Raw genomic sequence first — 236,245 nt, 5'->3', positions numbered from 1 at the left:
CAGCCAAGATGCAGCAGACCGTGACGGAGAGACCCGCACCACGCAGACAGCAGCAGGCACCAGAGGGGAGAATTCGGCCAAGGAGGGCAAAACACACACGGCCACCGAGCCGCTTACACACGGGCCCATTTTGGTAGGGGGTCAAGTCCAATTAGGTACTTTATTACTCATTTAGGACTTGTCTGGCTTTCAGGGCTGGAAGAATGGCGGTGTGCGCACGTGAATCCGTGCCTCCAGCGGGGACGAAGGGCGATTTGCATTTGAAGCGAGTCACCGAGCCCATTCCCAGGCGGTTTTCTTGATGCATGGCTTAGCAGGAGGGGGTGGTTTCGTTTTATTTACCCCGGGACTTGGCACAAGCCGACGGCTCTGCATTCACCAGCGCCTCCGAGGACATCATCCCTGGCTGCCTCCTCTCCTTTTCAGAGACCACATAGAAAGACTGCAGGGAATGAAGAACCGTGCACCTCCAGAGCCAGGTCCTCATCTCTAAAACTGATGAGCTGGGTTGTCCCGTCGTTCAGGGTAGAAGCGATGATGTAGTCCTCATTAATCGTTTTTAGGAGAACACCGTCAGAAGTAAACACGCTGTTTATACAGGAACTTGTTCATTATCCGAGTGAAATGTTCTCGTACAGAAGCCAGAACTTCTCAGGCTCTTGTGTTGCTGGAAGAGGAAGATTGTGTGACATGTCACTGCAGGATCAGTTTTTCCCCTTGGTTGGCAAAACATCATCAGCTTTGACCCTGCTCTTTTCACTTTAGCTAAGGGCCCATTGCCCGAAACACAGAGCCCCAGTTTCTCAACTTCCACGTGGTCACCCCTTGCATGATTAAGGCAAAAATGGTGTGGCACAAACGCAAAAAATAAGAATTTCTTCAAGTTATTTGGCAAAATACCGCTTCAACCAAGTAACAACCCCAGTAGGACTTCTACTCTTATCTCTTCACCTACTTAGGACTCATCTCTTCACCTACTAGGTGATAAATGCTTCAACAAACTTAAGAAGTGCCTGCACCACAGAGCTCCTAATCCAGGAACAGGTGTAAAATCCTCTTCATGTTAGCCAGTTTTGAAAGCTGGAAGAGATATCGGGAATATCCTCGTGCTACAGCTTACAATTTTAAATGCAATTTACTTGATAGGTGGCCACCACTATAATCTTGTTCTGTTGGTTTAGCCCCCATGCAGTACAAGATGTCCTACATAAAGACATTTTAGCAATGCCCTCAGTACTGTAAAGTTTTTGTGGGTAGAAGAGGATCACCTCTTGGTGGAAGGTGTCCTTGCCCGTGGCAGGGGGGTTGTGGATGTAGAACTAGATGATCTTTAAGGCCTCTTCCAACCCAAATTGTTCTGTAGTTCTATGCAGTAATTTGCTTGCCTAGACTTCTGCTCACAGAAGGTGAAAATATGGTGAAAAATACGGTGAAAATATGACAAGAAAGCTTACCGAGAATTTGTGAGGGCAGGAATCGTCACAAAAGCAGTTTTAGACCTATAGGGTCTCATCCTGGTCACCAGTGTATCTTGCTGAAAGGCTTCTACAAAATTCCCTATCTGTACAAAAATAAAATTGAAACCCAACAGCAGCAGTAGAGGAACTAACTACTAATGTAGTTTCAGAGATCTGAGAAAGACACCTGAAAAATCTGAGACAAAAAGCAAGAAAACCAACTGAAGAGAAGCTGCGCCTAGCAGAAACAGACAGAGCTCCTTCAGCGTTTGGTTCATTTTCCAAATAATACTGTTTGTGACAACCACACTGTGCTAAAACAGGCTAAGAATCAGCCAAAATTGAGGGAAAGAGTTAAATTGAACCTCAGTTGAGGCCTCAGTAATGATATGACAGAGCAAGGCTTGGGGAAATTGAGGTAGAATACATGAGACAAAGTCAAAGACTGTAAAAATCAGGGTTGAATCATGCTAAAAAAGTAACAAAGAAAGGCTAGAATGGATATAATCATCCAAAAACTAAGCACAGTAGGAAGCAAGCATGTGGTAGACGACAGGCTGGTTTGAGTCTGGGTTCAGAAATGCCACCAGCCCCAGCCAGCTGAGGCCCGTTATGAAACGGGACAATTCCAAGCAGTCCCAAAGAGACACGTCCCAGAGGTTACCAGAAATGCGAGGTTGATCGAGGACAAGGGGAGAAGCTGGATGGGGACGACGTGCATGAAAAACCTCAACAATAACAGGGAATGCAGCGAGGGAGTGAGTCAAAGGGCTTCAAAATATCAAAACACGGCATCATCAGGTTCCTAAATATAGTTGAGTCGTCTTGGATGTGAACTTGCACATGATGGAAAGGAGTCAAGAACAGGCAAAGAGCTGAGGTCAGTCGACAGGATGCGACACTCAATCCGTGGAGATATGAAACAGTTGTTTCAGGTGACATATGACAGAAATAATAGATGCTGGGGGAGAATCAAGTGATTCATCGGATGCCCAGACACAAAGACAAGTGAATTCTGACATCAAAGTCAGCCACAAAGAAAGCTTAGACACCAAATTAAGGCCCTAGATCTTGACGGGAATACCAAAATGCCAAGGGGTGCATAAGAACTGGCTTGCACGGATCAAAACCAGAGGTGCCTTTCCTTAGCAATCTGAGGGAAAAATTGGAAATCTGGCTGCTGAACATCTGTTCCAACGTGCAGGACTCAGGCAGCTGAAAATCCAGCCCTGGCCTCTTCGGGGCTGCTGCTGTGTCACAGGAGGAAGGGTTTTTCCTCCCCCACGTGCAAATAACGTAGGCAGAAACCTGATCCACCAGTCCCTGAGCCTAGCCAGCAGCAGGCTGATGCACAGAGACCACTCTCCTGAGCTTAAAATAAGTAAATAAAAGCTCTGCCTGTAGCCTCTCTACCTGAAGCATTTGTTTAGAAAATTATCAGTTACACGTGTTTAGGGAAGTCTGCTCGTTTAATATCCATCTGTTCCTTCTGGTGCAGAAACACGGATTTCCCACACCTCACTGCATCTCTCAGGTCAGCATTACACTTGTCAGGACAGTATTTTAGGAGCCCTAATCCTGCAGTAGCTCAAAGCCTGGCCAGATCGGGACCTTTTCCTGATGGTGGAACACCCAGTTCTGCACCTGGTACATCCTGAAAGGAGCTGCTTAGGTTTCTCCAACAGCCCAAACGCAGTTTGGAGCTTTTTCCTAAATCTGGCCCTCACTGTACAGCCTGACCTTTTGAAAAATCTCCCCTGAATGCTCAGAAACTCGCCCTGGAGCGACTGCATCATAAGGTTTGGACCAGCATCTGAGAGCCCGAATGCTTTAAATGTCACGAACCTGCAAAACTGGGCAGGAGAACTGCTCCCTCCCAGTATTACTGGTATTCTCTGATTTTGCTTGGAAAGGCCTAATGCTGCAAAACACAGTCTCAGTAGACTTTCAGGGGCTTAGTAAACACTAGTTTGGATATTCATATCCCCATCTCTTAGTCTAAGTATGTATTATGCAGTGTGTGCAATGCTGTTTCACTCCCAGGTCATTTTAAGGGCTCGCTGTGCTTAACCGGGCTCTGCTCAAGTCCAGCAGCACCACCCCAAAAGATCTGTTATCCAGAATCCGTGTTCAGGACTCAGGTTACACCAGGCTCCGGGGATTTAGTGGTTGGAGCTGGCCTTTTCATCCGGCCACTTCTGTAGTTTGAGCACCTGCGATCTGGGTCTTGGGAAAGTCCCGGAGAAAAATGGAATAGGGGCTGGAGAGATAAGGGGAAACAATCAGGATATTAAACATCAGAAAAGCACGAGAGAAAAAGGAGGGGGAGGAAGCGAGACAAATCATAACGATTGCATGACAGGAAGGGGAAAAACAACATGGATTGATTAAAAAACATTTTGGATGCAGCTGCTAAGGGGAATTCAGCAGTTGGCAAACGTGGGTTGCTCCCTGTTGCTCTGCCTAGAGGTGCATCTTCACTTTTTTGGCACTCCCCATCTGTCGTCTTCTTGTGTTCAAGTCATTTAGGATAAGACTTTTTGTTGTATGGCAGACTCGTCCAGCAAGACTCTGAGCATCGTGTCTTCCCCAGGTGCTAACGAAGACCACCCTACCCCAAGGAAGTGAGTTTTGACAACCTAGAAACATCGGCAAGAGATTCCTTCTCTCCTGCCAAAAATGTCATTTGACCCTTGTTTAAAGCACACACATGAAATGCATAAACAGGAACACCACGTTCTGCTTATGGGAAACCCACAGAAACTTGCTGCATCAAGAACAACCACCGCCAATTCTTCTCTCCATCAGGTGCTCCTCCTCCCAGATGCCTCTACCTGGTGGGCATTCATCAGCTTCTCCTCGTGTTTCTGGGACTGCTCCAGGTAATTTTGAGCCAAGTTAACCAGGCGGCTCTGCTTTACCCTGCTTGGCTGCCTTTGCTTTTGTGGAGTGCTTTAGGGATTGCATAAATGACCAGACAGACATAAATTCCCCGTGAATATATAATTGTGAAGGAGCATCTGTGTTTATGTCATGACAAACCTTCCCTGCTAGGATCTTATTTATCTGGCCACGGAGCTTGTGTATATATTTTTCTCCTTCTCCTTCAACTCTCAACGGAGAATCCCCGTCAGAACCTCTGAATGTTCTTGGAAAGTTTAAAATTAGATCAGATCTCCTTGGGTGGCTCTTACTTCTACAGTGGATCAAATCCAAACATGAGGCCGAACTGCAAACAGTTGGGAGGCTGCTCTGGAAGGCTCCATCGAGTCAGCCTTGTACCGGGGCCAAGGCCTTGCTCCTGCCCAGACTGTAACTCCCAGAAATGTGTTAAGACCGGGATCAAAGAAGAACAGAAATGGAGAATCACTGCTGGACTGCTAATCCTCCTCATCCCCAACACATCGTTCCGATTTCAGGCCAACAAGCAGAGCACAAGAGCTGCGTGATGGATGGGTTTGCCCACGCACTGTACACAGGCCTTTCCCTAAGTTTAATCAGGCTGTTTTAGTCACCTCTGGATACACACGGTTTGTGTCAAATCTGGATCTCCGTATCATTCAGTCCTTCAAAGGGAAAGGTTACACCTTCCCACCTGTTTGCACAGCATCGAGGGCAATAAATCTGGTTCTGACAGGGCCTCCAGACAAACAACACCAAGAAGAAGTACTCGGTGTCAAAGTACAGCAGCTTTCTTGTTCGATACCAGATGAAAATTGGGCTGGCATCTGCTCAGAGGAAGATGTTCAGCAGGACCTCGGCTTTCCCCGGCCTCAGTGAGTCAAAACCTTTACCTGCTCGCTTCCCAAAATGGCTCTGGAAAATACTTCACATTCCCTTTTTTCGTACCACATAGCTTCGCTGCCAAATTGCACACACCTATGTTTGGCACGACTCCCTGACCTCATTATGCTCCATCTCTGAGTCAGAGTAGGTTGCCCATGCATCTTTTGAATTAACGACACCAAAATCCTTTCACTGGGTGAAAGGATTCGGTGAGGAAGGGCTCCAAGTCCCTCTCTCAGATCCGAACGCCATTTCCCTCCACTCACACCATCGGGTTATGCTCTGGTCATGATTGTTAAGGTTTTTCCCCCCCCACAGCAAAGAGAGCCAGAGGCTTTGTTTATGTATTTAATAATTTGTTTGGGTTTGTCGCAAAGAGAAGAACTCAAACTTCAGAAAAAGCATCACAGCGAATTGCGAGACTTGTGAAAGAAACCCGTGACCTGGCAACGCTACAGTCACACGCTGGAATTTGGGGATTTAAGAAATCAGGGCTTCAGAAAATGCACGTACTAAGAAACTCTGGGCTGGAGAGCCAGCTTCAAACCCAACCTGAAGCCAACCAGTCTTAATCCTACCATCTTTGGCTTTCGCCTTCACCCCATAAAAATCCAGAGGAATTGAAAGCAATCGCTTCGCACTGGATCACTGCAACCAAGACCTTTAGGGCCAACCTATTCCTTGCACTTAACTGGTACACAGGCTTACTTAAATTGAAGAAAAAATTATATATATAAAGTGTTGAGATTAACTGAACCATACTCCTTGCAATATCATTAGATATCTTCTTGAAATATCACTTTTTGTTCCACAAAGTTTAGGGATACGTGGAGCATCCAGAGCCATAAAGGGCTTCAGTGCGTGACATTAGCAATTCTGGAAGACCAAACTTCCAGATTATTCAAGTTAGCTGAAGAAAAAAATTCAGGTTAGCCCCTCTTCCTTTACCATTTTCGACTTTTTCTTTGGTGCTGGGTGCAACATTACAGAAAACAGCAGAGTTACTTTTTCTTGAAGTGTTTTAGACAACCTATTTTTAGTTGTGCTTGGTAAAATAAAAATAAAAATGAAAAAATTCCATGGAGAAATAGAGATTTAAGAAAAGCCTTTTTGAAACAAACTGAAGCAACCAAAGAACAACAACATAAACCAACAAGCCACCACAGTTTCTATTTCCCACTGGTTTAGCCATTACTGTGAGCTCAGACTTCTCCCGGAGCAGGAAATAAACTTGGAGAGCTTTGCAATTTCTCATCACTTCTCTTTTCCAGAGTGCCACGTTCAGCGCTTAGAAACATCCTTCAGGTGTTCCCCTTCCTCCACTTCCTTAAAATTTCTAATCAAGTCTTTAATAGCTTTAATGTGCTGCATGAGGTGTGCTGCAGAGCAATGCACAGTCCTGGTACTCTACATGCTCTGCACAGCTATTTAGTAATCTTGCCCCTTTTCTTATATAAAAGTAATTATTTCTTATTAGGTATTTATCTCTGAGGAAAGAAATGACAGAACTCAAGGCATAAATAGCCCAAAATCTTGCCTGTGCCTTGCTTACCCCAAGCAAGGTGAGTCAACAATCCATAAATACACCTTTGAGCAGCTTCTTGTCCGTACTTGCGACTTCAGTTCCCGTTAAGCTTCACACAAATTGAAGCCTAACACTTTGTGGCTTCTGCCAAACCTCACTGCTGATATTATAAATGACTGCGGACCTTCTGAGGCTGGCCACGCAGCACCTGCTTGGGCTGGGTTTGAGTTTTCCCCCCATCACAATTCCTACGGTCTTACCTACAACCTCAAAGCCTCAGCTTTCTGTGTCTGCTGGATGTCTTGGGATGTCAGAAAGGTCTGTGCTTGCTCGAGACTCTCACTTCCATTTGGACATGCAAAATGAAGATGGAAAAACTTGGCTTGGAAAAGTGTGCATCTGATGTAGACACAGATTTTAGAGGAACGTTGGGCAATGTCTGGCTGCACATAAGCCTATGGGAAATTAAGAATCTGCAATAAAAGAAAAAAAGGTGCTGTAACTACTTCCAGGAATCAAAGATTATATATAAATTAGTATCCATACATAAATAACAGGTGTATTTTCCAAAAATACAGGTGCAACTGCATGCTTTTGTGCCTTATCAAAGAGATTATGGCAGATAGGACTTCGGTGCCCAGTCTGCCTCTTTCACATCCACTCTCCCAAACCAAGTTTGGAAGGCAATGAATTAAAACAGCAAGCAGAAAATTCAAAAATAAACATCAGGGAGGTCCTTTTGCATCCAGTGCTTAATGAAACTGGAAAAAAAAGAACAGCAACAGGGACGTAATGGTGTAGGTGTTGATGTGAACAGGGTGTAGGTGGGGTTAGACACTTCTAAACCAGAATCCAACCAAGCTGCAGATACACAACAGCACAGTGTATTCATTGGAAATGGGAGGGAGACAGAAATACCAGCTGCTTGCTGCACGTGCCGAGGGCCGGCCACCTCCCCGCTGTCAGCAGCTGCTGTGGTTGGAAATCCCACGTAAAAGTGCCAGGGCAGAGACTTGGAAAAGCCTTTTCAGGGCAAACGCTCTCCCTGATGCGGGCTGGGAACACCAATGCAAAGCAGGGAAATAGAAACAATAAGATATGTTAATTAACACTCCCGCTTACTGGAGAGCAGAGCTGGGCCCCAAGGGGCAGGCGACTTCGCAGCAAGCTTTCTCTCCGCAGCGCTGCTCCCTTCAGCTCCTAAAACCAGCAGTAGAAGCCACTTTTGTTACAATTACCTGAATATTCAAGGCGTAATTTAACCCAGCCTGAGAGCTGCTCCCATATCCACCACCCCTCCGAGAAGCCCGGTGCCTCCCGGCGCGAGCCTGTAGCCGCTGTCTCCCGGCAGGTTGTTTTGTCTAGTCCCGAACGCTTTGATTTGGGGAAAATGAAAACATCCCCGGCTGTTCGGAGTGACTCGTACTGGGATTTCATGCACAAGGACGATTCTGCAGCACTCCTCCAAGTGACAACTGGGAGGACAATCAGTTTAACTGCAAGCAAGGCCTCCTTTCCCTCAGAATTTGGAAAGCCTGCTTTTTTTTTTTTTAATTACTGTTTCAGTGCCAAGCGCAGCATCACTGCGAGCTGAGAGGATTAGCATTTACAGCCTGGAAGGGATTTTCACGGAGTAAATATTTTTAAGAGGAGGGAAAGAGCCTTTGTGGGAAAGTAAACTCCCCGAGCTTCAAGAACTGGAGGAAGGACAAAGAAGGGGACTTGGAGCTCTGCAAGATAACTGCGTCCCCCTCCCTATTCCCAAAAGGGGAACTTTTTGAGCTTGTACCTACTGGAGAGATGATGGAGCACGTGTGGGCACTGCATCTAGGACTCCCTGCCCTTCCTACCTAGGCACTGCAAAGCAAGAACCATAGAAGTTGCACCTACACCCTTAAACAAAAGAGCCAGAGAACAAGTTCAAGCACTGAACCAGCTATAATCCATGCTAATAAATTGCTCACATTTCCTAGAAAGCTTTTTTTCCATGCACAACATGGATAGGACTGAGCCCAGCTGGGCTACCAGCACCCAAAGCTGTCCTCCAGCAGACCTCACACCGCAGATGCCTGCTCCCCCTCAGGGTAATACTGAAAAAATTCCCAAATTCCCTGCTAAGCTGCTGCTGAACACGCAGGCTCCCCAGTCCTCATTCCTCCCAGCTCCTAAAAATAAGGGAACACCCTAGCAAGCCTCTGTGCACAGCTCCCTCCATTACACAGCGAGCTGTTACTTCTTTGCATCCTCATTTCATCATGAGAGAGATATTGAAGCAACATCTCTTAGAGCACAGAACTGTCTTTGGAAAGAATTAATTTGTGCCCTGTTGCTTGAGTCATGCAAGTCCAGGCTGAATAAAACAAGAATCGTAGCTGGATGTAGAGGTTTGCTTAAAATTTGCTCGTTTGGATACGTTCAACCTCTGAAATCTGCGTTTGAAAACCTACTGCTGCATCCGTGCAAGAACAGCAGATGTTGGTAGTCATTCTTGGGTTGTTGCACACAGTGGAACTGACATCAGCTTTGAGAAACAGCTCAGCTTTTTAGGAAGTACCTCTGGGAGAGAGAGAGAGAGAAAAGTCTCAGCAGCTGAAAGGAGAGAGAATTCCCCGCTTCCCTTTGCTTGGGGTCTCCAGCGTGAGGGATTTGTCCACATGCCCAGTTTCCATCACCTCTCTGGATCTTTCAGAGAGCGATTACAAAACACGAGAGGGTGACTTTGTGAAACTGCAGCACTTGCCGGGAATACCTCACTTCGCAAAGCACGTTCAAATCGATTTCTGCAAGAGTTTGCTCCGCTTGCAGCTAATTAAACCCGTTTGGATGGGCTGGTGTGAGACACAGGAGATGAAGGACGTGTTGCTGCTCCCGCGTGACATCAGGAAGTTCACGCCACGATCCCACACAACGCTGGGAGGGGTGTGCTTGGCTCCCGGTGCATTCACACAGCTTGCTGCGAGGGATGCTGCAGTGGCCGATCCTCTGCAAAAATAAGTAAAGTAACAAGGGCTAAATGGAAAAAAAATCAAGCATTTTGTCATTTAAGATCCTTTTTTCTTGACGCTGCCGAGAATGCTCCTCTCATGCTGCTGGAAATTATCTTTATTCTGAGCAGACTTAATTTTTCTTCCCTCCTTTTCATAAAAAAAAGGATCAGGGAGAGAAAGATGGCAAGAGAGGGCAAGCAAAACACCTCCTGTTTTTTGGGGGGAACCACGATCCTATTTGACCATATCAGGACAACCTCAGGAAAAGCACATACCAGGTTGGGAATGTTTTGCAGGTGGAGTCATAATCGACCGAAACCCAAAAAAGGCTCGCTTGGCATCCTGTTTTCAGAAGCAGGGCCAAGATTCCTGCTTTGACTTGATCCGGAGCAAGCCAGCTGCCAAGGCAGGTTGTTCTGTTATCAACCAACAGCAGCTCTGTGACACGATCTCTTCTTCATTACCGTGGGTTAGGTTGGACGCACCGTCATTTGGAACAATAACTAAGCCCTGAACAAACCCTTCCCCCCAAAATATCCTCTTCTGTATTTGTGAGAGTGGTATTTGCTGTCGGAGAGCCCACCCTGAAATCTGCTTTAATAAAATTAGTGCTTATTACATGTGGAGTCAGCTTTTAACGTCACATAAGCCAAGCTTGAAAGCAAATCGTGGGCTCCCCATGAAATCCCCTTGAGCCGCGTGCTACAAGGCAGCTATTTCCAGATGACACAAAGCACCTGTCGAATGGGGGGCTTGGGGCAACAAAATCTCATATTCCGGGCAAGAAAATCCCATATTCAAGCCAAAACAGCAGGAGGAACTTCTGCTCTGCTGAATTGAATTCCTCGGTTGGCCACGTAGGCTAGATTACACCTTAATGTCATGCTTTGAGAAAAAATTCATCATTAAAGCATCCGGGTGAATTCCTGATCATCACCAAGTCGGGGTGAGGCATCCCCTGCTCCAGGCACACATCCAGCACACCCACCTTTCTCTGTGGGTAAAGAGGGTGAGAGGGCAGCTGGCACAGCAGTTACGAGCATAATTATGAGCCCTGGAAGAGAGAGGAGAGTCTAAAGGTTGGCCGTGCCTCTAAGCAAGTCTCAAGGTACCTGCTTGCAGAGGAGACCTTTGGGCAAACCTCAGTGAGGTCCAAGATGCTCCTTGAGTCTCTTGCATTGACGTGTAAAACATCCCAGGAATTACTTTAGAGGAAAGAGGACCTCGGCGCTGCTCTGGATGAACTGCCTGAAGATATTTAGGGACCTGTTACGTCCACAGTTACACAATTGGATTTAATACTTTATCCAGATTCAGTTCCTAGCTGTGACTGACCACAGAAAAATCACAAGAGTCATATTTGCAGGTTAAAATTAAGCCAAGTTCTCCCCTTCCTGCCTTCCCAGCATGACGTAGCCTGTTACTCATGGACTCAATCACTCCTAACCTACACATCTGACCCCATCCATCATCTGCAGGATCATCCAGAAAGCATCCCGAGCCCACAACACCCCACTCCGAGCAGCCAAATGCCTCCAGCCAGGGGTTTGAGCAGCACAGAGAGCATCCAGCACGTCACAAGGGCCTCACACTGCACTGCCAGCACCTGGGGATGTCTCTTAAGGGACAGAGAACATGAAAAAGCAGACAGAAATAGGACTCAGAACAGAAAATAGGCTTGAAATTCTGTTGCCAAAGCACAGATTAAAGCATCCATAGGCTGAGGCACTGTGATCCAGCTGAAGCACCTGCCTCTGGGCCAGGCTCTTGTGAAGGACAGAATTTAGGAAACAAATCCAAGTGTCCTTGACCGTCTGGATTTTGTTTCTGTGCTGTTGCAGACACAGTGCCAAGATTCAGAGCTGTACAGACTGAACTGAGAAGGGGCTCACTATTCCCAAGCGTTCAAAGAAAATGAGTCAGGCCCTCTAAAACATCACAGAAATCAGAAGACAGAAACAGTTCCCTTGTGACGTCCGAATGCCTGGGGCACGTTTGTTTTGTTCTCCACGGAATTTCCCCGCTGTGGTGAGGAGCAGTTGTCATTTCAAACAAAACCCTGGAATTGTGACATTACCAAAATCCAGCCCGTGGGACCCCAAGAAAGAAACCCCTGGGAGGTCGTGGAAGCGATCACACCACCGGACGGGGTGACTCTGCTGCCACAGGGGTCCGAGCCTCTCAGCAGGACGAGGGATGACACAGCAGGATGGAGACACCACCGTGGTCCACCACAAAAGAGCAAAAATAAATATTTCGCAGGTCACCGAGTCACAGTCACCTCACTTAAGCTTCGGCCGCTAGATGTTTGACACACAAGCGTCAGCGAGAGGTTTCTTGCAGTCAGAGGAGATAACGGGCACTTTAGAAGATGACTTCACTTGTGTTTATCGTTTTTCTTAGGAAGGGATGAACATGCCCGGAGAATCCCTCCTGGCTGCAGAGGGAAAAAAAATACATTAGAGTTCACATTTTTCATACCCTCACTTTATTCCCCACTCAGTGTCAGCAGAGGCCCTGAAAAGGTTAAGTTCTTCCAAGCATTGTCAGCTTTGATTTTTGTTTTAAATGAAACAAGGACATGAAGGCGTGGTTCCTCCTGCATTTCCAGCAGGAAATATCTGCAGCCCCACAGCTCTGACTTGTGATCTCTACCAGCTTTAATCCCAGTATCAGCTGTTGTCCCATAATCTGCCTATTGCAACTCGGATCTAAGAGAAACCAAAATAATACAAAATGCAGAAGGAAAGCTGGTGGGCAGAGCTGGCCAGAAATGTTCTCCCTGCCACCCTTGAAGTTTTGTAGGTTTTTGTTTAAAGCCACTTTGTAGGGAGAGAGAAAATCTTAAAGGACCCTGGGAGTCCGAGTTTTTAGGTCTACAGTTTGTTGTTCTTCTGTTTCCCCGAATTTGTCTTTCTGTGAAAGAAAACCACATTTTCTCCTTCCTACCTCTCAGGTGTTCCTGTTGTCATTTACTGGCAGTGACAAACGGTGAACTTCTGAGAAAAACAGAAAAACGAAGTTTCTTCTAGGGATGTGCAGCCACTCGGCCTGTGCACAGGAGGAAAGTGTCACCGGCTCAGTATTAAGCATCTCATTCAGGTGGACATCTAAATCCAGCTAATCCATCCAACACAGAAAAGAGGGAAGCAGAAGCAGAGAAATCACTCCTGGAGGAGTTTGCTGCTTTTAGGGCCGGACAGTCCAACTTTCCCATCCAGCCCCAAATTCTTTTCATGGTGGTGCGGCAGCTCAAGCGGATGAAGCTTTCAAGAACATCTATTTCTGGTAAAAATATTTGATATAAACATTGGTGAGCCGTTTTGAAGGAAGAGGGGGCGGTGTTTACTGTTGCTGAGCAGTAAGATAGATAAATAAAAGCATTTTCAAGCATTTTCAGCTGAGAACTGCTATAGGAAAAGCACCGCTCTTTCACAAGGCCTTTGTAGGCCAAGCATCAGCCCCCTCTCACCTGGTGCTGCCTGCACACTCTTGCTTCACAGGGAAGCATTTGTTAGGAGATTTTAAGACCCCTGATAATTAATTCTGTCTTTTTTTGAAGTGTTTCTGCGAATACTGGCCCTTCACCTGCTCCCGTGCCACCTTCCTCTCACCCACGGCCTGGGGAGAGCTCGTGCTCAAAGCAAACAACCTGACAAAGTAGGTAGGCCATCCAGCTCTGGTTTTGGAGAAACATGTGGTGTACAATCAGCCTCAGGCTTGCTCAGGAAATTGCCTTGCATCTAGAGAAAGAAGAAGAAAAAAAAAAAAAAAAAACAAACCACAAACTCACCACCACGAATCAACCACCCGCGGAACATAAACCAGGGCACCAGGCGTGAGGCAGCTCTATCAGCACTCACCGCAGCGAGTGCTTCCTGAAAAACTTTAAACGTTTAAACAGCGCGAGGGCTTTCGTCTTTTCATAGAAGAAATCCCAGGCTATAAATTAGCCAGCTCTCTGGGAAACATGACAGAAATCCGCTCACCCGTACCGACCTCCGGGGTTCAGCCCATAAAAACGAGAAGCTTTCCTCGTTAATGAGAGGAACTAAAAAGCCGAGGGTCTCTCGGATGTTTTTAGGGAACAAGGTCACCTTGCGGCCCACCGTGATGTCACCGCAATAAGAGAAGGTGTTTTGGGAAGAGCTGGACAGATGACAGAGCTGGGAGTGAACAGACGACCAAAGCATGCCCATCCCTCCTGGCCTCTAGATGTTATAGGGACACATCCCAGCAGCAGCCCAAAAATCCTATTGTTAAGGCTCCTTTAGCTACCCATATCCTCAGCCCTGCAGCAGCAGAGGCTCTTTTCCAAAGGGAACAGCACCTCTGCTTTTATTTTTTTTCCCTTTCTCCCCTCATTTCCCCATTTCATGTAAAGCCTGGAGGCAGATAACTGCTTGTAAGCCAACCCATAGCCAAGAAGGCAGCACAAAATTACCCTCAATTCCTGCAGAATTGGTGCAGGTGGCCATTAAGAGCAAATCCCTTTCCCTCGTGCACTTGGGCTGGCAAATAACCTTTAATTCTAGGAAATTTCAGCGAGGAGAAACCCAGACATCCCTCCCATTTTCCATGGTTGTACCAACAGGGAGTGTAACTTGGTGCTGGGGGGGGAAAGACAGATGGATTTCTCCCTACAGTCACCTCTAGAAACAGTTTACGTAGTTTAAAAAGCAGGTAGATGAGCAACTTGGATCATTTCTGTGATTAAGTTATATCTTCCAGTGGGAAAGTCTATTTTTTCCCACAGTTCTGGGGAAAGCACCATCATCCTGTAGGACTCTCCAGCACGCATCAGCTCCTTAATAGTTGTTTTATCTGAAGAACTTTTTGGCTTCCTGTTTTGTCTACTCTGGTACTTGGCGTTTTCTTTATGCAACATTATAAATCAGCGACAGTCTCCAGCTATGAGACGTGGGCTATCAACGATGAAAGACTTGACTTTGTGACAAGATGAGGCTAAGATCTATTTTCTTTACCTGCTCCTTTGCAACGCAACGCTGATACTTCTCAAAATAGGATGCAAACCCCTTCCACAAAGCTCATGTGTGCCCTCAGTACCTACACAGGAGCTCCAAGCCCCACGTTAGATGCAGCAAGAGGGCCCAGAGGCTTGACTCTGCCCCTAAAAAACATCCTTGCCAAACAATAGAAAAGCCAGATAATGAAAACAGGAAACCACAAGTGGTTTCACCCATGCGAAGTTAAGCTGTTAAAAATAAGTCGTACCATGATATGTTTTCTGAGATGGGCTCTCCTGGCACCCTCTGGTTCCAGCTGCGTTGTCTGCCACCATGCCTTGGGATAACCTGTGCTTTCCAGAGCATCACCATCAGCTCCCAGTTAGTTTTGCTGATACTGAAGAAATCTTCTTGTTGTGATGTTGCTGACAACCCCAGCTTGCAGCCAAACCTCCCTCCAATCAATCTGGCTAATCAACAGGAGAGGAGGAACTTCAAGGACCTCCATCCCAAGGAATTTGGACAATCACCCCAGGCCTGGGAGCTCTGAAGACTCCCTGGAGCCCCCATCCACGAGCAAAGAGATCACCAGGCTCTGGGTGATCTGCAGAGCCCAAAAGCTGCCACAGAAACAGTGACAAACAGGATCACCTACCAGGGAGAGTAGGGGTGGCCCCTTGGGTAAAGAAAAGCCTTAATTCTGCTGCATTTTAGAAGAAGGAAACCAAAGGAATTCACCATCATCTGAAACTAGAAGGAGGAAATGAGAGGTGAAGGTAAGAGGGAGAAAAGCACTTTGGGACCTCCAGGAAACACAAGGACTTTGGGTTTGCATCTCATCAGGTAAATTAAAAATCTAAGCAGCCACTGTGCTTAAACTGTTATATAAGTATTGTGCGTTGAAATGGGACCCTCAAGTTCTGCTTCAGGTCTCAAACACCTTTGTGAAGAGGACACTGATGGGAAACGTTGTTCCACCTTGCTCTAGCTGCCTCCATAGGAAGCATCTCATCTACAACCAGGAGAAGGAGGAGAGCATTTCCAGAGGGGTTGTCCCAACATAAAAATCACTATGCAAGAAAATACCTAGGCAAATGAGTTCAAGAAGAGGTTCGTTCCTGCATTAAAAAAATAATAAAATAAAAAAATAGAGAAAAAAAGGAATAGGTTGATTACTTCCTTAAGAATCATAGAATAGCCTGAGTTGGAAGGGACCCATAAGGATCATCAAGTCAACTCCTTAAGCTCTCTATCTAGCAACTATGACTAACTTGTACCAAATACTTTCCTTCTTCAGCAGGAAAGTGAGATGGTGAGACACCGCTCACCTACACAATAAAGAAGAGATCAAAGACTGCTATACTGCAAATAGAATTTGTATCTAATAACACAATGCTGCAAAACAGGAAAAACATGCAAAGGATTTCACGCAAGGGTGTGCCTTAACTCCCCAAATGCTCAGAGATGGATGGTTTGTACGCAGATCGCTGCACGCCGAGAGATTTGGTAACGTGCAGTGCTCCTGGGACCCTGAACGAGGAAATGAGCTCATGTTTTATCTTCAAAAAGCCCCAGCTCTTCAGTTCTGTAAAACTTCTGGAATCTGTTGTCTTCATTCCTATCCCAGCGCAAAGATAAATCTGGTTTTGTAAATATATTTCAATAAAAAAAAATAAAAATCAAATTATTATTCCACTAACATTGCAGTTAAAATGAACAATAGCTTGAGGCTCACACGTACATATTTTCATGAATTGACTTGAAAAATCAAAGCTTATTCTAAATACATTTACACCGACAGTAAGAATCACTTTAAATGATAAAGGGAAAATTTGAGAAGTGAACCATAGGTTTGAAGATTAGAAGTATTCACATTAGAGTAATAAAAAAATCGCTTCCCCCAACATTTGTTTAGAATTAATAATTTAAGTATTCCTTCCTTATTTCCATCCAAGGAAATCAAATGTTCTCTGGGAACAACGTATAGATGCATAAAGCAAAGCAAACGAAGAAAAAAGACACTGTTAGAATAGGCAAACAAGCATTAAGAAAATAAATAAGGGAATAATTCACAGTAACTTGTTTCCTAAATGCTGTTCTTCCAAATTCCATCACCGCTCCAACAGTTTCATTGAACACCTTTAGACAGAAAACATGTCTCGAGCCAGTTTAGTAACTGCACAGAGTAATATCCCCAAAAAAGGGAAGTCCCTTTGCTCATTTATGGGTACAACATTCTTCAATCAGTCTCTAAAAAGGGAGGGAAAAAAAATCATCAATGCCTCTATATTCCTCTTTTTATGGAAGAAACAGCAAAATCTCCCCAAGAGCCAAATGAGCAGACACCCAGACAGCTTCTTCTCCTCTCTACATCTCCAACACCTACCTTCTTATTTTTTTTCCTCTAAAATTAGATATTTCATCTGGAAGTAAAGGCAAAAGACCACCTTCTAAGCCATTGTGTGTCTTGAAGACCCTGCTTCTCCATCACCCAGCCTCCTGCTGCTCCCCTACTACTCTAACCCCATTGTCCAACCCATTGCAATGTTAAGGGGGCTACAACCTCATTCATTAACCTCCCAGCTGATGAATTAATTAGCATCAGGTGTGATTGCACTCTCTGTTAGCACTAAGAGCACTTGTCCTTGTGGCCAGGGCTGCCATCCATGCAGGAACCAGTGTGAAATTGTTGAACTTGGGTGGTGGTTTTCCTACGGGGTTATCTTTACTTCCCATTTTCCACCTCGATACCTGAGCTGAAACGACAGCCGAACACATTGCACTGAGCTTGGTGAGCCCAGTGGCGCTCCTGCATCCAGAGGTGTGTGATGAGGTGCACTTGTCATGTCACATCTCCAGTGTTTTTTATTATTTTTATTATTTTTCAGAGTTTTTTGATTGCTTTTGGATTTCTGAAACAAAGCAGCATTTGAGAAACTCTTCTCATTTGGAGGAGTTTAGTAATTAATCGCAGATCTGCTCAGAAACAACCTACCAGCACTCCCCCTTGCAGGTGAGCTGCATCTTTTGGTGCTAATTCCGAAGATGGCCTCAGAGACAAAGGAAACCTGCAGACAAACTACACTAGGGAGTGGAGAGCTGCTTTACGCTGAGATAAGACACTGGATGTGGGAAGCAGCGGTGATTTATGGGCTGCTGAGGATGTCCTGGTTCGTATTAGTTACGAGAGTTTCAGCAGTTGGTGATGGAGCAATTAATTGTCTGTGTGTTTCCTCCTCTGGCCAAGTTCTCGCAGGTACCCACGGCAGCTGCGTCGTTGCATGAATTGGGTGATGAGGAAAGGGAGCTTCTAGATGAAAGTGAAAGCTCTGACTCACCCCTTAGGGTTAATTGATAACTGAGGTAATCCACCTGGAGCCAACTGTTAGCTGGCTTCCTGGCATTATTAAGCAATTTTCACTAATAAAAAAAAAAAAAAATAATAGAGTGATATGGCCACTGAAAAATTGAAAATGGGGTAGGATGGAGTCCATCCATCTGGCCAAAGACACAACAAGACCTAAAGTCACCTTCAGCTCCATCTGTACGACGTTTCGTGATGACAGCAGTCAGTGAAAGGGTTTCCTCGTGTCCTACAATGTTTTCCACGATGTAGCGTGGTGTGATGCTGGCTGCTTTCGCAACAGAAAGTCTAAAGGGGGTTTTGATCTCCAACCTGCCTTTGAAGACCCATTTTGGGTCTTTTTTGAAGACCCATCCTGGCAGTTCAGAACATTTCCTAATATCGAAGCATGCAAATCAGTCCACCCTTACCGTGGTTTTAACTATAAAGACAACACAAAGAGCACGGGAATTAGGTTAAGTTACACTGCAAACAATAAACTTAAGCACAGCGTTGAAACATATTCAGTAGAGGTAGGATATGAATGATTTTCCTGGCACGTGTAAAATACCAACTTCCCAAAAGGACATGGGATGAGAGTGACATCAGTGTTTCCAGTTTGGGAAATGTAGTTCTGCCACAGTTGCATTTATTTTTTCCATCCTACATCTCTCATCCCGTCTAATTCTCCTATCGGCAAGGTGAAGATGACACAGATGGCAATACGTACGTGCTGACCTCACTTTGAATTCATTCAAATATGACTGGTTTCCGTTTGGGAGAAGCACAGATGTTTGATCTCTTCCCTTGCACGGATTGGCCAGGAAGATGATAAAGCAGGAAAACACTAAATTTTACAAGGATGTTACATTTTTGCAAGGGCAGAGCATCACTCACGCTAGACAGCAAGGAACTAAAACCACCTTTGTCTCAGACTTCAAATGAAAACCTGAAGTTGAGTCAACGGCAATCCCGTGGAAACAAAATGCACCTCTCATCCCCGATCCTTTAGGTTTAGAGAGATAAATCGTTCACCCAGCACAGGACTGGGAGGGGTGAGCCAACACACAGCTCCGAATCCGACAGCAGACTTCCTCTGTTCTTATTTATTAACGTCAGGTGAATCTGTTGGGATGAGCATGGCTTTTTCCGAGGTACCTTTCATATTTTCCCTGCGCTGGAAGGAGCCCAGCACCACGCAGCGCGTACCAGCTCTTGCCCTAGGATATTTCTATTCCTAGGATATTTCGCCGTGCTGCAGAGAAACGTACTCAGGCTTCATCCTCCACTTCAAGCACGTGCAGGATCGCGCTACAAAGCATGTGGTGAACTCCTTGCCCAGGCTGTATTTCCCCGCGGGACGGCTCAGGTTCATCTCTTCTCTCTCCTACTGACAAGAACGGAGGTGAGACGTCGTGGCTGCAATATCACGCACATTTGGGGCACATTAGCTGGGGTCCCCCGAGATGCACGGGGCAATTTGAGGTCAGTTTTCCCTCTCCTGTCTGCACAAATCCAGGTTAATCCTTGGGTGGATTACGCTCCGTAACTGTAAGGACCCAATTTCAAGCCACGATGACAAGAGGTGTGTCCACACCACGCAACTCTCCTCTCCGAGACTGAAAGTTTGCAATTAAATGAGGAAATAAACCAGCACAATGCGTGTTTTGAAGCTCCTTTTGAGGGTCACCATGTCCCAGCGCTGCCTGTGACACAAAGCCCTGCCTGCCCTCCAACCCGCAAAGATTTATGAGCCCTTCCTTCCATCTCACAAGCCTCAATTTCACCCCGTAACCTCTCCCGAACCCGCAGTGAGTCAGCACAGCTTGTCTGCGGAGCCAAGATCGATGCACGGCTCTGGAGCAGATAAAGCCTCTCCCCGGGTCAGCCAGGAGGCGTTTTGGCCATATTATTGCTGTCCCTTCTCCCATCCCATGCCCCCGGAGATGCTCCGGCTGACGTTGCCTCGCTCACCCTCCCAAGACGAGCCAAGGTCACGGCACAAATCTGCTCAGAACCAAGTTATCTTCCGGCGTCTATACACAAATCTTGTCCCACAAGTGTTTTTGGGGCCGCCGGAGAAGTTTTCTTCCAACTGGGATGAAAACACGAGCGCTGTCAATTGGCACGGACGAGCGAGAACGGTGGCTGGCAAAACTATTTTCCCTGGGGTCTTGGCCAAACCCTTCCCACGTGGTCACGTCCCGACTCCCCAAAGTCTCCCAGAAAAGATAAATAAAAATAAAAACCTACATTTGATGCCGTATTGTGCTTTTTTTTTTTTAGGGTATGGGTCAAGAGTGAGAGCGAGCCCTCCCCTGCGCCGATACAGCCGCGGCCCTTGATCTGGGAAGTCAAACCGACCGTCCTAAACCACTTTCTTTCTCAAAAGTTGCTCTGCAAATGCATCAGGGGCCTCGTCTTGAAGCAGCACTGCCTGCAAAAACGGCACGGCATGAGATGCGGCTTCTTTTATCCCCAGCAGAGGAGGGCTGGGGGCTGACGCCTGAAAGGAGGCTTTTCTTTGGCGACGCCAACAGCGTCCTCAGTAGATTTCTCCCCCCCCCACCTCCCCCTCCCGCCCTAACCCACTTTCACAAAGGCAAAAAAAAAAAAAACAACACACAAAACCAACCATAAATGGCTCCTGTAGTGTCTGCAATGTAAAGAATTAGCTGAATGGGAAGAAATGAAGCATGGTCTTTATGTCCCGGTTCCAGTCAGCGCAAACATCGCCGCTAATCCCTGTCGTTGGAGGGGACTGGGGAAGAGGCACGGATAGATCCCACTGGGAGCATTTTGTCCGCCTCAATCTGCACTCCAGATCACTTCTTTTTTTTGTGTGCGTAATAAGATTGAGTTGTATCAAGAGGCCTGTGTAAAACGTAAAGCCGGGGGAGGGTGGAGAGGATATCGCGCGCGGTTTCTGCCGCCGAGCGTAGCACCTACAAGTCTTCATGTGCGGGGAGGTCTGAGCAACCCATTCATTTCGCGGGAGAAAAAGCAAGCTATTCATTCCCTGCAAATCCCCTTTTGCCATGGCAACCCCCCCCCCCTCCTCCCTTGCCACCCCCTCGCGCACACCAGTTGCTCGCAGGGGCTGCTTGAAACGAGACAACAAAAAAAAAAAACCAACAAACCTTCGCCCGGCCCGCGCTGACGGGTCCTGCTTTGCGTTTTTCTGGACTCCAGCCCCTGCTCCAGAGCGGGACCAACCCAGTAACAGGGGAAGGAAGGGCCAAAAGTGATGCTGTCACCTTGCCTCGTCCCCTTTTACCCCCGGTGGCATCACAGCCGTGTCCCCAAATGGGACCAGCCAGGAGATGGCGCGTCCTGTCCCCCCGGTGAGGGTGGTCGTGCCATGGGGACAACACGGGGCGTTTTTATTTCTATTCTTTGTCCCAAGGAGAGGGTTTTGGGGTGCCAAAGCCCCTATAGCCAAGCAGGATCAGCCCCGTTTGCTGCTGGGCCTTCCACAGGAGCACACCAACAGCCTCATCCCAAGAGTTTCTGGGGGCCAGCCCAGCTCCCACCGGTCTGGGGACCTCCAGCCATCCTCGGAGACACATCCCACATCCCATTCTGCAAGCAGAAATCCCAGTTTGTGTTGTTTGTGGAGCTTTTAGAGGCTTACCAACGCTGTGCTCAGGCTGCAGGGGAAGCCACAAAGTTTACGGGGGCCTTCCTGGCATGACAGCTTCAACTCAAGGTCTTCCTTCTACCTCTCTGCCTCTCCTCTTTCCTCGTATCCCACCTCTTCGGAGCCATTAGACCTGCAGGAAGGGCTGGGATAAAGGAACAAGATCCCACGTGGCCAAGGATTTTGGGGACTCATGCATTTTGATCTTGCTTAAACCACATCTTGAGTTACAACTTCAAGCAGAGCAACTCAAGACAGAGATAAATGACCTGCCGCTGTCTCACTGGAGGGGAAACTCTTCCCAGAAGGTGTGATCCCTCTTGTTACCCGAACAGAGACCGATGGTCTGCTACAGGAGGCTCATTTAGCAAGAAACGAAGCAGGGAAATGCCAATCAAAAGCCAGTGCCACGACGACAAGACCTCAGCGCGTGTCTTCACTTTTGCAGCATCACCACATCCAGCACCTCTGCTTCCCACGGCTGAAAAAACCGCCTCGTTTCTTGGTTAACCTGAAATAACATGTGAGAACGAATAAGGGATTCGTGGCAGAAACGCAATTTGATTAAAAAGGAGAATTAAGAACTGGTTTTGATTAAGGATTAATGACTCGTTTTATTTTTATAAATGCAGAGAGAACGCAAAACGCCGGGAAATAAAAGTAAGTCTTTGCACAAGGCATTTTTAGGCGAAATCCCAGCAATACCACGGATTTTATCCTGCACTTCATTATTGACTGAGGTAAACGAAACCCTGCCGGTGACCCAGACTTTTCCCCGCTACGTCCTGGGCATAAAACCTTTCCTCTCCCCAGGCAAACACGGCTGGCCAGTCGGTCACACCACAGCCTGTTAATGTGGGGATATTTTAAACACCCTCCAGAACCTCTGGCAAATGGCTCCGCGTGGGTTTCTCAAAGTACACAAACCAATTTCCTGATTTTTAGTGGCTCTCCTCCCTCAAGAGTCTCTCGTCTCCGCAGGACACCTCGGCCTTCCCAGAAGATCCAGCCCATCCCGGGGTCTGTCCCAGCTGCAGCCGAAATAAAAAAAAAAGGAATTTGAGAGTCTTCAGAAAACAAATTGTCTGCTCCTAAAAATGCCACCCAATTCAGCTGAGTGGCACTTTTGCAGGACCCTGCTCCTCTGCATTCCCAGTAACGAGCTTTGGAGATGCTTGGATGTCTAGAAGTTAGTCGAGATGAAACCCACCGACAAGCCTCTCCCGAAATCAATCCTTTGGTGACAGGCTTTGGCTCCCACGACGCACAACAATCGCGGGGCTGGGGTGAGAAAAAGGGAAGGAAAAGCAATCCAAAGGCCCTCTCCGCTCTCCAGTTTGCACTCAGAAGGCTCTGACGTGAGTAAAGGCAGATGAAAAAGTGAGCGGCTGGAGGAATGACAGCTCCCAGCTGTCTGGCCTGCCTCTTCCCCACCAACAGCGTCCCCGTGTACACGGCACAGACAGCCTGGCTCAGGCAGCAGCTGTTCAACCCCTGGAAATTTCACAGAGATTTGGGGGTTTCTTTCATATGGGATGAGGAAGCTGCAGCTGTTGAGCAGCTGCTCCGTGGGAGCTTAACCACCCGTGCGGCAGAGCTGGGGACGTTGGCACAAGTACCTGGGAGCAGGAGCAGCCAGGACACCCTCTTTTAACCTGCCTGCATCTGAAGCTTGGTCCTCTGTCCACCTCCGAGCTTCATTTTAGCTCAGGAACGTGCTTCGTGGAGCTTGGAAGTCCCCTGCTTTGGCTCCCAGATGAAACCCAAAGGGAGGGCGCGTTGCAGAAGCGCTCCGATGCCTTCACAGATCTGTTCCACCTCACCCTGGGAGTCCCCAGAGCACTCAAGGATGGGATATTTGGATATCTCCAAACACTTCTCACCTAACCAATCCTTAAAACCTTGAACACTGATGGCCATTTGGTGTTTGTTAGGCTCCTCAGGGCTGAAACGAAGCCCTGGCTTCATCACAGGGGCATTCAGGGAAGACCCACCAGTGCAGAAGCTTGGACCACGTCTCTGAGGGGTGCACGACCAGGCTGCAGGGGATTATTGCTTGGACATTCAGGCTTGATATCCACTGAAATTCTCCTTTTCTGGAGAGATTCAGCTGCTGACAACAAGCACAAGCCACGGGCAGCTGTGTTACCGTTCAACGTTACCTTCAACGGTGTTACCAACAGCGTAGGGCTGCACGGGAGCTTCCAGGACCCCATTTGCTCCTTTAAACCTCATTAAAAGCAAATTGGCTTTAGTACCTGGACCAAGGCTGCCTTCTGACTTCAAAAGCTGTGCTGAAACAAAAGCTTGTATTGTTAACACAAAGGGCCACAGCCCGTGCCCAAACAAACAGACTCGCATGGCCCTCAACAAAAGCAGAATTGTTGCCGGTGCTGCAGTGTTTGTTGGGACTTGCAGCTCCCAAAGTCCCCGTGTTGCTGTTCCTACCAGCTGGCCTGCTCCTGCCCACCGGGGCTTGATGCTTCCTACCCGCTCTCTGTGCCTTCCTCCAACGCAAGAAGATGCTCGGGTGAGGCTGTCCGAGGGTCCAATGATACTGTCAACACACAAAGTATGACCATTGATTTATAATGTTGGCTTCTTGATCAAAAGCTGTCAATTTGCCACCGTTTCCAGTGGAAAAAGCTTTGGCATAATCATAATGTTCTCTTAATTTTACTGCAGCCCCTATGTCCGCTCCAGACAGGCAAAGAAAAGCCAGCAGAACATCGGCAAAATGTTCTTCCTGAGAAGAACAAATCAAATAATGTCTGTGCCTCACCCTTCTTACAGACAGCTCCAGTTCGGCTCATCCAGTGATCCCATAAGCCGCAGGAAAGACCTCGTCATCCCACCGGTCTCGAAGAGGAACTGTGGAAAAGCTGGAGACAAAATCAGATTGCTCATCGCTTCCACATGGCTTCTGCTGGATCAGGTGTTGCGTAGAAAACTGCATCTATTTATCTCACTGGTATTTATTAAAGAAATACTGATGACAAATGCTCCTGATCAGTTCCGGGGGTATAATTAGGCTCCCTGATAAGGCAGACAAATTTGTGTGGAAAAAAAAAAAAAAAAAAAGCCCTGCAGAATATTATTCTACATCCACTCTGTTGTGGAGCATGTTTTTGCCACAGACACTCCCGCTGCAAATCCTTTCCTACCTTCGTTGCCTGGAGTTAATTAACAGCGAAGCTCGGGCTGCGCGTTTTGAGCAGTCACATACCCAACAATGGCTTCATTGAGGATGGAGATTAAAAATAAATACAACACTTGCTCCGGTGTAAGTCGTTAGCAGCCTCCGCCAAAAGATATAACACTGTCAACACCAAACTCCCGAGGGCAGAAAATATTCTGCTGGCAGCACAGCCCCGGAGAGAGCACCCGAGGGGCTGCAGGAGCCTCACACACACGTTTCGGGGTGATGGAGCAGAAAAGTGTTGGAAGAGAAGCAGTGGCAGCGCTGTTGCCTGGACTATTTTAATTTGGGAGCAGGGAGGACCTCAGGTCTACCCAGCCTTGAATTTCCCAGGGCTTTTGTATGTGTTGCAGCAGGAGTTTGGTTATTCTCGCCCTCTGACACGCTCTCAAAACCAACCAGGCTGATGAACTCCAGCGTTTCCAGAGGCTGGCACGTTCTCCATCTCCCCACCTCCAAAAAAAAAAGGACAAAAACCCAAACAGCACGACCAAAACCTCCTCACCTTCCTCTACGCAAATCCCCCAGGTGCTACGATGTGAGGGAATGGACCTGGAGGCACCAGGGTGGGCGAAAAGGGCAAAGGTTTCCAACCCCAGAGCATTTCCTTCGTGCAGCATCGCCTCTCCTCTCCTTTTAAAGAAGAGCTTTCACGCCTGTGGAATCTGAAGAATTTCGCAATCAGCTCCCATAATTTTTGTGAGGCGAGACGTATCGCGGTGCTAATTGCCCTCTTTGATCAGCGATCCCGCACGGGAGAAGAGTCATGGGAGATGATCGATCTGCATTTTTGGATGTCTTCGGCTCCAGACAGTGCCTATCTCAATGGCAAATTACACAAAAAATAGCCAAATAGAACAGATTATGAACAATGTGGGGAAATAAAGAGGAACTGGGTAACTTTTCCTTGGTTGGAGAGGCCTTTGGCAGAGTGAACCAGGTTTCAGAGGGGAGCACCACTTGGTAAGAAGGACTCGCTGAGGCACGGCCTCTTCTTTTTCAGAGAAAGAGAAACCTCAAAGAATCCCATCGAGCTCTTCCTGCTGCGCTAGCCAGCCCTGATCCTACTCGGGGGACAGCTTTGTCCCTCTCCAGTTGTGTCGGGTTATTTGTCATCGCGGCAGAGGGGAGTTCTCAGAAATCACCCGGTCCTTTAATCCCCTGCAGCGTCTCTCCGAATTTATTCCTCCTCTTCCTGAGAGCTGGGCAAGTGTGAGAACAGCCTGTGGGCCGGGCATGCCAATGAAGCCCTCGGGGGAACAGAAAAGCCTCGGAGTAAAGCACTTAGCCCACAATATCCGTAGAAAGGCACTTAGCTGGAAGTCCGCAGGGCTCGGGTCGGTCAGAAGGGAGTCTCCGTGCCAAGGATGCCCACGGGGTTTGGTTTGTAGGGGATGCAGCGCCTCGGGGCAGCAGGTCCCAGCACAAATCCATCTCTCCATAAGGACAACGCGTTCTGAAAAAAAAGAAAAGAAAAAGAAAAGCGGCTGTTTACGAAATCAAATCCATTCTGGTGAGAGGCTCGGCTCCCAGCTTTGAGAAAACCGCGCGGCTGCGTCTCTGCAGCATCACTGCCACGATGTCCGTGTCGGAGCAGGATGCTGGAGGGCCTTAGCTCAGCAGTAAATCCCTTCAGAAATTCAGGATGTGATTCCCTGTATGTACAACACGACGTTTTCTACCCTGGTATTGACAAACTGAGCAAAGGGAAGGGCAACGACACCTTAATTTAGAGTTTTTTTTTCCTCCGTTCTTAGAGCTGAGCAACGTAAAGCTCGTTTCCTTAGCAGCCTGTGTTGTAGGGTTTCCCTTCCGCCCTACAGCTCCGGGTAGACACCTTGCCATAACTTTTATGCTTATGAAATTGTTCCAACAACCTCTGCAGCTCGGCTCTCCCTCGAACAAAGCGTTCTCTGTGGGGCTCTGAATAGAAAACATCAGCCCATGGTGATAGGGCTCCATTTAGCGCCCAGCCCTAGGCATGGGATAAAAGTGCTTTTCAACGTGTACTGGGGAAAGAAGAAAAAAAAAATGGCTTTTAACGCTCACACAGCACTCCTTTTAAAATGCTAACGCCACTTAAAGCCATTGATAAGAAGAAGTTGGGCTAATCTTAGCGAGAGGTTCCCATGACCTTTGAGCGCGCGCAACGCTGCAACTCTTCGTAAAATTATCTTTGCAGGGAAAACGATGTAAAATTTACCAAAAGGCCTCGGAGCAGACAAACGACTGCTTGTTAGGGACCCAAAGCATAAGAGGAGATGTTGGTAGGAACCTGGTGCTGAGGCTAGCACAAGCCGGAGTGATTAATAACGAAGGGTGAAAGAAAAGCAAGTCACAGGCATCAGCAGGGATTTCAGGCACCTGGGGAACTCCCTGCCCTGTGATATCTTCTGCAAGTGAAGCAGCAGGGGTAGAGACGGTGATTCTCTTCACTTTCTTAGCAAGAACAACAAAAAAGAACTCATATAAAGGTTTTAAACCTCTTTTTTTAGGAAGCAAACCTGTGAAAGTTTGCAAGAATCAGTGGGTTAGATGCTGTGAAGTGAATCCTTAAGCAAACTCACGTAAACCAGCAGCAGCATGGTCTGAAGGAAGGCTGAATCAGAGCAGAGAAAGACAAAGGGAGATTTCTCCTTCCCTCTGTCTCTGTGTACAGTAAACTGTGCTTGCCAAGAAGCTGCTCGGCACCCCTGCCAAACAAAGCTTTGCGCCTGCATGTCACAGCCGGCCAGGCAGACTGAAATCCCCAGGAACTACGACAGCTGGATTCAAAGAGGGATCCTGGCCGAGCAAACGGCTCCGAACGGTGCCGGATGGTAAGAGAAAAACTTGGAGGGCCCGGGAGATCATCCTGAGGTGGAAAACGAAATCGAAACAGGTCTCGTGGCGCCGGAAGAGGCACGCTTTTGAAATGTGTCGTCTCGTGCCACTCTTTTTGGGGAGTAACGCTGGAAAAGCTGGAAAAGTCATCGGTTTTCTGGTGCACAGCTTCAGAGCCAGACCTTTTCCGCGCATAAACGATAGGAGAAGCCCTTCAGCCTTTTTATAGCATGGAAAAAAAAATAAAAATAAATAACTCAGACTCCCAAGGCCGCACCTTTGGCTGCCATCGCAGGATGGTGCTCGGCCACGTGCTCGGAGCAGCCTGGCTCTGCTGTTTGCCCCTGGCCATCGCTCCACATGGGCCAGCGCGTGTCCTGATGTGATCTCTCTCCAGTTTTCCCTGTTAAAAACAAGAAAAAAAACAGAACAGATTCGTTACAGGGTGGTTTTAGCACAGAGGTTGCCCCCAGCACAAGTACGGGGTTAGCACTGGTACCCTTTGGAAGCCCCTCCAGAAGCCTAACTTCCTTAGGATACATTTAAACATTTCTTAAACTAAAACTTATTTCCTCTTAAGCTAATCTGTGTGCAAACACATGCAAAAAAAAAAACTAGATTCCTTCATTTTCCTCAAGCCTTGGAGATGACAGCAGTCATTTTCTACAGGCTGTCTTTTTAAGCTTTGTGTTTTTTTTTTTAATGTGGCCATTATGAGACAGAACCTGCAGTTTTGACTCAAGTAAAGCTCTTTTTCTGCCGTCAGTGAGCAGTTTTTTCCCAGTAAAAGCCATCATTATTTTTTTACTAGTAGCAGCTGTCGTCCTGGACTCAGCTCGGCGGCAGCACCCGCTTTCCTCATCACATGTGCCCGGTACAAGCTTCGCGTTTGGCAACCAGGCAGAGCACAGACCTTTGGGTTTCTTCTTTGAACCAGGTGCAGCTTGAGGCATCCCCGGCCCTCAGGGATGAGCAGGGCACGAGTCTGGCCCCCTGCTTTTGGTAATACCTCGGTGATTTTTGGCATCACAGCATCGCCGCGCTCATTGATGGAGAGGAAGAGCAGACCCCAAACCCTGGCCTGGGTGCCTTGAGCACTAGAACATCAATCCTCCTGTGCCCCCACCCTTGTCAGTGGGATTTGGGTTCCTAAATACCTTGGAAACTCAGAAAAAAAAAGTGATTTTGTGCTGCCCTTCAGCGTGCGGAGGGGATTTGCAACGCCAGACACTTCAGCTTCCTACAATCAGCCTCAAGGCTTCTTTGTCTCCCACGACTTATTCGTAATTACTCAAGCTGCTAATTTTACTCTCATGGAAATGGTGCTGGGATGCAAAGCTATGCAGATAGGGGATAATGGATGGCAGGAGGAAAGAATGAAGCTTGCCGGGCGCAAGAATGGTGCTGGGTGCTGAGCAGCTTCCAGCAACCAGCAAAGCTTTGGGGAAGTCCCGAGAAATTCAGGTGGAAGGGTGAAACTTTCCTTATCAGCTGGAAAAAAAATCCCTCCTGGTGCCACGGGGCTCCCCACTTGAGCACCACAAGTGGCCCTGGTAGCACCGGGGGTTGAAGTTCAGCCACCCCAAAGGCAGAGCCCTCGGAAATCCTGACCCAGCCACCTCCAAAGGTCTTTCTGCCTTCATTTCCTCCGCAGGCAAACTCCAAACGCCGCCTCTAAGCTCGTATTTTTGTCACCACCTCTCCACCTGGCAGCTGAGTGGCCACGTCCAGGGACTCCACGGAGCTGAGCACTCAACCACCGGGTTCCCTCTTGATTTTGGGTGCACATCAACGCGAGCAGATGCACGCAGTAATTATCAGGAGGTTCTCTCAGACATTTCTATGTCAGTGCCTGTATTTACCCACATAACCAGCACTTGGTTTCCATCTGAATCCTCATTAATAAAAGGAGTTTACACTCAGGGTGCATCCATCAGCTCCCTGGCTGGCCACACCGTATATTTTGCATGCCATAAGGATGTCAGGAGAGGACAAGACCGGATTTCCACAGAAAGCTGATGCTGTCGCTTGCCTCGCATAACGTGAAGAAGTGCTGAAAAGCAAAACGCAGCCTTTAAAAAAAAAAGAAACAACTATCAGAAGTTCAACGAATTCAGGAAGTTAATAGACTTCAGCACTAATTTGCCCGACAGTAAACCTTCACTTACGAACCACAGATGTGGGCTGAGGTTTTCACGTGGCTCTTAATCTTTAATGTTATGCGTCTGAACCCTACGGCCAGCATTTTCAATCTTTATTATTTCCTGGGCCTCTGACTTTTTTTCCACGCAGGGTTTGCCCACGTGTGCAGGAACGTTGGTGGCTCGTTGGCTTTCCCTGGCAAGGCACCCGTGGACTTCTGCAGCCCCAAAGACCCATGACCGGGTTTTGCTCTGGATTTCTTCTTACAGAAGAGAGAAAAACACAAAGATTTGGGATCTGTCTTAGTTAATGGATACGAGAGAAGAAGATGTTGACCTCTAAGAGTTCAAGAGAGAAATTCCAGCTGCTTCTATCCAGAAGAAAGAGCAGCCAAGTGCCAGCCAATGTGCTGAGCCAGCTAAGGACGATCTCTGTAATTACAGATAATCTTAAGAAGGCATTTTCTGGTTTTATCTTCCTTTATCTTTGTTCCTTTGCTCCAAATCTATGTTTTCAGTACTCTTTCATCTTCCCGTCTCGTCTAGCGGGACGGCTGGGGGAGCACGAGCCGAGACACAACAAGGTGTTCTCCTCCCCGGCTGTGGAGACCCTTCAGACAGGGATATAGGGACACGGCGACCCAGCTCTGGCACCCCAAAGTGCTGCTCCAGCGGGCAGAGAGGTTTTCTTTGGGTCAGACAGGGCTTGGTCACGAGCTGGCAATGGTCCTACGCAGGAGAAGCGTCTCCTTTGAGCAAAATCTTAAGAAAAGTCTGATCTACAGAGCACAGATGGATGAGAGAAGGTAGATGGGGGTGTGCATGAAGCCACAGTCTCTAAAAAATGTGCAGTGACCACCTGAAATATCAACTCACCCACACCTTGCTGTTCTCCTTGGCCTCGGTACCTCACTGAAACTCTTGGGGCAAGGGATATCCGAAGTCAAATAACAGCCTGTGTGGCGTGACACCAGCTGGTGCTGTTCAGAACATTCAGAACCGTTTTGATGCTAATTTGGTTTCGGTTTTCCCACCACCTTGTCTCAGTTTTAGCCATCTCTCTCTCTCTATTTTGCCATATAAGCTCTTTCAGCTCTGCCAAGCCACAACGGGCAACTTTCCGTATGAGTTCCTCATTTATCATACGGTCAGAAAAAGTCACATTTTGAGTCTTCAGACACAATTTTGTGAGTCAGCATGCTCTCAGGCAGGAGCTCGGCGTGTCTATCCGATCACAATTTTCACCAGCCCCTACAACACGTTGGGTTGCAGCTACACGAACTGGTGCCTCGTAAGAGAACAGAATAATTTCTTGAGTCTCCACCAGGTAAATAGTGTAAATAGTGGTTTTAACATGTCCTATGTATTTTGGAAGCAGAATTATAGCCAAGTAATAAACCGAGGCACTTCCAAAGCCAGTCAAATGTACTGAAAACCAAAACACTTCCATACCTGCTCGACCAAGAAGGCACAAAATTACTAACTGCTCTGCCTGGGGCTGCGGTTTTCCCCTCCTGGGAGGACATTAGCACAGGCTCACAGTTCCACATGGAAACCACATGCACTTGTTACGGTTGTACGCACTGAAAATCATCAGCACCGCGTTAGCCTTTCACAAAGCTGGAAACGCGCCCGGAGCAACTCCACGATCCTTCAGCAGGCATCAGAGAGACGAAAAAAACTTCTCTGTCTCCATCGTACGTCTTCTTCGTATCTGTTAAACTAAAAGCAAAGCCAGGTGGTGGAATTCTGCTTACCTGAGCCTTGCACATCTGGAGCAAACTTACCTTTTTTGAGTAAAAGCTTAATACCTGAGCTTCCGTGATCAAGCCACAGCGATTTTAACCAGTTTTCTGCGCTGGGAAGAAAAGGGAAGTGATTAATTTCTGGTTAATTTGGTAAGAGAATAAATTATTTTAATCAGTGCTAAGGGTGACAGTGAATTCCAACGCTCCTACAGGAGAGAGGTGAGGAGGGACAGCTTCAGGTGACACCTTCACTTCTGGAAACGTCCACGTCCAAGCGAATGGTTGACATCCACGCCTAAGCCATGGCTGGAAAATTGGCACCACCGAGTACCGAGCTCGAGAGGCCAAGGGAGAGCCTCTCCTACAGCTGTATTTGGGGCCGCTGATATAAAACACAGTTGCATAAGTTGCGACAGCTGCCAGAGAAACAACATCAGGCTGATAGCAAGTGTCATGAGGAAGCAGAGACCTCGTGGCACATCCAAACCCTGCGGCTTCCTAGCCTGGCTAACCTCGTGTCCAAATCCACACAGCATTTCTGAGCACAAAAGCTCTCGCTGTCCAGTTTTAATATCTGGCCTTGCTCCCTTTTGGACCCTGTCCTAGTCTGGAAACCCTCCTGGTCCCTGGTGTAGTCTGTGTCCATAACCTAACCTCACAAGAAACCCTGAGCACTTGAAGCAAGCTGAACAAATATTTGAACGAGGCAGCAACGGGGTGTCTGCAGAGCTGCCTTCTGACCTGCTTGTGCTTTCCCAGCTCTCCAGGCATCTTGTTTTGAAGAGGCTTCTGCTTCCAGAGCCCTGAAGGGTTTCTGAAAAATCCCCCTTAGGACTGAAGCCTCAGAAGCCCCTGAACTCTTGTGCAATGGGCTACTGACCGAGTTCAGGACCTCGAGGCACCGCTGCAACAGATTATTTTCTTTCCGACTGCCTTTCTCCTTCCATCGTATTTTTGCCTAGAAAAAAAAAAATACAGAAAATCACAGAAAAACAGAAGGAACTACCAGGAAACAAATTTTGCATTTTCTCTCTCGGACTCTTCAGTTCAAAGGCTGCTTTCCTAGGAAATAATTGCCCAGCCCCCAAAAAAACAGCATCGACAGCGCTTCTTTTTCTAGGGAATTGTTTTCACCTCAGTGCTGATGCCTACAAAAATGAGAAGCTAACAGCACCGAGGAACGGTTCTGTCTCTATAAAGCCTTAAAAAAAAAAAAAAAAAGATTTTGAATATTTTACCAGGGTTTTCTTTGAGCAGCAGCAGCTGATGGCAGCGAACGAAATTCCCCAGCTAACGTTTCAAGGAAACGAGAAGTGCCTCAGCCCGTGATGAAAACGTCTTCTGTCAGTGCCGAGCGAGCGTGCAGATATCCGCTGAGTTCACTCTGCAGAAATCCCCCTCTAAAGTGGCCCGAAGCTTTCTCAGAAGACGGATCCCTGAGAATTTCTCTGAAGCGAGACATCTCTTGGTGCCAGAAGTGTAAATTTGATGAAAAAAAAATAAAAATAGAGTTTTCCAGTATTTAGAGAAAGTTTTCTCAGTGAGGTTTTCTTTTAAACCTCCCTTTCCCAGCCTCTCTGAAGGGATCCCACAGATCCGTCCCAGCAGGATGGGACGCTCAAAGGGCCAGTCCGTTCCCCCAGCACTCACCTTACACCAAAAAAATGTGTGAAATAATTTGTGAAAACTCGAAATTTGGATGAATTTCGGCCAGAAGGAATTATTTGTCTACAAACTGTAGGATGAGCCTTCCGTCAGCGACCTTACAGGTATTTTCTAGTCTATCTCCTTTTCATACAGAAGCCCGAAAAGCCCAGCCTATATGGCTGAGACCAGCTGCACTTCGCTCCTTCACGAGAAGCTGAAGGGATGAGAACAGCCTCACCAACACACAGATTTCATGGGAAATGACTTATTTCACGGGAAATGACTTAATTCGGTGCTGGTAAAGCTCTGGGTAACACTCAGCCTGGCACAGCAGCAGCAGCAAGCAGGTGGATGGGGTCCTTCAGGTCCTGAGGAACAGCAAGATTTTTTTTTCCTCTCCTCAAGCCTCATTCCCCAAATACCGGCGAGTGATTTGCTTGCAGAAATATTCAGCTCCGTCCGGGACTGCCCTTCCTGAAGCCGGTGCAGGACTATTTACCTGGGCAGAGCTGAGAAATCCCTTTTTGTGCTCTTTTGGGGGAGGAGGCAAGCTGAAAGCTGTTTTGACTCTTTGCAGAGCCATGTAGGGGGCCACCAGCCACCCACCTGCCCCGTAACATCTTTTTCCTAGGGCTTTCCTCACCTCCGGTTCTGGGACAAATCCCGCACAGCAGGAGGGACAAGGAGAGCAATGGGAAACAAACACCTCCCAGGTCTGGCAGCCCCGCAGCTGATAATGAGAAACACTTTCTCTAACAGAAGGCTTTCAGAGACAGAAACATTAAAAAAAATATATATTAAACATCGTGACAAACGGTGCCAACACAAGGATTGTGGAAATTTGATTTTGTTTCAGTGAGTCGATCCCTCCGGGGAGGGCAGGGGCGTGCTTCCAAGGCAGAGAGCAAACATTTTTGCCAGGAGGGATGCACAGAGGTGGGTGATGCTCCAGGGAAGCCCAGGCTAAGCTGTCAGGGGCTATTCACAGCCCGCAGAGCATTCCCAGCCTTGGATTTCACCCAGGAAAGCAGCGCCTCGTGTCTCCAGCACGGTTAAGTAATTTTTTTCCTTCTTATTTCCTCCCCCACACCACGCACCGGCAGCCCCTGCCCCGTCTCCCGTTTGCACAGGAGCTGAAGCCAGCAGAGAAGCGAAGGCGCTGTATTAATCACCTTCTTTTATGTGGGTTTTGAATGAGCTCCCCGACCGCAAAAACTTGAAACTCGACTGAATGTGACTCACTCCCAGAGCCGGCGTTCATTGGCCCGCAAACTCTCCTGATTTCGCCCCGTCCGAGTCCCGTTCCTATTGGAAGAGAGGCCCTGAGGTGTTACCTCTGCTGTAAGCAAATGTCACTGACTCGCAGTAACCCCGGAGGCCGGTATCACCCCATCACCCCATCAGCTCCTAGCCTGCCCTCCAAATCCCTCATTCATCCCCCAGCAGCCCCACGGCAAGCACGGAGAAGAGCCGGCGAAGCTCTTGCAGAAATTCCCCCCCCCCGGGTACGGACACGCTTCCTCCTTTTCTGGGGCCGGCGTATTTCTCAGAGAGAGGCTATCTACAAATCAGGGAAAAAATAAAATAAAAATCCTCCTCAAACCTATTAAATGTCCAGATTTGCCATGGTCCGCTCACAAAAAAATAAAAATAAGAAGAGGATTTTTGATGAAAAGCCTCAATCTGTTTCGAATTAGCATCAGAGCCCGCTCCGGAGCTGTTCTCTGACCTGGAGATAAAGGCAGCCCAGATAGAGATGGATGGATTTGAGAAACATTTCTAGAGTCAAACACGGGCTTGGGAAGCGATTCATAAAAGGAAAGCCGATCCATATGGACGCTGTACAGCTCAGCACTGGCGATTTAAGGCAAGCCATAGGTCGTAAAATGTGAAAATATATTGAAATGCTGTGATGTGCACAGATTGCTTAGGCTGCTGCTCTTCTGCCTCTCCCAGAGCTACGGCTAGACAGAGGAGCCCAGGTCAGGCCAATGTCATTCTGCACCTGCAAGCCACGGAGCGGATCAGAGGCTCATGAAAGGGACAAAGCTGTGATCTGTGTGCTGTAGTTGTACATCACATCCCTCTCAAACCCAGCAAAGCAGAAAGGAGAGGCTTCCCAGTTGCAAGGAACCCCAAAACGTCCGATTTCACAGCTCAGTTTCTGAAAAGAAAACTTTTGGTAAAAGTTTGACCTTTTACTTAAGCTTCAGATGGCAATAGATGAGATGAACACGCTGTCCCAGGGCCTGCATGTACCTTGTTAATTCAGTTGTTAAAAAAACAAGTGAAGTCTGAAGCTTACGTTTTAGGGAAGGAAAGCACCGTGTCTTTGCAGCAATTCAAGTTAAATAGTAACTAGCCTGAAAGCTTCCTCCATTCCTTTGGGACCTTTCTCCAGCCACTGCAGCATTCACGGTCTGTGCAAGGTTCCGGGGTGAGGCTGCACGAAAGGAGGATATTTTTGCCTTTTCTGAAAGTAAATTAAACAATTTTGTTAACAAATTAAAGAATTTTGTTAAAGCCTGACGGTCTAAATTACAGCAGATGACATTAGGTAATGCTTCTTTCTGGGGAGACAACTTTTCTCTCCCCCTCTCCCCACTTTATTCCAGACACACTCTGAAACACAACTAAAATCCTAAAACTTTTAACTTTTGACATGCTTCTCGAAAGCCTTCAGGATCCTGGTGTATCATCCTGATTACTCAAGTTAATACATTTTTTCCCAGGCATCTCAACTGAGTCGATTTCCTCCCTCCTCTGCAACCAGAAGGAAGATGGTACCAGGGGTCAAAGAGGAGCAGAAAGTCCCAAGGATGGGCGGATGGAGAAGAAAAGGATGTCTCCACTCTAGCTATCCACTTTGAGTAGGATGGGACATTCACAATACATGACAGACTTGATATCACATGGGAAAGGTCACTCACGTCCCTGGTTTTCCCATTCTGCATTTGCACAACGTGGTTGGCTTCCGAGCGAGCTGTGACCATGTCACTTCTTGCAAACTGCAGTCCTATACTGACATCTTTTGCAAACACCCACTTCATTCCACAAATGTCATTAAAAAAAAAAAATTAAACTAACTGAGAGTAATTTAATTGAGAGGTCAGTGGGGTGGCAGAGCACGCACATGGCTATTTTTCCAACTACTCACACGCTGGAGAAAATCCTTGTTTACCCCATATCAGCAAGCCTCATCCATTAAAAAAGACCAAAAATAACCAGACGAAAATAGAAACAGACTCATTTGCTCATCACGACGTTAGGGTCAGTCCCTATCCTCTTGAGCTCTTTGTCATCAACCTTGCAGAAGCCAAACGTGTCTGCAAGATGTGATTGCAGTCATCTGCGTGTGATTAGCAGTTGGGCAATGCCGGGAGCCATCACGATACCTCATCCAGCACGTGTTTGAGAGCCTTGAACGCTGGTCAGTGTTCCCCAGTTGCCATCAGCCCATGGCGAGGAGATGCAGCAAGGCACCTCCTGAACCTCGAAGCCTAACCACCTCCTTAGGAGCTAATACAAAAAAAAAAAACAAAACCGAAACAAACCTTTTTTATCTTAAATGTAAGTACCTTATCACTGATTACCAGCGCTATCTTCTCGGGCCATTCCCTGGCTTTGATTTGCTGTAATTCACCTGCGAGATAAGTCGGTCAGGGAGCTGAATCAGCTAAAAGGTATCATACACCCATGTGCTTTTGAGAAAAAACGAAACGCAGGTGTCTCAACCAAGGTCAGGCTTTCCAGCATGCACAGATACCATAAGGTTATCGGGCTCCTGAAGGCAGTGTGCATTGCAGGCTTTCCTAGAAGCCTTCTCCTTGAATTTGGTTGCCGGGCCATGGCTATTTCTGGCTGTTCAATAGGAGACAGATAGAAGCAGGAAAGCGCAGTCTGGATTTCATCCTGACCAAGCACGCCGCGTTACCACAAGCTTTGCCTGCTCGGTTCACTTCAGAGAGGCTGCGAGGGAGCGATGTGCTTCAACACAGGCAGTGGTTTTTTCATAAAAAGCAAGTATTTCAAGGAAACCTTCCAAGGCAGCGAGCTGGACATGCCAAAACATGAGGCGTGCTGGACACCGCTCCCCGTTGCGGCCTGCCAGCTCGCTCCTTCTCCAGCCAGCTGTTTTACGAGATGACAAGTTTTTCCAGGCACCAGGCTCGAATTTAGGAGCAGTGGTCAAGCAGGCAGCGAGACACACAGCTGGTTTCATTGTCAGGACAGCAGCAGACACACATCTTCCTGCCCACAGAGGCTCGGGACCCACGCTGTCTGGGCCTCAGGTCTCCCCATTGACTCAGACCAATCGGCCTCGTTCCTAGAAAAAATAAAAATACTAATAATAATGAACTTTGATGGGATTCAGAAAGGAAGAGCCCACCCCAGAGCTTGAGAACTGTAAATAAAGGTACAAGAGGGAAGAAATCCTGCTGATCTAGGTGCATTTTTTCTACCAGCCCACCACCGCACAGCAGCTCTGAGGGAACTCCCCTCCGCCTCAGGATGGACCCTTTCATCCCTCCCACCACGTCCACCACCCCAAATATTGACTTGTTCCTCAGGTGTGGCTGACTCCTGGCCTCTCTGGAGAGCCACCACGTGCTCCAAGAGCCGTTGGTGACCGTTGCTTTCCAGTCATTACGCTGGCAATAAAATCGGAGAAAGCCCATAAAAGCTGAGGGGAAAAAAAATCCACCGCGAGTGCTGGCTCAGCCCAGGAAGGGGCAGGAGTTATATCGGGCTCAGATCTCGGCCCAGGCTCGCTGCCAGGCACAAAAAGCTTCCTGCAGACCTACTGTGGAGATAAAACTTCGTCATGGCTTGGGCCTGGGTCTAAACTACCTCCAAAGGTGCCTCAGAAACCCCTGTGCACTGATAGGGGATCATGGCTGGTGTGAGGTGGGCCAGGCAGCCAAGTGTCTTCAGGCCCCAGAGTTAGGCAGCAGCTTGTGGGGGCTGAAACTTGTAGGATTAGGCTCTGAAGTTCACCCAGATCCCATCACAGATCCCATTGTGGTGGGTCACTCTCTGGAGCAGGACAACTTCGGGCTGACCAGCGTGTGAGCTACAAAAATCGGTCTCCACCTCCAGCACCCAGCCATTTCCTCACCTCAAGCCAGGGACCTAGGCTGGGTGCCTCAGTTTCCCCGCCTGCTACGGGAGCCCAGAAATCTTCTGGCGAGAGTACTGCCACGTGTGAGAAGCAGGGATCGTCGCAGCGTAAATATAATCAGTGTAAATAAAATCATTTCTCGTATCACTCGTGGCTTGCTTCCTCTGGTTGGCAGGAGGTGGAGCCTCACCGCGGGGAGCCCCGCTCACGCCACTGCTGTTCTGGGACACGTTGCTCGATTCGCACCAGCCTCCTACATCGTGTTTCTTTCAGGACTGCAACAAAAAAAGAGCGTGGGAAGCACGGAGGGAGCAACCCACTGATCTACGGCGCTCCGAAAAATCCCGTCGTGCTTGCTCCTTTCTCCCTTGCCTCTGCTCCTTTGTAGTCGTGACCTCCCCCCTGACGAGGCCAAACTTCTCCTTGATGGTATTTCAGAGCTGACCAGGGCACTGCATGAAGAATTAGCCAGAACACAGCATGCTTTGTTAAAGCACTGATTTTGACGTCTGTAAATGGGGCAAGGTTCCTGCTCAAACCCCTACACCCATCAGCAGGTACGGACCAAGCGCACGTTCCTGTGTAACCCAGGCTGCATTCCTCCACCCCAGCCTTCCCAGAGAAATTTAATTGTGTAAAGTGAAAAATCAAACCATATTTTGCAGGGCAAGGACTCCTTCCATCCCTTCCAGCAGGCACGGGCTTTTCATGCTGTCTCTTCTTACTGCCAAGGATCCCAAACAAGGCCCAACATCCCACAGCACAAGCTGGCAGTAGCTCCAGACCCCCCAAATCTCATTGCTCAGTTTTCCCTGATGTTCCTCGGTCCCTTACCTTTTCAGAGGTGACACTAGATGGTCTGGATGAAATTTAACTGGAAACCTTCATGAGAAGGTAGCAGTGACTTGCAGATCACACCACTACTTGGGGGACTTCGGTATCTCCTGTCAGCATCTTGGTTGGGGCACCAAGCTCTTTAGATACCACCTGGTGCATGAGGTGGAGAGAAAAAAAAAAGGGCAGAGAGGTCTCATTCACCTCTTGCTTTCCTGTTGAGGGTAAAGTACTCTTGAAAAACACTTTTCAGACACTGACTGCTGCTATCAGGGTCATCCTGGGGCTTCGCGTCCCAAGAGATGGACATCTTGCATTTCCCACGCTTGGGTCAACCACATCCTCAACGCAAAAAGAAAAATCAAGGTTTGACCTGAGGCGATAAAGAAGAAAGCAAAGGAAATATAAAAAAAAATGAGGGGGAAGGGAGGAGGATTAGAGGCTAAAGGGCAGCCAGAGCCTCGTACAAAGCACTCCTCTTTCTTTTTGATCCTGTTCTTGGTCGAGAAGATCCTCCCCACTTCTGTCCAGTCCCACATCACATTAGGGTCTCCTTTCTTGAGGGGAAGAAACACAACACCAGACATTTGCAGGGGAGCTCTGCTCTCACACAAACCTGAATAAGGGGCACATTTTCAAAGAGGCCAGCCCCTATTATGTCCCGAGCCAAGGATGTGAGGGCCCAAAAGATCTGAGGGTTGCCTGCAGCTCTACAATACGCTTTCCGCGTAAATGTAGACGAGCAGTTTAGGGCCTCTCTCGTTCCCACCACGCCCCGGTCTCCCCGATCATATAACAGTGCACATTCCTTCCTCATCAAAGAGGTGTTTGCAAAGTTTGGGACCAGAAGTGTGCTCAGCAAAGCGCCGGGGCCGGTGGGTGAGAAAATCTGAGCACAGCGCACAGGGGTAACGCTCCTACTCTGCCCAGAAAAAGTTTCCCGTATCATGTATCCACCTGACACCTTCGTACAGCTGGGGTCTTACTCTCAGATGGGGTTTTAAGTGCAATATTAATCGAATTTCAGCTGTTTTTTTAGGGAAGGGAAGCTTGCAGGAGTAACTGAGCACATCTCTGCTTTGGTCTCCTTAGTTTGAGTCTGTAGTCAGCGTTGACATCTCTTTCTTGGGGTTCCTCATCTTATCAAGACTTATAAACGGCAGACATTTACGGTGGACTATGGTTTATGACATTTTTATTTAGATTTATATTTATACCTCACGTCCTGTGCCATCCTTCAGCGCGCTCAAGTCCTAAAAAGATGTTGGCAAGACCAAACACATCTTAAGAGTGGTTAGTAGGTTCAGAAGAAAAACGTGAGCCCCTAACAACTGCTAGGAAGCCACGAGGTCCTGCCAACTCCAGTGTTTTCACATACTATTTCCTTCATTACCTACAGATTTGCATACGTATTTCCTGCATTCCTGCATGAAGAGTGCCCGTTTCCAAGAGCTTTGACGCACGCTTCGTGCCACGGGGTTAAAGACGGCAAGAATTAAGGAGTTTTAGGTCCTAACACTTTGTGCAAGCAACGACGAGATCCAGCTCTGCCCAACGTTGGAGCAAGCTTACTTATTAAAATTCGGATCTGATTAGAAAATGGATCAATGCAGGCCGTGACCTCTTACTTCAGACACATGACTGCAAGGTGTAACTGTACAGATGGGTAGAAACTGGGGATAATTTTCATTCCTGTGTTATTCACTGTCTTGTTTCCCTCTGTGGTTCATGCCTCAGAGGCAGCAAAGGCGACTGGTACATGGGATTGTTCTTGTTAATGAGTGAACGGGAAAGAACCCGGAACGGCGCTCCGCTTCCAGACAGAGCTGCAGGGATTGGCACTGAGAAAAACCCTCTTTGAATTCGCTTTGGTTGAGAAATCTCGTGTAGACTCAGCTTTTATCTCACCCAACAGTGCATTCGTCATTTTAGCAGGCACACGTACCTGTGAGAACCAAGTAGGGTTGCGAGCACGCCGCCACTAAGGGCCTTTGTGTCACGTTGTGATGCTCCAACCCTTCCCTTCACACAGAAATACCACGCTGCTGACACACATCTAAGCACAAGGCATCCAGGATCACTCGGAGATCTTTCCCTTGCAGTTGTGATGCTCCTGGCAAGGCAACTCAACGCTCTGCTCCATACCTCCTGGTTGTGGAGATGTGGTTTGGCTTCCTCTTCCGAGAAGCAGCGACGACGAGAAGCTTGCAGATTTCCTGTTGGGGCATCTATCAAGAAGGAGTGACTTGTTTCCCTTCCGTATTTTCTCATTTATTCACACTGAACACTCCCCTGCGCTCTCTGTCTCTGCTCATTCAAAAAAAGACCATCACGTGCCATCAAAGTGGCAGCCCCGAGTTACATTTGCATCATTTTAAACCAAAATAATCCTGCCTGCTGAGAGGAGAGTTCAATTCTTTATACGACTTCAGGATTTCTTTAGGATCCTATCGTTACTGTCGATAGTTTCTGAAATTATTTCTATTTGAAAATAGTACACGTAAGAAATCACAAGTCACACTCCAGGCATTATTAGGAGGTCTCATTTGAAGTACGTACCTATAACAGTCCTAATAAAAAAAACCTTTCATTTCCATGAAGAGATTAATTATTTCTAATTATTCCAATTAATTATTTCAAGCTGAATTCAGTTTCACGTACATACTTAACACACAGACTGCTTAGAGACTATAGGGCTCAATATTTTTAACTACCTCTTTCTGTCTTCATTCCTTTTTCTTCCAACAACCCTTTTCTGAAGGTCCAGGGCCAGAAAGATTTCTCTTTCCTCTTCGTTTCTTCAAACAAGGCAACTTCGTGCATCATTTGGCAGTTCGGCGCAAGCATTTTGTACTTGGATTTCCAGAAACCGAACGTGTTATTTACACTGCCAGTTGCAACACATTTTCTGTGTAAAAGCTCTTAGGTTTCACCAATCACCGCCCTTTTTTTTTTTTTTTTTTGGATAAACAGGCGCTGAAGGCAAAAACACTGCTGGGCAGAAAGAAATCGCAGCTGCTCTTGGAGATGCAGATGGACACCGATGGCTTCAGCTGATGAACTTGCTGGGATTCTGCGATCAGCCCCAAAATTTCAGCTTCCCGGCGACAATGCACAAATTATCTGTCTCCTGGTGGACCTTCGTGGTATCTTTTAGCATGATGTGTTGATTAGCCACCAATTTGGTCGGAGAATTAATTGAATTTGGTGCGTTCTGACCGAAGCATTCGGGTGGCAAACTTAAATAGGGGCTGAAACGAACCCAGGGCATCCTCCAGCCTGAGAGCGTTTTTCTTTTGGGGGCCTCTGCAGTGGATGCACACAAAAAAAATACAAAAGATTCTGCACAAAGCTTCTCCTCCCAACCCAAGCACCCTGCAGCACCCCCCCACCCTCTGTGACTTTTATTTGGGGTCTGAAGCATCACCCGTGGGGCCGGTGCTGCTCAGCACCAGCCTGCAAACAGCAGTGGGAGCCCGCAGGTGCCTGAAAACCTTCCGGGCCAGGAGACAGATCTATGGGGCGCTGTGGGGTTAGCACCTGGGAGGGAGAAATCCTGGGAAGGAGCCCCAGCTTTTATTTCTGGAGCCTTGCAGAAGCCAGCGTAACGCTTCAAGTGCTTTGTCCGTGTCGTATTTTTCGCATCCAGCTGTCAGGGGAAAGCAGCACACGAGGAGCAGAGCAGGAGCATGGAGGGGAAGGAGCTCATCTGCTTTTTTTTTTTATTATTCTTTTTGCATTATCATCTCAGATGTTGATTTTCCACGCGCCTCGCCAGCTCCACGCAAGCTTTTTTTTTTTTTTTCTTTTTTTTTTTTCCTTTCCCCTTCCAGCGTTTCATTGAGAAACAAAGCTCAGCCGCGCAACCCTGCCCCTGCTGAAGTGTGGAAAGAGCCCGGGCTGGCCGCTGCTGAGTGCTGCTATTCATCTGACTAAGCAGCGTTTGACATTTCGGGCTTGCTGGGTCTCAAGTTTCCCTCTAGCAAGATATGGGCTGACTCGGCAGCAGCCAATCTCGGGCGGAGGCTGCGGATGATGCCGGAGGGAGGAGAGGTGCACACACATCCCGACAGCAGGGCACGGCCAGGCTCCTCCAGGGAGCTGGGCGAGCGTAAGATCCAGCGAGGCTGCCCTCAGTTGCACCTTTTGGGGAAGTTCTTCAGTTATTCACCCTCATTTTTTTTTTAATTATTATTTTCTCGGTCGCCTGCGCTGGGTTTTGCTTTCCTTCACCCATTTTACCAGAGCCGTTTCGAGCCGTGTGACAAGGGCAGCGCTTTCCCAACTCGGCCCGAGCTTGGTGCAATCTAAGCGGCAGCATAAAGGGAAATCCTTTATGCGAGCCGCCGTTTCAGAGGGAAAACCATCAGTTAAACGGGACCTGAAGCTGTCCCAAAAGCCACAGCTTGCTGAACTGGCTGAGCAAAGAGGCCGAGTTGAATCCCCGACTCACAACACGATGGAGAAGGTCTGAGCCAGACACCAAGGCCCCAATTCGAGTCTTTTGGGAGGTGTAAACCACCAAAAAAAAAAACTCCTCTCCGTGGATTTCACTACCCAAGCACGATGGAGCCAGCTGGGAGAAGCTGGCTGTGAAGTGCTCGTTGCCTAAAGCATTAGGTACAATTTGACAGAGAAAGGTGGTGGTATTGGGAAGATCTATAAAAATCCTAAAAGCTTTGCATCCTTTTTCTTAGCCCCGTCCGTTTTCCTTCTCTCTGAACAAGCCCAAACCCCAAACGTGACCCAAAACAAACCAGGGGAGACTCCGCTTCTCCAAGAAACAGTTTGTTCGGGTCACACCGTTGAAGCCTCGAGCAACGCCACCCTAACCAAGCATCTCCACCCTCTCAAAGGCTTCGTGCTCATGGGGATCACACACACGTCTGAAAGGAGAAGGAAGAGGTTAAACCCGGGAGAAAGAACGTGACACACAAGAGTTAAGTCGATCAGAGCACATCGGGCTCAGAATTTGTGGCTTAAGTGGTCACACACCAGTGAGAGGAGAAAAAAAGGAAATAGGACATTTTTACGTGGTAACGACGCCGAGCTGCTTCTCCTCCATCCCACGGAGTCACCGCCACTCCCCCTTCGATCCCAGGAGAGTCACAGCCAAATCATTCCCACCCCCAAGCCAGGGATTTCGGCTGGAGGTACACAGGTGGGAGCAGCACGCCTCAAACGCTTCGGGTTTGATTGGATCCCAAATGAGTCTCGGGGCATCTGTTTTTAGGCCCGCGCTCGTGGTTTTCACCTTGCCCCAAGCCCCAGAAACTGGGCAGAGCAGAAAGGGCAGCCACTGGGGGCTGTTTTCTTTAAAAAAAAGCGTAATTTTAGCTTTGCCTACGTGGGAAACTTCAGCCTTGCGACTCCCGGCAGCACGATTTGATTAATGGTCAATTTAATCCAAATATCCCATGAATAGGACTTCTCGGCGCTCTGCCCTCTCTTATTTCAAGTTTTTTTTTCTTCTGTTTAAATTATCTTCTGCTTCACGCTCTCTCTAGACCTTGCAAAGCCCTTCTCGAAACGCCAGAAATTAAAGAATTAATGAATTAAAGAATTAATGAATTCACATGGGTTGTCAGGCAGCAAGAATAAATAAAATCATCCGATTTTTCCCCTTCTTGCTGCTTTTTCCTCCCCCACAGTGGACAGACCAGGGGTACCCCATGCCCCACGGCACCATGCTCTGCAATAAAAGGGGAAAAAAGGGGTTTTGGGATGCTGGCTCTTGCTCTACCCATGAGAGGTGCTGAGCAATTGCATCACTTGTTTTCTTTGACTCTTCTTCTGCTTCTCCTTTGCTTATTAAAGGATTTTTATCTCAACCCACGGATTTATTTTTTTTTTGTTGGTTTTAGCCTTCCGTTTTCTCTTCCCGCATCCCACAGGGGGCAAGAAGGGAGCGAGCGAGCGGCGATGTAGCGCTTAGCTCTCTACCGAGGTTAACCCACAACGCTTCCCTCTACCTCGAGACAGAAATTCAGCCTGCCTGTTGCTGATTTCTAGCTTAGGGACCGCAAAAAAACCACGGGCTGGCACAGAAGCTGTCTTCAGCTTGTCATCTCGAGCTTCCGTGCAACACCTCCCCGCCTCGCTGATCTTCCCGGCGATTAAAGCTGCGGTTTCACAATCCTCAATGCCCCATTTGGGCAACTCCCGATCTCCCAGAAAACAGATCCCGGCCAGGTGGGGTGGGAACACGCAGCCCTGCTTCTGCTGCAGCCGTGTAAAAAGTGTGCCCACCAGAGGATAACCAATAGCTGCTCCGCTGGAACACCTGCCGAGATGAATTATCACGCTGGCATTTTCAGATAGCTGAGGTTTAGCAACCCGAGCTTACACCCGATCCACCCAGCAATTCATTTGGCTTCGTATTTTCTATTTGTATTTTGACCTGGCGTTGCTAGACTTGCATTTGGATTTGTTCTTATAGCCTTAAAAGGCAACATTTTAAACGTCTTTATCTTTTTAGCTCGCTTTCTACAAGAAATATTTCTCCGTTATAAAATTAAAAACGACGATCACGTGTAATTCACATTTAACTCGTGTTCCCCTGTTATTAAACCCTCAGTTTGCGAACTCAGAAGGATTAATTTCCCCTCAGACCCCTCCTCAGCATCCTCCTAGCCCGGTCAGGCTGGAGAGGCGAGGAAAAGCCCTGCCCAGCATCACACCAGATGGAAAAATGTCTGGATTTAGACTCAGGACAAGATCATGAGGAATACTGTCACAACGAGGTGAGACCTGCCTGAAATCGTGCACTTAAAGAGCCTCGAAAATCGATCTTTAGATCTGTCGTGTCTAAAATGCACCACCCAGCGGCAGAAAGCTGTAGCTACATTCATCAGGAAATCACATTCATCGCAGCTTTCCCGACAAACGCTCCCTTTTCTCACTCATTTCGAGGATAAAAATCAGCGTTTTCGTTACAACTCGCCGTGCAGACTACTCACAAAACCGAAGAATCTCTCTTCATCTCTCTTCAAACCGACACTGAGCTTGAAAATCTTGAAGCTGTGGAAGAAGTTGAAACGGATTAGAAATATAACACACATTAAGTCCCAGGAACTTCATGGGAAAGGATTTCACTTTCACTTCGGTGTGACAAAGCCCCCCGCAGAGGCTCTTCCAGGAAAGGGACGGGATAAAAAAAGAATGATATGGGAATAAACAGCGGGCTTACGCAGCAAGGAAAGGGTTCCAGCAGGATGTACGATGATGATCTGTGCTGGTAACACGCTCATCTTCTGGAAAATGGAGTGTCGTGAGCCATTTGGGAGGAAAAAAAGACACTGTGTGAAACGAGGATCTGGTTTGCTGCCTTCTAGCAGCCGTTTTTTGGAATCCACGTAAACAGCACTGAGTATTTCTAGTCATTAAAGAAACTGGATCCGTAAAAAACCTTAGGAACAGATTTTTAACTGTTGCCCACCAATTCTACCACCACTTGCCTTGACCCGAACTTGCTGCTCGTCCAGATGTTCTGCTTCTGAATGGCCTCAAATCTTTCCCAAGGCAGCGGAGCGGCAGGAAGACCTCGTATTTCAACGGGGGGCTGAGGACGGGATGAGCTAAAATAGTAGCAAAGATTTTAGTTTACGTATCACAGGACGGCGATTTGCTTTTCAAACAAATTCACCAACACACGCTGAGCCCTTTCTCAGTACGTTTATTGTTCTTTTAAGAGGCACAGTGACAATTTCAGCTTCCCCTCCTTTTCTTTGACCTTGCAAAATAGCAGGGTACAGCTTAGAGCCATCGATCTACCATCAGGATATGCTTCAGATGGTCTCCAATTAAATTTTCACATGGCCTGATGAGAAAAGAGGCACACGTGCCAGACAGCAGCGGCAGCTGAAACAAGAAAAAGTTAAAGCAACACCGGCTTAACAAAGCCGCACTGCTATTTTAAGGCAGGTTTGGTGAAAAGTTTGACAGGCAATTTCCTCAGGAAACGAAAAGAATTTTGCCTACGGAAATCGAATAAACTTGATTGAAAAGAGGCTTTTCGAAAATACGTCATCAGTGCGAAATTACACGGGTACTACACTTTCTTTAGGTACAAAGACACGACTGAGTCTTCTCGTTCCCAATCCAGACTTCTCAGCTGTTCCTCAGTCTTGCAGGAATAGGTGAAGGGAGGCAGCGGTGCTTCGCTGTCACAGAAGGCAGAAGTTTTCCACGGAATTCGTAATTGGGGCGACGCCGAAGTCCCCAAAATCCCTCAGGCGGTGTTCTCAATGAGCAGGGCGATGCCTTGTCCACCTCCAATGCAAGCTGAGCCAACCGCGTATTTCCCACCACGACGCCTGGACAGAAAACACGACGGTGAAAATGACTTCCACTTAGGAAACCACGGTACCTGTGGTCCCCATTTTACAAAGAGAAACCAGCTATCAGCTTTTCAAAGGCACTAATAACGAGATTTTCCAGCCTTTTTTTTCTAGGGAAATATTACAAAGCCTCAGCTGCTACTGAAATATTTCCGTAGAAAATATTTTCTGCATTTTTTTTCCTGTAGAAAATATTTCTGGGTCTTTTCCACCTAAAAGACAGCAATATTTTATTGCTCTTAGGCGATATTTACTGCGTGTTGAAACCTTAAGTATCCCCTAATGCCATTCTGTTTTGTATTCCTAACTCATAATTTTATGGCCGAGGTGGTCTTTGAAAGCTAAGTTTTCTACGGCCAAACTCAAAACGTTTTTTTGCAAGCTGTAAATTAATTCAGGTTTTGTGGTTGAATACTAGTGTAGGCATAAAGATACTGGGATCTCTGCCCTGAAGGGAGGGGAGGAGGAAGGAGAGAAAATAATAAAGGGAAAATTCAGATTAAAATGGTATTGAGCGTATCAAGCAAGTCAGAAAGTCAGCATTTCTGAAAATGGATTAAAGGAGAAGGAGGGCGATGGCAAAGCCTTTTAAATGTAGCCCGTTAAGAAAGGGACAGGCTTTGATCGAGGCAGTTTCAATAAAGGAAACGTCCCCACTGACTGCTGGGGGCTTTGGATCAGAAGAAGAAGGAAAAAACAGCTGTAATGATGAGAATGGAATAGGAGGCTGGACTTGGACTGCAGGACACAGGCAACAAAGAGGTACACACTTCAGAAATGACAATTTTAAGCCCATGGACTGGAAGATTTTAGTCACACCGTCAATATCTGTGCTCCAAATCCTTTGCAGGCATGAATACACCAGCCCTGCATTCGTTACCAGTAGCTGTGGGCTACACACGCACCTTAATTCATGCACCAGGTGAGCTGTGATGCGTGCTCCCGAAGCACCCAAAGGATGACCGATAGCGATGGCGCCTCCGTTGACGTTGGTTTTTTCAGGGTCGAGGCCCAGCACTTTCTCGACAGCCAGATACTGAGGTGCAAACGCCTCGTTCACCTAAAAGAGCAGAGAAACGACAAAATCGCTTGGATCTGTTCAACTGGCCACTTGTACGAGGGGAGTGTTCCTGCTGAAAAGGATCAGTAACCTCACCGTTCACCTTAAATCCTCTTACCTCTATCAAATCCATGTCCTTCAGGGTCAGCCCTGCTTTCTTCAGCACCTCAGTAATGGCAGGCACAGGGCCTAGTTGGAAAATCAGGTGCATAGTTAATTAAATTAAAAATAAATAAAGCCTCATAAACATGCTGTATGTCAGATAGCTTCACAAAGCCTCATCAGATTCCCTCCCATGAGCTGCTGTGGGGCCAATAAACCCTAGATAAGGCACTCACCTGCTTTATTAGGTGGCAAGAGAACTCCAAAACCTAAAAATTATTTGGCAGCCTCTTCAAGAAACTGCCAAGGAACGTTAGGAGTGTCACTAGGGCTGCACAGCCACATTGGTGAACGTGTGCTGAAGTTTCAAGTCAAGAGGACAGCATCCCATGACAAATAAAACAACTTTTCGAGGTATTTCTCCTCTCCAGTACTCATGGCTTCAGTTTTTTCCTTCCTCAACACTTCAGTCCCCAAAAAAAGAAAAAGGCAGGCTTGGTGGTCATGTGTGTAGTGATGCTAGAAGGGAGCTGATCATTAACGAGTAAAACCCATCCTAAAATGCTTTTTTAAGTATCTCACTACCAAGAAATGGCGCTGAAAATTCATAGCTCAGGGATAAAAAAAAAAAATTAAAAAAAAAAAGGGGTAAAAATGAGTAAATGTTAAGAGACAGAAAGGTTAAAAAGAAGAAAGGGCCCGGGTCAAAGCTCGGTGGATCATTAGAAAGACTCCGGCTTCATGCTAGACCCTAGATGTGTTTCATGGGTTCATTTCAGGATGCTCATTATGTGTGAGAGAAACGGGAGGGTCTCATGTGGACAACACAAAGATTCTTAATGACAGCCGAGGAGACTAAGCTTCCCACCCCCCAACCTCCCCTTTTTCTTTCTGAAATAATGAATTCTCTCCGAGATTGTAAGGCCGGGCTCCCTAACGCCATCAGTATGTGCAAAGGCAGCCGCTCAGTCTGAGCTCCTCTGTTCTCAGATCCGTCGCTGTCATAGCTGTGAATCTCTTCTGGCCTTTTTTGGGTTGCTGGGGACAAGCCGGGGCGTTAAGCAGCGCAGATACGAGCTGTTTCTCCGTCTGATTTATGAAGTTTTTAAACCGGGCTAAAAGAGTCGCCTGACCTACCAAGAATGGCCCGGTTTCGAAAGCACAATGACAGCATGAAGTCGAGCGAGAGAAACCCTCCCTCTACATTTGCTTTGAAGGTTGGCTTCGTCAGATAGCCCGAGCGAGAAAGCAAACCTGACAATGCTTCATTTGCATCTCTTCTGGCACATGAAACCAGCCAACAATGACTTCTCTGCACAGAAAGGAAAAGCAGTGCTGGGATACAAAGCTGTCTACAAACTGAACAGAAGGGAAGAATCCCGGCGTGTCTGGCTCAGCTTGGAGGGTTTGTTTGCATTAACAGCGACTTGGTTAGAAAAGAAGCCTTCTTAGGATGCCCAGCGCAAGAAGAGCTTGCTCGAAGCCGTAAAAAAAAGGAGAAAATGTGTTTTATTGCAACTTACCGATGCCCATTATGGAAGGGTCACAGCCAGAGGAGTGGTAAGCTACAACTCTCGCCAGAGGAGTGAGACTGTGCTTTTTGAGGGCCGATTCGCTGGCAACGATGACTGCGCCGGCTCCGTCACACACCCCCTTAGAGCGAGGAGAGAAAAGCATTTTTAAGGGAGAAAGCACAAATTAAAAGAAAAAAAAAAAAAAAAAACACATTTTAAACTAAATATGCCCCTCAGAGAAAAAACAAAACGCACTTTCCATCTACAAGGCTATTATTAACATTTAATGCACAATTATTTTAGTGTTTATTCAAAACATACCACAGTCTTTCACTATTCTGCCGACTGTCAAAGCAAAGTTGATTAATTTTATTAAATATAGACGATAATTTTACTATTTCAGACAAGTAAAATACATTTTTGCCTCCTAAAGTCTTCCTCATGCTGGAAACATCATTCTGTAGATTTGCAGGGACCCTATTAAGATTAGAAAACCTAAATATCATTTCCTATTAATGATACGATGCAGACACCCATCCTTACTGTGGCCACCATCTATTTTGGGCAGGAATTGGGATTATAATCTCACTGTGGCCCAAAGAACATTAATCGGTTGATGAAGGTAATGACTGTAAGAGGAGCTGTCCCTAATGACACGCTGCTAAGTTTTCAGTCTACCCTGAGTAATAAAAAAGTGTGGTTTGGGCTGGAAAGGATCCTAATTGTGGCACGAAGACAAGCAGCAGCGTGCCCGGGAGGATAACGGCTGGTTTTTAAAGCAGATGTTCAGCAAGCCTCTCCCCGAAAAGAAAATAAAATGGCTAAATCCTCACAGACACTGCAAATATTAAAAAAAAAAATCAGAAATCCTTTTCACCAGGAGACACTGCTGTGGCTCAGAAAAGACACGACGACAGTGACAACAAATTTGGAGCCCGCTAAAGGTGACACTTCCATAAGCCAAGGCTTGGACGTACTCACTGAAGCATTCCCAGCCGTGACCGTCCCATCCTTTTTAAAGACGGCCGGGAGTTTTGCCAACTGTTCCAGAGTGGTCTGGGGTTTCGGGTGCTCGTCCTTTTGCATGCTTTCTTTCCCTTTCTTTGTTTTCACTTCCACCGGTGCCATCTCAGCGTTAAAATGACCAGCTTCTTGAGCTGCGACCGCACAAAGGAAAATAAAAGACTGATAAAAAAAAATGAAGGATATGATTGCCTTTTGCTCTGTTTCAGCCAAGAGCTCAGGGAAGCAGATTTGTGCCTTATTTAGTTTAAATAGGCCAGCTGGGGGGTTATTGCTTCTTTGTATTTCTTGGAAACGGGACAAAAACTGTACAAACACATTCTAAAACCTCTCCAAATAAAACCTCCAATATTAAAATATTATTTCAGGTTTCACAGGTACCTAAGATGCCCATAAGAGCATCTGGCCACATCACCTAGGATGACATTTGATGCCAATATTCAGGCTACTAAACACTACCTTTTGTTTCCACGGTGTTAATGTGAACTCATGGATTTAAAAACTCTTCACTGAGCCACGATTCACTTCGATTCATCCCACAGAAGCAACTCTAAGGGATTTAAATTGCCATTTGGCTACCTCTGATTTTTTTTTTGACAAGTTCTACAAGGTCTTCTTTCCCAACTAGCCACAGGACCTAAAAATCAGCACTATTATCAAAAAAAATTGTTAAAAATCAGCACTATTATCAAAAAAAATCAAAAAAACAAGTGACACCAATCCGCACGAGCTACATAAAAACTTACAAACAGGCTGAATTGTTGCTAAAAACTCTCTGAATTTGAGACTGGGATCATAGAAACGCTCCCGTTCCTGTATTTACTAACCAGCTTTGCATCTCTGCTGCGTTTTGAAGGCGTAGCGGTCACAGTCCTCCCGCGTGATGCTGTACTTCGCAGCCAGGTTTTCGGCTGTAACTGCCATGGGTATTTTCACGTGCGTGTCCGTCAGCCCTTCCCACAACGTGTCCTCCAACTGCAAGGAACAGCGTTAGAAGACAACCCGAAAGCACAGCAACATTAACATTTATTAATGAGTCTCTTAATTAGCCTGATTTTACGCTTTTATATTATATAGAGAGCTCTGAGGGGATACACCGAGTGAACTAAGTTTTTGGTCAGAGTTTTATTACACTTACCTTGGAATAGAAATTCTAATCTGGTTCTGAAAAAGCTACAGAAATGGGATTCTTCACGAAATTACGCAAACCTACTGTTTTAATGATGGAGACTACTGGAGAAATGCTTTGAAGATCTAAATCTGGATAGAATCTCCAGTGATTTCTTTTAGAAGAGTATGGTGTCTGGTAACGGCTGATAATTTACATTAATTTAGCTCTAGTGGCTGATAATTTACACTCCTTTTTAAACAAGACTTCATTCACAGGAAAATAAACGAATAAATAAGGTGTTAGACCTTGAGTTCTGCTCCCAATCTGGTTCCGAATCGAATGTTTCGGACTGCGTAAGGAGCCTGGCTCATGTTCTCAGCTCCACCACACAGGACCACTTCGGAGTCATTGAGGCAAATTTCCTGGTAAGAGAAAACCCAAACAGATTTAGGATTTTAAAGTGCCAGAAGAAACACCAAACACACACTAATTCACCCCCAGCGTAGCCCATAGAAGCCTTACACTGACCACTAAAAAATTCTGCTTCCTTAAAATCCTTCACTCAGTTGGACAGTTACAGATATTTCTGTACTGAAACAGAAGCAGGTGAAATTATCCCAATATGCTCTGTAAGTAACTTGTTAATAATTAAGACTAATTTGAGGTAATTTGGGCTGAGATGTTTCCTACAGTTTCTAAACACCCTGTGCACAAGTAATCAGTTCTGAACAGCCTTGTCGTGTGCCAAAAAAACACAGGAACAAGCACCACTGATGAAATACCACCTTGGGTAAAGATCTCACAACCATGCTTGGTCAAAATCTCCAACTGATCTTTTCAGGGTAGCGTGTATAGACTTTCCAGAAAGCCCTAGAAAGAACACTTCGATCGGTATTATTGGGAAAAATCACTCCTCTCGTAATGATTCATTGCTATTCAGACAAAAAAATGTTGCTGCTTTTCTAAAGGAAACTATGAGAAACTTGGGATTAGGTAGAGAGTAAATACTATGATAAAAAAAAAAAATGAGCAACACTTCTACGTGGAAAAGACCTTGTTTGTTAAGCAGAAAAATGTCAAATGAACAATGATGTTTAATTACTTTGGACAACAATCAAGCATATTTGTTGAAGGAATGGAATAAATAAAGATAAAAAAAATAATCCCCTGGTAAAAGGCATCACGGGAAACATTCAAGGCACACGTTAGGAACTGTGGCAGAGTTTCATGTTTGACAAAGGGTATCGAGTAGTCCAGCAAAAATAAAGAGGAGGTGGATCAGGAGATGTGATTTCAAGCCACTAACAGCTCTCTCATAAATCTCACGAGATGGTCAGCTGCAAATAAGTTGATTTTTTTTGTCTATTTTAGAAAAATGATGCTATAAGCTACCTAACCCAAGAGAGTATGAAGATCTTTGAACAAAAACCCAGTATGATGCCTCTACCAGTGGTAGCCAGGAGCCCGTAACTCATCTCAAACACACAATAAATGCTTTTACGCATCTCTCAGTTAACAATATGATAAAAGTTACAACTAATACAGAAATACAGGAGGAAAAAAAAAAAAAAACACACACAATTTATACCTGACATCCATTGGCGATGGCTTGGAAACCAGAGCCACAAAGTCTGTTGACGGTGAGGGCTGGAACGGGGACAGGAACTCCCACCCGCAAGCCGACGTGTCGCGCGATGTAAATAGCGTCCGCAGAGCTCTGCAGGCAGAAGAAAATTTAAAAAAATAATTAAAAATTAAAAAAAAAATAAGCTAACGTGTGTTATAAACACGTGGTTCTGTGCACAACGCTACCTGACAATGGAAACTGGGGAAAAAACGTGGAACTAAGCCATTTCTGCTGAAGAAGGGGATTGAAAATAGCCCGTTCACAGTTACTTGCACTTAACCAAGTAGAAAATAGACTAAAAATCGAAAATTTATGGGTGGGGGGGAGATGGGGAAAAGAAATATAACTCCAGTGTGAAAAGACTGCTGTTCCTTGTGTGAAAATTAATTACATGATGAAGCAACTTGCCTGTTTTTTGAGGAATAATTCTTACAAAAGCCCAGAAAATTGAGTAAAAGAAACCGAGATGGTAGCCGTGGCTGATAGAGGAATCAAAAGCCACTCTTTTGGCTGCAGATCCTGCAGCATCCACATCGAAATCTCCTTGTAAAAGCTATGGCAGAGATATTTGGACAGTCAGCCGAGGCATGCGCCCTTCTAGCTGAAAAGTAAACTCATTCATTTTCCAAAAAATCTCTTCAGAAAGCTCGAGGGAAATGGGCCCAAATCAGTTCCAGCCTCTCGAAAAAATGGGATTTATATAATCGAGTGTAAATTCATCAACGATTTAATGATTTAAGTAATTAAAACAGGAAAAATATAACAGGGATTAGCATCTAGCCATGTAACGAACCTGTATTTTTGGTACAGCCTCACCTGATTTCAACTATTTTTGTGGAACTGAAAGAAATCTAAGCCTTGCTCCCAGTCACGTCACAAAACCATGCAGGGCACGTCCCTAAAACACGCACAGGAAACGCTCCACTACGAGTGCTACTTACCCCTTCCATTTCCACCCCTGTGGTTTATTCTGGGCTGCAAAACAGAGGGAGCTATCTATAGGATCACGCCGAAGAGGACTGAAATAAACCCCGGCTGGCGAGTTTTCCCCGCTACCCACCTGCATGACGCTGCCAACGATGACGCTGTCGATGATCTCAGGGGAGACCTTGCCAGCAGCCAGGGCAGCCCGAGCGGCATGTTCGGTCAGATCGGTGGCCGTGAAGTCCTTGAGCAAGCCCCCGTAGGTCCCGAAAGGAGTTCGCTTCGCCGCAACGATGAAGACACCTGCAAGAGAAGAACGAGCCAGGATCATAAATCCTATCGATATCCTAATCCTACGTTCATCCGGAAAGACAGCATGAAGCCAAGCAGCTCAAGACAAGCAAGATACAGGAGGCAGCAAGGTACTTTAGACAGGAAAAATATGCCAGAAAAAAAAAAAGAAAAAGCTTGAAGACTCCTGGAACACCTCCTTTCCAAGAAGAGATTTGGAAAAAGTAGATAATTTGGATATGGGGCAGATAAAGGAGGCTGCCACACTCCACCAGGTATTAGTGACAGGGCACTAAAAGCATAAAAGGAACTTCCATGCAAACCCACACTGGATACACGTGAAATAATCCGTCCGATGAGGAAATGCTCTTTTACAAATAAAAAAAGGCCGTTTCCTGTCTTATAAAAATCAGGAAATTTGGGGCTTGTTGACTGAAACCGTGTTCACAAAGTTAAAAAAAATAAATAAATTATATTTGTTTTGAATTTGACTCCTTTAACTCCAGAGAAAAAACATTCTCTTACCAAAAACCTAATATTTCCATGATTGATATAGGTCATCTAAGCTGTGTTAGCACCGGCCTTCCAACTTTTAAGTAAATCCAGTTTTAAATGGGAAGGGGAGCCTGTGAAGGAGCACAAACACCTCGGCCAGAAGGAGCCTAAGAGGATTGGAGCCCGAGCAAAGCCCTGCACCCTACAGAACGTGTCCTGAGTGCTCGGCACAGCAGCTCTCTGCTTCCACGTGTCAGAACAAGAGGGAGGCAGGCTGTGAACTTTCCCCCAGTTGAACGCCAGAGCTCACGCGCCTTCGCTGCAGCTGCCACGAAACACCCACTGTTATTTTCAGCAGGGCTGGAAGGACACGTGCAGATTTAAGGATGAAGGCAAACAAAAACGTGTGTTCTTTACGTTGCCCGTGACCACCGCCCTGACTGCTTTCAGGTTTTGGTACAGGCTGCATGATCTTTGGCCGGTTTGGTGCTCCCCCATCTCTTGCGTCTGTGGATTATGCGGACCCCAAGCTGCACGATTTCCAGGGAAGGACTTCCAAACTCGTGAAGGTCAAGCTCACTCCACTACAAGGACCTGAATGCAATGCTGGGACCCGAAGCAGGCAGTGCTTATGCTCTGAAAACCAGCTGGGCAATCCCCTGAGCAAGAACTGCAGCTTCAGGGATAAGCATCGATGCCCGTTGACCGAAATCCATTGCCCCAAAGTTTTTTTACTTAGCTTGTACACGTGGGTTTTATTAAAAAAACTACTAACAGATGGAAAATGTGAACTCCCACAGGTGTTTTTGGTCTAAACAAAGATGAGGATGCTTTAACTGATATATCAGTATGGAAAACAGCTGCATTTAGTATATTAGTGCTTAGCTGCAAGGCTTTGCTGTGAACCAGGTCAAGGACCCGACTAAGCCAAAGAGTTTTTCCCCTCCCTTTTGACCAGGAGGTCGGCTGCCCGCTTTATCTGCTGAATCACACACAGACAGCTTTATAAACAGGCCCGGGGTGGGGCAGAACTTTGCCCTTCAACCCTCAGTTGACAACAACAGCGTTTTCTCTTCCAACCCGACCGTTCGCCGCTGCCCACGTCGTCCCCACAGCACCATGGGGACGAAGCAGGATGGCAAGGGGTAAACGAAGTCCTGTGAGAAAGAGCCCTGCCTTTCATTAGCTCTTCTTAAGTCCCCGTTAATTAGCGCTGTCCTGCATCACCACAGCAAGACTGCCACTCTCTGCTGTTTCCCAAGGTGATAAAAGCGTGAGGAAAGCAGAATATTACCAAATCCATATGGATCTGGAAAGCTTTAGGACTAGAAAGCGAAGGCAGCCAGGAATTCTTATCAAACACTCAGTTCAAGACATGTTTTAATCTGGTTTTGTTAACAACCCTCTGCCAAAATCAGACACAGACCTGAAGCCTTCTCTAACCCTCCAGCACTTCTTAAGTGCACGTGGTATGAAAATATTTCTTCTCCAGCTCCTCTTCTGATGGCCTAAAAAACTTCAGTCTGAGGCTTTCAGCACCAAAACCTCAAACTATGGCTTACCTGTGTGTTATTATATAAATACAGCCACCAAGCAGCAAAGCACTGCCACACAGCCTTATTTCAACACATTTCAATTCTGTTTTTAAGCAAGCTTGGATCCTACAGGCCTCGTTTACCTTATTTGTGGAAGACGTAAGGTTTAAACTACACAGAAATAGTTCTTTACACAAAACTCTCGTCGGAGCTGCGGGAGCTTACAACCTGCGCTGTTACTTCATGGACCTCCGTGTATGTTTGTGTGCTGCCTCCACACAAAGTTAAACGTGGTATAATTCTGCCACGGGTCTGCAGATCAGCAGAATTGTGCCAGCTCTCTGGGCTTTATTTGAAATATTAATGTTATTTCCACGCGTTTATCCACGCTGACACAGGACGGGCAAGACAGCGAGGAGAAAAACTGAAGAAACCACAACAAACCCAAGCAAGACCCACAACCCAACCAACACCCACAACCCCACCACCCCCTCCGCAGACAGAAAGGGGCTCAAAAATGCCATTTTCCCTTTTTTTTGCCAACCCCACAACCCACCGAGGGGCTGAGGGACCCAGCCCTTGCTGCACCCCCGCGCTGCCCCCTCGGGCAGGGCAGCGGGGCCGGCCGGTGACACCGACCCCCAGACCCTTTTGGGGAGCCCCCCCAGGTGGCAAGGGGCTTCCCCGGGCCGACACGACCCTGAGGGGACCCCACAAAGACCCCACAAACCCCACTCACCCCTGAGCAGCGCCATGGCCGCCCCGCTCCGCGCCCGCCCTCTGGCAGCGCCGCCCCCCTCGCTCGCACTTTCACCACGCCAAGAGAGGAGGTGCCTGGATGGATTTCCGCGCAGGCGCCGCTTTTTGCTGATTTAATTATTTTATTTTAGCTTTATTTGACTTTTCCCCTTCTCATCGTCCCCGCGCTTAGGAAAAGGGGAGCGGGGGGCTACGACCTGAGGCGAATCGGCAGTGGCACAAAATGGCGGGCGGCCCCGTGAGGGGGCCCTAGGGCGCTGCCATCTGTTTTGGTCCATGTTGGTGGCTTTACATGGAGAATAAAGGGTTTTTCCTCTCGGTTTTCTCCCTTTCTGCACCTCGACCTTGCCACTTGGGGTGGGTTATACCCACCGAAGCACCTCACAAATTTCTAGTATTTAGAAAGACACGCTGAGGTGTAAAAAGTGTGGTGGTTGGTGGAACACCTCAGGCTGTCAAAGGGAGGATCAATAAAAAAATGCTTTATTACAAACAAAAACACACCATATGTTCCTTCAGTGAAGGGATTTAAAGCATTTTTCTTCTAGATTTTTCCCATGAAAACTGCGTTTTTTATTCAAAATGTCCTTCTACTGCTTTGCTGATGTAATTCAAATGATTTAATGCACCTGGAGACCAGTGAATGTACCTGTAACCTAACCTTAAAAAAAAAAAAAAAAAAAGGGGGGGGGGGGGAGAAAAGGGAAAAAAAAAAACCAGAACAAAAATTAAAAAAAAAAAAAGTTATACTTTACTTTCTGTCTTTGCCATTGATTTGTCTCACTTCACATACAAAAGGGCTGGCACAGCCTCAGCTCCTCTGCATGGGTTTACAAGGCCATAATACTTCACACTCAATTGGCTTCTAATTATCTCAAAATATATAAACATCTCTAAAGTTGTCACAACTTCTAAACCTTTTGAAGTTGTATGTAAAAGGTTTTAGACTCTTTGTGTTTGTAAATTAGAAATATCAGTTTCCAATGTATGAAGCAAATACCGAAATGTGTATTTAACACAGCCCATTTTTGACCAAGTCACGATTTCTTCAAAAGTGTTTATTTCACATTTTTTTTCTTATCCACAGCTGAATATTACAGTGACTATTACAAGCATTTTTCCTATAAACAAAGGTGTAGTTTACAGATTTGTTCAAAATGGAAAAATATTTTATAAGCAGTAGTATTTCATCGCTCCTGTATATCATTCAACTTCTTTTAGAGCAGCCATACCTTCTGCTTGTTAAGGTAATTAGACTTCACCCCAACCCCCCAAAAATAGATATTGCACTATAATAAGAAGAAATATTTTTTTATAATTTGTTTTCTTTTAATTTCAACTTAATTCGAAAGCCTTAGTCCACTGGCATTTACCTTTTGAAATAAATTGTATGCTTGTCGGGGCATAGGTCCTCTGGATTATTTTCATGAACATCTACAGTGCTATAACTTTTTTTTTTTTCGGTAAAAAATAATTTATGGCTGTAATAAATATGAATCAATGAAGCTGAAGGAATAGGTTTCATGGCAGTTCATGCAATTCCTTTTAATTAGATTATCATACTTAGATGCAATGGTAAAATGTTAATTTTTCAGTTAAACGGTCTGGAAGAAGGAGTTTGCATAATCTTGCTCATTTATGGTTGAAAAGAGGAAAAGGACCTGGTGTTTCAAGTGCATCCCTGACACTTGCATCTTTTGTAAGCCACAAATTGAGGGGTCAGATATTGCAAAGGCTTTAGACAGGTTGTGATTTCAATGTTCAAGTCACCAGGAAAGGTAGCAGCCACTGCGTATGCTCAAACTCTGCAGCACACCCACATTTTGTTGTTTCACTCGTAGAAGTGCCGTTAGATAAATTATGAACAAAGTATGATAAAGCATGAACAAAAAATGTTTGATTTACACTTGCATAAATTATTTCGAATAACTTAATTCTCATTAAGTTTAATGGTCTTTTCTACAGTCAACTACTACAACAGCCTTACGAGCTGAAAGATAAGCAGCCTCAGCTACAGAACTGCCAGTAAAAGAAAAAGAAAAAGTAAAAAGAATAAAATAAAGTCAAGTTTCAGCTGGAAATGAAATGTGTATTTTGTCCTAGACACTTCACAGGTCAGACAGCACAAAGCTGAACTTGGGTTTAAGGTGTTGGTTTGGTGGTGGTGTGTGTAGTTTGTATTTTGTTTTTAACTTTCTTCTTTTTTTTTTTTTTTTTTTTTTTGGACTGCCAGTAGTGGTTTTTCTGAGGTACATTATACATGCAAAAAAATCAATACGGTTCAATATGTCTTTTCTTAGGAACTTCTTAAGTGTTTTTGTCGACCTTCTCAAAGAGATTTTAGAAGTGGACTTCTAAATCCACAGAAAACTGTTTGTGGCAGACTAATAATAATAATAATAATATAAAAAACCTCCCACAGTTTACCAGTGGTTGAGAAGTCAGTTACCTTAGTAACAACTAAAGGCACACAGTAGGGAAAATGCTCAACTTCGGAATCAATATTTCAAAATGAAGGCGGACCTGGAAAGCAGCCAGCTTTCTGAAAGCCGGGCTTTGCGTTGGACGTATCCTTTAAATAAAGAAGCGCCCATCCGAGGAAAAGAAAGGCATGCTCGAGCACAATGATTTAACAAAAATCAATATTTAAAAATAAATTTCAAAAAGTGCAAACTGAAAAAAAGATAAAAAATATATTCAAGATATTTAGCAGAGTCCTCTTCCAGATGGATTTTAATGGGTAAGCTACGTTATTACAGACCAGGACATCAAATCCCAGTTCCTATCTGTACATACTAAGAGTTGTCGTTGTTGTTTGTTGTTTTTTTTTTAAGAAAATCTTTGTTGTACATATAAATTCTGGTCCTGAAAAAGCCAGTGAAAGACCGCTATCCCCTAGAAGAGCATTAACCATGATTGTGACTGTGCTCGGTAGCAAAATCATTGCAGGAGAGGATGCTGCAGCAACCTGTCATTTAGTCTGAATGATGAGCACTGGTTTAATCAGGCTGTTGGGAATCGTACCCTGAATAATTTACAGCAAAGAGAGGTAAAGACCTGAAGAGCCTGAGAGGAAACTGCCGGCCTAAGGTGAATTCTGAGAAATAGCACTGATGGAAAGACTAAATTCTGCTTTGATTTTTTTTTTATATATATATACACCGTGATTCCGAGGATGGAAAAAGGGATAAAACAGCATTAAAAATTAAATTCAGAGCACTGGAAAACAAAAGAAAAAAAAAAAAAAAAAACACAAAAAAAACACATTCATCTGAAAAATGTGGAAAGAGGTAGGTACAATAAATAAAAATGTTGTAGATGAGCAAGTGGCACAGCAAAATGGTGGTGTCATCCTCATCGTGATCGAAGGGGAGATGAAGGCACTACTGAATAAACGTCGTAGATGCAAATGCTCAAGGGCTGTAGTTTGGAGGTAGTGCTGGTAACTATCCAAGCAATCAATTTTCTTCAGTAATTAGCTGGGTGATGGTTAGACGGAAAGATAACTTCTCCCTAGAGAATGACCTTAAGTCTGTCCTTCACTGGTAACAGGCGTACTAAATCATCATCCATCTGGAACAACACAGGCATAGACCAATGTATTTCTTAACAGCACTCAACTTTTCTTTTTTTTTTTTTCCTTTAAAAATGTGCTTTTTGATAGTCATATACATATATAGTACATACAGCTCTATTACAATTTGTATATACATCGATTATATACACGGTGTTTAAATCCAAACACACACCTTCTCTCAAAAGGTGCCTGCAGCACGGCAGGTTTCGGCGTCGTGAATCTTTAAGAGGCTTTACATTCTATTTTTAATGCTCCCAGCTGATCAGAAATTCGCTGTTTGGATGTGATTTAGACCAACTAAACACAGTCGGGTGCAGAGAGGCTTTTTGAAAGCTCTTAAATCGGGCAGAAGTGCTGAGACTACAAAAACGGCAACCACAAAAGCAGAGAAGTTAACATCTACGTAGATAGATGGAAGTGGAAAGGCCAAAAATGCTCACGACATGAAGACGAGCAGGGCTTTCGCTGCTTCCAAATCTCCTGGCTGCGTTTTGGCACGCTGAGCTATGGCAGAAGGATCACCCCACAGACCAGTGTAGTCCTAATTCGTGGACTGACTGCAATCAGGATTGCTCTACGGCATCTCTCAGCCCCAGGAACCCAACTTTAACCTTTTTTTTTTTTTTTTTTTTTTTCCTGAAAGCCTGGTGGTTTTATGCTTTCTCGTACTGAGAAAAAGTCAATTGCTGCTTTTGGGAGTAGCTGTCCCCTCTCAGTGCCTACCTGGGGATGTCAGAGGGTTTGCTTGTTTTAATTTCTAAGCCACACAAACAAACCCTAATGGTTAGAATTCAGATTGCTCGCTGTTTTGATCAGTTTAAGGCTGTAGGATCAAAATCTTCTTGTTTAAATAATTGGCTTACATCACTAACGTACCGGTTTACAATTATATATATATTTTTTTACATTTTACTCTTTTTTTGTGTGTTAACGCATTGCTTGAATCACACAGAATTTTCCCATTGACTGCTATGGCTAGGACTAATCCACTGAACATGATTTAGGACCTAATTATCAAACTGGGCTGCGTCGGCATGTCTTATCTGTGCAAAAAATGCCAAACTGCCCATTTATTTCATTCCTCTGAAGCAGGTAAGTCAGAGATGCACAATACGGAGTCCGACTAACACAATTTCTCAATCTTTGTGACAAATCACACAGCAGTGGAAACACGTGCGACCTCAGCCTGCGTCACAGATACGTATTTGCACCTTCTGAAATCACGTTTGCCACACAGCTCCAAGCAAGAAGAGACAGAATTGCGTCTCTCCCTTATTAGCACATCCACCCCAGCTAGTTATTAGGCAAACCACGCGTCCTTGAAGGCAGCCTAAGTGTCTCAGATTTAGTTTTTCACTGTCATTCCTTCACAGACACCTATGAAGAGCAAAATACGTTGTCTCCCCCTCACCATTCTCTTTCTCAGGGGCTTTTGGAGGTTGTTACGGGCTTCGAACAATGCCAACATAAAATCGAGCAGTAAAAAATAAATCTACATTTCAAGTATCCTCATTCCGAGCTGTAAATTACCCAAGAAATCATACAGATCGGTCTCTTTTTTTTTTTTACTGTACACTTTAGCATCCGTTTATTACTCTCTTGGCTCTTCCATAAACCTGTTTGGTCCATATTTAAAGAGCTCCTCGCGTTTCTCCTGCGATTTTTCCTTCTTTGCTGGAGGCCTCTGGGTACGAGCGAAGGCTTTAGGTAGGCTTTCTTCAGACTTTGTTGAGAAACTCCAAGTTGAGAGAAGCCGGAATATGAATGGTGTCCATCGTTATGGAGGAAGGGTTGAAGGGGAACGAAACGGGGAACATGTGCTTGAAGTCGAGCAGCAGCTGCGGGGGGTCGTTTCGCTCTTGCAAATGTGTCTAGGAGGGGGAAGAAGAAAACAGACGTTTAAAACCTTTAAAATTATAAATAAATTCATAATTTCTAATTTTCTAATTAATTCTAATCGCACTGGCACCTCGCTCTGCCAGTAAAACTTCTCGTGGGCCTGTGCTGTTTGCTACCACGCGTCCCAGCGTGCCCCAAAATTGCCTGAGCTGGGAATTTCGCTGCTTATCTTGGTCTTCAGCCCTTCGTGATTAACAGCCCGGATGACCCTGAAGCTGGGCGTTGCAAGTGAGCAACGCGGCACTAAATTCAGGACAACATTCAGCAGGCAGAGCTGTTACAAAACACCCCAGTTATTCCTAACGACACGTATATTAAATCATTCTCATCTCCTCCATTTCATAGCCTTCTGCTTTACCTGTATGTCTCGTATGAAAGCTACCGTCACCCGTTCTTCAAACTCATTCACAGGAGTGTAGAGATTCAGGATCTTCACAATCTGTCGGAAACAAAATCGGATTACAGGCAATGGTAAGAAGCCGAAATTTTCCACCACTACCATTTTGTCCGGGTATGGCCGGAGCAAACCTCCCGTGACCTCACTGAGGAGCAGAATTGGGAGAAATCTGCCCAGAAGTGATGAAATACGGTACCCAAATCTGTATGGAGGAGGAAAAATGGTTTTCTCTGCACATTTTCTCTTACAGCATGCCTGTTTGCCTAGGAGGCAGCACAAGAATCATCGTGGTGGCTCGGTAAACAGATGCTTACAATATATTCAGCACACAGCTTATCTCCACTTGCCAAAAAAACAGAGGGTTAAGGCAGTGTTTACTTCACACTGAGAGTCAGCAGAGCTTTTTTTTTGCCTAAGAATGATCTCCAGGTGTTTTCCCACTACATCCCCAAGCTGGTGGATTATCCCTGTGGTTTCTGCAGCAGATCACTGGCCTCGCCCTGGTTACACCAAACTCTACAAGGCACAAAATGCCCAGCAGGGCGCTCAGAGGTCGCCTCGCAGCATTCCCACACCGAGGGCTCCGTCCTGCTCGCAGGCAGGGTACGAGGAGCAAACTGGAGGCTGGTTTGTTCGGGTTTGCATCTTCCCTGATCCCTGCACCCTCCTGTTCCCCACCTGCTGCGTCGTGAGCGCTGTGCACAGGGAGCAGATGGCCTCGGCGTCCTCCGCCGTTTTCTTTTTCAGCTGCAGGAGCTGGGCGGCCTGAATCAAGGGCTCCAGGGTCTGGAGGGCTCCGCTCTGCTGCAGGTTCTTGCCACGCAGCCACTCCTCCAGCTGGCTGATGTTAAACCTGGGGGAACGCAACAAAGAGAAGAATCGAGCTGAGGGATGAGACGCAGCATCTCAGAAATCACTCACGAGGCTTAAGGGTATCTTGCAGTGTTGGCATATCAGGATTTTGGATGCATATTTGCGATTCACATGGCATAAAACAACCAGAGCAAAGCTCAATATCTATCTGCACCCACTCTCGGGCTGAAAGGCAGCACGCCAAGAATCCCCTGCGGGGTGGGGAAAGGCTGGCGAAGGGAAGGTTTAAATCATTTACAGCGAGGAGGAAGCTTTATTACAGTGAGAAGATTTACGCTAATAAATATTGATGAGCTGTTCCTGGCAGGCTTGCAGGGGTCAGCTTTTAGCTACTCCTGCTTATTCCTTGCACTTCGGCCAACTCCAGAAGCCCCCTGCTGAATGCGAAGTTTCTCCCCTTACCAAATCAAAGAAAAAAATCAACAAAATATTCTCGAGCAGAGCCCTCGGCCCACCTTAGCTGCATGCCCGTGCTCCAGGAGCAGACGTCCTTCCGCAGCAGGAGGTTGTTCAAGGCAACGGCGTTGATCATGTAGAAGAGCTGCTTGAAGACCTGCTGGATGATCTCGGGGTCCAGGCCCTGCTCGCACACGGTGGTGTGGAAGGTGTTGAGCTGGCGAACGATCGCCTCCAAGCTGTAGGAGTTGTCGCCGTCTTCCATGCTGGACGAGCGGTTGCGGTAGCCCATCGGTTTCACGCCCGAAAGCCCTTGGATGCTCTCATATTCCAGCACCCCAGACACTGAAAAAGGGGGAAAAAAACAGCAGAGATGAGCATTTAATCATAATTTAATCATAATTCAGACCTAGAGGTCTGAAAGGAGAACAGATCCACGTACTGCTAGCCTGGCTAGCTGACAGCGAACACGGCAACTTTCTGCAAGGAGCAGGGAATATGCAGATGTTGGAGGGCAAAGAGAAAGAGCCCCAGCTATGGAGGGGTCGAGGCTGTGAGCTCGAGGAAAATACCAGCAGCTGTGAGATGGAAAACGCTGAGAACAGCCCCCGCCACGAGCTCAGCGAGGAGCAGGCCAGATTTAGCTGAGGAGATGACTCTTCTCATACTGATTTGCCCTTGCAAAGCAAACCAGATGTTCTTTATCCTCTTCTTTCATTTGTTTTCCTCTCTGCTTTTAAGTATTTCCACCCACAAAAAGCTCAGCCACAAACCTGCAGGGGAAGACCATTCGCAGAGAACCACCAGCGCTACCTCCCCTCTGTCCCTGCCTCCCGAATGGAAAGAAAGGAGCAATTTTCCATCACTGGGGGATAAAAATAACTCCTCCCTAGTACATATTCTTATTTTCAGGTCTGCTTCTTCCACTCCAGGTCGCTGCAAACACGAGGACCTCCTCCAAACCAAGGCTTTTTTCTTTTCCCCTTCCCTACCATAGGCCTCTGTTGCCTGCTGCAGGCTTTTCCTTTGGGGAGAAGTCTTGCTAGCACCACACAAAGGTCTGCAAAACACCCATGGAGTATATAACTGAAGCAAAACAATCAAACAAACAGAAAAAAACGCTCCTAAAAGCTAACGTTTTGGGGAACTTACCAATCATGGGTTGCAGGATGCCCTCCGCCACCTTGATGAGCTGCTGGTAGATCTGGGTGGAGAGGTGGCTCAGCACCTGGCGGTACTCGGTCAGGTCGAAGTTTTTGAGGCAGTGCTCGTTCTGCTTCGGCGTGTTCTGCGTCATAAAAACCTGAGAAGATGACGAAAACAGCCGGTTTTGTTATTCCAGCCCTCTGCAGTCCAATAAAATAACCGTAAATATTAAAAATTAATGAATAGAGAACACCTCAGAGCATAACACATCCAGATGTGTTACCAGAGGGCATTTCTAAACTCAATTATAGAAAAAAAATTGAGAGTCATAAATCACATGTGATTATCTCAGTCATAAATTACAACTAGAAGGGCCAAAAAAGCATCGTTAAATGGTACTTTTTCATTTTACCTTTAGCAAGGAAAACCACATCTGGATTAATTTCAATACAGAAATGAAATTAAAAGCGACTCTGCAGTCCCCTGAGAAACATTTTTTCTAATCCATTTGCTTCCTGGGAGTCGCAATTATTTGCGAGAGACTGATTATTTTGAGGTGAAAATTTTGCAAAATAATTCAAGAAAAAGACAACCAGGTGCTGTTGTTTATTGACAGCATTTTCAACTGTTTTGAAGCTCCGAAATCTCCCTCGTAGCTGATTTTTTCCCTGCCTTTTGCCGAAAACACGGCAGATTTCTGATGCCACAAATGGAAGCTGTAGCCTTGAGTTCTGGGCTTCCACATTAATGCCAACTCTGCTGGCAGAGGCACGTGTGACACAGTTATGCAATTAACACAGCCACTGTAATTGCCTGTTTATATGCTCCTATCAATTTTGGGGTCAAAGCAAGAGGTATGCAACCGCTTTGTTGCTTGCTGACTGGCAAAATGCAGAAATACAATATGCAAATGCTAAAATCAACTCAAAACACATCAGTTTTCTTCACTAATAAGAGTGCTTTTTTAAAAAAAATCAGGTGGATTTCAAACTCAGGGTTATACTAAAAGGATTTGTAAATAGCTGCTTCAGCTGACCCAGCAAATCATGGCAAAAATGTGAAATTTAAAGTGTTTTTTTTTTTTTTTTTTTCCCTGCTGTTTTCTGGAACAGGATTTTGTTTAAATGTCATGTTGTTATCTAGGCAGAAGAGGGCAAACTAGAGCATAAATTGAGTATTAACTAACGAATTTCACTCTTTCATTTAAACCTCAGAGGCCCGGAGGACTCAGAGGTCATCATCATGTGAATGATCTGACTTTTTCATTTGGTTGCATGACAACTTTGCTTTAAATTCTCAATTTATCTTTATTCCTAAAGCTTGACTGCTCAATGCATCATCTAGCACGAATCACGACTGAATGACAAACTACAGCACTGGGGGATGCTACAAATTTTAACACCAACAGCGCACGGCTATAAGGATGGCGGCGTGTAACGTACCACGAGGCCTGTGATGATCTGATTTTGTCAGAAGGGATCGGGTATGGCTATAAATAAAGGAAAGAACTGAAACGTGAAACACGGCGGTGGCAAGAAATGAGAGGATTTCCTTCTGAAACCTTACGGTGTGATTGAGTGTTGTTATTTTGAACCAGCTGAACAGGAAAAAAAATGGCAACATCCACAAAAATATTGCAAGATTTGGGACGTTTTTCCTCGTCTGAAAGTCTTGGCTAAAGAAAAGCTGTGGGGCCGACCAACCTGAGGGAAACAGCCTTCAAGAGCAGCCTACCAGAAGGAAATCCCCTGTTCTGACAGATCAAATAGCACAACTGGCTTTGAAATTCAAAGTTTTTTGGGTATCGTCCTGGAAATGCAGGTTACGAGGTTGCTGGTTTCTTCTTCGAAACATCTTGTCCATGAATTTCTGTTAGGAGCAGCCTCGCATCATATCCAAGTAGAAGAAAGGATGGGATGACCCCAAATCGTTGCCAGAGCAAAGCCACAAGACCCAGGGGACCCGAACGCCACCCGTGGCAGGAATGCCAAAACATTTCAGAGCAGCTACGAGCTCCTTACCGCATCGCCGCTGTACTGCTTCAAACAGTGCAGGAGGCGACACGTGTTCGCCAACCAAAAGGACGTCATCTCAAAGTCATCGTTGTGTTTCTGGGGGAGCAAAACGAAAAACACGTCAGAGCCTTCTTCAACGGGGGCAGCTGGCACGGCAAGCCAAAACGGCTTGGGGTCTCCCCACCTAGATCTTGAAACTATCGTTTCAAGCGTGACTGGATCTCAAAACCACAACAAGAGCTGAATATCTGACATTTTGTCGTGGTTTATAACCATTTTAAGACAGAGGAAGCCAACGCCTACCTTCAGCACCTTCTTGATGCCATTGATGGTGGAGGTGAGCAAGGAGTGCACTTTCTGGTCGTCGTTGATGTAATCCGCGTGCCTGATGCACATGTAGAGGATGTAGGCAGGAAGGCAGGGAACGGTAGCAGACACTGCTTGGGGCTTGAGATCTAGAAGGTTTGATAGTGATTTTTAAACCCTCTTAAAATTCGCTGATGCCAGGTGAAGCAGAAACACCTGAGCAGATGATCCCAGTCAAACTCTTCTTCCCCTGCCCCGAGGAGGCTAAGATTTTGGCTCTGCAACTTGCATCCCTCTCTGCTGCTCTCTCAAGCTCACCAGTTGCTGCCCGCTCTGAGATCTACAGCCTCCTTTTTTTTTTTTTTTTCATTTTCTATTTTTTCTACCCCTTAGGATCGTATCCATGCCGGTGTAACTGCTTGGTAAAGCAACACACAGCTTTGCCTGCCAAAATTGTCATCACCATAAACACGCAGCCCTGGGAAAGATTAATTGGGGAAAAAACGTGCCTGTTTTGAGATGTCAAATTTACAAATTCTCCCTGGTGAGAGCAGGAGGAGCCAGACAAGAGCAAACTCCTCACCTGTGATGAGGTTTCGGATGAGGAGGGGCTCATCCTCCTTGTAATATTCCAGCATCCCCTGAAAATCTTTCTCCTTCCTCTGGACAGCAACCTGCCTGTTACGCTCGTGTTGTCTCCTCTCCTCCGGGACCATGGCTTGGGACGCTGCAAGGAGAAAGGAGGGTGAAAGGAGGGTGAAATGAGGGTGAAACATAACATCTGGTGACCGAGGACTAGTTGTAAAGCATCTTGGCCCAAGTCTCCAAAATTCATTGGCCTTAGAGCAGGCAGCAGCGTGTTTTATAGAAAGCTTCCAATGAAACCTTTAACTCAGACCTATAAAAATTTAGAGAAGCGGGTCCTGACTTACAAAATCTTGAGTTACCAGTCTACCGAGCGAAAGAAAGAGCCCAGAAGTCAGACCTAAAGAGTAAAAGATGAAGTCAGTTGCTATTTTCCAAGGCTGCAGTTAGAAGGTGGTAAGCGGTAACCCCACGGGAAACTTTTTGATGCATCATTTTCACGGAGGGGGAGGAAAAAAAAGGGCAGGCAATGAAAAATACCTAAGCATCTCAGCTTCAGGCTGGCTGTAAAGCCGAACTAAGTGCCACAAAGGCACAATATTAAGCTCTGTGCACCCATAAAATGTTAATAAAATGCAAGAGACCAGCACGCGTGTATATGAGGAAACATCAGCCGGCTGCATGCAAAGCACACTGACAAAGAGCAGCTGTGCCAGCCGTGGAAATTCGCCAGTTTTTCAGCTTAATTTCCCTTAATGCCTCGTTTTCAGAGATGAGGGGTTCTGTGATTTATCACAGCATCAACAGAGAGCGGGGGGAAGGAAAGGGAAGCTGCAGCCTCCAAGGAGCCAAAGCAGAGCGCTGTTCCCCCCACCCAATTCACCTTCAAAATCTTGGACCTTCTTCATGTAAATCTTCAGCTGCTTCTTCAGCTTCTTTTCATTCTTTTCCAGCTTCTCCAGCAGTTCTTTAAGATCCTGGAAAACGGAAGACGCAGTGAGTTTAAAGATAAAAATAAAAAGAACAAGCACAAGTCATCTGAGGTGAGTTTGAGGCTGGAGTCACTAGCAGCCAGGAGCTCACAGGCTGCTCTGTGTATCAGTAACACACGATACGAGTGTTTTGACAGAGGAAAATTGTGTTGCTAGAAGCAAAAGGAAAGGCTGACGTTGCCTTAGTGCCTAATTACAGAGCGGAGGGGCCACCAGCAACTTCAGTGGTGTCTTTTGGTAGGCAGTGCCACACGGAGGCAGGCTCAGAAAAAAAGAATAAAGGACACAGGAGTAACAAAAGCCTTGGCCACCAAACAGCTCAAGGGTATGGATGCTCCAAAGAGCACCAACAGCACCAGGGGGAGATGCTGAAGGAGCCTGCAGAGGGTTTAGGAGGGTTGGAAGACCCCCAGGTGCCTCCCCTTCGTGTTTCGTGTCTCTTTTCAGCAGTCTCTTACCAGGTTTTCGTTGGTGAGCCGTGTGATTTCCTGCTGGAGTCCAAACTCCACCTGAGCCTCTGGAGAGAGCTGCAGGGTCTGCAGGAAAGCCTGCTGCTGTTTCTCCAGCTCTTCTTTCATCGCCTCCACCTGGTTTTGCAGAGCTTCCACCTCCTCCTCGTGCTCTCTTCTCTGATCCTGGAGCTGTGCTTCCAGCAACCTGAGAAAAGGACCAAAGCCAACAGGGATTGATTTCGGTATCATGGCAGTAAACACCGTTTGAGTTAAGATCCTTCAAAATCAGCCAAGATGGGAGATGTTTCCAGTCAACCTCCCTATAAAAATGACACAAAAGGGGGCAGTATGGCTATAACTCACAGGAATCTGTCATTTACTCGACGGGAGATTAAACAGTTTTGAAAGAAGATGGGAAAGGGGGAAAAAAAATCCCCGAACTTCCTTATTAAGCGTGTTTCTTTGTAGGGTTTTATTACACTTGTTGTTTTTTTAAAGCCAGTTGCAACCCCCATTTTCCAGCCAGAGATACAAAAGGATCTTTTCCAACTGTGAAAACAGAGACAATAACGCACCCAGCCTTGCAATCATGTTGTCAGGATTTATGTCCTTAATAGGCTCGGAAAATACAGGCCCGCTATGAAATAAGTATCAAGCAACTAATTTTCATTTTATTTCTTCGTGCGCATTCGGATTAACCATGAGCTACCCTCAGGAACGTGTTCCTTCTATGAACTCGGGCTCCTCCTTTGAAAAGTAAAAAAATCATCTCTTATTTGTCCCGTTATTGCCTGGTTTTACCCCGATCTCTCTAGATGGGACTGCTTTAGATGATATACAAAAAATTATTACAACTTTTCCTCTTAACAGTGTTTTCAATCAGCTCGTTCAATGTTTTTTATGAAAATCATGGATATGGAGCCCCCTAACTGCCCTAGAGACTGATTAACAGCTAATTATTAGCTCTTCGGAGCACCGTATCGAACCAGAAGAAGACCCCACGAGTCCTCCTGCCTTGCTTTCATTTCCATCTGTGTTCCCAAATATCCACCAGCTTGGGTATAAGAGATCCTTTGAGAAGCACCAGCATCCCCAGGAGATGTGGAGGTTTCAAGTCATGCCCCAATGAGTCCAACTGAGAGCTCAGCCACCACCAGGAGCTGTGCCCAGCCACAATCTCCTCTTAAAAATTAGAGGAGGGTCTCAGATCCTTCCTCTTTTCATATATTCCCCCTCTAGCTGCTCCCACAGAAGGCAACAGGCAGAGGAAAAGAAAAAGAAATGAAACGGAAAGAGAAAGGGGGGAGAGGAAGAAGAGGGGAAAAAAAAAGAAAGCGGTTGACCTGGCAACTTGCTTTAAACCTTGATAAGCCAAGCCGAGCTCTCCATCTTCATTGAGATAACCCCAGTCCTCAGTCTTGCTAGAAATAAAGGACAGAAAAAAAGGGAACAAGAGGACAGAGAGAGACAAAAGGTCAATTGAAATAGAAGGGGAAGAAGAGCAGAACCCTTGGTTTTTTTTTATTATTTTTTAAGGACACGATTTTTTAAGGAGCCAGGTTCAAAATCACCCCAAAATAATGCCGGCTGGTACTTCTACACCACCTCAACTCTTGCAGACCTCTCCACGGGTCTGGCAAAGCCAAACTGAGGACTAAAGGGAAGGGTTGTTTGCTCACGTACCTCCTAACATATTTTGGGGTTTTTCACTCAGGCCTACTCAAAACATCTCACTCATAAGTGGGTACCTCACCCCTTTTCTCTTCCAGACCTTCTGTACCCTAAAATAAATTCTATTCCAGTCAAGGGTTTTCTCAGTCATCAAGCCAAACACATCAGCCTTTCTTCAGGGCAGCCTTGGATCCAAACCTCCTTTGGATATTTGTTTCCCCAGCTTCTCTTACATCCATATGAGATCCAATTTCCCTACATATCTAGGCAGAAAGGCAGGGAACTCGTTTCTCTTTTTTTATGAGGCGTCGAACGCATTTCAAATAAGTGTGGTTGGGTGAACCTGTCCAGGTGCGCTTCCTACACCAAGATTTTGCTCGGTTTCAACTCCAGTTTGACAATATCTTCTCTTTTGGGAAATAATAATAATAAAAAATTGCTTAACATATCACTGAGATTTCAGAGAAAAAGGGAATCGAGCCAATACGCATCTCCTGTTTTGCGAAGAGCTGTGGTAGGTGCCATTCCCTGGCGAGGAAAACTCTGCCTTTAAACCCACACTCACTGATACAAAACTCAATAATGGACATTAATCAGCCCCATATGGGGAATTAGAAAGGTTTTGGGGTGTTGCAGCACTGCCACGAAAGGATTCGGGAGGTGTCTCGCTGCTGCTGTCCTGGAGTGGCAATTCAACACCAGCCAACTCTTCTGGCCAATCCAGCTGGTGAAGCCATATGTATGAATTTTGATTAAAACCCCATTTTTCCCCATACATCGCAGGTTTCCAAAAGGATCTGTGGTCTGACAGATATGGAGGGAAGTTTTATTGGTCTGGTTTGCATTAATCTATTAGCCAGGTCTTTGGTTGTCCAGATGATCCTAACAGAACATGGATTTAGACACGGAAAACAAGCAAAAACCCAGGAAAAGTCCTCAGATTGCGTTACAAGTCAGCAGCCTGGGAATTCAAGGGAGTGCAATTATACTAAGATAAAGCTGCCCTGGGAAATAAGCTTTGGTTTGTATTCATCAACGTGGCACTGACTTTGAAATCCTTGAGATTCCCTTCTCCCAGACGTTCGTATCGACTGAGGCATTAAAAGTCATTAGGGGTCCTTCCTTGCTAACTGGATTAATTAGTGCACGTGCCGTAATTGTTTCCTAAAATGCTAAATGCTTCGCTCAGACAAGCCTGAACTGAGTTGAAAGGATAAAATTCACAAAGCCTCATTCCTCCAAAAATTTCACAAAGCCTCTGTGTGGCCTGATGCAAGTAGCTTGAAGGAGATGCGAGTGTACCAAACCCCAGAGATGTTCATTTTTATCCTCTTTAGATCATGATCACCTTAAGAGGAAGGGGCATTTCACTAGAAGATGCAAATTTGTTTTGGATTGAACAGAAAAATAGTGCACGCTGCGGTTATCTCTAACATCATCGCCTGGCCTTTCGGAGGCTCCCTGTTTCCAGCGAGATCAAACAGCCTTGAAAGAAAGATCCCAAGAACTAAAATGGGGGAACAAAGGGACTACGGAGGTTTGCATTCCGTCATTAAAGCAGAAAATTAGCTGGAAGCTCACTTGGTGCTTTGTTCTTTAGCTGCTGAAAGTCAAAAAAAAAGAGGAAAAAAAAAGCTGAGTTCACTGAATTTACAAAGGGCTGCTTTTAATTCAAGGTTCCCCTTGACCTGGCATCAAAGGGTTTCCCTCGAGAGCAGCAGGGAGAAACAGAACCGCTCCACGGGCTGGGTTAGCAGCACCTGGCAGCTCTTCCCGTTTTCCTCCTGCTGCATTTAAATTCCCAGATTAATCAGGCATTCGGTGAATTCAGTGAAATTTGGCATGCTCCCCAAAATAAAGTGTTTTTCCCAGCCTAAACAGCTGAGATATGATGACTCCAAGCTAGGAGTGACCCACAGGTTTGCCCCAGTGGTGAGAGCATCCCCTTTGGTTAGGGGTGAGAGCAAGAGGTAAAATAAAAAATGGAAATACTCACTGAAAAAGTGGCTCTTGCTCATCAGTCCTCCTTCAGAATTGCAATCCCACCAGAAAAGCTTCTCCTCAAGATATTTATTTATTGATAAAGATTAAAGAGAAAGCAGTTGTGTGGGTTTTTTTTCTTCCAGATTGGTGCTGGGGGGAGGGAATGTTAATTTATATCCCCCCAAAACAACAGCCCGTGCTCCCTGAGCATTTGTTTTCGTCTCTTTTATTGCCATCAGCTCCAGCCTACAGCTTATAAACCTACCCAATATCCAAACAAATGCACAGGGAACCGTACCACGGGGAAGCTGGTGATGATTTACAAGCCGCTGGATAAATCACCACCAAAAACCTCGCTGATTATACCTCGAGCTACTGCTACCATGTTACAGGAGCTGTTTCTCCAGCCCAGCTTCACATTAAAGGCAAACGAGGGTAATAGGAAACTGAGCCTGGAGACTGCAGATTTCCCCTCCGAAACCTCAAGAGATGAAAAATTGCCAAGGTCATCGCATGAATTTTTAAATTGCAGCTCACTCGTGCACTTGCAAGGAAAAGAGATTCTTAGTATCGTGGGAAATCAGATGGTTTGAGCATTTCTGGTGATTTCTGAGCTTGATTCCATCCTCACTGCAGCAGTCAGGTCTGCAAATTAAATCAATCTCACCATCCCGACTCCGCAGGAGGCCTAAAAGATTGCTCAGCAAGTTCACTTTAGGGAAGCAAATATTCAGTAGCAACAAAGTGGGGGGGAAAAAAAAGACACAAACGATTCCCCGTCACACTTTTGTGTCCACCAAGTTCCAAAACCATTACGCAGCTCTTCATAATTGTTCATGTCACGTTCATAGATGGCGTGTCTCGGCTCATATTCATACAGGCACGAATACAATCCTAATTAAGTCACGGCCTTTCCCAGCCTGGTGTGCTAACGACCTACTGCAGCCAGTTTGCAAAGTGGCAAAGCATCCTGCATTTGTTAAAAGCCATTCATCCACAACGGTTATGTCCCCCAAATACCTTGTTGAATGCAAATTGGGTAGGAAATATCTGCATTTGTCAAAGAAAAGGAGATAAAGATTCAATTCCCATGCAGTAAAATAAACATTTACTTTACGTATGACCTCGCAGTTTAATCTAAGTAATTTGGCTTTCTTGCAGGACGTTATCTTTTTACTTTATATCCTCCTGGATGGTGGCAGGGATTGATTTAATGCCTCGAAGTATAAACCCTCTGTTACCATACAGACAGATGGTGACAAATTCCTTCCCAGCACAGCATGAGGAATTGCTTGAAATGAGTAAATCAAGTTTTCCAAATCCTCCTTCTTGCTACTAATTAGGCAGTGGAACAGGAGTTTTGGTTTTTACCTGTTGCTTCCTTGACTTTTTCAGCCACAGAAGCAGAAGAGTGGGAAAGCTCAGCTCTCCCCAAATCAGGGCTGAGCCAGAGGGATAGGAAAGAGGCTCAGAGACAGGGAAATTTTCCCTTAAAACACCCACTCAGGAGCTCTTCAAACAGATTCCTAACCTGGCAGCACAATCCCTGCCTTTGTTCTCCCCCTGTACAAGCCCAAATCCAGTTTTGCTCACTTCTACGTTGGCTTTTCCACCCGTCCCACACCTGCCTTCCCCTGGGGAGGCACTGGCCCAAAGATGAGGGCACCTCACCCATGAGGAGACCGGCATCTTCAGTCCCATCTTTACAGCCTGTCCTTGTCCCCAGCCCCAGAACAGAACCCAGAAGCTGCTAACTCTCCAAAATATTTTGGTAATTTAGGACCAGATCCCATCTCTCACGCTTTCCTCAGTCCTCCAAACTGCTGGAAGAGTTTGGGCCGCGCTTACCGGTTCGTCTCGCATATCCCCTGGTAGGCCTCGATCACGTCCTCCTGGTCGATGTGCTTGTCACTGTTGGGCCAGCTGGCAGGGCTGGTGATGGCCTCCTAAATTCAACACGAAAAACACAGCAGCGTGACCTCCTGAACATCCCTCAAGGTCCCCAAAACTGAACAAGTCCCACGAGTAACGGAGCTCCCTCAGGGCATCCCTCGGACTAGAGGGTTCCTACAAATTCGTACGTGCAAGCGGACAACAGCAAGGATCAGAAGATGGAAGGAGAATGAAGAGAACCCAGAAGGGAGATAAGGAGTGCCCGTGTGTGGCCCGAAACACAAAAACACACTAAGACCTCAAGGGAGGATAAAGTGGTGAATTAAAAAACCCAAGTGAGAGTTTCAGAAAATGCACCCTTCGGTCAGAGCAGGCTCTAAACAAAAAAGCCTTTATGAGAAGGGTCAAACCCTTCCCTTGCCTACGTGCCAGTAGAGACACCACAACTACATCAGCATCACACGAGCAGAATCTGGTCCAGAAACCATTTTCCACCATCCCGTTTCCTTGCGGAATAGGTTGGCTGTCACAAAACATCACCGGGATCACCTCAATGTTTCCCGGGATGGGAAAAGGCAAGAGAAATCCCGTTATCCTCTCATTTACCATATTTTTGCCCGGCTCTTTCTGCTGGGCCGCCTTCATTATCTGCGACCTCAGGATGAGCACTTCTTCCTTCCGCACTTCCAGCTCCTCGTTGGCCGACTTCAGCTGATTCAGCAAGAGATTATAACTGTCCTGAACATCGTTGGAAGAGTTGTTCTGGGTTGCTCGGTCTGCGATAGCTTTCCTCAGCTCGTTAAGTTCATTTTTCAGCTTCTTATTCTCCGACTCCAGCTCTTGCCTCTGGAAAACACCAAACCATCACAAAATTGAGCGAAACTGCCGAGCAATGGGTTGACTGCCTCATCTGCTTCTAAGATGCCTCTCGTGCTGGTGATCCCAGCTGACCCATCAATTCCTGCCCAAATCAGCCTTCAGAAAAGATTTTTGCTGCAATCAATAGCCTGGTGCTATTTAATCTCATGTGGTGACACAGAGGAAAATTGGCATTATTCATTGGCATTATTTCTAAACACAAAATCAACCCAGTAGAGAACCCAAACATATTTTTTCCTCTCTACTCCTTTTCTTTCTTAATCAAGAAACCACCACAAAACCCCACAATGTTTAATTCATTTCTGGCTGTCCTTAGATAAGCCGCAAGGTGCGGTCTTACACGGCCCTTCCCATTGCCAACATCCCGTCGGGTTTGAATTCCCACTGCATCTTCCTCTGTCACCCAGCCCGTAATTCTCCCCATCACATTTGCAGTTAAAGGATTTTCTCTCCCTGCTATCTTGTCAGCTGCTGGCATTTGACAGACGGGGTCGAGGCCGTGCAGGTTTTACACCAACCGCTCCCCCCGAATAAAGATGCGTGAGCGCTGATGTTTTGCTGAGACAACCGAAGGGCTCCTTTACTTTTTCATGACAGTAGGAGAGAGAGGAATAACAAATTCGGGCAGCTAGACAGCCTCTAGCTCGGTGTCTGGCGTGGATTCCCCTTCCCTAGGGACCGAGCTCCGTGGGGATTCTCCAGCATCTACAACAGCACAACCTCTCCCCCAGGAGATTTGGGTCCCTCTCTCTTCCCTCTGCCTTCTGGCCCATCCCACAGCTTTCTTGTTAACTATGGGATATCTATCTCATTAGCAGCTTTGGCTAATGAATCTGAAAGCCACTGAGGGGGATGGGGGCGGTTTATGCAATTTATACAGCGTGTAGCTCGCACAGCTGTGCAAACCTTATTTCCATAGGAAACGGGTGTTATAATTATAAATCCTTCCAGATTATAAATAGCAGCAGAGGTGTGAACAGAAGAGCTGATCTGGCATCTGGACAGCCAGCCCTCTCCTGGATGAACAAACACCATCATTAACAGAGCACATTCAGGTACTTAAAGCCATCTGTCATTTAAAAAATTGTAAGAAATGCGTTCGATCCAGCAATTCCTCCACGTCCACATCAACCACGGCTCAAGCTTTTCAGTTAAGTGTTTCTAAAAGAAGTTTGGAGAGCGTGTACACGATGGGAAATCTTCACCAAGAAGGGTTTAACTCTTGCTGGGTAGCTCAAGCATTGACTCACTTTGAACTCTTCTGGTCAGGCTCAGCCAGATGAAGGGGAAGAAGCAAGGCATTAATTGATTTTTCTACCCAAATGGTTTTTGATTTTTTTGCTGGAGAAGCCTTGCTTGCTTTTCTTGCAGGTCAGCCACACTCCTAACTCCACAGGCTAGTTGTAGGCATCTAGGAAGATGCCTAGACAGCAGCGCTAGAAGGGTGAACCTCCATAAATCCGAGGTTAGTGCTGCTGTGACAGCAATTCATTCCCTATTCTATTTCTGGTCCTCGATAGGGAAAAAAAAAAAAAAAAACACCCTCTATAGAAGCTTATTTAATGATGAGCTTACAAATTCAAGAGCATCCCAGCTATGTGAGGAGAGAGAAATCAAACTAGGCTTTCTGCTCCTGCTAGGAGCACAAAGTCAGTGCAAGGACTTCTCGGTGCTTTTGTTCCCACTCCCCCAGCCCCAGAAAACACATTTTTCACTGATCTTTTTGTTGCATGTGCATAACTCAGAGACACACCTGCCACCAGGATCTCCCCAGGAGAATAAACAAGGAGTTTCCCATCCTCCAGCCCTACCTTACAGCTGGCTGGGCACATTTTAGGACAGCAGCAACTAAAAACTCTCTTTATCCATTATAAAGGACTCCTAATAAGGAGGAATTCACCACGTGCAGCTTTTACACACCAGCTCCTCCACGTAACAACTTTTTAAGCTGGCACAAGGGAAGAATAAATTTGATTACACATGACCCTCGAAGGAGCCATGTATTTCAACTCATCTATAGGGAATAGAAAATCCTCTCCTTTAGGAAGACATTTCCTGCCACAATGTCATTTGAAGGAACTGCTCCTGGCTTTTCTACAGTTTCTCCTAGACCTGAATTCAACCCAAACCCTACGTGCCACTGCTGGTCTGAATTTTTTCGCCAGAAAATCACCCACTTGCCAGAAATTGCCAGAAAAATCACGAGTGAGTCCAGCAGAGTCTTTCTCTTGCTGAGCACTGTACGGATTTAAAGCAAGCTCTTAGAGCTGGTTGTTCATTTTTGCCACCTTCAGCTCATTTTCCTACAGCCACAGTGAGAACATCACGATGGAAATCCTTAAAAAACACCATGCTGGAAATCCCTAAAGAGCTCTTGCAGTGCAACGTCAGGGTTTTCAACCTTCCAACCTTCAACTTCGCTTTGCTTTACAAGGTCAAGTCAAAGATCAGACCTAAAACCTTCACAGCCACATTTATCCAACAGAAAGACACTTGGGCAATGATCCTAAAGCTCCTGCCATGCTTCTGCTCCAGCGGGCTGCGCAGAGGTACTAATGAAACTCAACAAAAATAGCACGTTTAGAGCCTAAAAATTGGATGGACTAAGTGCCAGAAAAAGCTGCTGCTAGAGGTATGCTCTCGAGTACGAGCCCCTCGCTCACCTTCAGACTGTTGTAGGCATAATCTTCGTGGTCCGAAGCCATTTCGGTCTTCGTCTCGATTACCTGCAGGGGTTGAAGAGAGAAATTGGTATTAAAGAGGAGCCAGAGGAACTTATCGGGCTGAACCAGCCAGCTCAGCGAGAATAATGTTATTAATTGGCGTTAGATGGAGTCCCAGCTCCACGTAGCTGGGGCTGCTTGGGGAGAAAATGGCTTAATTTCTTGTTAATATCTTGAAAACCGTGGCTTATTGCAGCTTTCCCATTTCACACATCTCCTGCAAGCTGCTAGGGAGGATCAGTGGGAATATCTGGTGAGCCAAGTGAATAATTGCCACTGAGGCTTTTGTTGAGCCTCCTATGTGTTTGTTGACAAATGCAATAGATCTCACACTGAAGATAAATAAAATAATTGCCAAACAAAGCACCAGAAGCCCTGGATGCTTCCATTACGCAACCAAGAGTGAAGGCATTTGCTTAGGGTTTCATATAGTAGCACGTTTATTGCTTCAGGACCCTATAAGCACAGACCCAGCGTGCATCATCTCCCCACACACTGCCCTATAACGAAGCTCAGAGCTCTGGTTACAGATGTCAGGGGAAAACCTACACATAAGCTGCCATCAAAAGCTCCCTCCGTGCCATAAATGAGCTCTCTGATTTTCTAGAGAGATGAATTTTCACATTTCAGTGACAAGACAGGGCCGAGTCCTGCCTCTCAGTTACCATCAAGCTGTCCCTAACAGCAATTTTATTTGTTTTAAATGGCTTCCAGGCAAACTACCCAAAATACAGAAAGAGCTTTGGTTCCATAGGGAAGAAAGAACATATCAAAGGCAGCCCCTGTCCTGCAAAACAGAGGAAAGCTGCTATCAGAGTGTATTTTTCCTATCTTGTTATTTCTGATTTATTGTACTGTTTTAGCCTGCGATGAATCCCTGCCAGATGTGGTCACAAAAGCCACAGGAACTGGGATTTGAAACGTGTTTTGGGTTTCCACTGCCTCCCGAAGAACCCTTTTGAACGTTTTCCGTTCTATCTTTAGGCTCACTTGAGATACTGTCCTAAATGTGTTAAAATAAGCATTTTGTCAGAAAAAAAAAAACTGTTCTCCCGTCTAATTGCCATCAGCTGCCAAAAAAAAGTTCCTCTCCGTTTCCTCGATGGATTTTCTGCCTTTTAATGTGACCTTGGTGCTCCTAAAGCTCAGTTCCTATATTGTGTCCTCAGGCAACCAAGGCAAGCCAGTTATAAACCTGAAATATTCCTACCAATTCAAAGGCATCCCTTACCTGGGCTTTCTTGCTTTCTTGCTCCTTCTTCTCCAGCTGGGTTTGCAGCTTCTTCCTCTCCTGCTCGAGGTCCCTCACTCGCTTCTGTAGCTTTAGGAAGAGGCTCATGTCCATGGCTGCTTTATCCGTCCCAACCTCCTGAAGAAGAAACTCTCTTTAAACAACTACTTTTTATGTCCCAGTCGACCCGTTTTAATAAATTATTGATTATTGAATGTCCATTAGATAAGCTGGCTGCTTGAGGCCTAGTTAAAAAGATAAATACTTGGCTAGAAGGGGATCAAGCATTTTTAATTAGTGGGCTTTTTTTGTTTGTTTGGTTTTTAATTGAACATTTAATAGTAGAGCACGGCCAATACTGCTTGCCTTGATATTATGCTAAAGCCACGGTTTATAAGATGAAGTTGGCTTCACCAACTGCTCTCAGAGCAGCTCAGAAACACAAAAATAACAGAACAGCAGCCGTACCTCCACCTGCTGCATCACATCCTCGGTGTCTCCGATCTCAGAGGTGGAGATCGATGGATAATTAGAGTCAGACTCCAAGCTGCTCTGGTTGGATGGGTTCCTCCTGTGCCCCGGTGCTTGCTGTCAAGGAGAGACACGGATACACAACGCCTTCAGTGTTTAAGGAAGGATTCCTCACAAAGCACTGGTTCTTAGAGCAAATATTTGTGTACAGTAAGGTTACCTTCACGACAGGCTGGACTGTCTCTATTTTCTAATTTCTGGCTCCTGTGCCCTACCGTAACACTCATATTAACACGTAGGCATACGTTAAAATAAAATATAAAGGGATCCAGAAGCTCGCTTTAAAAATCCTGCATGAATTACAGGCTGCCCATGACACCAGATGCCTGTTAAGTGAGAACATGCAAAGCTGAGCTCAAGATTATTCTGTTCACACAACCCCACGGGGCTCCCTTTACACGCTCAGCCTTCCACATAACCCAGCAGCACTCTAACCATCAGCAATTTTTCAGCAGTTCTCCTAAAACTTTAGCAAAGCTGAATCTAAAAACGCTGCCCTTTGAAATTCTCATGCCTTGCTTTTGTTGTTTTTTTTCAAATTCAACACCCACTTGGCACGTGAACATCACTGAAACCAAACGGAAAACAAGATGCAGGTGCCAGCTTCTGCTGTGATTCACGGGTTTCTCCAAATTGTTGACAGACAGTGTAAAATATCAGCATCCTTTTGCAAGACACACGCATGGTTTGGCTTCAGCATGAACATTTGGTCCTAGAAACCTCAAGCCCAAACCACACAACAATATCAGATCTGCCACGTGTTTTGGGGATGAGTAAGCCACGTTATCCAAGCACCAACACGATGGCCAGGACAAAAGAGAATAATTTCAGCTTCGTTACCTTTATAATGGTCATTTCATCCCTCAAGTTGTCATATCTTTGCTCCAGCCTGGAATACTCTTTTATCAGGTTCTGGTACCGAGACCTCTCCTCCTCCAGCTCTTTCTTCATCTGGATGTTTTCCTCAGCTGTGCTTCGTGCAAATTCATCTTCAAAATAAGAAACACCAACAGTGAATCGTGCTCTTCATCTCTGAAAGGAACTTCTTGTAAACACGTGCAGTAACATCGACTAATTAACAAAGCACTCTCTGCCAAGAACCTTTAAAATACATATGAGCATTTGTTAGTCGTTAAAGGCTTATCATTTAGATCCTACTCCTTGCTATTTGGAACAGCTCTGGCTCTTCTGCAAGGCTCAGGCGTGCCAGCTCCAGCTCCCACAGGCTGGCCATAAACCCACTTGCAAACAGGCTGGCACAGAACAGAAATATATTGATGTTTAAGAATTGTCTTTGATGGTAACTGCATTTAAAGACTTCTCTGCCTGCTTCTTCCCACCACCAGATTGGACATAGGAAGAAATCAACAGCAGCATCTTTTTTATTTTATCATACAATCATCAGCCACTTACCATGGTAAGGCTGCAGGCTTAAGAGTGTTTTATATTAAAATTAATTTCTTTCTTTAAAAACTCCCCTTTGGAAGGAAATCTGCTCCTTTCCCCTTTTTGAGAAACCAGGCAAGTGTAAGTCCATGAAAACCAGTAAGGAGAGAGCCACCAGCATCTAACAGATGGCACCGTTTTTACTGAACACATAGGAACCCAAAGCTAAATCTAAGCCAGAAGCATCAATGCTCCCTTTCCTGCTCTGCTGGGATCAAGTTGAGGTCCCTAATCATTTTCAATGTTCGTTATCCATTTCAAAACACCCACCCTCCATGAGGCAGAAAGGTCAGGCTTCTCCCTGGGAGCACTTCATTTCATGCACCCGATCGAAACCCCAGGTATTGGGGGTGATGAGGTTCATCTGTGCCCACGCTTGTCAAAAAAGCACTGGAAAGCTTCAGCCAGCCACTGCCTAACTCTGAAAGGTGCCTTCCACATCCAGAGAAACACACACAGGAACCACCAAGCCATAAACCTTTCTTCTTACCTTCCGACTGGCAGAGGATTCTGCTGTTAAGCTCCTCTTTCTCCTGCTTCAGGAGGGCATTTTCTTCTTCCAGGTCGGAGATACGCTGCGGAACAAAGCAAAAAAAATCACTTTACACCCCTGCAGAAGCTCCAGCTCAACGAGGCAAGGTGTGTGCTTTGTATATCCACTATTAACACCCCCAATTGCCTAGCAAAAAGTAACGAAAACTGGAACTGAATCCTGCTAAACAGTTTTTGTGCTTCTTTTACCTTTTTTCTACTACTTCTTTATTTAAAATGAAGAGAAACGATACCACTTGTCACCTAACAGCAACACTGGGCTGAAGCTGACAGTCTCCTATGCTGTAATTTTGTTCATCCTCATGAATTTTGATCCACTCGCTAGTGTCATCCCGCTGCCCCTTGCTCTCTGATCCATTCATTTGCTCTGTGACTACGATTTCACGCATCTCTATGTACAGTAGGAGAGCTGGAGACTGAAAACACAACGAGAAAGTGAAGAAAAGATGTTTTCAGGTATGCAAAAATCCTGTTTGTTTTTTTAAATGGTGCGAACCAAGCCATGATTTGAATCGTGATTTTTGCACCAACAACTTAACTCTATCCCCTCATTCTTGTATCACTTCGAATAAATGCCCTGGCAGACATTAGATCAGCTTTGATGCCTTCAAGTTCAGAAGAATTCTTAAAAGAAATTAAAAAAAATAATGAGAGGAACCATAACACAAAGGAAAGGAAAACCTATGCTGCAATAGCACAGAGAAGAACTCGATTCATTTATCCCAGCAGGGAAAAGATAAGGGATGACGGGATTATTCTATAAGTGTTCTTTAGTAGGTGCTGATAATGAACTCTCTTACCCAGAAGACAAAGTTATGATGGTTGGAAGACAACACTGGACAAAAAATTTGACCCTTTTTACAGCTTTGCCCCAGAGCCCTGCTGCGACACCGGTGCCTTCTGCACCTCCTGCCCATCTTTCTATGAGAAACCGGTCACTGAAGGTGATCAAATTCCTGAGCAGGTTTAAAACCATCTCTCCTCCAGGGTCTGGACTTCCAGCTCTGAGATCCAGCCTCTGAGCATCACTTTTGAAACTATTCCAGCACAGGACCACAAACCTGCTCGCCCCATCTCCTGCTGCCAGCCATTTCCAGGGCACCGCTGGCATGAAATGCATTTCTTATAGCAAAGCAATCACCACAACGTTTCCCTGGCTTTTTCTCAGGTCTTCCCACTGCTGAGGAACTGAAGGGAGCAATTGGAAGCTCACGTCAAAGCTGGGAGCCTGCACTCCTCGTTAGAAATGGAAACAACCGCTGTGGTTTATAATTAAACCATTTATCAACGTGGTAAACTACACAGTATTTACTCAGCCATAGGCACTGCTGCAAGAAGGGAAAGCTTTTGCTTTGGTTTTCTGCTTTTTGAAAGCGTTTCTTCAGTTGTTAAAACAACCTTTCTTCTGAGTGCTGGAGGGGGATTTGCAATCGAGACCAAAGAGAAGCCAGTTTTCCCCAGCTCATCGCCTTCAAAATAAAACATCCTTTCAGGCTTCTCCTGGTTTCAGCTAGGACAGAGTTAATTTTCCTCCTAGTAGCTGGTAGGGTGCTGTTTTTTGGCTTAGGATGAGAAGAGTGCTGATAACACCCCGATGTTTTAATTGTTGCAGAGCAGTGCTTACACCAAGCCAAGGACGTTTCAGCTTCTCGCTCTGTCCTGCCAGCGGGCAGGCTGGGGGTGCAGCAGGAGCTGGGAGGGGACAGACCCAGGACAGCTGACCCCAAACTGCCCAAAGGGGTATTCCATCCCATCTGGGGTCATGGGAACAATAGATAGGGGCGAGGGGTGGCTGCTTGGGGTTAGGCTGGGCATCGGTCAGCGGGTGGTGAGCAATTGCATTGTGCATCACTTGTTTGTACACATTATTATTAGTAGTACTATTATCATCATTATTATTATTGTTATTATTATTTTCCTGTCTTAATAAACTGTCTTTATCTCAACTCACAGGCTTCACTTTCCTGTTTCTCTCCCCCATCCCAGAGAGGGAGGGGAGAGGGTGAGCAGGCTGGGTTAAACCACAACAAGGCTCTAAAAGCCTGAGCTAACAAACTGAGCCCCGGGACAAAAAGGATCCCTTTGCTTGGGGTCAGAGAGAAGAAAACCACCGAGTCCACATCCTCCAACGTGGGGGCAATGCACAAGCACACGTGCAAAACGTGCCCTCAGAGGGAGGCGATCCCTAATCCCAGATCTTTTTCCCCTACCTCAAAGCGACTCACCTTCAGGTTGTCATGAGAAAAGCATTTGTTCTGGAATTACAATTGCAGAAGGCTCGTTCATTTAAATCAAGCAGTCACAATTATTTCCAGCAGAAAATTAAAGCCACACCTCAGGTGACAAGCATGGGTGTGAAGGTTTTTCAGAAAACCGGTGAAGTAATTCAGGGTAAAATGTGCATTTGGACTTTTTGCTTGGAAAAAAACAAACTCTCCACATTGGATTCTCTTTCACCTAGTTGAAGGATTTCTCTCCTATTCAAAGGACAGAAAATTAAGGCTTTCCCCCTTCAGATTTGCAAAGCTTTCACCTGCATGACCACCTGCAAGGGACCTACACGAGATAGGACACGACAAACACACGCACCTTTCTGAGCAGGTCTTTCTCCTTCATGTAGCTGTCTTCCACCACCTTCCTCTCGCCGTGGGCTTTTTCCAGCTCCAGCCGGAGGTGCTCCATCTCCTCCCGCAGGCTGACGAGCTGGTTGCCATCGCCCTGCTGGCTCTGCTGGTACTGCTCCAGCTCCTTCTTCAGCTTCTCCACCTCAGAGGAGTGGGCAGACGTGAGGGTAGAGAGCTGCTCGTTCAGAAGTTTGTATTCCTTGTTCTGCGGCCCAAAAAAGAAGAAAGTAACACCGTAAGCAAGATCCAGCCAAAAAATATAATCAGGCTTTTAAAGTTCTCTTTTTGAAAGGTTTCAGTAGTCATAAAGGACTGGGGTCAGGCTACTGTATGGAAGGCTCGTGCCACGTGGAGGCGAAGAAGTCAGAAGGCAAAACAGTTAAAAATTACCCATTTGTGACTTTTTTTTTCCCCTTTTCCTTCAAAAAAATAAAGTAATAAAACTCAATAGACTAGAGAATTCCTGACATACATTTTTTTTTAACTGGTCAGGCCAAGGAGTAAAGCAGCAAAGACAGATCTTGAGCTACCACTTCGCCCTCTTTCAAGGTGTTCATGGGGTTCAAATAAGCAAGAACACAAACTCAAGTGCAAGAAGCACTCTGCAACAGAGACAAAGGCCCCCATTAGTCCCAGAACAACAGAGTTTTCCAAGAACTGTGCAGCCTGGTTAAGAAAAACAAACATGAAAATAGAGAGTTTTATCTTCCAGGTCTACATAGGGTCTTCTCCTGATCATCCATACGTGCTTCAGTGCCTGTCCCTCTCCTTAAGCAAAGGTGACGCAGCAAAAGCCCCTTAGCCCCTCGAAAACATCCCAATGTACCCCCTCTCGCTGGGATATTCTCTAGGAAAACAGATTTAATCCTTCCTCGTGTGTGCAACAGTCCCTCACATGATTTAGAAGCTGAATTAAACAGGCCCAGTGTGCGAGCAGCGGCTGATATATGATAATAGGTTTTAATGTTTGCGAAGAAGGATCTTCTCTTCTTCAGGGACGCACTGAGCACGGTGTATCTCTATCCATGCGTGAGCTAAAGAGGCAGAAATAGAAACGTTTTCTTCCACGGCTAGTCAGATAAAGGTACAACTGCAGCTCTGCGGGTTACCTGCGATGTATTTTCTTAAAAGCTAATGGCTATTTGAAAAGGTTGTGTTTATAGATCAGCAAAGACTGAAATAGGGGGAACTTCAGGGAAAATATGCTACAACAAAACTCGCTGCTGCCGGGAAACAAAATCCAGCACGCTGACGTTAAATCCTGCTGCACCACTTCTCATTAGCACCTCCAAAGCATCGCAGGGAAGCCTGTCATCCCTGAAACGAGGTTAAAATTAGCTCGCTGGACAGGCCGTCGGGAGTAATACTGAGCTTTCCTGCAGAAGTTACGCAGAAAGCATCAAAGTACCTCCTTCAAAACCGTCTGCACAGAGATTGAGGGAGATGGAGATGAGCCCCAGCCCGTTATTTCTGCCTGCCTAAAAGCCCCCCGTGCCTTCTTCCCTTTCTGCTGCTTTCACAATTTCCCCCCCCCCAGGAAAACCAACCTTAACCAAAGATTAAAAGGTAATTAATTCCACCTATAAATGAAGCAGAGGCATATCAACGAGATTTCTGGCCCGTAAGTGTATAGCAAACCCTCTGCCCAAGTTTTTTCCTCTTCTTAGCTACAGTTCTGCAAAGCCTAAGCAAGCAAGCAGGCATTTGAAAATTAAACCCTGCAGTTTAAATGTCAGACTACTGCGGCGCACACGCTGTGGCCAATTAATACAAGCAAGGAAAGCGGCCAGAATCCCCCAAGTGGCTTGACTCTGCAGTATCCGAGCCAACGCACAGTCATTTTTCATCTTCTTCATCGCAGGACCTCAACTGTCGTACGGGGATGGGAGAGATTTAAGGCTGCAAGGAAACTGAGCGTGATGGGTGTGGGTTCCTGACACATCCTAATTGTCCGACGTGTTTCCAAGCTGCTGGCTGGGCTTTTCGAGTGATGGTTTTCCAAGTTTCCTGATTTTATCTTCCTTCTGGGCAGCTCACACAACCATTATCGCACAACTTGTGCTCTTCAGACGCGAGGTGGAGACCCAAAATCCAAGTGGCATGCATGGTGGCACCCTACCCTTACAAATATCTGGCCAGGAGAAGGCCGCTACCACCACGTTGGCCTCCCAAAACCTCGTGGGAAGACAAAATCCTTCCCAGAAATGGAAAAACGGAGAGGCACAAAGTGGAAGGAGGCCCACGCCAGCCCCAACGCGGCTCGGGACCTACCTGCTCGTCGATCTTCCTCTGAAGCTGGACCACTTTGTTCTCCATGCCAATGTTGAGCTTCTTCAGGTGCTGCGCCGAGCGGGCCTCGATCTTCAGCGCCTTCAGCTGCTGCCTGGCCTTCCTGCGCCGGTAATAACACTGCAGGACGATGGTGGCACCTCGGATCCGTCGGAAACGGGTGCGGGCCAGCCAGCCACGGGCGTATTTCTGGAGGATGGTGGCTTTGTGCTCTGCGAGGACCTTTAAAACACAAGCAAGGAGAAATCAGGGGAGAAGAGGCACCCGCAAGGTGGCAGCGGTCCTTGTTTGGCTGCCACGCGGCACCCAGCACTTCCCAAATTCCTTCAAAAAGGATTTGTCCTCCAAATAGGAGCATCCCGGTAGGTGCTAAAGGTGGTGGCTGGAGACAGGAGCTTTTATTTTGCATTTTATTTTATACCCAGGAAGGGATACTTCAATTTCTGTGACACTGAGTCTTAGGAGCCACCCTGCTTGAACGACTCAAGACCCTCTTGGCCTTGAAACAATCATAAATAATCATAAGCAAGAGGGTAAATAGGATCCTGGTGGGTGACTAGGGGACATCTGTGTAACCCCATCATCTCCAGGACCAGGCTCTTCCCTCCTGGCTCATCTTGCCTCTGATTTCAAGCATCCCCGTGACGCCCCACTCAGGCATAACAAGACTCGGTGACAATCAGCATAAAGCTGGGTCTGGAAAGTGGGCAGAGGATTTCCCAAAGCTGTTCTCAGTTTCTGTATAGAGATGGTCTGTCACGGTAGCACCGGCTGTCATTAAACCTCTGCTGCTGTGCTTCCAGCTCCTGGCTAAACGCAGGAAGCTAATGGAGAGAAACAATTAAAGAGGGATTTCTATCAATAAACGACTTGTCACCTTCGATGACAGACCCCACCAGTCTTCCTGTCATACTGGAAATGGCACCTGCAGCATGGCTCTGACACAACTTCTGCTTGACAGGGAAGTTTTTGCCGAGCACGGGTTGGATCGAATGACATTTCCAGCTTTCCACAACGCCTTCTGGCATTTGTGTGACTAACTTCATTTAGCTTCTCCTCGGAGGTGCCGCTGCCAAAATCGTTTTCTGCTTTCCCTGCTTTAAATGGCAATGCCATCAACGTGTGCGCTCCAGAAACACCTGAGGCCATCGGCTTATTAAAACATCAAAACGTTCACTGCAAATGAATCGCTGTGCAGTGCCGTGGAGGTAAATATAAAGGATTTTCCTACTCATTTCTAACACAAAGACTGTCTGGGGAGCCCTACCTGGCGATAAATCCTCCTGACAAACATGCCCCGAGCAAAAGCCTGGATGGTGATGGTTGCCTTGCGGACCCTCTGGAAAGCTCGGCGGATGCGCAGCATTCGGTATTGCTTCTGCAAGGTGATGGCAGCTCTCGTCCTCCTCAGGTGCTCTGCAAGCCTGCAAAGCACGGGGAAAAGGTTAGCAATCAAAAATAAACTCCCTATATTGTCACAACGAGTATTAAACCTTATGGTGAGGAAAACCTTTTGTCCCAAAGTAGCTTGGTAGTGTTCAGGAGAGACCACCCCAGCAGTAAGACTAAGAAAAGAGAAGCTGAGAGCATGTCTTCGTTAGGGTAATGGGAACTTGTACACAATCAGACAGCGTTCATGGCTCCTGGGTGCACCAGAACCAGAAGTCACACACCTCTTTATTCCTCAACAGCGTTAAAAACAAACATTTTGCAGCTTTTCCCTGAGTTTGAACTCTCTGCATGAAATACTTGAGCCGATCAATGCCCAGGTTGGCTCCGCCACTTCCAGAACTATAAAACACGCCGGGTATCTACCAGCTCCAGGAAAAGTGCAGCAAATTGATCTGACATTTAAGCCGGTGTGCACTGGTTTGGCGACATTCAAGAGCAGAACCCCAAGCAATTCATACAGAGTAAATAATGAGGGATGTGGTCAGCTCGGCGACATGCTGCTCCCCTTCTCCGACTGAATTCGTGTTCAATTTGCTGTTACACAGCTTAATAAACGCCCATAAAACCTCCGTTTAATCCGATAATTAGCTTGTTTTGCCGAATTTATGATTCATTTACTGCTCTCAGCATGAAGGATTTTATAGGCATTTGAGCCACTTTTTGTGGCTCCCCTTTTTGCCAACCTTCCTCTTACTGCTCGGGACTCAATTGCTTTAACTTCAAAGTTAAGAGCTCTTTAACCAAGAGGTCCACGAGCCTTGAGAAGCACGTGGACTTTTAGGAGCTAGAAACATCTCTGCTCAGCTCTAAATAAAGGTCACCAAACTGCCCAGCTTTGCTCATTTGAGACCTTCTCATCCCCAGATTCTCCAGTCCCTTTCACAAGCACAAATACTAGAGCAAATTTAAATGGCATCTCTGATGTTCTTCCAAAATACAGAGTGACTTATAGGAAATCTTTAAGGTCTCTTCTAACCCAACCCATTCCCTGAATCCAATCTCCCTGTTCCTATCTGAAAAGTGCTGCTCTGGATGTGGGAGAAGAGCAGTGCTTGATGCAAACGAGGGGCACGGATGCCCAGTGACCCATGTGTTGGGATGCTAAAAAAGTGCTTGATTGCCTCCTCACACCCACCCCACGTTTGCTATCAGCACTACTCTCCAACACAGCATTATTTACGGAAACCCAGCACTAGGACGCCTGAAATTCCTGCACGCAGAGAGTTAAACTTCCAGCTCTCTCATTCCCTACTGTAAATAGCCCCGTCGCCAGTGATTTGGAGTGATTTTTCTCATTACGAGGAATACAGTAAATCAATTCCGAGAACTCCCCTTGGGTACCAAGGAGGCACAAGCCTGGTCCCTGCAGAAGATGAGCGCATACCAATTAGCAAAGTGCTCGCTACCCAGTCCAAATGCCATTTGCCAGTGGTAGTTCCAGAAAAAAAAAAAATATTAGTTCTGTGAAACACTCGCACCTAAATATCTCAGAGTGCTTTAGTCATCCAATTATAACCTAGCTGCCTCCGTTATTACCCTGGCCCAGCACCCAGAAATTAAATTAATACAGTTGGAGGCTGGGAATTTTGATCACTGGCCTTTAATAAGAGCAGAAGAGGTTGAGGCCAGGAGTGTGAATTTGGCACGGCAGCTTTCACCAGAGTGGTACCTCCGCGTGCCACACAAGTGCCCAGAAATGTTTTCAAACCCCTCTTTTACCAGGGAAGGTCCCTGGAGGGCTTCCTAGGACTCACCTCCGTGCCAGGTGCCCGCGTGCGTAGCGCTGGATCGCTATTGCAGCCAGTCTCAGCCTTTGGTACTTGATCCTCTGCAGCCAGCCCCGCACCGTCTTCTGAATCATGATGGTGGCAGCTCGGAACTTATCCGCTCGCAGTTTCTCCAGATATGCCACCTGGCCTGCACGGAAAAAGATCTTGGTACGTCCAAACTGGAACTTGTCTGGATCCTTTTCAAAAGCATAAAGGAAACTAAATTTAATTAAGGCAAACATGATTCTTTTTCTTCTTCTTTTTTTTTTTTTTTTAGTCTATCTTGCTCATTAGATACAGGTTACAAAATCTGGAGTCAAATTTATCAGCTAACGTCTCTTCTCAGTTGGGTAACAAACATAATATTAGACTCCAAACGATTTCAGCTTCCAAAAAACCCACTGAGGAATGAAGCACTAGGATTCAATCTTAACTTCCACAAATTTTGAATGCGTTTATTTACACAGCAAGGCAAGTGCAGGAGACTTCAAGAAAAGGTTTATTTTACAGAAAAGATTAGGGCTTAAATCTGTAAAATTCTGCACATGCTGCAAATGACTCCGCAGCTGAGAAGCCAAACGCCCAGTGCACAAGGTGAACAACCTCTGCAGGAAGAGGAACCCAAGCAAGTAAATTCCTCAAAATCCTATGAGGAAAGCAGGGGTGAAAAATTAAGACCTGCCAAAGGTCCTGCATGCATTTTGGGCTGGTCAACAGTCTGCATGTTTGCAATTTAAAATAATACACATGAGTCTGAGTAGTAAGGTGTTGGTGAGACGTGACGATAACTTTTTTGATTAAATATGTAAAGTGAAAAGGTTCCAATTGATAATTATTATTTTTTTCAACATATAAGTGGCTATTAGGAGTCTCCCATGCATCAAGATCAAGAAGTTATTGTGTGGCGAGCCACATACAGGAGGAGAGGTTGTGGGGATGAGATTTCTGGAGATGGGCAGTGGTTCACCTACAGTCATGGCAGACTCTGGACTCCCCCAGCCCAGAAATACCAAAGCCACAAGCTTCTGTGCTTTAAAAATTGCTGCTAAAGACTCAGTCCCAGCTCACCTTAATGAGGTCTTCCAGCAGGGTCTGACAGATCTGCTTCTTGTCATTCTTTGAGAGGTCTCTCTGCTTCATTAGAACACGATACCTATTGAAAAAGTCGTGATAGGTCCACCTGAAAGCAAGAGATAGGCAGGATTAATCTGTGCGACAGGCATCGTTTCCTAAAAAATAAAGCATTTGGAGTCAGGGTTGAAACTCACACAACCCCGTGTAATTAGCAATGGAGAAAGAAAATTAATACAGTGAGTTATGGACCTCCAAATTAACACAGTGAGTTATGGACCCCTCAAACCCTGAGTTTTTAATTAAAACGCTAGGTGTTTCCAGCCCTGTCAAGTACACCCATGGTTATTTCCAAAAAAAAAACACGCAAATGAACGTTGAAAGGAGATGGGAGTGAACTCCAGAGGTCTTGATTTATGCCCTCACTCAATGAAACCACTCGTGTGCCTGAACCTCACCCTCATGGCCGCAAACAGCATCACCAAAATGAGAAGAATACACAGAAACATCTCCTCCTCAGCCCAGCAGCCCTGGCTATGCATTTATTTGGGGGTTATTCCACCTAATTCTATTTTTTTTTTGTCCACTTCACCAAAATAAAATATTCTAGGGATTGAGAGAGGGGGGAATATAGCACATATTTCAAAACACATGACCAGTAGTTTCACATCTGTCCAGAAAATTCAGCAGGGAAGGAAAGCCAGACTTATAAAAACAATGAATTTCCTGCACGGGGACACTGCAAAAAAAGCCATTTTCAAAGAATATGGCAACAACAAAAAGCTAGAGTCCTTCGCATCGTAGCTAAAGCACAACGTAAGAGACTGGAGTAAGAGGGGAGTTGTGATGAGCGTCAGAAAAATGAGGATTTCCCAAGCTCAGAGTGCTCTGGGTAGCTCTGGCATAGCCAGATTTGGAGGTTTCACCCTATTCTGCATGGGCAAACCCCCAAATGAGGGCAAGTCTTGGGTTTTCACTAGCCAGAGACCCGTAACCCAAACTCAGACACCTGCAGAAATTCCTCAAAGCCAGTTCATAAATCACCGTAGAGAGGATCTGTCTTCAGAGCTGCTCACTCTCGCTTCACGTGGTGGTCAAAAGTGATTTTCCACTCCTTTCCATCTGTCACGTTGGCCCTGTAACTCACTTTTTAAGATTGCCTGGTAGCATCCTGCGGTGCCCTACCTCACCCCAGCCACACGTCCCAGAGGTTTTCTGCCACACGTCGTGCCTCCGTGGTGTAAAACTGCTTCTCTCTTGCTGCAGCGAGGCTGCTCCTGCCATCCCGGCTGATTTAACAGGAGATGACAGTCCTGAGTTCCACATCATTTTAATTAGTGTCTACAGAATAGCAAGGGAAAAGCTCTTGTGCTGGGCTCAGGTGGTCCATCAGGAGCTGCACCACGGTATCTGCAGTCCCAGTTAACGAGCAGAGGAAAGCTGCAGAGGTTCACAGGCGCTGTTTCGGGCTCTCCCCGCAGAAAGAAACAATGAAAGCACTTAGGTTCGATGTAACATGGGTGGTTAAACCATTTCTGCTTCAAAGCAGCATGAAATCACCTTACAACTACGTGCTTCAAGGAAAACGAATGTGATCCCCCAATGTTACGAGAGGTTTCTCTTGTGCAGAAGTACTGAAACTTGCTGCTTTGGGTGATGTGGACTTTCTCCACGGTCTTCTGTACATATTTTTACATGTTGTTTATTTTTTTTCCCTCCTCTTTTTTAAAAGGAATGGAAGGACACAGGAAAATAGCTTAAACCTGAGAAAAAAACAACTCTTTGGGGCTCGAGCAGCGAGGAGGCTGTTTGGTTTAGCCAGGAGCTGGAGCCTTGGTCAACAAGCCCAGCAACGTCTTGGAATTAAACAGATAAAATAAAGCATAATGCAAGCCACAAATTAAATCCTGTATCCATTGGCTTGAAGAATGAGACTTGGAGGCTTTACGGTGAATTTCAAGGGGGTGCAAAGCGAATGGGCTGTTCCTGGGAGCAGAGGGGCTGGAGGGGTCAATAGGGGAAGCAGCACAGGAGGTGGCCGATATCTCAATTTCTGTAGGAACTGAAGAGTGTTTGGGGGCACGGGGGTGGAATATTTGAGGCAAGACTGGACTCAAAATTATTTTGGAAACCGATGCAGGGACAAAATTTCTCTCGCCTTGTTTACTGCAGCGGAACAGATTTGCCTTTCAATTAGCTCTAAAGCATGCAGGCTGGCATTGCTTGAAATTATCTGGAAGGTATTCAAAGAGCAGAACGAGGAAGAAAAACACTATAGATATTACCTTTGTTGGGACTGGGGGGAGTGTGCAAACAGAACTGCTGGTGGCCAAAGTCATTTATAGGATTTGTTTCCCTGAAAAGACTGTAAAGTGGCTAAAGGCACATTGTAAAAAAAAAATGATTTTGTGTACAAGGACGCCCGTGAAACATTCCAATTATGGCTGTTTAATGTTTGCAGAGTTTAGCAGCTGTGATTTCCTACCGAGCTCTTACAAAGACGCAGCATCTGACAGGCAGCTCCAGCGACCAAAGGAAGCGGCCAAGCGCCAGGAATCCTTGAGCAATCAAGATCCTACCTAACGAGTACGATACCGGCATCTCCGAGAGGCTGCGATGATTCAATGTTATTCAAAGCAACTCTTTTTCTTGCAGCACTGACCAGAAACCAGCAGGATGATTGAGAGTTCTGCTAATAAGCAAGTGAAAAACACGTTTAAAGGAGTATTTTGCTCTTCATGGAGATCTGCACCAATTCATTTTCGATAGACTGATCTTTATGTGGCTAGTTTTTCCTACAAAAAGAAGACAAATGGCTTATACTAGAGACATCTTCCATGCTTTGCCCCTGAAAGATGATGACAGATAGGCTATCTACACATCCAAGACAGTCCATTCATCAGCGTCCTATCTCTGCATGCTAACAAATGCGTTTCTTAACTGCTGCGTACCATTTCAAGCCAAATAATACATTTGCAATTTACTTGCGATAGCTGCCGAATGCAGCGCACCGTGGAAATGAGAAAAGAAAGCCAGGCGAGCCCAAAGTGGAGAGCACGAGGCTTCGCCTCTCAGAGGAGCTTTGTCACATCTCATGCGGGTTGAGGAAGGCTAAAAACTGTATTAAAATATTGTTGGGTTTGTTTTTCATCAAAGGAACTGGGTAAAAGATGACTGAAGCCTCAAAATATTCGGCTCTTCAACCCATAAATAACAGTGATGGAGAAGTAGGAAGTAATTAAAGGAGGTGGCTTTGTCCAGAGATCTCCAACCCAAAGCCCCATCGATCTCAGAAGTCACCCGTCACTTGGATGTAAATACTCCAAGACAAAAATTAGACGTTTTATCCCATTTCGCCAATAAAACTTCTTTAAAAAAAATATCTCTTGCTCTGAAAGTGATTTACAGACACCTGAGTGAAAGAAAATCTCACAACGGTTTCAAGTTTTGCAGGATTATTTTAAGGAATCTAAATGTATAGCCTTCACAGACAAACATTTCAACGTATAAACTCCTTGTTTGGGCTTTTCAAGGCCAGAATTTGATGAGCAAGCAATTACCAGAGCCCAAAGTGAACATTTTATGTAGCGTAGAGCTGTTTCCGTGTACGATTATGTTGCGGAAACAGGGAAACAAAGAAAAATCTTTCCTTGAGGCATCCCAAACACTGATCTTGAGAAGGTCACGCCAAAAAGCTGAAATAGCTATTTACACCTTTTTTTTTTTTTTTCCCCCCTGGAGAAAGAACAACAGCTGACAAGTTGCAGTGATGGAAGAGTTTTGTACTCGTAGTGTCCTGGGAAAAAAAAAAAAAGACCCCATAGCCAAAATCATACAAGCGGACCCAAAAGCACACAAACAGCTCACACTGGAGGTCCCTTCTGAATTTTTCTTCGCACTGGTCAAGTATTTGTCATAAATAGACCTTGGCTGGTCTCCAGGTGCTGCTGTATTCTCCTTTCCCCCTTTCCAGTTACTAACCACACGTCGAGTTTAGCGCTATAGGGTCTGAGCTACCCGGAGTTTCGTGGCAGAGATGGAGAAATGCTATCAGTCGTTGGGAAAATTAAACCTAAAGACATAAAACTGCCTTCGTGGCCTCTTCTAAAATAAGCCACAGCAGTCTTAGGGCTTTCACCGCAAGAGGACAGCCAGCCAGATTTGGCCCCACACCTACTTTAACGAAGGATGGAATAAATAAATTAAAAAAAGAAACAGGAGCTCAGAGATCACATTATTTAGGATCATATAAATTAATAGCAACTTCCACAAACACCTTGAGGGTTTCAGGGCTCAAGAGACGATCCCCATTGCTGTGACACTGCGGGAGATGGGAGGCAATAGTCGTGCTCCTTCCTAAATCTGGGGGTGGAAATTCTGGTGGCACTCACCATCACACTCAGCTCCTTGCCAGGCGTATTTATAACTCTTTTATTCCACACAAAAAGGGCTGATGGCTCTGCTGACATTAACACAAAGCTGCTTGGCACTAAAGTGCTACTGATGCATTTTTAGAATTATTCACCCTTGCCGCTTTCAGGCATTATTTACAGTTTATGTTTTTCTGATTTATTAGGCCCTAAAAACCTCTCTCGAATTTCACATCACAACCAGCAAGAGCCACACTTCCCGTAACCTTTCTTTTTGAAGACGCAAGGCTTTCGAGCCCGATATACTTTGGACGTGCTGTGTGAAACCCTGCAATAATAATTGTCAACCCTTATTTTCTTTCTCTGCAACTCTAATCAATTTTATTTTTCACTTCTTTTTTTTTGGATGAAATGACTATGGTAGCAGATATCTGAAGCCAGAGAAAAATATAAATATTCCTGCAGACGTTTTCTGCTCCCTTTCCCTGGATAAATTCGCTGAGCAAAGCACTCCAACAGCCCAGCACCACGTCGAAATCCCAGCACGGTACCTGGAGGGGAAGCCCGCGGCGCTGATGCGGATGGTCTCCAGCACGCCGCAAGCTCTCAGCTGCTGCACTGCTCTCTTTGGGTCAAACCTGCAACGATACGAAGGATGGAGATGAGCACGGTGAGAAGGCAACCCATGCCATCAATCACAAAAACATAAATGTTGAAATACAGAAAAAATAGAGAAAATACTTTGCAATACGTCAAATTTTGAGCACACGGTGCACATTAGGAAATTCAGTCCTTTACAACCCATTGGTGCATTATGCCAGGAGAAAAAACTTACTATTACTTCAATCAGCTTGACACTAACTCTTTAGAGAACATGAATTAGTTTCCAATTTGTGGAAGAAAGCTCTGCTTTCGTCCTTGGTGTAGAGGCTGAAGAAAATCATGTATCTGTGGATAGCTTTTGCGATAAGGACGATGAGATATTTCCAGAAAGAAAGCCAATTCAACTCTAAAATAAATCGGATATATTAAATTCCAAATGAAAAACAAGTAGGTAACAGGTCCCATGGGTTTGGAGACTGTTAAGTTTTCCAAGAAGAGTGATTTTTATGTTCTAGACTCGGGGCTTTGGTAGGGGTCACCTGAAAATTCAAGATATTTCGGCCCTCAAAGCTGCACTGGGTCTCCAGAAGGAGGGTGAGGATCAGAAACGGGGTTGCTTCAGGATTTATCCAGGCAAGGACTGAAAACTTCAAAGGATGGAGGTTGCACAAGCAATTTTTTTTTGTCTGAACCTCCAATCTCAACCTCTTATTTCAATTTGTGGCCACTGCCTCCTGTCCTTCCACCACAAACCTGGCTGCTGTTAAATGCATTCTCTTCTCCAGGCTCAATTATCTCATTTTAGAAAAAAAAAAAAAAAACATGTTCCCATGAGCTCAAAAATGTGCTTTAGTAAGATAAGAAGGTCTCCATTTTTGCAGTGAATAATGAACATATAACATCAAGTGCTCTGCGAGCTACAAGATAGCTTCAATGCTAACTCAGTGCAGCGACGCTGATGCTTCATTTCTCTAATTCTTCCTGGCACCGTGTATTTTTCAGCACAAGTGCCTATGAAAGGCAGAATCCTTCACAGCCATCCCAGTATTTGCCAGATTTTCCCAGGCGTGAGTTTTCCGTCCGAACAAATGGTTTTATTCCAGTCACACGAAGGATGCAAACTCCTCAAGCTGGTGGCAGCGAGAGCAATGAAGAGTCAAGAAGCAAGAGTCAATAAAGCAATCCAGGATGGGTGAGGAGAAGAGCTCTGCCTTGAAGAAAAGCCCCAAGGATAAGATACCTGCACTACTGTGTTCTGGCTCGTAAATGGGGAAGGAATGACCCAGAACATCCTCCACCATTTCCAGCACACCTTGACCACCAGGAGCTTGTGCATTTACAAAGGGATACTAACGATATGATCTTGAGCATCAGGTGAAAAAAACGAATTGGGAAGTTAAAGGCAAAAAAAAATGAAGAAGGATGGGCTGAAAGTTCAGCTGAGTAAGGAAATTGAGTATTTGAAACAACCCATGGAAAGGTTAAGCCAGTTCTCCTTGCAGTGCCTCTTTCAAGCTTGGAAAATATTTCCTTACCTCACCTAAAGAAAGTAACTGGAGTAAAATTGGAATCCCTGACAGCTAACGCAGTGCTCTCCGGACCTGTTAACTCATCATCTAACGAGTCTGTTAACCGCGAGCCAGTTCCTTACCATCTTCTAACCATTAATCCTGCTGCTTTTGCTGTTTGCAGGGGGAGAGGAGCCAAGCTGGGGAAGCTTCCTGGGGCCTGTCTGCACTCCAAAGTGGCTCCGTGCTCACTGGGAGCCTTCAGGCTGCATTGCATCAGCTGGAGGGAAATGCCTTCCTGATTATGACTTAGCTATAACCCTGCTTTCTGAAATGTCAGCACCTGCAGTTTATGGCAGCGCCTTTACAAGGAGATATATGAGGTCCCCGCGTACCAACGGCCAGGCTTTGCTGCACTTACAGGGAACAAAATCGGGTACAAATCCATTATCTAAGAGGTCAAGCGGGGCTACCAGCCAGTTGCTCGCAGCATTCACGGCTTGCAATGCGCCTCTGAACTGCAGAGCAAGATCAAGAGCAGCTTTCTGCTTCAGCTATTCCCTCACCTGGAAATCTGCCTGAAGTTGATGCAAGTCATGTTTTTTTGCTTTGGCCACGTTTATTTTGGAAGCACCGAGACGTTTTTGCTCACTTTACAAACCAGTTTGCAAGCACACCACTCGTCCCCGCATTTTTATTTCTTTCTCTGCTGCTTCCCGGTGTTTGCTCCTATAACTATTTAAATCAAAGCAATTTGAAGATGAAATTGCATCGAAGACCCGGTGATTGCAAAGCGAGGATGTGCTGCAGCATACCCAGGATCTACAGAGCGTAAAAATGAATTCCTAGGATCTGTTTTAGCCTCCATTTCAGGGGCAGGAGGAACACCCAATGCTTGATGAAATCCAAGAGGAGAGATCCCAGCAAACCGCTGGGACCTTCCAGTTACGGAACCAAATTACGAAGGGCGATCTCTTTAGGAAAAGAGAGCCCAAAGCACTCTCGTTGCTTCACAGCTGAGCACATTTGCCCATCCAAAAGGCCACTCACTTGAACGGGAGCTTCTCGTCGTTCGGCTTGATGCAGCGCACGTAGTGCGGGGTGGTGGCGTTCAAGGTCTCCATGAGCAAGTGCAGCGAGTTGCGGAACTGAAAAAAAAAAAAACACGCACTTTTAGGAGGGATGAAGGCACCGCAGAAGCTTTTTCTCAAAGCAGAACCTCCCTATTCTTAATTTATGAGCACTGTGATACAAGTCCAGTGCCTTTAAGCAGTGTCTCAGCTCCTTCTAGTCAAGATGTTTCAAGTCTGCTCTTCCAAGAAACTGCTAGAAAGTGTACAAAATACGGCAGCCAAATGGATCCATCCTACAATATGGGTCACAGGAAAGTCTCCTCACTCGACCGGCCCGCTCACGTTACCTGGTGCCCCACCGTCTTCTTGTGCTCCTTATTGGCAGCTTTGATCACTGGCCTGGCCGAACGGACGTTGATTTTGGACGTCCCCTTCCCCACGGAGGTGGCGGACGCAGCATCCTTCTCGTCTTGGAACAGGTCTGCTACCATCTGGTACTGAAAGGCAAGACAAGGACTGAGCACCCGGGGCACTGCTCTTTGCTGAACGAACCCACCCGAGATGCGTTGTTCAATGGGTTTTACCCATCTTAAAGCAGAAAGGGAAGGAAAAGCAATCAAGTGAAAGCAATTCTTGTATTCCAAGACTCAAAATACCTCCTCCGTGCACAGCTGTGAGCATCATCCCTAGGGAAAAAGACATCGATCCAAAGCGAAAGGGACAGATCCTTCCTTCCCAACGGGCAGAGTCAAAAATGCTGGTGCCCATTCGTAATCACAGAGGACTGAAATATCTCCTAACAGCACGCCCACGTGCTTTCGATCAGTATTCACATCATTTTCCCTAATTCGAAGGACATCAACTCTCAACTGCTCTGGCTGACCAGCGCCAGCGAAACCAATTAGCTGCTGTATCAAAAGTCCTTTCTGCCCTCTTGTTGACTGCGCTAATTGCGTTCCTAATTAGCGGGATGCAATTCCACCTTGGTGGGAGCTCCTCATCAGCGATGCGCTTGCTGGCAGGGAGGTGTTGAAGTCCTTGACAAGCGCAAGTGACTGCGCTCCCCCTTGCCTGCTCATCACGTTAGTGGGAATGCAAAGATAAATGCAGGGGGGAAAAAAAATCAGTCAAACCCCCATCAGACACCACAGCAAGCTCAGCACTGGCTAAATGATTTATCACACAGCATTAATTATTCCCGCAGGTTACCTGGAGTTTCTAGGAAGCCCTAATAACGCACAGCTTTTACCCTGGGAAAGCTGTAAGCTTCCTGAGGAAAAAAATCAAAGCTTTTGATTTGGGCATCGTTAAAGCCCAGTTTCAGCTTTAGAAGACTTGCATCTGCCCCCGTGGATGGGAAAAATGCACGTCTTGCCATCCTTGTATGAATTCATCACTGAGAGCCAGGGCAAGCCGCTGACAACTCTCAATTTCCCATTCTCATTTCCCATTTCTCTTATCCCGACGAGAACCAACTCCTGCTTGAAATGCTCCTAAAAAGCTCTTGTAGTGCAGGAGGGACAGCGAGCGTGGTCATCGATATGTGTAAAGCTGGTAATATTACTGATTGGGAAAAGCAGCAGCACCAAAAGCTTCAGCCAAGACCGCTGCCCCGACGGGCTGCACTTACCTGGCTGGCTTTCAGGATGTTGATCTGCTCCTCGTACACTGTGTCCCTGTTTTTCTCCAGAAATCCCTCGCACTGGTACTCCACCTAGCATGAGACAAAGGGAAAAAAAAAGCCCAGAGGTCGCAATCTGCCCACCCAAAACCCGACAGCGCAGCTGCAAGGCGCTCTGCCCACAGCCCACCTGAAAAACCCGAGGGCAGGGGAACGGACAGAACCTGAAGGTTGCTTTTTATTAAAGAAAATGGATCTGAATGACAACAAAATCCTCTGCACAAACACAGACTGCTTTAAGTCATCAAATTGCTCTGGATGCAGCTGCGCTTCCACTCAAGCCAGCAGTAGAAATGCAAGGATTATCAGTCCCTCAACAGGACGTTTCGTTTAAAAGGCTCCTTGCAAGTCAATCAATGAACCTGAAAAGATCTCCTAGCTGCGTTTCCCGTAGGTCTCTTGGTTTTCGGCTTGCAGAGGGTTGGGGGAACACAAAGGGTTTTGAGAAGGAAGAGGGAAACTTTTGTTTCCTTTTTAAAAAAAAAACAAAAACATTTTAAGTCAGCCGAAATAACTTATCACAAAGCTGACAGGCGACACCTGCAAAGAAATATTGGTTTTGAAGTGTATGTGTGCAAAATCACGTGTCTAAGGAAAGGAAAATAGGAGCCTTCATCATGAAAAGTGCCCCTCGCATCCCCGGTGACAGAGAAGCTCCTGCAAGGGATTGCGGCACCTGCACATCGCGTGGCTCCTCTGGCACGTCCCCAGGCTGCTCTTTCATTTCCCTTTCAGACAGAGGTGTGTTTGGATAACTCCCAGCTGCCAGGATTCTTCTTTGAGTGATTTAATATGCCTGGTTTTCAATATAGCTGGAGCCCGTGGATGAGACCCTAAAGCTTCAGCCCCCGGGATTTGGAGGTGCACAAGGAGCATCTTCTCCTCCAAAGGGTGGGACCTGCCACATGGGCACCTCTTGCACTCCTCCCCACCACCTTTCCCCTCTGCTCCCAGCTCCAGCTCTTCAAAAATAACTCCCCCTGCCAATATAATTGCAGCGAAGCTGCCCTAACAGGAACTCATTTCACTGCAGCGTTGAGAAAGGGGATTTTCCCCTCCTGGAGACAAATGCTTAGTGAGAGAGCTCAGAGGTTGAAGTCCTCCAAGCTGATCCAGATCAGCGGCGAGGTTACCAGCAACTGGGCATCCCTCTCACCAAAAAAAGAAAGCATCTTGCTGCTTCTGTAATTTTCTTCTTTCCAGGCGTGCCCTTCACATCCTGCACCCCAGCACCAGCGGTTACCTTATCTGCAAAGTGCAGGACGATGAAGGAGATGTTGGACATGCGGGGCTTCTGGAAGTGCTGGCTGCCCCCGTGCCGGTCGTACAGCTTCTGCGCCCAGTTCTGGTCGGTGCCTTTGGGAACCTGAACGGGGAGGGAAAGACCAAAATCTTTGACCCAAAAGCTACAGGGGGGCTTCGTCCCATCCCTCCTGCCCCCCGCATCGCTGCAAGAGCAGTATTCACACGTATTTTTAATAAAAATAAGGTCCCGCCACATTATTCATGTTAGAAAAAGCTGTCAGAAGAGAAGAGTCAGGCAACGTTTAAAATTGGATAGGACAAAGCTGATAAAACACAGAACAACTGCGCAGAGTCAGGAAAAGCTCTGATCATCCATCAGATCTTTATATGGACCTTTGTAAGAAAAATGACCAAGGAAATAGGAGCAGCAAGCAAGAAGGACAACTGGAGGCAGATGATGAATATTTCCTTATGCTTCTCTGAAGCCCAGACCTGCCAGAAGGGGACCCAGGAACAAGCTGTTCCTGCCCACTCCATCAGCGAGAAATGACATCCCAGAACTATTTTCATACTTCCCAGTTGTAAACGTAGCCAATTGTTATGTATAGATCACATATAAATATTAAAAAGCATTTATTTATGCAATTATGCGCGTTTTAGTGATACAAAGTTGATGTGCATATTTAAACTACGCAGCTATATAAATGCAGATTTTTTTATTTCTTTATCTTTAGCATATTTATATGCATTATAATTGATGCAAACACCCTCTCTGGAGTATTTATTAGGCTCTCTGGGACCAAGCCACGGGTGCAGTGCGGGAATATCGCAGCCACCTGAGCTGCCAGGCTCTGTGGAAAGCAGATTTACCTTGCTCCAGCTCTCTTCCAGGCCAGCCACTCTGCTGAGAAACCTGCTTATCTCAGAGACGAACTTCAAAAGCTTCCCTCCTGCCTCCTGGAAAGAGGGTTTCACCGCTTCCACGCCACTCCCTGCTCACCGTTGTGCAGCCTGGGTATTTTTAGCTGCCTGAGAAGCACCTGATAGGGGCCGAATCCTGGCCAACATCACCTCCCGTCCTCATACACCATCCTCCGAGCTGCCAGGAGCTGGTGCAACCCACCCCAAACCTAGCCATTGAAGCCAGGGGCAGTGCCTAGGCTCGAGCCTGACCCCTTATTTTCAGAGGCATCCCATGGTTAAGAACCTACCCTGACCACGAGGCAGCTGAGGAGGTGTTTGGAGCTGCTTTGACTGCAAGGTGAGATTCCCACCACTACCACCTCCAGCAGGAGGACCAGATAAGCACTGGAGGTCCATTAAACAACATTTAAGTCCCACTCTTAAACCACAAATTCTTTAAATTTTTGTTTTTATCACTTCGACATATGTTAAATCCTGGAAAGAGCCTCCCTCCGTGCTCCGGAGCCACGTGTATCTGCTCGTGGAGCAGAAATCCCCCCCGGATCAAACCGCCTGGTGGGGAAAGGCGACGTGCTGGTTTCTGATGTTCAAGAACCTAACGAGGCAAGACAAGGAAAACGCATTTGCTCAGATCCCCGAGTTCACAGCAGCGCGGAGAGACAAGCAGGGCTGATAGCTGGTCCATTAGAAGCAGCCTTCATGCTTCTAACACTCGACAGAAGGACACGGGGAAGGTTAAAGATCATCTTTTGAGCAGAATTAGAAGACGCATTTGGGACGTCAACAGCATAATGCGATGGCAACGTGCCACAAAACACAAAAAGGGAGCTACAAGGGAGTTTGAGAACACGCAGGAGCTCACGGCTTTGGTTAGACGCGTCCTCCTCTAGCAGCCTCAGGGTCACACCACAGCTCAGCAGAAAGAATTTCACTGAGATTCATCATAAATACCAGGATGCAGACATCAGGATTGACACGTCAACCTTCCCAACCAGCCTGCTCCTGATCAAACCCCTTTAAATGGGGTCATGCTAACAGAATTTTTATCCGTGATTTTTTTTCCATTCCCATCCCAACAGGATAGATAAAAGCAAGAAAGTAGGGGGACACCTTCCAGAGAAACCTGGCTACCCACGGCAACTCCAAACAGCACTTGAATGAAATCTGGGAAGCGTGTGGAGGATGGATAGCACTCACAGCAAGGGGTTTCTTGCTCTTCTTAGCTTGAAAAGCAATAAACTTCATCCAGCTTTGATGCAGAGACCCTGCTGCATTTCTTAGAGAATTTTATATTTCCTCCAAGGATAAGTTAAGTCTCTTGAAAATGAGTCCAGACACAGCTCCTCCTCTCCAGGGCACTGAAGTCACTCTTCACATGATCCCTCCAACCTCAAAGCCTTCAAAGTCTTCCTGGGGAGTCCGCTGTCCTCTCCAAAGTCAGCACAGCGAGGACAACCAGGCACTAAAGCTGTCCCAGATATCCAGAGCAAGTCTTCTACATGCCTTCCTAACTCAAAAAAAGCAAAACCAAGAGCTCCTAAAAGCACCAGATCCAGGCAAGTGACTCTCCAGTGCATAAAATTGGCACAAGACTCTTTGAGGACTCCAAAGTTGCTTAACAGAGGAAAAAGGGTCACAATTTCATGGAGAAATAAGGCTTCCTGGGCAGACCATGGATATAACTGCCAGGGGAGGTTTAGGTTGGATATTAGGAAGAACTTCTTTACCGAAAGGGCTGTGAGGCATTGGGATGGGCTGCCCAGGGAAGTGGTGGAGTCACCATCCCTGGAGGTCTTTAAAAGACGTTTAGATGTAGAGCTTAGGGATATGGTTTAGTGGGGACTGTTAGTGTTAGGTCAGAGGTTGGACTGGGTGATCTTGGAGGTCTCTTCCAACCTAGACGATTCTGTGATAACTAGAGGTTGCACCAAATGATCTCCAGATGCCACCTCCAACACCAATAACTCTACAACAACTTCCAACTCATAAGACCACAACGTTGTCTCTAAAAAAAAAAAAAAAAAACAACAAAAAAAAAAACCCTAAACACTACATATATTAAAGCCCTCTGTTTTTACAGAGCCAGAGGGTTTTATCGGGTCCTTTCATGAGATAAGTTGAGTCCCTGTAACTCCAATTATGATTCGAGAGCCTTCTCTTTTCTTGCTGATTACCATTTCTATTGTTCCTGGGTCCCTTCTCCAGACGGTGACAAGTCTCTCATTACCCATCAAAGGTCTAGGACCTTTGTCAGCTGAACTTCTTCAGCACAGAGCCAGCCACCCCCTCTCTAACCTCCCATTAAAAATAAATACCCAAAAATCCATACAGCAAAGCAAGAACTCTAGCGACAAACCCTCCGCCTTTTGCGCTAATGCTTCATTATGTTACCAGGACTCCCCTCGATGCCATTTCGGTCCCGGAGTACATTTACAGGCTGCTGTACGTGCTTAACGAGGTGACTTGCAATTATCCTAATTGTAGCGCTGCCCCCGTCTCTCTGCAGGGCTGCGGCAGAAGCTGCCGGGCTCCTTCGCGACGGCACGGCGAGCCCACGGAAAGGTGAAGCGGTGCTGTGGGGGTGAAGGTTTCCATCTAGAAACCAGTGCTTTTGGTTGACAGCTTGTTGAAATTTTTATAAAGCTGGAGAAGGGTTGAGGGTTATTATAAAAGAGCCGATTAGAGGGCCCGTAATAAGTGCCTGTGACTAATTGCAGCATAACCCGGTGACAGGTAAATACCAAGATAATTGGAGTTTGATCTTGGGAGTGAGGAAGGGGGGGGGGTGTGGATGATGTGTTTCACATGTTTTTGGTCAAAAAGGCACATGTGAAAGAAGTGATAGGCAGATTTTACAGCAAAGTTGCCCGTGTTACTGCCATTGCATAGAAATTGCTGCAACACCACAAGCAACTTCAGAGAGCTGAAGAAGAAGCCTATGCAGCAGGACTCCTACAGGTTGTCCCAGGTCCCGTTTTTCTACCCCAAAGGAGCACAGAGGACATGCATTTTCCTTCTTCTGCAAAACGGACACATCATCACCTTCAGCAAGTCGCTGTTAAGTAGCTGATGTCCCTCAAGGACACATGGTTAACCAAACAGAAGACCCAGGTGCACTTTGCCCATGCACCAAGGGCCACAGAAACACAAATTCCAGAGTCTGAAGTCTAAATACCATTGCCTTTACCCAAATAGCTGTCACGAGAAAACTCGATTTTCCCTTGGGACAAGACAAACGTCGAGGCAAGGAGGAACTCCAGCTCCTGAACAACACCGAGGGAATAAAGAGTTGCAAGCAAGGGCTGTCCCTGGGCCAGGAGCACGAGCCCTGGCATCACACGGTGAGATCAGGCACCCAGGTTAACCAAATGGTGCTAAAGCAAAGCAAATGCCAACAGCCTACCCAAGCCATGAACGCTTGAACACGTTCACACTTTGTAAAATACCATAGGTAAAGCCCTTCTTTAATAACATCTTATAAAAATAAAGAGGATTCGTCCTCTCTACCTTGCACTCTTCATCCAGTAGGTCCAAGATCCCAAGCTTTGCCTCTATGAGGTCTATGCAGGGCTGGTTATCGTAGAAGTCGATGAGAGTCCAAGGGATTCCCTCCTTCATGTACTCCTCTTGTTCCAGCTTGAACACGTGCTGAGGTTGGACAAACCACAGAGTTAGTGACCGTGACCCCAGCCCCTTCCCCCTTTGCCCATTTGTCCCCATCTGAGCAAAGCTTTCCTTCAGTGCTTTAACAACTCATAGAAACCAGCTTCTGGCAAGGAAAACCTAAGTATTATGCTAGGAAACCATGAGGCAGGAAGAAAAAAAGCACTTTTTTCAGTTGAAAACTACTGAAACTCTCAGTACACTCAGGTGGAAGCCATATATTGGTATGGCATTGAAATACAAATGTTGGGCTTCTCAAAATCCCTCTCTCCTGGTGCTCCACTGATGAAACCAGTGACCAGCAGCAGATTCACAAGCTGGGACCAAGCCAGGGCTGAGCACTTGTGCCCTGATGCGTGACCAGAGTTTCCCAAAATGTACCCATCGTCCTAGAGGAGATATCAGCATCGGTATCTGACTGTCTCAGGAACATTTCCACTGCAGATTATTTAAAAAAAAAAAATCAAATCTTTGCCTGGTTTATACATCTCAGACCTCTGCCCAAGCAGATAATTTGTCTGTGGCTATTTCTGAGATACTCTAAGCACATTTAAAAAAAAAAAAAAATCAAACGCATTTTTTCTTCAAAGATAGCTTTTTAAAATCTCTTCAAACATATCATCTCTGAGTTTGAATTTATAAGCTTCAGAAGTGATCATTGGACATACTAAGAAAGATATGAATAGTGCAAATACAATCCCTAATTTACTTCTCATTTTTAGGAGCAGTGATCTGATGCATTAGATATCTCAAAAAATGTTCATGTCTGTGCATATGATACAGGTCCAAACGCCAAACTACCCCCATAGCTGCTCAAACTTAACAAGTTTTGCCTCATATCCTGAAAATAACAGTAATTTTTTTTCCCTGCTTACAGCAAAAGCAGATGACAACCCCTTAATGGATTTATTTTCAGTGCAGGTAGGTGCTTGTATCTAATAAAACAGAAGAATCTCAGGGGGTTTTGTGTCACGAGAAAAATGGGAAGTGTGTCCGGTCCTAGAGTCTCAGAGTTTTAGTTGCAGTGGTTTAAGAGACACTTCATGGGACGGTTTCTACTGGAAATCCAGACTTGGCACAAGACCAAAAATATTTAGCACAGGTGAGGACTGAAACTACGCAAAAATAAATAAATGAATAAGGGGGAAAAGCACAAGCTTTCTGTCTGTTCAAAAACCAGCGGAGCTCTGCAAAAGCCACTTACAAGTCTGCTACCAGTATCCATCTTATAAACCAACCAAGCATCGTTTTCGACTTGATCTGAATATTTAGTGCAATTCCTTAGAATAATCATTGCCCAGGAGATGGTATCGCAGGGACCGCACGCATGCTGGCCATGAATTCTTGTCAGGCTGCAGATAAATGCCATTAAGTGGAAGCCAGCCGTGCCTTGATGAATTTTCTGCTAAGTTCTGTGGAAGGTTTCCAAGCCGACCTTACCGAGTTGAACTGCTGCTGGAGCTTCTCGTTGGCGTAGTTGATACAGAACTGTTCGAAGCTATTCACTTCAAAAGTTTCAAACCTGCAAAGCAATGAATAAATCAGCAGGAAGCACTGCTTCATCTAAAAATCTACTTTACTCTGCAACAGCATCATCTGTGTGACAGGGAAGGCCGGTTAGCCACCCGTCTCTTCACGTCGCTCGCATCCCAGATCTACATTTTAGTTCTCGTTCCCCAAAATATCGCCACAACTCAAGGGATTCAAGAGGTTTAAGGGTGTATCAGATATTTGGTACAATCATAGCCTCTTGCCCATCAGGCAGCAGTGCTGAAGGAGGTAAGAAATCTAACAGCATCTCTTGGGAAAAATAATATTAAATATCAAGTCCAAATATATTTCCTGCAAAAGCGACAGAGTGGCTGCTATTTTAAGGGAGCCAACACATTATTTTCCGTGTAATTCAATGGAGCACAGGAGATATTAAATTCATAATTACAGCCTCAGCGTTGCAGCCCTGGTAGCACAAACACTGGATACGTGTGAGCAAAAGACCCCTCAAAGGCAGACCTGGAGCTTCCAGCTCCAGCTCCAACATGTTCTTCACAGGGCAGCTTGGGGGAGCTGGGCTTGCTCTGATAAAAGGGCATTTTTCAGCTACCACGGGGAATTATGTTATTTCTAAGGCGCAGTGGGGAGGAGAGAGAGGGGAGGTCTTTGAAAAATGCCTGTAGGGATTAACCTAAGGGAAAAAGTGGCAAAGCTCTCCGTGCTAAATGAATAAGCTGCTGCAGTGATTAATGTGCTGCGAAGTAATTGCTCAGGTAATAGGTGCTGTAAGAGCCAGAAAAAAAAGAAGTCTTAAAAGCACTGAATTAAGCCCTTTTTTCCCTCAAAAAATAAACGGTGGCTAGTACTTTCCAGGGCCAAGACCTGCTATCCCCACGAAGCAATTATCAAACAGTCATTGCCAGGTGTAACGTCCATAAAATGCATCAGCCCTTGGAGAAATGAAGTGCAAAAAAAAGGAGAAAGGAGCAGGGTTGGTTTTTTTTTTTTTTTTTTTTTTTTTAAGGTTGAACTCCCCATCCCAAAAGCCAGCAACTGTAGAAACCCTATGTGGTATTTCATGCAGAGGAATTCCAGTAACTCAACTGGTATTGCAGCCACAGAAGCTTTCTGTAGGTGGCCCAGAACCCCTTGGGCAGGATTTCGTTGGGAATTTCAGGTTTACCTGGGTCTGACAGACTGTACGAGGAGTCTGCAATTAGGTGATGTGGGGTTGAGAAAGCACGGCAACGGGTCAGGGAGCAGTTCCTGGAGTGGCTACAGCTTGTCCATCCCACCCCACCTCCAAAATAGGGGTAACCAAGCATCTCGGTATGTTAAGGGATCACAGTGGGTCACTACTGTCCCACTGCTCCCTTTTCATTGCTCCCCAAAGGGACAGAAAGGGGACAAGGTTGAAGAGGGAATAAACCCAGGAGGCCTCTTTCCTTGTGCACCCCACAACTGGAAAGTCCCCGTCTCCCCACAGCGACCCCAGCACAGGAGCCTGTCTGTCCCCACATCTTCACCTTCAGCCCAGCTCTTCTTTAGGCTTGAACATCATTGAATGGTGCAGGAGAGAAATCCTGAAAGCCAGTGCTGAAGGAGGTCTGAACACCCACTTTTGGGGTCAGGGTTGCACAATCTAAAGCAGAAACAGGTGAAACTGCCAACTGCACTTCACGACTGTGCTTTTTTCCACCCCTTTCTATTATTCTTATCCCCTCCTGCAAGCCAAGGTCGAGGATGCTCTGCCAGAAGGGTGAAACATATCAAAGGGTGCTCATTTTGGGGCCTCAGAAGCGGAAAGCAGGCCTACCCATAGATGTCGAGCACGCCGATGAAGGAGTGCTGCTTGACGGTGGTGTGCAGGGCCTTGTTGATGTGCTGCACGATCCAGCCGAAGAGCTGGGCGTAGATGTGCTTGGCCAGGGCGTTCCTGGCGTTGACCACCTGCTGCACGGACATGCTCTTCACGTAGGTCTCGGCCGTGGTGACCAGCTTGCGGTGGCAAAGCCAGTGCTGCATCTGGCCCTGCTCCACGCCCAGCAAGCCGCAGAAGTGGTTCAAGTGCTCGTCTTCGCTCTGCGGGCAAGCAGAAGGCAAGAGGAGCGGGGGCTGACTCTTCCAACCCAAGATTTGGAGAGGAGAGGCCACCCTCTGCCCACCGTACCACCCACATGCGCCTCCCAACCCAAAAACCATCCTTCAGCAAGCCCCCGATAGGCCTTAGGCACATAATACCTCTTACGGATTAACTCAATTTTTGAATAACAAACCTGCAAAATTGGCATTACCAGAAGGCACCGTTTTACATGATCAATGAAATGAAAAGCAAACAATTTTCTCCAGTGCATTCTATTTTTTTCCCCCCAATAAAGCACGGCGGTGGGGAGGCTTTATTATGCTAAGGCGGCACTTTTGGACAAGGAGAAATCAATTTCCCTCTAACTCGGTGTAATAATATCTATCAAAAGAAAAGCAATTATTTCCCGTTAGATACTTGTTTGTACGGAAGGGTTTGAGAATGGGGAGCAAAATGCATTTTAAAATACCTCTGGGGTGTTTTTTTGCTGCGATACATTTTGGACCCCGGATTCCAAGTCATAACAGGGTTCATTTAATACCACACAGTTCCATCTGAAGGCAATTAAACACCATGAACTCCATTACACAACTCAACCTCGTTGGAGCAGGCCAGTTTTACATATCCATACGACTAAATACCAGGCAAATTACCCCCAGCATCCCGCTAATTGCACGCCGCATTATCTCAAGGGTAACGCTAAAACGTGTGCAGAGCCCATTTAAATACTTTAATTAGGAACAAACGACCCAGTCTGGGATGCAATGATAATTGATAGGACAGTGCTCTCCGTATCATCTCTTTATTTATTTATTTTTAACCCTGAGCCAACACACAGAAAGGGAAAAATCCCTGCTAAGGCATCTTTAAACTTATTTATTCTTGCTAATTAACTGAAATACTTGGCAGCTTGTGCCACCCTCCCTTGAGTCCTGGATCCTGGTGGCTTTGCCAGTAGCAACGTGGTTGTAGGAAATTGATTTTTCCTTCCCAGTATGGCATGCACCAAGACTTTTAAGAAAGCCAAAAAGCGGATTTGGGACATACCGAGGCAAACAGCCTTTGTATTGCTTATGGGCAGGCTAAAGAGGAGAAATGAGGCACCATTTCCCAAGAAAAAACGGATCAGCCAGGAAATAATGCCAGGAGGAAAAGGACTGGTGACAAAAGGGCACAGCACACCCGGCACGGGCTGACGGACGAGCACACAAAGCTCCCCACTCCCACTGGTGACCTACCGACATGCTACAGGCCTCGCCGTCCCGCTCCGACTGAATTTCCAAATTTCCTAGGTGCAGGATGGCAGCGATTATCCTAAAAATGGCCATCTGGTGAGACTCCTTCACTCCTAGGGGAGCAATCGACAGCTGGTTTTCACGACAAAATGACACGAACTGCAATTTTCCGTTCATTTTGAAGCCCTCGTGGTGCTTTATTCCTGCCTGGGCTACTGATTTTGTGTCCCAACAAACTCATCCTCACCCCATGGCTCCGAAACAACAGCTCAGATGCCAGAGGAGCCCCTCGCGTGCTGTTATTTCTTTACAGAAACGGTTGTATCAAAGCATTTTGGCCACTGTTGTGAACGTGCACAAAGCCAAAGATGCTGCTTGGCGTTAATTAACTGGAGGTGAGCCAGGCTGGGGCAGAGACAAGCCCCCAAATCTGAGATTTTGGCAACACCTTCAGGAGTGGATCAAACAAAAGGTGGAGAAGATGGATTTTTTTCAGGCAAAATACTGAGACTGCTGCTGGGAAGCCTTCAAGCAGCCCCTTACCGAGCAGGGTGAAGGCGTGCCTGGTTTTCTCCAAGTCATCAGCATCGTCCACGCCGTCGATAGATGTGCTGCCTCCCTGAGAAGTGTAGAAAAAGTCTTCAGCACAGGCTGAAAGAGAAGAAATGAAAAAGCCTCAGCAAGCAGCACTCGCCCACCGCAGCTGCTTTGCCTCATCCCCAGCCTGCTGGATCAAAGCTTTCATCTGACTTAGGAGCTGCCTACCTTTATCTCCTGCTTTTGATATATATTTTTAAATAGTTTTAAATATTTTTACCTACTCGTGACAGCTTCAAGTATTTTAGCACCTTCTCAGCATAATGCCTCGGACACAGGGGGCAAAGGGCATGGAGAGACACCAGCAGAGTCAGCATCCGTGACCCCATCCAAGCATCCGTGCCCTACAAAGTTATTTCAGGGCAATATCAGGCTTGGAAAGGGCGCTGTGATGCACGCCAGCTCCCACGTGCTAAGTCATATATTTACTTGCCAGCTTAAAATTCAACTCTTTGGCACATCTCGTGCATCGCCCTACCTGAAGAACCAGCTTATTGGATCGCTTTGCTGGGCTCAAGTAAGTTTAGAGACTCTTTTTCCAGCATTTTGCAGTATAAACCAGGGAAACAGCAGTTCTTTGTGTGTGTGAGACTCCGAGGAGAAGCATCAGATCCCGCTTTTGATATGGGAAAACAAACATCCTGCTCCGTTTAGTAAAAAGGGGAGAAAACACCGAAGACAGAGCTTGATGTTTTTGCAGAGAATCATTTCTTTTTTTGCGTTTTAAGCAAATGCAGAAGCAGCGTGGAAAAGCACAGCTGGAGACTACACACACCGACATCATCAAATTTTGAGTAGAAATGATGCTAAAAGGCTTCTCCTCCAGACAAGTGCCCCGTGGGACAGCAGCCCCATGCCCACCGCCTCCTGCGGTGCCAGCTGTTGCCATTTCTCCTTCTCCCTTGAGAGCTGAGGTTGAGAGCTGCACAGCAGCATCAAGACCCCCTGGGTGATGCAGCAGGGAGCTCTCCTTTTTTAAAAAGCCACCTTGAAAGACTCGGATTTCTACCGGCGGCTTGTGCTTGTGAAATCACAACGGGGAAACGGGACAAAAACAAAGAAAAAAAGGCACAACAACTCGGGATGTGTCCCGGGTTAACCATTGACAGCGGATCTGGGAGGTTAACAGACTCAAAGGACAAAAGTGCTCCTGCCAAGAAGCCGGCCGGATCAAGCCACGCTCAGGCTTCATTTAAAACACAGATCTTTAAAAATTTCTAACCCCACCGTGCTTTCCTGTCGCCCTGGGACTGCACAGGGAGGTGGAAATACTCACTGAGTCCAAGGTCTTTGAACTCTGGGAGACTCGCCGAGGCACAAAGCTGGTAGAAGATGTGGTAGTTGCGCTCGTCCTCCGCCTGTGGGGGGAAAACAATGAGTTAATGGGGGGAGAAGAGGTTGCAGCATTTTTTTCCCAACCTTCAGGATGAAGGAGAGGGGCATTCTCCGCTGACTGACACGTTTATGAGCATTATATGCGATATCTGCCTGCAGTAATGCAAAGCTGGGAGGGATGTCTTGCATTAATCCCACCTAACGAATCCATAGAGCGACCTCTGGGAAGGTGTGGAGATGAAAGATTGGAGGAAAAGAGAAAGAAAAAAAAGAGCAGACTGGCTTCTGGGATTGCTTGCGCTGACAAATGGGGCTATCTGTACAACCGTGGAGCTCAAATAACTTCTGCATTTCAAAGAAGGAATGCCATGAAATACTGATTGTGTGAAAAACTGATCATTTCAGGAAAAATTAAACCCAAAAAAAAAGTCTTGGGACATTTTGCTGATATCTCACAGTTGAATTTAGACTCCAAAACCGACATGCAATCAAATGTTCCCGCAGCAAGGTGACTTGCTTAACGCAAAGAGAAGACCCAGACTATTGAATTCCCCGAGCACAGCCCCCGAAAGAAAGGTCTCCTCACCTGGAACACAACTCTGGATTTTTCCAACAGGTACGTCCTCATGTTGGCACCGATGATGTGGTATCTTTTATCGAAGCCGATCTGAATGTACTTCCCAAAGCGACTGCTGTTGTCGTTCCTCGTTGTTTTTGCATTCCCAATTGCCTGCGTGACACGAAATTAAACGTTAATTTTGTAATCAGCTTTGCATAAATAGTCACGGGAGGATTTGAGGAAATCCCTCTCCCAGCAGCAGAAGGAAGAGCACTGGGAGCTGATGAAGGAGCGGTGTGGCTTAGGGGAAGACCTCGCTTGCTGTACAAATGCTCATTTTTGTCACTCTGTGTTTTAATTCCACAAAAATCCTGGCAAAACCATGTTTTCAGTGATTCCACCACCAACATCCAAAGAGCCACAGTGCTCCTGTTTTGCCGTACAGGACACCCACACCCTCCTTCACCACCAGCTTTATCCAGGCCCTCTGGAGAGGCTCTGCAGCCACAGGCTGGGCTCCTCCCCAGCAAAACCCAGCGGCCACGGCCTCTCTGCACAGTTCTTGACATTTTAGAGACATCAGGAGAGAAACGGGGATCACTACAAGCAGCACAGAGGGAAATTTCAGCTTTTACCTCCATAATTGGGCTCGATGCGAGGACTTTGGCTTCAATATTGGTCTCGCTGGCAGAGCCACCGACGGTCGCGAAGAAGCGCATGGCATATTTGGCAGACACCGTCTTTCCAGCACCCGACTCCCCGCTCACGATGATGGACTGGTTCTTCTCGTCCCTGTGGCAGCAGAGAAGAAAAACTTTCGTAAATCAATCTGTCCTCGTGTTGATAAAACATTCACATCACGCCATCATCCTCCGTCTTCACGTGCCTCCGCCTCCCTTGCCTTGAAAATTGTGATGCCTCTCAGCTAAAGCGTAAAAGACACCCTAAACATCTCCAGAACATCACCAAGTGTTCACAGAGACACCAGGAGATGAAACCCTGCACCCTAAAATTAGGAAATAGCTGAAGTCATTTGATCCCCTGTGCAATTAAATAAACAGGGAAGTCTGGACTCTTCCAGTGCTGGACTTCTTGCCTAGAAGTCACTCAGTAATTATTGCTTCTTACCCTTCTCTGACATCTCAGCAGGACTGCCCAAGTTCGCACATTTCGGGGAACTTGGCCCCAGGCTTTTTCCTTTAAGCCAGAAGATGAAAACCACACCAGGCAGGGAGTCTCTTCACTTGAATGAAGCCAATAATGCTCAAAAGAGCAGAATTATGCATTATTTAGCATCCAATCAGCACTGCCACCAGGTAACATTTCGTACCCCGGGCTTTTTTTTAATCTAGGATTCATAATTAAGGCCTTTTGTTACCAATTTTGACATTTTTCCATGCCTTTTCAGATACAAGAGCATGACTGGTTGGAGGAGGCCAAGATCAGTTCCACCTGGGGAGCTCGTTCAGCGGTGTGGCTCCTTCCTCCCTCTGGCTTGTCTCACTCAAAACTCAAAACATTCCCCAAAAGACACCAAACCCAGTGATAAAACCCATGGCCAGGACGTTGTACAAGGGTTTGAGCCCCAGGACAGTGATGCTTTCTACCACCAGCAGCACTCGACTGGTGAGAAGAGATGGAGGATATCTTGGTGCACGTGGATGCAACCAAGAGCCTTTGGAAATATTTCTGAAGTATTCTCCAGACCTAAGTCATATAGGAACTCTTCCATTCTTGTCTCCATTCTTTTCTCTTTCGAAAGCCATCGCTAGAGCTTTAAGCCAACTGCTGAACAACTTCATCTCAATCTCAGCAGTGAGAGCAAAGCCACTCACACTAAAAACCTTAAAGAGGGAAAAAAAAAAAATAATATCCGAAGCAAACGAGGGCAGAGCCAGACCCCAGGAGCAATTATCAGGGTCAATCCCTGCCCGACACTAATTCTCTGCGTCGCGGCGTGAGTCAATGACTCGCCGCATCTCCGCCGGAGAAGTGATGTTTAACCTCCTTCTTCCTGGATGCTCCGAGGATTAGTGGCCATAAAGCAAGGGGAAGATTAAAAACGTTTTAAGTACGCCGTTCAAATTGAGCCTGACCACAACAAGAACACCCTTAAAGCCCCGAAGTGGGGACTGAAAGCACGTGTCAGTGTTAAATTGCATGGATAGCAGTATATAAAAATGTAAGGATTGAATACAATTGCATTGCACTTCCCCAAATGATAACAACAGCAAGGAAATAAACTGAGATCGCCAACCCTGCCTTCAAACAAAAGGACAGAAGTTGCCCATTTTTAAGATAAACAGCCCCCAAAGATCCTATGCATTCACCTACGTCTTTTTTTTTGTGCCGTATCTTCAATAAATAGCATGGGTTACCTCCATAGTTTTTTATTTTTTTTTTAATGTTTTGGGGGGTAAATAACCCTTTTATACAGTGCTTTTTGCAGATGGGGGAGGAAAAAGAATTTCCTCCATCGACAACCCACACCCACAAAGGATCTGAAATCCCTCGTGGCTCGTTTCAGACCCTTCTCCCCAGGCAGCTGGAAATGCAGCAAGGAAAATCCTGCTTGCTCCAGCTTGCTGAGTAGGAATTTTCTGCAAAACGCCAACCTGTCTCCACTCTGTGCATGAATTCCTGGGGGCGCACAAGGAAGATGACCTTCTCCTGGGATTTATGCTTTGCAAGAGGTGTTGGGGTGAAGAACGCGGCTCTTCTTCGTCCTCAACGAACAAGGTCTGCGGTTCCTCAGTGTGCAGTCTCGAGTGAGTTGCCAAAAACTCACCTTTTATCAGCTACCTGATACCCAGATGCTCTTTTTTGAGTTGGGATTGCAACGGGCAGATCTCTCCTTCAGTCCCTGGGAAGCATTATCTGCAGTCTCTCCTTCTTCATACCCTACTTGGATAAGGTGCATCCAGCTTTTTCTGCAAATCCTGTGGTCCTACACCGCTCCTGTGCTTGTGGGACAACTCTCCCAAAGCCTCACCCCCTCCTCCCCGTCCCACCTCTAACCCCAAGCAGCAGATATCCCCCTTGGTGGACATCATGTAATCACGTGAAAATTAAGACAACCCAAAGAAGTGATGGTTTCACACCAATTTAACACACTCAGAGGCCTCAGTCCTGCCCAGGCACTCATAGTCCCACAATGCTCACGTGCATCCCAGCTGCCTAAAGCAGATCACGGCTTATCTGATAAGAGCAAAATCCCACATCTGTCCTCAGCAACACGATAAATACGGAAATAAAGCAAAAAACTGGATCCATCTGGGGAAGGCGCTGCTTTTGCGGACCCGTAAGTATCTCCAGGTACCACCAAAGGTGCCTCCTAACTCAAAACCGTGCATTTGCCACGTTTAATTCCCTAGTTTTGATCCGACTGTGGGATCTGACTGAGCAGCCCTCACCTGGCCATCTGCTTATAGGCTTCCTCTGCCACCGCGAAGATGTGGGGATCCATGTCCCCCATGTTCTGGCCGCTGTAGGCGTAGATGACATCTTGTTCGTAGATCGGCAGCTGCTCGTAGGGATTGATGGCCACGAGGACAATGCCTTCGAAGAGATAAATACACAAATAGGTTACAAAGCAAGCCCGGAGTTAATGCTTCAGGCTTTACAGGGCTTGCCTTAGTTGTTTCAATTGATTTTTTTTTTTTTTTTTAATATGATGCTTGGGGAAAAGAAATGAGAAAGGAATGGGAAAGACTCCTAGTTCTTATCTCGGCATCTCCATCAAAGCGCTGCGGTTTGATAGCAAGGGAATAAGCTGCAGGATAGCTACAGAGGAGGCACATGAAACTGGTGAGAAAAATGAACAGAAAATAGAAAATGAATAGAAAATAATCTCCGTTGTGCAAAGGCGGACTTTCCCCTGGCTTAACGTCTGAGTAAAACCCTTTTGGGTTTTACTCAGCCATGTATTTCAAGGGCAGTGCTCTACAGAAACGTGCCAAGCATTTCCCCAACAACCCTAAAATGCACCACCTCATGACAGCTGTACATGCCCCGCCGTGCAAACAACCCCATGAATTTGGCTGAAATCTTGCAATGCGCTGCTTGGGGAATCTTTCATCTGCAGCACTGCGAGCAAGATGATCTCAAGTGCCAGCAAAAGGGTTCAATATTCGATATTCTCCTGCTTAACTGCAGAAAACTGGCTGAGTCAGCTTTTTTTTTTCCTAATTTTATTTTTATTATAAGGGTTGTGAACTGTTGCTATCCATTCACAGGTAGCTGCTGCCTCGAATGATTTTGGCAGGCCTCTCTCCCCAGGGATGACAAAGCCAAGTTTGCAGCTGGCCTCCTTGTGCTCTGAATTTTAGAGTCTGATGACCCCAAAAATCATCAAGAAAAGGTGTTTTTTGCAGTCTTTTCCACCCACACGCTGCTAACCTCTGCCATCAACACTCATTTTCTTTGGAGATCACAAATGCTGGATGGAAAGGTCTCCAGAAAGGAGCTTCTCTTGCAGAAAAAAAATAATGCTCGGCAACGCCGCTAACCAAACATCATTATTGTCTGCTCTTCCGTAACGTAATTACAGAATTACATTCTGTAATTCTTCTCATGACTGGATAAATTGTGCAATTTTCTGGGACACCAAATCCCATAGATCTGGTCCCCGTTATAAACCCGTTACAGCAGGAAACTCTCTTTTGGGAGGAAAACACGCCATGGACATGGAGTTGGATGACATCTTCCTGGCACATTGCTGTTCTCCTGTGGTTTGCTAGGTCCTACTTTTTCTCCACAGACCTCTAATTTGGCCTCAAAGTCATCTGATAAGGCTTTTCCACCAAGAATCGTGTACTATGTCCGCTGTCCCCAGATATGTATAACCCAAAGCTTGTTGGCCACACGTGTGCTTCCCACCCACCCCAAACTCACAGTCCTGGACCTTACTCATGGCACAGCCTCTTGCTCATGGTGTGAAGAGGTTTCTGAGTAGTTGTGCTCTAACCTGCTGCTTTCCAGGAGATAAACACATGGTCTGGACACTTGGACGTCCTCAAACATCAATTTTCAGAGAGCAGCCTTCACCCCAGCGGGGCATTACGTGCTATATGACCAACTTATCCGAGGAAGAAGAGTTTGGGAAGGAGCCTTTAGCCTACAAGACCTGGATACGGCCCCACCACAATACTCACCACAGTACGTGTAGATGTGGTTGGACTCGAGGAACCTGACTTTGAGGTTGTGGAGGACCGCAGGCTCGTGCAGGTAGCTGAGGGCCGTCAGGTCATTCTCTCCCACCAGGATATCGGGGTTGCGGAGGAAAGGCAGCTCATTGCCTTGGAGGTCAATGGGGTACTCGTAGAGCTGAAGAGACACGCACGAGGGACGTGAGAACACAAAAACCAACAGCTCCTTTAATATCTTATAATTTATCCAAGGATAACTCCAGCTTGAGAAAATGCAATGCCTGTACCTTCTACTTTAACTGTAATTAAAGACTTTCGATGTTAAATGCTACAGGGACCTGGATGATCCAGAGAAGAAACCCCTTTGCTAAAGAGCTTGGAGATGACCATGGCCAACAGATGGTCTTAGGAGACAGGGATGGTCCAGAAACTCCAACCCAAGCACACCTGGGTTGTTTTCAGGCCAGGCTTGGGGCAAAAAGCCTTTGGCCAGTAACAGGAACCATAAAGAAAACCCCAGCTGATCCAAGCGTCTTCATGCTCTTTGAAGGACAGCCTCATTTCCGAGTAAACCACATTCTTCCCAGCAGCATGATTTCTCAGCTCATCTTTAATTCAGGCTACGTTAATACTCAAATCCTTGCACCCCTTCAGGCGGAGAAGGACAGGGAGAAGCAGAGTCCCTGCTGCTTCAATTTCTGCAGAGCCGGGTGATAACGTTGAAGCATACGGCTGCCCATATGCCAAGTACTCCTGGCCCAGCCCCAAACGAGCAGCAGAGCCACCAACTAAAGAAAAAAGTGTATTTTTTTTTTCTCCCTTTGCAGTGGAGTAAATAAATCAGTGTCTCAAGAAGGGGTCCCCACGCTCAGCTCCCAGCCAAAGGGAGAAATCCAGTTTGCAAGCAGAAGGAAACCACCACTGGATCGCTGCCTATGTCAACTGCACAAGGATCACCCCACGTGCACAAGGACAGGCTCACACGACGTGTTTGAAGATCTCAGGCTGCTTTTGTACTCTAATCCCACGCAGCCGAGGCCAATTTTCAAGAGTTTGCACTCAGCCTCCCATCTTAATGGCAAGCACACCAGGGATCCCCTGTGATATTTAAAACTGAGCTCGTCGTTGGGAAGGAGCACGCTGTATGCAGCCAGCAGCCACAAAACGCGTGAAAATTCACTTAAAATGCAAGGACAAAAGGGAAGCATTAACCCGTTGGGTAATGCACAGTGGCTGTCAGGAACAAAAGGCTTGCTTTCAACAGCTTTGACTCCCCTGAAGTTATTTATACTCTGATTTTTTTTTTTTTTTTTTTTATCTGATGCACACCTGCACGGTTCCCCTTCGGTGATGCTCATCAGCCCAACTCGATGTGGATCCAGGCAGGGCTTTGTGGGGAAAAGCATTAAGAAGGTGTTGCAGGAATTATTAAAGGAAATAGCTCCTGTATCCCTTCACATCTTGTTTGACAGAAACAGATGTGATCCAACCAAAAAAAACCTGCTCTGACTCAAGGTACAACACAACGTCGAGTGACAGGTACAAGGTTTAAAACAAAAAGCTACGTGTTACAGTTGAAAACCACAAAATAACTTGGAGGAAAGACTTCAATTTAATAACCTAAACTCAACTTCAGCTCTAAAAGAGATAAAGGGGACAGGGAGCTGAACTGGCACGTGCGGATGCTGGGCTTTGACGTGCTTTTTGGTTGCAGACAACCCACCGACGTGCCTCCTGCTGGAAAGAGAAAATGGGGAGGACAACGAGCACGGCAGGGACTGACCCCAACAGAGCCAAAGCACGCCAGGCACGCATTTCACCACAAATCCCTTCCTTTTCAAGCCCAGCGCGCTGACGTCCTGCAACTGGCCCGCGTTTGCTGCTCTGAAAGCAAAATTGTTTTGAAGAGCAGCCTAATCAAGCGTGCCTCATTCCTGCTCTCCATCTTCCCATTAAGTCAGAAAGAAAAAGTATTCCCCGCGTGGAAACAGGCGGCTGGCACGGGACGTGAGTTGCTCACCATCCTCGGGGCATTTCCAAATTGGAGAAAGCAACCTCTCTCTTAAAATGTTTTAGCTACAGAGCAGATCATCTGTTATATGATAATGGAAACCCTGCTTGCTCAGTGAGGAAAGCTGTTTTAGGTGAGGTTCTTCACGAAAATACTCATTTTTCTTCATCCAGGTGGGATGCACCTCGTGGCAGGTGCATGGCACGGCTGCTCCCTTCCCAAAAAACACCCAAATCCCCCTGGTGAACTCCGCGTGCAGCCCCTATAATTATAGGATGTCCCAGCCCACGAGCTCTGGGAGGTGGACAGACAGCAGCCACTCTGCCCCAGCCTCTGTCCTGCTTATTATTACACGTAAAGAATAAATATAGGCCCCGAAAAAAGTATTTTTTTGAATGTAGGATCATGTCCTGTTTGATTTTCCATCGGTAGCCAGTCTCAAGGAGGTGCCACCAGCCTCGCTCCTTCCAATTTGCTCAGCAGCAAAACCCCAGAGCCTGATATTCCTAACAACATCTCTGCTGCTACAGAAAAATAAAATTGCTCTGCTATCACAGCTTTGCCAGAGGCTGAAAGGAGTTGAGGGGGGTCAAAGGCTTTTCTCGCAGCCTCCTCTAACACAAGCAGAGGAGAGCTTCAAGAGCTGAGGCAGCGAGAAGCATATAAAATGTTTTCTGAAAAATGTGAGAGGGCTCAGGCTTTTTTTTTTTTTCCCCACCCATTAATTTGAGAGTTTCAATTACTGAAGAGAATAACAACGTTCAAAAGCTTACAGTTTCATCTTCAAGCTTCAGCTGGAGGCTTTTATCTCCCTCTTTGTAATCCTTGATAATTTCGGCCGATTTCCAAACTTCGTCGGGGTCAGGAATCCAAACCCTGGTGTACTGCGGAGGGGGAGAAAGAAAGAAAAGCTCAAAGACGGGGAAAAAAAAAATAATAAAAGCTCGAAACATCAAGAAATTAAGTCAGAAATAAATTAATTCCCCACGGACACAATCCACCACTCATTGTAAAGTCAGAGCTGCTAAAACATTGTGTCAGCCTGGAAATAAAAGTCCTAATTTGAGGTTTGGGGGTAAATTATAAGCCAGCAGTCTGATTTCCAAGCAGATTTTCAATCAGGTCTCTCCCGGACAAGGTATACAACTGGCTTGCTACCAACAAAGCAGGGTACGAACTCAAGGTAAGCAGGGAATTTAATTTCCAAGCCCCTTTGAGAAGCTTTTTATGAAACGCTGCAATTGCAACTTCAATAAATACTCTGCCCTGGCAGCCTTAAAAGTTCCCCCCTGTGCCAAAGAAATAACCAGTGGGGGGCCGAGACCTCAAATATTTGCTCAAAACACAAGAGTTTGGGGCAAATCCAGGCGATGCCGACAGCGTTGCAAAACAGAGGGGTTTGGTCCTTGTCTTAAAAAGTTAAATAATATGTAAATATAGCAAATACCCCCAGGTGGTATGGCCAGGAGCCCTATTTTTCACCTTGCTAGGGAGAAAGGAGCAGGTCAAGCCGGGCACAGCCTTTCCTCGTGCCCTGCTCCTCGCCCCAGTTTCCCCGGGCTGATCTCTCCTCCTGGCGCCCCGGAGATCAAAGGCGTTCCAGAAATGCCCGAAATAGTCGGGGATCAGGACGTACCCGCCTCGAGGCAGCCACAAAATCAAAAGCTTTGTGGGTTTCGTATCCCTTTGTCCGCCCGGATGGCAAAACTACGGAATGTCAATAATAAAAGTGCTTTTCCTCGTGCGTACGCGCGGCCAAGGGATCGTGCAGAGGGGAAGGCGTCTTCGCAAGCTCGTTCCCAAGCTGGGAAACCCCAAAGCCTTCCCACCCTAAATGAATAGCCGCTGGGGAGAAGAGGCTGTTATGACCGGAGCTGAAAGCATTTCCTCAAGCATCCATAATGCTGTGCAAAAAAAGGGAGCACTTTTTTTTTTGTGCGTGTGCATTTGCAGCATCCTCCCCTCCGTCCTTTTTCCATCCCCGACCTCCATCCTTTCCCGGCACCGATACATCCCGAGCTCGTTGAACCTCCCACCATCACCATCTCCTCACAGTTTTCCCCAAAAGCTCTTTTCCAAGCCAGCCCTGGACAGGACAAGGAGCTCTTGGGGAAGATGGATGAGCTCAAAGCCACCGGGTGACCAAAACCGAGCCCCGAGGGGAGTCCCCATCTGGGACACAGAGCCTCTACTTCTACAACCTCACCTCTGGCGCAAGTGTCCCACCCTTGGGGACACTTTTCCAACGTGGTTTTTGCGTTATTTGTGCTCGGCTTGGTGGCTGGCTCCAAATCCTGGCTCAAGACCCAAGGGGGAAAAGCAACATTTGCACCCAACCCAACCACAACTGGAACAACCCAACGCTCTCGGAGCCTTTCGCGCTATTCCACCCAGATGAAGCAGAGGTTTTGGTGACTAAACTCAACCCCTGCCTCATGATTTGATTTGGATTTCAGCAGGAGGCAGATTAGGAGCAGCATTACACAGGAAGGGACGGGATTTGTTCGGCTGCTGGGCGCTAACGCAGCCTCCCGGGCAGCTAGAAAGGCTCACACACAAACGTTGGCCAACGACAAGGTGGGCACCAGGACAAATATCTGGGTGTTTTGCTTCAAAAATGAAAGCATGCTTCTATTTTTTCCCCTCTCTGCAGTGGGCTTCGTGCCAGTCTCATTACACGTGGCTGGAAGAAATAGGACGGTCCAGTATTTCCGAACGGTCTCGAAGAAGACACACCAAAAGAAAATCTGTTTGGAGACCTGTGGATCACTGCCTTTTAATTATTATGCTCAATTCCAACAGTGGCAGCCTCTCAGAAGGAGATTTTCACCCTTGGGGGTGGTTTCTGCCCCACGGGGCCAGCTGAGATCAGGGCCACCACCTGCCTGTGCCACCCCAAGGGACTGCGGTGTCCCCAAGCTGGCCAGAGGACACCCACCTGCAATGGGGACCCTTGGGATCCCCACTTCTTGCTCACCATAAAACCCCAAAAGGCAGAAAGGAGAGGTCGTGCAAATCACTGCGTCCTTCTCAAAGCGCTCAGCTTCCCAAAGCCTCTCGGAGCCTCACTTTTGCACGTGCTTAGCCCAAAGGAGGTTTGAAAAGGAAATGAATTGATTTCATTTCTTCAGCCCCGTCTAAACGGAGCTGGAAAGGCTCAGGGGCCACCCCGGAGGCTTTTTCGTTGCTAAACAACTGGTGGGAAACGCATCGATCGCTGAGGAGTCAAGCAAGAGGCGTTTTAGTAGCGATAATTAAAGAATTCCAGCAGTAAGGTAGAAGGAGAAATCGTATTAAAGCTATTTTTTTTTCCACTTAAATTCGTCCAAGGTGCCTCCAAGAGCTCTCCCTTGAAGCGTTGGCCCTCCATCAGCGCGCTTTCGTCCACCAGCCCACCTTTCTCATCCTCCCCACCATGGCAAGAGCCCTGCCATGGGCTGGGAGCTTTCCGAAAGGTATTTCTGGGTGTTTTCTCGGGACGAGGCACTCGTTTGCCCTGCCCCGAGCCTGCCCCAAGCCTCTTGTGTGGATCTGCAGAGACTTGTCCGCCTCGTACCCGGTTTTCTTGCTAAACGACTGCTCGTAGGGCACCCACCAGCACCTTCGTGTCCGGCGGGAGGATGGAGAAAAAGCCAGCAGCAGGATGCACAAACCAACAGATAAATACCCCCAAAAAAACATGGGATGTGAGAGAAACTCGGGGCAGTCCTGCAGAAATTCAGAGAAAAGCCCACCATGTATTTATACACTTCATTTATATATAAAATATATGTGATAGAAGGCTGATAGAAAGAATATAAGGCTAATATAAAGTATAAAATAACCTCAAACCAATGACTAAATAATTATAATAGCCGCTGAGATTCAGTTTTGATGAATAATGCACACCCTGGCCTCTTTTCCTCACGGGATATTGAGACGGGCAGTGCCCAGGGGCTCTCCAAATTTAAGCCCGTGCCCAGCCTTTTCGCCTCCATCACACATTTCGGCTGCCAAAAGACATTTCGGCTGCCGTCCCGGGGAGAATCCCCAAGGGACGGCCTTGCACAAGGGCTCTTTTTCTTCGGGAAGCAGCTCAACCTGATCCCTGGCCTCTTCAACCTGTTCTCAGAGGATGAAGCCAGGTCCTGCTAAAACAACCCGGGGAAAGCGCTGCTCTGCTTGGTAAAGCTGCTCGAAGCTTTTAACCCGGCTGTCGAAAGAACGGGGTTCGGGAAACCCGTCCTCCAGCTGGAAAAGGGCCAGCACAATTAAGAGGAGGAAATCCTAATTCCTCCCCAGCGAAACGTTTCGCCCTCCCCCGTCGCGCGGCACAAGCTCCGCAGTCTGAAAAAAAAAAAAACGTTTCTCCAAAAGTGGGTCACGTCTCCCGGCATTACTGAACCTTCCCAAATTTCCCCCGCTTAGTCCAAGGCAATATCCTCGCTGACATCTGAGTGATTGAGGCGGCGTGTAATGCCATTTTTCCCCTGAGTGAGCCACATCAAAGAGGTTTCTCAGGCGAGAGATGGCAGGCTGGATAAAAGAGTTGCCAAGCGGATTGCCCCCAAAATATTACCGGAGAACACGAAATGGTTTTATTATTATGTTATTTTTTTTTAATTGTTTTCGTTCCTTTAGAAACGTTCAGACTTGATTCTGGGAATGCGTAACGATGAGAAACCTCCTCCAGAGGCCGAAACCTCGCCAAGTTATGAATGGAAAGATTCAATAGTTAAATCCACGCTCGCCCACCGAAGTCTCGGGGATTTTCTCGCTTTCCTCCACCAGCTACGACATCCAGGCATCCCCTAGCACAGGGACAGCAAAAAATGGGTCACCCTGGCCATTAGTTAAAGCCCGAATGAGCGATTAGATGAGAGCCGGGCAAAGTTTAGCCAACAGCAGCCGGGCTTGCCTTCTGCTCATTCACTCCACGTGACCCCAAACTTTGCACCGGGCCGCGAGCACTTTTTTTTTTCCAATTAAAAAATAAAAATACCACCGTGAGAGCACGGAGAGCCTGGAAAATCAAACGGGTTTCCCCTGAGCAAAGGGATCCTTTAGGGTCCACAAAGCCACTCGCCTCCATCCAGCATCGCGGGACCGTGCCCCTAAAACCTCCGAGCACAGCGGGGCTGGAGGGTGGCTGCTGTTGAGCTCTGCAAAGCACCAGAGCTTTAATTTCACTTGAAACACGTCGATATTTGGATTTACATGCTTAAAACACCCTGGTTTTTTAATTATTCATTTCCTTTTTAAAAAGAAAGCGGGGTAGGGGGAACGTAAGGGCTCGTCTCGCCACTGCGCAGGGAGGAACCAGTTGTCACCCCACCTGGGATGGGTCCAAATGACAAGAGGCGTAAAAAGGAAAAGGAAAAAGAAAACCGAGCACATTTCAACCCCGGTATTTCAGCCTTCCTATCCCTCTGGCCAGGGCGTTTGTAACGCCAAGGGCCATAAAAACCCTGCAGGAGAGCTCTCGGTGGGTACCGCTCCTCCGCCCCGCTCCCTGCCCCAAAACCAGCGCAGCGCCCGGGTTAGCAGAGCTCAGAGTTTAATTAAGAAGCAGAAACCCACCAGGGAGGCACTCGGCTTAATTAGACTGAATTAGATTGAAAGTCACCGCTCCTATCAGCTCGGTATCTCCGCATCCCCTCGCTGCCTTGCGGTACCTTCCGCTCGCCGGGGACGTCAACTACAAAATTCAGCACATGGGCAAACCCCTTCCCACATCCAAACACCATCTCCAGATTAAACAGAAAATAAAAGGCAAAGCAGCCTCACCTCTTGCTTTCCTGTATGCTCTAAGTGCCACCCCACACCTTTTTTTTATTCATTTTCCACGGTTTTTTGACACTGATTTGCTCAGAAGCACGTCGGCGCTCCGGCTCCCTGGGACAAAAAGGCAGCTAAAGGTTTGCCTCGGCCCCAAGAAACCATCCTCGTGGGGTTTCTGCACCAAGCTGGACGTCCCCAGTGCTGCCCTTGGCCATTTGGAAGAGGGACTCTAAAACATATCCGAGGGTCTTTGGGTTTGAAGAGGCGCAACCCGTTAGGGCGCATTCCTGGGATGCAACATGTCATTCGGAGGAGCGAGGGCTGTGATTCAGCCACCAGACAAGCCTTTAAATGCGTTTAACACATCCCAGGAGCACGTCACGCCTCCGGAAGGGTATGGAGGGGCAGGGCGAGGACACAGGTTCGCCTGGGTGCCCATCCCCAAGAAGACAAAGCCGGGCAACCCCAAGCAAGAAGCCTCGTCCTTGGCCAAGAGCAGAGATCTCCGCTGCCTGCCAGGGCTCCGAATTTTGCTGCAGTCCTTTTCCTGATCCCAGCCGTGCTGTTTGCAGAAGAGGTCGAAGAGCAGAGGGTAACCCCACGCTATCGGCCGTTTATTGCGCCTCGGAGGGTGCAAAGTCCACCCCCGAGCTGAAGCCGGGCTCTTTTAGGGCCGTGCTTCCAACAACCACCCCAAGGCCAAGCCCGGCTCTCTGCTCCTTTCTCTACAACCTCATCCACGGGGTGATTCAAAGGAGTTTCGACGTGCTCGGCCCTGCGGTGACCGCGAGCCCCACGCCGCAAATCCGAGCGTCTCTGGAGGCGAAGCTCGCGGAGGGAGGGACGTTTCCCCTCTTATCCCATTATGGGACAACGCCGGCATCTGCCCGGGCTTAGAGGGATTGAGCTGCCTTGGCTGCGTTTTAGCAGCATCAGCAAGAGGCCAAGAGGAAGCCGGGGCCGCGCTGGGAGCGCGCGAGCAGCCCCAGCACGGTGCCGGCGCTCGGTCCCGCAAAGCTCCAGCCCTTCTCCACCTGGGACACGTTTTATTCTATTTCTTATTTCGTTATTTTTATACAAAAGGGAGCCCTCCGTGGCTCCACGCCTCCCCTACTCGCTTCCCTCTTCCGCTAGGGCCCAGCGGCACCGAATTCCTGTGGGGCACAGGAATAGGAGCAAGCAAAACCCACCCGGGCTCTCCCCCCAAAACTATTTACCAACGCGGAGCCCCACGTGCTTGAAGCTTGATGCACACCGGCTGCTTGGGAGCCACTCACCTGCTCCTAATTAGGCACAGCTGCTAATTATCTCCTTATTAAACGCCAGGCCTGCCTTCTGAAGGGTCACGGGATGCAAAAAGGGCCTTCCCCAGGAGTTCACAGCTGCCGATGTTTCCAGGGCAGGTTCCTCTCCTGCCTGCTAAGCTCCTCGGGGTAAAATGTTTATCAGCGTGGCTTAACGAGCACTAAATGAGCTCTACTCATCCCACAAGGGCCCAGGAGACCTCCTGCGAGCTTCGCGTGGAAGCTGAAGGTCTCTGAGAGGTCTCAGCCGAAGCTGCGCCCCGAACCACGCACGGCTCCAACCTGCCCCGCTGATGGGCAAGCGGCACGGCCAAACCCTGCCCCAAAACCTCCCCTTGATGCCCTGGATCAGCCCCGAAGCTCATCAGGAATCTCGTTATGATTAAAAATAAATTGAAAACGGAGCACAAGGGTGGTTACCGAATCCCCATAACATCCCAGGTGCCTCGCAGGACAGCCATGGGATCACCCACTGGCACCTCGCACCCTTTTAACACACAAACGGGAACACAAACCTAATTGAGTTAGAGTAAAAATGCACAACCCAGGCTAATTAATCTAAAGATCAAGTTCATAATCAGCTAACCCGAGCATTACAACCTGCCCACAGATAGGGACAGAGCAGCGCTCGCGGCGAGCCTCCTCCCCGGGGCCGTGGAGATGCATCTGATCCCATCTCCATTTGGGATCCCCCCAGAGATTTCTCCGTGGAAAACCCAAAATTTTGGTTCAGGAGGGCTCCCGAAAAGGGAGTAAATCGGTCAGCTGAATCCACCGGGGATTTTCACGTTCACAAGGGGTTCAAAGGACGAGCTGCCAAACTCACCATTCATCCCGCAGCCGTGCCGCGTGGGCAGCCCCGAAAAGAAACCCGAAAATAAGCGGTGCCCGACCCCAAATTACATAAGGGCTGCCTGAGCTGGGTGCAGGAGCAGGAACCCGCAGCGAAGTTGGAGCTGGGAGACCGAAAACCGCTCCTTGAAAGGGCTGCTGCCAGCCCAGCAGCGTCCCCCCATCCACCCTGACCGCGCTCCGGGGAAGAAAACCCTTAAAAATCCTCCTTAAAACCCTAAAATCCTCGTTATTACAGCAGGCGATGCCGGCATCTCTCCATCTGCCAGCATAAAAAGATTTTAAAGCCAACAACTTTTCTCTCCTCGCACGTCCCCACAGCAGTAGGGGACCCCACAACGGTGGCTCCACGGTACCAGGCGTCACCCCAAACCCTTTGCAGGTCGAAGGGGCAATCCCAAGGGCACTTTTTTCCCCTTTTTCTTCCTTTTTTTCTTTTTTTTTTCCCCTGCACCTCACCTCCACCCTGCCATGCAAATGCCATTTGCTTATCCGGAGCGGTGACCGACCTGCTGGGAGCGAGCCGCGAGGGGAGAAACGGGGAAAAAAAAAGAAAAAGAGAAGAAAAAAAGAGCAGAAAAGCCCCAAAAAAATCCAAGCGCCACCTCTCCTAGCCCTAAAAGCAGCCCCCGGGCTGGGTGGCAGCCTCCCGTGGGGCACAAATCTGGGCTCCTCTCTCGCCCATCGGCCATGTTCCCCTCCCTGCTCGGCAGGAGGAAGCGGCTCGGCCTCGCCCGCTGCTGAAAAAAAAAAAAAAAAGAGGAAAAAAAGCGAAAAAAAAGGCAAAAAGGAAGCATTTGGGATTTGTTGCGAGTTGCCAAAGCCGGAGGGAAATCCACCGAGGAAGCCGGGAGCGCTCCGCCGCCGGGAGGTTTCCTCCTTCCCTCTCCCCAAGCCCCGTGTTTCAGGCAAGGAGGGGAAGAATTCCCCTAAAAAAAGTTCCCGGACGGGAAGAGGAGAGGCTCGGAGCCGCACCTTTCGAGCCCCTTTTGGGATCGACGGGGCCAAAATCGCCTTTTTTGCCCCCAAAAACCCCGGCGAGCCCCGCGGGGAGCCGCGCGTCGGGGCGCGGGTGCGGCGCAAGGGGAGGGATGGAGAGGGATAAAGGGGGGGGGGGGGGTCTATGGGGCAGGCAAGTTGCTGCCCCCTTTTCCCCAGAGCGAAACGACCCCAAAAGCCACCGATCTTCCCCCAAAAAAGCCCTCGGCTCACCTTGGTGTAGAGCTGAGCTGCGGACATGGCCGGGCACGGGCAGCGCTAGGCGCGGGGCATGGGGCCGGCAGCTCGCGGGGGCTTTTTAGGGTTTTGGGGGGGGATATGGGGTGGGCTGCCGGCCCTATAGGGCGACAGGGCGACAGAGCGACCTTTACACCCGCAGCCGGAGAGGGAGGAGGAGGAGGAGGAGGAAGAGGAGGAGGAGGAGGAGGCAGCACCGCCTCCGCCGCGCCCCGCTCAGGTAAAAGGCTCGGCTGCTCCGCGGGACTTCCTGGGTGCCGGCTCCTCGCCCCAGCCCATATTATGGGATGCCACCTTGGTTTTCCCCACTTTTTCATTCTTATTTTTTCTTTGTCGCAGCCGTTTTTGTCATTTTCACCGTTTTTAGTATCGTTTTCGCCGTTTTTATTATCGTTGTCAGCGTTTTCATCATCAGCATCCCCCCCTTTTTAGCATCACCGCCCTTTAATTATCACCCCCCCCCCCTTTTATCTCCGTCCCCCTTTTACCTCCGTCGCCCCTTTATTTCCACCCCCCTTTAACGATCACCCCCCCCCCCTTTTACCGTTTTCAAGCTTTTTTCCCCCAGCCTCTCCCTCCTCCTGCCGGAGGTTATCCCCTCGGGAGATGGAAACCCCTAATACTGAAGGGGAAGCGACCCTAAAACCTCTCCCGTTCACATCAAAGGTGTGAAAATGAGCCAGATTCCCTCTTTTTCCCCTCAAAACAGAGCCAGCAGCTTCCTGGGAAGCACACAGGAGACGCGTGCCCTCCCCGGGGTGGCAGGGAGCAGCTCGTCCTCGCTCACCCCATAACCAGAATCCGTTTATTTGCCATTATTAGGGGGCATTAAAGGAAGAGCTGGGGGTGAAGACGCAAAATTTCCAATTAATATCATCCCCCTGGGTTTTAGGGAGGTGTAGGAAGGCTTTTGGGATGGATTTCTGCCTACAGCCACCTGAAAAATACGAGTCCTAATTCAGATCCCCCCTTTGAAACCCCAAGCAGCCCGGGAAAAGTAAAAGAAGCAAGAAGAAAATCCCTTTTTTTTTTCATCTCATCGCCTCCGTAGCGAACGTAAACGCGTACAACCCCAAAATTTGGCCCCAAAACTTCACAGCAGGAGAAGTTTTGTTTTTTTTTTTTTTTTCCAAACACGGGGCAAGGCAGTAAATAAAATCTACATCACTTATGCGGGGCCGTAGCAGTCCAGGAAATTAATCTCTTAATCATCCTGCCGATTTGAGCTAGCGGTGAGAGCAGAGACCTGTGGCTGCCCGGGCTCTCTGGATTGATGAAACTACCTCAGCAGGGATTCCTGAGCTCTAATCCCAGCTATTTTTCAGCTCCTCCACTCATATCCCCACAAAACAGGCAGCCAAGTGTGCTGGAATTCACCAACAGGCAGCTGAAGCCTGAAAACAGAAGGTGAGGAGGAAGAAAAAGGTGGAAGAAACGTTTAAAAAACCACAATCTGGCCATTAATTAACTACTTTTAAGGCTGCTTTGCCTTAAAAGATGACAGAACGTGGGACCGAGCACCTGTACGTTCAGACTGGGGCACCGGAGGCGATCCAAGACGGTCCAAAGAGGCAGAGTTGCCACCAAAAGGATAAATAATCACCTTTTTTTTCCAAGAAAAATGATAACCTCAGACCTACACAATGATATCTGCCCAAAAAGAGGTTTCACAGACCAGTTTTGGGACTCTGATATTCCACAAGTCATCCAAGAGCTGCCAGAATATGTACAAGGCAGTATTAACCCTCTGCTGCCTAGCCAAAATAAAATAGCTCCGTAGATTTAACAAGGAAAAGGAAGATAAAACGCCGAGCACCTTTTGTCTCGACACAAAAAAAAAAGGTTTTGCCAATATTTGCAGCTCGAAAGGTGTTTTAATAAAAGTTTGCTGAACGTCCTCTACAATTTTTTATTTTTTTTTTAATTTTAAATAACGCCTGCATATCCTTCACGTCATCAGCATCATCACACCGCAGAGAACATGCAGTATTTTTGTATTAAAACGTCACACGCTTTGATTTTTATTTTTTTTTTTAGAAAAAAGCACAGTGGGAAAAAAAATTTAAAAATATATTCCTTGTATTTGCCAGTGAAATATTCTGAGTGTCACAGCGGAGAGGGGTCAAACCCAAATCGGTTACAAACACGCCTAGAAAAGGTTTTTAAAGGCAACCTAGAGTGAGTTAAAATGTCATGGTTAAGTGATCTTGGGAGGTAGACGTGAGTTTTCTTCTCAAAGGGTGAATTTTTGCTAGTTTCTCGTCAGGCCTTGAGAGAGCGTCCTGGATCCTTTCCTGGTAAGCTCGCTCTTCTGCTAGGCCCAGCTCGTATTCTTGCTTCTTCTCTTCTTCCTCAGCATCACGGGCCCGTTGCTGATGGGCAATCTGAGCCCTGAGCTGCTCTTGGTATTCTTTTGCTTCCTTCAGTTTCCTGGAAACGACAGGGAAATAGATTATTTATGAAGTGTTGGGTTAAAAAATAATATTTTTTTTAAGCTGTTATCATTCAACCTCGGACCAAAGGAAGGTTCAAAACTCGTCTTAGGAGTTGAGAGCTCACTTGTGCGACTACAAGCAAATTAATCGTTGTTCAGAGCACAAATTCTGTCGTATTTTACAGAGCAGACCGCAAAATTCGTGCTTAATGAGAAATAAAAGAGCAAACAGCACCCCTTGCCATCAGCACGCCTTCCTCCGCCCCTCGCAGTGGCAGAAAGGGGAGCAAATGCGTCAGGTTTCAGTCCTCCCCGGGCTCTGGCTCACTGCTGAAGCAGCCTCACGCCCAGTTTCCACTCCCTCGTGGCGGAGATAACAACGGGTTTCTGCCAACAGGCGAGGCAGGGCGCAGGCTCGTTGTGCTAACGCCGTGGGAAATGGCTGGCAGAAGAAATCAGGGATGTTTCCTGGCAGAGGGTGAGATATCTGCCACATCCAGGAGATGTGTTTTCAAGAAATTTATCGGTTGAGGCAAGAGGTATTGGCTCTGGAAGGAGTTTACCCGGTCACGTCCCGTAAACGGGTGTGGAGAAAGGGCAGAAGTCCAAAAAGGGAAACGGGAACGGGAGAAATAAAGCCCTCGGTGCTGGGTTTTGCACGACACCCAGAGGAACGTTGCGGCTACTGCGAAACGAAAACGTCCTCGCCCCGAGGAACTGCAAGGGAAGGGGAAAGCCACGCAGCTGGGCGATGGGGTCTGGTGGGTTTTTTGGTGTTTTGCTGCCTGACGCCGCGGTTGTTGAAGGGAGGAGTGTGGGTGAGGTTTGGCAATAAGCTGAGGAGGGTGAGCAACCACCTAACCTTTCATTAAGCCTCCCTCCTCGCGTCTCAGATGCTCCGAACGCGAGGGGACGCGTTTGATAAACAGAAAAACGCAGTCGGGAACCGATAGGGAAAAATAGGGAAAGGAAAAAAAAAAAAACCTCCCCAGCGTTCCTACAAAGCTAATTACGAGCGAGAATTCTCCAACCCACACACTTCAAAAAGGTTGATCCGCAATGCACCGAGCCAACGGGCAGAAGGAAAAATACCTGGCGTGTTTTTCTTCCTCCACGCGTTTGAGTTCTGCCACGGCCTCTGCTAGTAACTGCTTCTCCTGAGCGAGCTCTTCCTGCTCCTTCGCGTTTCTCTGCACTGTAAAAAAAACCAAACAAACAAAAAAAAAACACAAAAAGACTTTTAGAAGATAAAAGTCTAAAAAGTCTCAGCCTAAACAGCAAGCCTGAGCTTTGTCCTTTCCGAGGAGGCACCCAAAAAATGGGAAGCTTCACATTTATGCAGTAATTTTGGTGCACAAGCAGCTGTTATCACTTACTCTTCTCCTCAATCTGGAGCTGCCTCGTATCCAGGACGTTTTTCAGGAGCTGCTCTCTAGCCTCCTTTTCCAACCGCGTTTGCTCAGCCTTCTTGGCCCAAACCTTCGCCCTCTCTTCCTCGAGGAGCTTGTCCACTTCTTTTTCTCGCTCTTTTTCCTCCTCCAGCTGCTGAGCCAGGTGCGCCCGGTAAGCCTGTTGCTCCTTGAACAGCTCTTGCTGCAAGCACACGCACACATTTGCAGATCTGAGTTCAAGAATTTAAAGATACACTTCAAAAAAAGCGAAGAGAAGCGGCGGTTTGTGGCCCCTGTGGGAAGCAGAAACCTCGAGCTGCGTTCCAAGCCCAGAAGAGCCGTGCAGAAATGCGTTTTCTGATCACAGAGAAAGTTTATAAAACATCCCTAACCCACGTGAGCTTCCAAATACCTCGTGCAGAGTAAGGAACGCAGCTCCCTGCTCGGTCTTAGTCACTCTGAAATCATTTTTCACCTCCAAGTTGGGCAATCTACTTGTTCTAGGTGCAAAAAGTGAGACACGTCCATGGTTTCGTAGCCTCCCCGATATATTCCACGGGAAATTCTGCACTTATATATCTAGCTAGTAATAAAACATCTACAACTGTTTCCTGGCAGTCTAATAAACCAGAACGTGGCAAATATTTACTTTCCTCTGCAATCACAAATATTTAATAAATCAGGTCCGGGAGACAGACAAAATCTTCCCTAATCTCCCTTACATCCATGCAGCGTAAGGACTAAAAACCTCACGTGGTTTATGCAGAAGGAAATCAGCGTGGAGGGGCAGGAGGCCAGGATTTGCTATAAACCCCCAATTTTTCATCAAGCCTGGTAGCTTTGCTGCCTGCAAGACGGGATTTAAAGTCCTTGCTGTGATTTTAAGAGATAATGGGGTTTTTTAGGAAAGCAGAGTGCTGGCAGGAAGGGAGGCAACAGGTTATGCGACAAAAGAATCGACTTGATCACAGAAAAGGTCTCGTGTCTGATCTCATTTACACTGTGCGGCTCCACAAAGAGCAACAAAATTAGTCCAGGTGAGGTTTTGGCCCAAAACTTCACAATTCAAACCTGTAGCCCTTACTTTCCTCCTGGTTTTCTCCTCGGGGTCTTCCTCAGGTTTCCAAGGCGATTTTTCTAAGGTTTTCATCTCGAGGGCAAGCTCGCCTTCTTTTTCTTCATTAAGCCGCTTCCTCCTGTCCTCTGCTGCGCCGAGCAACATCTCCCTGCATTCCTTCTGCTTCTGTAATTTCTCCATTTGAAGTTTCTCATTTTCTAGTTTCAGCAGCTGCTGCTGTTCTTCCTACAAAAGGGAAAAATAGCCAGCTTCAAGCAAAGTGACTACTAGGATGAGTTTATTCGGAACACCGAAGAGCAAAGATAAATATTAAAAACCATTTATTTCTAAGAAAAAAGAATTTTAGAGAGTGTCGTCCATTAAAGTTGTTAAAACACGAACGTTTTACCACGTTGCTCCTTAAAAATTCAGGATTTTCTCTTTAATTATCACAGGAATGCCTGACATCCACACTCCAAATACTTCAGGCAGGCAGACAGACATCTCTTCGGAGAAATCTGTATCCCTGCAGCACGTTTAATCTACATCCAACTCTTTAAACACAGCCACAACCTCTACCCAGTAACAGAACCGCGTGTTCCTCCCATTTCTGGATGTTATCTGCTCAAAGCACATTTCTGTTGGGCATAAAGTGAGTAATTGCTTCTTTTTATTACGATGTAATTAAATAACGGGCAGCTATTGAATTTTCCTGGCCTCAAATCATTCCATTTTATACGGGAAAGAACAGAAAAATGGGCAATAAAGCTCAGTTCTTAAGAAAGAACCAATGAAAAAATAAAAATACAGACTTGAGATCAAACTTGTGTATGCGTATTCAAGATTATTTAGCTAAAAAAGTCCCAAAACAGCACCAATAAAGTAACTTAATCACGAATACTCATGAATTATGCTAAGTTTACAAGCATAAACTGTGCTCGAACAAGCTGTTAACAACACATGCCCGTCATTAACTTAGCTACAGGTGTCCGAAACAAGGCCTCAGCTTTCTCCGAGGTATACGCTGCTTTTTCTTAACCTCTTTTTAAATATTATGGCTCCTTCAAAGCGTAAATAAATCTCCTAAAACGCATCAGAAAAAAGCTTTTTGTTTCTTCCAGAAATTAAACCACTTCACCAGAAACTTCTGTTCTTGATGGAGCTCAAGACAGCTGTCTTCAGGGGAAGCTACAAAGTCTCCTATTCTAACTTCTTTTTCTATTTCTGTTTCTTCTATTTTTTTCTCTCAAAAGGCCAGTTAAGTAGAAGTGGTTTTAGTTTCGGAGGATCTGGAAGTTCCTTAGAAGTCGTTACAAGAAAAGAATTTTTTTCTGCATCATTTTAAACGAGTGAAACATTGCAGTCGAGCTTGGAATAAGAACTTTGATGTTTTACAACCAGGATTTTCAGAGCTTCCGATTCCTCACTGTCATTATTTTTTAAAAAAGCAGTGGGATATTTATCTTTCGGTGCCCTGCGTGACCAGTCAATTGCTACGCATCGATAGCTGCAAAACGAAGATGAAATTTGAAATAAATCACGAAGTCAACGCTAAATGCTGCTCCGCCGAAGTCGGCTCAGCTACACTGCAAGCTCCCCCTGCAGGGGGGAAAGGGATTTTCAAAGAGTACTGAAAAGGGATTTTCAAAGAGTACTGAATTGAGGGTGATCTGGAAATTACCAGCAATCGAGCCTCTTCTTCCTTCAGCCGCTTCTCCTCCTCTTTCTGAGCGCTGAGCACCGCTACCTGGGCGCCGAGGACGTCCAGGATTTCCCGCTTCTGTTTGGATAATTTCTGCAGATCCACCGCCTCTCGCCTTTCCTTAGCCAACCTGTCCTCCTTCCAAAGCTCTGCGAACATCTCCTCCTCCTCCTGCTGCTGTTTTTTCAGTTCCTCCTTCAGAGTCAGCTGGGCCAGCCGCTCCGTGCACAATTCCCTCTGATGCTGCTTCATCCGCTGCGCGCGGAGCTCATCGCATCGTTCTCTGGAGTCAGAGCATGAATTATGTGGGTTTTTTTATATGAATATGCATATTTTTAACGTATAAAACACACTTGTTCAAACATTTAGGTTGCTCTTCATTCAAATAAAGACCTAGGCTAGTTTATTCGTCGCTTGAAAGCTCAGTCCCAACCTGAAAACCATTTAAGAGCAGAAATTTAGGTTACACTGTTAACCAAGAACCACTAGAATTGCATTAAATCGGAAGTTTTGTGGGATATTTCGTAGAAGCTGCAAGAAAAGAAACGACCAAACTAAATTTAACATGAACAACCATTTTTAAAAATGTGGTTTTAAACCCATTTTAAACCCATTTTGTGTTTTTAATGTGTTTTTAAACCCATTTAATGTGTTTTTAAACCCATTTGATGTGTTTTTCAAACCGTTTTCAAACCAGGACACATTTTTAACCCTGGGATCCTTCCTCTGACTCCCAGGTAGTCGTTACTGGTGATTACGGACTACAGGACTAATTGGTATTCATGAAAAATGTTTTTCAACTGTTCTGAGGAAAAACATTGCCATAATTAAGATTGGAAACGCATCGTTAGAAAGAACTGTGTCACCTGAACGCAGCGGGTTCAAAGTTCTCTCAGCAGCGAAAGGATAAAGAATGACTTCTTCTTTTTCGCCTTTCTAAACTCATCTGAATTTAATTGAATTCTCGGAGAAGAAGAGAAGTTCAATCAAAGCTTGGCACGGGTCGAATTTTTACTACGAAATCCCTCTGGAATTGCTCGATTTCATCAAAAGGAATTCCTTTCGAGCGGCTTTGAGAGCGAGGTTTAAACATCTGCTCTCCCAGATGGCTGCTTTGCTTCCTCACTTTGCTACCCGAAGCTTCTTAACGCCCCAATCGTGCCCGCCTGGAGCCGCTTCCCAAAGACAAGCTGCGTTTATTCCCCACCCCTCCCAGTTATTTATTCATTTTATGGCTGTTGTATAAAGCCGCTGCGATAACAACGTCCTCTGCATGAATGCTTCTGATGTAACCACAAAAAAAAAGGAGGAGATGGAGGTTTTATGCCAGTTTTAAGATGTCGCAGGTTGGTTTTTGTTAAAGACACCAACGCGGGGCAGAGAAAAGCCCGCTCAAGCCCACGATGAAACGCTCCACCCCTTCCCACAAGGTTCAACGTTCAGTTTTGCACAGGAAAAGGGCAGGCTGGCGTCAGGTTCCCTATTTATCTGGCTCCCAAGAACGCCAGCAACAAGTGGCGCCACAAATAGAGCAGATTTCGGTCACAGCTGGCACACAAAGCCCCAATTTTTAGGGGAAAAAAAAAAAAAAAAAAGCAGGTGCTGCAGATTTCCCTACCACCGTGGGAGACTCGGAAGCGACGTTTCAAATGATTCCGCTTCCATTAACGCGATTTTCATCCCTCAGCCGAGCAGATCTCCAAGAATTGAACGAGTCAGACGGGATGCCAAGGCCTCGGGACCCGAGGAGCACCCGCAAATCTCAACGACTTCAAAGGTCGTTGCCAAACTTGGCATCCAGGAGGATTGGGCAGGGAATTTCAGGTTGCACTACAGCTTTATTCTGGAAAAGCGGGCAATAAATAAAGCCAGCAGCCTTGGGCAACCCTAACTTCCCAAGGGCTTGCCATATATGAGCTTAAGAAGCAGGATTTAGGCCAAATAAATCTTCCAGGAACTCTTTTCATACCACTGAGCTAAAACTCTACCCAAGAATTACAAAAACATCCAATTTGGCAGGGGATTCTCACACGGGACAAGGATTTCTGCGCTTTCTGTCACCTTCTTGTTAAATCGCCTTTTAGGATTTCCTTCCCCCAACTCTGTTTGATGTTGTTCTGGACCCACCTGAATTGCTGCTCCCGTTTTTCAGCCACCAGCTGCTGCCTTTCCTTCTCCCTCTCCTCCCGCAATAATTTCGCTCGCTCCCTCATTTTCGCTTGCCTCTCCAGCAGGGTTTCTTCAAACACCTCCATCTCCGCAAAATATTTATTTTCCTCGGCCTCCAGAAGCTCGCGAAGCCTGAAGGGAAGAAAACACTCGAATAAAAACCAGAATAATTTATCTGTTGAGTGATTAAGTAAGGCACCGCGCTCTTCCCCTCGCATTTACGCCGCCCTTAGGCGAGGATGGCCCCACACAGCACCAGGCTGCCCCGAAATTTCGTGCCTGGAGCTCACCAAAGCCCGGCAGGGGACGCAGTGCTGAGCAGCCCGCGCTAGGTGGCCCCGCTGAGCAGGGCCAGAAGATCCCAGCGGCTTCCTCGCAGCTCACAGCCGCTTGCTATCAAAAGAATAACGGAGAAAACTTCTTTCCGAAGCTCGGCACAGCGCAGTGCTGTCGTGGTTTCGGTTTTTAGGGTTTTGTTGTTGTGAGTTGTACTGGTAACAAGAGCCTAAAAGCTCCTCTTCGTTTTATGTTGCTTAATAACACAGACCATGCCATAACACCGGGGGTAACGTCTAAAAATCAAGCCCTACTGAGTGTTTTTCCCCCCCATAATCACCCCTCTAAGAACAGAGTTAAGAGGAAAACTGCAGGGCGGACACGGATTTGGGCTCATTCCTTGCTACCTCTCTCTTCTGTCATCAATCCCTGCCTGACACTCCTGCATCGCCGCCTCGACCTTTCTCTGCACGGCTCTGTGCAGCCATTTCTGCTCGTTGCGCTGCTGCCACTCGTGGACGCTGCGGCAGCGGTTGTAGAGCTTGAGGAGAGCGGCGTATTCCAGGAGCTCCTCTTCTCTGTCTCTGCGGGCCAGGACAAAACTGTCATTTCTTCGCTCTTTAGGAGGCCTGGCTCTCTGTAACAGAAAGAATGGCAGCGATGAAATTACAACTTTTTATTTTTTTTTAATTGAATTGGGGATCGAATACATAAGGGTGTCCTTCTTGTAGCGAGGGGCCCAAAACTGAACACAGCACTCGAGATGCGGCCTCACCAGAGCCGAGTACAGGGGGACGATCACCTCCCTAGCCCTGCTGGTCACACTGCTTCTGAGACAAGCCAGGATGCCATTGGCCTTCTGGGCCACCTGAGCACGCTCCTGGCTCTTATTTAGCCAGAAACGGGCACAATAGCATCACGAAAGGCCTCGAGGAGCTCCACGCTGCCCGTTTACCCACCTCACAGCTTAAACCTCAGCCTGTCCACCTCAGCTGTCACCCCCTGACGGCCTTACACCCCTGCGACCTGGCCACACGCCCTCAGCCCGAGCTCGGACCCGCCTCCTGCCGGCCCCACGGCCAACCCCAAAACCAAGAGGCACCCGCTTGGAGCCTCCAAGCCCTGTGGCGGCTCCCGGCCGCTCACCAGCGCCACAGAGTGCGGGCAGGGCCCCAGCACCTCCCGCCGCCACCCCGCGCCCCTCCGCGCCGTCATGGCCGCCGCCGCCTCTCCCGTTGCTATGGTGAAGCGGAAGTGACGTCACGACGCAAGGGACGCTCAGAGCGGGCGGGAACCCTACAGGGGGTGCGCATGCGCAGTGCGCCCGCGCCGCCTGAGGGGGCACAAAATGGCGGCTGGGGGTGGGGGTGTCGTCATGTCGCGATGTCGCGATGTCGCCTGTCGCCACAACGCGTTGCGAATTGGGGCTGCTCGGCGAGAATGCGGCTCCTGAGAGGGGGTGGGGGTGGTGCGCGGCTCTCGGCAGCGCCTCAGGAGCTGCGGTCGCTTCAGGGTCGTTGCCCGCAGTGAGCTCGCCTGGAGGCCCCGGGACAGGGCTGCTGCCAAGAGCTTAAAGTGCTTTTTCTTTTTCTTTTCTTTAGGGGTTTTTACCTCAGGGAAAAAAATAATATTTACGTGCTGAGAGGGCTAAATCTCTTGGTACGCTGAAGTTTTGATTAATATTTGTGGGAAAAGTAAGTAGGAAATGCCTTAGTCAGCACTTAACACACAAAAAAAAATCCATTTCATGTATAATACAGTAGAGAAATGTGCAGCATTTCACCTCTTTAAAATTTTAAATAAACAATGGAGCTGCAGAGCTTCTAATCCCACTATTAATTCTTTCTTTAAGTCCCTTTGCCACCTGTAAAAAATGTATTCCTAATTTTAGCGTTAAGGCATGGGTAGTTGGTGATTTTATTCTTATTTTGCGTTAACATTTGATGAGAAATGGGATTGTTTTTAGCTCCCATGCCAAAGGGGGTCCTGGTCAGTGCATTCTGCAGGACTTCCCCAGGGTGGGGACATATATAGGATATATATAGCATATATTGTCTTTTATTTGTTGGCTTGGATCCCTGAGGGAGTGTTGTAACTGCCTGCTCCGGGGTTGTGTAAACAGTTTGGGGGCTTTTTTCTGTTCCAGCAGGAGCCACCCCCTTTTGTAATCTGACTGGCACTGTCAGAACGCCTTTATGGGGTCAGGGCAGTCGCTTTAATGGGTTAGTCCTAACGAAACGGTAAAAATCCCTTATAACTACACAAGCCCTGAAGCAAAAGGGGATGTTGTGGGGACTTGCTGGGTGGCCAAGTTCCCATTGGGCAGAAATTACGCCCAAAAATGTTACAAATCCTGTAAAGAGTAGATCTCAGGAGACGTTCTGGTCCTAAAACCTGCTCGTTTTCAATCCAGACCCCACAGCACAGCACCAACTCTTGTCAAAGGCACTGAAGAGGAATCCTGCTTGCTGAAACACCTCTTGCTGAGAACTTTATAAGAAAATAAAAACATTTTACGCTCGGCGAGGGGCGGGTAGGGCAGCACCACGTGGCAGTTACTCGGCAAACGGGATTCTGGTTTTAACCGGCGCCTTTTTGTGCCAGGAGGGAAAACCCAGGTGAAGCCCACAGTTCCTCCCAGGTTCTGAATTTCTGAATTCCCCTGGCTTTTCCTCGCTGATCACGCTCCAGACCACCTCCAGTTCCTCCGGTCCCGCTTCCTTTTAATCCCTCCTGCCGGAGCTTCCAGGCAATCTTCAAAATCCGTGCTCAAAAAAATCCTAACTCCTTTTTTATTATTTTTTTTAAGGTCCAGCAGGTTCCTTTATTAATCTCCCGGAGGGATTTGCTGATTGCTCCCATCCACATGATCGTGTGAGTCAGGGCCAGAAGACACAACCACGCCGAGCACGAGCAGCAGAGATCACAACTTTTACTAGCACGCGTTTCAGGAGCAAGTTTAAAATCAAACCTTTCCTTAGTCCCAAACTACCAAAATGTCAAGTTTTGCTGCTAAGAATTCCTGCAGCCCACGAGTTCTGCAGATGTTTAATCGTGCAGCTGTAATTAGTGTCGGTTCTCATAATTATTCAGGGATATCTTTACTAAAACGCTTGTTTCTTTCCCAGATCTGCCTCCCCTTGGAATCGCACAGGACCTAGGAGAGGTCTAGGACAATTTCCCTAGTGTAAAAAGGAGAAAATGTCATTTTTTATTGTTGAAAAAATACCATTTTTTTTAAAAAAAACTACTGGGACATGATTTGAGCCTTTAACCCAGCTGAAATATTTAAATAATATTTAAATAATATAAATAATAAAGAGGAACTGAAACTAAATTTGAGTTTTGAGGCTTTTTGCTAATTAAACGATCATCCAAGGGTTCTTTCCCTGTAGCTAACAAGCTCTCTCCTCCGCATTTTCCTCCTCGATGCTTTTTACGTGAAGGTTTTCCAGAGATTGAGCTGTTTTAGTGGATTTGAGAGAGAAGATCACGCTTCTTTTGCATCACCCTCACATGCCAAGCGCAGGAAACTGCCCCCAGCTGCCCCCGTTGCGACAGGCAGTGTGACTTTTGCACCGCCAGTCACCAAAATGTCACTCACAATCCAGCAGCTGGCACGAGAAGTGCTGATAAAAGGTTAGATCCAAGTGGAGCAGGAGGAAAGGGCAGGTTCCAGGGAGATGGGTTAAGGTGGTGATGGTCCCGTGAAGTGTGATGGGCTTTGTGCTGGAAGATTGAAAAAGTTGTTTGCAGGGGTGGCAGGGCTGTTTGGTGAGGGGTTTGGGGAGATTGGAGTGAAAAGGGGGCGGATGTAGGATCGAGGAGAGGAGAGGCGAGGAGAAAAAAGAATAAAAGAATAAAAGAAAAAACAAAAAAGCAAAAAAAAAAAAAGGCAAAGAAAAAAAAAAGGAGAGGAAAAGAAAATAAAAGAAAGAAGAAAAGAACAGAAAAGAACAATAAAAGAGGAAAAGAGAGAAAAGAAACGGGAAAAGAGAAGAGGAAAAGAAAAGAGAAAGGAAAAGGAAAGGAAAAGAAAAAAAGAAAAGAAAAGAGAAAAGAAAAGGAAAAAAAGGGGAAAGTAAAGGAAAGGGAAAAGAAACTAAATGAAAAAAAGGAAAGGAAAAAAAAAAAGAATAAGAAAAGAAAGGAAAGGGAAAAGAAACGAAATTAAAAAAAAAAAAAAAAAAAGGAAAAAGAAAAAAGAACAGGAAAGGAAAGGATAAAAGGGTAAGGGCTTGGAAATTGCAACTCAATTTCCTTCAGCTCCTGAAAAACAACATCAAAGAGGCCATGGAGTAGGTAATGAGAAAATCATTTGTAAGCAACTAGAAGGAAATAGGGAGAGGAGTACCAGGCGGCGTAGATTTGTCGAGGACAAACGGTTTTACTCTCATCTCATTTCCTTCTGCGATGGGTAACAGGCCCTGGGGGGAAAGAAGCAATAAATATCAGCTGATAAAGCTTTTAACACTGTTTTAGACATTTGCTGGGCGACAACGCTTGCTGCAGGTGCCTGTGGCATTTTCATCCCCACTGTGGGTGATCCCTGGCCCCTGGGGCTGTCACCTGGGCTTTTTTTTTTTTAAATCCTGGGATTATTTTAAATCCAACATTTAAAAGTAATCTGGTGATTTTAGGACTGATCCAGTGGAGAATGGTCCAGAACCTGTCTGAGGTGGTTACCTGAGAAGTTATCCTTGTATCCAAATTACTTTCCAGCCCACCTTTAATACAAAATTGATTTTAATAACATTTTGCTCCAAAACAAACAGCATACATGCCGTAACATCTTGATTAACACTATTTAATTTCTCGTTGTTAAATATCTTTAGATCTTTTTATTTTTTAATAAAATAGAAGGCTTAACAAGCAACCAAAAAGGAAAGTATTTAGATATTAAACAAAGTTTTGGACTGGCTGGCTGGTGAGGTTGTTTCTTTGGTCGTTTTTTTATTCCTCTACATTTCACTTCAAGTGCATTTTGCCCTTTTCCCTTCAAAATTTGCCCTTTTGTTCTAATTTGAAATACTTTCCCCGGATTAGCGGTCATTACCACAGATCGTTAACAAGCTAAAAGTTTTCCAGGCCGTTTCTTGTCTTTATTAAGACCTCAGCTGGCCACACTACAAGGACGAGAGACAGATGATTTTGTAGTTTGTTTTTGAGGAAGAAAAAATCCATATTTACAGACTTTGTTAATACTTACTGCTCTAATAGAAATCATAATGTGGCAGCGATGGGTACGGTCACCCATGGGGTCTGTCAGTGCAGATGTGGGTCCTTCTGCCAATGTTTTATCTGGGATAGACTTCTGGGCTAAGAGCAGACTGCCTATGATTCCTGCTCGAGCACCAGTCTAGAAAAAAAAAACCCTACAAAACCGATATTCCCTACAGGAAAGCGGTTAATGACTATTTTGCCAAGGAGTTTGCCACCACCGTGTGCTGCAGCCAAGCACTGGGTCATCTTCAGGCTGCCACACGTCCTCTGTGCAAAACAAATGCCTGCCTCGCCAACCTACACTTTAAAACTTTTTACTTTAAACACTTTAAACTTTTCTTTTTAATACCGTGAGGCGGGGAAGACGGAAAAAGGAAACTTTTCTGCCCTCTGCAGCCGCCACACTCGAAACCTCAGCCCTCTGCAGCAGCCCAACTCGAAGCCCGACCCCGTTTGGCCGCCCAGCCTGGCCTTTTAGACACTCTACTATCTCTCCAAAGCCACACCGTGGCTGTCCCCAAACTTTTTGGGGTGTGGGACCGAGGGAAAAGCCCAGCCCCGGATCCACCCCATCCGTCCCCTCAGGGCCGGGCTCCGCCGCCTCAGCGCAGCCAGGGCGGGCTCAGAGCCTCGGTGCCGCCCCGCTCTCAGAGGCTCCCGGCCGGTCGTGGCCATGGACTGCGGCGTGATCACCTCCAAAACCGTCTTGCTGCTGCTCAGCCTCGCCTTTTGGGTGAGCAGGGGGGCGGCGGGAGGGCTCCGACCCCAAATTTTTAGGGGCGAACCGGGTTTGGGGCGGGGAGCCGGGACCGGAGCCCTCAGCGCCTCACGCCTGGCGGCCGCTTAGCTGCGCGGAAGGGAGGGGGGGGGGAGTTTGTTTTTAAGTTTATGAGGGAAAAAAAGCGCTGTCGGAGCCTGTGTTTTCTTCAGTGGTCTTAATCGCACGTTATTTTGTGGAAAAAAAGCAGGTTTTAAGTTAATTTAGTGATTGCAGACCGTTTGTGGGGGATCATCCGAGGGCTGCTGCCAAGTAGTGTGCTGAGGAGGGCTTTCTTTCAGGGAGCAAAATGCCTTAAACAGGGATTATTGTAGAAAATCGCAGCTGGGAACCTGGTTATAGTCACCTTTTCCAGTCACATCCTATAGGACAGCCTCACCAACCCACAGGGGGACGTAATCCCTGGCCCCATAGGTTTTGGGACACATAAGGTGCCTGCAAAACCCTGTTACCAGCCAGGGGGTTTCAGGCTGGGACAGCGAGGAAGAATGACAGAGAAGAACAAGAAATGCCATAAAGAGAAGAACAAGAAGTCCCGCAGAGAGAGACGCGAGGGTAAAAATAAAAAAAAGGAAATGGAAACATTGAGTTAAACCCCTGAGTTTTCACGGGGTGTTGTGTCCCGGGTTGTAAAGACCTCCCACTGCCGTGCTGAGCCGTGCTGATTGCCGTGCTCTCACAGGGCTTGTTCATCGTGTGGTGGTTTTCTGAAATACCCGCAGAGAAACCCGGGGACGCCTCGCCGTGTGCATGTGGAAATTCCCCCGGCTTCAGCTCGTGCGGCTCACGTACACCCCGGCTTGGCATCACTGCTGGGACTCGGGGTTTTCTCGTCAAACAACAGCCTTTTGTCCGTCTAGAAGTGTCTCTCTGCCTTCCCTTCCACCCTCGGGGAGCTCTTTGCCCACGATTGAAGCCATTAGGTCATTTGGCTCCGCACACCGTCCGTAATTACTCCCCTGCCTCTGAATTTGGGGTGACCCTTGCCAGCCCTTTGTTTGTTTTCCTAGGAAGAGCAATGCGGCCCCAAAAGCCTACGGCATTTATGCACTGGAGCACCCATTAACGCGGGGTAATTACATTCCTGCCAGCAGAACCTGGAATTCAGGTTTTGAAGAGGGTGGGGAAGAAGGAGGAACCGACTTGGGTGCCCTTTCCGATCGTCTTTTTCTTTATAACACTTGGGTTTCTACCAGCACGGAGGCTGCGGATCCTTAGCAAAACACAAGATCTGCTCCGACGCTCCCCGAGGCTGCCACGGATCCTGGCGGGTTCTGGAGCAGCTCCGAAATGCAGCCGGGTCTCAGCCAGGGGATGGCTCCGTGCTTGTGATTTCGGCATTAAAGCTGCGTTTTGGGACAGATGAGCGGGATCTGCCCTGTTACAAGACGTTTTCCCGATGCTTTGGGATTAGCTGGGCTACCTAAATTCTTTGCCACTCGGTTCACAGCTCGGCAAGTGAAAGCAGCAGGAGCCAGGAGCGGAGTGGCGAGGAAACAGGGCGGTCCTGCAGGCAAATATTGAACTAGAGGGTGTTCTGGAGCGAAATCCGGAGAAAACAGCCTCGGCAGCGGCTGCTGAGCCATCCGTGCACCTCCAGCTGCCTTGAAACGAGGGGAGAAACAACCCAAATCCCGGGATTTTCCTTTCCCAGGGATAAAAACATCCTCCGGGCGTGCCATGATTCTGATTAGCAGCACGCAGTGGCGGGCTTTTATGACCTCGTGCTGCTCCAGCCTGTTCCGTGGGGACCGGGAGCGCTCGTTGCCCGCGTGGCCGCTTGGTGGGCGCGCTGGCAGGGCCGCCGGCCATCCCAGGAGGCGCCGAATCCCTCGAGCGTGGCAGTAATCAGGAAAATGAGTAGTGTAAGTGTGAAAACGCAGGGAAAGAGTCTGAGCGAGGTGGGTTGAGGTTTGCGAGCCGAAGGATGCTCGGAGGAGCCTCTAAAAACACCCACGAAACTCCCAACCTCGGTTCCTAAAGCCTGGATGATGCCCTGGCTTTGTCTCGGTGTGGGGTGTGGGCGAGCCTGAGCTTCCTTTAAGACCGGTTTTTACCCCAAATCTTTTAGTTTTACCTCGTTTCGCTGCCTGGCTGCGTTTCATCTCCGACCAGAAGGTTTTCCTCCAGGAGGGGAAGAGCTAAAGGCAGTTTTTTAGGGCAGTCACTGAGCTTTTTGGTGCTTCGGCTGCAGCTAAAAACCTCAAACAAAACAAAACAGCCCCGTGGTGATAAATTCTCCCTCCTTTGGGTTAAAATTTTGATGTGTAGCAAGTCTCAGATGCACACACACATTTTTTTCTGGATCTGCACGTCGCCGTCATTAACTTCTGAAGCTGAAAATTCGCTAAATCAATTAAATCCCAGCTGCTAATTTCTTGCGTTGCCTTTCAGGCGGCGGCGGCTGGCCTCAGCTATGTCGGGGGCTACGTGATGAACACCTACAGGAGCTACGACAACTTCCTGCAGGACAAGTACGCGCTGCTGCCCGCCGTCATCATCCTCTGCGTGGCGGCCGTGATGTTCATCATCGGGCTGCTCGGCTGCTGCGCCACCTTCCGGGAATCTCGGGTTGGCCTGGGGCTGGTGAGTGCGGGGCCAGAAAAAAAAAAAAAAAAAAGCCAGAAAAAAAAAAAAAAGAGAAAGGTTCAAAAACAGCGGGGTGCCGCCTGCTGAAACCCCACGCGATGATCTGGGGGTCCTAGAACTCTTCTCACGAGTCATAAAGCAACGTGGTGCGAGTGTGCAAAGGAATTCAGGTGCTGTGGACCTCCTCCTTATCCCAGCCTCTCTTTTAATTTCAGTTCTTGGCCATTATCCTCATTATCTTCATCGCAGAGGTTTCCGCTTTCGTCCTGGCGTTTGTTTACAGGGAGAAGGTAAGCAAAGAATTGGCATCTCAGTGCTAACATAAAGCTAAAAGCCAGACCTCGTGTTGTTAGAGCACTCCGGTATATCCATTTTTCTCACTTTTTTTTCATTTTTTGTCCTTTTTTTCTGACTTTGAGGGATACAGATCCAAATTCTCACCTTAAATCTGTCTTTTTTTTTTTTTTTTTTTTTTTTTTCCCTTTCTAAACAGGTGAAAAGTGACGTCCAAGGCACGATGCGCACAGTCTTCGAGAAGTACGACGGGAGAAACTCAGAGTCTGCTGTGATGGATTACTTGCAAGAAAACGTAAGAAAGCCTTTAAAGCCTCCTGAGGGCTGCTTAGGAAAGAACGATTTGAGGAATTGGGGCTGGGGAAGAGGAATTCATCAGATGAGATCTCCGAGCATTAGATCGAAGGGGTGTGATCGCAGCCTGTCTTGTCTTTGGCAGCTTCACTGCTGTGGGGTGAAGAACTACAGCGACTGGACGGCCACGCAGTGGTTTAATTCCACCGGGAACAACAGCGTCCCCCTGAGCTGCTGCAAGCAAAATCTGAAGAACTGCACGGGGAGCCTGGATCAGCCGCAGGAACTCAACACGCAGGTGAGGATAAAGGGCCTAGCTGCTCATTTCCACGTCCCGCTGGCACCCGGGTTATCCTGCCTTTAAAACCCCGTCCAGCTGAATTGTCTTTGATTTGTTTTCGGTTTTCTCTTCCACGCCAGGGCTGTTTAGGGGAGCTGGAGGCCGGGCTGCAGAGTGTCATCAGCTACGCTATGCTTGTAATCCTGGGCTTTGCCATTGTGAAGGTAAAGGTTTCCTGTCTCTTTCCCCGTGGAAAATAGTAATTTCCTCTTTGATCGCAGAGCTTTTTTTTCCACAGTGTCCCACTAGCCTAAAATAAACTCAGTTTTATGTTCCTCGCTGGTTTTCTGCCAACTCTTCTGCATTTCATTTGCATGACAAAAAGGGGAGAGATCCAAAAACTAGTTTGAAACAGCAAGAAAATTAATAATCCGTGTTGGTCCTGTAGTAGCAAGTACAAAAAGCTAGGAGTGCTAAAAGGCCTAGATCTAGAATTTGTTCAAATTTATTATGAAAAAACAACTTTTCTGTATTTAACTGGGGTTTTTAAACCCCTCAGTGAAGTTTGTTTGAGGTACAAGTGAACGAATAGTCCTGTGCTAGGAGACCTGGCGTCAAAATGGGCTAGGAACATGACAAGGAATGAAACCAGCCGGGCTATTTATGGAATAACAACACTGAATTAAATGAAACGTGAAAGCAAATCATGTAGGGGATGAAAACTGGATTTGAAAAGCACTGATGTAAAACTTACAACATCCTTAAATTGCTCAGGGAGGAATCTTCCATCATTTCCCTTCCCTCAATGAAGTGCTCGGTTGTGCACTGTGTTACAGGTCCCATTTTAATTTATCTAGGATGAATCTTTTATTTCCTTATTTTATATGCTTAAAAAATGTACAGAACTTCTAAATCCGGAAAAATCTGGGGTTTTCACTGAATTTTTTCCTGGATTAACATAACTAAGAATTAATGTGGATGTATAAATTAATGGGGAAAAGAAAAAAAAGAGGAAAAAGTTGAACTGAAACTAGTATTGAAAAGTGATAGGCAAATATAAAAAAATATTTTCCATAGATTTATTTTCATTTTTTTTAATATTTTTTAATATGAACAGAATGTCCTTGCTATGGTGAAAAATTAACATAAATGTTGGATGCGAAAAGTGAAATAAAATGCAGCAAAACTCAATTTCTTGTGTTTCTCCTCTTTTTCAGTTCTTTGGCATGCTGAGCGTCTGCGTGCTTACTTGCAAGCGAGAAGACAGCGGATACCAGCCTCTTTACTCGGGGGTGTTCGCTTAATAAAATGCAAAGATCCCTCTTCTTTTGCTTCCTGATGATACAATAGCTTTGTAAAGATGAACGCTAAAGGACGATTTCTTGACCTTGTCCAATGTTTGACTTTATTTACATGAGAAATGGAAGGAACTTTTTGTACTGATTGGGAAAAGTTTCTTGGGGGTGATGTGAAATGGCAATTCCGATACTCGGTACCCTACGGTAACTTAACCCTGGTCGTACGTACCACAGCTTTTTGTAAGGTTCTTGTGGATTTTGGGTTAGGTAGCACCACGTGGCGTAAGGGGCTCCAGAAAGAAGCCTACTTCTGCAGTTCTTTCCCTCAAAACAAGCAGCAGAAATGTTATTTTTAATCACTAAACTGACTGAAACTGCAGGAGCGGATTCAGTTGTCTGCGAAAACACCAGATCGTTCCCCTGATGTGCTTAAGAAACAGCGGGATGCAAGGTTCAAATATTCTTCATAAGCATGGGGAGATGGAATGTGTTTTCTCCGTATCTGATTGTGGTTCAATTTTTTCTCCTTGTCGTGGTCATATGTTGAAATTCAGTTTACTGCAGGGGTTTTTAGAGTGAGACAAACGCTGTGAAGTCCGGAACAGAAATCTGAGTTGTCTGGTGAAGCAGCTAGCAAATGTGAACACCACCAGGCCAGGAGGTGATGCGCGTTTGGGACATGACTTCTTTTGATTCATTTTGTCTTTTTGTTTTTAATTTGACAATAAAAATTGCTTATGAAGCAGGGCTTTTTTTTTTTTTCCTTTTATTTTCTGCTTTTGCTGATGAATTTATGCTTTCTCTACCCAAAGACAGACCGTGTCTCTGCGAGAGTGATGCAGATGAATGCAGGAGTTGGAGGAAACGTTGGATCAGCGTGGTTATGCAGAAAGGATGACTGGAAGGGCTAGTGCAGAGTTCTCTGTGTGACTGAACACATCTGGCTGCTTTTCACAGCTAAAAATATTAATATAAAACTTTCTTGTACCCTGTTAGTTCACCAAGCAATGTTGTTAACCTGTTGTTTGTTGTTTGAAACTGATTTCTTTCTTTGAAGGTCTGGTGAATGTGGTCCTGTCTTGGATTGCACCACTTCTTTACAAATGGCCCTTCTTTAACACGTCTGTGTGCTAATCCATGTCTCGGTGCTTTAGGGTTTTTAGAGCTGTGATGCAGGGAGGGAGAAAACTGAGCTATTCTTGGGTAGGGAATTGTGGAAAAGGAACAGCATATTTGGATATTTGCTCTTTGGAGAGATGAGCAGTCTATTCGGTGCAGCAAACCTTTATATCTGTAGCTATTAAAAAAAAAATAAAGCAGTTTGGGGTAAGTGTAAGCTGTTTATTTATCTTTTTTTTTTCCTGAAAGAAATTGATGTGTAGGAGAAACCAATAGAAGAATGTATATGTTGAAGGTGATTTAATTAATATGAGGGCTTTGTTTCTGTTTAACGCCAAAAATAAATCAAATTTCTTTAAGTAATTAATTAATGCTGGGTTTTTATTTATTTATTTATGTATTTATTTGGTGGAATCCCAGTTGTTGGACGTGGCATACACGACATAACCACAGCAGCTTGGCAGGAGAAGCAGCGTGCCCTCGCTGTGGGGTTATAGCCCACCCCGGAGCAAGGCAGAGGGCACCAGAAACATCCAGTTCTCCCTGGCACTTGGAGCTTTCACCTCCAGCTTCACGGTCTGAGAAACAAACAGCAAACAGAGGCAAACCCTGAATAATTTGGGCCAAACCCCAAGGGAGGGTGGAAGCGCCGTGAGGGAAGGCTGGCTCTGAGGTGAGGCACAGAGGGGGGCTGTGTCACCAAGTGAGGCGGTTGGGCTGAAATCCTGCAAAAAAAAGTAGTAAGCAGGCAGTGAGCAGACGTGTATATCCTAAAGGGTACCAGCTTTAAGCTAAAAAAGGGCAGATTTAGGTATTAGGAAGAAATCCTGCACTCTGAGGGCAGTGAGGCACCAGGACAGGTTGCCTGGAGAAGCTGTAGCTGCCTCATCTTGTGAGGAGAACCTGACCTGTGGAAAGGCTTTAGGGCTAGGTGAGCTTTAAGCTCCCTTCCACCGCACCCCCTTCTGTGCTTATGAACTCTTTATTTGTCCCAATTTATCCAATTTCTATTATTTAACTTAAATTTTCCCTGGTGGCAACGGGGCTGGGGGGGCGTTACAAAATGGCGGCCGCGCATGCGCCGTGGGCGGGCGCGGCGGGTTTGAACGGGGCTGAGGGGAGGCGGCTCCGTCCCTTGTTGTGCTGTGTAAGTAACTCGGTTTGCTGAGGAATCGCTGCACTAATATTGCTCTGTATTTGTTTTTAAAATTCAGGAGATTGCCTTGTTTAGTGATAGTTACTTCGTGCTTCCTGCCCCGTTCTTCGTTTGGTGGAATAAGGAGCGGTTGCTGCACTTACTGCCTTGTTTAAGTTCCCTTTGCTTCTCTGACAGTTTATTATCCTTCTCAAAATGCTGCTTGTGCACTTAGAGTTTACTTAAAGTCTTCCTTTTCAATGCTTTTTGTTTTTTCTCCCTCAGTGTGACAGCAGAGGACAATGGCTTCTTCGGATCTGGAGGACTTGTGCTTTCACATCAACATGAAGATTTCAACTATTAAAAAGACTCTGCAATTAAGGAGCATCGGTAAAAGAAATTAAGGCTGAGTTTTGTCTTGGTTTGGGCTCATACCTCCTTGCAGAAAATCAGTGAGCTGTGGGTCAAGCAGGCTAGAGGATGCTCCTCTGAGATACTTGTAGGCTGGTGGTTAATACCCCATATATCTGTCCACCTGGTGGGAAAAGGAGAAAAAATACCTTGTTAAGTTAGGCCTGATTACAAAATAAGTGAAGCCTAATTACAAAAATGTGCAAAGGAATAGCTGGAGGTGAATACCAGTGTCTTGTCCAAGTGTTACAGGAATGCATCTCTGTGGTGTAAATGTGCTGTGGGTAACAAACTTATTTAATCTGCCATGGTGAAGCTGATATAAATGTTTTAGGCTCATTTTTTATCCGTTCTTAAACACAGATGTTACAAAGAATTGTAGAAATGGCGTTTAGAGGGGTCATCTGGGCTAGCTTTGTGTTTGAAGAGCAGAGGGAGATCGTGAAGGGGATAATGTTGCTGCTTCTCTTGGGAGGAGATGCTGGCTGGGGAGCATAGAGTAAGGAGAAAATCACTGTGCAGAGAGGAGGGAAATTGAATTTTGTTTTTGTGTCAGAGATGTTTTGTTTTTCTGGAGTAACGTTCTCACATTCTCTCTTTGACAGGTCAAGAGCCATCCTTCAAGTCTATGCTCTGCAAAATAGGACAAGAGATGGTTCTCTTGCACGATCTCCTGAATAAAATGGAAATGGAAGTTCAACAGCAAGAAAAACTGAAGAATTTGCTCAAAGTAATTGTTTTTCTGTTTGTAAAATACTGAAAGTTTCAGAGGAATCCTTGTGCTTAGTTGTTACTCTCAAGATCCTCAGTGATATTTTTAGATGCAAGAGGCTACTTCAAAATGAAAGGGCAACAATCAAAGACTTTTAAAAACTTGTGAAGCAATGCAAAGTGTTGGCTGCCGTTCTTGAAACTCTTCCCTGTCTCCGGTTGGGGTTGAGTGGAGGTTAATGCCTTGTTGAGGGTGTTGCAAAGGGAGTATGTAGTTATTTCTGTTCCTTATTGCTAGTTCAGAAGGCTTGAGAGAATCAGAAAAAGGATTCTCAACAGGCCGTTGCTTTTTCTTCTTGATCAAAAATCCTTTTCCCAGATGAGAATGGGATTCTATCCGCAACACTCCTGCAGAACCTGTTGATATCGACATAGCTGGTGTTAGAGGATTAAAGGCAAAAATAAACTTTAGTCTTCCATCAAATTTACAAGTAAAAATCTTTTATAAAACAAGCAGATTTGGTTTATCAAGGCACAGAAGATTAAAAATGCTATTTTTCAAGCTTTATACGTAGCAAGCATGCCTTTATCAGAATAGATTTTGCGGTGTAAGGAATAGTTTTATTTTTACATCCATGCAATAGATAAGCAAATGAATTAATTAGAATATATTTATCCGTTTTAGTGTGCGTTTTCAGTGTCTTCATTTGTTGTAGGTCTTTTTTGAAAGTATTTGAGGAATGTAGATGAGTTTCCTGTCGTATCTCTTCCTCTAGTCACCACCACCTTTCCCCTACCCAAACCTGCCATGGTACATTGCTAAATACTTCCTGCCCGCTCAAATTTCTCTGACACTTTGAGGGCAAGGGCAGGGAGATTCGTGTTTTCTCTCTCTTCGCTTTGTTTTTCCTGAGCTTTACTTGCTGCTCTTGGAAAACGAGGCAGTAAAGATATAAAACAACGGGAAGAGCCCAAAAAACACCTCTTAAGATTTCCTTTAACATCGTCCTCATAGTGAGCTAATTTTAATTGCACGACATTATTGAAATTTCAGATTTCTGATGGTTTCCACCGTTAATTTCAGGAGCTGCAGAAGTCTGCTGAGCGAGATCAAAGCGAAGCCCAGCACCTCCGCGAAAACATTCCCCTCCACCTGCCTAAACCGACTCGGAGCTGGTACGTGGTGTGTGAGCGTGGACATGTTGCATCCTACAGCTCCCATCCTTTCCCCAGGAGCTAACTCTGAACTTTTAGGACCCTGAGGCTCTTACGTATTGATTTTGGAGTTTGCTCCTGATTTTTATTTTATTTTTTCCCATTATTGGAAACAATAATGGGGAAAAAAAATGGGAACAACACAGAGCAGAGCTTCTGTTGTCACAACTTCGTGTACCAGACGTTTCGGGAGTCCAGCAGGTGGCACTCACCATCCTTAACACTGCAGAGCTGTCCCGAGTTTCCTTGCTCCAAAAGATTAATGGCTGAGTCAGGCTTCCCAAGGCTTGAACTCGTCTCGAAGTGCTTTAAAGCTGCCCGTTAGGCTGGAGCTCCGCGCTCTGCTTCATCCCATACGAATCGAGGCCTCCTGTTCTGCGAAACGGGACGGGACGTTGACTTTTTAACTGCTTTGGGCTGCTTCCAATTCACCTGCTGGCGGCGAAACGAGGGGCCCTAATGAAGTCAGCTGAAGCACGCCGTTTGAAAAGGGAGCGTGTGCTGTAGTTATTTCTTTTTCCTCCAGGAGAGATCGTGATTTGTATTCACCCAGCCTCTCAGATGGCTCAGGGCTGTGAATAAACAGAAAATGTACTGGTGTTCCCCTTACTACTTAGCTGCTATTTATGTGCTTGATATTAATTAATTTTCCAGTATCGCTGGGCCGGCTGCGAAAAGCGAGGACCAAACGAAAGCTGCAGAACCTGAACATGCAAAAAAACCTGCCAAGGAGCCAAGATTTATTAAGGAAGCATCCTTAATAACCACGGAAGAGTTTGAAAGCGTTCCCGCGTGAGTGAACACCTTTTTTTCTTCCTCCCTCGCACGTCGATTTGGCCAGAAGACAGAGGTTTTGGGGAAAACGAGCTCTTGCAACTGACAGATGCGTTGAAATTTTAAACATTGCAGTGTGAAGCATCGTGGCGGTAGCTCCAGACGTGATTTTATGCCGTACGGCTACACAAAAAAAGCAAAAATGATGAAAAAGGCAGTTTTTAGTTGACCTTGACAATGGGTTTGTGAAAATATTGATTTTTTTTTTTTCTTTTTTTTCGATTTCTCGGTCTGTTTCGTGAGGGGTGAAGAAATCCAGCTTTCGGTGGGTTTACTCATTGGGTACTTCTGATGGAATTTAGGAAGGACAGAGCTGGACCGTGACAATTTTTGGCCTTCGTCAAGGGCCAAAGAGAAGCAGACGCAGCCAAATGTTGCTTTAACCCCCAGTAAAAGCCGTTATCTTCCCTGATAAACTCCTGAAGTGCTTCATTATCCTTAAAAGCAGAAGCTTTGCAGCGCTGCTCGCGCGGTCTTCGGCGGCTTCGTGGCTTTTTTGAGCTCTGCAGCAGGTATTTAACAAAGGCACGTGCTGTGTTCAGGCTCACGCATGAAGGATCTTGGATCAAACAGAGCAGTCTCGCACGGTGGGAAGCCTGCAAATTATTTTAGCCTTCAAATCCGTTCTTTTTTTTCTTGTTCTTTCTCCAAATTCTCACCGCCGAAGGCTTTTTTTAGCACGTGTGCTTTCATTATAATTCCCAGACAGTAACTTAGGGGAATATTTCTTTTAGCCTGAACGTTTTTTTTAGGGAGCTGGCCGTCAGGAGCTCCATCTCTTTTTTTTTCTAGCTCTATCTTTGTGGCAGACCACTGTTAGGCTGCTCTTTTGAAGAACGCAGCCCTCTGCTTTGGGTTTTGTACCTACGGATTCAAGGCAGAAACAGGTTTAGGGAAATAAATCGTGCCTTTCTGCTGCTGCTTCAGGGTGAGCTGGGGTTTGCTGGCTTTTTTTTAGGGTATTTTATTGATTGTGGGAGCGTAGGAACTCGACTACAGGTGTTTTAGACTTAATTCCGTGGTCTTCACAGCCTACAAATTCTCTTGGGACTTCATAAAAAGGCTGAGGGGTGCATAAAGAGCAAGAAATAGCAATTAAATGTCTAGAGGCCGAGTGATTCTGAGGTAGTAGGCTGTGTTACACCACCTGTGACCACATTTCAGAGGCAGTAGGGCTGCTTTTGCTCAAGAAGACTCAAGAAAGTGAAGTGTTTTTACCCAAATCGTTGCATCTCCAACTTTTTGGATTAACCAAAAGATCTCCCGAAAGTTTAGGGCCAGGATATTTATTTTTTTTTTAATTTCTTGATTTGGCTTTCTAACGTTCTTTCTTTCTGCTTCAAGATCTGTTATGGCTTTTTTTTTTTTTTTTTTTTCCTGCAGCGTTATTAAGCGCTCTAACGAACCGCCAGGTTTACTCATTAACACGGGGCAGCAGCAACTGCCTCGAACTAGGAGCAGCACGTTCAGTTTAGGCTGAATAAAGAGGAAAAAGAAGCGCAGAACTTCAAGTTTTTGACTCTCTGGCTGCTGACTTTGATTGATTGATTTATTTATTTTTAATTGCAGGTACATGAAAGGCCGCTTGACCTACGATCAAATCAACGCCGTCGTTCAAGATCTCAACAAGGCCGTGGTGGGCAAGTACAAGATCCTGCACCAGCCTCTGAAATCCATGAACGCCTCGGTCAGGAATCTCTACCACCGATTCCTGGGAGAGGAAACGAAGGACACGAAAGGTAAATCTGCTCTGATTCATTCTCAAAACAGGAAAAAAAAAAGAACAAAACCAGAACAAAACCCAACAGCTGCGGGCTTAGTGGGGTTTTCCCTTCACCCCCAGCACCTGGTGAGAGTCGAAATCAGATTTGGCCCCTTTAAAATCCCTACGGAGGCTCCTGCCGAGCTGAAATTTAGCAAAAAGAGGAAAAATTGAGCAAGCTGAAATTTAGCAAATCACTCCGGTTGAGGTGGCTTTGTGGAAGAGACAGGGCTGTCTGCAAATCTTAAAAAGCCTTCTCGTCTGCGAAGCACAGATGAGCAAAAACGCCCTGAGATGTCTTTGTCGCTCAGCTTACGGGCGAGCTTCCCCAAATCCACGTGGCGCAGCAAATCTCTCATCTTAAAAATCTCCTTTTTTTGACGTTCCTTTCCTCTGGAGAGCAACGCCACGCTGTCTGCCTCTCGATTCCTGCCCCGGGCAGAAGGCAAGAACGCTCTCCCTTTTAAATATTCTTGGGTTGGGTGGGTTTTTGTGCAGCCCAGCTCTGCTCCGGTCTAACGGCGGCTCATTTTAGCCTGGAAATCCTCGCTTCATCTTCAAGTAAGAAGAATTTTGCCCTGAATTCTGGAAAAAAAAAAGGGAGAAATTGCATGCAGACTTTTTTTTCATAATATCACACTTCCAATGTTAGGAGCAACACGTTATTTCCCCCTTCCTGCTTTTCTGGGCGTTGCTTTCCTCGGAATCGGTCTGCTCCTGGTTTCAGGTGGCTCTTATTTTATTTTATTTTATTTTTTTGCTGTTTTTCCAGGCGAGTTTTTTGTCGTGGAGGCCGACATCAAGGAGTTCACCCAGCTGAAAGTGGACAAGCGCTTCCACGGGATCCTCAACATCCTGCGCCACTGCCAGCGGGTCAGAGAAGTCCGCGGCGCGCGCCTCGTCCGCTACGTCATCTGCTGAGGGAGCTTCCTGGATTCTGCTCACCCGAAAGACGTGGAGGGCAGAGAGACGAAGAGATTTTGTGTGTGGGCACTCCTCTGAAGCTCTCATTTTCGAAAACGCAATAATTCAGGACCAAAAAGTGTTTTCCAAGCATCTCCTCCACGTTCAGAGCAGCGATATCAAAGGGCCTTGAAGCGTTTTGAGTTTTATTTCTGGAAACCTGGGAGGCGCTGACGTCTCTTGGTACCTTACAACCACAAAGCAGCTGAAATTGGCACACCTCTAGTCGTAGGAAGCTGTAATCACCTTTTTAAGGTTAAATTCTCTGCCTGTTCACCTTCCTTTCGTGTTTACGAGGTGGAGACCGGAGTTACTACTCCGTAGAAACCCAAAAGAAGCACTGGGTTCTTTTTAATGCCTCAAACCAATTCCCAGATTTCCTTTCCTTAATCTTTTTATTTTAATTCCTATCCTAACTGTGCGTTTTGGAGTTCGAACAGGAAGATCTGAGGTGATTTAAACATTTCCAGACCGATGCTCGGGTAGTTCTGCTGCCCATATGGTTTTCATACTTCATCACACAGCCCGATTTTCTTTTTTTTGCTCAGACCAACACGCTAAAGAGCAGAACAGGAATCATTTTTTTCCCTTTCGTAGTGAAAACGTTGAATTACGTTTAAAAATACTGGCCAAACTCCACATTTTTCGAGTTTTTTGAAAGGTTGTGATTAATTTCAACTCTGTGAGTGATGGAAATTGCTTCGATAAGAAAACTTTTAGTCTTTTTTTCCTTCCCTGAGCCTCTATCTGCTGTTATCACGGCAACTATTTGAAAATCCTTCTGGTTTTACCCTGTCAGCTGACAATTTAATGAGCAAATGATACTGAACTCAGAACCTGGTCAATAAAGAGATCCTGGCGAGTACCAGATCACCTTTTCTGGTGTCTTTTGCTCTGGGATGTCGTGCTCCGAGCTGCTGTCTCTGTGTAGTGTCCGATTTTATTTCATCTTCGGCATAGGAAGATGTGCAAAATGAGAATTTCTCTTAATTTCTGTAACTTTTCTCTTCATTTACAGCATGTTGATTTAGTTTCCTGGGTGATTTATATTGGGATCGTGCAGCTTTAACTTGAAAAACGTGGGGAAGAAGTAAAAAAAAAAGAGCCTGCGTTGCCCCAGGTGCTCGCCACGCTCCCGTCTCCTTCCTTGAACACCACGCTGGTGTTTCCAAACTGTTTTTCAGACGGCGTTCAGCTCTGAGTCACCTCAAAACCCGGCTCTCCAGCTCCTGCCGCCGTGCTCTCGCTTCTTTTTCTTTGGCTGGCGTTTCCCTTCTCTCCCAGCAGCGCGCAATTGGCAATGGTGTTGCGCAGCGCGACGCGTTACTAATACTCCCCCAGAATTTAGCGATCTCGCAGCTTTCCAGTGCGGGCTTGTCCTCCTCCTCCTCCAAACATCAGCTTCTGTTTTTTTTTTTTCCTCTTTCTGATGCTTCATCTCCTGCAAACGAGGAAATTAAAGCCGAAGCACCGCGCTTTTAATTAATTTTTAATGGGTGAGAAAGGGATCGCACGTTCTCGCAGCCTTCAGTGAGAGGAAGGACTTGGAGAGAGCAGTTTTAGCTCAGAAAGCAAAGCAAAAAGGTCTCACGGGCGCACACGCCTTCCTCGAGTGACTCTCAGAAGTGTTTTTTGCAGCTTTAAGGGGATGCTGATAGTGCCAGGATGCTACTTGGCTCCGGCTGCTTGGTCCAGTGCTGCTGGGATGTGGATGTCCCCTGGATTGTGATTATTTCCCGACACCCAAATATCCACACCACAAAATAAAACCGATGTAGGCACCCCCAGAGAACAACAGGTGGAGTTGTGAGCCCTGAAAAAAGGGAAAAAAAGCTTATTTTAATCATTAAAATGAACACCTTCTCATCTAGATCCCTCCTACCTCGTATGATGGTGGTGGGAGCTCAGCGCCGGGTTTTTATTTTGCTCCCTGCTGTATTTAAGCAATTATTCGTCATCAAGTTTTGCTTTTATAAGAATTTTCCTTGATCATTTTGGTTCTTATCGTAGCAAACCCCTTAAGGTGTGTTACCTGAAACCAAAAGCAGGAGCTGTGCTAAATTTGGGGCTCGTGTGTGACCACCAGGAGAAGATACCAGCAGCTGCAGAGCTTAATAATTAGGCTCACCGTTTTCCACAGCGAAGCACGAAGCCTAAACGGGGCCTTCTTACGAAACAGCTGATTTTTTTAATAAAAAAAGCAGCCTTTAAATTGTCGTACGGCCTTTTCCTGGGAATTGGGATGCCAATTAAAACGGAGAACGGCTTTTAAAAATAGAGCTGAGGAGGGTGATTCATTTCGCTCGCCCGGCCGCGCTTCTTTCGAGGCGGTTTGTTTGGGGGAAAACAGCCGCGAGCAAGGGTGGCAACGATTCAAGTGCGTTTCTATTAAATAGTCTCTATTTTCCTGGTTAAGTCCTTTTTTTTTCTTTTCGTGGTGTGTATAAGGAGGAGAAATCAGAGGCAGACAGAGGCTGAGCTGGCCCGTGGGGGTGTGGCGGAGGAGACCTGGCCAAAATGAAGAGAAACCAGAAGGGCAGGGCCAGCCAGTAAGGTTTGTAGGGGCAAAAAGAAAGGAATTGGGGTTACTTAATGTAAAAAAATGAGGATTTAAGGAGAGACGGCGCTGCTGGAGTCGTCTTTTCAGCCCTCTAACTTCAAAATCTGCCCCTCAGCCCTTCCACCCAGAGCTCTGGGCATCCCGTCCTGCAGCGAGAGTTTGGGGATAGCCCCAGAGGCAGAAGCAGCCCCCGTGAACCTTTCCCGTCTGTCTCATTCCTGCGCGACCCAGTTGGTGTTTGCCTTGCCGGCGATAATGACTCCGAAGTATGTAATTGCTAGACAAATGTTTAACGAAGAGCGCTTTTATCGCCCGTCTGCTTCCATCTGGAAGCGGCGTGGTCGCGGCTGCAGGCTTGGCAGCCTCCGGGGAGGCTCCGGTGGCCTCATCCTGCAACCATCTCCCATTTCCAGCTCCTAACAGGATTTTTTTTTCCCCCTTTTTCCCTTCGGGTTAACCTTAAAACGGAGGCAGCATCCCTCTGCACCACCAGCGCCCCAAACCTCCCCCGCTTCCAGGCACTGAGGGGTCTTCCTCGCCTGCTTTGGCCACCAAATTCTCCACGTTTTGACCCAAAAAACACATCCTGGGCTTCCCAGCCTGCGGCCCCTCTCTTTTTCTGGCTCCGTACGGGTACACCCAGAAATCTGCTTTGTATTTTCTTCTTTCTCCTCGATGATTTCGCCCGGGCTGCTCTCGCTGTGCTTAATATCACCCCAACGGCTCACTTCTGTCAATTAGCTTGATTAATGACAGCCCAAATACAAAGCTCCCGGCCTATCCAAGCCTTTTTATTAATTATTTTTTATTTAATTCCCATTAGAATAACACACTTTTTTATTTTCTCTTACCACAGCCAAGCTTTTGTCTCAGATATTAAGCAGGAGTCGCTGCTTTTCCAGGATGTGCACCCCCCAAAAATGCACACGGAGGGCTCGTGCCGATGAAATAAAGAAAATTTTTGCCAAAAACATCAAAATACGGATTAATTGGTTGCCTGTCCTATAGGACCCTCCTGAAATCTGCAGCGGGAGAAGAGTGGGAAGAGAGAGAGAGAGGAGAACGATTTCATCTAGTTTTGTTGGTGTTTTTTTTTTTTCCTTTGCTTTGGCAGTTTTAGGTCAAATTAATGAAGCAGAGGGAAAACAAAACCAAAAATACATAAACCTTTAAGGAAATTAATGACAAACTGGTGGCAGTTTGGGATCTCGGAAGCTTTGCTCTCGAACGTTTTTGCTCCTGGGTCGATGGATGGAGCAGGGATGTGATGTCCTCCGCCGCGTCACCCAGCCCTGGGCTCAGTTCCCTTAGGGCCGTTTTGGGGTCAGGACAGCTCGTGGGCACTCCTAGCAGACCGGGGTTTGTTTGTTCTGGGCCGATTTGCTCTATTTTTAGTCAAAAATGTGAGAAGTATGTGGGTGATGACAAACATAATTTGCAGCTTAATTAATGATGCAGCTGATGGAACAAAATCGGGCGGCGAGCTGGAAGTGCTGAGGGCAGCTCAAATTTGGTGAGCAGCGGGAACGTGTGGGATACGAGAGGCGAGAACCCCCCTTTGCTGTAAATGTAAATTTTCTTGCTGTAAATGCTGTGATTAGACAGTAAAAATGCCCCGCCTAGAAAAAAGGACGCCTCCGCCATCATGAGGAGGACGCCTCCGTCATCATGAAGAAAACGCCTCCGTCATCATGAGGAGGACACCGCCGTCATCGTGAAGGAGACACCATCACCGTGAGGAGGACGTCTCCATCGTCGTCTTGAGGAGGACGTCTCCGTCATCATCATGAGGAGGACGCCTCCGCCATCGTGAGGGGGACGCCTCTGTTATCATGAGGGAGACACCTCCATCATCATGGAGGACACCTCCTTCATCGTGAGGGAGACTCCTCCTTCATCGTGAGGAGGATGCCTCTGCCATCGTGAGGGGGACGCCTCCATTGAGGGGAGGCCCCATAAACGTGTATAAATCTCTGAGGGGAGGGTGTGGGGAAGATGGAGGCGGGCTCTTCTCAGTCACACGCCATGACAGGACAGGAGGGGCACAAACTGAAGGCCGAGAGGTCCCGGCTGGATATGAGAGGGATTTTCTGTGAGGTGACAGAGCCTTGGGACAGGCTGCTCGGGGAGGTTGTGGGGTCTCCTTCTCTGGAGACACTCAAAATCAGTGGCGGCCATCCCATACCTCATGGGAGGAAGCTTTGAGGGGGGACATTTTGTCACGGGGGGGCAGCGATGGGACAAGGACTTCAAACTGGGAGGGGGAAATGGAGGCACGGGGAGGGAATGCTGAGGGCGGCTGCCCCGAGGAGCTGTGGGGGCCTCGTCCCTGGCAGCGCCTCTGTGGTGGGAGGTGGCACTGGGGTGGCACTGGGGGGGTGTCACTGGGGGTATTTCTGGGGGTGTATCACTACGGGGGTGTCACTGGGAGTATCACGGGATGTCACTTGTGTGGTGACACTGATGTGGGGGTGTCGCTGTGGGGGTGTCACTTGTGTGGTGGCACTGGGGGTGACACCCGGGGATATCACAGAGGGTGTCACTGTGGGGATGTTGCTGTGTGGTGACACTGATGGGTGTCACCAGGGGTGTCACTGTGGGTGTCACTGGAGGTGGCGCTGGGGGTGTCACTGTTAGTATCACAGGGGTGTCACTGTGTGGTGGCACTGGGGGTGGCACTGTGGGGATGTCGCTGTGTGGTGACACTGATGGGGTGGCACTGGGGGGTATCACTATGGGGGTGTCACTTTGGGGGTGGCACTGGGAGTATCACAGGGGTGGCACTGTGTGGTGGCACTTGGGGTGGCACCAGGGGGTATCACAGGGGATGTCACTGTGGGTTGTTGCTCTGTGGTGACACTGCCGGGTGTCACTTTGGGGGTGTCACTTTGGGGGTGTCACCGTGTGGTGGCACTGGGGATGTCACGGGGGTGTTGCTGGGGGGTGTTGCTGTGTGGTGCCACCGACGGGGTGTCACTGGGGGTGCCGCTGTGTGGTGGCACTGACGGGTGCCACTGGGGGTGTCGCTGGGGGTGTGTCGCTGTGTGGTGACACTGCCGGGTGTCACGGGGGGGCTACCACCGGGGCTACCACAGGGGCTGCCTCAGGGCTTGCGTGTGTGGAGCGGGGAAGGGGGGGGGCGGCCCCGGCTGCCCGTGAGGCCCCTCCCCGGCAGGTGGCTCCCGCGCGGCGGCTGAGGCCGGGGCTGACGTCAGCGGCGGGGGCGGGCGGCGGGTGCCGGTGCCGAGCGAGCCCGGCTTCATCCTCCTCATCCTCCTCCTCCTCCGTCTTCACCCTCCTCATCCTCCTCCTTCATCTTCGTCCTCCTCATCCTTCATCCTCCTCAGCCCCGCGGCCGCAGCCGCCTCCCGCCGCCCCTCAGGGGGCTGCCGCCTCACGGCGAGGCCCCCCCCCCCCTCCACACACACACACACACCCAGGCGAGGAGGTCGGGGGCGCCTCAGGTCTCAGCCTTTGGGGACAGCCCTGGGGACAGCCGGGTGCCACCAAGCCCCTCGGAGGCCATCGCGGGAGACGGGAACGGGGTCGCCACCTGCCTCGTCGGCAGCGTGTCCGCCGTGGGGAAGATGTGAGGGCGAAGGGAGAAGCCCCTCAGCGTCCCCTCAGCATCACCATCACCTCAGCGTCCCCTCAGCATCACCTCAGCGTCACCGACAGCCTCCCAGGTAGGTGGCTGGAAGGGCTCAGCCCTCACAAGAAGAAAAATCCCAAGCAGGTGACCCCTGTTTAGGAAGGAGGACGCCAAACCAGCATCCCACAGCGTCTCCAGGTTGCAGGTTGGCTGCTTGACGCAGGTACTCCCTCCTTCAGCTCCCCTCTGAACCTAAAACCTAGCAAGGGAAGAGCTGCGCCCAGGCACCGGTGGCAGGAGCCATCGTTTTTATTCCTCCCGGGCCAAAATGTGGCGTTTTGATCCCAAATTAGGGCGAGATTTTTTCCAGGCAGTCCAAGGGGCGTTGGTGGACGTGATTCATTGCCCCGTGGTCAAGCGCCCGAACGCGTCTGGGCCGAGCCGTTCGCCCTGTGGAAGGCCCGGACGGGATTCGTTTCGCCCCCGTCACGGGGCAGGAGGGTGCCGCTCAGGTTCAGCCCCCGATATTTGTGTTTCGGAGGTCTGAATTTAAGTCAGGTGAAGCGTCTCTGCCACCGTGGTGGAAGAAAATCGCCCACTACATCTAGAGAGGGAAGGAGCAGGAGGCTCGAGGAAAAATGAGGAAAAAGCTGGAGAGCAGAGCCCAGGTGCTGTTTGGGGGGCGCTTCCAGGGATATTTGGGCATCTTTCTGGGCACGCAGCCGCTCTGGAGCACAAAACTTCTGCTGGGATGGGTAGGAGGACGGCCCTACTCTTCTACCAAGGGTCGGGAGCTTTTCCAAATCCCCCCAAAATCCCCCCCCAAATCCTCGTGAAGTGGGCTCAGCCTCGTGTCAGGTCCACTCAGGAGTCAGCCGAGAGCAACCAGCCCCCGCCTTAATAACCACCAGGGTCCATCTGTCCCTCTCCGGTTTGCGCAAACACGTCCTGGGTGGCACCTGATTTTTACAGCCGCGTTAATTACCTGGTAACTGATAGGCCCGGAGCAATTAGCTGGGTAAAGCAAGGGGAAAAAGCCCGATCACAGCTCGTGATTCAGAGCTCTGGCTCCCGAAACCCCCCCCTCCGCACCTGGGCGTCCCCAACCCTGAGCGCCATTTGCCGGGCAGGGTGGTTATGGGGGAAAAAAGGGGAAAAATGAGGCTTTTACCTGCCGAGGGGCTCCTGCTCTGGGAAAAAAAGAGTGAAAGAGTTTGGGCAGCGTGATTATTTTTTATTTTTGTCCCCAGCATCGCCGTGGCAGCTCCCTCCACCCAGGTTATTTGGGGGGAGAAGTCACTGGGAACGCGTTCTGTTTTCCCTCGGGCTATTTTAGGACCAGGACTTACATTTTTTTTTTTCTTACAATTCTCCGGCTTGCCAGTGTTGTTTTTTTTGACAGCGCCAGCACAGTTCGTCCCCGGCCGCTTCATTCGGCTGCTGGAACCCCACAAAATGCACAACTTTTTCCCCAAAATGATGAGAGCTGCAGGTGAGGGACCCCAAACTAACGCTGTGCGTGGATAGGAGAGGAACAAGGATCAGTGGGGTCGTTTTTGGGGCACGGTGCTCTGCCCCGTGTAATTTTACTACCCGGTGTGCGTGCTGTTTCTGCCTCCTCCTCTGGGGCAAATTCCTGCTGTGGGCTGGAACGAAAAACCTCCGGGGCTATTCCTACCTTGCTGTTTGATTTTTATTTTGATTTTTTTTTATCCCCTTCCTGCTTTTATTTATCTCGGTTTGGCCCCGCCGGCGATAACGCAGGCAAAGTCCTGACCTGTGGCATCTTGGCGAGCGAAGGGCTCGCGGACGGGGTGCGGGCGAGCGCCGTTTATTTATTTCCTCTCTCTTTTTTAGGGGCCCGCCAGTGTTTGTTCGAGGCATCAGTAGCTGCTCCCCGGCTGGAAACCGCAGGGCCCAGGGCGGTTTTGTGTGCTCGGACCCGCTGGGAAAGCTTTCCCTCCCCTCTTGTCCGTGCTCAGCCACTCGAAGCCCCGGCCACGGCTGATTTAGCAGCGCCGGGGGCAGCCCAGCGCCGTTTTGTGCCCCGTTTAAAAATCCCAACGGTTTCCATTTGCATCCTGGCAGCCAAAACATCTGAAAAAGATTATTTTTTTGGGGGAAAATAAGCGTGTGGTGGACTCCTGAGGAGGTTACGTGGCTCTCGGAGACCTCAGGTAGCCGTGCTCACGAGAGCTTCATATTTTTCAGTCCCTGGTGCCGGCCCCGCTGTTAAATCTCTGCTCCCGTCACTGCCGAGATGTAAAAAGCCGCCGGATCCGGCCCCTTCCGAGCGTTTTCAAGCGAGAGATGGCTCTCAGCCTCCTTTAATTAGCACCCGTGGTGCTCCCTTAATAACAGCTGGCTCGTTACAGCACTCGAGCTTTAATGAATTCCCCCTGCTAAGGGAACCAAGTCAGCCCTCAACCTAAACTGGGGCGTAAATAAATCAGACCCGTTCATTTTATCGTGCTTTTAGGCAGGTTTTCTCGTGCTCTGAACCCAAAATGGGGAAAAGCGGGCTGAATTTTTTTTAGCTGGGGCTTCTCGGGCTCTGGTTTTATTTTTTTGTCTCGTTTTCCGTGCCCCCGCCAAGATGTTGCCGGGACAAAAGTGCAGCTACCGTGCGCGCTTATCAGCCAGAACTTTCCTCCCTCCCGGTCTTACGCGGCGCATTTTCCCTTTTCGGCGCCTCCAGCGCTTCACTAATTATTAATAATGAAGCTGACGAAGCAAAACTGAGGGTTTCCTTCCACGCCGGGCGCAACGAACTTCCCAGGCTCGGGGTGCGGGGGCCGAGCTGGCACGCGGATCTCCCTTGTGCCGCTCCGAGCTCTTCGCTCTCCGTCGAGCTGGGGACAGCACGAGTCGCCCATCTTAATGAGGACGCTCTCCTCCTCTCCGGGAACACGCCGTCCCGTTAGCATTTTCGCAGGGGAAGCGTTTTGAGGCTCTTCGGGGCCGGGCTAGCAATCCTCCGGAGCGATTAGCCCAGCTGCACGGAAGAGGTGGCGGTGCCAAACTTCCAACCGAGCTCCGGGGCTGACATCCGAGCTGCAAAACCCTTTTTTTTTTTTATCTCCTTCCACCAGGAGGAAAGCTTTTACGCGGGGTTTGGTGGTGGTTTTGAGCGAATTCATCTCTTTTTTTTTTCAATTCCAGGAGCAGGGCTGAGAGCTGCCCAGCGCCGCGGACGATTCTTGGACTTTATATCCTCGCCGGCCCTAAAGATCAAGGGAAAAGACGCGCGAGGTGCTGGGAATGCACCCGTGGAAACGTCCAGCGGGGAAAAAGTGAGGTTCGATGCACGTAGCTGGCTGGAGAAGCTCTGTGGAGACCCGCGGGCAGGAGGAAGGCTGCGGGGCAGCGGAGGGGCTATGGGGGCGCGCCGGGCTCTGCCCCGCTGCGGGGACATCGGTGCTGGCTGCTTGCCCCGGGACTGAAGCCTTGGGGACGTCGGGCAGCGCTTCGGCACGGCCCCGGAGGCTTCGGTGAAGGACGAAGAAGCCATGGCCGAGAAGTGCGACTGCATCGCCAGCGTTTACGGCTACGACCTGGGCTGCCGCTTCGTCAACTTCCGCCCTTTGGGTTTCGGGGCCAACGGTTTGGTCCTTTCGGCCCTGGACAGCAGGAGCTGCCGTAAGGTGGCGGTGAAGAAGATCGCCATCAGCGACGCGCGGAGCTTGAAGCACGCCTTCCGCGAGGTGAAGATCATCCGGCGCCTGGAGCACGACAACATCGTCAAGGTGTACGAGGTGCTGGGGCCGAAGGGGAGCAGCCTGCGGGGGGATTTCTTCAAGTTCAACGTGGTTTACATCGTCCAGGAGTACATGGAGACGGACCTGGCTCGCCTGCTGGAGCAGGGGAAGCTCGCCGAGGAGCACGCCAAGCTCTTCATGTACCAGCTCCTCCGGGGCCTCAAATACATCCACTCGGCCAACGTGCTCCACCGCGACCTCAAGCCGGCCAACATTTTTATCAGCACCGAGGACCTGGTGTTGAAGATCGGTGATTTCGGGCTGGCCAGGATCGTGGACCAGCATTACTCCCACAAGGTAGGCGCCGAGAAATCGAGAAATCGCCGCGGCCTCGCCCGTTGACGCCCTTCTTCTCGTATAAAACACCAGCTGCCCTTTATCCCCACAGGAAAAGCGCGTGAAAGGGTTCCTGCTTCATCAGCAAGTGGTTTTTTTTTATTGTTTTGGGGTTTATCCTCACCTCTGCGCCCTTGCAGGGCCGGGGAGCTTGGGGTGCGGCGCAGAGCTGCAGCTCCGCCAGCCGTCAGTGGCAGAAATTGCAGCCTCGAGGGATGAGGAACCGAGGAGCTTGTGCTGGGTGCTGCCCAGCTCCTGATTTGGGGGCGCCTGCTACTTGCCGTCGCAGCTTTTTGAGTGCAGAACGCCGGATTTTGGTGCGCTTGGATGCTCAGGAGAGGGGCTGAGGGGCTGAGCCAGATCCTGAATCTCAGTGATTCTCCAAATGAGGCGAGCCCTCGCTCCCTCCTGCACTCGATTTTCTTCACTTTTCACTTTCTTCACTCTGATATTTGGGAGAGCTTGACGCTAATCCTACCCACAGCAGGTTTCTCCCTTTTTTTTTTTTTTTAGGTCGTTTGAGTAGTTCTTAGGAAGCCTTCGGAACAGAAGCAGCAAAACGAGGCTTGAAAATGACCCCCCAAAAAAATGGCACGGGGGCAAACCTTGGGCTTTTTTTTGCATTCCGTCACGATTCCCTCTCTGCTCTTCCAGGGTTACCTTTCGGAAGGCTTGGTCACCAAGTGGTACCGCTCGCCTCGCCTCCTCCTCTCGCCCAACGACTACACCAAAGCCATCGACATGTGGGCGGCCGGCTGCATCCTGGCGGAGATGCTGACGGGGAGGATGCTCTTTGCAGGTGGGTCCCCATCCGTTTATTTCATTTTTTTCCTCTTGTTTTTTTCCTCCTTCCTCGTGTGTTTGGAGCCACGGAAAGCTCTGATTTGGGGAGATTTGGATGCGGCGTTCCTCTTTTATCGGAGTTTAGGAATAGGTGGGGAAATAAAAAGATTGAAAGCCCAAATGTTCCTAAATCTGCCAAAAAAACGCGTGGAGGTGCAGGCATCGCAGCCCAAAAATCCTCCGCCTCTTTCCCTCCGGGATTTTGGGCGCCTCGGCTCCCCAGCTTTCTCTCTCTGCCCCGTTCAGGGGGACACGAGCTGGAGCAGATGCAGCTGATTTTGGAAACGATCCCGGTCGTCCACGAGGAGGACAAAGAGGAGCTGCTCAAGGTGATGCCCAGCTTCATCAGCAGCACCTGGGAAGTGAGGAAGCCGCTGCGCCAGCTGCTCCCCGAGGTGGACAGCCAAGGTAAAAACCCAATTCTCGTTACCTTAACGGGCCTTGAAGGGACTCTGCCACGCATGAGACTTAAATCAATAAGAAATACATCTTTAATGGCAGGATTTCAGCTTTTTTCTGTAGCCTGCATAAAAGGAATCAGCAAAAAAATCCCTATAAATCCCGTGTTTAGGTTTAATTCTAGCTGCTTTCGTTGCACTGAATTTCTGCTTTCGTCATCGCTCTCCGCGGTCTTTCAGAAATAATTTCAGACGCCCAAGCTTTCTGAAATTTTAACTGATTTAACTAATTTTTTAAATAATTTCATAGCCTTTGTCGTGCCGAGGACTTAGCCACGTCACCCCGAAGCAGGCAGGACGAACGTGGCCGCCTTAGACCGCCGACAGGACTTGCCCTTTAATTCCTTCCTTCCTTCCTTCGAGGGGGTTTGGGGTTCCCGGAGCTGTTCGTGGACCGAAAGCGAGCGGTGCTTCTGAGGATTTGAGGGTGTTTGCTTCTGTGTGATCCACAGCTCTCGATTTCCTGGAGAAAATCCTGACCTTCAACCCCATGGATCGCTTGACGGCCGAGATGGGGCTGCAGCACCCTTACATGAGCCCCTATTCCTGCCCCGAGGACGAGCCGGTGTCGCAGCAGCCGTTCCGGATCGAGGACGAGATCGATGACATTTTACTGATGGAAGCCAACCAGAGCCAGATGGCGAACTGGGACAGGTACAGTGCCTGGGGGCACTAGAGGGCTGCGTTAAAACATATCTGAGTTGGGTTTTAAATGGGTTGAAACCTCTACGTGGAGGGTTAGAGCAGATTTTCCCTGTCCTAGATGAACAGCCCGGTTAAAAAAGTCCTTCCCGGGACTGGTGCAGCTGGGACAAACCCAGTAGCCACGACTTACCCACCTCGTGTCTTTCCCAGGTACCACGTCAGCCTCTCGTCTGATTTGGACTGGCGGCACGATAAATATCAGGAGATGGACGAGGTCCAGCGGGACCCGCGGGCAGGGTCGGGATCCATCGCCGAGGAGGCGCAAGTGGATCCCCGGAAATATTCGCAGAGCAGCTCGGAGAGGTTCCTGGAGCTCTCTCACTCCTCCCTGGACCGCGTCTTCGACGCCGAGTGCGGCAAATCCTGCGATTACAAAGTGGGGTCGCCCTCGTACCTGGACAAATTGCTGTGGAGAGACAACAAGCCCCACCACTACTCGGAACCCAAGCTGATTTTGGATTTATCCCACTGGAAACGAGCGGCCATCGCGCCCGAAAGCGAGCTGGCCCTGGAGGAGGAACCCTCCAACCTCTTCCTGGAGATCGCCCAGTGGGTGAAGAGCACCCAAGCGGGGCTCGAGTGTCCCGCGACTCTCCCGGAGCTTCGGGAGCCGTCTCCTCCTCCCCACCTCCGCCAGGAATCCGAAGAGGTGAGCGCCCAAACAGACGCCGAGTTTAATTTGGACGTCTTCATCTCCAGGGCGCTGAAACTTTGCACGAAACCCGAGGAGCTGCCGGACAACAAGCTGAGCGACATCAACGGGGCCTGCATCTCCGAGCACCCCAGCGAGATGGTGCAAAGCCAGGTGTACCAGAAGGAGCGCTGGTGAGGAACCCCGGCTCCTGCCCCTCCTCGAGCCCTTTTTTACGCTGCTCCGAATGCCTTTTTTTTTTTTTTTTCCAACCGGGTTTTTCCGACCCCTTTTGATGCCGAAGAAGCGCATCGAAGGGGATCACCAGGCGTGAACGGAGTCTTGAGTTTCTTCCACTGCCTTAACAAGCTTGCCTTGCAATCTCTGCGACCTGTTTGCAGCTTCGACGTACAGCCGAGAGGCGCTGGTCCACGCTAAGTTTGCAAACAGAGGTCGAATCGACTTCTTCTCCTTCCTTTTTCCATAGCATCTGAAAACGACGAGGGCAAAAATCAGCTTTTTATTCTGGTCAGGTCCTCTCCCGGGGCGACGGCTTCCAAACTTGGAGCTCGCGTGAGGCAGAAAATAACCCCTCAAGCACGTCGACGGTGAAGGAATTTGACCACTCGGGATTTTATTTTTCTTTTCCCCGACGGGAAGATAATTTTATTATTTAATTTTATTATTATTTTTTTTTTTCTCCTCGTTGGGTTTCTCCTTCCCGTTGGAGCCGGGTGCTTCTGAACTCTTTCGGAGACACCACACCGGCGGGCCAACAAGCGTGGTTTGTAAATAGACACGGACACGAATGAATCCACTCGAACTTCTCTTTTCGTTCACACTTAACGAGCACCTTACTAATGAATCAGCCAACGAGGGGTTTGTCTAGGGAGGAGTTGTTCTGTACTTCTTTTTGACCAAACTCGGCCGTTTTTTAAAGCAAAAACCTGTAAAGAGCGGAGAAAACAGCCTCCATTCGTGCTGCTGTTGGGGCGCTGTGCCTCCCCGGCACGGTGGCTCGACTTTCGTTTGTAAAAGAGAAACTCCTGTATTTAAACCTCCAAGGTCCGTATTTAACTATCGCTCCCCAACCAATTATTTCTCCCCTTTTAACTCCTAAATGCTCTGAGCTGTGAAGAAAACGCGTGCGAGACTCGGGGGAAGGACTAACAGCAGCGCTTGCTGCGTTAACCCTGGTTTCTCTTCCTCGGGGGGAGGATTTAGGGACAGGTTTAGGTGTAGGAGAGCTTTTTCTAGCGCTTGACAAGCCAGCAAGCTGCTTCTCCTCGTGAAACCCTCACCTTACGCTGCCCGGATCCGCTGCTGCTCCAGCGAAACGGGTGAGACGGGCGGGAGGCAAAGCGGCCTCCGCTCTTCGGAGGTCCCCGGAGGACGTTCAGGCTGCTGCCCTGCAAAAAAAAAAAAAAAAGAAAAAAAAGAAAAAGAAGAAAGGAGGGAGAGGCAGAGGGCCGGGTTTGCAGGGCGTGCGGCGATTTATATACCTCAACTAAAGCTCAGCACTTTTCAGCTCCGGGGTGAAGGGATCCGACCGCCTCGGTGTTTCGTCCCCGTGGGAGATCAGAAGCCTCCTGAGCACAAACCCCGGCGCCGGGGAGCGAATTTCAACAAATACGGTGATTTCTGAAAAAAAAAAAAAAAAAAACAATTAATAAATAAATTATTCCGTTGTCTCTCGGCTTGCAGCAGAATAGGTGGAACAAAAGGGTCTGGAAAGGGTTGCTCGGATTAATCGTAGAGGGCAAACAAGCAGGCGCTTTAGGAAGTTTGTGTGAATTTTTGCTTGGCTTCGGAGAGAATAAACCCAATTACAGCTTGGACAGGACAGACTATCCCTAAAAACTATTTTTTCCCCCCTTTTATTTTTTTTTTAATTAAAAAACGTGTCGCAAGGCCTACGGTGTTCGATTTTTTCTCCCCCTGCCATTTCTCCTCCGCTGTAGGCTGAGGTTTCACTGCAAAAAAAATGCAGTTCGTGCTCGGTGCTTTTTTTTTTCCCATTTTAGATCAGCTGAAGGAGCAATCCCAACTGGTAGCGAGCGGTCAGGAGAGGGCAGTGCTTACCCTCTGTGTTTTTCTGGCTTTGTGCTCGACTCCGCACAGCCTCAAATCCATAAGTGGACGCTGCAGAGCTCCCGTTACGCCGGCCAAATGTCAGTCTATCGCCCACAGATGCAAATTTCCAGGTTAATATTAACAATTAGCAACATCTAATCATTAACAGTTTATTCACGAGGTGCCTGTTTGAATTGCAAGCCTGAATTTTAGGGCTGTGGGGCTCGGCTGACCCCAAAAGTACGGCACATCTGTGAGGTTGTGTGGGTCCTCAGCCTGCAAAGAGATATTTTTACGCGAAGGAAAAGCTCGCAAAAAAGCACCAGTTGCGAATTTGAGCCTAACCTGAGCCCTCAGCCTAAAAACCCGCCTGTTATTTTTTTTTTTTTTTAATTTTAATTCCCATTAAGAATGGGTGATATAAAAAGCCAAGAACATCGAGTCCAGCTCTGGTGCTTGCGCTTTAAATAGGCTGAAAAAATGGAGCTGTTACAGAGCGGGCCGCCAAAACGATCTCCTGGATGGGGAAAAAAAAATAAAAAATCTTCCGTTTCATTTATCGGGGGGATTTGGGAAGGGGCAGTAAGGGAGATTACGGGGCAAATAAAAGAGGAAGAGTTGGATTTAGCAAAGAAAAACGTGCTGCTGGCCACCACGGAGGCGTGAAGCATGGTCCAGACCTTCTTCGGGCTATTCTTAGCCAGGCACAAAGCCATGACCTTGCACGGTATTTTAGCAATCTTCTTTGTTTATAGGCACAGCATCGCGTTATGGGGAAACGTTTCAAAGCCAGCACAACCGTGCTGACAGGGAGCAGGGGGATATATAGGATATATAATTCGCGACAAGCCTCAAAATCGTGATTAGGAGGCGAGGTTTCGATTAAGCGAGTGTCTTCTCTGGAGATATGTGGTGATTCTGCCAAACCTTCTGTTTTAATGAAATGTGCGTGCGTTTTAACTGGTCCTGGGGGTTGGTTGGGTTGGGGGAAACCTTATTGAGACCTTATTGATCTCTGCAGCTGCCTGAAGGGAAGGTTTGGGGAGCTGGGGTCGGCCTCTTCTCACAGGTAACTGGCAATAGGACCAGAGGGAATGGCCTCAAGTTGTGCCAGGGCAGGTTTAAGTTGAAAATGAGGAGATTTTCTGTCAGAAAGCGTGGATAGGTACAGGGACGGGTTGCCCAGGGGAGCGGTGGCGTCCCTGCTGGAAGCATCTCGCCTCAAGTAACAACCCCGGGGGCCATCTTGCGCCCCAAAAACCCCCTTTTTGGTGGCTTTGGCTGTGCCTTTCCTTCCTCTCTTTCCTTCCTGGCCTGGCACCCTCAGAGCTGGGCTCCCCTTATGGCTGCCACAGCCATTTGGGGTCCCCTCCATGACCGCGTCCCCTCCCTCACGGGGTCCCCTCACAGCTCCCGGCCCCTTCCCGCCCTTTTCCCTCCGCGCCCCCTCCCCTCGCCGCCCCCTCCCCTCACGCAAGCCACGCCCCCCTTTCGGGCTCCTCGCCTCAGCGCCGCGCTCCCATTCGCTGCCGGCCCCGGCTCATTTGCATATTACCGGCCGCGCCCGGCCCGCCCTCCCTCAGCTCAGCGCGAGGAACCCCGGAGCAGCGAGCTCATTGGTGGAGCGCCGCCGCCCGCTCGAGGTTCCTCCCTTCTTATTGGCTGCGCGCGGTGTCAGTCACGGGCACGCCCCGCCCTCCGGAGTGTCCCTCCCTGGCGCAGCCCCGCCGGCCGCATTCAGTGGCGGGTTCCGAGGCGGGCGGAGCTCCGGCGGATGGCAGCTGCTGTCGCACAATAGGCACAGGTCCTCGGCCGGCATCGCTCGGAGGGCAGCAGGAGGAGGCGGACGGCGCTCCGGTAACGATTCTCCAATTGCTAGGAAGGCCTCCGGCCCTTTCCCAGCCCGTCCTTCGGGGGCCTTTTCTGCGGGGAGGCGGCGGGGCGGGCATCGCCTCAGCCGCGGGGGTAACGCGGGCAGGGGGCGGCCCCGAGGCCGCGTCCCCCCCCCGGGCACCTTCCCCCGGTTCCCCCGGGTCCACCCTGAGGCGAGGAGCGGCCGCTGCTTCCCGGCCCCAACCGGGCAGCGCCGCGGCTCCTCAGGAGGAAGCCGCCTGGCCTGCCCGGAGCCCTCTTCTCCCATCCTTTGGGGTTATTTTTTTTCACTTTCCGGCTTTTCGGGGATGAAGAAGCGGCGGGGCGAAGCCTCACGGGTCCTGCCAGGCGCTCACCACCGAGCGCTGTGAGGTGAAGGCTCCTCAGAGCCCCTCGGTCGTGGTGGCGGAGATGTCCAGCTGCTTAAATCCCCCTAAAACACCCACGGTGGCCACGAAAGGCCCATAAAGAAGCCAGCCCAGCAGCCTTTTGTGGTATCTTCACCTTCTTCCTTCCAAAAAGTTAGTGGCAAGCAGGATACATCCGCCGGAGCGATGCAAAGAGAGCCCCGCAAGCAACTCGTGGGTGGGCAGCCAGGAGCATCTCCTGCGCTGCTCTCCTGAGGTAAAAAGAGCAAAAACACGGTCCCGGCGTCTAATTTAAGGCAAAAAAACACGCCTCAGCCCGAGGACAAAGCCTCTGCTAACCCCCAGCAGCGGCGTTATGAGTCAGCAGTGGCAGCGCAGGCGACACTTGAAGGTTTTTTTTTTTCTCCTGCAAGCTGAGGAAGTGTTAAAACGCGCGGTAGGTGCTGGCCCTGGGTGCCTGCTACTCACGCTTTCATCCGTGCTGTAATCCTTTTCTGCAGCTTTTTTTTTTGCCACAGAAGGAACGCCTCAGCGTTGCCGGGGCTGCCAGCTCGTCGTCCGTGTGCGTATTTCCAGAATCCTTTTAGGATTTGTGGATTGATAATGATGATTTGTCAGTCCAAATGTAGTGCACGCCGAGGTTTGTAAGAGGTGGGCGAGTTTATGTGAGATATAACATCCACTAAAGGTGTTTTATTTAATAGCCAGCAGCCCCGATTCTCTGTTTGCTTGCTGAGTTACTTTCCCAGGAGGAATTCCCTTGTAGAAGCAGCAGGTGGTGAGGATATCCTTGTTCCTCCCTCAAATTATATAAAATAATCCATATGTTTGGAAAAGAGAAAGCAGACATCATAGATCCGCGTCCCTCTTCTCCGGAATAATGCTCCAGGAGCCTTCCCAGCAAGGCAAACGAAATAAAATCCAGGAAAAAACCAAATCTTTGTGGAGGATTAAGCCGAAAGTACCGCTCCTGCGGTTCCCACGGCTACAAGAGCGAGGATTTTGTGATGCTGAAGGCAAATCCATCCCCCGAAACGTCCAGAAAGCGGCTCTGTGATGCGTGCGGAGGGTTTTTACGAGGCAAGACTCCGGCGCTGAACGTTTCAGCCCCGTTTTCTGTTTGTTCTGCGGGCGGCCTGCCAGCGGCGCGGGCTCGAGTCGTTCAGATAACGCCGCGCTTTCTGCAAACAAGCCCCGAAGCCGGGTGCTGGATTTCTCTCCCTGCTTTTGTTTGCCGAGAGAGGGAATTCACCCTGGAAAGAAGAGGAGAAAAGGCTTGAGGGTGGCAAAGGACGCCTGCGGAGCGGGCAGCTGGCCGCTGGGCGTGGTAGCGGGGCCGCCTCCCAGTTCATCTGCAGCTCTCCAGGTGCCTGAGGAATGCCATTCGCTCGGCACCTTGCTGGAGACAACCACACCAGGCGTCCTGCTCGTTTTCCCCGCCAGCCTCAGGTCAGTTTAGGGGAGCCGCCAGCCTCATTCCCTGCTCCTTCCTCCTTTTTGGGGCTCTCCTCATCCTCATCCCCCACAAAACCCCTTCTGCGCCGCCGGAGAATGGGAAACTTCCTTTTTTTTGAAGCAAAACCCTCGCCGGGAGGCGCGTTGGGAGCTGGAATTTGCCTGATGGAATCCTTTTCGACTGCTTGAGCGTTCCCGGAGTGATGAAGGCGGCTGGGAGGGTGCCTGGTTTGTGTCACGCCGGGCTGGGCGAGGCCTCGGTTAACGAAGCAAAATCAAGCCCAGCTCGGCTTGATTAGAGACTTAATTGATGAAGTTAAGGAGGAATCCGGGCCACGAGCCTGTTTGCTCATTAGGTGCAAGGACGGGATTTCAATTTAATTAGAGGACGATAAGGTGCGGTGTTTGTCCTGCATTTTACTTCCTCATTTAGGGTATTTATTAGGGACAAATGAAGAATCCGGTTGAAGGGGGGGGCACAGCAGGTCCATATTTGCTCGCAGCAGCTCTATCGTGGCTTTATGGTGCAGCTAAAAGACGATAAGAAAGTTATTTTGCTCCCCTGGGCTGTTCTCGCCTCTCATCGTGCGCTTTCTGCGTTGGGAACCCTTCCCTTTTCTCCTCCCTGCCTGCCACGAGCCAATTTGGGGTTATCACTGGGGTAAATCCAGTGAAAGGCCTCGCTAAACACACACCTACTTCCCTTCCAACAGCCGGCGTGGGAACAGGAGCATCGATTCAGCTCTTTTCACTATCTCAACTTCTTTTTTTTTTTAATATTTTTTCCTCCTTTCCAGGTGCAGCACCCCCAGCCATGCTCTCCCGGATCAGGGCGGCCGCCGCTCCCTGCTCGCTGGCGCGGCGCGGGGCTCACACGAAAGAAAAAGGCAAACCCTTGATGTTAAACCCCCGGACAAACAAGGTCGGTGGCACCCCTGGCAGCAAATTTCTTATCTTCCAGCTCCTACCAGCTCGGCGGACCTTGTCCCGGGGTGAAACCAACCCCGGGGAGTTGGGTTTCGGACTTGGCAGGAGGGAATTTAAATTCCTGCCTCTGTAAAAAGCGCCAGCTCCTCCGTCCTGCTCCTGCCTTTTGCCGGGAGTTGGGCCGGAGCCATATCAACGCGAAACATCCCTGGGCAGGGGCACGCAGAGCATCTAAAAATAAGCTTTGAATGGAGCTAGCGGAGAGGGAGAGAGGCATTATGAAAATTCCCTGCGTTGGGAGGAACTCCTAACACCGTCCTTTTGTTGTTTGGTTGCTTTTCTCTACCAATTTCTCCCTCCCCATCCCCAGTTTCTTTATTTTTGCTGCCCCGAGGCAGAAATAATCCGAAAATATCAAACCAACTTGTAAACTAAAACCACTTCACCCCCCATTTTTAATACCCGTCGTTTCTCTTCTTCCCTATCCTCTGATTTTAGGCTTTTTCCCCCCCGTGATGCTTTTTTATTCCCAATTCACCCTAAACGCTCTCCCTGCCTGCTGCAGAGGTCGGAGGCCGGCTGAATGAAAGCGTGTCGGGGGCGGAGGGAAGAACAGAGGGGCGTGTTTCGTCCCCGATCAGATTAGCTCAAGAGTTTTCTGAGCTATAAACACTTCGCCGGGCCAGTGGAAATGATTTCGAGCCCCGTAAGCTTTTCCCAGCGCTGATTACGCAACGGCGTCGGGAGGCAAAAACAATAGGGCCGTTCTTATTGTTCCTCTGGTGTTAAATGTGGGGTTTTTACGTTTTATTTTGAAGACTGGAGCTCTCTGAGCACAGCACGGTGTTTTTTCTCGAGGGGGAAGGAAGAGCAGAGAGCTGCGTGTGATTTTTTTTAATTTTTAAGTGTCCCCGAGAAGCGATACTGAAGAAGGGGACATGAAAAACTTCCCGATTTGAAGCGTTTCTTGTCGGGGCAGCTCGGCAAAGGTCGCGAGCTATATCCGTAACGCCCTTGCTGCTGCAGCCAAACAATTGCAGGAGGCTCTGGAACTGCCCCGCTGCCATCCGTGGCTGTTTGAAATGTGCCACGATGTTTGATGGCTGGCGCCAGGGATTCAGGTGACACCTCAGTGGCTTCGGGGCCTTTTAATTCCGCTGTTGAAGCAGCGGTTTTAAACCTGTTGGGCGCTTGAAACACCCCCAGGTTCGGCGTTTTCAACGAAATCGAGTAATAAAGCTGGCTGGATGAAAATAAACCGGCTAATAAAAAATAAAAACCGGGTGTTTGCTGCTTCTGCAGCTTTTATCAGCTTCCCGGAGGCGTGCGTGCTTTCAAAAGGGGTTGAGCTGTGGAAGGAGATGGAGCTCTTTAATATATAACTCGTTTTTTTTTTTTATTATTATGATCTCCTGGTCGCAGAGGAGGTGTAAGTACCAAAGGTGCGCCCCCGTTTAACTGCCGTCAGCTCTTCTGCTCCCCAGGCACGGCGGCTGGGGGAGGGAAGGAAGGGAACCGCCTGGTTTCAGGGGTTTTAGGGCCCTAAAGGGGCTGCCCGATGGGTTTAGCAGCCCTCTTCTCGTAGCTTCAGCGTGGATTTCAAGGCGTAGCGATGGGAGGAGTGAGCAAAGCTTTTCCATGATAGCAAAATACCTTTTTTTTTTTTTTTTTTTTTTTTTTTTGCCGGATTTTAGCACGCGTGCAGCCTGGCTTCCTCCATCGCATCCCGCTGCTTCTGGAAAAAAAGCAAACAAACACAAAGATACGAAATGAGGTTGAAAAAGAGGAAAGAAATCCAAGAAATCCAATCCCTATTCTGCCCATAAACACAAACTTTGAAATCGTGGCCGAGATAGCGAATACACCTTTGATTCGTGCGAGCGATGAACTGCGTTCATTTGCTCCAAGGGATCCCTTGTGCAAGAGTGGACTTTGGGATCGAGCCAAAAGAAGCAGTTCAGGAAATGGGAAGTCCAGAAAGCGCTATAAAACGCTTTTTCTTTTGAAAACGCTTACGATTTCAAGGTTTATGACCCAGAGGTGAATGGTCTCCCGTTCACCTTTGTGCCTAGTGGGCAACAGGAATTCCTCTGGGCTGGTATTTATAGCGCCGCTTGCTCTTTGTAGCAGGAGTCAGCGATCCTAAAAAGCTGTTGGCGCTTCGTTGCCTTCCCTTTTTCCTCTCCCCCGTGGCAGTTCGTTGGTTTTGTTGCGATAAATTTGACTCTACGTATGAATTATTTCGCTGGGGGTCTTCGAGGCGTGCTGTTTCTTTCCCCTAGATGCGCCCGCTGCGTCGTCTGGGCCAGCTTAAAAGGGCTGCCTGCTTTTCCTGAGCTGCTGAGAGGATTGTGGAAATTAATCTGAGTGAAAGTCAGCGCTGAGTAGGCAGAGAAAGGACACCTCGCACCTGGGGGTGCTGCTTTTTCTTTTTTTTTTCTTTTTTTTCTTTTTTCTTTTTTGTGCAGGGAGCGAGCTGCAACCCCAAAGACAAAACACCCGGGTTTTTGCGTGCTCTGAAAAGAATTCAAACCTATTTTTTCTTTTCTCCTTCGTGTCCTGATCCTTTCGGCATCGTTTTTTTATGTTCCCGGAGCCTGAAGGGATGGGAGAAATGCCGCAGCTGTTTACCAGCTGTCCTTAGCTCAACGTCCTCAATTCATTTTCCCCCCAATTTTGTGTTCCGCAGAGAAGTGGTTGTTTTAGAGAAGAAATAAACTGCTGATGGCGATGAGCTCGGAGGCAGCGGAGGGAAAGGGGAAGAAAGTTGGGTTGCCCGTGGTTTCGTGCAGCTTAACGTTCCCAGGGAGTCCTTTCGCATCTCGTGCGAGGGATGTGGAAGTGAAACCGAAACAGATTTAGGAAAAAAAAGAATAAAATGGTTCACAAATCATCTGCAGACAATAGAAAAAAAAGGAGAAACTGAGCTCAGTATCGTCAAAACTATTCCACAGAAGGTTGTCAGAAATAAAATATCGTATAAATAATAATAAATAAGGTATTTTAGGGTCAAACGCTTTGCAAATCCAAGTCTTTGCGAGTATTTTTTGCAAAATAGCTGATGGGTTTTGTTTTTTTTCCTGGCAGAAATGGGATTTTTAATTTTTTTTTCCTCAATTTAGCTCTTCTGAAACGGAATTTGTGACAAAATGAGGCTTTTTGGTCGCCGAGTGTTACAGTCCCAAGGGATTGGGCACTGCCTGGAGCAAAAAACGAAGGATTTGGGTTGAAGTGTGATCTGAGCGGAATTATTAGGGTGATTCGGTCACTTTTTGGGGTCTGGAGCAGTGCAGATAAGTGGGAAAATGCAGATTCTTTGTGGCTGTGAGCGTAAGGAGCAGACTGGGTGACCTCCCCATGCTCTGGTCAACCCTTTCTTTCTGGGAAATGTTTCAAGAGCCAGCTGTGGTTTGAGTCCTAAACATCTGCGGTGGAATCTCGTCGCACTTCTCCCGTTTCACAGAGGGAAACGACATCTGGGAGAGGGCACCCGAGGACTCAGCGCGGCGGAAAAGCCGTGCTCAGGAGGGAAACCCACGCAGGAGAGCCCAAAATGCCCAAATCTGTGCCCTGGGGCAGCTGCTGCAGGGCACCCACCCCAAAATAGCTCTCCGGAGCCACCCTGGTGTGATAACATTTGGGATATTCCAGCCACGAACGTCCCGGGAGTGGATAATGGCAAAAAAATATCCAGGATAAATTGAAATGCTGGAGAAAAAAAAAAAACAGACAAGTTATTTCTGCCCTTTCTCTCTTTTTGTTTTCAGGGGATGGCCTTTACGTTGCACGAACGGCAGATGCTCGGCTTGCAAGGGCTTCTTCCTCCCAAAATAGAGACCCAAGACATTCAAGCCTTACGCTTCCACAAGAATTTGGCCAAAATGACGGACCCCTTGGAGAAGTAAGCGCCCCGCCGGCCTTCTTTTCTCCTGCAAGTAAATGGAAACGGCTGAAAATAAACATTTCGTGGCGTTAAATATCCAAAATAACCTTCTTCGGTTGTTTGTACCCCTCAGGTTGGATGAAAAAGTGTGTGTGGGGGGTCATTTGGTTCATTTATTATTTACTTGCTTATTTTTGAGTGCTTTTTTGCTTGGTGTTTAAGCTTTTTTGCTCGTTTCTTGTGTCAAAGAGCATGTTTTTAGCATCCTGGCACTGGTTTCGTATGTGTCTACGTGTATCCACGTGTCCAGCTTGAGCAGAAAAAGGAATTCCGTGAAGAAACCGCGTGAAGTTTTTGCTTCGATCATCTTCACCTTGTCTTAAATAAGCGTAAATGTAAAAATTGTTAAATCAGTGTTGTTTTTTTCTTGGTTTCAGGTATATCTACATCATGGGAATCCAGGAGAGGAACGAGAAGTTATTCTACAGGGTTTTACAAGACGACATCGAGCGGTTAATGCCCATCGTGTATACACCAACGGTGGGCCTCGCCTGTTCCCAGTACGGACACATCTTCAGGAGACCAAAGTAAGCACAGGAGATGGATAGCGCTGATATTTTTTGTTGTTTTCTGTTTCTTCCTTGAGGTTCCTGAGGATTTGGAGGCAAGAATAGGTTGAAAGGGATCTCTGAAGGCCAGCCAGCCTCACCTTTTGCTCAGGAAGGGTTTTTGCTCTTCACCTGGGCTCTTTTCTGCTTCATTGCCTCTCCTTTTCCCGGAGAGAAGCACTCCTGCAAAGTATTTCCTCTGTGGTTTTGTTCCAGAGCATCCAAATAACTGAACAGAAATGCATACGACAAATTGTCCTCTGAATATTTTGTGTCAGTGATGGCAACGCTTCAATTTTAATAAAGTTTTGCTGTTTAGAATCCAGTTTTACGAAGCAAAGTGAAATTTCTGATTGTCACCCATCAAATATTTCTTTTTTTTTTCTTTCAGAGGGTTATTTATTTCCATCTCAGACAGAGGTCACATCAGGTCCATTGTGAATAACTGGCCAGAGAACGACGTCAAGGTACTGCCATCGTGTGATTCTTCTTTCTTTTTATTATTTAATCCCAACAGGGCTTCTGGGCTAGCATTTGAGGGAAATCTAAGCGCTGAATAACGCGTCCTTGGCAGTCGTTTGAGGATGATTGCAAACCAGAGCTAACGAAGATAAGGCACGTCTTGAAGAGTTAAATCCTGAAAAAAATCCAGAAAAGAAAAGAAAATCCTTGCAATGTGTTCTTTGTTTAACCGTACAAATATACCTGATTATTTGCCTGGAAAAAAAAAAAACAAATTGTATCGCTATAAACTTTATAAAATTTCAGTAATCGTCGATAGCTTGATTTCTGTTTTTTTTTTCAGGCTGTTGTTGTCACTGATGGAGAAAGGATCTTGGGTCTCGGAGACCTCGGGGTGTACGGGATGGGAATTCCCGTGGGGAAACTCTGCTTGTATACGGCCTGTGCAGGAATCCATCCAGATAAATGCTTGCCTGTGTGCATCGACGTTGGAACTGACAACACAGTGAGTTGGACAAAGCTTTGCCTGAAACTTAGCGCTGTAAAAAATATCTAATTAAGAGCTTTTGGTGTTATAAGAGAAGATTTTTTATTTCAGCACCTGAAAACCGAACATTTGGAGCAAGGGGAAGCGATTTGGAGTCCAGTAATGTAAATAAAATGCCTATCCCAGAAAAACCGCAGTTAGTTTTTAACCGACCTCAAGCGGCAGCTGAAGTTCCTGAGCGTTGATACAGGCTGGAAGCAGATATGGCAGCCCTATAAATCTTTGAAAAGGGTGTAAAATGTGACCTCTGGGAAATGAATTCCAAGGAAGCGATTCACCCTGCTGCTGTGCTCTTTTTCAGACCCTCTTAAAAGATCCGTTTTACATGGGCCTGTACCAAAAGAGGGATCGCTCGCAGGTCTACGACGACCTGATCGATGAGTTCATGGAGGCCATCACAGACAGGTATGACCCCGAATATTCTGCATGGCCAAAAGTGCTGGCAAGAAAACTCCAGGATACTCCATCCTCGTAAGAACCACTTCAGGATTAAAGAAATGAGTAGATAGCAAGAGATGCTGTCGTATTTCTGCCTCTAGCAATTTTTTTTTCTGTGACCTGTTTGTCGTTACCTGTTAAACGTGCACGGAATGGAGATGGAGCTCTTTGGATCCCCTGTCCGGAGAGAAACGGGCGGGCTTTGCTGTAAAATAACCGTTTATTTGGTGAGTTTTAACGATTTGCCGTGTTCTGTAGGTACGGCCAGAACACCCTAATCCAATTCGAAGACTTCGGAAACCACAACGCTTTTCGGTTTTTGCGAAAATACCGAGAGAAATACTGCACCTTCAACGATGACATCCAAGGTACGCCCTTTGTGTTCCTCGTGGACGTGCTGAAACGTTTCCTGGACAAAATCCGCCGCGTAGATCTGTTCAACTCTCTTCATCTTTGTCCTGCTTTTATAGGGACGGCCTCGGTGGCCTTGGCGGGGCTGCTGGCAGCACAGAAAGCCACGGGCAAGCCGATTTCAGAGCAGAAAGTGCTGTTCCTGGGAGCAGGAGAGGTGAGATCTCTTAGATCTTGCGTTGTTTTAGAGACTTTAAGTGTGTTCTGTTCCCTGGTTTCGCAGGATCTGCAGATTCTTCGAGTTTCTTTGCGTTTCACCGTGCCTTAAAAAGGATTCTGCATCGACAGGAGGGAGTAGCTGCTGCAAAAATGCTATCCGAAAGCAGCCTGACACCTGCCAGGGCTCAGTTTTTCACTTTTTTTTTTTGCGTGGATTTATCAAAGCAGCAGGGAGCTGCGTAGATGAGGGCGATTTTACCATGAAACGATGATTCGGTAGGAGAGGGAGGAAGCACATCTGTTAATTTTGATGGCCTTACGGAGGAAGAAGCCGTGGTTTTCTTAGGAAGTTAAATCAGTGGCTGGTTGCAGCAGACACTTGGTAGCGGCAGTAGAAGCCCCGTGCTCCTTGGTTTGGCAGCAAAATTGCTTCTAGGGTGCTGACAAAATCACTTAATGAGCTGCAAAAAGCCTCCAGCCCTGCTCTGCACCTCCCTCTGCCTGCTACACTCAGCCCCGCGTGGAGGGAAAGACGGTGGTGACGACAGAGCCCTTTTTGGGATCCTTTTAAAATAAAAACCGGGGGCTTTTTATCCCCAAGGCTGCCCTGGGAATCGCGAACCTCATCGTCATGGCCATGATGGAAACCGGTGTTTCAGCAGAGGAAGCCTACAAGAGGATATGGATGTTCGACAAATACGGATTGCTGGTTCAGGTAGGGCTGCACCAAGCCTTAAAATCCCACAGAAATACCCCTCCTTTACGCGTCCTCACGGCTAAAATCCACGTTTCCCTGCAGGGCCGAGAACAAAAGGTGGATTCCAACCAGGAACCGTTCACCCACCCGGCTCCGGAGCAGATCCCAAAGACGTTTGTCGACGCGGTGAACGTGCTGCGACCCTCCGCCATCATCGGTGAGCCCAATCGCTTCCGTTTCTCTTTCCTTTCGGCTCCGTGTGCTCCTGCGAACTCATAAATCGCTGATTTATTCCTCCAGGAGTCGCGGGAGCCGGCCGCCTCTTCTCCCCCGACGTGCTCAAGGCGATGGGCTCCATCAACGAGCGCCCGATCATATTCGCCCTGAGCAACCCCACGGTGAAAGCCGAGTGCACGGCGGAGGAAGCCTATACGTTGACAGAGGTACGTGGTGGCCACTTCATGATAATCAGTCAGTGACCCTCTTTCCTCGCGTTCCCGGTGTCTGTAGCTGTCTGGGAATTTCCTCTCTTATTTTTAAACCGTAAACTTTCAAGGTGGGGCTTTTCAAAAAGCCTTTTTTTTATTTTCCGTAAGCGCAGCCCCGAATCTAACGGCTCCAAAACGAGCCCTAGGCAGAAATCACGCCAGCCTCTGGACAAAATCTACACCTTAGCTTTCAGTAGCAAATGCAAACGCTTTAAAATGAAGATTATTGAGTGTCTCAGAGCGATTTTGTTAGGCAGAACAAAATCTTAACTACGTGAGGAAGGAATCAGGACCAGGTTTGCTGGTGTTTTTCATCTTTTCCTCCTCAGGAGCAGCCGGATCCTGGCTGCTGTGAACTTTTTCGCTAAACCAGGAAGTCTGGAAGGAAACGAAGCCATCACCGCTACGTTTTTATTCCTCCTCCTTCTTCTTCCACTAGGTGGCTCCTCTGCAAGCCTGACAGCGCTTTAGTGCCCTCTGCCACCGCGTGTTTGTACTGCGTGGGCTTTTGTTGGCTTCTAATTTTGGTCTTTTTGGTCTCTTTTGGTCTTTTTGGGGCTGATGGTTTCTTTCCCTTGCCTCCACAGGGACGCTGCTTGTTCGCCAGCGGCAGCCCCTTCGACCTGGTGACCCTGGAAGACGGAAGAACCTTCAAACCGGGCCAAGGAAACAACGCTTACATCTTCCCAGGTATTAAATCTTAAACATTACAAATCTTCGGAGCTTTTCTGGCTTCCCTAGTTAGCGCGGTGGCCCCTAATCGGCGATGCTTTTGTTGCAGGCGTGGCTCTCGCCGTCATCCTCAGCAGCGTTCGACATATTAGTGATAAGGTTTTCCTGGAGGCCGCTAAGGTAAGCGTGGGAGCTTACCTTAATCTCGCTGAAACTCGAGGATTTTCTTTCGGTTTCCTTCCTGTCGGGGAAAAAAAAAATGGGTTTAACTCGGTTAAATATTTAACGAAGCCTGCTACGGGCACGGATTGTAGATTTGACCTCCAAGGTATTATTTTTGACCGCCTGCTTTAGGAAAACTCTCGTAGTGAGAGCACCCCAACAGGGTTTTCTCGGGTATTTTAGCACGTTCCTGCCCCTATTTGGTAGGTGAGAAGTTGTTGCTCTCCTAATTCAGGCGCTGGCGGAGCAGCTGACTGACGAGGAGCTCGCCCAGGGAAGGCTTTACCCTCCGCTGTCCAATATCAGGGAAGTTTCCATTTACATCGCCGTCAAGGTGAGTGTGAAAGACAAACTGAAAGGAAATTTTCAGACCCCGATCACGCAGGAATTGTGAAAAGATCTTGCGATTTGTCTCGCTAAGTCCGAAATATTATTATTATTATTATAATATTATTAGCGTGGCTGTAGCCCGGTGCTTTTTTTTTCCTTTACCTTCGCAGGTGATGGAGTTTTTGTACGCCAACAACATGGCTTTCCATTACCCCGAGCCTGCGGACAAGAACCGGTACATTCGATCCAAAGTCTGGACCTACGAATACGAATCCTTCATGCCAGATGTCTACGACTGGCCGGAGTCTAAGGTTCACTGATGGACCAGAAGCTCTCGCTCCTCAGGCAGCACCTCCTACTCTGCAGGGATCCCTTTTTTTTTTTTCAGACCAATTGAAATCATGCCCGTTGAGTCCTGTAATTTATTTTCACTTCTTTCGGTGGCTCTTCTGCCCTTCTCCCTTGACGTAGGTCGCTCCCCGCTCCCCCCAAAGCGTCCGGTGAACTGTGTCCGGAGGACGGCACCCATCGAGAGAGCTCTCGAGGATGAATTGGGAAAAGGACGTCGCGTTTCTACCTTAGAGCCCTCCCCACGCTCAATCATTTGGTTAACGATGTCGTAGCTGCATGTGCGTGCTGCTCTCTCGTCGCTGCTGATTTCCAGAACCACTCCTTTCTGCTTTCCGTAATCAGTCTTCTAATCGCCGTGTCGCGCAGCGATCTTTGTGGCAACAGCAGAGAGAATTCGTTCAGGAACAAAAGAAGGGGGCGGCTCACGACAAATTGAAGGCTGGTGGGCTTTCTGTGTTGTCTGCCCGTCTCTGTACCTCTTTGGACGTGATCTCTGGCCTAGCCTCCGATTTTAAAACGACGAGAAAGAGCAGGAAGCTTTTTGGAAGGCTTTACCTAGGTGAGGAAAGAAGACTGATTATCGAAATGCAGAAAACGGTGAGGGGGGGGGAACGTTTTGCACGTTCAAACTGTGGTAAAATGCTGTCCGGCGGGGCTCTGAGCGCCCCGTCGCCACCTAACGTGGTTTGCAGCTTGTCCATGTGCGTATACACGAAAAAGACCAACGCGTACACGTGATGTTTTTACAAAGAGTGCTTTTTTTTTTCCATCTATTTTTGCTATGCCTGTTTTTAGCGTATTTAAATTCGTGATCTTACCGAGAAAAACAAAAAAAAAAACCAAAAAAAAACAAAAAAAGGAATTTATTTATTTAGCGGACGATTGTTTTTACCTTCTGAAAGCGCAGCTCCGCCCGGCGGCGGGGTTCTGCCTCCCTCGATCGAAAGACAGCGGCAACGCACACTTCCTCGCCTCTTCTGACGCCGTCCTCGTTAGGCAGAAGAGTGCTGAAAGGATCCTACGCACCGATCTCGCATCCTGGCTGAGCCCCATGGCAAAGGCAGGGCCCTCAGCCCGTGAGTCGAACGTGGCTTTACAAAATAAAAAAGTTCTGCAGCCGTCTCTTCGCTCTGATGGTTTTTTTCAGGCCAGGAGTTCATCCTCAGTGGGCTTTTGACCCTCGGCAGGAAAACAGGAGTCGTCTCTAATCTGCAGTATTCTGCAGAATTCTGCCTTTAAGGTGCAGCCCTTTTTCCATCAGCAGCTGGGAACGTCAGCTCACACTTTAACTGCTTTTCACTCCTCCCTTTCATCTCCGATTTATTTTTATTTTTAAATAAAACATACAGATCCAATCTCAGCTTGGTCAATTCCTCAGCCGTAATTAAGCTTTGAATTAATTGCTGCTTCTCAGCTTGCCGCTCAGGAAGGAACACTGCAGGAGGAGGACCCGCTGCCGTTTTCGGGTTCTTTAAGACGACACCGTCCCCTTTCGTAACAGATGCTTGTAACAGGCAGGGACTGCTGTTACATTGAACACTGGAGCAAGGAGAAAATCTAGAGCAAAGCTCTCATTACAGCCACTTGACAGCTGAAGTTGAGTAACGCAATGCCTCTGGTGAAGGGACATCTAATTCCGCATGCAGCTACCTTGACCTGAAACACATCTTACCGTGGCAGCAAAAAGCCCCTTCTGGGTGAACTGTGAGGCAAATCCAGCACCAGACTTCTCCACCCTTTCAATATTTCCTTTCTGAAACAAAAACACGAATCCTGTTAGGACCGCAGAGCGGTAAGATCGACTTTTTTTGAGAAAATAAATAAAACAGCAAAATTATTTCTATCTTAGGCACATCTACCTTACGCTGCGACTCCGTGCTGCAGTGCTTGTGAGATCCTAGCCTGATCTGTCCAGGGCTGGCTTTACTTTTGGAGGGTTATTGCTTCGTTGAAACTAAAATTGTATTTAAATGTGACCTGTTTATTTTTTTTTCCTCCTTTCTACGCTGTAATTCTATTGAAATGTGTGTTCTGCTCTTCTATTTTCTTAGTAAAACGCATTCCCTTTTGCCTAAATTACATTTGGTTTTGTTTCTTCTACAACAATAATGCTTGACCTATGTAGAAATCACCCAAATCTCCCAGTTTTTTTTACTTTTATTTATTTTTTCTTTAGTCTGCTTGATTTTTGTCCCTCATAACAGGACAAAAGGGAACAAGCAGGGACTCGGACTGTAAGCAAAGCGATTAAAATTTTTCTCTCAGAAGTTTTTCTGGAACATCTGCCTGCTTCACAGCACTCTACACTGAAGCCTTTAAGGGTCTGAAGAACCTTTAGATGTTTTTTAACAGGAAAAAAAAGTATAAAACCAAACAAGTCTTAGGTGCAAGTGGCTGTGGCATCCACCGGCACGACCGGGACGCTGCGTTTGGGATTGGGGGGGGGGGAAGAGGGGGATATTTGACGTGAATTATCAGGTTTTAGGCACATTTTTGTGACTATTTGTAAGGATTGTTGCTGAAATGTGTAAGATGAAGAGAAAAATCCTTGTGTGTGTGTGTCCCCTGGCAGTTTGCATCCTTCAGAGGAAACCGCGGCCCGCCGGCTGCCACAAGCAGGGCCGGGAATGGCGTAAAACCACCGCTCCCACAGCTCCCAGCTTCCAAACCCCACCGGGAGCCCGCTGCCACACCGCTTGGCCCTCGGCAAACCCCAAAAACCCCCAAAATTGGCGCTTGGGGCGCGATTCTCCTCACGCCGAGGCCCCGGGGGTGGCCCCGCCGCCGGCCCGGCCCCACAGAGCGCGGGCTCCGCCTGCCGCCGCCGGGGCCACCCGCACGGGTAGGGCCGGGAAAGGGAACGGGAATAGGGCCGGGAACGGGACTAAAGGGACCCTAAATAGCGAGGGGAGCCTGAGGGGAGCCCGAGGGGGTCGCCTGGTGGCTCCCGTGGTCGTGGCTTGCATTTTATTACCGTTACGGCCGCGGTGCTGAGGGCGGGTGGATGGAGGTGCTGGCTGAGCCCTCCCCCCCCTCACACCCGGTCACCACACGGCCCTAAAAACCCCGTTTTTCCCTCATTTTCGCTTCAGAAAAGCCTCAGGACGGCCGGCAAAGACGCAGCCCGGCTTCCCCGCGCAAGAGGCGGTCCCATCTGGGAGCTGGCCGCCTCTCCGGCGGATTTTCTTAATTAAAACTTGCCCTACCTGTAGCGTTGCTCCCGGAGGAACCTTCAAAGCCCTCACCGTGGCTTTTTTATATATATATTATTATTATTTTTTTTTGCCTTCTCCTGCCTGAAACTCCTGAAAATGCTGTTTCAAGCCAGCCAGCCGGGGCGAGGCGCCGAGAGGTTGAAAGGAGAAAGCGAAGCCAGCGCCGTGTGGCAGCGCCGGGCGCGGGCTTTGAAACCTTCCTGTCACGCAGATATAAAATAGAAAAATTATTAAACTTTGATCCTGCCTATCGAGAAAGCTCATCTGAGCTTCCCTGCCTTTCCCCCAGCCTCTGCCTGCTGCTGCTGGGAGGGTACAAAGGCAGGGCGTAAGGCCCCAGTCTGGTTTCTTCTCTCTTTTTTTTTTTTTTTTTTTCAGCTTCGGAGGGATTAATCCCCACAACATCCTCAGCTAAAGGAAGAGAAATCTGTAAATCTGCCTCCTGGGGATGCGACAGCTTGAAGCTCTTTCAGCCCCCAGCACTGTTGAGGCGCCTGAAGGCTGAGGTGAAGTGGAAACCCACCTGAAAATAAGGCACTCTCAAATACGTCAGGCGCCTTCCCTTAAAAGAACAACATTTGGTGTTTTCTCAGTATAAATACATCTGCTCGGGGACTTAAAAATCTCTCTTTCAGGTATCGAGACGTTTAAAATGGCGATGGATGTAACGTTCCTCGGGACGGGCTCAGCGTATCCCTCTCCAACGAGGGGGGCGTCCGCGTTGGTGCTTCGGCGAGAAGGCGAGTGCTGGCTCTTCGACTGCGGGGAGGGGACGCAAACCCAGCTGATGAAAAGCCAGCTGAAAGCAGGTGAGTGCCGAAAAGTTTCCTGAGATCTGAGCAAAACACTCTGCCCTTCGTGCTCCTGTTACTCGAATGCATAGCTAAACACGCGTGCGCATCTGCGGATGGGCGGCGGCTGCTGAACCTGCTGTGCCGTAGTCCCTGATCGCTCGGCGCTGCCGAATTGTGGTTGAGGACCAAACTCTTCTGAACGAAGCTCTCCTGAATTAATTTCTTCGGCTTTGCAGGGTGAAACGGGGAGCAGAGACTGGTTTTAAACTACAGATTTAGCGTGCAAGCCAACAGACCCAAGTAGTGATCATTCCTAAATCGTCCTGAAACCAAAAGGCATTTGGTCCTTCTTATTGCGGCGTTTTAACACGTGATAAAAATGGTAAAACGGCTGCCAAGGGTTGCGGTCACGCAAAAACTGTGTATTTTTTTCGTTCCCTGACCTCTTTCTGTCCGCAAACTGCCACAGGGGAGACGCTGCACGTTCTGGTGGCTGCCCGCTTTGCAGAAAAGAGCACCTGAAGTGATAGAGGAAAACGTAAAGTGGCTACCCTCATGAGGAACAGCGGGGTAATCGGAATAATCTCTCTGCTGGTGGTGTCGTTTTAATTTAAGTGTGACTTCCCTGGAAGGAGAAAAAGCCCCCAAAGGGCTTGGACACCAAAGGACACCCACAAACTCAGCTGGGCCGCGAAGTTTTTCCATCTGAAAACCAATCGGGAGGGGACTGCGAGGTTCTTGCATTTTAAAGCCCTTTGAAATCAAAACTGGATGCTTTTTTTTTTATTATTTGAGATCATTTCGCGTGCTAAATCCATTTTTTGTTTATTTTTTACCTTGTTTTTTTCTCTTTTCTCCTGATCCTTAGGCAGAATAACCAAGATTTTCATAACTCATCTCCACGGCGACCACTTTTTCGGGCTTCCCGGCTTGCTGTGTACCCTCAGCCTCCAAAGCAGCCCCGAGCCAACCAAGCCACCCCTCGATATTTACGGCCCGATCGGACTGAGAAACTTCATCTGGAGGACCATGGAGCTCTCCCACTCCCAACTCGCGTTCCCCTACGTTGTCCACGAGCTCGTCCCTACGCGGGACCAGTGCCCTGCGGAAGAATTTAAAGATTTTTCTTTGTTGAGAGACGAGATATCTCCCCGGGAAGCCCGGGGGAGAATTCTCCAGCTGGATCCCGGGGAAAACTCTTACTTGCTGGTGGACAACGAGCAGCTGGTGGTGAAAGCCTTTCGCCTGTTCCACCGCGTGCCTTCCTTCGGCTTCGTGGTGGAAGAGAAGCCCCGGCCCGGGAAACTCAACGTAGAAAAACTGAAAGACCTCGGTAACTTCCTCCTACTACTTATTTTTCCTCTTTTTAATTAATTTTGAAAGGCCTAAAGGTTCAAGCTTCGTGACTCCAGCTTCCAGCGTATTTAACGCCGTGGGGTTAAGCAGCTGAAACCTTTTTGTGGCCACCTTTGTAGGGTTTCTGTTAAATCAGGGCTGCTGCGCCGCTCTGTAATCCATTCAGATTCCATCTTCTGTTTTCTAGCAGAGCTTTTCCTACGTTTATAGCAAGGCAGCAATCCGAATTTTTGGTGTAAAAACCACCGATGCCAGTTAATATCGCAGCCTGTTCCGGTACGGAGAGGAATAACCAAGCTCAGAAAGCCTTAAAAAGCACCCTGTGGCTTGCCGAGGAAGGGACGGCAGCGCGTTTTGCAGGAATTTATTGATTTCCCTCTGAAGAACGTAACTTTTCTTCAAAAGCACTTCCCGATAGGGTTACACGCGCTTTATTTTGTACGAGCTGTATGAATTGTCGAGTGCTGCTTGCATTGAGGTCGTGTTTTTTCGGTAAGACAGCTCTAAATACACCAAATCTCGCCCTAAAGGATTTTTTTTTCGCCTCTCTTTGCCAGGAGTTCAGCCAGGTCCGGCGTACGGGAAGCTGAAGAACGGAATTTCCCTCGTTTTGGAGGACGGCAGAACCATTTCTCCTTCGGACGTCTTAGAAGAGCCGGTGCCCGGCCGAAAAATCTGCATTTTAGGGGATTGTTCGGGGCCGGTCGGGGACGAAGCCGCGGAGCTTTGCCGCGAAGCCGATTTGCTGATCCACGAAGCCACGCTGGACGACAGCCAGGAGGAGAAGGCCAAAGAGCACGGCCACAGCACCCCAAAAACGGCGGCTGCTTTCGCCAAGCTGTGCGGGGCTAAAAAATTGCTTTTGACTCATTTCAGCCAGCGCTACAAAGCTGGGGTCGGCGAGGGGGACGCCGATGTCGCCCAGCTGAAGAGGCAGGCGGAGGCGGCGTTGGGCGGCCAAGAGGTGGCGTTGGCCGAGGACTTGATGACGCTCGAAATCCCCCTGAAAAAGTCAAGTTTTTTTGGAAAAAAATGAGCGTTAAAGGCGTTTTCGAGCCTTTTTTTCCCCTGCCGTGGGTTCCTGAAAGGTGAAAGAAAGAAAAACGTAATAAAAAAATCAGGTTTTGAATAAAAAACCTAATAAAAATGCACAAACTTGGCAGGTTTTGAGCTGGGAAGTTAAATTTCGTGTATAATTTTTCTGTCTTCTTCCCGTTTTCTTCAATAAAGAGCGTACGTGGCTGTAGGGGAGCGACGAGCCAAACCCTAACGAGCAAAACGTCGCCCCTAAAGGCGGCTGCCCCGTGGAAAGATGCCCCAAAGGCGGCAGCACCGGCCCCAAAAGCGTCGTCCGCTGGTGCCTTGTGGCGTTCGATGGGGTTTTGCATTTATGGGGCTTGAATTATCAGGGTTTTGCATCTGTGGGGCTTGGATTCGCAGAGTTTTGCATTTATGGGGTTTGCATTTGTGGGGCTGCACACGTCCTGGGGTTTCGCATGTGGGGTTTTGCATTTGCGGTGTTTGTGTTTGAAGGGTTTCGCCTCTGCGGGGTTTCGTTGGTGGTAGTTGGCGTTTGTGGGGTCTTGCAGTTGTGGGGTCTTGCAGTTGTGAGGCTTTGTAGTTGTGGGGTCTTGCAGTTGGGGGGTTTGGTAGTTGGGGGATTTTGCACTTGTGGGGTCCTGTATTTGTGGGGTTTTGCCATTGTGGGGCTTTGTGGGGTCTTATAGTTGAGGGGTTTTTCAGCTGAGGGGTCTTGCAGTTGTGGGGTCTTGCAACTGGGGGTCTTTGTGGGGTTTTGCAGTTGTGGGGTTTGGTAATTGGGGGATTTTGCAGTTGTGGGGTTTTGTAGTTGTGGGGCTTTGCACTTCTAGGGTCTATGTAGTTGAAGGGTCTTGCATTAGTGTGGTCTTGCATTAGTGGGGTCTTGCAGTTCTGGGGTTTGGTAGTTGTGGGGTTTTGCCATTGTGAGGCTTTGTGGGGTCTTATAGTTGAGGGGTTTTGCAGTTGAGGCGTTTTGCACTTGTGGGGTCTTGTAGTTGAGGGTTTTGAAGTTGTGGGGCTTTGCAGTTGTGGGATTTTGCCATCGTGGGGCTTTGAGGGGTCTCACAGTTGTGGGGTCTTGTAGTTGTGGGTCTTTGTGGGGTTTTGTAGTTGTGGGGCTTTGCATTTGTGGGGTTTTACAGTTGTGGGCTTTTGCAGTTGAGGGGCTTTGTAGTTGGGGGATTTTGCACTTGTGGGGTCTTGTAGTTGAGGGGTTTTGCACTTGTGGGATCTTATAATTTTGGGGTTTTGCAGTTGAGGGATTTTATAGTTGTGGGGCTTTGCAGTTCTGGGGTTTGGTAGTTGGGGGATTTTGCAGTTGTGGGGTCTTGTAGTTGAGTTTTGTATTTGTGGGGCTTTGTAGTTGTGCGGTTTTGCCATTGTGGGGTCTTGCAGTTGGGGGATTTTGCAGTTGTGGGGTCTTGTAGTTGAGGGGTTTTGCACTTGTGGGGCTTTGTGGGGTCTTATAGCTGAGGGGTTTTGCAGTTGTAGGGTCTTGTAGTTGACGAGTTTTACAGTTGCGAGGCTTCGCAGTTGTGGGATTTGCTAGCTGGGCGATTTTGCACTTGGGGGGCCTTGCAGGTGTGGGGTTTCACCGTTGTGGGGCCATTTGGCAACCCCTTTTCCCCCTTTCCCCCCTTTCCCCGCCACAAACCCCCTCAGCGCTCCCCCCTCCCCCCCCCTCCCTCCTCTCCCGGTCCCGCCCTTTTTCCATCCCCTCAGCGCTCGGCGGGTTCCCGGATGCGGCGCATGCGCAGCGGGCGGCCCGGACGTGTCGGCGGCGGAGCTCGAGCGGCCGGAGCGCGGCCGCCCCCCCCCTCCCCTCCCCCCCTTTATAACCCCGGCCTCCCCCTTTTTTTATTTTTATTTTTTATTTTATTTTATTTTTTTTTGCCTTTCTCCCTTCCCCTTTTCCCCCTCTCCCCGCCCCAGCCGCCATCGCCTCACGGCCGCCTCAGCCCCCGCGGCCGTGCCGGGGCGGCCGGGCCCGGCCCTGCCCTGCCCTTCGAGAGCCGCCGCCGCCAAGGAGCGGGGCGGGGAGGGCTGGGCCGGGGCTGGGAGGGGGGGGGGGCGGCTGAGGAGGAGGAAGAGGAGGAGGAGGAAGGAGGAGGAGGAGGAGGAGGAGGAGGAGGACGAGGCCCGGCCCCGCTCCGCCGCACCGGGGCCGGCCCCGGCAGCGCGGCCGAGCCTGGAGAGCGGCCCCAGGTAACATCCGCGCCCGGCAGCAGCGCTGAGCCCCCCCCTCAGCACCCCCAGCCAGGCCTCAGGGGGCTGCACCCCCCCTGGGCTCCCCTCAGAGCCTCGCTGCCTCCCCCCCCCCCCCCTTCATCCCCTTTGGGAGGGCTCTGGGAGCTCCCAGCAAGGCCTGGCAGCGCCTTTCCCTCAGCTGCTGGTTTATTTATCCTTCACGCCCGGCCCTCCTCTCCCCGAGAAGGAGCTCTGGGGCTTTTGGCTGGTCGCGAGCGGGTTGGGAGAAAGTTTTCTCGCCTGCTCTCCAAGCTCAGCTCCTCCTCACCAGGAGCTTTGGAAGGCTCCTCACGCCTCGCCTCGCCTCGCCTCGCACAATGGGCGGCCGAGCTGGGAGCGAGGAGAAAGAACAAAGCTTTAGGGTCCGCTGCGAACATCAGGACGCCGGCTGCCCGCCTCGGAAACCTCGCCAAAAAACCACCCCAGCTTTTGGCTCAGGGCTGGCCTTTTCCACGCTGGCTTTTCCCCGGAGTTCTTCCTCGATTCTTTTTTTCTTTTCTTTTCTTTTCTTTTTTTTGTTTTCTCGTTATCCCGGCGAGGAGCAGACGTTACTTTGCACACCCCAGTGCCGGGGCGTCGGAAAAAAACCGTAAAAAACCAACGAAAAACGCTGGCCGAGAGGGAGGAATCGGTGCCTGCGCCTCGTGTTGCTGGCTTGGGCCGCAATTGTTGCCTCTGTTTGGGAGGTTTGGGCAAATTGCTGTTTGCCCTCGCTGAGGGAAGCCTCCTGCGGGAAGATGGGGCTTGTAGGATGCTCCGAGGGAGAGCCCAGCCCGGGTTTTGTGGCAAGGGGCCCTGCCACCTGCAGCTTGCTGCACGAGGGCTCTTTCGCCTTTCTCCTTCACCCCCCTTTTAGGCAGGGGGGGACGGGCGCGGAGTCCCGCTGGGCGGCTCAGACAGAGCAGCTGGAAAGGAATTCGCTTCCCTTCCTCGTCTCGTGCTTCTTTCTCTGACCGTGCAGAAGCTTGTATTGAAAAGAGGAGAGGTGCCGGGGTGGTGTTTTTTTCGCCGCCGCCGTCCTTCCTTGAATACCTGGAACCCTAAAACCCTGGGAAGTCTCTTCCAGCAAGAGATAGAGGCTCATGGTTTTTTATATTTTTATTTATTTTTATTTATTTGTTTGTTTTCTAGCCGTGCGCTTGCTTTAAAATGGACTCGTGGAGTTGATGGTTAGGATTTGAAGTGCTTTTGGCGTTTTATTTCACGCCCCCGGCCCCAGAGGGTCCCCTCACCGTGTTATTTGGGATGTTTGTTGCCCTTCTGGGCTTCCACCGCTGTATCGGGAGCTTCTTGCCCGCGAGGCTGCTTCGTTTCAGCATCGAAAGCTTCCCAAAAGCCCCGCGTTAACCCTGCCACCTGCACGGAAACGCTGCTTCCAGTTGTGCCACGGCTGCAAAACGCGCGTGTTTTTATAAATATCCGTACACACAGAAAGAAAACACTTGATTTTTTTAAAAAATAACGCCACTGAACGTTTTCTTTTAACCTAAAACGCTCCAAATCACCCTGCTGAATGGGGTGATGCGTCCAGCAAACGGCCTTAAGGCTCTCAGTTTCTCTCGGGGCTGGAAAAGGAGCGGTTTTACCGTGAAAATGGTGCAAACGAGGGATAAAACGTGCTCCCAAAGTGCCCCGGAGGGGTGAGGGGTGGTTTTTGGCTTTCTGCCCGTACCTTCAAGTCCTTATCCGGTGGCATTTGGACCGGCCACATTTTTAGAGCCCGAGTTCCTGGGGGAATTCGAGCCCTCCGCGGGCGCGATTGGCTCCGACCCTACTGTAAACGGGGCGGGTAGTGTGTCAGGGCGCCGTGGGGCCGGGATTAACCCTCTTCCCCGAGCTCTGGGGGGTTGTGGGACCGCTGGCTCGTGTTCCTTCGTGTCACCTCCGTAAGCGTGCGGCGTCCCGGTCGTGGTTTGGGGTTGGTTTCGAGATAGGGGCGTGTTTGCAGGGGATAATCAGAGGTGTTTTTAGCTACCTGGCCCTCCGAGCTGCTTTATTTTCCTCCCTCGAGGATCCCTTTTGCGTTACGGGACGCAGAGTGCCTTTAATATGTTTTTTTTTTCCAAGTTAAATGACTTTCCTTGAGGTGGGGTGAAACACTTGGTGCCTTTTCCTCCCGTGCTCCGCTCGGGTCTCGTTCCAGCAGCTTTGCTCCAGCGCTGCCTCCTGCTGCTGTTTTCTTCGTGCTCCCTCTCCTCATCATCCCAAAAGCGGAATCCCAAACCGGAGGGGACCTCTTAAATGCTTTAGATACTTCCCGAGAAATCTCACCGCGTTTCCCAATAGGTGCCGGGTTTTTGGGGCTCAAAACCCCAAGATTAAACCCGGGGGGGGAGGGATTGGTAAGCCAGGCTCCCGAATGACCCCGCAGCGGCGTCGCAAATCCCGAACAAGTGGCCCGGCTTTCCGAAAACTGCTGAGCCCTCAGAAGCTCCTATTGAGTGCGGTGGCAGCTGAGGGGGGGGGGGGGGGGGTGACTCAACGTTTCTGGAGACCGTTCCACTTCCAAAAGGATTTGTTTGCGGGATTTTATCCCCCTGCAAGCCAGCGAGCGAAATTCTTCCCGGTTCGAGGCGTGTGGAGCCGCGTTCCTGGTGTTAAGTGCTTATTTATGGCTTTTTTTTGGGGCTGCTAGCTTTATCTAGTCCCTTATTCCTGATGATTTCCGCGTGTCTCTCCGGGATGCTGCCTCGTATTGAAGGCGAACGATGTCCTGGCGAGCTTTGGCGGCTTTCTTACGAGCGCAGGTTGCCATGGAGAAGGACTGGCAGGTTGGGCTTGGCTTTCAAAAGAGGCTTTATCGAGTCCAAGCGCCAAAAAAAAACTAGAAGGGCTAGGTAAGGCAATCCTACTCAAACTTGTAGGGAATCGTTTGCCGGGGGAGAAATCCCGTGTAGCTTGTAGGGCTGTGGCGGTGGGATGAGCGCCTTCGGGCAGAGCAGCTTTGGGAAAACATCAGACTCCTTTTTTTTTTTTTTTGCTCGACACCTGTCCTGTGTTTCTGGATAAAGCACGATAAAACCCATGAATCAGTCCACGTAGAATCCCCCAAATCAGGCCAGCTCTTCTAATTTCAGGAAATAACTTCGCAAAGAGGAGGTCTGCTAGCTGGGAGAGTGCCACGACGACCACAAACCGCTGCAAATTCTTCTTTAAAACAAAATTGAGAGGTTAAACGCGTAAGGGCGAGCTCGCTCCTTGCCGGACCTTTAGTACAAGCCGCTCTGTTTGACAGAGCCCGTTTGGAAACAGGCTCTCAGCGACTTCGCTTGATTTATCTTGACCCGGAAGGAGCTGGAAACAACCGAGGAGAGAGATCCTGGAGCTCCTGAGCGCAAAGACACGAGCAGGGTTAATTCAGAGTGAGCTGAGCTGAGCTGACGGGCAGCTTTTTGCTCGAGTCTGAAGTCAGCGCCTCGCTGGCTGGAGCTGAGGATGAAAGGCGATGCTGGTTTGCATTCGTGCTTCTTGGCTCTCCCGAATTTTGGGGGAATCAGCGCCCCCCGGATTCCCAGGCGATGTTTTTCCTTGGCTGCACCCTCCCGGTGCAAAGCGTAGGAGATGGAAGCCCCTCTCCTCCTTTTCCTGCCTTCCTAGATGTACACCCTCCGTGTACGTGGATATAAACTTCATTTAACCGCTGTTACTAGGGGGAAAAAACCCCAAAATCTCATTTCTAAACCTGTGCAGGCAGTGTCTTAAGCATGTTTTAGCTATCACGGGACGAGCGATGCAGATTTTTTTTTTCCTGATGTGCTTTTAATATCCTGCACTTAGCTTGCGAATAAAAGAAGCAAAAAAAAAAAAAAAAAAAAAGCCACCGGCTTCCTTAGAAACATGATCTGCAATTTGTTAAAGACACAATTCTAATGGAGCTATTTTTTCCTCCTAGGTTTTACCAAGAGACAGTACATCTAACACTTAACTTGGATCATCTCTTGTTCATCAGCTTGAGAATCATAACAGCCCCCAAAACTGACATTTGATCTGAAAGAGAAAGCTGTGACAAATGGACAATATGTCTATTACTAACACGCCAACAAGTAATGATGCTTGTCTGAGCATTGTTCACAGCTTGATGTGCCATCGCCAAGGTGGAGAGAGTGAAACTTTTGCCAAACGCGCAATTGAAAGTTTAGTTAAAAAGCTAAAGGAGAAAAAAGATGAATTGGATTCTTTGATTACAGCTATAACCACAAATGGAGCTCATCCTAGCAAGTGCGTTACAATACAGAGAACGCTGGATGGGAGGCTTCAGGTTAGTACAAGTGACAAATCAGATGTTTTCCTCCTAGCGAAGCTGGAGCAAAAGTGAGTGACGCAGGATCCTAGCGCGTTGAGGAAGCGTAGTTGATTTTTTTCTTGTTGTTGTTGTTGCCGTTTTTCTTCCCAAGAGGAGCAGAAGGTGGTGGATCAGCCGTTCTAAACGAGTGTGTGTGTGTGTGTGGCAGTAAAAAATAATAATAATAATAAAAAAAAAAGCAGGGTCACGTTACCAAATTCGGCTGTTGATCCCGGGGTTTTCCCGACAAGCTTCTGTTCGCTCTGTGGTGGTCAGCAGTGGGAAGAAAGAGCTAAGATCCCTTGCTCAGGTACTCCGAGGGTGTTCGTTAGCCTTCTGTCGTCAGTACTCAGTACCTGCAGAGCTTGGCTTGCGATTTCCTCGTTCCAGGACAGATGTCGTGTTTGCTGGCTAGCTCCGCTGTCTACCCTCGAAGCATTTTATTTTTATTTTTATTTTTATTATATTTTTTTTTTGTCACTTTGACGGATTGGCATTCTGCTACTTGGAAATTCCTTCCGGGGTTAGGTTAGCGCCTCGGTCCTCTTCTTCTGGGGGCAAAGCTCCTCTCGTCAGCCACGGTGGGGAAGGTGAACGTACACACGACATTAAGCACAAACTCTGCTTCTGCCATTTTGGACGCAGTCTTTTTTTTTTTTTATTTTTTTCCTTAAAAACCACGGGGTTGATTTAACCGTAGCAAAACCAGATGCATATTCCCGTTGAGCACAGGACTCGAGGAAACTGAGTAAACTTTACCAAACTTTACCACCTGTGTTTTTTTTTTGTTGTTCCCCCCCTCGTATTTTGATACCGGAGACAGGTTGTGTTTGTCCTCCCCCAGCTTTGCTCCTCGCTCCGTAACAAGGCAAGGCCGTGCTCCTTTCCCACTCACCTTTTGTGTCTGACTTTTTAGGTGGCCGGTCGCAAGGGATTCCCTCATGTGATTTACGCCCGTCTTTGGAGGTGGCCCGATCTTCATAAAAATGAACTCAAGCATGTTAAATATTGTCAGTATGCTTTTGACTTAAAATGTGACAGTGTCTGTGTAAACCCTTACCATTATGAGCGTGTAGTATCGCCTGGCATCGGTAAGTAGCCTTTGGATTTCGGAAGGGAACAGTGGTGGGAATGAAATGGGAAATGTTTTTTTGCCTGTGGAACGTAGAAAATAAAGACCTCGTTAGAATATTTGCTTTTAATGATCTGATTATAAATCATTCTTCTGTGTTTTCGTACATCTGCTTGATGGGATCGTTGTTTTAACCTCTCTTTCCAATGTTAAAGAGCAGTTTGTGGCTTTTGGCCGAGCCTTGGTTTGCTTCACAGACAGTTACTGTATATTCTAGAAATAATTTAGCACGGGGAGTTGTGTAGTGATAGAAGGGAACTGTATATAACATAGTCAATAGTCTATAACATCAATTTGTAAAGGCTTATAAATGTTCAAACACTGTTAAAGGTTATAATTCTCCTCACACCCTCCCTTTTTTTTTTTTCTTTCTCTTTTTTAAAGATCTCTCAGGACTGACACTACAGAGTTCTGGTAAGCAGTTCTGTTTCCTGCCGCGTTTCTTTCGGGACAAACTGTGTTCAATACTCTTCAACATGCACACGATTTATTTCTATGCACGGAGGGAGGATAAAGAGCAGACAGAAATGGCTTTTTCTCTCCAGTTTTGGAAAATTAACTACGTAGTGTACGAGAGGCAAGCATGCTGATAAATTTAACTAGAAGCCTCAGCTCAGTTCGCAGGTTTGTTCTCTTTCCATTGCCTGCAACTCATAAACCCCAACAAAATGAAAGAAGCACACCTGGGTAATTAACTAATTAGCTGCGTTGGCTGTAATGGATGCTTATTTAATAAGCAGTTTAACAAGCAAGTGGTCAGATTGGCAAATAAGACACGTTGTCATTAACATGCAGTGGAATGAAGCAGTTGATGCTGTTACCTCCCTGAAAACTGAGAGAAATTGGACATCAAGTGTCCAGTGGGTCTTACTCAGAAGTCAGATTGTGCAGCTGATAACAGCTTTATTTCAAAAATGTTGTTATTTCTTCCAGAAGAAACTCAAAAATAAAGTTTGAGTAATCCCATGTTATTAGCACATTACTAGAAAACGAGCAAAAATGACTTCAAAAGCTTTTAAGTTTGATTTTTTTAAATTTTTTTTTTAACTTGGTGCTCATCTCTGCTAATTTGTGTTAGCAGTGTCTTCTGGATAATGATCCTTTTGCACATCATCAAATCTTACTAACCAGAAGTTAAATACTTAACCCGTTTCCTTGTCACGCTGCTGGTTTTGGAGCAGGAAACAGAAAAATTGCAGTCGGATTTTAATCTATTTAGGGTTGCTTTAAAAACGAGCAAGGAAATTAATGTAGTGTAAGAGTTTCACTTGGATGTGCACAAAAAGATGTATGGAAACAAGTTCTGGTGGAAATGGTAGTAAGTTCCTTGTGGTGTGTATTGTTTCTAGTCAATTTTGATGGGAGTTTGAATGAAGTAAGTGGTTTGCTTTGCCATCCAGTGGTTATTTGTAATTTAAAGATGTTTCTCTCAGCGTTTCAGAAGTATTTATATCGGTTAAATTCTTCCCCCCGTAGTTTCGTTGGCACTGTTAGTGCTTGAAAGTAAAAAACTTGCACTCGAAAAGCCCAAATTGCAGCTAAAAATGGAAAATAAATTTGCTTTGCATGTTTAAATGTTCTCTTTTTCGCAGCCCCATCAAGCATGTTGGTGAAAGACGAATACGTTCACGATTACGAGGCGCAGCCATCGTTGTCTTCAGCTGAAGGACATTCAGTCCAAACCATCCAGCACCCGCCGAGTAACAGGGCGTCTACGGAGCCTTACAGCACCCCGGCCATGTTAGCTCCCACCGAGGCTAGCACTACCAGCACCACTAACTTTCCCAACATTCCTGTGGCTTCAACAAGTAAGATCATTGAGCTTATACGCAACCCTAAACACGTAAAAACGTGAAAGCTCAGGGATAACCAGCGATTTGGCCAAAGCAGATCTCGCTTTGGACCCGTGCTGCTGCCAAACTGCATCGTTAAATCGAGTGGCAGGCTTATAAGTTAAAATTTAAGGTTTTAAATCACGGAGTAGTTTGAATAAGTTTGCCTGCTAACCCTGTCTTTATTCTACTGGATGCTCCAAAGGTTCAGTGACACGATGTTAAGCTGTTAACCACTGACAAAGTGTGGCTGTTAGGGGAATAAATGCCACAGGAACGGAAGAACCTTAATATTTTATTACAACAGCAAGTGGAACAACAGACTTACTAGTGGGGGGCAGTGTAGAGACGTTTCCAGGCAATTCTTTTAGAGTTTCACTAAAATTATCTTCCAGTTTTAACACGACTTCTTAAAATCGGTCCAACGTACCAGAGTTTCAGCCCCGATTAATGCATTCAGGAGTCCAGAAGGGTGCTGTGGTGAAGTTTTTCTTGCTGGTCTGTGTTTGGTACGAGTGGAAGAATCTGTTTTACCACCATCCAAGCTCATTCCTCAGTTTAGGAAGCCCTGTTTATTTACACGACATCCTGCAGCCCTCATGTAGGGAAACCATGAAGTAGGAGGGGGTTTCCACCTGCTCTTCATCACTCTTAATATCAAGGCCGTGTGAATGTAATGGATTTTGTGTTAATTTAAATCAGGGTGACGTGGTGGTGCAATTATCTTCTTTAATTTTAGGCAAGGACTTCTTTGTTTAAACCTAAAAACAGAGGTTTGATGTCTGTATTTGTCTCCAGCAGGAAAAAAAAAAAGGATAGGTGATTTAATTGTATTACACTCCATAACTTTTTCTCACCATTGCTGTAATTGTTGGTACCAAGTGGACAGGATTAAAAAAACCCCAAAGTTTTAAGTTTTAGCATAAGTTTTCAACGTGTTCACCTCCGCCAGCAGGACCAGTTGGAGAGTGCTGATCGGTTTAGTGTTAATGGCTGAGCTGAAGCCTTACTGAATCCTGTTCTGAAATACCTGTAGTTTTACTTGAAAGCTTAGAAAATTTATTTGGGAGGAAAAAAACCAACAACAAACACAAAAAGTTTCTGAGGAAGGAGTCCAGTGATGTATTCCAGCACTATTTTTAAAAATACCGTTCAATATGTTTTGGAGGAACGTAGATTGAAGTGTCCTCCCTAGGAACCCGTTGTAACCTGCTGAAAATCAGCAGCTTCTTGGGCACGCTGTTGGATTCATCCCAAATCTTTGGATTCAGCCCAAATCTCCTCCCGATAAGTTCTTGGCTAAAACCTTTGCCATCTCTTCTTTCCCTTCAGACTGAAAAATGAGATGCGAGCAAAAAGATGTGGTTGCTAAAGCAGTTCTCTGCACACTTCTCTTAAAAAACAAAATAAATAAGGGTGTCTCGGAGTCGAAACGAGCTGCTGCAAAGCATCTTCCAGTTTCCTAAGACGCTCTGGTGGGTGGAAAAAAAAAAAAAAAAGAGATCTGAAACCAAACTCTTAGGAACTGTTGTGTTGTAGAGCCCTGAGTTGGGTGCGTTTTCCTACAGCAGTGCTGAGCTCTTCTGCCTTCAACTTGTGGAACGATGACGAATAGGTAGTGTGTTCTTTTACCAGGTCAACCTCCCAGTATATTGACAGGTAGCCATAGTGATGGACTCTTACAGATTGCTTCAGGGCCTCAGCCAGGAACTCAGCAGAATGGGTTTACAGCTCAGCCAGCTACTTACCATCACAGTGAGTATACACCTGCCTGCGCTCTTCTTCGCTCGCTAAAAGCGGTTTCCAAATGTTGAGGAGAAATAGAGGATGTAGAGATGAGATGCAGAAAAACTCCCTTAAAACCCAACCGCTCCTTTTTTTTTTTTTCTTTCTTTTTTTTTCTTTTCTCCCTCTCTCTCTCTTTCTTTGTCCTCTCTTTCTTTGTCCTCTCTTTCTTTGTCCTCTCTTTCTTTGTCCTCTCTTTCTTTGTCCTCTCTTTCTTTGTCCTCTCTTTCTTTGTCCTCTCTTTCTTTGTCCTCTCTTTCTTTGTCCTCTCTTTCTTTGTCCTCTCTTTCTTTGTCCTCTCTTTCTTTGTCCTCTCTTTCTTTGTCCTCTCTTTCTTTGTCCTCTCTTTCTTCCTCCTCTCTTTCTTCCTCCTCTCTTTCTTCCTCCTCTCTTTCTTCCTCCTCTCTTTCTTCCTCCTCTCTTTCTTCGTCCTCTCTTTCTTCCTCCTCTCTTTCTTCCTCCTCTCTTTCTTCCTCCTCTCTTTCTTCCTCCTCTCTTTCTTCCTCCTCTCTTTCTTCCTCCTCTCTTTCTTCCTCCTCTCTTTCTTCCTCCTCTCTTTCTTCCTCCTCTCTTTCTTCCTCCTCTCTTTCTTCCTCCTCTCTTTCTTCCTCCTCTCTTTCTTCCTCCTCTCTTTCTTCCTCCTCTCTTTCTTCCTCCTCTCTTTCTTTCCTTTTTTTTTTCCTTTCTCTAGATAGTACTACAACTTGGACTGGAAGTCGAACGGCAGCCTACACACCTACCATACCTCACCACCAGAATGGCCATCTTCAGCATCACCCACCTATGCATCCTGGACATTACTGTAAGTGTGCCAGATTTTCAAGTCACGTTCCTCATTTTCAGTTTGGTTTAATGGTTGTTTGGGTCACCTGTGATTGATATTTTTTTACCCCCGTGTCTTTTTTTATAGAACCACTGTCACTTTATTTAATATATTCTGACAGTTAAATGTAAGAACTCCTTGTACTTTCCTCAATTAAAACAGCAGAGATTAAAAATTCACACAGCTCTAGTGATCCCACCTATACTTCTGATGCCTTCCTATATCTAACAAAAAGCATTTCCTTTCTAAAACCATCATTTAGAAAACTTTGCAGTCTTGGAGTAAACGTTTCCGCTGTGGAAAAACGTTTGGCCAGAAGCTGATTCAGAATTTGCTGCTTGGATCTGTTTTTCCTTCAAAAGATGGACATTTCTGGCTGGATATATTATTTTTATTTTTATATATTCATAGATATATATATTTGCTGTTAGGAGAGGGGAGAAAATGATGTGAATTAAAGCTGAAAAGTCAACATATCTTGATCAGAAAAACTGTTTTAGGTCCAGTTATCAAATTTCCTTATTGCTCTGTTAGGATCCCACCTCGTTTCGCTCCTTACTTGTCAGAAACGCCAAGATTTCAGAACTTTACCGCTGCTGCAGAGACTCTATAAATGTTTTTTGTGTGCGAACGTAGCTTTCCATCATTAATGTCGGTAACTGGCTGGTGGTACCACACAGCTTTTCTTGGCTGCTGCCTCTTCTCGCTTCAGAAAGTGGCATCTTTTGACACCTCCCAGCGTTGTGCCTGTTTTTGACATCTTGTTGCAAAAGCTGCCGGTGCTTATAATACTACATCGAAGCCTTTTCTTCTTGTCTGCCTGCGAGGAAGCCAGTCAGTTTATCAAAGTGGAAAGAATCGACTTGACCTTTACCGAGACCACATTCACTATTTATTCTTGAGAAAACAAGTTCTCTGGGATTTTTTTTTCCCCCCCATCTCCGTGGAGGGTTTGTTATAGTTGACTCCATAGCATCCTGGGCAACCTGTTCTGTGAACGGGGAGCTAATGAAGTTGGGTTTCTGACAGATTTGTATCACGTACCTCTATAAAACGATTCTCTCCTTCCTCGATTTGTGGCCACATTCCACTAGTGGAGCTCTGAATTTTCAAAAAACCACCAAAGTGTGTAATTCTGTGGGCATTTTTGTCTAGATTTGGCCTCTGCATTCAGCTATCCCTGAGATTTAGAATATGTGGCATCCTCGCAAGTCCTTTTTTCACCCAGAACAGGTTAAGAAAGATCTTTTATTTATTTATTTAGTTTTTCCTCGTGTAAAAGAAATTGCATCTTTTTCTCTTCAAGGGCCAGTTCACAACGAACTCGCATTCCAGCCTCCTATATCAAATCATCCTGGTAAGTAAAATCTGAAAATGAATGCTAAGGATTGTTCAAGCTGACAAAGTTGTTTTGAATTTGTGTTTTCTTTTAATAAGAAGTACTCTGAATTTAGTGGGAGGAATTCAAAAGGGGAAGAAAGAAGGAGAGGAACCACTTTGTGCCGCCTTCTTTTGAATCTGGACCTCTGTGTTTTAGGAATAATGACAGAAGACGTTCATATAAATTAATAATGACACGACACTCAGGCACACGAGTATTTATTCGAAGATGACAAAACTTAAAGGAGCTCAGAGCAATTTAAACTTCGGGGAATTTCAGGTTTTAAGGTGTCTGGAGAGAGCAACAGACAGCAAACCTTGCAGGAGGTTTGACAAGCCAGTTGCTCCCAGCTAGCACTTGATACACATAAACAAAATCACGGTGTTCTTTAGCAAACCTCCTTGCTTGAGTGCTTGGGTTTCAGTGGCAGCCTTTACGGGATCAGGGTTTCTCTGCCTCTCCTTGCTTATTTAAAGCAAGAAGCAGTTGCAGCAAGCCTGCCTGGCTGCCTGTAAGGGTTTTTTTCGGGGTTTCTGCGCGTTTCACCCCGCTGATTGCCTCTCCAGCTCCAGAGTACTGGTGTTCAATCGCGTATTTCGAAATGGACGTGCAAGTCGGGGAGACGTTCAAGGTCCCTTCGAGCTGTCCCATCGTTACCGTCGATGGCTACGTGGATCCCTCCGGAGGAGACCGCTTCTGCCTGGGCCAGCTTTCCAACGTGCACAGAACAGAAGCTATTGAGAGAGCAAGGTATTTTGCACCCCAAAAAGCTCCAGCTGCTGGTGATATTGGATATTTTCTTGTTTTTTTTCAGCGCGTGGCTCCCTTTCAATACATTTTCTTTTTTAAAACTGAATTAACCGTAGGGCACGGTTTTTAGGCCGCTGCTGTAACGCATTCAGAACGCCAACTGCGTGACAGGGACCTCGTAGCACGTTGCTTCTCCTTGCTGTGCCTTCAAGGATAAAATTAGCAACTGTGTGCGAGCTGCAAATGAGCTCTCCATCTCCCAGCGATGCGAGAACTGACTGCAAAATATACATTTGTCAAAGGAACAAAGGAAGGTTGATGGAGAGCTCGCTGGAGTTTTCATTCATTCTCACCACGCGTGCGCCAGGCTTTGATGTGAAAGCCCAGAGAGCTGATCTTAGGACTTTTTTTTTTCTTTCTTCGGAGTGAAAAGGAATAAAAGAAGGAAGAAAATAAGGAATAAGACCCAAGCTGTTGCATTGTGACAATCGCTTTCCGTGCTAGGGAGCACTTTGTGGGATTTTCACACTTGGGAGCAGAACCCCGAATGTGTTTGGGATCCCAGCTCCGTATTGTCAGCGAGTGGCTTTCGTGCTGCTCGAGTGCCATCGCTTCTGCATTCTGTGTTTCCCATATGTCTTTCCGGGGCTTCACAGATGGTTTTTGACTTCCCAGATTTCGCCTAACCGCACACTCTGTTATCCTCACGATGATAACCACGGTTTCGAGTCCTCGTACGAGTGGAGCGCGTGTGGTTTTCCTCCAGAATCTAAATCAGGACCTCTTTTTCTTTATTTTTTTTCTTTTCAAGGTTGCACATAGGGAAAGGGGTGCAGCTGGAGTGCAAAGGAGAAGGCGACGTGTGGGTTCGATGCCTCAGCGACCACGCGGTCTTCGTTCAGAGCTACTACCTGGACAGAGAAGCAGGGCGTGCGCCCGGGGATGCTGTTCACAAGATTTACCCAAGTGCATACATCAAGGTTGGTTTGGATGCTCCACGAGGAAAAGTGTGTGTGTGGGGGGGGAGCAGCGTGCTTTCTGTTCTTGCACATCGTAGGGAAGCTGTGAGGCACTGAAATAAATCAAACGCGGAATCGGAGGCTTCGTTATCATCTTAGAATCGCCAACTTCACTTAAAAAGTCATCTTTAGGGGAAAAAATCCACTTTAGAGTCATTTAAAAAGTCATCTCGGCGGAAAGTATCCTCCAGATACCGTCAAAGTAGCTCATTTCGTATTTTGTCAAGCAATCTCCATCTTTTAAACCAACTGCTGCCCAAAATTTAGCATATTCTCGAAAAATGGGTGAAGCCTGACAAAGCGAAGCTGGACTTGCTGGCATCTCGTTTTATTTGCGTGCCCTATTTTCTGGCAATCCCAGAATTTAATAAAAATCGGGATTTCATCAGCCTGCGACCGACGAATTTCTTCCGGAGAGCGGAGAGCTCCGGTTTGTTGGAGGCGGGAGCTGAGGACTCCATTCCTTCGTTGATTTTGGTAAACCTCCGGAGTTTGATTATTTATTTTTTCATTTCTTTTAAAGGTGTTTGATTTACGCCAGTGTCACCGTCAGATGCAGCAGCAGGCTGCCACTGCTCAAGCCGCCGCTGCTGCTCAAGCTGCAGCAGTAGCAGGAAACATCCCCGGCCCGGGATCAGTGGGTGGAATAGCCCCAGCCATTAGTAAGTAAATTAACTGCTTGCTCTCCTTTTTTATTCTTTGAAAACAACTCAGCTTTTAGCAAGACTTAAAATCTATAAGGCTCTTGAGAACAGGAGGAGGTTGTAGTGGTGCTTTTTGAGTTTTCTGAGTTGCTAAATTCTCTTTCCGTGATGTTACGCTTAAATATTTTTTAAATGGTGAGTATTTAGGTGTGTGGGGCTGCTTTATTTGCCACTTCTGGATTCCTTGTGCTGCCAAACGGAGCTTTCCAGCTACGTTCCAAAATCCTGAAGGCATTTTGGGGAAAGCATTTCAATTTTTCTTCCAGACGTGGTTGTGATTTGAAGCTTGCCGGCTGTGTTCAGCTTGTTATTAGGCGGAGTAACAACTGACACTCTTAGATCCAACTCCTTTTGTATTTTAACACCCTTTCAATATGGCAGAACGATGAGAAGGAAAACTTAGTGGGAAGAAAGGCAAAATAATTGCTGAGCTGTGGTGACAGAGACCTAGAAATACCGATGGGCCTTGGCTGCGGGGAGAGGGACGGGTATTTGGAGAAGCAAGAAAGCAAACGGGAATGGCTAAACAAACAAGTGATAAAAGAAAAAGTGTGTCTGCAAACATTTAATTGAAAGCCTTACTGGAAATCTCTCCTCTCTAGGTTTGTCAGCTGCTGCTGGAATCGGCGTGGACGACCTCCGCCGCTTATGCATCCTCAGGATGAGTTTTGTAAAAGGTTGGGGACCCGATTACCCGAGGCAGAGCATCAAAGAGACCCCGTGCTGGATCGAAATTCACTTGCACCGTGCCCTCCAGCTTCTAGACGAAGTACTTCATACCATGCCGATCGCCGACCCACAACCTTTAGACTGAGGTTCCCTCTGCTGCACTGCTGTGGGCCGTTGTGTTGTGAGGATGGTGGATTGTAAAATACAACTCTTGTTTATAACCTGAAGATATATTTTACTTTTTTTTGTTCTGCTTAACCTCCGAAAACCGGGTTTTAAAAATGTGTTTGCCGCCTTGCTCTTAGCAGAAAAAGAACCTGAACGTGCAGAATTTGGATTGCGGTTAGGTTTCTGAACTTAGTTGTCATGATACGTGGCTCAGGGCTTGAAGTGAAAGGTAAACGCCTTCCAGAGAGACCTGACAGTGTTGGGGTTGTGCCCGTTGCAACTTTTCCTTCTCCATCACGGCCTCTTGGGTGAGAAGCCTCACGGGAGCCTTTTGTATGCAGAATATATATTATATATATATATTTATATCTGAAAATTCCTTCTAAGAATTATTTACGTGACAGCAACTAAATTCCAGCTGATTCGGGATGTTCTTTTTAGGGAACGAGAGTTAACAGAAGACTTTTTTTTCTTTATTTTGTCGCCTATCTCGCTATGATTTTTTCCAGATTAAAAGGTAGAAGCTGCCAAAAAAAAAGCAAAAAAAACAAAAAGTGAGGGATGAGACGTGCATTGATTTAAAAATAGCAAGGAAAAGAAAGGTCGCTTTTCCTTCACTAGTTTTTAAAACAAAAGAGATCTGAGCTTTTTATTTCCACGGACACGTGAGTTTTAAAACACTAAACCAAACGGATGCTCTCAGTGCTGGCACGCAGCTCAAATCTCATGAAATTCCCTTGCTGCAAAGGCGCCACGGAAATTGCGGAACGAGAACCTGATGGCAGGAACGCGTTTTTCATAACTACTGCTGCTTTTACCCGCCTGCCACTCGGCAGGGCTTTTAAACACCGCAAAAGCCAAGTCGCCCGCCTCTTTTTTACTCGCATCCGCCACTCGATCACGTGCGAAGTGCCACCGATCGCTTAGGATCCACTTTTTGTACCCGTTCACCATTTCCACTCAGGGCAAGATGGCAAACCTGTTTTTATACCTCGCGGTTCTTTTAAGCCCTTCTGCCATCAACGACCATATCAATTGGCAATGACTTTGTATAGAGAATTTATAGTAGAAAACAAACAGACAAACAAAAAAAAAATGCAAATGTATTGACTGTATGACAGATACAATATGTATGCTTTCTCTCTAGTTACTAGTATAAATAAAACTCTGAAAACCCTGAGTTTTTATAAATCCACTTGGCTTTTTTTACGTAAATCTGCACCTTGGAACCGCTGATCTTGAAGGATGGATTTATTTTCCTTCGCCAGCCCAGCAGCAGCAGGAATTGGTGGTGGTTGATGTCTGCCGGGAAGCCAGTCCAATTTTTCTTCCTTCCCCTGCTTCTCCCTACAGGAGGATTTCTCTTTCTCGCACGGTTTCGGGGCTGTGAGGCGCAGCCTTGAGGTGTTGCTGCCCCCACGTGCTGAAATTCTTGGGAAAGGAGGCGGCAGTCGGTGCTTCTGCTCCACACACGCAGCACAGAGGACAGGTGACACCAGAGCGATGCCCAGAACTGGATGAATTTTCTCGATATGAACACTTCTTCACGCTAATTCCTACAGAAATCCCATTTTCTCCTCTTGTGTGGCTTCCTGATGATTGGAAAAATCAGCGTTCGCTTTCCTCGAAGCCTTACATTGAAACCCTTTTTCATGTTCCCTTCTCTCCTAACGATCTCGTTTGTCAGAGCAGCTGCAACTTTTTTTCTTTTTTTAGGGCTTCACACACGAGCACCTTGTCCTGGGGCTTCCTGGTAGCGCTGCCGAGGTGGAACCCAGCTGGATTGAGCGCCACCAAACACCCACAACCCCAAAACTCACCGTAAAAGGGTTTTTTTTGGGGGCAGGAAAGCCTGGTTCCACCTTTCTCCTTTCAGCCATTGCCTTTTGATAAGCGGTCAACCGAATTCCCAGTAGTTCCTCTGTAGCTTTCCTGTACCTTTTTGGTTTTTTTTTCCAATAGCCCTAGTTTGTGGATAATATCCTGTAGTTAACTCGGCGGAAATTCTGTACCAGAGTATGTTTTTGATTAAAAAAGGTAAAGATTCACACCTTTTGGCTTCTGTATTTTTTATTTTTTTTAATTTGATTCCCAGAGCGAGTGAGAGCAGCCCCGGGGCGGGCGTTTTGTGGGGAAACAGTGGGGTCGCTGCGCTTTCAGCCCATCCTAGAAGCCCAGAATCATTGGGGTTGCTTCCAGTAGCCCTACTAACGGCATTTTTATTCCCCCAAATCAACCGAGAGGTTTCTTAAAGGACATCACTGCCCCTAGAGGTTGCTCTGGATGAGGCTGAGGGCTCCTGAACACTAAAAAGGGAAAAGGAGAGGCAGAGGGGCTGGTTTTGGGTTCACCGAGGCAGGAGGTGAGGCCGACAATCACAAAACCTCCCCTTCCTCACCCCCAAATCCCAAAGCCAGGACCCCGAAGACATCACCAGGTGCCAGGTAATGGAAACAAGTCTTTATTAAGTAACTTTTAATATCAGAAAAATAAAACTCTTATAATTCTCTTTACAGCAAATATATAATATCAGTGCTTTGGCCGTCATAAGTTAAAGGCCCTTTTATCATAAAATATATGTTTTGTTTTTGTTTTTTTTTTTAAACTTTACTCAAATTGAATTCATAATCCCTACGACCTCCCTACATATACATAACAAAAAGTGTAGTAAAATTAGCAAATCCTAAACTAGCTCGAGAGTTTTTTTTTTTGTTTTTTTTTTTGTGTTTTTAACCATTCTTAGTTCGTGGTTTATAGAAAGGGTACACGCACCTAACGTCTCGTCGGTTCCTTGGCTTATTAGTTGCCGTGTAGGATGCGCTAAAATACAAAAAGACCATGCTGGGGGAAAGGCCGGTTCGTTACCTACACGCCTGCAGCTAGAGCTTCGGCTTCAATACTGACGTGGAGCTAGATCCCTACAAGCAAAGGAGCTTGAAAAAGTTCTGCGTCACGGTCGGCGTGCCCTCAAGGCACCTCTCAGACTGACAAAAAAAAAAAAAAAATCCCAAAAATAAAAACCGGGAGCTGTAAACTTCGATACGAAATGTAACTCTTCAAGTGGAAATAAAAAATAAAGTTTCTGTATATTTACGAGTTCGATACGCGTAGAATTTCTTTCTTTTTTTTTTTTTTTTTTTTTTTTTTTACCTGTTATACTGAGAAAAAAGCTTCTTCACGGGAAAATAATGCTTCAAAAAAAAAAAAAATAAAATAGAAAAATCCACCGGAACTCCCCTTTGTGTCCTTTTTTTTTTTTTTTTTTTGTATTTTTTTTTTCCGTTTTTGTAGTTTAATAGATGCCAGCACAGATTGGGGAACGTACTGAGGATGAAAAAAAAAACAAAAAACCAAAAAACGAGGAACATCCACAGGTTGAAATGTACGAAGCGCGCTCCGGAGGCGTTTCGCCCGATGATTGGAAAGACGGGTTCGAAATGAAGTCAACTGATTGCGGGGCCACTGTCACGAGTAACACGAGGGCACGTACGCACCCCCTCTTTTTTTTTTGCCTTTCTGTTTAAAAATAAAAGATATATTTACGTATGTGCAAGACAAATGCGGATCCAACGTAAAAAGGCTTCCCATTTGGAGCTACGCACCCTAAAACGCGATTTAAGAACAGCTTGATCGGACTAACGAACGGAATGTCAGCATCTTCCTCGAAGCGTGTGCATCCCAAAGCCCTTCCTGAAATCCATCTTAAAAAAAAAAAAAAAAAAACATTAAAAAAAAAATCCATTAAAAAAAAAAAAATCCATTTAAAAAAAAAAAATCCATTAAAAAAAAAAAGAAGCATTCGCGATGCTGAAGAGAATTAGGCGTAAGTCGTCGCATCAGGCGCAAAAAAAGAAAAAAAAAGATTTCCCCAAACCTGTTTTTTGTTTTTTTTTTTTTTTGTTTTCAAAACTGGCAGTGTAAAGAAGGCAGCATTGGAAGTGTCGTTTCGATGTACTGGTAATGCCACGAAGCCTCCGCGCAGCGGGCTTCTGTGCTCGGGCTCTGAGGTTCGGCGCCGCCAGCGCACAGAAGTCCCAACGCTCGAGCGCGGGCCGTCGGCAAGCCTGGGAAATCGGCGTTGCGGTCGCGTCGGCGCTCCAAGCTTCCCGTTTCACACCAGGTGCGTCTCTGCTAAGCGTGCCGAGAGCCCCGAGGTTTTAGTGTTACCGTAGCAGCCTTTTAGGAACGGGTATTTAGGAACAAACTTTAGCCTAATCCCAAGAAAGCCCAACAGTCAGAATGACTTCGGAAGTTTACTAGAGGGTACCGTTACACCCATGCCTTTAGATGTCCATAGATAATAATTAATAATAATAATAATAATAATAATATCAGCATCTATATATACTTAAGAGTGGATTTGGATTGCCTGAGTAACAGCTGTCTGGCAAACGGGACACGAGGGCGTTTCCTTCTCGCAGATCTTGTTGGCACACTCCATGCAGAAGAGGTTGTGGCCGCAGGGGACCAGGGCGGCCACCACTTCGCTCTCGAAGCAGATGACGCAGTCGTGCTTGCGCCTCGACTCCGGGGGCGAGCTGGAGGTGGAGCCCCCGTTGGAAGAGGAGTAGCTGTTGGTACCGTTGGAAAAAGCCGGGATGGAGACGGGCAGAGCGGCGCCGGGGGGACCGTCGCTCCTCGCTCGCCTCGCCAAGGGGTGCTCCAGGCTTTCCGCCAAGGTGGGCGACAGGCGAGGGGTGGAGGGCTGGCTCCCGCGGCGCTGAGGCTTGGCGGTGCCCGCGGGCTCGTTGGCGAAGCCGCCCAGGGGGTTGACGGGTTCGAAAGGGCTCCAAATGGTTTGGGCTGGCGGCGGGAAGGAGTCGTAGGCGGGCGAGTCGGCCCCGAGCTCTTCGGCGCCCACGGAAGGCAGCGTTTCTCCGAACCAAAAGTTGCCCGCGCTGAAGGGACTGGTGGGGCTGAAGTCAGCCAATCTATTGCTTCCGAAATAGGAATCGGTGGAGCCGCTTCCCAAGGAGCTGGAGCTGTCGTTCCTGTAATTGGAGATCATCCTGGCGCGGCCGGGGGGGACGGGGTTGGAAGCAAGCCAGGCGGAGCCCAAGGCGCCTCCCTCGAAGCTGACGTCGGTCCCGTTGTAGTGGAAATCGTTCTCCTCGTTCAGCTCGATGTAGTTGCCCGTCCGCATGGCGATGTGCATCTCGATCTCCTCGCGGGCCCGGTCCACGTTCTCCGGCATCCCCGTCACTTCGAAGACGGGTTCCTTGTCCCGGCTGGGGGTGACGATGTAGGTGTGGGTCTGCTGCTGAATCCTTTTGATGGTGGCTCCTTTCGGTCCCACCACCAGCCCCACCACGCGATAAGGCACCCTGACCTGCACCGTGGTCTGCCCGGGCAGGTTGGGGGTACAGGGCAAACCTCCCAAGGCGGGGCCGTTCTTGTTCCGCGACGCTCGGATCATGGAGAAGTGCTCGGCGGCCGAGAGGATTTCCCTTTTGGCCATGGCGACGTCCTCTTTCCGGCCGGTGACGACGAAGACGGGCTCCTCGCCGCGAACGGGGGTCTTGATGTACGTGTTCGTCTTGGCCCTCAGCGCTTTGATTTTGCAACCTGTCGGGAGGAAGGAGAAACACGCCAAGTTCAGCGAGGCGGCCGAGTTGAGAAAGCCACAAGAAAGCCAACCTATTTTCGGAGGCTCAAAAAACCAGCGGGTGAGACCAGAAGCGGGACCTGGACACGCGGGATGAACATTTTACACCCTTTTTCCCCCGCCTCCTGCCCCCCCTCCTTAACTCACGGCCGCAATCCGAGGCCTTCGGCTACATCGCAGCTCCCCAAACCCCGTGCCCGCCCGCGGAAGGTTTCATTATGACTCGTGCTGGGTATAGCCACCGATGTTACTCCCGTCATCATTTCATCACACTTACCCGTTCCAGAATCAAAAACGACCATTTTTTTGGGCCCCTGCTTTGTGTTTTCGCGGGTACAAGTCGACACACGCCACTTTCAAGACTTCCCAGGTACACCGCATCAATCACATAAACTCCATTTATCAGGTTGGGGTCATTTATCAACCCCAAAACTGCACGGGCAGAGGCAAATTCCCCTTCCCGAGCCAGATGGCAGCTCGGTAAACAAGCTCCATGCAGCAGGAGAGCCAGAGGGCAGTGACTTGGGTTAAGGTATAAAAGACGAGATTTTGTCGTGCCTTTGTTCAAACAAGCAGCAGAGAGCCAGAGGATGAGGAATTTGCACTACGGGCTTCAAGATTTCTCTTGCTCTCTGGCAGGCTCACGTGTTTCGGTTCCTCAGGTCCCAGGCTGGAAAAACCAAAGTGCAGCAACTTCCCAGAAAGAAAAAAAAAAAGCCTTCAGAGTGGCTTTCAACAAATAGCTTCAGAACGAGCCATTTCACACAGCATTTAATAACGTGCTTGCTTTAAAAAAAAGACACAACCCCAAAAATCTTCCCTCTGACTGCTTCGTTAGCTTTCAATCCTGCCACGGGACATCTAGGTGCTGTAGTCAGGATGAGCTTTCGGGTTGTTTTAGCACCGTTTCCACTCCCCAAGAGCGGCAGCTGGTTGTATTTGGCCGTTGGGCTACGTTACTGATAAGCTACCTGCTTATCAGTGTTTTTTTTTCCCTGTTTGTTTCAGTTTACAGGATTATTTTAAGCAAAGGAATGATTTTCTCGCTCAAGAGCCCACGTTCAAAAGCAGAGAGCAAAAGGGGAGTCCGGGATCATTAAATATCCATCACCAGGTTATTTTCGTTGCGAGCAGATTTGTCATTATCGATTTAATCAGCCGAAACGGGATGATATCATCCCTCCTCCTCTTACTCAGCCGGGCTTTTGGAGACCGCCCTGCCTGCTTCAGGATCCGCAGCCATCCTTTGGGCTAACCCCGGCTTTCTGCAGGCAAACGAGGTCCCCTCACCAAGAGATGCAACTTGCTTTTGCTCCCGGTTCTCCAGGGTGCTTTTTTCCCCCAACTTCCTGACTTTTTAGAGCAAGGCAACTTGTCGTCCGGCGGATTTTCAGCCGCGAAGAGGAAAGGAAAATCGCTTTTCTGAGCAGCACGAGGTGCAGGCGCTTCGCTGAAGGCTGGATTCAACAGCAAGCTCGAACCCACACAGGACGCCTGTGCAATGCCACGCTTGGAATCTACTTTTCCTGGCTCCCAGTCGCATGCCTAAACAAGAATAAAAGGATACAAGGATCCCTCTCCCTTTGCTGCTCACCTCTGGAGGCTCTGAAGTGGAAGAAAGCCCAGGAGTTACGTTACACTACCCCAACCAGGTCTGATACGCTCGTTTTTGGGGGTACAAAGCGTGTAAGTACAGGTTGAGAACACTTGAGATTAAAAAAAAACGATAAAAAAACACAAACCCAGGTACTGCAGTATTTTGTTTCCCTTTTTAAAGCAGAAATGCCTCCTGTTTGTCACAAGAAAACCTTCCACGAGCCTTTTCCAGCCCTTTTTACAGCTTCCAGCAGCTCTACATTGAATTACTGCCCCCATAAAAACAGCATCCTCCGGCGTAGCTCGAGGTGCACACAAAAACCTTAACGCCCAGCTTACATTTCAGGCGCTCAGCACCTTCTCCAGCCTGCGAGCAGCTCCCCAGTGCAGATTTGGTGAGCAGAGCCCCCCACGTGGGCATCTGCCATCCCGTTACCTACAGCAGGGGCTGCGGGAGCACCACTTGGCCGCCTGCAGGGCTGGATTTGCTTCTGAAACTCACCCTGCTTGGGTACAGAGCTCTCAAGAACCGGGGGGCTCCTCTGGGCTGATAAACACCACCTGGAAGTTTGCCTCCTCTGCCTAAAAATTCAATTTCGGTTAAAATAGCAGCCAAAACTGCCAATTCATCGTTATTCTGCCACTTAAGGGGGGCAGTGCTTCGAATAAATTCGCTCTCAGACGCGGCAGGAAAGCCCAGATCAAACTCATTACTCCTGATTTTTCAGGGGCTGAGGACGTTTCGAGTTCTTTTTGTACCCCATGAAGACGGCCACGGAAAGGACAAGAAACCTCCTTAAGCAAAGCTTTCATGCAAATGTATTTGGTAAAGTTTTCTTACACCAAGCTCTCCTCCTTCTACCCCTTCCTCTTTCGCAGCCCGAATTCTTCTGCGGTACAATCCCTCTCCGCCGAGGCTAAATATTGGATCACGAGCCCGACAGCGTGACATCAGATGAGAAAGGAAAGCAGAAGCAGCACACGAACTCTTCAGGAACAACGATCCTCTTTTTATGCAAACTCCATTATCTTGTTTTGAAGGGACTCCGAGTGCTGAGGAACACACTACAGAGAACGATCCCGATCCGGTGGAGAACAAACACCACATCCTAAAAGGTCCTCGGTGCCCCATTTTCCCCCGTTTCATCGCAAAGGACTGCAGCAATCCCTGGTTTTCAGTTCCGTTTTCCAGCTCTCCTCCTGCCCCCCGTCCCCAGTGACACACAAGCAAGGCCCTAAATCATTCCAGCATTATTTCGTGGAAAAGATGTCTTGTGCTTCTGCATTTAAGGGCGCAGAAAGCCACCCGGCTGCCAGGCTAGCCTGCACATGTCGACGTACCGGAGGGACGTGCCACTTACTGTTTTAACAACGGGTAAATATTTTCCACCTCGGTCTCAGGAATGGGTATCTGACCCCATACACGCCAGTTCCTACAGCACAGGCTTTGGGTTTTTGAAACGCCCAGCAGGAAACCCACCTTTGATGAAAAACGTTTAAAGCCCAATAAATTTAGGATGAGGAAACAAGTGCCTGAATCTCTCCGGTGCCACACTGATTTACTGATTTGCCTGTTTCTGCTAAAGCCACGCTGATGTAAGAGCCCAGACGGCCCAACATCTCATTATCTGCTCAGCAAGCCAGAAACACAACCCCCAAACCCAGCCAGAAAAACCCACAAAGGGAAAAGGAAGAGAGAAACTACCCCGTCTGCCCTGCCACACCTACACTCGCCACTGCTCTGTGCTTTGCTTTGGGTACAAAAAGAGCTTTTAAAGCTCTTTTTTTTTATGGTTTGCTGCTGGAGAGCTGGTGTAACACATCCGTGGGGTCTCAGGGGAATAGGAGGTGCGAGGCCACCGAGGGACACCGCAGGGATGACCTCTTACGTAAAGGCCCAACGGGGGCCCGCGAAATTTAGCAATCAACAGGAAACCAGCAGCAGACGTTTTTAGTCAGCGAGGGGTTGTCGGTGGCTCATTTCCCCATCGCCGGGTCACCTCCTCGGAGTCCTGCTCGGCATTTAGGGTGGAAACTTGAGGCAAGTTTTCAACCGTGCCCCAAACTTGGAGGCGACGCGGGCAGAGCGAGGGGGATGCTGCCACAGGCTGAGCCCCCGCGCCCGTAGGGTTTTGTGAAATACGGCGCCAAGCTCCTGAAGGGAAAGGCTTATTGAGGATGTTAAGGTGAAGAATAAAGCCTCAGCACCTGGTTGGGCTGTGTGTGGGGTTTTAGAGCTGGGAAATACTTCAGAACTACCAGAAAACACTTCATAACTACCAGGAGGCTGAGCTTGAGCTCGCTCCTGCCCCTTGATTTCGCACAGCACAGAGCCTGCATCGCTCCCTGGCCTCAGCGAGACGTGGAGCCGTGAGAAAGGCAGCCAGTAACCCCTTTCCCTCCTGTTCTTACACCAAAAAAGGGATCATTATATACTAAAAAAGCCCACCAAGCAGCCACCGAGCCCTAACACCCCGGCGAGCTTTCTCCACACACAAACCCACCCGAAACCCCATATAGGGCCTTGCAACCCCAACCCATGCCAGCAGGGCTCTTCTACACCCCTTAATCCTTGGGGGTTTATCCTTTTTCCCTCAGCCACCGTGCGCCTCAGCGCTGAGGCGAACACCCCCCCCCCCCCCCCCTTTCCCCTCCCTCCCGGCCATTTTGCGCGTCCCCCGTCCCTCCCCTCCCGGGCTGTCCCCGCTCACCCTGGCGCCCCACGATCTCGGCCACATGCTCGGAGCTGGGCACGGGGACACACTCGGTGGTGTTGACGCTTTTTCGGCGGAGCAGCGCCGCCTGCTCGCCGCTGGTGGCGGCTGCTCCCCCTCCTCCTCCACCTCCTCCATCGTTGCTGTAGGCGGGGGGCAGCCCCGCCGCCATCATGCCCCGCGGCTCGCCCGCCCCGTACAGCGCCGCCGCCGCCTCCCGGGCATCGAAAGCCGGCGACAGCAGCACCGAGCCCAGCCCCGGCAGCAGAGAAGGAGGAGGAGGAGGAAGAGGAGGCAGCGAGGGCGAGGAGGAGGGCGGCAGCAGCGCAGCCGGCTCCTCCTCCTCCTCTTCTTCTTCCTCTTCTTCCTCCCCCTCCAGCTCCTCCTCCTCCTCGTCCAGCTCCAGGTCTCCCTCCTCGGCTTCCTCCTCCTCCTCCTCTTCTTCCTCCACCTCCTCCTCCTCCTCCTCCTCCTCTTCGGGGGGCTCCGGGGGTGCGGTGCCGTCCCCTTTCCTCCTCCTCCTCTTCCCCGGGGGCTGCCCGCGGTGGCGGAGCCCGAGCCCGGCGAGGCGATGGCGCAGGAGGGCGGCGGGCGGCTGCAGGAGCAGCAGCGGCGGCAGCAGGAGGCGAGGCGGCGGCTGCCCCTTGGAGGAGAAAGAGGAGGAGGAGGAGGAGGAGGAGGAAGAAGAAGGGAGAGGAGGGGGAGAAGCCGCAGCCCCGCCACCGCTCGGCATGGCCGGAGAGAAAGGCAAAAGAAAGGAGAAGAAGGAGGCGGCGAGCCCCCGGCCGAGCCTAGCGGCGCGGGGCCGCCATGCCGAGGAGGGCACGGAGCGGCCCTCGCTGCCTCAGCGCTGCTTTTGTCCCATGGCGGCGCTGGAGGAGGAGGAGGAGGAGGAAGAGGAGGAAGAGGAGGAAGAGGAGGAGGAGGCGGTGCCGCCCCGCCCCGGCCCCGGCTCCCCCAGGCAGCTCTGGGCAGGGCTGGGGGTGGCTCCGGGGTCCCCCTCAGCTCCCTCCGCGGTCCCCTCAGCAGGTCGCCCCTCCTCGTAGAGGAGCACAGGGAACGGCCTCGAGGCGTGTCAAATGAGGTTGAAGTTGGAAATGAGGAGGTTTTTTAATTATTAGTGTTATTTTTTGGTGGGGTCTGGTGCGTAGATGTAGGAGAGGTCGCAGCATCACCTCAGCTAGAAGAGACCTCCAAGATCACCACGTCCAACCTCTGACCTAACGCTAACCAGCCCTCCGCTAAACCATGTCACTAAGTTCACAGAATCACAGAATTTCCAGGTTGGAAGAGACCTCAAGATCACCCAGTCCAACCTCTGACCTAACACTAACCAGTCCTCCACTAAACCTTATCTCTAAACTCTACATCTAAACGTCTTTTAAAGACCTCCGGGGATGATGGTGACTCCACCACTTCCCTGGGCAGCCCATCCCAACGCCTCACAACCCTCTCAGTAAAGAAATTCTTCCTAATATCCAACCTAAACCACCCCTAGCACAACTTTAGCCCATTTCCCCTAATTTTTCATGGAAGAATAGCCCATGGAGGTGTCTCAGAAGGCAACACTTATCCCAAACTCAGGTTACCACAGCAATTTTCAGCCCCTGATCCTCAGGGACTTCCAGAGGAGCTGTGGAGGAAAACTAGGAAAAAAAAACACCCCACACCTCTTCTTAGTAGGTTTCAATTCACCTTCACTTCCAAAATATGAGCCTTTGACGGATGCCATCCTTAGGTTTTGTTCTTCTGTCTCTTTATTGAGCTATTTTTTGGGCTTATCTCAGCCCTCATCCCTATCCAAACACGGTGTTGTTAGCTCGTGCGGGGGAATTCATGCGATGCAATGCAGGGTGGAGCAGGAGGACACCCTACCAGGTGAATGAAACGACGAGTTTGCCTCGCTGGATGCTCCGGAGGGAGCTTTCGTTCGGGAGAGCTGTTCCTTAAGGATGTTATCCCGAAAAAAGGTCGTCGGGAAAAATCCCAGTCTGGTTAGAAGCTGGAGGAGATGCTGGTGTTCACAGTGCTAGCAGAGGGGGTTGGCTTTTAGGGCAGAGCTTTGCCCTGCTCCCCTCTAGCTGGCTTTTGCTGTAAAGATGAAAGCCATTTGGCCCAAACCCTCTCCTTTTGTACCAGTTACGGGGCCAGCAAGCAAACTGGTTTCCTCCTGAGCGTGTACTGGGATTCTGCCTGGCAGGCAGATGGTGTCTTGTGGCAAAGGAATCGCTGAGATAGCTCCGTGTTCCTTTTACTTTTGTGTCCCCACCGTGGGTTGATTTTGGTGTTTTTTTTTTTTTTTTTTTATAAACAGCAGAGCCTTGATTTTTAATTTTTTTTTTTTTTTATCCTATTTATACACCAATTAATATCCGCTGATGAAGCGCGTGGATTATTAAGGCTGATTATTCGTCGTGGGTGTGATTTCTCTCACACGGGACCGCTTCCTTTCCGTGCTGGGCAGCTTTGCAGCCTTTAAGGCGTTGTGAAATGCTTGGATGCGTGCAAATGCGGATATTTCCATGAAAAAAATGTCCTTTTTTTTTCCAGATAGATGCCCAAACACGCACATTCCTTCAAGGGCTCGTGGAAAGGTGAATGAAGGAGGTGGTGGAGGCGATGTGAAGGGCCACGATGCCAAGAAATAGAGGAAGCAGCACAGCCTGGGACACCTCCACGGGGCAAAAACCCTGCTGCTTGGCTCTTTCTCACCCACCACAGGGTAGAAAAAGAAGCAGGTTTGTTGTCGCCGTGCCCCCGGCGTCCTGGGGATGCGCAGTCTGGTCCTTCGTCTTGAAAAGAGCCCTGCTCCCGAAGAGCTCGAGCCCAAGTCCCTCGCATCACGTCGTGTTTTTGGCCCGAATCTGGCAGATTTCGTTCAACCAAACCCCGTTTTTATCCCAGCGCCTCAGATGGAGGTTTAGCTCAGCCCCGGGTGTTTGCGCAGCGCTCAGCCTATTTTAAGCACTGGACTACCAGTGCTGCCACCACCTTCTGCGGGGAGCGAGGTGACTAATAAATATATCCCACCAGCAAGGATGCTTTTCAGGTGGTCCAATTTATCCTGAGCTTCATTTTTTTTTTTTTAAAGCTTTTGTTTTTTCCCGTGGTTCTTCCCGAGCACATTTTTTTGGAGACTTTCTGGAGCCGGAGATGTTGATATCAGGAAAGGGAAGGGGAAAGGGAAGGGAAGGGAAGGGAAGGGAAGGGAAGGGAAGGGAAGGGAAGGGAAGGGAAGGGAAGGGAAGGGAAGGGAAGGGAAGGGAAGGGAAGGAAAGGAAAGGGAAGGGAAGGAAAGGAAAGGAAAGGAAAGGAAAGGAAAGGAAAGGAAAGGAAAGGAAAGGAAAGGAAAGGAAAGGAAAGGCTGCGGGCTCTAGGTCTGTAATTCTGAAATAATCCTTTCTCATACACCGGTCCCCCAGTGAGCTTGTTGCATAAGGAGGGAGTTTTAGTGGGGTTATAAAAGGAAAATGTGTCTTCAAATCCATTGCCTTCGTGGAGGAGGGACCCTGCTGATCCCTAAAGCCATGGATTCGTCCCCGTGCAGCTGAAGAGCAAGCAGGGAGCTCCTCCACCCCCGGGGAATTAAGAAAACATCCCCAGACCCAGCCAGGAGCCCAGCGTTGGGGTCTGGGCTGCGGCAGCGAAATGATGCCTGGCGCTCGGCGCCCCAGCTGCTGCTTTACACCTCGCTGGCTTTAATCTCACGAACCAACAGTGGACTAATTGTTGCGGCTCTCGGGGGCAGCGGGGTTGGCAAGGCAGCCGAGTCACGCCAGGAATTTGGCTTTATGTAATTCGCTCTCTGCTGGGGATTTCGGGCACGTGCCCGGCCGGCCGGGGCGCATCCGCGAGCATCCTCCCCGCGTGGGTCGCCACCACGATGCCTGGCACGGATAAAACCCCCAGCGAGGGTGGAAAAGAGGTTGTTTGTAGCAGAAGCTGGATGAAATCCTACAAAAATATTCAGGTTTTCCAGCTGGAAGGGGGAATTGGGCCTGCTGCTGTCCCTGCAGACACCGGCCGGTCACCGGCGGGTGCCAGCAGCCGTGGTAGCATTTCTCCTGCTTTTAGCTTGATTTAAAGGCTTTAAAATACAGATTTGAGCCAAATGTTATTCATTAATATATTTAGGGGACCCCGTGTTGAGTGGCTCGTCTCTGCTGAGGAGAATTTAGGCAGTCGGTGAGAGGTGAGTGAGGATATTTGCGCCTCCATGCAGGATTTTGAGCTAAATCCCGAGAATTACACGCTCGACGGTGGTCACTGAAAAACATCTGTGGAAATCAACCACCTCTTCTCACTAATAAAGGAAAGGAATTATGCCTCGGTAGGTTTTTTTTCAGCGTTTTACCGAAATTTTGCTTGTTTTGCCTGATTAGGCTTTTACTCATTCGGCGTCCTCCACTAAAGACGGTCCCAAACGGAGACAGCGGGTGCAAAGCTGTGGTTGACAGGCATGAAGAAATCAAAAAAAAAAAAAAGGAAATAGAAAGGAAATAGAAAGGTCTTCTGCTGTTTTGTGGTGATGATTGAAGCGCTTCATTAAAATGAGAAAGAACCAGGGAAGAGATGAGGAAATATTGAGATGTGTGAAATATTTATTTCTTTTTTTTGGCACGGCTGAGCCTTTTAAAAACCATACTTGAACGGCAGCAGGCTCGCTTCTGGATTCAAGCATCACCTGCAGATAAAAGAGAAACGGGATTATTGTTAAGAAAATCTATATTTTTAGTTATTTTTTCCTGGTTCCCTAGAACGAAGCACGGGTTTGGCCGCCCCCAGCTGCACGGTTGGCGTACGGCTGACTTTCCTCAAGACCCCGCGAGCGGCGTGGTGCGGGTCCCGCTGTCCCCGGCCGTGCCTTGTGCTCCCTGTCACGGCTCGGTGGCCTTCCACAGACGTCTTTTTGTCTCCTGTCCCCCGCCGGGCTGTGACGACGGGCGCCGCTGCTTGGCAAGCTCCTCGCAGGCATCTGCTGCTGGCCCTTCCCCGCGTCTGCCGCGGGGGCATCGCTGCCTCTGGGCGCTCGTCCGCTCCCCAAGAGTTTTGCCATCGAGTGGACAGAGCTGTGGGATCGACTCGATGCGATTTTATTAAATATATTTTCCGCTATTTTCAATAGCACAGCTGTTTTATGGCTGTTTTATATCACGGGCTCTTCGGACACGTTAATTAACCCTCGCAGACACCCGCGTCGCGCAGCATCACATCCTATTCCTAAACAGGGTCTTCTGGGGTTTAGGGCCAGAAATATCGTCCTCCTGGCGTGTTTAATGCCTTGCAAGGACTGGAATTGAGCAGGGGAGTGTTGGAAACACCCGACACTGCTAATCCGTGATGAAAATGAGCTTTTTTTTTTTTGGTGGGGCAAAGGGACTGCACCTGGCTGCGTGCTCGGCAGATGTCGTGGTCCCTCCGTGCTGCCTGCGCCTCCTCCGGCAGCCTTTGTAAGAGCTTGATTGGATTTTAATTTGGAGCACGGGCTATAAATTGGGGTGCCTGTGCCACGTCCTGGACGTGGCAAACATTGTTATATTTTACGCATCTCCTTCTCCCTGCCCTTCTCCTCTTGGGCAGGGTGTTTTTGCCAAAATGGGTTTCACCCCGACTTATTTACATCGCTTTCGAGCTTTGAGGAGGGAGAGCATCCCAAACTTGCCGGCTTCTTTGCCGGGAGCTGAATAAATCCGGCAGAAAATCATCACTTTTTATCTTTTTCTTTTCTTTTTTTTTTTTTTTTCTTTTCCCAGGTTTTGAACGTGCAGAAATGAGAGCAGCGCCGGCGAAGGGCGCTTTAATTGGTAACTTTTTTTAAGCACCTACTTCTCGGCATCCTCCGTGGGTGACATCCTGTAACTCTCCCGAAGCCCGAGCTGATGAAAGAAAGTGGAGCAAGAGCACATCAAGGACAAAACCTGGCTCCTGATTTTTTTTTTTTTTTTTAATGAAGCAAACGTAACCTTTTACCCCGCTTTTTAACCCGCTGCTTCCGAGCGGATTGGGCGAGCAGCAAGAGGGCAGCCGCTTTGTAATTAAAAACTTTAATTTCTGGTTTTTCACCTCGGCCTTATTTCTTTGCTCACCGAGCTCGCTGGGCTCGACGTGCACGCGGGGAAGGCGCTCGCTGCCCTCCTGGACACGATAAATCTCACGCCAAGACGCATCGATTGCCTCCGCCACCAAACTGCAGACCCCGGTAACTGCAGGAGGAGCGGGCGTCATCGTGCACGTTAAGCATCGCCTCCTTGCTCGCTCAGCAAAACTGGCCACAATAAAGCTGCTCCGGGCCCTTTCTCCCATAAATACACCGATTTTATTAGGGAAGCCTGAAATTATAAGCGCTTCTCCCCAAAATCCCCAAATATTTTGATAATAGTATCAAAACAACCCATTGAAAAAGGTGTTTCTGGTCCTTTACGTGCCACCAGGTTGATGCCGGGTACCTTGACCCTCCAAGGTGTCCCTTTGGGGCCAAATCCCTGAGAAATGGGAAAGAAGGTCAGAAATACCCCCCATTTTTGGTCTAAGCCCTCAATTCGGAGCGTTGCTCAGGGATGATGCTGAGGCTCCGGAACAGAGACCGCGGAGATTTTTCTGGGCTCTTGCTGGATCCTGGGAGGTTTTTTTCTTTTCCAAGCACCAAAGGTTACAATTGCGTGCCATCCTTTGTGCTATTTGGTTCGGAAAAGGCGAAGAGGGGGGTTAAACAAAACAATAAAATAAAATATAGCTTAAGTTTTCAAGTGAAAAGAAAGGAACCGGCAATTTGACACTTTGACAGAGCGCTCTGTCATTCACTCCTCTGCCAGGAACAAAAGAGAATTTGCAAAAAAAGCTGAAGACGATGGGAGGTGCGAACTTTATTTTTTATTTTTTTTTTTTATCCTACGGTAGCTCTGCGTGGTACTGCTGGAAGGCAAACGAGGCAGAGAGGAGGCCACACAGGAGGCACGGGGGCGTCCCGGTTTGATCCGTGCTCAAAAAAGAATAACAAAGAGGGAATGGATTTGGATCCAGCGCTGCCACGAACGCCACCCAAACCTTCCAGCTCCGCGGGGAGGTGGAGGAGGGACCCGACAGACGAACCGCATGACTCATTTCCCTGGGAAAATGGCCAAAAATATGCAAAACGGGCCAGATTCCTGCTTCCCGGGCTCCCCACAAGGCATCTTTTTGGGTCTGTTTTCCCCCCGGATGGGGAGAATAAAAATTCGTGCAAAATAAAATTCAGGATTGCCGTAAACGTAAATAGGTGCTGCCACGAGCCGGAATGGATTAAAAATGCTTATGGGGCTTTTCCGAAGGAAAAAAAAATCACTATAATAAGGAAAAATCACTATAATCATCACAAAAATCTCTACTTTACGGATGCACTTAATGGGAATGCGTTACACGCACGAGGCGTGTTTGCTTACTCCTTCGCTTGAAACTGCTGGTGTGATGCAGAAATATTTAATGGAAATGGATATTACGGATATTATACACGGAAATCATTTACAGTTTCGCTTCAATAACTCCTTCCACGGAGCCGCAATCGTTGACGGAAATGCGCCGTGAAGTTTTTTTGCCAGTTTATGGCAAACGGGAACGTTTTTATGGGTTTCCCCCCCAAAATCCGACACAACAACTGACGTTTAACAGACCTTTATTTATTTATTTATCTATTAATTAATTAATTAATTTATTTATTTATTTTTCAGGGCTGTCAGCTCTCAATCCCTCTGGGCAGAGCTGGGGTCAGGCTGTGAAGAAGAAATGCAAACTCTCGTAACGCCCGGTTCTTCCCCCAAAATTAAAGCCCGCTCTGCTCATTGGGTGCTCAGGCTCTTCGGGCTGTTTTTTTGGGGCTGTACAGATGATTTTGCCATGGAATATGTATATATATGTTGCAACTCAAAGGACAAAGGACAGCTCAGCCAGGTGTTTTGGCTTTGGGGATTGCTGAGCATCAGGGATAGCGCCCAGGGCGATGCGAATGAGAAACTCGGCGGAAAAGGCCAAACTTCTTGAACTCGTATTTGCCTTTTCACCCTCCAGCTCTCCTGCTAGTGACGGCCAGGGAGGACAGTTTTCACCCTGGGAATCGCTGGCTGGTGGTGCCACCACCCTGAGCAAAAAGACAAAAAAAAACCCTTGTAGTTACGCGAGCCTGTGTGACGGATCCCAGCACCACGGCTCTAATCGATTTAACTTGGGGCTGAGGATTGAATTACTTAAAAAGCAACTGGAAAGGCTGTTATTTATTTATTATTTTATTTTATTTTATTTTATTTTATTTATTTTTCCATCCGTGACTGCTGGCTTAAATACACAGCAAAGAAACAGCCAGGGCGAGCGCTTGGCGGAGTGATTTAGACGGCGCGCCAGTGAAATAAAGAAGCTGAATTAAAAACGATCATACTTAGCAACAAAAACAGGCATTAAGCTATTAATACCCTGTGGACAGGGTGCGATTTTTTTAGAGGAGAGGAAGACGTTAATAAGTGTAATACAAATATGCCATCGTGGCTTTGAAGGGGATAATTGAGCGCAACAGCGCTCTCCTGTCCGATTTTCATGGAGCTCCATTTGTCTTTTCTCCAGCTCCCGAATGTTTTTTCACGCTTTGGGGCTTGTTATTTCCCCCAGTCCCGGCACAACCTAAGCCACTGCTCATCTTTCAAGCTCTGGGGCTTGTTATTTCCCCCGGTCCCAGTGTAACCCAAGGCGCCGCTCACCACCCGGGGGGTGGCTGCCTTCCTGCAAGCCATGGAGCTTGGAGGAGCTGTTATCTGTTTTTCCAGCCCAAAAACTGGTGGGAAAGGAGCCTGGTGGTGTTTCTTTGGCAATAACCCCGTGTTTCCTTTGGGTTCCAGCATCTGGATGCTCGTGAACCTCTGTGCTTGCCCTCAGGAGTTAGAGACGTGCATGGAAAGGGACAGCATGAGTGGTCCCTACACCAAAATAAGGAGCCATGGAAAAACTCAAAATGTGCTATGAAAAAAGGGGAAAAAAAAGCTCTCTTTTGCTTTTCTTGTGCATTTAAATTCTCATGTGCTTTGCTGGATATCAAGGATATCCAACATCGAGGGATATTGAGGATATCGAGGCATCACAAGCTTTTCTGCAAACTCGGTGGCCCAGGCAAAAAAATAATCCATTTGCTCACCCTTTCCTTAAAGATAACTGATAATGAGAGTAATGATATGAAACCTAAAAGAAGACTTGCCAAAAAAAAGCCTGCTCACCTGGGGAAGCTTCTGGAAAGGAGGCTTCTTCTTGCTCCAGGTAGGAGCGGAGGATCTGGCCCCCGTAAGCCAGCATGAGTAATTTTCCAGTATCTTTTAAAAGACCCCTTTTTGCCTGGTGCCTGGAAAGTTTATCTTTTTCCTGATAAGAGTGTCTCTGAAAGTTTTCCATCCTTGTGTGGGAAAGATAAATAGTTGCTGAGTAATTGTTTGGCTGAAAAGATTTGCAAGGAGCACGTGGAGGAAGAGGGCTGGGGGCACCACCAGCCCTGAGCAGAGGGAATAAAAACATTTGGGTTTTCTGGTGCAGGGATTGCAGGTTTTTGGGTAGCACTCCTTTTTTTTTTTTATCCCAAATAACCTGGGACTAATGCAGCTGAAAAAGAGGGGACAAGACAACGGGGTTTTCTGTTGACTGCCCCAATGGAGAAGGCATTGGAGAGGGTCCTGAGCCAAACCCAGAGCAGTGAGAAAGGCATCAAAATGCCTTCTGGTAAACCTTTCTTGTAAAGGTTTTTGGTGTGAGCAGGGACTGGCTGTGCCCACATCTGTAAGGAAACCTCGTGGACTTGGTCGAGAAGTTGAGTTGTGGTGGGTCACCCGGCCGGGCAATACTAAAACCATTTGTTTTTAGGGACTGGATGGGGAATAAGGATATTTTGAGACACGTTCAGCTCTTAAAGCGTCACCGACTGCTCTGAATTTCTGCTTAAAATATCATCTTTTGACGTGCTGTATGCCGGGACGGGTGGCAGCAGCCCCAGGATGGGGTAAATGGCACAGATCCCTACATTGGCTGCGGGGCGAGCTGCCGGGTGAACTCTGTTCTTGGTCTCCGTCCAGAGGAGGGGAATTTAATCTGCATTTTCTTATGCCACTTCAACCCGGGAACACTAGCTGTGCCTCAGAGGCACTCGGTTACAAAGCGTCCTTAGAAATCTTGAAATATGAGGCTTTCCTAATGCAGAAACCGTGTAGCGAGCTCCAGATAATTGAATATTGACCCCATTTCAATAGACAAAGAGGTGATGACTGGTCTGAAATCCATCAGCTGAACTGGTCCGGTTGCAGCAATGCTTCCTTTGTGCGGGGAGGAAAATGGCCTTGACCACTGCCGCATCATTTGGGGACTTTTAAAGGTTGCATCACCCGAAGCTTTATAACCCTGTGGATGTTAAGTGAATGGAAATCAAAGGAGGAAAAAGTGAGTCGAGGAAGAACTTTATGCCGAGTGCCCTCAAATCCTTTGAGCTTAACAGGCAACCTGTGAAAGCACAGAGGAGGGGAAAGTGGGGCAAATAATGATGAATTTGGGAGTAGGTTTGGATATACCCCTGACCAGTGAGAAAAGCAAAAGGGAATTGATGAGATTTGAGTGGCAGATGGATCTCCAAGAAGCAATATCCGAATTATTTGGAGCCTGTGGCTTCGTGAGGATGAACTGAGAAGTGATGGGAGTGTGATAGATGCGTTGGTCTTCATCTGGGTTGTGATGGTTTTAATGGGAAATTGGGGAAGAGGATTTTCACAAGAAAATCCGTGGAACACCTGAAAAGTTTCCGTAGTTTGGGGTTTTCGCTAAAGGAAACGGTCAAATTTATCCTGAGGAAAACACTTGTAAATGGGAAGAAAACCAACTTCTGCCAACTTTCATCCCTGAGTAAGTATTTAGAGGAAGGCTGAAAGCCTTTCACACCCCCCAGGGAAAGAGCGGGGGGAGCTTTTAATGGTGGTGTTAACCCAACCTTATCTATGGGAGCTTAAATGTGCTGCTCTAACACGAGATACAAGCAGAGTGAAATGTCAATACCAGTCAGTGCAACGCCTGGGCGGTTTCTGACACAAGAAAGGAGAAGGATGGTTGATCTTTAACCATTTTTTATTTTTTTTTTGTATGACAGATTGCTGTTTGGTACTCGACAGCTCCTTGCAGCCGTCTTCCATCACTCCCTATTGGGGTCTTGCTGGCTTTTCTGTGTATCATGGAGGCATAATCTGTTTTGGACACCTCAAGGTCTTCTTTTAATTCTTTTGGAAGTCCCAGAAGACCTATGGGACATGGAAAGGGAGTGGGTGAAGCTGTTTTGCCATTCCCTTTCAATGGGAGAAGGGCATCTGCAAGCTTGAGACCGCGGCGGTTGTGAAGCTCAGCGCACAGGGCAACAGATGTACAAGTGAAAAATCATTTCTGGGTCATCCCAGCAAAACTTCTCATATTTAGGCACTCTCGTTGCCATTCTGGGAACTGCTGGTACTTCTCTGCCATATGCTCTTCGTGGCAAATTGGGGAAAATCTGGGTGTGAGCACTAGTTTTGTCTCCTATTTCTAGTAACCCAGCGCCTCCCTCGGAGCAGATGCAATCTGCTCGAATATAAAAACGGCCTCTTTGGAAAATCGTATAGACAGCCTTGAAATAGCCGTGCTATTTGGGCGGTGGAAGAATAAAACGCATTCTCCGACCAAAATTAAAAAAATCCTGAAATAGAGACGGGATCGGAGCTGTGCTAGAGACATCCCAAGGCAGCAGGTCTGCCCAGGAAAGGTGGCAGCACGGAGATTTCATAGACCTGACATTTGAAGTCGTTATGGCTCAGTTGGATTCCTCGTTGAAATCATTTCATTTTGTATTTTGTTCCCCTCAATGGTAAGGCTCATTTCTGTAGCATAGGGGACTGGAAAATGAAGGTGATGGTTCTAGCTTGAATTCTTCCCTGGAGGATGGTTTTTGGGGGTTTATTAAATTTCCTACGATGTAATAAAACCATATGTCTTGTGAAGGCAAGCAGAACAACCACCCTTTTCATAAAACATGGGGTATATTCATCCTGGGATGTAAATTGAGGAGGATGAGACTGGCACAACCTCCATATAGCATCAAAAGGGCAAACTTTGTGCTCCACCAGGTGTCCCGTGCTCATACAGGACATCCTCACTCTTGAGCCCGTTTGGATGAGGCCTCCAGCTCCTGGACTAAAGGCATTTCAGGTTAGGGAAATGCAATTTCATGTTCAGATGGCTCGGAACAAATTGCATTTGTCTCACTCCGGGAAACCAGGACAAAACATCGCAGTCTGAGGGCTTCTGAGATGTTTTCTTTAGGATTAAAAGGTTGGAAATGAAGGGTTTCGATATCCTTTCTTTGAAATATTCTTTTGAAATACGTGTTCAGCTAGCCTCTTCAGAACTCATCTCTCCAAATCATGAATCTCGGGATGCTTTGGAGAAAGGAAATCCATTTTGTTTACCACGCTTTTTGATCTGAGCTGGTCTGCAAATCCCTGATGTGCCAGAGAGGATCAGAGGACCAAAAACCCCCGGAAAGGTGGTTTGTACCCCAGCAGAAGAAAGTCTACTCGTTTTTTCTGAAATAAATCTGGAGCCAGTTACAATCTTTCCAGGAAAACACGTCCTCTAAAGGCAAGGATGTTCCTTAAAAATCAGCGAGCTCCCTAGAAGACAAAGCTTGAAGCGAACAATTTCAGACGAGGCAGGGGAGGCACATACCCTGCTGGGAGGGTAATTAACACAGGGAGCATCCTTTCCGGGGTTGTGATGGGATTTGGTCGGAGCTGGAGCTTCATATTTTCCGAAGACAAACTCCGTAATTGGACTGCAATCTGGGATGCAAGCGAAGAATTGATCAACCCTGAAAAACAGAGAGGTCAGCTTAAGCCATCACTAGTTTCTTTCAGCATAAAATCAACAAAGACTTCATCTCATGGCATGAGTAATATCAGAAAAGGAATTACAAGGGACAGCACAGAGCCTGATGTTTGCCAGACACGAGAATACCATTATTTTCCCCGTGTGAGGAGCGAAAAACAAACAGAAGAAAGAGATTGGCAAGTATAAATTTCCATTCATTACAAGGCCGGGATGCACATTTTCTCAGTTCCTGCTTTTCACAGAGCTTCACAGAGAAAACCAGATCCCAGCTACTTTACAGGAGAGTAAAGTGGGGAATATTAGCATTAATCTCCCCCTGATAAGGGTATTAGGCAGCAAATGTTACACGGGGGTCTTAAATGAGGCCAATGGGGAAGAAACCTTTCCTTCTTAGAAAAATAAGGGACGGAGAAAAAGTTCAGAAAACAGTTTTGATTTGATTCATTTTTTATTTTTATTTTTTTCCAAAGGATTCCCTCTACTGAAATTGTAGCCCTTATCTGCTGCTTATCGGCTGCTTCGCTCTCCCGGAGCAATGCTGAGAAATTGGGGCCTGGCACAGAGGAGCCAGAGGAGGTTTGAAAGATGTCAAAGAAATGGCAAATTTCTGTGAGCCAGGTGTTTGAGGCTCGCACCTGGGGACGCCGGTGTGCGTGGTTGGCACTGGTCCCATCCAAAAATTTATTTATTCCCTTGCCTTCGCCCAGCCTCGGCGCCCCTCAACGCGGGCAGAGTCCCTCCAGCACTTTTTGGGCTGCTCTGCTAGATGGTGCTATTGCCCTGGTTTCTGAAAGAAATTCGTGAGCTGGTGCTCAGCAGATGGTCCTCGGTGGAAAATTAACGCTTATTCGATTAATGCCCACCGTGGCAGCCGGAGCCCGGGGAAAAGATGCTGAGGCTGCGGAGAGCTGGAGCCGCTCGGGGCTCGCCTGCTGCCAAACCTCTCTCGATGGGCCAGGTCTGCTCCTGAATTTGCCACTAGGCCAGGAAGTGTGAATACAGGGCTTGGAGCAAGTTGTGTGTGCAAGCACATCTTTAATATCACCGGATTAGAGGAAAAAGGAAAAGCAAACGCCATGGGAACACCAGGAGATCAAGGCGAGAGACATCCAGTGTTGTGCAGCCTCTAAAGGCTGTTGGCTTGGTGTAAAAGTGTGTTGGGAGATGTGAAGGAAACCCCCCTCGTCTTAAATTTTATCCAGCAGGAGCCTCCTCTGCGTTATTTCCCTGCAAATCTGGAGGAACTTCACCCCACTCGATTAGGATGTTTAATTTTCATGCGAGTCTTGGCTTTGAGGAATATCCCCGATCGCTTCTCGAGCTAATCGTGCAGTGCCAGGGAAAGGCACTCATCGCCTGGGCAGAGAAGGCTGATAGCTAATATGCTTCCTGGCAATTAACGCCGCGCTAAAATCTGCTCGGGGCCACCGAGATAAACATTGGGAAAGGCGAGATCTTTAGGAACTGGCAAAGAGCTGAGGCAATATTAGGACTAGAGCTACCAAACATCCACAAGGCAACTTTACTTGAGGCACCTCGGCCCAGTCCGCAGCCTGTAGGTGCCAGAAACACCCACGCTGCTGCTCTTTCCTCAGCCATCTAGAACCCAAACTGGACTGAATTCAGATGTTTTTCTGTGTGAAGCTACTAGGAAGAGAGTAGGGTGAAATTCTTACATTTATGGGGCACGTTTTTTAATCCAGTTCAAGTTTTAGACTCTAACTTGGTAATTTCCAGCCTTTCCCACATGTGCACCTTGTGTGCACGACCCGAGCAGGATTGGTGCTTCCCATGATTAAGGGTTTAGCTCTGCGGGTCCAGACCTGCTGGTCGTGGCTCCTTCTGGACACAAGTCCAGGGTGGACGTGGATTCGGATTCGGATTCGGATGTGGATGTGGATTTGGATGTGGATTTGGATGTGGACGTGGCTCTTTGTCTTCAGAGTCCTCCCACCTCACCCAGCTCACCAAGTATTAATTGCTGCAGCGCTGAGCCCAGCTCTCCCACCCCAGCTGCCTGCTTTGC

The 236,245-nt window shown here is 47.7% G+C and overlaps 10 protein-coding genes and 5 long non-coding RNA genes across 26 annotated transcripts; 8 read left to right on the top strand and 7 right to left on the bottom strand.

Moving 5' to 3' along the window:
* Positions 1-16,082: 16,082 nt before the first annotated feature.
* LOC311426252 lies at positions 16,083-32,962 on the bottom strand. The gene is made up of 14 exons (XR_014686634.1): positions 32,855-32,962; positions 32,497-32,574; positions 31,680-31,726; positions 30,745-31,590; positions 29,896-30,128; positions 29,347-29,799; positions 28,005-28,130; positions 25,410-26,360; positions 24,488-24,587; positions 22,916-24,262; positions 22,633-22,736; positions 21,206-22,216; positions 17,109-20,160; positions 16,083-16,362 (listed from the first exon to the last, which is right to left on the bottom strand). It is a non-coding gene; the product is annotated as an uncharacterized lncRNA (long non-coding RNA).
* An 833-nt stretch (positions 32,963-33,795) lies between these two features.
* Positions 33,796-37,346, bottom strand: LOC311426247. The gene is made up of 5 exons (XR_014686632.1): positions 36,857-37,346; positions 36,510-36,782; positions 35,627-35,736; positions 34,506-34,568; positions 33,796-33,993 (listed from the first exon to the last, which is right to left on the bottom strand). It is a non-coding gene; the product is annotated as an uncharacterized lncRNA (long non-coding RNA).
* Positions 35,745-36,061, top strand: LOC311426248. The gene is made up of 2 exons (XR_014686633.1): positions 35,745-35,820; positions 35,996-36,061. It is a non-coding gene; the product is annotated as an uncharacterized lncRNA (long non-coding RNA).
* Positions 37,347-46,878: 9,532 nt separating the features above from the next.
* LOC311426246 (3-ketoacyl-CoA thiolase, mitochondrial-like) lies at positions 46,879-58,125 on the bottom strand. Its single transcript, XM_084502449.1, has 10 exons — positions 57,980-58,125; positions 55,056-55,222; positions 53,957-54,085; positions 52,674-52,790; positions 52,085-52,232; positions 51,216-51,391; positions 50,244-50,373; positions 48,737-48,807; positions 48,464-48,618; positions 46,879-47,534 (listed from the first exon to the last, which is right to left on the bottom strand). Exons 1-10 carry the CDS (start codon positions 57,993-57,995, stop codon positions 47,450-47,452), a joined length of 1,194 nt encoding a protein of 397 aa, XP_084358575.1. The 5' UTR covers positions 57,996-58,125; the 3' UTR covers positions 46,879-47,449.
* Positions 58,126-59,036: 911 nt separating this feature from the next.
* On the bottom strand, positions 59,037-131,610 carry LOC311426245 (unconventional myosin-Vb-like). Of its 2 annotated transcripts, XM_084502448.1 has the most exons (40): positions 131,405-131,610; positions 123,050-123,160; positions 120,272-120,443; positions 118,532-118,676; positions 115,754-115,910; positions 115,146-115,289; positions 114,501-114,582; positions 113,171-113,278; positions 112,631-112,740; positions 111,126-111,391; positions 109,259-109,340; positions 107,663-107,803; positions 103,230-103,352; positions 101,936-102,019; positions 100,653-100,802; positions 100,283-100,380; positions 97,673-97,759; positions 92,749-92,860; positions 91,666-91,877; positions 89,727-89,883; positions 88,442-88,681; positions 86,136-86,375; positions 83,485-83,569; positions 82,389-82,537; positions 81,486-81,605; positions 81,018-81,155; positions 79,727-79,789; positions 76,791-77,030; positions 76,140-76,237; positions 71,981-72,058; positions 70,644-70,842; positions 70,077-70,170; positions 69,192-69,335; positions 68,606-68,757; positions 68,309-68,398; positions 66,294-66,444; positions 65,201-65,486; positions 64,551-64,725; positions 63,834-63,914; positions 59,037-63,447 (listed from the first exon to the last, which is right to left on the bottom strand). In XM_084502448.1, exons 1-40 carry the CDS (start codon positions 131,429-131,431, stop codon positions 63,295-63,297), a joined length of 5,544 nt encoding a protein of 1,847 aa, XP_084358574.1. In that variant the 5' UTR covers positions 131,432-131,610; the 3' UTR covers positions 59,037-63,294. The 2 variants fall into 2 exon arrangements, with proteins under 2 accessions (XP_084358574.1, XP_084358573.1); XM_084502447.1 differs by lacking the exon at positions 71,981-72,058 and having other exon boundaries at positions 131,405-131,609.
* A 1,661-nt stretch (positions 131,611-133,271) lies between these two features.
* Positions 133,272-141,706, bottom strand: LOC311426244 (cilia- and flagella-associated protein 53-like). Of its 2 annotated transcripts, none has more exons than XM_084502446.1 (8): positions 141,604-141,706; positions 140,918-141,094; positions 140,140-140,313; positions 137,992-138,295; positions 136,338-136,556; positions 135,239-135,455; positions 134,955-135,057; positions 133,272-133,858 (listed from the first exon to the last, which is right to left on the bottom strand). In XM_084502446.1, exons 2-8 carry the CDS (start codon positions 141,064-141,066, stop codon positions 133,612-133,614), a joined length of 1,413 nt encoding a protein of 470 aa, XP_084358572.1. In that variant the 5' UTR covers positions 141,067-141,094; positions 141,604-141,706; the 3' UTR covers positions 133,272-133,611. The 2 variants fall into 2 exon arrangements, with proteins under 2 accessions (XP_084358572.1, XP_084358571.1); XM_084502445.1 differs by having other exon boundaries at positions 140,865-141,094; positions 141,604-141,700.
* Positions 141,707-141,926: 220 nt separating this feature from the next.
* LOC311426243 lies at positions 141,927-143,788 on the top strand. Its single transcript, XR_014686631.1, has 2 exons — positions 141,927-142,151; positions 143,267-143,788. It is a non-coding gene; the product is annotated as an uncharacterized lncRNA (long non-coding RNA).
* A 1,250-nt stretch (positions 143,789-145,038) lies between these two features.
* LOC311426242 (tetraspanin-36-like) lies at positions 145,039-151,960 on the top strand. Its single transcript, XM_084502444.1, has 7 exons — positions 145,039-146,413; positions 148,853-149,044; positions 149,263-149,337; positions 149,541-149,636; positions 149,781-149,933; positions 150,056-150,139; positions 151,133-151,960. Exons 1-7 carry the CDS (start codon positions 146,354-146,356, stop codon positions 151,217-151,219), a joined length of 747 nt encoding a protein of 248 aa, XP_084358570.1. The 5' UTR covers positions 145,039-146,353; the 3' UTR covers positions 151,220-151,960.
* Positions 151,961-152,803: 843 nt separating this feature from the next.
* On the top strand, positions 152,804-160,231 carry LOC311426241 (SKA complex subunit 1-like). 3 transcript variants are annotated; one of them, XM_084502442.1, is made up of 7 exons: positions 152,804-153,005; positions 153,753-153,857; positions 154,484-154,608; positions 155,674-155,765; positions 156,459-156,596; positions 158,208-158,377; positions 159,173-160,231. In XM_084502442.1, the coding sequence occupies exons 2-7, from the start codon at positions 153,770-153,772 to the stop codon at positions 159,319-159,321; spliced, it is 762 nt and encodes a 253-aa protein (XP_084358568.1). In that variant the 5' UTR covers positions 152,804-153,005; positions 153,753-153,769; the 3' UTR covers positions 159,322-160,231. The 3 variants fall into 3 exon arrangements, with proteins under 3 accessions (XP_084358568.1, XP_084358567.1, XP_084358569.1); XM_084502441.1 differs by lacking the exon at positions 152,804-153,005 and adding an exon at positions 153,380-153,479; XM_084502443.1 differs by lacking the exon at positions 152,804-153,005 and adding an exon at positions 153,522-153,617.
* Positions 160,232-165,144: 4,913 nt separating this feature from the next.
* On the top strand, positions 165,145-172,456 carry LOC311426239 (mitogen-activated protein kinase 4-like). 4 transcript variants are annotated; one of them, XM_084502439.1, is made up of 6 exons: positions 165,145-165,609; positions 168,678-169,570; positions 170,264-170,408; positions 170,699-170,860; positions 171,363-171,564; positions 171,766-172,456. In XM_084502439.1, the coding sequence occupies exons 2-6, from the start codon at positions 169,025-169,027 to the stop codon at positions 172,442-172,444; spliced, it is 1,734 nt and encodes a 577-aa protein (XP_084358565.1). In that variant the 5' UTR covers positions 165,145-165,609; positions 168,678-169,024; the 3' UTR covers positions 172,445-172,456. The 4 variants fall into 4 exon arrangements, with proteins under 4 accessions (XP_084358565.1, XP_084358564.1, XP_084358566.1 ...); XM_084502438.1 differs by having other exon boundaries at positions 165,591-165,609; positions 166,918-169,570; XM_084502440.1 differs by lacking the exon at positions 165,145-165,609 and having other exon boundaries at positions 166,745-169,570; positions 170,264-170,412; positions 170,676-170,860.
* Positions 172,457-173,528: 1,072 nt separating this feature from the next.
* Positions 173,529-176,803, bottom strand: LOC311426240. 3 transcript variants are annotated; one of them, XR_014686628.1, is made up of 3 exons: positions 176,696-176,803; positions 173,749-173,887; positions 173,529-173,655 (listed from the first exon to the last, which is right to left on the bottom strand). It is a non-coding gene; the product is annotated as an uncharacterized lncRNA (long non-coding RNA). The 3 variants fall into 3 exon arrangements; XR_014686629.1 differs by lacking the exon at positions 176,696-176,803 and adding an exon at positions 175,875-176,012; XR_014686630.1 differs by lacking the exon at positions 176,696-176,803 and adding an exon at positions 175,824-175,932.
* On the top strand, positions 176,027-190,285 carry LOC311426238 (NAD-dependent malic enzyme, mitochondrial-like). Of its 2 annotated transcripts, none has more exons than XM_084502435.1 (16): positions 176,027-176,176; positions 178,812-178,936; positions 182,709-182,842; positions 183,262-183,411; positions 183,824-183,899; positions 184,238-184,399; positions 184,743-184,846; positions 185,138-185,247; positions 185,350-185,447; positions 186,051-186,164; positions 186,249-186,363; positions 186,447-186,589; positions 187,222-187,324; positions 187,416-187,486; positions 187,764-187,862; positions 188,029-190,285. In XM_084502435.1, exons 2-16 carry the CDS (start codon positions 178,829-178,831, stop codon positions 188,176-188,178), a joined length of 1,737 nt encoding a protein of 578 aa, XP_084358561.1. In that variant the 5' UTR covers positions 176,027-176,176; positions 178,812-178,828; the 3' UTR covers positions 188,179-190,285. The 2 variants fall into 2 exon arrangements, with proteins under 2 accessions (XP_084358561.1, XP_084358562.1); XM_084502436.1 differs by lacking the exon at positions 176,027-176,176 and adding an exon at positions 177,871-178,008.
* Positions 190,286-191,006: 721 nt separating this feature from the next.
* On the top strand, positions 191,007-194,758 carry LOC311426530 (zinc phosphodiesterase ELAC protein 1-like). 2 transcript variants are annotated; one of them, XM_084502945.1, is made up of 5 exons: positions 191,007-191,051; positions 191,803-191,930; positions 192,060-192,233; positions 193,087-193,551; positions 194,132-194,758. In XM_084502945.1, the coding sequence occupies exons 3-5, from the start codon at positions 192,077-192,079 to the stop codon at positions 194,608-194,610; spliced, it is 1,101 nt and encodes a 366-aa protein (XP_084359071.1). In that variant the 5' UTR covers positions 191,007-191,051; positions 191,803-191,930; positions 192,060-192,076; the 3' UTR covers positions 194,611-194,758. The 2 variants fall into 2 exon arrangements, with proteins under 2 accessions (XP_084359071.1, XP_084359072.1); XM_084502946.1 differs by lacking the exon at positions 191,007-191,051 and having other exon boundaries at positions 191,822-191,958.
* A 1,924-nt stretch (positions 194,759-196,682) lies between these two features.
* LOC311426509 (mothers against decapentaplegic homolog 4) lies at positions 196,683-211,466 on the top strand. Its single transcript, XM_084502872.1, has 12 exons — positions 196,683-196,820; positions 200,755-201,120; positions 202,061-202,235; positions 202,661-202,690; positions 203,869-204,084; positions 205,744-205,863; positions 206,585-206,695; positions 208,023-208,073; positions 208,664-208,847; positions 209,659-209,827; positions 210,390-210,528; positions 211,173-211,466. Exons 2-12 carry the CDS (start codon positions 200,872-200,874, stop codon positions 211,382-211,384), a joined length of 1,656 nt encoding a protein of 551 aa, XP_084358998.1. The 5' UTR covers positions 196,683-196,820; positions 200,755-200,871; the 3' UTR covers positions 211,385-211,466.
* A 2,386-nt stretch (positions 211,467-213,852) lies between these two features.
* LOC311426505 (RNA-binding E3 ubiquitin-protein ligase MEX3C-like) lies at positions 213,853-222,180 on the bottom strand. The gene is made up of 2 exons (XM_084502869.1): positions 221,320-222,180; positions 213,853-216,972 (listed from the first exon to the last, which is right to left on the bottom strand). The coding sequence occupies exons 1-2, from the start codon at positions 222,053-222,055 to the stop codon at positions 215,756-215,758; spliced, it is 1,953 nt and encodes a 650-aa protein (XP_084358995.1). The 5' UTR covers positions 222,056-222,180; the 3' UTR covers positions 213,853-215,755.
* Between the last annotated feature and the right edge of the window lie 14,065 nt (positions 222,181-236,245).

This window comes from Aythya ferina (genome assembly GCF_964211825.1).
Source record: "Aythya ferina genome assembly, chromosome: W".
Classification (NCBI taxonomy): Eukaryota; Metazoa; Chordata; class Aves; order Anseriformes; family Anatidae; genus Aythya; species Aythya ferina.
Note: the sequence above shows the minus strand (reverse complement) of the source record. Positions and strands in the feature narration are given on the sequence as shown.

Bases quoted from the DNA above. Each gene is read 5' to 3' on its own strand.
- LOC311426505 (XM_084502869.1), bottom strand. From the start codon at position 222,055: ATGCCGAGCGGTGGCGGGGCTGCGGCTTCTCCCCCTCCTCTCCCTTCT. The intron at 216,973-221,319 runs GTGAGCGGGGAC...TCCTCCCGACAG, and splicing joins CGAGATCGTGGGGCGCCAGG to GTTGCAAAATCAAAGCGCTG.
- LOC311426242 (XM_084502444.1), top strand. From the start codon at position 146,354: ATGGACTGCGGCGTGATCACCTCCAAAACCGTCTTGCTGCTGCTCAGC. The intron at 149,045-149,262 runs GTGAGTGCGGGG...TTTTAATTTCAG, and splicing joins CTCGGGTTGGCCTGGGGCTG to TTCTTGGCCATTATCCTCAT. The intron at 150,140-151,132 runs GTAAAGGTTTCC...CCTCTTTTTCAG, and splicing joins TGGGCTTTGCCATTGTGAAG to TTCTTTGGCATGCTGAGCGT.
- LOC311426245 (XM_084502448.1), bottom strand. From the start codon at position 131,431: ATGTCCGCAGCTCAGCTCTACACCAAG. The intron at 109,341-111,125 runs GTAGGCCTGCTT...ATTGCTTTGCAG, and splicing joins GGCGTGCTCGACATCTATGG to GTTTGAAACTTTTGAAGTGA. The intron at 100,381-100,652 runs GTAACGTGAGCG...TTTTTTTTTCAG, and splicing joins AGAAGACGGTGGGGCACCAG to TTCCGCAACTCGCTGCACTT.
- LOC311426246 (XM_084502449.1), bottom strand. The intron at 52,233-52,673 runs GTCTAACACCTT...TGTTCCTTGCAG, and splicing joins GATTGGGAGCAGAACTCAAG to TTGGAGGACACGTTGTGGGA. The intron at 48,808-50,243 runs GTAAGTTGCAAT...TTTTCCAACTAG, and splicing joins CCCTTCCATAATGGGCATCG to GCCCTGTGCCTGCCATTACT.
- LOC311426241 (XM_084502442.1), top strand. From the start codon at position 153,770: ATGGCTTCTTCGGATCTGGAGGACTTGTGCTTTCACATCAACATGAAG. The intron at 153,858-154,483 runs GTAAAAGAAATT...TCTCTTTGACAG, and splicing joins TCTGCAATTAAGGAGCATCG to GTCAAGAGCCATCCTTCAAG. The intron at 156,597-158,207 runs GTGAGTGAACAC...TTTTAATTGCAG, and splicing joins GAGTTTGAAAGCGTTCCCGC to GTACATGAAAGGCCGCTTGA.
- LOC311426244 (XM_084502445.1), bottom strand. From the start codon at position 141,672: ATGACGGCGCGGAGGGGCGCGGGGTGGCGGCGGGAGGTGCTGGGGCCC. The intron at 136,557-137,991 runs GTAATTTCCAGA...TCCCTTTTGTAG, and splicing joins AAGAAGAGGCTCGATTGCTG to GAAGAACAGCAGCAGCTGCT. The intron at 135,456-136,337 runs GTAAGGGCTACA...GTGTGCTTGCAG, and splicing joins AGGAGAAAACCAGGAGGAAA to CAAGAGCTGTTCAAGGAGCA.
- LOC311426239 (XM_084502440.1), top strand. From the start codon at position 169,025: ATGGCCGAGAAGTGCGACTGCATCGCCAGCGTTTACGGCTACGACCTG. The intron at 170,413-170,675 runs GTCCCCATCCGT...TCGGCTCCCCAG, and splicing joins AGGATGCTCTTTGCAGGTGG to CTTTCTCTCTCTGCCCCGTT. The intron at 171,565-171,765 runs GTACAGTGCCTG...TGTCTTTCCCAG, and splicing joins CAGATGGCGAACTGGGACAG to GTACCACGTCAGCCTCTCGT.
- LOC311426238 (XM_084502435.1), top strand. From the start codon at position 178,829: ATGCTCTCCCGGATCAGGGCGGCCGCCGCTCCCTGCTCGCTGGCGCGG. The intron at 184,847-185,137 runs GTATGACCCCGA...CGTGTTCTGTAG, and splicing joins ATGGAGGCCATCACAGACAG to GTACGGCCAGAACACCCTAA. The intron at 187,487-187,763 runs GTAAGCGTGGGA...CTCCTAATTCAG, and splicing joins TTTTCCTGGAGGCCGCTAAG to GCGCTGGCGGAGCAGCTGAC.
- LOC311426509 (XM_084502872.1), top strand. From the start codon at position 200,872: ATGGACAATATGTCTATTACTAACACGCCAACAAGTAATGATGCTTGT. The intron at 202,236-202,660 runs GTAAGTAGCCTT...TCTTTTTTAAAG, and splicing joins TGTAGTATCGCCTGGCATCG to ATCTCTCAGGACTGACACTA. The intron at 204,085-205,743 runs GTAAGATCATTG...TTCTTTTACCAG, and splicing joins CATTCCTGTGGCTTCAACAA to GTCAACCTCCCAGTATATTG.
- LOC311426530 (XM_084502945.1), top strand. From the start codon at position 192,077: ATGGCGATGGATGTAACGTTCCTCGGGACGGGCTCAGCGTATCCCTCT. The intron at 192,234-193,086 runs GTGAGTGCCGAA...CCTGATCCTTAG, and splicing joins GAAAAGCCAGCTGAAAGCAG to GCAGAATAACCAAGATTTTC. The intron at 193,552-194,131 runs GTAACTTCCTCC...TCTCTTTGCCAG, and splicing joins AGAAAAACTGAAAGACCTCG to GAGTTCAGCCAGGTCCGGCG.